General features: G+C 40.5%; 3 protein-coding genes and 2 pseudogenes across 12 annotated transcripts; 2 read left to right on the forward strand and 3 right to left on the reverse strand.

Moving 5' to 3' along the window:
• Positions 1–44,823: 44,823 nt before the first annotated feature.
• REST (RE1 silencing transcription factor) lies at positions 44,824–70,366 on the forward strand. 3 transcript variants are annotated; one of them, XM_027971022.3, is made up of 5 exons: positions 44,824–45,114; positions 46,011–46,126; positions 51,290–52,193; positions 58,413–58,496; positions 64,731–70,366. In XM_027971022.3, exons 3-5 carry the CDS (start codon positions 51,299–51,301, stop codon positions 66,746–66,748), a joined length of 2,997 nt encoding a protein of 998 aa, XP_027826823.1. In that variant the 5' UTR covers positions 44,824–45,114; positions 46,011–46,126; positions 51,290–51,298; the 3' UTR covers positions 66,749–70,366. The 3 variants fall into 3 exon arrangements, with proteins under 3 accessions (XP_027826823.1, XP_014952005.2, XP_060273129.1); XM_060417146.1 differs by lacking the exon at positions 44,824–45,114 and adding an exon at positions 46,813–46,833 and having other exon boundaries at positions 45,378–46,126; XM_015096519.4 differs by lacking the exon at positions 46,011–46,126.
• On the reverse strand, positions 49,401–51,305 carry LOC101110844 (EKC/KEOPS complex subunit TPRKB-like; annotated as a pseudogene).
• Positions 69,521–87,441, reverse strand: LOC101118448 (nitric oxide-associated protein 1-like; annotated as a pseudogene).
• Positions 86,584–209,163, forward strand: LOC101111099 (RE1-silencing transcription factor-like). 5 transcript variants are annotated; one of them, XM_060417148.1, is made up of 10 exons: positions 86,584–86,821; positions 100,085–100,196; positions 101,233–101,347; positions 102,665–102,765; positions 104,066–106,501; positions 114,984–137,440; positions 193,339–193,517; positions 195,513–196,416; positions 199,696–199,779; positions 203,512–209,163. In XM_060417148.1, the coding sequence occupies exons 8-10, from the start codon at positions 195,522–195,524 to the stop codon at positions 205,524–205,526; spliced, it is 2,994 nt and encodes a 997-aa protein (XP_060273131.1). In that variant the 5' UTR covers positions 86,584–86,821; positions 100,085–100,196; positions 101,233–101,347; positions 102,665–102,765; positions 104,066–106,501; positions 114,984–137,440; positions 193,339–193,517; positions 195,513–195,521; the 3' UTR covers positions 205,527–209,163. The 5 variants fall into 5 exon arrangements, with proteins under 5 accessions (XP_060273131.1, XP_027826825.2, XP_027826826.2 ...); XM_027971024.3 differs by lacking the exons at positions 86,584–86,821; positions 100,085–100,196; positions 101,233–101,347; ... (2 more) ...; positions 114,984–137,440; positions 193,339–193,517 and adding exons at positions 186,541–186,831; positions 187,728–187,843; XM_027971025.3 differs by lacking the exons at positions 86,584–86,821; positions 100,085–100,196; positions 101,233–101,347; ... (2 more) ...; positions 114,984–137,440; positions 193,339–193,517 and adding an exon at positions 186,541–186,831.
• On the reverse strand, positions 126,788–152,044 carry LOC105611516 (serine protease inhibitor Kazal-type 2-like). Of its 4 annotated transcripts, XM_042251437.1 has the most exons (5): positions 151,957–152,044; positions 150,517–150,560; positions 138,205–138,314; positions 132,580–132,619; positions 131,721–131,832 (listed from the first exon to the last, which is right to left on the reverse strand). In XM_042251437.1, exons 1-4 carry the CDS (start codon positions 152,009–152,011, stop codon positions 132,598–132,600), a joined length of 231 nt encoding a protein of 76 aa, XP_042107371.1. In that variant the 5' UTR covers positions 152,012–152,044; the 3' UTR covers positions 131,721–131,832; positions 132,580–132,597. The 4 variants fall into 4 exon arrangements, with proteins under 4 accessions (XP_027826824.1, XP_042107370.1, XP_042107371.1 ...); XM_027971023.2 differs by lacking the exons at positions 131,721–131,832; positions 132,580–132,619 and adding an exon at positions 126,788–127,093; XM_042251436.2 differs by lacking the exon at positions 132,580–132,619 and having other exon boundaries at positions 127,260–131,832.
• Positions 209,164–219,706: the final 10,543 nt, after the last annotated feature.

Below are 219,706 nucleotides of genomic sequence, written 5' to 3' on the forward strand. Positions count from 1 at the left end.
GCTTTATCGGTCACTTATAGTTTGCCAATTCCTGGTCTAGGTCATAAAACACATTGCAGTTTTGGCTTGTTCTTTGGGTCACTTGCTCTGGGGGAAGTCAATTGCCATGTCATAAGGACATTTGAGTAAGTAAGGAATCAATGCCTCTGCCAGCAACCAGCACCAAGTGGGCCAGTCATATGAGCGGCCCATCTTCTAAGCGAATTCTTTAGCCTTATCAAACCTTCAGATGACGTTGCAGCCCAGTGGACATTTTGACCATAACTTCATGAGAGATCTCAAGCCAGAAGCACCAAGTAAAGTTCTCCCAAATTCCTGAAGTTGTCTGAGCTAGTTAGCATTTACTGTTTTTTAAGTTTTGACCTAGTGCAGAAATAGAGAACTAATGCCAAAGCTTTGTTTTCCTGCTGACCTATGAGATAGCTATTAAGAAACAGTAAGCTGGGACTTCCCTGGTGGTCCATTTGTTAAGACTTCGAGCTTCCAATGCAAGGGGTGAGGTTTCAATCCCTGGCCAGGGAACTAAGATACCACATGGAGTGTGGTGTGGCAAAAAAAAACAAGAAACAGTGGCTGTTGGCACATTATGAATCAACTACATTTCAATTTAAAAAGAATAAAGAAAGAAACAGTAGGCTTGCTGTAGCCTAGGTTCTTTGGTTAATTCATTTATTTGAATTACAAATACATAAATACAAACTCGTGGTGAAAAGATTCAGATAATACAGAAGTACAGAGATCAAATAAGAACAGCTTCCTGTATCAACTCCCAACTGTAGATGAAGAATTTCAGCTGTTATATCAGTAAACAAAGGATGTTGGGGCTGTCAAACCATCAGTCACTGTAGCCATTTCCCTTAGGGGGTTCAGGATCAAGTAAAGCAGGATGCTGGCCCTGGTATATATCAAAGGGATGAGTTCAATGAGCCTATACTGTTGCATCTTCTCATGCCTAGGAAAGTGCTAAACTTATTGAGATGTCAGGTTTTCCTTTTGTTGTTGTTCAGTGGCTAAGTCATGTCCCAACTCTGCAACCGCATGAACTGCAACACGCCAGGCTCCTCTGTCCTCCACTATCTCCTGGAGTTCGCACGGATTCATATTCATTGGTGATGCTATCTAACCATCTTATAATTTTCTTTAATTAACAGTAATCTCTTAAGACGTCTCTGGGCTTCCAGTGGTTAAAGTTCCACACTTCCACTGCACAGGGTATGGGTTATATCCCTGGTCAAGTAACTAGGATCCCACATGCCTTGTGAGGCATGACCAAACTAAGATTAAAACAAACTAACTATCAAAAAAAAAGAATAATCTTTTGATGTTCCCACTACTTGGGGTTTTTGTTTGTTTGTTTGGCTTTTGGTTTTTTGCAAAAATTTCTTTATGTCCTGGCTTCTCCCTTACCTCTTCAGAACAGTCCCTCAGAGCTATCTGACAAGCTGTCTCCTGGGCTTAGTTCCTAAGCAAGTTCACTGAGTAAACCATATTTCTCAACTTTTTATTAGGTTGTGCTTTTTATTTTTTCCAGTCGACACTATCCTCTTTGTCCCAACACCGCCCTTAGAGGAGGTGTTGGCATGTTTGTGTATCATCTTTTGGCCCCCTTTCTGTAGCATGGGTGCCTACTGGCTTCTTCCTTTCTTATTTCCTCAGCACCTTGTGAGGAAAATAAAATAAACTCAAGAGTTTATTTTGCTCTATTTTGTCGTAATGATTTGTCATTTTCTCCAGAGACAGCTTCCCAAATGTGGGACCAGTGTAATCACATGAGGCCCTGTGCAATTAGAAGAGCCCAAACTTGATTTCAGGCTCTGTTGTCACGATATTGAAATTCTCATAACTATTCTTTAAAATTCTTAAACATATTTTAACGAGGAGCCTCACATTTTGCTTTTATGCTGTGCATGGTTTTCATGTTTATCTTCCCTGAGATTACAAAGACGGGAGCCCCGGGCAGCGATCTTGTGATGGACTTCTTTGAATTCCTCACAGCATCTTGAGAATACCCACAGTAAATGTTTGCTAATATGAAGGGAAATTTTCTTATCTCTGAAGGACTTTTTTCTTACTTTTTTGTTTTGTGAAGCCATGCATAGATGTCTTTGATGACAATCAACAAACATAGAATAATCCAGAGTTCTTATTATCCCAGTGGAGTCCCACTTTCTGTCTGGTTTTTGCATGCTGCTCTGAGCTTCATTTGTTCCAGGCAAAGAACAAAGAAGAATGCCGTTCTCTGTTTCTCATTTAGAGAGATCCATAAACACATTCTCAAGAAGTAAGAACTTCAGCCCCTTGCAGCCTGTAAGCTCCATGTTTCCACAAGACCTATACTCAAAGAAGGATTGTGAGCCAGGCATAATGAAGCTCATGTTTCCAGGCAAGCAGTGAGCAAGAGTTAGTGCATAAGTAAAGGAGCCTATATCTATGATGCTTAATTTCTTTCATCTGTCTATACTTCAGTTAATGACCTTTCTAGTCATTTCAAGTGTTCGATGTTCCTTGAATTTCAGTCATTAGGAAGATTTACCATAATTTCCTGAAAAAAAAAAAAAAAGTTAGATTTCAGGTTGTTCTGGTTAACTTTTTAGAGCAGCTATGTAAATTCAAATTCTCTACTTTTTCAAATTTATATTCAGGTATTTCTTTAAACCATGTTCTTCAAGTGTGAAAATAATTTTTCTCCAATTTTTATTACTTAAATATTTTATGCTTTTGAGAGCGTATCTTCTACGTATGCCATGTGTTATTTATTTATTTTTTGGCCATGCTGTGCAGCATGTGGGATCTTAGTTCTGCAACCAGGGACTGAACCCATGCCCCCTACTGTGGAAGCACAGAGTCCCTAACCACTGGATCACTGGGGAATTCTCCATGTTTTTAAAAAATGGAGTAAACTGCACATTCAGAAAAGTAAAATGGTGAAAATTTAATTCAAGTAGTTTTAACATTTAAAGTGAAATTTTTGTTGTTCATTCAGTCATTCATTTAACAAATATCTATGAAGTTCCTTCTATGTGCCAGGCAGTGTTTCAGTCCTGGGGACCAGCCAAGTTCTCTGCATGCATTATGGTGGAAGAACATAACAGAAATAAAGACAGGCTAGATAAGTAACATAATAAAACGTTTCATTTTAGCTACTGATATGTAGCAGGGCTTCCCTGGTGGCTCAGACGGTAAGGAGTCCACCTGCAATGCAAAATAACCAAGTTCGATCCATACGTATTTGGATATTGATTTGAAAAGATCTTTAGAGTGTAGTTGACCCTTGAACAACACAGGTTTAAAGAACTTGTATATGTGGATTTTTCAATGAACTTGCAGTACAGTACTACATGTTTTGTGGTTGGTTGAATCTATGGGCATGGAACCCTGGATACAGACCCATCTTTAAGTTATATCGGATTTTGATGGCACAGAAGGTCAGTACCGCTCATCTGCACATTATTCAAGGGTCAACTGTATATTGTTAAATGAAAAATGGGAGTTGCAAAATAATAAGATATAGGGATCTCAGCTTTATAGGGATCTTGTAGTTGCCTCACCAGAAAAAGAAAGCGTATACACTAACATATAAGTATGTAAGATGCTAAAAAAAAAAGAGAGAGAGAGAGAGACCGTTTGAATTAGGAATATCCCAATATTAAGAACAAAGAAAATAAAAGTTGCTGAATTCTCTGGGAACTTCAAAATATCTATCAGATTTTATGGCCACCTAGCGAGGAATTTTTCCTGATGGCATGGAGCCATACTGACAAAAATAATTGCCAGCGTGATAATTAATGTAAGATCTCTGTTTGCATTGATATGCTCCACCTCTGTGGTCAAATTGTCACATGATCTGAAATGCTTTGCAGGTAGTAGGTGCTACATAAGTATTTGCCACAAGCTGGCAGGAAGGAATGTATGAACTCACTGTGGAATGGAAAACAGATGTCACTACTTTGGAAATGTAATCAAACCTCTTTTGAGGTACCAGGAAGAAGCATATTTGCAAATCAGGAAATACTCAACCTCAAGAAGCAGATGCTAATACGCTTTTGGTCAAAACATCTTTTTCATAGAAAGCCCTGGGTCACATTTTCACTTTGGTGACATTCAAAATGTTTAATCTGTCCAGGGAATTTATTTCCAAAATGACATTCTGAGTGACTGCTTCCACTCCCAGCAAGCTGAGTTTTGCAATAATTGCCTTTGATGTCTGTTCTGTGGCTTTTCTCTTTTTCCTCAACCCTGTTGCTGGATATTACTATGCGAGGCTGCCCATAACAATGGAGTCTATGGCCTCAGTAAAGGCAGAGGCTGCAGGCACTGCCAAAGGTTATACTGAGAGCAAAGGGAGCTTCCAAGGGTTTCCTTACACTGAACTATATCATTTTCCTTCCTAAAATGTATGCTCATGACAATCATGTCACATGATTTTGGGTTGCAGTTTCATCTCAACTCTTCTTTGGCTTCCCAAGCTGTAGGCAAAGTGATTTTTAGTATTGCAAGGCTGCATCTGCAGTATTCAGAGGGCAGATAGAGAAAAGAGATCACTTAGGGTGATAATAGTGCCCTAGGGGCTGTTTTTCATAAACCATTTCAGCCTTCCACACCCAGCAATCTTTCTTGAAGGATTAAGATATTTTATGCTCTGCCAGAGAAAGGAACTTACATTTACTGAGTAATGATTATGGGCTGTTGGCTGTATATGGATCAGTCTTAATTTTCCCTTATTTATGAGGTATTATCAGTCTGGGGCTTTCCAGGTGGTAAAGAATCTGCCTGCCAATGCAGGAGACACAAGAGACATGGGTTTGATCCCTGGGTCAAGAAGATCCCCTGGAGAAGGAAATGGCAACCCACTCCAGTATTCTTCCTGGAGAATCCCATGGACAGAGGAGCCTGGCGAGCTACCGTCCATGGGGTCACAAAGACTCAGACATGACTGAGCACACACATATACACACACATCAGCCCACCTCACAAATGAGAAAAATGAGCCTTCCTTAGGGTCTATACTAAGATTTCTTGATTCTGAAATTCATGTTCTTGATACTACAAGGAGAGAGGGGAATAGGAGTCAAGATTACTGTCTTCTTTGGTATAGCATGCTCAGTAAATGACACCAGAACGGTACTTCACAAGGAGCATAAAATAACCTAGTTATACCAGAACAAAACATTTACCTTTAATGCATCCTGATTTGGGGAAAATAACTGAAATTTTAAGACAATTGAAAGTGCCTCACTATAAAATTTTTAACAGCTTTAATAGGTGTCCTGATCCCTAGCCCATCACACCTCAACAATTATCAAGGACTGGGGGCTCCTTTTTCAGATCCTAACTCTCCAGGTTTCCACTGTTGGCCATTTTCCCAGTAAGATAAAGGAAGATGCCAGCTATAATGGATTTGAGCTCCCACTACATTTCATAGTTCATCACATTCCAAATATGCTCAAGCACCAGAAGTTACACTCACAATGATGAACTTCTCAACATCTTTCTGAGCCCACCCCTAAAATAGTTTAAAATTGACATATTGTTTCCTATAAATGAAATTGAAATGTACTTGCAAACCTGACAGAGTTGCAGGTAGCAATGGATACAAAGAATTCTTTGAAACCAAAATGTTGTAAAAAGCAGAGACATTACTTTGCCGACAAAGGTCTGTAGGTCCGTTTAGTCAAAGCTACGGTTTTTCCAGTAGTCACATATGGAAGTGAGACTTGGACCGTAAAGAATGCTGAGCACTGAAGAATTGATGCTTTTGAACTGTGGTGTTGGAGAAGACTCTTGAGATTCCCTTGGACTGCAAGGAGATCTAACTAGTCCATCCTAAAGGAAATCAGTCCTGAATATTCATTGGAAGGACTGATGCTGAAGCTGAAACTCTAATACTTTGACCACCTGATGCGAAGAACTAACTCATTAGCAAAGACCCTGGTGCTGGGAAAGATTGAAGACAGGAGGAGAAGGGGACAACAGAGGATGAGATGGTTGGATGGCCGTCACCAACTTGATGCACATGAGTTTGAGTAGGCTCTGGGAGTTGGTGATGGACAGGAAAGCTTGGTGTGCTGCTGTCCATGGGGTCGCAAAGAGTCGGACATGACTGAGCAACTGAACTGAACTGAAGATGTAGAAAGGTAAATTATCAAACTCTTGATTGTGTAGAATAGTACAAGAACAAATCCTCCTAGAAAATGTTAAATTGTCTACAAGCAGAGAAAGATCAGTTTTTTAGAAATAGAAAAATATGTTTTTAAGTGGCTACCATTGATTCTGGGAGGAAAGAAAGAAGATATGGCAAGAGAAGCCGTTTGACTTCTATTTGACTCATGTTCTTGTAGATGACTTTGTCCCATGACAAAGTCTAAAATAATGTTTCCCTTCCATTGTCATTAAATCCTATTTATCAATATGAAAGGCCAGCTCTCTGAAAAAAGCTGAATACTTAAAAAGGAGCTTAAACTCTGTAGCAAGTCACTAGTATGAGTATACCAAATGTCACAAATTATATTTTGAACTTACAAATTGATTTTGAAAAATATCTGCTTTTGGAAAACATTTCCATGGTAGATTTAGTTTTAATTTGCTCTGCTTCTATGCAAAATACCTCGGAGTTTTTGCACAGAAAAATTATCCTGAAGTTCTCCTAAGTTCCTTTACCTCTTTTGTACCAGCACCATTTAAATTTTAATGTGCAGAGACAGCTTGTCAAAACGCAATTTCTGATTCAGTAGGTCTGGGTTGGGCTTCAGATTCTGCATTTTTAACAAGCTCTCAGGTGATAACTGCATTGCTGGCCCATAAACTATGTTCTGTGTGAGACTTAAGATCACAGAATTCTTAAAACTCAGTAGGACCATGTTTCAAAACAAGAGACTAAATGGAAGACTTTTCATAAGGGGACATTTAAGAGTGAAAAAAATTAGTAGAACTTATCTTAAGCCAGGACTTGTTGAGGGCTTTACTGTGGAGAAACACTGATAGGTTTTAAGTAAGGAGGAACTTGATTAGACTGGTTTACTATCATCCTTTCTTGTTAAGGTAGGAATCTATAGTAACAACACACAAACAACCACTGGGGAAAGTAGGCAGAAAACTCCAACAAGGCCATATCAAAGTCTTTATCTCTGTCTCTCTCCCTCATGGCAGTTAAGTGCAAGTTAAGAAATTTCATCAAGTATTGAAGCAAAGATACAGTCTTTGCTCAAGATATATATTAATATGATCTCAAAGCTACAAACTCCCAGGCCTTTACAGTTTTTTAAAATACAAGAAAAATTATTTAAGAAAGATTTCTGGATTCCATAATAAACTGCAGTATCTTTTCTCTGATTCTTTTTAAGCCTTGATATCTTTGCAGTATATCCTCATAGGATCATCATGAGGGGAAAAAAAAAAAAAAATATATATATATATATATATATAGTCTAGACAGAGATCAAGAATCACGGTAATGGGGATCTTTCTTGGGCCCTTACTAGCCCAAGCGACATCTGAGCTCTCATAACCCCAATGCCTGCTTTGATTATGACATTTAATACTTTGTATTTATAAATCTTTTTTAACTATTGGAAAATGTAATAATAAAGGTGGCAACCCCCTCCAGTATTCTTGCCTGGGAAATCCCATAGACAGAGGAGTCTGACGGGCTATAGTCCATGGGGTTGCAAAAGAGTCAGACACAACTTAGCAACTAAACAACAACAAACATTCATTCAGTACTTACCATGTGCAGGCTTATTCTAAATACTTTTTATCGTTACAACAGTCTAATGAAGTAGATGCTACATTCCACGCCCATTTATAGACAAGGAAACTGAGATTCAGAGTTGTGGTAATTGCCCAAGGTCCTTGAGCTAGTTAGCGAAAGGGCTGGGATTGGAGTGCAGGCGGTCAGGACCTAGAACCCACATTCCACTTGAGTTGATGCTTCCTCAAGCATTGCTCTCAATAATTCTATAGCATAGCATAGTGGGGTGTGTAACAGGCACCCATTTTTGTTGGATTTCACATTGGTGAAATCATCAGGATTTTGCTAGGGATGTAATTAAGGTTTGTAGAGTCTAAATCATTTCCAGAAGTCTCAAGTAGCCTTCCTTTTTTTTTGGCGGGGGGGTGGGCTATGACACACAGCATACAGGATCTTAGTTCCCAATCCAGAGATCAAACCTGTGTCCCCTGCAAAGGAAGCATAAAGCCCTAACCACGGCACTGCCAGGAAATCCCTGCCATTGTGTCTTTAACTTCTGTTCAACCCATTCAAATCCAGCCAGACTTCTGTCTTCATCTCTCCGCACTGTGATGTCTTTAAAGTCATGGCTGTCTCCCATTTTGCCATATCTAATACATGCATTCTACTCCTCATCTGGAAAGAGATCCAACTAGTCAGTCCTAAAGGAAATTAGTCCAATGTTCATTCATTGGAAGGACTGATGCTGAAGTTGAAATTCCAATCCTTTGGCCACCTGATGTGAAGAACTGACTCATTAGCAAAGACCCTGATGCTGGGAAAGATTGAAGACAGGAGGAGAAGGGAACAACAGAGGATGAGAGGGTTGGATGGCATCACCGGCTTGATGGACATGAGTTTGAGCAAACTCCAGAAGTTGGTGATGGACAGGGAAGCCTGGCATGCTGCAGTCCATGGGGCTGCAGAGTCGGACACGACTGAGCAACTGAACTGACTCCTTATCTGACACAGCCTCTCAGCAGCATTTGACCCAGCCCTCTGGTTTCTCTGACACTGTACTGTTTTGTTCTCTGATATCTCTGTTCCCTCTCCAGTCTCCTTTGCTACCTCTTCATCCTCTGTGGGTCTCTAAATACTGGAGTTCCAATTTGATACTGTATCACATCAACTATTCTGTGTTGGTCTTTATTTATTCTCTCATTCTTTTCCCCACTCCTTCATCCCTGTTTATCCTCATGACTTTAAATATCTTCTTGATGATGCATATGACTCCCAAACTTATATTGTCAGCCCAGGCCTCTTTGCTGAACCTAAGCTTAGAACTTTCTTGACTTCTCTACTGGCATGTTTCATGAGCATTTAAAACTCCTTTGTTTGGGACTTTCCTGGTGACCCAGGAGCTAGGATTCCACACTCCCAATGCAGGGGCCCTGGGTCTGATTCCTGGGTCAGGGAACTAGATCCTGCATGCTGCAACAAAAGATCTTGCATACGTCAAAGATCAAAGACATCATGTGCCTCAGCTAAGACCCGGTGTAGCCAAATAAGTAAGTAAATAAAATAAAATTCATATGTTCAATATTAAAGTTTATTGTAAGGTATAAGCAGAAAAAATAAACCCCATAAGCTGTGGAAACTGAGCAAATCTTTTGTCAAAGAAAATGTCTTTTCCCACATGACGTTGACTACAAAGAAGAAACCAACAAGTAAGGAAAATATTTATTAGCTACTTGCCCAAAGTTAAAATATGGCTCCCAGATATGTGTGTGTGTGAGAGATTTGTTTAACTTACCAGTAAGGGAACTGGTGGGTCAGGAAGATCCCTGGAGAAGGAAATGGCAACCCACTCCAGTATTCTTGCCTGGAGAATCCCATGGACAGAGGAGCCTGGTGGGCTACAGTCCATAGGGTCACAAAGCGCTGGACATGACTGAGCAACTGAACAACAGCAAAGGGAACTGGCAGACAGTAAAGCTGTTCCAAAGACCATTTGAAGAATGGAGATTTATAAGGTCACCCAGGAAAGACAATTGCTTCTTGACAGGAAAGCTATGACAAACCTAGACAGTGTGTTAAAAAGCAAAGACAAACTTTGCCAACAAATGTTCGTATAGTCAAGGCATGGTCTTTCCAAGTAGTCATGTATAGATGTGAGAGCTGGACCATATAAAAGGCAGAGTGCAGAAGAATTGGTGCTTTCGAACTGTGGTGCTGGAGAAGAGTCTTGAGAGTCCTTTGGACTTTAAGGAGATCAAACCAGTCAATCCTAAAGGAAATCAACCCTGAATACTCATTGGAATGACTGATGCTGAAGCTCCAGTACTTTGACCACCTGATGCAAAGAGCTGACTCACTGGAAAAAAATAACCCTGATGCTAGGAGACATTGAGGGCAGGAGGAGAAGTAAGCGACAGAGGATAAGATGGTTGGATGACATTATCGATTTGGTGGACATGAAATTGGGCAAATTCCGGGAGATGATAAAGGATAAGGAAGCCTGGTGTGCTGCAATCCATGAGGTTGCAAAGAGTCAGACACGACTTGGTGACTGAACAGCAACAACCAGGAAAGACATGCTAAATAAATTTGCAAGGTGAAAGACACAACTAGTTAATGTCCTACAGGGCAACAAGACTAGCCATTTGGAGATACCATTTTTGCTGGAGAGGAATCATTTGTCTATCAGACAAAAATCTACAAGTTAACACGTAATTTCCCAGAGTCTCCCAAAAGTGATCATTTCTCTAGAGAATTAAATCATCCTTGGGCAGGCCTGTAAGATAGACCTGAAGTGTGATATTGGAAAGATGCACAGCCTTCTTCTTGCCTTATTTCCATGTTTTGGATAATTTTTATTAAGTGTGAGAATCTTTACAAACTTTTTTCTTAAGCATACAGTTTATAATGAATAAACAGAATTGGGATTTTTATTCCAAAGCTCATATTTCTTCTACCATATACCACTGACATATGGCTTTTATTTAGGAGAGGTGCTATAGAGATTTTCAGGCTCTAGGGTGGACAACTGAATATCCATTACCAGAACAGAATGCTCTTAGAACTCTGAAGGTCGAGCCTTGTCTCTAGATTTTTTTTTTTCAAAGCCTGCTCTCTTGAGTCCCATTCAGTTTTCTGCTCCCAGAGACCTAGTAAAAACTTCAGATTTATATCATTCATTTTCCAGGTTACACAATGTTTTATTTATTGATGTTTAGTTTTATGTACCTGTCTAGTCTTCTCGAGGAGACTGTAAGTCTCTCAAAAGGAGGTTTTCTTAATACATTACTGTAGTTACAGCTCCTCGTATATGCTCTACAATGTTCAGTAAGGATTAGCAGTACTGAGGCCATACACAGGTGAAAATGAAAGCTAAACAAGTTGAGAAAAATAAAAGACATATTGTAGGGACATCCCTGGTGATCCAGTGTTTAGGACTCCTTGCTTCTCCTGCAGGGGGTGTGGGTTTGATACTTGGTCAGAGAACTAAAGTACTGCATGCTGCATGACAGTAAATAAATAAAAGACATATTGTCAAGTAAAATAATTTTGTTGTTGTTCAGTCTCTAAGTCCTGTCCAACTCTTTGTGACCCCATGGATTGCAACATGCCTGTCTCCTCTGTCCTTCATTATCTTCTGGAGTTTGCTCAAGTTCACGTCCACTGAGTCCCATCACTTCATGGCTAATAGATGGGGAAAAAATGGAAACAGTGACAGACTTTCTTTTCTTGGGCTCCAAAATCACTGTAGATGGTCACTGCAGGCATGAAATTAAAAGACACTTGCCCCTTGGAAGAAAACCTATAACAAACCTAGACAGCATATTAAGAAGCAGAGACATTACTTTGCCAACAAAGATTCGTCTAGTCAAAGCTATGGTTTTTCCAGTAGTCATGTATGGATGTGAGAGTTGGATCATAAAGAAAGCTGAGCACCAAAGAATTGATGCTTTTGAACTGTGGTGTTGGAGAAGACTCTTGAAAGACCCTTGGACTGCAAAGAGATCAAACCAGTCCATCCTAAAGGAAATCAGTCCTGAATATTCATTGGAAGGACTAATACTGAAGCTGAAACGCCAATACTTTGGCCACCTGATGCGAAGAACTGACTCATTTGAAAAAAGACCCTGATGCTGGGAAAGATTGAAGATAGGAGGAGAAGGGGACAACAGAGGATGAGATGGTTGGATGGCATCACCAGCTTGATGGACACGAGTTTGAACAAGCTCCAGAAGTTGGTGATGGACAGGGAAGCCTGGCGTGCTGCAGTCCATGGGGTTGCAAAGAGTTGGACATGATGGAGCGACTGAACTGAACTAAACTGAAATGAGTTGGTGATGCCACCTAACCATCTCATTCTCTGTCACCTCCTTCTCCTTTTGCCTTCAATCTTTCCCGGTATCAGGGTCTTTTCCAGTGTGTCAGCTCTTTGCATCTGGTGGCCAAAGGATTGGAGCTTTAGCATCATTCCTTCCAATGAATATTCAGGGTTGATTTCCTTTAAGATAGACTGGTTTGATCCTCAGTATATACTCAGTATAGCACATTAGCAAGCTAAATGACATCCAGAGGCACCATGACAGTTCCCAGGCCAACCATCAAAGACCAAAAGGTGGGTGGTGGCCCAATTTCTATAAGTCTCCAACCCTTCCTAAAAATAGTTGGAATAATCCTCCCACTCATTAGCCCATAAAATTTTTTTTTTCAGTTCTACCAGTTTATTGCTACCAACCCATCACCCTCCACCCTCATGCGCACATGCTCAGTCATGTAACCCCATGGACTGCAGCCCGCCAGGCTTCTCTGTCCACAGACTTTTCCAGGCAAGAATACTGGATTGGGTTGCCATTGAAATTTGTTCTTGTTGTTTAGTCACTAAGTTGTGTTCAACTTTTGCGACCCCACGTCTGGTGGGGGTCTATAGCCCACCAGGTTCCTCTGTCCATGGAGTTTTGCAGGCAAGAATATTGGAGTGGGTTGTGACTTCTTTCTCCAGGGGATCTCCCCAACCCAGGAACTGAACCAGAGTCTCCTGCATTGGCAGGTGGATTCTTTACCACAGAGCCACCAGGAAAGTCCCCTATGAAATTAGCCAGCTCATAAAAGCTAACCATGCCACATTTTGAGGCCACACTCGCCCTCTGCGATGGCCCACACGCTGTCTGTAGTATGTGTTCCTCTCTAAATAAATCCACTTCTTACCTTCCACTTTGTCTCTCACTGAATTCTTTCTGAGACAAGACATCAATAACCTGGGTTTCATTAGGTCCTGAACCAAGTGTCTGATTTCCATTGGAAGACTGTGGGTTTGGTCCTGGTTCAAGTCCCAGCACGTGAATTCAATTCCCAGCTTGAGTTGAATGGTTTCAGTTTCACAAACAAATGGATTCATTCAGCAATTTATACTGAGTACCTGCTATGTATTAGCCACTGGACACAGCTATGAGTCAGACATGGGTGTAAACTTGATTACAGTGTACTGGGAAAGACTAATACTAATTTCACAAAGAGGATTAAATTACTATTAAGAAATTATACTTAAAAATAAGGACTTCCCTGGTGGTCCAGCAGTTAAGACTCTGGGATTCCTGTGCAGGGTGTGTGGGTTCATTGCCTGGTTGGGGAACTAAGATCCCACATGCTGAGCAGTGTGGCCAAAAAGTAAAACAAACAAGCAAACAAAAACCATGCAATATGTTGAGGCCAGGACACCTGAAAACATCAAAGATAAAGAAAGTCTGAGAAACTGTCATCACCTTAGAAAACATGACAGTGAATAAATGTAATATGGTATCTTGGATGAGATTCTAAAACAGAAAAAGGACATGAGGTAAAAACTAAGGACATCTGAAGAAACTATGTGATTTAATTAATATTAATGTACTGAAAGTAACAAATGCATCTTGGTTCATTAGCTATAATAAATGTGCCCTTTTAATATAAGATATAAGGGAAAATTGTTGGGATGAAAATATATGGGAACTCAGTACTACCTATTCAATTTTTTCTGTAAATCTTAAACTAGTCCAAAAAAGTAAAGTCTCAAACAATTTAAATGCTTGCATTGTAAATAAAACAAAAATTATTTATGATAAACAATAAGAAGGCAAAAAACTGGATGCTTGTTGTTAGTGTCCCTAAAAGTGGCAAGAAAAGCGTCTTGGGAAATCACGTAAGGGCTGAGACTTGAAATTTGCTAAAGCTGAAATTCCAGTACTTTGGCCACCTCATGCGAAGAGTTGACTCATTAGAAAAGACTCTGATGCTGGGAGGGATTGGGGGCAGGAGGAGAGGGGGACGACAGAGGATGAGATGGCTGGATGGTATCACTGACTCGATGGACATGAGTCTGAGTGAACTCCGGGAGTTGGTGATGGACAGGGAGGCCTGGCGTGCTGTGATTCATGGGGTCGCAAAGAGTCGGACACAACTGAGTGACTGAACTGAACTGAACTGGCCAAGAAAAAAGGACATTAAGGTTCTTCTAGGCAGAGATTACAGGAAATTCTAAGACAGAAAATCAAATCAAGTTCAGTGAGGTCACAGCAAGATCCCTGGGCAAAGATGATAAGATGAGGCTGTGACTGCCCCACATAGGCCTTGGAGACCAGTCTAAGAATTTTTCGATTTATATTAAAACCAAAAAACCATTTACTCAGTTACCAGTATGATCAGCATAGCTATGTGCAGCTCTGCTAAGCCATATCTAACTTTTTGTGACCCTATGGACTGTAGGTTGCCAGGTTCCTCTGTCCATGGGTTTTCCAAGGCAAAAATACGGGAGTGGGTTGTCATTTCCTTCTCCAGGGGATCTTCCCAACCCAGGGATCGAACCTGTGTCTCCTGCATTGCAGGAGGATTCTTTACCACTTCGCCCCCTGGGAAGCCCACTGGCCCCATCAGTTCAGTTCAGTCACTCAGTCGTGTCTGACTCTTTGCAACCCCATGAATCGCAGCACACCAGGCCTCCCTGTCCATCACCATCTCCTGGAGTTCACTCAGACTCATGTCCATCAAGTCCGTGATGCCATCCAGCCATCTCATCCTCTGTCGTCCCCTTCTCCTCCTGCCCCAATCCCTCCCAGCATCAAAGTCTTTTCCAAAGAGTCAATTCTTCTCATGAAGCGTCCAAAGTACTGGAGCTTCAGCTTTAGCATCATTCCTTCCAAAGAAATCCCAGGGCTGATCTCCTTCAGAATGGACTGGTTGGATCTCCTTGCAGTCCAAGGGACTCTCAAGAGTCTTCTCCAACACCACAGTTCAAAAGCATCAATTCTTCGGCGCTCAGCCTTCTTCACAGTCCAACTCTCACATCCATACATGACCACAAGAAAAACCATAGCCTTGACTAGACGGACCTTAGTCAGCAAAGTAATGTCTCTACTTTTGAATATACTATCTAGGTTGGTCATAACTTTTCTTCCAAGGAGTAAGTGTCTTTTAATTTCATGGCTGCAGTCACCATCTGCAGTGATTTTGGAGCCCCAAAAATAAAGTCTGACACTGTTTCCACTGTTTCCCCATCTCTTTCCCATGAAGTGATGGGACCGGATGCCATGATCTTCGTTTTCTGAATGTTGAGCTTTAAGCCAACTTTTTCACTCTCCTCTTTCACTTTCATCAGGAGGCTTTTGAGTTCCTCTTCACTTTCTGCCATAAGGGTAGTGTCATCTGCATATCTGAGGTTATTGATATTTCTCCCGGCAATCTTGATTCCAGCTTGTGTTTCTTCCAGCCCAGCATTTCTCATGATGTACTCTGCATAGAAGTTAAATAGGCAGGGTGACAATATACAGCCTTGATGTACTCCTTTCCCTATTGGGAACCAGTCTGTTTTTCCATGTCCAGTTCTAACTGTTGCTTCCTGACCTGCATACAGATTTCTCAAGAGGCAGGTCAGGTGGTCTGTATTCCCATTTCTTTCAGAATATTCCACAGTTTATGGTGATCCACACAGTCAAAGGCTTTGGCACAGTCAATAGAGCAGAAGTAGATATTTTTCTGGAACTCTCTTGCTTTTTCCATGATCCAGCAGATGTTGGCAATTTGATCTCTGGTTCCTCTGCCTTTTCTAAAACCAGCTTGAACATCAGGAAGTTCACGGTTCACATATTGCTGAAGCCTGGCTTGGAGAATTTTGAGCATTACTTCACTAGCATGTGAGATGAGTGCAACTGTGCAGTAGTTTGAGCATTCTTTGGCATTGCCTTTCTTTGGGATTGGAATGAAAACTGACCTTTTCCATCCTGTGGCCACTGCTGAGTTTTCCAAATTTGCTGGCATATTGAGTGCAACACTTTCACAGCATCATCTTTCAGGATTTGAAACAGCTCAACTGGAATTCCATCACCTCCACTAGCTTTGTTCGTAGTGATGCTTTCTAAGGCCCATTTGACTTCACATTCCAGGATGTCTGGCTCTAGATGAGTGATCACATCATCATGATTATCCGGGTTGTGAAGATCTTTTTTGTACAGTTCTTCTGTGTATTCTTGCCACCTCTTCTTAATAGCTTCTGGTTCTGTTAGGTCCATACCATTTCTGTCCTTTATCGAGCCCATCTTTGCATGAAATGTTCCCTTGATATCTCGAATTTTCTTGAAGAGATCTCTAGTCTTTCCCATTCTGCTGTTTTCCTCTATTTCTTTGCATTGATCGCTGAAGAAGGCTTTCTTATCTCTTCTTGCTATTCTTTGGAACTCTGCATTCAGATGCTTATATCTTTCCTTTTCTGCTTTGCTTTTTGCTTCTCTTCTTTTCACAGCTATTTGTAAGGCCTCCCAGACGGCCATTTTGCTTTTTTGCATTTCTTTTCCATGGGGATGGTCTTGATCCCTGTCTCCTGTACAATGTCGTGAACTTCATTCCATAGTTCATCAGGCACTCCTTCTATCAGATTTAGGCCCTTAAATCTATTTCTCACTTCCACTGTATAATCATAAGGGATTTGATATAGGTCATGCCTGAATGGTCTAGTGGTTTTCCCTATTTTCTTCAATTTGAGTCTGAATTTGATAATAAGGAGTTCATGATCTGAGCCATAGTCAGCTCCTGGTCTTGTTTTTCTTGACTGCATAGAGCTTCTCCATCTTTGGCTGCAAAGAATATAATCAATCTGATTTCGGTGTTGACCATCTGGTGATGTCCATAGCAACGAACAAAACAATAAAACTCCTGCCCTCATAAAGACCTCAAGGACAGGGCGGGAGATGCTGGAGGGAAGAAGATGGGGAAATGGACTGAGCACTGAAGGGGCTTTGGTTTTACTCTGAGATGAAGGCTTTTGAATCAAAGAGTGATTTGACCTCCTTGTGCATTATCTATGAAACCTCATTTAGGCTGCTACTCTTCCCAAAATCAACTCCCCATTTCAGCCACAATGACCTTTTGCAAACAGACTTAGTCATTCTCCCGCTCCTGCTTTAAAGCCCTATTTTTGTCTCCTTGCAGAGACATAAGAATCCAAACTTCTAAAAGCTCAAAGAAACCCCTAAACACTTAAGACATTTCTGCAAAATACGTCGATCTGAAAAGAAAATGTGATTTTTTTTCAAATAAGTTTTTATTTATAGTGGTTAAAAGGGGAAAAATTTCCTCTCCAGATCAAACCAGGTCCCAGAGGAATCTTGAAGGCCATTCTGAAACCGACTGCACATACAAACAAATGTCTTTTAGTTTATTCTATCAAACCCTCATTTCAGTATTTTTCTGATGGCTCGGTGGATAATAGTCCTACCTACAAATGCAGGGGGCAAGGTTCAATGCCTGATCAGGGAAGATTCCCACATGCTGTGGAGCAACTAAACCCACGGGCCACAACTGCTGATCCTGTGTACCACAATTACTGAAGCCTGCACACCTAGCCACTCTGCTCTGCAACAAGAGAAGCCACCACAATGAGAAGCCTGTCAAGGAAGAAGAGTAGCCCCCACTCCCTGCAACTAGAGAAAGCCTGGACACAGCAGTGAAGATTTTCTATGATAACTCTACTTTGAGGAGATTTTCTCCAAGAAATTCAATTTGATTTTTTAATGTATAACCATATTTGGTGGGTTGCATTTCTGAGCAAATTTGCTGGAAACTTCCTAGGGGATGCAACTGAATAAAAGTGATAAATAAGTACTTTTCATTTCTGCAACATGATGGAGACAATTTCAGCTCAGCATGCAAATTTTAATTTGGGGGGGAATGCTATAGAATTTTAATAAATGGAATACTGAGAAGTTATTAAAAAGAACCAGACATATGAATATAAGTTTAAGATATTAAAGGAAAATTTTATATGTGTATTATAGCTAAAATTATTTCCTTCTATCCTCAAATTTTCCCTTAACATACATATTATAAATGCATATTGTATATGTATTATTTTATATATAATATAAAAGGTTATATTATATTGAGGTTGGGAGAAAGCCTCAAGTGTATGACTATTGATACTACTTATTCTTGAGTATGAGTAATACATGAACTCCTTATTGCCAAATTCAGACTTAAATTGAAGAAAGTAGGGAAAACCGCTAGACCATTCAGGTATGACCTATATCAAATCCCTTATGATTATACAGTGGAAGTGAGAAATAGATTTAAGGGCCTAAATCTGATAGAAAGAGTGCCTGATGAACTATGGAATGAAGTTCACGACATTGTACAGGAGACAGGGATCAAGACCATCCCCATGGAAAAGAAATGCAAAAAAGCAAAATGGCCATCTGGGAGGCCTTACAAATAGCTGTGAAAAGAAGAGAAGCAAAAAGCAAAGCAGAAAAGGAAAGATATAAGCATCTGAATGCAGAGTTCCAAAGAATAGCAAGAAGAGATAAGAAAGCCTTCTTCAGCGATCAATGCAAAGAAATAGAGGAAAACAGCAGAATGGGAAAGACTAGAGATCTCTTCAAGAAAATTCGAGATATCAAGGGAACATTTCATGCAAAGATGGGCTCGATAAAGGACAGAAATGGTATGGACCTAACAGAACCAGAAGCTATTAAGAAGAGGTGGCAAGAATACACAGAAGAACTGTACAAAAAAGATCTTCACAACCCGGATAATCATGATGATGTGATCACTCATCTAGAGCCAGACATCCTGGAATGTGAAGTCAAATGGGCCTTAGAAAGCATCACTACGAACAAAGCTAGTGGAGGTGATGGAATTCCAGTTGAGCTGTTTCAAATCCTGAAAGATGATGCTGTGAAAGTGTTGCACTCAATATGCCAGCAAATTTGGAAAACTCAGCAGTGGCCACAGGATGGAAAAGGTCAGTTTTCATTCCAATCCCAAAGAAAGGCAATGCCAAAGAATGCTCAAACTACTGCACAGTTGCACTCATCTCACATGCTAGTGAAGTAATGCTCAAAATTCTCCAAGCCAGGCTTCAGCAATATGTGAACCGTGAACTTCCTGATGTTCAAGCTGGTTTTAGAAAAGGCAGAGGAACCAGAGATCAAATTGCCAACATCTGCTGGATCATGGAAAAAGCAAGAGAGTTCCAGAAAAATATCTACTTCTGCTCTATTGACTGTGCCAAAGCCTTTGACTGTGTGGATCACCATAAACTGTGGAATATTCTGAAAGAAATGGGAATACAGACCACCTGACCTGCCTCTTGAGAAATCTGTATGCAGGTCAGGAAGCAACAGTTAGAACTGGACATGGAAAAACAGACTGGTTCCCAATAGGGAAAGGAGTACATCAAGGCTGTATATTGTCACCCTGCCTATTTAACTTCTATGCAGAGTACATCATGAGAAATGCTGGGCTGGAAGAAACACAAGCTGGAATCAAGATTGCCGGGAGAAATATCAATAACCTCAGATATGCAGATGACACCACCCTTATGGCAGAAAGTGAAGAGGAACTCAAAAGCCTCCTGATGAAAGTGAAAGAGGAGAGTGAAAAAGTTGGCTTAAAGCTCAACATTCAGAAAACGAAGATCATGGCATCCGGTCCCATCACTCCATGGGAAAGAGATGGGGAAACAGTGGAAACAGTGTCAGACTTTATTTTTGGGGCTCCAAAATCACTGCAGATGGTGACTGCAGCCATGAAATTAAAAGACTTACTCTTTGGAAGAAAAGATATGACCAACCTAGATAGCATATTCAAAAGTAGAGACATTACTTTGCTGACTAAGGTCCGTCTAGTCAAGGCTATGGTTTTTCTTGTGGTCATGTATGGATGTGAGAGTTGGACTGTGAAGAAGGCTGAGCGCCGAAGAATTGATGCTTTTGAACTGTGGTGTTGGAGAAGACTCTTGAGAGTCCCTTGGACTGCAAGGAGATCCAACCAGTCCATTCTGAAGGAGATCAGCCCTGGGATTTCTTTGGAGGGAATGATGCTAAAGCTGAAGCTCCAGTACTTTGGACGCTTCATGAGAAGAATTGACTCTTTGGAAAAGACTTTGATGCTGGGAGGGATTGGGGGCAGGAGGAGACGGGGACGACCGAGGATGGGATGGCTGGATGGCATCACGGACTTGATGGACATGAGTCTGAGTGAACTCCAGGAGATGGTGATGGACAGGGAGGCCTGGTGTGCTGCGATTCATGAGGTCACAGAGTTGGACACGACTGAGTGACTGAACTGAACTGAACTGAACTTAGTTTTCAGAGTGTATGTTACTGAAATATTTGACACTTTCTACAACTTTGTTTCTGGTTAGTTGTAAATAACACAAAATAATTAGAATCTAATATTTATAAAGTGGCTTCCCAATGGCTCAGCAGTAAAGAATCTGCCTGCCAGTGCAAGAGATGCAGGAGATGTGGGTTCAATCCTTGGGTTAGGAATATCCCTGGAGGAGGAAATGGCAACCCACTCTAGTATTCTTGCCAGGGTAATTCCATGGACAGTGGAGCCTGGTGGGCTACAGTCAATAGAGTCACAAAGAGTCAGATATGACTGAGCATGCATGCAGACACACATGATTTATAAAGTATATAATACTTTAGTAATTAAATCCATATTTATAGGAACTAATAAAATAGAACTAAATTAGATATTATCATAAAATGACAGCCAATGATTATACTAAAACTTTCTTTCTTGGTGTGCATGACACATTTTATTTGGACTTATATTTCAAGATGACCTATACTTGTTGACAAATAATCAATGATTATTCTCAAAAAGAAAAAATGTTATGCCTTCATTCTGAACCTTAAATTAAGAAGCTTATCTTAATTATAATTCCCTCTACCCTAATTTTAAAAAATGGCTTACCTGGTTCCTACCCATTCCCAAATCAGCCCAATTTAGAACTGACCCATAGTTGCACTGCTCATCATCCATTCTATGAGTGGGAAAAGAGAGATGACACTTGCCTACAGGCTAAATTAGTCTAAGGGAATCAACTGGAAAGGTCATCATCTGAATATTCCAAAAGGTCACTGAGAAAGTTCCCTCCTCCTACTCATCCCTCCCCACTTATAGGACTCTATAGGAGGCTTGTGGAATGTATTTCCCCTACTGTCCCCTTCAGTAAGCCTATCTTCACCCAGACTGGATTAGATGCTCCTTAAACAGGCCTGGTTTGCTGCTACGCACCTCTTCATCCATCTTAACACTTCTAGAAATGCATTGTCATTTTTCCATGAAATTTTCCTTTGCCACTAAGTTATGAGCTTCTTTTATCCCTAAAACTTAGCAACCCAGGGATTGAACCTGTGTCTCTGGCATTACAGGCAGACTCTTTATCATCTGAGCCATGAAACCCAGACCTAAAGCTTAGCAGGGCTTAGTTATTTGGCCACAGATACTAATTTGAAGGCCTATTCTGTACCAGGTGCTGTGCTAAGTGCTGGATTTATGAAGATGACTAAAATAGTAAAACTGACATGGAATTTAGAGTCTGGTGAGGGAAATCAGTTTTTTAGATTAATATACAAGAAACTAATCAATTAAAATAGTGTTTAGAGCCACAACATCCAAGGTGGTAAGAGAGCACACAGAAGTTTAGTAGGACTTGATGCAGTTCAGGTGAAGACTTCCTGGAAGATGTGACATTTTAGGGGGTTTCTAAAATGAGAACAAGTTGCCCAAGCAGAGTGGGTCTGTGTTGGAGTGGGGGTAGGTACTGAGGCCCAGAAGAACCTTCCAGGTAGTTGAAACAGCATGTGGAAATAGTCTGAGACTGGAAATGGCCAGTGTGGAGGAGCTGGTGGCAGGAGAGATAGCAGCCCAGGTCAGGCAGCTCCGTATTGAACTTGCTAAGCAGCTAAACATTGCCCTAAAGAAATTAGAAACCTGGGAGGGGTTTTTTGCACAGGAATGACATGATCAGATGATCTGACTTGCATTTTTTAAAGCTGAATTTCTGAGGCCTCCAGATGAAGAATGGAATGTAGAAGAGCAGGAATGGGCAAAGGGATTTTAGCTAAGGCAAGAGATAATGGTGGCTTAATGAATGTAGATAGCGGAACTTTAGAATCGACGTATAAGACACAAGGCCTGGAGAGTCCCCACACGTACCTTTCAGGTTCCAGGTTTTATGTCTCAGTGAACAAGGCACCATGAATTATTCAATACTAGCTTATTCATAGCAGAGCTGGGACTACAAGACAATTGTGCATTTTTCTCTTGCTACCTTTATTCATGGACCTCATGACTCAGCAAGTTTTTTAATTTTAAAAAAGCAGTGCCTTACTAAATGATGGATATATGAACTTCATTACCCTATTCTCTCTACTTTGAGATGTTTGAAAATATTGATAATAAATGGTTTTATGAAACAATACTTTAAAACCTTGGGGGCATAGATGTGAATTTGAGATCAGTTTAGCAATGGAAACTAGTCCAGAGCTTCCTGGGGCTCCCATACTCACATGGTGCCCTCTGGGTTCCAGCCTGGTAGACTCAGACAGGTGGTATCTGGACTGAATGCCATAGTCATAGATAATGCCAGATTTCTGGACTCCATGGCACTTACCTTGGGCAAGACATGGAACCTCCCTTTGAATCTTCTGCACAGTGAGAGTCCATACTGTCAAATGACAACAATAATACAGTTTAGTCATGAACTTGATGTCCCTTATCCATGGCAAAACCATCCATGGATCGAGGAGTACACTGCCTTATAGACAGACAATAGAGCACTCTCCCAGAGGGAATCTGAGCATCAAGAAGTTTATAGATTTTCAAAGAGTAAACAGGAAACAGGGCAAGATAGCCTAGGATGTCAGCCATTTCCTTAGAAGTTTAGCAGGTCCTATTTTCCAGGGTAAGGTGAGCTAGCTGAAGCTGAGCTAGGGGATTGTAATGGGTATATGTTGACAGTGGGGCATTTCCTGGAGGTGCAGGCTGGCTTAGGTTTAGATGTGTGACCTGGGTTGGGCTGCTGGTGTTAGGGCAACCACTGACCGAAACCACCCACCCTGGCCAGGACTGATAGCAACTACTTGCAGGAGTTATCTTATAACAGGAGGTCCTGGTAAGGAACATGGAACTAACAAGCTACCACCAACCAGAAGAAGTCAGGAAAGGTCAAAAGGAGAGAGGAGACACCAGTCCATGTGTCTTACCAACCTCTCAGAATCTTCACTGGGATCCATCTTGGCTGAGTGATGGATGTACCACCAGGAAGGACCCTGAGTCAGAACGATTGGCAAGAGACAACCAGGAAACTAACTGCATCACCATAAAACCTGAGACTGTGAGCCACGTGACAGAGCAGTTCTCCTGGCTTCCCTTACTCTGCTGCTCTCCACCCCTTCCCAGTACAGTCTCTTGCTTTGTTAGCACATGTCTCCTCAGACAATTCATTTGAGTGTCAGAAAAAAGCCCACTCTTGGGCTCTGGGAGTGGTTTGCTTTTCTGCAACAGCACATTTCTTGATCACTTAACATTATTTTTTCTAACTCTTCCTAGACATTAACTAATCAATGTCATCACAGCTATATGCATAAACCCCCCAAGAGTGACTATACATTTGCCTATTTATGATTTAAATTACATGTTAGAATAACTTTGAAGAGTTCTGGATTTGTTTTATTTAAGCTAGGGACTGTTATGCATTTAATAGTTTTGGAATACAGAAAGCAAAGAGAAGTGTTTATATTCACTAAAACAACTATATGGAAGGTAGGCTGTGATCATATAGTGGTTAGTGCTTTGCACTGTGGAGAGTGGATGTGTGGTGAGATAATTCTATTGACTCTCAGCCTGAAATCTCTGGATCTTGGAGAGTAGGGGTTGACAGTTAAAGGCATTAGCTTTAGCTATTAGTTTCTTTTAAAGTGACTGTTGTGGCAGGCATTCCTTGGGCTTGGGATCAAAGAACTCTTGAAATAGCACCATCTATTTTATCTTCTACCCAGTCTTTCTACACCATGTGATTTCTTTGGTACCCAGAAAACATTCAGTTAGTCATCTCCTTATTTTCTCTCCTTATTAAAATTATTTTTTCACCCTAGTTTTACATTAGCAAGGGAAGATTCAAAAGAGCAAACCTGATATACTATAAGTACCAACTTACTGTTAGTGAATGAAGCAATTTACAAGCAAATTGGAACCCTGTAATTTGAATATAACATTATAAGCTGCATAATATAGAAATGCATACTAGATGGTGAAAATTTCCACTCACATGCACACTGTACAAAATAATCCTGGCTAATATTTTGACTACTAGTTTTACTAAAAACACTGGACTGGGCATTCTTGTATATCTCTATGTGCTGTAGGAGGTTATGTTGGGTCAAAAGGTTTCTGTGTGTGTGTGTATTTTGGTAGTGTCAACTTACTCTCCAAAAAGTTGTAATAATTTTGACTCCCCTAAACATAGTGTTGTATAATGGTCCATGATTATTTTACTTTAAAAATTCTTGTTTTCTAAATTATAAAAGTACATATCCTTTTGAGAAGAGTGGGAACAATTTAGGAACATTTAAAGTAGAAAATTGAGGTATTTCCTATCCCCTATCCAGTTTCTGAGATTATTTTGCAACAAGTTGACAATGTGGTCAATTTGATTTTTGTGGTCAAAATTCAATTTAAGATTTTTTTCTTCTTTTCCCTCTAGCACATGTAAACAATATATGCCACTCCTAAGAAATTCTGGGAAAGACCTGCCTAGGCCTCTGAGTCCTCAGACATGACTGTATTTTGAAAAGCAAGGCTTTACCTTACTACCAATCATCTTTAAATGCATCTATATCAAATACATATTAAACAAAAAAGTAATAATTTAGCATTTTTTTCTCTTAAAAATACTCAACTATAAGTCACTTTTTGCCTTTTCATACTGTAAAAAGTAAACAATGGAAACAGTGACAGATTTTTTTTTTTTTTTTTGGATTCTAATATCACTGCAGATGGTAGCTGCAGCCATAAAATTAAAAGACACTTGCTTCTTGGAAGAAAAGCTATGGCCAACCTAGACAGCATGTTAAAAAGCAGAGACATTACTGTGCCAACAAAGATCTGTCTAGTCAAAGCCATGGTTTTTCCAGTAGTCATGGATGGATGTGAGAGTTGGACTATAAAGAAGGCTGAGCACCAAAGAATTGATGCTTTTGAACTGTGGTGTTAGAGAAGACTCTTGAGAGTCCCTTGAACTGCAAGGACATCCAACTAGTCCATCCTAAAGGAAATCAGTCCTGAATATCCATTAGAAGGACTGATGCTGAAGCTGAAACTCCAATACTTTGGCCACCTGATGCGAAGAACTGACTCATTTGAAAAGATCCTGAGGCTGGGAAAGATTGAAGGTGGGAGGAGAAGGGGATGACAGCGGATGAGATGGTTGGATGGCATCACCAACTCTATGGACATGAGTTTGAGTAAGCTCTGAGAGTTGGTGATGGACAGGGAAGCCTGGCGTACTGCAGTCCATGGGGTCGCAAACAGTCAGACATGGCTGATTGACTGAACTGAACTGATTTATAGTCTTTGAATTCAATAATTGTCAATTTGTCTTCCAATTCATTTTTCAAGCTTGGAGCATAAGCTTTTGTAGGGGTGGCTGATCTGGCTTCGAAATGGAGAGGTTTATTCTCTCACAATTCTAGAGTTTAGAAGTCTACAACCAAGGTGTCAGCAGAGCCATGATACCTCTGAATGGCTTCTAGGGGAAGATCCATTCCAGGTCTCTTCCAGTTTCTGGTGGTTGCCCACTTCCTTTCCTTGCAGCCATATCACTACAATTTCTCTCCACCTTTATATTGCTAACTCTGTTTTCTCCTCTGTGTGTCTCTTATAAGGACATCTGTCTGTAGATTTAGGACACAGTCAGATAATCCAGAATAATCTCTTCATTTCAAGATCCTTAATTTACGTACATCTGCAAAGGTCTTCAGATAACACTATTCCAGGCATGTGTGCCTGGAACCGAGTGAATGAGGTCAAGAAAAGGAAGAGATACAGTAGGAGATGTTAGGGGAAAGTAGGAGGAAGTGATGCAAAACTTAGATTACTAGTTGTTAATTGGCTTCACTGTCACTTGAAATCAAAGTATAGATAGTACATATATAATGAGGTATTGAGTTACTTTGTGAGCATGGACTTAATGTCAGGAGAGATAATCTTCACACCTACTCTGAGTCAAAAAATCCAAGTGAATATCCTTGTCCTAAACTTATGTGATACATCTCTACCTGTCCAATTCTGTGTCTCAATGTTCTGTGCACAGTGTAAGGAAAACAGTGCCAAATTTTCCCCCTTTGTTTTTCTCTTTTCCAGATTACATGCAGACTAGTTTCTTAGGGAAACATTCTATTTTCTGAGCACAACACAGGAATTTACATATCATTTTTGCCCAAATCAGTATACTGAGTTGGTTAAAGTTTCATGGTGTGACCTTCACTACTGTGATTGGATTATAGTGGTCTGATTTTGTTTCTCGGGGAGGCTTTATCAGTGCTTATCTAAGACTTCCTTGTGAAAAGTGAAAGTGTCAGTTGATCAATCCTGTTCAGCTCTTTGCAACCCCCTGAACTGTAGCATGCCAGATTCCTCTGTTCATAGAATTCTCTAGGCAAGAATACTGGAGTGGGTTGCCATTCCCTTCTCCAGGGGATCTTTCTGACCCAGGGATCAAACCTGGATGTCCTGCATTTCGGGCAGCTTCTTTACCATCTGAGCCTCCAGGAAAGCTCTAAGACTTCCTTGGAACAAGCCAAATTTATGCTTAAAATGGTGTCTGTTCTAGACTAATGCCACGCACTTTATCTTCAGTCTTGATTTGCTCCAATCCCAGCTGGCTTGCCACTCTGGTTTCTTGACTTTACTGCATCCCTTCTGCCGCCTCATCTTTCAACAGAGGACCAGTCTTCTCTCCTCTTGGATGATATATTAGGAACGACCTTAAGGTAACTGATCTCTAGACAGGAATTTCTGTATATAAACTGTGCCCATGAGTGGCTTACTTTCCTCAAAAATACTCCTCCTCTTCCCTGAAGCTTCAGTTCAGTTCAGTTCAGTTCAACGTCGCTCAGTCGTGTCCAACTCTTTGCGACCCCATGAATTGCAGCACACCAGGCCTCCCTATCCATCACTAACTCTCAGAGTTCACCCAAACTCATGTTCATCGAGTCAGTGATGCCATCCAGCCATTTCATCCTCTGTCATCCCCTTCTCCACCTGCCCCCCAATCCCTCCCAGCATCAGAGTCTTTTCCAATGAGCCAACTCTTCGCATGAGGTGGCCATAGTATTGAAGTTTCAGCTTTAGCATCAGTCCTTCCAAAGAACACCCAGGACTGATCTCCTTTAGGATGGACTGGTTGGATCTCCTTGCAGTCCAAGGGACTGTAAAGAGTCTTCTCCAACATCACAGTTCAAAAGCATCAATTCTTCTGTGCTCAGCTTTCTTATGGTCCAACTCTCACATTCATACATGACCAGTGGAAAAACCATAGCCTTGACTAGATAGATCTTTGTTGGCAAACTAATGTCTCTGCTTTTCAATATGCTATCTAGGTTGGTCATAACTTTTCTTCCAAGGAGTAAGTGTCTTTTAATTTCATGGCTGCAGTCACCATCTGCAGTGATTTTGGAGCACCCCCCCAAAGAAGTCTGACACCGTTTCCACTGTTTCCCTATTTCCCATGAAGTGATGGGACTGGATGCCGTGATCTTAGTTTTCTGAATGTTGAGTTTTAAGCCAACTTTTTCACTCTCCTCTTTTACTTTCAGCAAGAGGCTCTTTAGTTCTTCTTCTCTTTCTGCCACAAGGGTGGTGTTATCTGCATATCTGAGGGATTGATAGTTCTCCCAGCAATCTTGATTCCAGCTTGTGCTTCTTCCAGCCCAGCGTTTCTCATGATGTACTCTGCATAGAAGTTAAATAGGCAGGGTGACAATATACAGCCTTGATGTACTCCTTTCCCTATTTGGAACCAGTCTGTTGTTCCATGTCCAGTTCTAATGTTGCTTCCTGACCTGCATACAGATTTCTAAGGAGGCAGGTGAGGTGGTCTGGTATTTCCATCTCTTTCAGAATTTTCCACAGTTTATTATGATCCACACAGTCAAAGGCTTTGGCATAGTCAATAAAGCAGAAGTAGATGTTTTTCTGGAGCTCGCCTGCTTTTTCCATGATCCAGCAGATGTTGGCAATTTGATCTCTCATTCCTCTGCTTTTTCGAAATCCTGGTTGAACATTTGGAAGTTCACGGTTCATGTACTGTTGAAGCCTGGCTTGGAGAATTTTGAGCATTACTTCACTAGCATGTGAGATGAGTGCAATTATGCAGTAGTTTGAGCATTTCTTGGCATTGCCTTTCTTTGGGATTGGAATGAAAACTGACCTTTTCCATCCTGTGGCCACTGCTGAGTTTTCCAAATTTGCTGGCATATTGAGTGCAGCACATTCACAGCATCATCTTTCAGGATTTGAAACAGCTCAACCGGAATTCCATCCCCTTCACTAGCTTTGTTTGTAGTGATGCTTCCTAAGAATTGCTTGACTTCGCATTCCAGGATGTCTGGCTCTAGGTTGGTGATCACACCATTGTGATTATCTGGGTTGTGAAGATCTTTTTTGTATAGTTCTTCCACCCCACTCCAGTACTCTTGCCTGGAAAATCCCATGGACAGAGGAGCCTGGTGGGCTACAGTCCATGGGGTCGCTAAGAGTCAGACACGACTGAGCAACTTCTCTTTCACTTTCTATGTATTATTGCCACCTCTTCTTAATATCTTCTGCTTCTGTTAGGTCCATACCATTTCTGTCCTTTATTGTGCCCATCTTTGCATGAAATGTTCCCTTGCTATCTCTAATTTTCTTGAAGAGATCCCTAGTTTTTCCCATTCTGTTGTTTTCCTCTATTTCTTTGCATTGATTGCTGAGGAATGCTTTCTTATCTCTCCTTGCTATTCTTTGGAACTCTGCATTCAAATGGGTATATCTTTCCTTTTCTCCTTCACCTTTAGCTTCTCTTCTATTCACAGCTGTATGTAAGGCCTCCTCAGACAACCATTTTGCCTTTTTGCATTTCTTTTCCTTGGGGATGGTCTTGATCCCTGCCTCCTGTACAGTGTCCCGAACCTCAGTCCATAGTTCTTCAGGCACTCTGTCTATCAAATCTAATCCCTTGAATCTATCTATCACTTCCACTATATAATTGTAAGGAATTTGACTTAGGTCATACCTGAATGGTCTAGTGGTTTTCCCTACTTTCTTCAATTTAAGTCTGAATTTGGCAATAAGGAGTTCATGATCTGTGCCACAGTCAGCTCCTGGTCTTGTTTTTGCTGACTGTATAGAACTTCTTCATCTTTGGCTGCAAAGAACCTATAATCAATCTGATTTCAGTGTTGACCATCTGGTGATGTCCATGTGTAGAGTCTTCTCTTGTGTTTTTGGAAGAGGGTGTTTGCTAGGAGCAGTGTGTTCTTTTGGCAAAACTCTATTAGCCTTTGCCCTGTTTCATTCTGCATTCCAATGCCAAATTTGTCTGTTACTCCAGGTGTTTCCTGACTTCCTACTTTTGCATTCCAGTCCCCTATAATGAAAAGGACATCTTTTCATCTATAGCCTTTCCCAAAATGCTGTATAAATGGAATCATAAGGAAAGTGGCCTTTTGTATCTAGCTTCTTTCACTTAGCATAATGCTTTTGAGAATCATCTATGTAGATGCCTGTATTAGTAGCTAGTTCCTTTTCATCTTTATTGAAAATTATTTTTAGCAGAAGACATTTGAATTCCTGAAATTACTCATCTTCCTAAATGCAGAAGTAAGAAGAATTCAATGATCACAAATCCCTTCCCCTAGAGGCCATCTGTGGGATCCACCAAGGATGACTGAGGCTTATCATGGGAAATGAGAAGTCTCCACACTATATGTAAACATACATTGTCCCAGAACTATCATATCTCCCATCTATTCTCCTCAGGTCCATCTATCTTTCCAAAAAGTCAATTTGTTTCCCCTTTCTTCCTCCCCTTCCCTCACTGAGAACTCACTTGTTTTCCCTTAAGTATCTTTCTCTCCTCCTCCTTCCCCTATTAAGATGATATAAAAAAAGTGTTAGTTGCTCAGTCATGTTCTACTGTTTGTGACCCCATGGACTGTAGCCCACCAGGCTCCTCTGTCCAAGGAATTCTCCAGGCAAGAATACTGGAGTGGGTAGCCTTTCCCTTCTCCTGGGTATCTTCCCTACTCGGGCACTGAACCCGGGTCTCTGACTTTGCAGGCAGATTCTTTACTGCCTGAGCCACCAGGGAAGCTCATTAAGATGGCATATAAGCCCCAAATTCTAATTGGCCCTTGAGTCACACATTTCTCTGTACGCATACCTTAACAAAAATATGGCAATTAATTGTTATCTTTTGCTAATCTGTCTTCTATCAGTTGAATTGGAAAGATCCCAATCACTGAAGGGGGCTTCCCTGGTAAAGAATCTGCCTGCAATGTGGAGCCCTGGGTTCAGTCCCTGGGTTGGGAAGATCCCCTGGAGAAGAGAAAGGCTACCCACTCCAATATTCTGGCCTGGAAAATTCCATGGACTGTATAGTCTATGGGGTTGCAAAGAGTCCAACATGACTGAGCAACTGTCACTTTCAATCACTAAAGGAAGTACAGGAAAAGTTTTAATTCCCTGACACTTTATTTCATTGTATGGGTGTATTAAAAGTATTTATCTATTCACCAGCTGGACATTTGGGCTGTTCCCAGTTTTTGGACACTTCCCTACCAGTTCTTTGTATAACATAAAATTTCAGTTCTGTTCTGGAACAGGATATCCAGATCATATACTTCAAGTCTCTATAGGAAACTTCAAGACTGTTTTCCAAAATGGTTGTATGGCCAGTTTGCATTGCCATCATTAATATATGAAGCTCCAGTGGCTCAGTATTTTCATCAGCACTTTATATTGCCTGCTGTTTTACTTTTAGCCATTCTGGAAGGTTAAGTGTTAATTTGAAGACAAACAAGGAAAAATACAGATTATTCATCAAAGAAATACTTATTGATAAAACCAGTGCCTGGTTTTAGCTTCAGTTGAGTTCAACATTTTGTCAGATGTTTGATTTCGTTGACTGTCAGGAGTAAGATCATGTGAAGAACATATGATACAGTACCTTATTTCACAGTCCTCATGGTTAGCTCAAAGGAACACAGGAAAGAAATGTATGCACCCAAGTAAACTTGCTATGGCACGTCAGGAGTATAGAGTAGAAGCTTTCTACCTCTTTCTCAAAGGGAGAGAAAGGCTTCAAGAAGTTGTATATTTGAGTTAAATCCCCTTTCCCCTAAACTAATGAATAGCCTTGTACTTTAAAATGTCAGTCCTATATCTTCACTATTTTAGAAGCTATAGAAGTCAACAAGGCCTCTCCTAACCAAAAGACAAATAATTTTAGCATAAAAGTATACTGAAGAGTTAAGGAAAGATGGTTTGAAGAGACATCTTACCTCAAATACCCTGTCTGTAGGGCCACTGAACAAAGTAGCTCATCAGGCCCAGAGGAATTTTCATAAAAGGATGTTCCTGGGGCCAGAAACAAACAGAGGAAGACTGGAGAGTTTGAGACAGAAAGATCAGTGGCCCAGTTGGAAATCTGTGTCCTTGGATCTCAGTTCCAGCTGTGCTCCAACTAGGTAAGCAAACCTAGACAAGCCAAATTCTTGCAGGCCTGTCTTTCCATCTATAAAACAAGGCTTAGATCCCTGAGATCTCTTTCAGTTGTGACATTTTGGGGTTTGCATATCACATGGAGGGAGAATTCTCAAAAAAAGGACAATGGGGAGGGCCAGGGCAGAGAAATGAAATGAGGGGAGGGGCAGGGCTATGCAGGGAGAGAGATGTGGCTTGTATGTAAACAGAGGTGAATGGAGTCACCCCTAAGGCTCAAACAGACTCTTAAATTCCACCAAGGCAACGTGTGAAACTAGGAGTATGCTGGGAATACAGTATGCAAAAGAGCAGGAACTGCTTTTGCTGCATCCCATAGGTTTTGAGTTGTTGTGTTTTCATTGTCATTTGTTTCCAGAAATTTTTTTATTTCCCTTTTGATTTCTTCAGTAACCTGTTGGTTATTTAGAAATGTGTTGTTTAATCTCCATGTGTTTGTGTTTCTTACACTTTTTTTCTTGTAATCGATATCTGGTCTCAAAGCATTGTGGTTGGAGAAGATGCTTGATACAATTTCAATTTTCTTAAATTTACTGAGGTTTGATTTGTGGCCCAAGATGTGGTCTATCCTGGAGAATGTTCCATGTGCACTTGAGAAGAAGGTGTATTCTTCTGCATTTGGATGGAATGTCTTAAAGATATCAATGAGATCCATCTCATCTAATGTATCATTTAAGACTTGTGTTTCCACATATGGACACCTTATCTTTGACAAAGGAGGCAAGAATATACAATGGAGTAAAGACAATCTCTTTAACAAGTGGTGCTGGGAAAACTGGTCAACCACTTGTAAAAGAATGAAACTAGATCACTTTCTAACACCGCACACAAAAATAAACTCAAAATGGATTAAAGAGCTAAATGTAAGACCAGAAACTATAAAACTCCTAGAGGAGAACATAGGAAAAACACTCTCCGACAGAAATCACAGCAGGATCCTCTATGATCCACCTCCCAGAATTCTGGAAATAAAAGCAAAAATAAACAAATGGGATCTAATTAAAATTAAAAGCTTCTGCACAACAAAGGAAAATATAAGCAAGGTGAAAAGACAGCCTTCTGAATGGGAGAAAATAATAGCAAATGAAACAACTGACAAACAACTAATCTCAAAAATATACAAGCAACTTATGCAACTCAATTCCAGAAAAATAAACGACCCAATCAAAAAATGGGCCAAAGAACTAAATAGACATTTCTCCAAAGAAGACATACGGATGGCTAACAAACACATGAAAAGATGCTCAACATCACTCATTATTAGAGAAATGCAAATCAAAACCACAATGAGGTACCACTTCACACCAGTCAGAATGTCTGCGATCCAAAAATCTGCAAGCAATAAATGCTGGAGAGGGTGTGGAGAAAAGGGAACCCTCCTACACTGTTGGTGGGAATGCAAACTAGTACAACCACTATGGAAAACAGTGTGGAGATTCCTTAAAAAATTGCAAATAGAACTCCCTTATGACCCAGCAATCCCACTGCTGGGCATACACACTGAGGAAACCAGAACTGAAAGGACACATGTACCCCAATGTTCATCGCAGCACTGTTTATAATAGCCAGGACATGGAAACAACCTAGATGTCCATCAGCAGATGAATGGATAAGAAAGCAGTGGTACATATACACAATGGAGTATTACTCAGCCATTAAAAAGAATACATCTGAATCAGTTCTGATGAGATGGATGAAACTGGAGCCGATTATACAGAGTGAAGTAAGCCAGAAAGAAAAACACCAATACAGTATACTAACACATATATATGGAATTTAGAAAGATGGCAATGATGACCCTGTATGCAAGACAGCAAAAAAGACACAGATGTGTATAGCGGACTTTTGGACTCAGAGGGAGAGGGAGGGGTGGGATGATTTGGGAGAATGGCATTGAAACATGTATACTATCATGTAAGAATCGAATCACCAGTCTGTGTCTGACGCAGGATACAGCATGCTTGGGGCTGGTGCAGGGGGATGACCCAGAGGGATGTTGTGGGGAGGGAGGTGGGAGGGGGGTTCATGATTGGGATCGCATGTACACCCATGGTGGATTCATGTCAATGTATGGCAAAACCAATACAGTATTGTAAAGTAAAATAAAGTAAAAAAAAAAAAAAAAGACTTGTGTTTCCTTAATAATTTTCTGTTTGATGATCTGTTCATTAATGTGAGTGGGGTGTTAAAGTCTCCTACTATTATTGTGTTCCTGTCAATTTCTCCTTTTATGTCTGTTAGTGTTTGTCTTATTGGAGAAGGAAATGGCAACCCACTCCAGTGTTCTTGCCTGGAGAATCCCAGGGATGGTGGGAGCCTGGTGGACTGCCATCTATGGGGTCGCACAGAGTCAGACATGACTGAAGCGACTTAGCAGCAGCAGCAGTGTTTGTCTTATGTATTGAGGTGCTTCTATGTTGGGTATATGCTTCCCTGGTGGCTCAGATGGTAAAGCGTCTGCCTGCAATATGGGAGACCCAGGTTCGATCCCTGGGTTAGGAAGATCCCCTGGAGAAGGAAATGGCAATCTACTCTAGTACTCTTGCCTGGAAAATTCCATGGACGGAGGAATCTGGTGGGCTACAGTCCATGGTGTCACAAAGAGCCAGACATGACTGAGCAACTTCACTTTCTATGTTGGGTGCATAGATATTTACAATTATTATGTCTTCCTCTTAGACTGATCCCCTGATCATTATGTAGTGTCCTTCCTTATCTCTTGTAAGAATTTTAAGGTCTATTTTGTCTGATATGAGATTGTTACTCCAACTTTCTTTTGCTTCCTATTTGCATGGAATGTATTTTTCCATCTTCTCACTTTCAGTCTATATGTGTCTTGAGGTCTGCAGTGGGTTTCTTGTAGATAGCATATATATGAGTCTTGTTTTTGTATCCATTCTGCCAGTCTGTGTCTTTTGGTTGGAGCATTTAATCCATTTACATTTAAAGTAATTATTGATAATATGTTACTATTGCCATTTCTTAATTGTTTGGGGTTGATTTTGTAGATCTTTTTTCTTCTGTTGTATTTCTTGACCATATAAGTCCCTTTAACATTTGTTGTAAAGTGGGTTTGGTGGTACTGAATTCCCTTAACTTTTGCTTGTCTGAAAAGCTTTTATTTCTCCATCAATTGTGAATGAGGTCCTTGCTGGGTACAGTAATCTTAGCTGTAGATTTTTCCCTTTCAGTACTTTAAATATATCCTGTCATTCCCTTGTGGCCTGCAGAGTTTCTGATGAAAGATCAGCTGTTAAGCATACGGAGTTTCCCTTGTATGTTTCTTGTTGCTTCTCCCTTGCAGCTTTTAATATTCTTTCTTTGTGCTTAGTCTTTGTTAGCTTGATTAGTATGTGTCTTGGTGTGTTTCTCCTTGAGTTTATCTTATATGGAACTCTCTGTGCCTCTTGGACTTCGTTGACTATTTCCTTTTCCATGTTGTGGAAATTTTCAACTAGAATCTCTTCAAAAAATTTCTCATACCTTTTCCTTTTCTCTTTTTCTGAGACCCCTATAATTTGAATGTTGGTGCATTTGATATGGTACCAGAGATCTCTGAGACTGACCTCAGCTCTTTTCATTCTTTTTACTTTATTCTGTTCTTCAGAAGTTATTTCCACCATTTTGTCTTCCAGCTCACTCATTCATTCTTCTGCTTCAGATATTCTGCTATTGATTCCTTCTAGAGTATTTTTAATTTCAGTAATTGTGTTGTTTGTTTCTGTATGTCGCTCAGTCGTGTCCGACTCTTTGCGATCCCATGGACTGTAGTCTACCAGGCTTCTCTGTCTATGTGATTATCCAGGCAAGAGTACTGGAGTGGGTTACCATTTCCTTCTCCAGGGGATCTTCCTGACCCAGAGATCGAACCCAGGTCTCCTGCATTGCAGGCAGATGATTAACCTCTGAGCCACCAGGGAAGCCCATTTGTCTCTGTATGCTTGTCCTTTAATTCTTCTAGGTCTTTGTTAATTGATTCTTGCATTTTCTCCATTTTGTTTTTTTTTCAAGGTTTTTGATCATCTTCACTATCATTATTCTGAATTCTTTTTCAAGTAGTTTTCCTATTTCCTCTTCATTTATTTGGACTTCTGTGTTTCTAGTTTGTTCCTTCATTTGTGCAGTATTTCTCTGCCTTTTCATTATTATTTTTTAAGTTATTGTGTTTGAGGTCTCCTTTCCTAGGCTTCAAGGAAAGTTGAATTCTTTCCTTGAAGAAGGTTGAATTCTTTCTTCCTTTTGATTTCTGCCCTCTGTGGTAACACTTTGGGCTTCCCTGATGGCTCAGATGGAAAAGGGTCTGTCAGCAAAGTAGGAGACCTGGGTTCGATCCCTGGGTTGGGAAGATCCCCTGGAGAAAGAAATGGCAGCCCACTCCAGTATTCTTGCCTGGAAAATCCCATGGACGGTGGAGCCTGGTAGGCTACTGTCCATGGGGTCGCAGAGTTGGACACAGCTGAGAGACTTCACTTCACTTCAAGATTGGCAAAGTGGTTTGTGTGAGCTTCCTATAGGGTGAGATTTGTGCTGAGTTTTTGCTTGTTTGTTTTTCCTCTGATGGGCAAGGCTGAGTGAGGTGGTAATCCTGTATGCTGATGATTGGATTTGTATTTTTGCTTTATTGTTTAGTGTCGTGCACAGGGTGCTACTGGTGGTTGGGTGATGCAGGGTCTTGTATTCAAGTGATTTCCTTTGTGTGAGTTCTCATTATTTGATACTCCTTAGGGTTAGTTCTCCAGTAGTCTAAGGTCTTGGAGTCAATGCTCCTACTCCAAAGGCCCAGGGCTTGATCTCATTGTTAGGCTTTGATAATGGTTTGTACTTGATGTATTTTTTACATGCCATTCAAGAACTTCTTTACAACACTGACATACTCCATCATGAATTTTTTGCATTAATTTTTCACATGACTCCTCACAGAGGTCAAAGGACATCCTCAGGCCCCTCAGTGCCAGCAAGGCTGTTTTAAAGAGGCCCAGTCTCAATCCTTTCCCCTTCACGAAGCTTCTCTCTCTCAAACTTGGCATAAAAAAAAAAAAAAAAACCCACAAAATTTTAGCTAACAGAATTCAGCAACACATCAAAAAGCTCATACACTATGATCAAGTTGGGTTTATTCCAGGGATGCAAGGACTCTTCAATATACACAAATCAATCAAAGTGATATACCAATATTAACAAACTGAAAGATAAAAATCACATGATAATTTCAATAGATGCAGAAAAAACCTTTGATAAAATTCAGCACCCATTTGTGAGTAAAACTCTTCAAAAAAATGGGCATAGAAGGAACCTACCTCAACATAGTAAAGGCCATATATGATAAGCCTAAACATTATTCTCAGTGGTGAAAAACTGAAAGCATTCCTCCTAAGATCATGAATAAGAAAAGGTTGTCCATTTTCACCACTATAAGTCAACATAGTTCTGGAAGTCCTAGCTACAGCAATCAGAGAAGAAAAGAAATAAAAGGAATCCAGATCTGAAAAGAAGTAAATCTCTCATTGTTTGCAGATGACATGATACTGTATATAGGAAACCCTAAAGATAGTATCAGAAAATTACTAGAGCTAATCAGTGAATTCAGCAGTTTCAGGATACAAAATCAATACACAGAAATCACTTGCATTTCTATGTACTAACAATGAAAAATCAGAAAGACAAATTAAGGAATCAGTCCCATTCACCACTGCAACAAAAACAATTAAATATCTAGGAATAAACCTACTTAAGGAGACAAAAGAACTGTACACAGAAAATTATAAGACACTAGTGAAAGAAATCAAAGATGACATAAACAGATGGAGAGATATTTCATGTTCCTGGGTAGGAAGAATCAATATTGTGAAAATGACTATAGTACCAAAAGCAATCTACAGATTTAATGTGATCCCTATCAAATTACCATTTGATAGGCATTTTTCACAGAACTGGAACAAAAAATTTCACAGTTCATATGGAAACACAAAAGACCCTGAATAGCCAAAGCGTTTTGAGAAAGAAGAATGGAGCTGGAGGAATCAACCTTCCTGATTTCAGATCATACTACAAAGCTACAGTCATCAAGACAGTATGGTACTGGCACAAAAACAGAAATATAGACCAATGGAACAAGATAGAAAGCCCATAAATTAACCCATGCACCTATGGGTACCTTATTTTTGACAAAGGAAGCAAGAATATACAATGGGGCAAAGACAGCCTCTTCAATAAATGGTGCTGGGAAAACTGGACAGGTACATGTAAAAGAATGAGAACACTTCCTAACACCATAATGAAAGGTAAACTCAAAATGGATGAAAGACCTAAATGTAAGACCAGAAACTATAAAACTCTTAGAGGAAAATACAGGCAGAACACTAGATGACATAAATCAAAGCAAGATCCTCTATGACCCACCTTTTAGAGTAATGGAAATAAAAACAAAAGCAAACAAGTGGGACTTGATTAATCTTAAAATTTTGCACAGCAAAGGAAACGTTAAACAAGATCAAAAGACAACCCTCAGAATGGGAGAAAATAATAGCAAATGAAACAACTGACAAAGGATTAATTTCCAAAATATACAAGCAGTTCATACAACTCAATGTGAGAAAAACAAACAACCCAGTCAAAAAGTGGGAAAAAGACCTAAACAGACATTTCTCCAAAAAATACATACAGATAGCTAACAAACACATGAAAAGATGCTCAACATTGCTCATTATTAGAAAAATGCAAATCAAAACTACAATGAGATATCCCCTCACACCAATCAGAACGGCCCTCATCAAAAAGTCTACAAACAGTAAATGCTGGAGAGGATGTGGAGAAAAGGGAATGCTCTTTCACTCTTGGTGGGAATGTAAACTGATATAGCCACTATGGAAGACAGTATGGAGATTTCTTTAAAAACTAGGAATAAAACCACCATATGACCCAGCAATCCCACCCCTAGGCATATACCCTGAGGAAACCAAAACTGAAAGAGACACATGTATCCCATTGTTCATTGCACTAGCACTATTTACAATAGCTAGAACACAGAAGCAACCTAGATGCCCATCGACAGATGAATGGATAAAGAAGTTGTGGTACAAACACACAATGGAATATTACTCAGCCATAAACAGAAAAGCATTTGAGTCAGTTATAATGAGGGGGATGAACCTAGAATCTATTATACAGAGTGAAGTGAATTAGAAAGAGAAAGATAAATACCATATTCTAACACATATATATGGAATCTAGAAAAATGGTACTGAAGAATTTATTTACAGGGCAACAGTGGAGAAACAGACATAGAAAATAGACTTATGGACATGGGGAGAGGGGAGGAGAGGGTGAGATGTATGGAAAGAGTAACATGGAAACTTACATTAACACATGTAAAATATACCCAACGGGAATTTGCTATATGGCTCAGGAAACTCAAATGGGGACTCTGTATCAACCTAAAGGGGTGGGATGGGGAGTGAGATGGGAGGGAGTTAAAAAAATTTTTTTTCTCTGCTCTTCTGGACTTTGGTTCTAGTAAGGAAAGATAAACAATAAAATGGTAAATAAAATTTTAAAATAACATACAAAGTGTGTTTGTTAGTGATAAACGCTAATAGCAGAGAAGGACAAAAGGATTGGGTGCAAAGGGGAGGGGCTGTAATTCTAAAGAGTGCGGCTGCTGAGACGATGTCATCTGACTCAGGAGTGGAAGGAATGAGCTTCCACAGACAGAGAGGTACTGGACAGTCTTTCAGAAAAAGAACAGCAATTTCAAGTAGCCAGGATTCAAGGAAGCCAGGGATTTGAGTGGAAGAGGAACAGGGGAGAGTAATGCAAAATGTGGTCTGGGCTCCCTGAGGAGCAGGAGGAGCTTGGCTCCTTCTGGATCTCCCTGGCTCACCTCCTTCACTCTCTCAGCATTTAGGGAATACCTGTGTGACTCAAGCTGCAGATACTATCATGGATGAGACCCTGTGTTCTGGTTACCAGAACCAGAATAAGACGTTAGGGCCCAACTGGCAGCAAGAGTACTGTCAACAATACTTGCTGTTGCTGCTGCTAAGTCGCTTCAGTCGTGTCTGACTCGGTGCGACCCCAGAGACGGCAGCCCACCAGGCTCCCCCATCCCTGGGATTCTCCAGGCAAGAACACTGGAGTGGGTTGCCATTTCCTTCTCCAATGCGTGAAAGTGAAGTCGCTCAGTTGTGTCAGACTCCTAGTGACCCCATGGACTACAGCCTACTTGAGCAGGACTTAAATCTCTGTCTTCAGTTCTGATAGGCCTAATGGCGGGTCTCCTTACAGAGGACAAATGAAGCTACAGAGAAGAAACTAGGGTATATTGAACTAAAAAAAAAGCATATAGTTTTTCTAGAAAATATCTGCAGGAGATTCAAAAGTTAACAAAATAAAAAGCACCTTAGATTTCTAAACTGTGAGAATTTTAGATCTCACCAGTGCAACTTCTTCCTTTTATAGACAAAACTCAAGAGAAATGATTTCTTTTAAAAAAAATGTTATTGAAGTATAGTTGATTTACAATTTCTACTGAACAACAATGACTCATTTATACATATATATGTATTCTTTGTCATGTTCTTTTACATTATATTATTTATCTCAGATATTGAATATAGCTGCCTGTGCTATACAGTAGGACTTTACTGATTATCCATCCTAAGAGAAGCGATTTCTCAAAGTAACAGAGGGAAGGAGAAACAGTTCTCTAGCCTATTTGGCCAGTGCAGTGATTAATTTATCACAACTTTTTTTTTTTTTTAACCTTCACCAAAGTTTCAGAATAAGGTTGTAGAGAGCAAAAAGCAATATTTTAAAAATAATTATATTTATTTATTTTTGGCTGTGCTGGGTCTTTGTTGCTGTGCAGGCTGTTCTCTAATTGCGGTGAGCAGGGGCTACTCTGCATTTGTGGTGTGCAGGCTTCTCTTTGCACTGGCTTGTCTTATGGCGGAGCATAGGCTCTAGGCACACAGGCTTCAGTAGTTGTGGATTATTTGTGGAATCTTCCACATACAACCAGCACATGGAATCTTCCCGAACCAGGAATCTAACCCGTGTCTCCTGCATTGGTTGGCATGTTATTTACCACTGAACCGCCAGGGAAGCCCTAGAGCAATATTTCAAGTTATGTTGTAAGTTCACTGTGAACTAAATGAGAAAGAGAAATTGTGCTGACCCAGACAGCAAAAATTTCAGTGTCAGAGTTTCGATCCCTACAGGATCAGTTATATCAGGAGAAGATTCCTGGAGATGCAAGCAGTGACAGGCACTATTGGAAATGTAGGGAAAATGGGAGAAAAACCCCCAAACATAAGTCCCTGACAGACCAAAGCCATCTCTTTGGCTAGTGACATCAAGAATAGACTTGAAACCCAGTAATATCAGGATGGAGATGTTACACCCAAATTTTTAAACAATGACAACTTTAAAATGCAACATTTAAAACAGATTATTGTAATTCAGTGTAACATTAACTGTAAGTTCAGTCAAATTAAGCTCTTTTCTAAAGAAAAAAATGAAACATGGTTAGGAATAAAAAGCACATGGAAACTCAAAAACAATATTAAATCAAGCTTGTGAAATAAATCTCTAGAGAAAAATATTACTCAGAACATAGAATCATTGTGAAGCAACTATAATCAAAATTAACTTTTAAAAGATAATGATAATTAAAATTTTAAATGATGAATTAAATATATGGTAAAGAATTCAGTCTCAAAATGAGAAAACCAGAACTCATTCACCTTTCAAGGTCTTTATTTTGCGAATGATCTTAAATTTTGGATGCTGCAAAGTAAAATACAGCCTCTTGGAAAAGAATTCCAGTTCACAGCACAGTTTCTCCTAAGGAAAGTTCCTATTGATTTTTAACTTGGCCTTGAATTTGACCTGTGGCCTTCATGTCATGATGATTTGGGTCACTCTGATTATGACATCTCTGGAACAAGGGCCTCTGCTAATTTTAAATGAATGCAGCTGTCGACTGCCATTCATTTATTTGCATCACAATATATGGGAATAAATTTGCAATTAAAAAACATTTCCAGTAAGCAGTCAGATTGAGGAAATGAAGGACATTTATCTAGTAAGTTTAAAAAGAGATGTTTCATTTTTGCCCTTTTGGGCATGAAAAAAGGAAAGAAAGTTTATGTCTTTGAAGTGTTGATTGAGGCCAGATTTATTCCCTGGGCTACAGCATCAAAAAAAGCCATGCAATTCAAGTTAGATTTTAGTTTAAATTTAAAAAAAGAATAAATGTTGAAAATTTCATACCACACCTACAAAAGTTTTTTTCTTCCCTTTTTCCTCCTTCTTTGCTTCCTTGCTTCCTTTCTTCTTCTCTCTAATTTTTCTTTCTCTTTTTCTATTCTTTCCACATTTTTTTCTTTCTTCTGTTTGAGTCGATGAAAATGAATACTTCTTACAGTTTGATTTATAGAGAGGGCTTGCATTTAATATTAAAAATCAAAACCTTTGATAATAACATTAAAGCTTTCATGCCATCTTACATCTGACACTGCAAAAATAATAACATATCATCCAGATTTAGGGAAACAGGTCTATGAGGAGTAGACCAGGAGAGAAAAGAGTCTGGAGGCTTTCTCATAAACTAGACCAGTGAAGGGGCTTGAAAGAGAAGGAATTGAGGGAGCTCTAGAAAGACTTAAGAGGCCTCATACATAGCTTTTGGGGCATGCTGTTTTTACCATGGTATAATGTCACTTCCATTATCTTCCACTTGTTGAAATTCTAATTCTCCAAAACCCAACTGTATAAACCACCTACTGTGAGAAGTTCTAGATATTCTTGACTGTGTGGATAACAACAAACTGTGGAAAACTGTTAAAGACATGGGAGTACCAGACCACCTTACCTATCTCCTGAGAAACCTAAATGTGAGTCAAAACGCAACAGTTAGAATTGGACTAGAACAACTGACTGGTTCCAAATTGGGAAAGGAGTACAACAAGGCTGTATATTGTCACCTTGCTTATTTAACTTATATACAGAATACATCATGTGAAATGCTGGCCTGAATGACTCACAAGCAGGAATCAAGATTGTCGGGAGAAATACCAATAACTTCAGATATGCAGACAATGCCATTCTGATGGCAGAAAGTGGAGAGGAACTAAAAAATCTCTTTGTGAGGGTGAAAGAGGAGAGTGAAAAAGCTGACTCGAAACTCAACATACAAAAAACTAAGATCATGGCATCTGGTCCCACATTTCATGGTAAACAGACGGGGAAAAAGTGGAAGTAGTCACCGACTTTGTTTTCTTGGGCTCCAAAATCACTATGGATGATGATTTTGCAGCCATGAAATTAAGATGCTTGCTTCTTAGAAGGAAAGCTATGACAAACCTAGACATGAACTTCCCTGTAGCTCATACAGTAAAGAATCTGCTTGCAATTCAGGAGACCCAGGTTTGATCCCTGGGTCGGGAAGATTCTCTAGAGAAGGGAATGACAACCCAACTCCAGTATTCTTGCCTGGAGAATCTGATGGACAGAGGAGCCTGGTGGGCTATACAGTCCATGGGTTTGCAAAGAACTGGACACGACTGAGTGACTAAGCACACACACAGACAGCATATTAAAAAGCAGAGACATCATTTTGCCAACAAAGGTCCATATAGTTCAGACTATGATTTTTCCAGTAGTCATGTATGGATGTGAGAGTTGAACCATAAAGAAGGCTGAGCACTGAAGAACTGATGCTTTCAAATTGTGGTACTAGAGAAGACTCTTGAGAGTTCCTTAGACTGCAAGGGGACCAAACCAGTCAAGCCTAAAGGAGATCAACCCTGAATGTTCAGAATGGACTGTTGCTGAAGTTAAAGCTCCAATACTTTGGCCACCTGATGTGAAGAGCCAACTCACTGGGAAAAAACCCTGGTGCTGGGAAAGATTGAAGGCAAAAAGAGAAGGGTTGGCAGAGGATAGGATGCTTAGATGGCATTACTTACTCAGTGAACAAGAATTTGAGCAAACTCTGGGAGATAATGGAGGACAGAGAAGCCTGGTGTGCTACAGTCCATGGGGCTGCAAAGAATCATATAGGACTTAGCGACTGAACAACAATTCTGAAGCTCTGTAGCACTTGCTGCTGTCTTTATAGTAATACTAGTGATAGTCCAACTTATCTAGATCTTGTTGACCAGGCCCTTGAATTCCATACTAAGGGGCTTAAAGAGGGCCACTAGGTTTCAAAGCAAACTAATAAGGTATTTCTGGTGAAAACAAAGAAGAAGTGGGTGCAGAAACTATTCTCTCTCTAGCATATTGCTATGTGTCAGGTATCATGCATGGCTACCCTAGTTTAAAAAAATGGAAGCAGGTTACTCTCCAAAACTTGCTCACTAAGCAGCCTCCACATCCTCACCACCTTCTCTACCCTCTGTAATGCTATACCGAAATAGTACTTTGAAGGTTCAGCAATGACCTGCTTACTCTCCATGTCTAGGGATTTGTCCCCACTGTCCTCATTCTCACAGTTTAAGTCCATGATCTTTCAGAAACATTTTCTTCTTACAACTCATTAACAGATCGAGGTTTTTGTGTTTTTTTTCTGTTTATATATATATATAATTCCCACCCCCCTCACGAAGTTTAATACGAAGCTTAATTGGTTAAGGGTGGCTATGGATGGAGTCCTCAAGAAATTCTGAAAGGTAATTTTGAGCGTTTTAGACTTGAAAGGGCGGGTAACAATGCTTCTAAAGTGAAGGGTCAAAGCCTGTAGACTTTTTTTTAACAGCGCTCCAGGGCTGGGAGATAACTTTCTGTTGTTAGTTTATGAAGGAAATCAACAAAGGAAGATGGGCTCGGGTCTTTTTTTACCTAAGAGCCCAAGTGAGACACTGGCGCGGTTAACCCTGGGTGCGCCCTCAGCGCAGCCGGGGCTCACAACTTACTTCGCCCAGGGGCGGGGCGCGCCAGGCGGCTACGCGCGAGGGCAGCGGCGGGGGCGTGTCCGGCGGGCGCGCGCGGGCGGTGAGGGGGCGTGTCCCGGGAGTGGCGGCGGCGGCGCGGGTTGGGTGCGCGGCGCAGCCTCCTGTGTTGGAATGTGCGGCTCCCGCGAGCTCAGGGCGCAGGAGCAGAGTAAGCGCCGCCGAGGCCTGGGGCCCCAGAGCCCGCTGTGGGTGGCGGCGGCGGCCCGGACCGCAGGGCGAGAGCCAGCGGCCTGAGCACTCTGTGCAGCCCCACTGGGTCTTCGCGGGCCTCGACGGGCCCAGCGTCCAACTTTTCTACCCTTACCCTCCCCTCCCCCGAAACTCCTGCAACAAAGAAAAGTAGTCCGTGAAGGAGCGGCGACGCGGGTCGTCGCCCCTCCTCGCCCAGAAAGGCCGGTAAGCGCGGCGCGGTCTGAGGCACGGTCGGGTGGGGGCGGCGGGTCGGCCGGGCGGCGGTGGCCGCGAGAAGGGGAGGGCGCGGAAGGACGCGGAGCGAGGCGCTGTCCAGGGCTGATTTGCAGAAACTGTGGCTCGGGCGGCGGCGACCGCCGCGTCGGGCGGGGGCGGGCGGCCGGGCGGGATCGGGTTACATCGTCGCCGCCGGGGGGCTGGGCCGGGGGCATTGGTGAGGGGCGGCGCGGCGCCAGGACCCCCTCCCCAGTCGAGGCCGGGCCGCCGCGCGGGCGCAGGCGCCGGGGATGTCTTGTCCTGAGGCCAGGAGCGGAGCTGCTTGGGGCCCTAGTCCTGAAACTAACTTCCTCTCGTGCTCCTCCTGCTCCAGGTCCCGCCGCAGCCCCTCGCCTGCCGGCGGCCCTCGCGTCTTCCGCCCTCCCCGGCCTCTCCCTTTCGCCGGAAGGCGCCGTTGAGTGCGGCCGGGCTGGTTGAGTCAGCCCGGGACCCGGGCGGTTCCGCCAATGGGGCTGGACAGCGATTTCTGCGCTCGGGCCGCCAGGCCGCCCAGGCCCTGCGTGCGGGGTCGTCTGGCCGCCGGAGTTGGCGGGGCCGGGGCGCGCGTCCCGCGGGGCGCCGTGGGGGAGTGAGCCTCAGACTTCCGGGGCGCAGGGGGCCCCCTCTGGCGCTCGGGGCCGGGCGCCTCGGGAGGGCGCGCGGAGGCTCCCGGCCCCCTGCGGAGGGCGAGCCCTGGGCGGGCGAGGAGCGGGGACGACGACGACGCGGCAACTTTGCTCACTCTTCCCGGACTGGGGCGCGCGGGCCGGGAGGGGGCACCCTGGACTGGGAAGACTCGGTCTGGCCCAACGGCGCCCCGAATTTGCCCGTCTCTCCGTCTTCAGTGGTGGGGAGCCCAGGAAACGCTTCAGGACGACTTGGTGTGTCGGTGGTGCAGTGAGCGGGCCGAGGCGAGGGGAAGCGAGGGCGCCGGAGTTTGCGAAGAGCTGCTTTGTGTTTGGTACGTATTTTGAGAAAATGGCCGAATGCCTATTTCAGTCAGGAATGCCGCGGCCGAGGCCGGCGCTGGTGAAGGCAGCACGTAGGATCCGAGCGGCACTTTGGGCTTTCGGGCTGTGCACGGACGGCCTTCCTGAGCAACGTGGGAAATGCCTGTGGGGATGGTAGTTAGGGTTTGGGGAGAATTAGGAATTACGAGTCGCCTGGGCTGTTTCGTTAAGGCTTCGGACAGCCTTTGCTTTGTGTGATGGCATTTGATTCCGACTTTCGTTGGTACCTATGACTCAACGAGTTTGTGTTTACGCACTTGGGTGAAACGGATTACTGTTTGTATTTTGGGTTTAGCATTCTTTTTTTTTCAATCTTTGCCACCTGTTTTGCTTTTTCTGATTTGTAAGAGAACACCTGATTCGTGAATAACACCTTTCAGATTGGAAACTAAAATGTGAAGATGGTGTATGAAAACCTCAAGGTTTCAAGGTGATCTTGTAATGGCTCCGCTTTGCAAGTGGGCCAAGTCAACCACAGTGCAAGAAAGTTGCTGATTGTGAAAATGAGTTGACTTATATTTTATATGGGGATTTTAAAGTTTCTTTACTTTGATTTGTGAAGTCTTAAATACACCAAACATATCTTCTCACAGGAGAAAAAGTGATTACTTTTTGTTTGTTTTTTACTTTTTTACAGATCAAATAATCAAAAAAAGAAGTAAGTAGTACTTTTTCACAATATAGTTGATCCTTGATTGTTGAATTGTGGGGGTCCACTTATACATGGATTTTTTTTCAAGGAATAAATTGTAAAGTTTTTGAGCTTTGCAGTATTTTGAAAAGATTAACAAATCAACCATGCAGCCTAGTAATATCAAAAAATTAGGGGGAAGATGTTATGAATATGTAAAATATATGTAAATACTAATCTGCTATTATTTACTACTGACAAATCTAATAGAATTTTTAAATTTATCAAGACTTTTGCACTCAACCGCCTAAACCACCGCACTAGTGCCATTCATAGAAATGTAAATTGAGATTCATTATTCAATCATAATTGTGTAAAAGTAACCCTAGTACATACAGTACTAGTGTCATAATTTTGTGGCCACCTCTTTTTTATTTTGTTGAGCTCGAGTGTTGCAAGTGTCTGCTGAAAATGCTAGGTGAGGCTAATCAGCCCTCTGTCCAGTAAATTGTGTTTTCAGTAAAAAGTCACTACTTGCAGTTTTAGCATATTTTTCATCCTGTTTAGTGCAATACCAGAAACCTTGAATAATGTCATGGACCCATACAAGTACGACTTGTGATACTGGAAGTGCTCCCCAGAAGCGAAGTTGTGTTACAAGAAAAAGTTGAATTGCTTGGTGTACTGGTGTAGATTGATGTCTGCACTTGAGTTTGTCCACCATCTCAAAATAAATGAATCCGTACTAATTTTTTTTAATTAAAGAAAAAGGATATTCGTGAAATCATTACTGCAGCTAAAGCAGCAGGCCTGAAAACCTTGCATGTTTTGGGAAATACCTTTTTATGTCAAATTGAAATTTCACTTAAAAATTGTGTTTACTTATTTATTTTTGGCTGTGCTGGGTCTTTGTTGCTGTGCAGGCTTTTCTCTAGTTGTAGAGAGCAGGGGCTGTTGTTGTCACTAAGTCGTGTCCTACTCTTTTGTGACCCTTTGGACTGTAGCCCGCCAGCTACATGAGATTTCCCAGGCAAGAATACTGGAGTGCTCTTTAAAGTAGTGTTGCTCCTGGCCACCCAGAACCGCACAAATTCAACATTAACTATGCTGAAGTGGCCTACTTTCCCTGAGAAAGAACTGTCTCTCATTCTGCCTCTAGATCAGGGAGTCTTTAAGCTCAATAGACATGATACTCTGAAAAAGATGGGAAAGGTTGTCAGTCCTATGGGAGAAGAACCCTGATAGAACATCATGAAAGTCTGAAAGGATTACACCATTGAAGATGCTGTTTTTATAGAAAAAGCTGTGAAGACCATCAAGCACCAGATAGTAAATTCCTGTTGGAGAAAACTGTCCAGATGTTGTGCATGACTTACCAGGATTTACAACAGAGCCAATCAAGGAAATTATGAATGAGATTCTGGATCTCACAGCAAAAAAAAAAAAAAGTAGGATGAAGAGTTTTAGGACAGGGGTCTTGGAGAAATTCAAATCAGAAGAATTAAGATAATTTGATGGAGATGAGTGCTTTTTTACAACATGGAGCATTCTATGATATAGACAGTGAAACTAAAGCAAACCGTGTAAAGATTGATACCATATAGGAACATTTTGGGAGAAATGAAAAAGGAAAAAGTCAAACAAAATTGGGGTTCATTTCCATCAAGCTGCATGAATCTGACTCTCCTGCCTTCTCCACTTCCTCCTCCACCTCTTTCACTCCTTAGGGGAAACCAACACTTCCTCCTCTCAGACTGCTCAATATGAATGAAGACTAATAGGTTGAAAACCTTTGTGATGCTCCACTTCCACTTAATGAACAGTAAACAATCATCATGTGGTACAGTTAATAAACTTATCAGTTGTGTATGTCTTGTGAAAAATCTAGTAACTTTATGGCAAGAGTCCTGAGATGTTACTGCGTCATCATCTTAATCACCTAAGTGTTCATTCTGTAGGACATAGTGTGCAAGACTCGTATTGAAGTGGATAGCCTACCCTTATATTAATATAAAGTGATTGATATTTAATATAAAATTAACTATCTGTTTTCCTGCTACTTTTTAAACTGTGCTTTCAAAAAATTACACCACCACATAGTATGCCTTTCTCCTAACTGGCAAAACTGTGTATCAGCCTGTTGTCACAGGTAAGTAGTTTTTTTTTTTTAATGTGACATTTCCAATACTGTGGAACGAATATGATTGTAGTACTTTATGCCATAACATTTTTATAAAGCTTCTTTCATTCGTACATGTGCTAGACTATCAGGATGCAATCATATTGATCACATTAAGTTATCATAAAGCAGTCATATTGTTGCTTCTTTGTTATCAGTGTATAAATGTTATACCCATAAATAAATATAAATTTCATACTGTCCTTTTATTTTTGATGTCTAGCATTAGTAATGTTTAACAACATTTTTAATTGTATAAGACAATATGGGTATCTTACATATGTGTACATAAACTTATGGTATCATAAGTTTATAAACACATTACTGTAAATCATAAATACATTACTGTAAATATATTTTTTCTTACAATTTCCCTTTTTTTTGATGCTGGAAAATTTTTACTGTTTCTGTCATCTCACAAAACATCTTTTGTTGACATTCTGCAAGTGATAACATTCAATAATATCCCAAGAGTGTATCTTTTTGATTTCTGTAATATTTATTTCAAGGAGATTTTTTAGAGAAAATTGATGACTTTCTGTCTGAGATATTACATCTTCCTGATTTATATGTTTTTCTCCCTCTTCAATAAAAGCAGTTAGAATTGAAGTGTCATTTGCTGTGATACCAAAATTTTTCAAGGCCTGTGAAGTACTGTTATTTGGGGAGAGATTGAAAATAATTGCAGTAGGTAAAGTTCTTGTTTTCATTTTTCCCATTTTGGAGAGGTGAACAGCTTTGTTTGCTGCCACAAGTATCTGAAATGGATTGACAGTCACTGTTCAGTTCAGTTCAGTTGCACAGTCGTGTCTAACTCTTTGCGACCCCATGAATCGCAGCACACCAGGCCTCCCTGTCCATCACAAACTCCCGGAGTTCACCCAAACTCATGTCCATCGAGTCGGTGATGCCATCCAGCCATCTCATCCTCTATCGTCACCTTCTCCTGCCCCCAATCCCTCCCAGCATCAGGGTCTTTTCCAATGAGTCAACTCTTCGCATGAGGTGGCCAAAGTATTGGAGTTTCAGCTTCAACATTAGTCCTTCCAATGAACACCCAGGACTGATCTCCTTTAGGATGGACTGGTTGACAGTCACTGTAGGGTTTATTAACTAGCCATCAGTGGTACCTTAGGGCTTTTTTTTCTCAAGTCTCAATTTTTTACATATGTAAATAACAGAAGGGTCATCTTGTATTTGGGGAAATAGGTCCTGCTGAGGTGTTAACTGCATTTCATAGATAAGCAGGATTCAGTACTCCCAGAACCTCAAGACTAGCTTCCTGTTCTTGCCAGCTTCTTTGTCACAATTTTGGTGAGTTTGGGCTTACCAGGATGATGTATAGCCACTAGACTGTTAGCCTACAAAGGCAGAGACTGAGCTGATCATTGCGGGGCTGCATCCCAAGGCCTGGCCTTGGGAGGTGCTCCATAAATAAAGGTGCAGAGAGTCTCAAGTATCACCTGGAAGATCACAATCATGGGTGTCAGGGTTGGGTCTCCTGTTCTTGCCGAGCCCCACCTGGCCTGGCCCTCCTTATGATTTTATTAACATCTTCTTTTCTCTAGCTTACTATATTGTAATAATACAGTATATAATATATATAACATACCAAGTATGTGTTAATCAACTGTCATCAGTAGGCTTCTGGTCAACATTAGGCCATTGGTAGTTAAGTTTTTGTGAAGTCAGAAGTTTCTCTCCGATTTTAGATTACACCAGGGAGTTAGTGCTCCTAGCCCTAACATTGTTAAAGGGCCAATGGTAGTTTATTCTTTTGAAGATAGTTGAGTTCATATGAGATTAAATTCTTGGAGCAATTATTACAGGCTTCTACTTTGCCAACCATACTTTAATCTATGCACAGTTGGCTTTTGGATTTTTTTCCCCTTTCTGATTTAGACCAGTAAACTGTTGAAGGGGGAGTTAAGAGGATAGCAGTTTACTATTCATGTATAGAATTTAAAATATACTTTTAAGTAGCTCTAAAAATGAAGGTAAATTAATTTTTCCACCAGAAAGTAAAAGTGCTTGAGGGAAGACATGCCATGTGTCAAACACTTGATAGAATTTCCTATAGGGGTCACAGAAGTTTCTTTGATGACTGCAGTAAAGAGAATTTGAGATTACAAAGCTATTTTAAAGACATTTTTAATAGTTAATGAAGCTGAATGGGTTTAAAGATTATATGGGGAAATGTATTTTTATAAGTTACAAAGAATTACAGTGATGTTTTGTTTTAGACCAGTAAAAGTTGTGCTTAAAATGGTGCTTTTATGTTTTTTTGTTTTGTTTTGAATGCAGAGCACAGATATGGCCACCCAGGTAATGGGGCAGTCCTCTGGAGGAGGAGGGCTATTCACCGGCAGTGGCACCATGGGCATGGCCTTGCCAAATGACATGTATGACTTGCCTGATCTCTCTCGAGCTGAACTGGCTGCACCTCAGCTCATCATGTTGGCAAACGTGGCCTTAACTGGGGAGGTAAATGGCGGCTGCTGTGATTACCTGGTTGGTGAAGAAAGACAGATGGCAGAATTGATGCCTGTTGGGGATAGCAACTTCTCAGATAGTGATGGAGAAGGACTTGAGGAGTCTCCTGAGGTGAAAGGCCAACCCAACGGGCTGGAGAACATGGAACTGGAAAGTTTGGAACTCAACGTTGTGCAGCCACAGCCTGTGTTTGAGGTAGCAGCTGCCTCAGAAACGTACAGCTCAAATAAAGACCTTCCTCAGGAAACACCCGTAGCAGAGGACAAGTGCAAGAACTTGAAGACCAAACCCTTCCGCTGTAAACCATGCCAGTATGAAGCAGAATCTGAAGAGCAGTTTGTGCATCACATCCGAGTTCATAGTGCCAAGAAATTTTTTGTGGAAGAAAGTGCAGAGAAGCAAGCAAAAGCCAGGGAATCCGGCTCTTCTACTGGGGAAGAGGGCGATTTCTCCAAGGGCCCCATCCGCTGTGACCGCTGTGGCTACAATACCAATCGCTATGATCACTATACTGCTCACCTGAAACATCACACCCGAGCCGGGGACAATGAGCGAGTCTACAAGTGTATCATATGCACGTACACCACAGTGAGTGAATATCACTGGAGGAAACACCTGAGAAACCATTTTCCAAGGAAAGTTTACACATGTGGGAAATGCAACTATTTTTCAGACAGAAAAAACAATTATGTTCAGCATGTTCGAACTCATACAGGTAAGAGTACCTTTCTCATTAAGTGTACTGTACCCCCAGAATGGAGTGGTCTTAAAAATGTGAAAAATTTCAAACATCTTAGAAGTAAAGAGAATGTCTCACTGCACGCACAGGTACCCATCACCTCTACGCAACAGTTATAAATTATTTTATCACATTTGGCAATCATACCTCCTGTATCAACTCGTACCTCAAATAACAGCTTTATTGAGATATACTCCACTTAGACACAATTCATCCATTTACTGTTAAAATGCATTGGCTTTAGTATGTTCACAGAATTGTGCAGCCAACACCACAATTAATTTTAGTACATCTTCACCCCAAAAGGAATCCCTTCTCAGTGATTGCTGGCCATTTCTCCCCAACACCCCTTAATCACTTTTAAATTGACTCAAATCTGTGTAATTAAAGGGTCTTATTTTTTAAAAGCAATGTTTGTAACTATTGCATTTTTGTTTGTAATTGCATTACATTTTCTTGATGTGACTTGGTACCTTTGAGGACTAATTACTGGTCTGAACAACATAGATAAGGTAACCTAGTACTCTGCTCCTCCCGTCAGCAGTGAGAAGGGCTGGGGAATGCTGTTTGCATCAGATCCCATTTGCAGTAGTTGTCACTCTGTAGGACTGAACCGCGTGCTAAAAGTGAGTCTTAGTGAGGAGAGGAATTGATGTTGCAGTGGTAGGCATAAACAAGAAAGCTTGCAGATGAAATTCCATTACAAGAAATACATTTGCAGCAAGATTTCTAAGCTCCAACAGATGGCTTCTGTGTAATTTAAAATCTGGTCAAGACTACTTCGCAGACTCCTTGGAATTTGTTTTAATTTGTAATTAATTGTCTCCAGGGTTTAAAACCATTTTGTTTCAAAAGTGAAAAAAAAAGTACAAACATTTTAAAATTACATGGCATAGGAAAGGAGAGTTTCTTGGGAATCCTACACCATTAATCACTTAACTGTTTTAATTAAACAAACTATTAGACTAAACTAACGGAGAAGGCAATGGCACCCCACTCCAATACTTTTGCCTGGAAAATCCCATGGACGGAGGAGCCTGGTGGGCTGCAGTCCATGGGGTCGCTAGAGTCGGACACACATGACTGAGCGACTTCACTTTCACTTTTCACTTTCACGCACTGGAGAAGGAAATGGCAACCCACTCCAGTGTTCTTGCCTGGAGAATCCCAGGGACGGGGAAGCCTGATGGGCTACCGTCTATAGGGTTGCACAGAGTTGGACACGACTGAAGCGACTTAACAGCAGTAGCAGCCACCTCACCAACAGTATCATAAAACAAGTTCCAGATACCAAATATACTTGTCATAAATACTTCATGTTCCTTTAATAGTTTTGTGAAACGTTGGGGCCTAATTTAGGATTGGCCTTAATGTGTAGAACTTTCAGGTAGTAACTGACATATGGAAAAATGCATGAGTTTTACATGTACACATTTATGAATTTTTTTAAAACGGTGTTATTGACCATGGTGAATATTTACAAATCTATACTCATATCCAGGCTTCCCAGGTGGTGCTAGTGGTAAAGAACCCACCTGCCGGCACAGGAGACATAAGAGACCCAGGTTCGATCCCTGAGTCAGGAAGATACCCTGGAGGTGGGCATGGTAACTCACTCCAACATTCTTGCCTGGAGAATCCTATGGACAGAGGAGCCTTGCAGGCTAGAGTGACTCAATTGAAGTGATTTAGCACTTACCTAAGCACCATACAAGTCATCATGAAGAATATTACCAGTGTCTTTGTCGTACTAAGTTTTGATTTTATTAGTGTCAGTTATATTTTAATACTTTAAAAATTGTTGAGTCACTGAACAATTTAAAAAATTTCCCCCAAATCTAAAAATGTTTTCAACGATACTAAGTTAGTTGATTTAAGAACATTTTAAATGTTCTTAACATTTAAAAAGAAAGATGCAGAGATCTGGAAAAATTTTACTTTTAGTATAAATTTCCAACTTTTTATGTGAATTTTTTGAAACAAAAAAAGTCATTTATTTGTTTCTGGCTGCCCTGGGTTCTCCTTGCTGTGCTGGAGCTTTAGGGGCTACTCTCTAGTTGCAGATTTCTCACTGTAATGGCTCCTCTGTTGACAGAGCACGAGCTCTTGGCTCATGGGCTTCAGTTGTGGTATGGGGGCTTAATTGCCTCGTGATATGTGGGATCTTCCAGACCAGGGATCAGACTTGTGTCCCCTGCGTTGACAGGTGGCTTCTTAACCACTGGACCACCAGAAGAGTTCAAACCTTTTTTGTTACAGTGGTTTTTTGTCATTTAATTATAGTCTAGGTGCCTAATTGTTTTAATATTTTGAAATTTTTTTTGTTATAATTAGCATACAGTATTAGTTTTAGAGACAACTACAACATAGTGATTTAACATTGTTGCATATCATGAAATGATTAGGTGACTAGTTTTAATGGCTGTATTTTATATACTTCATCATCTATTGAATAACTTTCCCTCACCTTAAGGTAAGGTTGATATTTCCACAATAATATTATGACTTCCATAGGTACACATATCTCATTTTGCATTTTTAGTGTTAAACTTAGTATGTCTTAATACTTTTAAAAAGCTTCCTTCCCCACCACCCGCCATTATGTTTATTTGTGGTGTTTAAAAAAAAATTTCAGAATAATTTACTGGTGTATAAATAGAATACTGTTTTGATTATGTAAATTCTGAGGGTACCTCTGGTTTTAAATGCATGCATGAAAATTATATTTATGGAAAAATTAATTTATCTAGTGCTAATGAGCAGAAATATAGAAATGATCCACAGGAATCACTTGTTACTTATTTCTCACTTAGGGAACCTTTTCAGGTTTACTTAGTGGGTCTACTGAGTGCTAAGGGTAAGGTGCTTTTACTCTGCTAATCTTCAGAAAAATTTGCTGAGGAAGCAGGGTGTTTAATTACCAAAGGCCTGAAGAGATGGTCCCAGGGTCACATGCAGCTAAGATTCAAAGTTCTGAATCTCTTTTTATAGGTAATTATCATGGTAAGCGGCTGAAGATTTTTATTTGAATCTTCACTTAAAAGATTTTTCATTTTGTGGGTTTGATATTTAGCTAGTTCACAATTTCTACTTTTTTTTAAATTAATTTTTATTGAAGTACACAAATTCTACTTTGAAAGATTACATTTTGCCTTATGTATGACTGAAAAAGTCCTAGCATTTCTAGAGTATTTATGCCTGGTTTGGTGAGTGACACAGTTGGAAGCAATCTATTTGTTACGAAGAATTTTAAAAGTGAATTATCCTTAGTTGATCCTTCATGTAAATCTGAAAGGGTATTAAATTTTTCTTCCATTCACTTTTTTTGGTAACAGCTTTACTAATATACAATTGATAAACCATACAAATCACCGTGGATTGAACTATTCTGAGTATTTCATATAAATGGAATCATGTGTGATCTTTGGTGGCTGCCTTCTTTCACTTAGTGTATTTTCAAGGTTTATTCTGTCATATGTACAGTACCTGTTTTCCTTTTATTGCCAAATAATACTCTGTTGTATGGATAAGTAATATTTTATTTATCCATTCATCAGTTAATGAGTATTTGGGTTATTTCCAGGTTTTGGCTGTTACGAGTAATGCTGTTATGAACATCTATATGTTTTTGTGTAGATGTAGTATTTTTATTTCTCTTGGTTAAGTATACACCTAGGAAAGAAATCGCTAGACCATATGGTAATTATGTTTAATCATTTGAGTAACTGACAAATTGTTTTCCAAAGTGGCTGCACTGTTTTACAGTCCCACCCATACTGTACTGAGGTTCTGAATTCTCCACAAATAATTCTCCTAACAAATATATTTTAACATCTGTCATTTTGATTGTAGCCATCCGTTGGGTGTGATGTCTTCATGTCTGTGGTTTTGATCTGAATTTTTCTAGTGACTAATGATATTGTGCATCTTTTCATGTTTTTATTGGCCATTTATATGCTTTCTTTACAGAAATATATCAAATATTTTTTAAGCTGTCTTAAAATTCTTCCATGTCAAAGTATGCATTTTGTTGCTATGATGTATTCACAACTAATCTATAGCTACTGACTAATAACAACTGAATAGTTATTAAAAATACATTTAACACTCATCAATGCTTTCTATTTTTTTTGTACTTGTCTTTTCCTTATCCCATTTTTTTAGACACATCTATTACTGTAACTTGGAGAAGACAATGGCACCCCACTCCAGTACTCTTGCCTGGAAAATCCCATGGATGGAGGAGCCTGATGGGCTGCAGTCCATGGGGTTGCTGAGAGTTGGACTCAGTGACTTCACTTTCACTTTTCACTTTCATGCATTGGAGAAGGAAATGGCAACCCACTCCAGTGTTCTTGCCTGGAGAATCCCAGGGTCGGCGGAGCCTGGTGGGCTGCCGTCTGTGGGGTCGCACAAAGTCTGATACAACTGAAGCGACTTAACAGCAGCATCAGCAGCATTACTGTAACTTACAAAATAACAACTGACGTTTATTGAGGGCTTTGTGTGTTAGGCACTGCATTAAATGCTCTGCGTATATTTTCTTGATTTAAATTGTGGCTCAGAGGTTAAAGCGTTGGTCTCCAATGTGGGAGACCCGGGTTCCATCCCTGGGTTGGGAAGATCCCCTGGAGAAGGAAATGGCAACCCATGCCAGTATTCTTGCCTGGAGAATCCCATGGATGGAGGAGCCTGATGGGCTGCAGTCCATGGGGTTGCTGAGAGTTGGACTCAGTGACTTCACTTTCACTTTTCACTTTCATGCATTGGAGAAGGAAATGGCAACCCACTCCAGTGTTCTTGCCTGGAGAATCCCAGGGTCGGCGGAGCCTGGTGGGCTGCCGTCTGTGGGGTCGCACAAAGTCTGATACAACTGAAGCGACTTAACAGCAGCATCAGCAGCATTACTGTAACTTACAAAATAACAACTGACGTTTATTGAGGGCTTTGTGTGTTAGGCACTGCATTAAATGCTCTGCGTATATTTTCTTGATTTAAATTGTGGCTCAGAGGTTAAAGCGTTGGTCTCCAATGTGGGAGACCCGGGTTCCATCCCTGGGTTGGGAAGATCCCCTGGAGAAGGAAATGGCAACCCATGCCAGTATTCTTGCCTGGAGAATCCCATGAATGGAGGAAGCCTGGTAGGCCACAGTCCACAGGGTCGCAAAGAGTCAGACAAGACTGAGCGACTCCACTTTCAAAGATACTTTTACAGAAAAAGAAGCTTGTCCAGAGTCATAATTACTATCTTGTGGCCAAAGAACAGGTGAAAACAAATTATCAAGCCTTTTTTTTTTTAAATGTAATATTCCATTGTGTGAGAGACAGCTGCTTTTATTTTTATTTATTTTTTAATTTTTCTGGCTGCACCCTGTGGCATGTAGCATCTTTGTTCCCCATCCAGGGATCCAAACCGTGCCCTCTGCATTGGTGGTGCAGAGTCCTAACCACTCGACTGCCAGGGAAGTCCCTATCAAGCTTTTTTAAAAAAATATGTTTTGTGGTTGACAGTGTGTGTCCTAAAAATACGTATTTCCTGCCTTTGAGTCTTTTAATTCTTTAGTAAATTACTGGCCTGTCATCTTCAGTTACTCTCATCCCTGTTGGTTAATGATTATAATTGCTTTAACACTGACCTGACTATTTTATAAAAGTTCTGGCTACCACTTGAAAATTTTAGCTTGAAACAATAGCTTCCTCACTCAAAAATGTTATTGCTTGAAGCTAACAATTTCAAATAGTAGTTTTATCATTTATAAAGACCAAAAAAATTACCCAAAATTACTCAAGTCATAGCATCAGAAAATTTGGGTAGATTTTTAAAAGAATATCATTGAAATATAGTTGATTTACAATGTAGTGAATTTTTTTAAGGATAATTATGTTTTTAAAATGTTGCTGATAACCTGATCCAAGATAGTTTTTCAGTTCTTAATATTTAATAACATGTAGCATTACTGTGAAAATTAAAAGGGCTGTGAGAATTTAGAAAGCCAATGATACTTTTTATTAGCAAAGCTGAAATAATGTAGTTATGTGTGTTTTAAATGATCTTTCTAATACATGATAAAAATTGATCATTTTGCCAGGAACAGGGAAAAAAATCTTCAATACTGCATGATATGTATATGGTTGATAAGAATGGTATTTGCATTATTTTATCATATTTGAACACTAATCATTATATTTTTGTAGGTGAACGTCCGTATAAATGTGAACTTTGTCCTTACTCAAGTTCTCAGAAGACTCATTTAACCAGACATATGCGTACTCATTCAGGTTGGTAAGAAATGGGAACTTAAAAAAAAAGTTTTTTTTATTGTAGTGCTTTACAATGTTGTGTTAGTTTCCACTGTACAGCAAAGCGAATCAGTTATACAGTATACATATCTATCCTTTTCAGACTTTTTTCCCATCTAGGTCACCACAGATCATTGAATAGAGTTCCCTGTGCTATAAACAGTAGGTTCTCTTAGTTATCTATTTTATCATAGTAATTCATATATATATGTCAGTCCCAATCTTCCATCTATCGTTTTTAGTAAAGTGCCATTATAAGAAAGTTCTTCTAGACTCGGAACTAGATCCTAAATGTTTATTTATAGCATAATTCTGAAATTAGAATTAAAAGTTAGTGGTCTACTAGGGTAGAGCTGTATTAAATGGAGATTCCTAACCAGGGAGTCCATAGGTGGAATGTCTGAAACTGAATGTAGATGTATGTGTGTACTTTGTCCAGGCGGAGGGTCCTTAGTTGTTATCAAAACTTCCAAGTTCCATGATGTAATAAAAGTTGAACATAGACCAAGGCTGGTTAATCCTTTTTGAACTGCCTCTGCTTTCTCATACTCCCACCCAGCTGCCCTTGCCTCCCTTAGCCTCCAACAGGGCATAACACCAAGTTTCATACTGTGTGGTTACCAGGTTCCAGGGATTCCTTCTTAGCTGCTCAGTTTCTGAAATTTGGGTTTGTTCTCTTGGGAGTTGATAGGGTTTCTGAGGGCTGATTTATAAAGAGCCAAACTTTATTTATTTATTTATTTATTTATTTTTAAAGAGCCAAACTTTAAAGAATAGTAGATAACCAGGCTTCCAATTTATTAACCTATAATAGATAAAATATAGGACTATAGCAAGTTGAAGATTTATATCCCCTCCAGTGACTGAAATTATCAAGAGCACCAACCAGAATTGGTCTCCATTATTAAAAACGTAGATAGATGGCAAAGTTAGGTCAATATTAGCATAGTGGTCTTGAATGGATAATTCGTTTTAGTCACACTGGCCCTTGGTGAACACGCACATCTGATCAGCGTATTCTCCTAAATTTAGAATATATAGCCCCGTGGGGGAATTCTGCTAAAATTTTGCTGTGTACCAAAGTGTATATAGACCCAAATCCCTTACCTTAGGATAATAGTTTATGCTGTTTAATTGGATAGCCACTATCCATATGTGGTTACTGAGTTTGTGAAATGTGGCTGGTTTGAATTGAGATGCATACCTGAATTTAAACAATATGAAGAAAATTATATAAAATCTTTTTAAAATATTAATTACATTTTGGCATGATGCTGAATATAGTGGGTTCAGTAAGTAAAATTATTGTTACTTGGTTTTTTGGTTTTTTTTTTTTTAGCCTTTGTAATGTGACTGCTAGACAACTTAAAGTTGCCTCTGTTTTTATTTTATTTCTGTTGGGTATTGCTTTTTTAAGTCAGTGATTAAGACTCGATTACAGTATGAATTCTAATTTGAGCAGCTGTGAGGGATCACAGCATGTTAGTGGCCCTTCTTGACCTTACATGCTTGTCAAGTTTTATACTTTGAATGCTCCTTCTCAATCTTCTTGACTGTTGAATTGAGTCACATAACCAGAAACCTGTTTTTAGTATTACTTTTGGGTGCTTCGTGGTTTCACTTTCTGCGGGTAACATGGATGCTTTGTTGAGGATAGGCCATCATATCCTACTAATATTTGTGCTGTAGCCTTTAAATAAGAGTTTTTCATGACTTAGATCATTTCCATTTTCATAACTATCTTGTGATAGTGTGTGTGTGTGTGTTGCTTAGTTGGGTCGGACTCTTTGCAACCCTATAGACTGCAGCCCACCAGGCCCCTCCGTCCATGGAATTCTCCAGGCAAGAACACTGGAGTGGGTTGCCATTTCCTTCTCCAAAAGGAACTATAGAAAGAAAGAAAGGGAAGTCATTCAGTCGTGTCCGACTCTTAGCAACCCCATGGACTGTATAGCCCACCAGGCTTCTCCATCCATGGAATTCTCCAGGCAAGAGTACCGGAATGGGTTGCCATTTCCTTCTCCACTTGTGATAATAAGTTCTGTTATTGTCCCCATTAAAGCCTTGAAGAAATACAACCATTTTTTCTGTGGAATGTCCTCTCTTCTGGATTTGTCTTTAGCTTTCTTATGGTATCTTTAGTTTTTCCTAGTTCCCTGTGCCTTGTATAACATGTACACTGGTAATTAAGTCTAAATGCTTGAATTGTAAGTGTCTCAATTGAAATATCTGGTCAACCTTATATTAGTGTCACTGGATCAGAATGACAACACACTTGTATGTTTTTCATTGAATCTGTAATACTATTGTCACTGTATAAATGTTTATCTCTGTTTTACACCAAACAATAATGATTGCCTGAATGATTTTGTATTGATTACTGTTATCTTTTGTTATATTTTAAAGTTGATTTTTACTAGTTGCCATTGTAATATAACAAATATTTTTAAAGTGTTAACAATGAGTAGCGGTTACTATTTATTGTATGCATGCTAGGTACTAAAAAATTGAAACTTGTTATCTCAAATCTTAGTACCTCTAGAATACTTAAATCCCAGTTTATAGATTAGGACACTGGTTTTGAGAAGATAAATGTTTTATCTAAGGTTAATTTGTCATTCCTCCAATTTAGAAGAGCTAGGGTTTGGCTTCAGATTTTCACACCCTCATTTTTAGTCATCAGCAGTGTTTACAGAGTATTATGGCTCAGCAAAATGGCTCAGGAAGCTACAGAATAATGAAATTGGAAACACAAAGTATGGAAATAGCAAAACCACCATCTTTTATTGGATGCCAATAATTTGTGAGTCACTAACAGGAAACAAACATAGCTAGTTTGTTTTTTGTATGAGTGTGCTGAATTATTTCCAGTGGATCCTGTATTGCAAATCATTGAGGCTACATGTCAAATTGGGAAGGTAGCCTTCCTAACTGGGTTGCATGGAGTGAACATCTTGGGTGCTTTCTCTGTGGTCTGGAGTCTGATCTTTACAGGTCAGCTTGGGTATTCACTTCCCTGTTCATCTTTTAGGGAAGAGAAGTGTGTGCTTAGATTAATTTCTGGAAGAGATTAGGCTCCATTGAGTTGGTACATTTTAGCTAAAATGACAAATTAGTTAATGAAACAAAACCACATTGGTTATTTCCTTGGAGCAGTTCCATTCAGGTAGGTCTTCTGAGGCCAAAGTAAGAAGGGATCAGAGTAATGGTGTGGTGAAATATATAGACACACTAACCTAATCAGCTGTTATTCTGTGTTTTATTTGTGTTTGCAAGTAATGGTTTTGAAGCCTCCTCACTTAAATAGTTTAGAGATCCTGATACATTCAGTTTATGTTTGCCATTATATTTTTGTATGTATCACCCTGGATAGTTCCCCCATTCTCCTAGCATAGGAGTTCATTTTGAAAATTTTTAAACAGTATTTTATTAAGTCTAATTTACACACATAAAAATGCACACATCTTAGGTTTACAGGTCAGTGACTTTATATATGTTTTCTTTTATTTGACTGCCATCTAGGTGAAGACACCAGCTGTTTCTACTACCCTTAGAAAAGTTCCCTCTTTATTCTTCCCAGTCAGTACTCCCCTATTTCCCCTCAACTGATAACTCTGATTTCTGTTAATTTTTTTTTACTTCTGTAAAATGTTTTTGAGATTCATTCCATGCTGCATTATCAGAACTTTTTGTTTATTGCTGAGTAGTATGCCCCTATTACTGTTTAATTAGAAATTCCCTTTATATTCTTCCTGGGCTCTTTTTGATAAGAATGTGCCTTACATCTGTAATTTATTTAGGAAGAATAAAATAGACATATGACACATTCATAAAAGTAAAATTAAAAATGAGTAAATATTCCTAGAATTGGAAAAGGGAATTAAGTTAAAACTGTTGGTACAGGGCAAAAGAATGTTCATTCAGCTAGGTATTAATAAACTGAAATTGATGAACTGATTTTTCAATACAATAAAGATTTAATGACAATAAAGCAAAAATGGGGGTGGAGTGAAGGAAGTGGTTAAATGATGTCATCATAGTTTTAAGCAGAATCCTAGGAACTCCCATTCCCTGACTGTTTCACACATGGAGGCTTACACCTTACTTGATGCAGGCTGTGTAAATACCCTCATTCATTAGGGCTTATAAAATGACATTTCTTTATTTATGGCTGTGCTGGGTCTTCATTGCTGTGCAGGCTTTTCTCAGGTTGCGGTGAGCCGGGGCTTCTCTTGGGGTGCTCCCTGGCATGGTGTCTCTTGTTGGGGAGCACAGGTTCTCGGGTGCACAAGCTTCCACAGTTGTGGCAGATAGGCTCGGTAGTTGAGCCTCTCAGGCCCTAGAGCACAGGCCCAGCAGTTGTGGCACACAGGCTTAGTTGCTTCTCAACATGTGGAATCTTTCTGAATCAGGGATCAAATCTGTGTCTCCTGCATTGGCAGGCAGATTCTTTACCACTGAGCCACCATGGAAATCCAAAAAAAGACATTTTCATTATAATTCTTTAATGAACTCAAATATTTTCCTAAAGTGATCGACTCCATTCAGCTACTCTTTGTATACTCAAAGGCAGAGTTTATATATATAGTAAGGCACGATAAGCACATGAAATCTTCCCTTTTGTTTAGCCATTCTATAACTTAGACCAGTTTATTCCAAAAGTCATGAATTACGGGTAATGTGTATTGACTGTTTGGCTGTCTGTCCTATACTAAGTGCTCGGAATGGATTGGATTATTTATAGTTTACAACACTTAAGAGTACTTTACAAATGAGGAAATTGAGCCTTAGAGAGTTTTCAGTACTTTGCTGAAGACCTCACGATAAGTTGCAGAGCCCCATATTTGATCCCTCCAGGTATTTTTATTGTAGAACAAGTTCTTAACAGTTATGTCACGTTTCTTTTCCCCATTCTGTGTCTATATATGTTAAGTAGATGTTTGTCTCCATTTAAGTCATTTAATGGAAAGGACAAGATAGGACCAAGTAGAGAGTAATGCATTGTGTTGTTAGAAATCTGTTGGTAGACTAATATGTGGTCACTGACAAAGGGAACGTAGTCGTAAACTGCATTTTCAGTCTGCCATACCTGAACAAGTTTTTGTGATCTGTCGTCAGACATCTTTTTAATCAGGTAAAGCTTAGCATCTTTGTGGTTTTATCAATGTCTGAATAGTTTTGCTTTATGAAAAAAGATTTGGTGTGGATTTGAGAATGTTCGAGAGATGAATTTTCATAAATGTCAATTTCCATTTTTCTGCTATGCATTCGATTGGACCAGTGGGGTTTGGATACCGTTTGGTAATATTTGCTAGACTGTGATCTAGATGGGTATGTATTAAGGTAGAATGAGTTAAATCTTATGCCTTTCATTTGGGGGTGGGTGGGAGGCTTCTGGTCTTGTATGTGCCTGTTGTTATGACTTCTTGTTCTTGTTTAATATGCCATATCTATTTGTATGCCCCTTTTCATTTACCTAGTTCCTTTGCCCAGTCTAGAAGAAGGTGGGAGAAAATCAAGAAAAGATGTTTAGCTTGTTAAACTTTTTCTGTAGAATAGCAACTCTGGCACTGGAAAAGTTTGACTCAGCTCTTGCCATAAAGGACAAAGGGTTAAATTGAAAGAAAGCATGTTTTGCTCCCTGAGGCCAAGGCATTGTTTTAAAACTTTCACATGGAAGGTCTGGGAGTGTGGCAGAGAGTGTAAAATACTTGAAATTCCATGGTTCATCTTAAATGAATGTATGGGAATTTTGTGTTCTATTCCATTATATGTTTAACTAAAGATAAAAACTTTAAAATTACCTTATCTCTTTGAGTGCCCTTGTCCTAGAATTAACATTAAGAACCCAAGCCCCAAGGGGTAGCCCCCAAAAAAGCCAGGATTAGTTTGCCAGTAATTGTTGTGTACTTCTTGATGAATCTGTGTTCTTTACTAGTGATTAAAAGCATTAGTTAATGAATTTTTGAAATATGATTAATTGAGATAATTATTTTTCCATTTGATATGAGAATCAGTCAAAGGATAGAGCAAAGATATACAAATAAATATGGTAAATATAAGTTGCATGATAAAGTCTTCATGAAATAGTTTTGGTGGTTTTATTTATATATATATATATATATATCTCCACTTCTTGATGAAAGTATTTGAATAAATCTTGAATTCATTTCTTAATGTGTGCCTTCTGTAACATCTCTTGTCTACCTTCAGGTGAGAAGCCATTTAAGTGTGACCAGTGCAGTTATGTGGCCTCTAATCAACATGAAGTGACCCGCCACGCGAGACAGGTTCACAATGGGCCTAAACCTCTTAACTGCCCACACTGTGACTACAAAACAGCAGACAGAAGTAACTTCAAAAAACACGTGGAGCTACATGTTAATCCGCGGCAGTTCAACTGCCCTGTATGTGACTATGCAGCTTCCAAGAAGTGTAATCTGCAGTATCATTTCAAATCTAAGCATCCTACTTGTCCTAATAAAACCATGGATGTCTCAAAGGTGAAACTAAAGAAAACCAAGAAGCGAGAGGCTGACTTGCCTGATAACAAAATCACCAGTGAGCAAACAGAAACAGAGCAGACAAAAGTAAAGGGGGATGTGACTGGGAAGAAAAACGAGAGGCCTGTAAAAGTGGAGAAGAAAGAGAATGTTTCCAAAGAGAAGAAGCCTTGTAGTAATGCCTCAAGCCAAGTGACCACCAGAACGCGCAAATCTGCCATGGAAGCTAAGGAAGTGGATGTGTCCCCGGGAAACAATTCAGAAAAAAGCTGCAAAAGCAAGAAAAGCAAAAGGAAGGTGGAAGCTGAAGCCCATTCCTTACAAGAGCCTGTTAATGATGAGGAACCTGTGACAAAAAAGAAAAAGAAGGCAGAAAGCAAATCCAGAAATAGTCAGGAAGTGCCAAAGGGTGACAGCAAAGTAGAGGAGAATAAAAAGCAAAACATTTGCTTGAAAAACAGTACAAAGAAGAAAACTGTGAGAAGTAAATCCTGTAAGAAAAGCAGCCAGCCTGCTCCTAGGAGGCCCACTCAGATGGAGTCTGCTCAGGTGGGGTGTGTGCAGATGGAGCCGCTGCCGTCTCCTTCTCCTCCCCCTCCCCCTCCCATGGTGTGTGGTGAGGTCGAGGCTGTCCAGAAGGGGCCTGTTCACATGGAGCCATCTCCTCCCATGGAGCCTGTTCAGGTGACCCCTGTTCAGATGGAGCCTTCTCCTCCTCTTCCTCCTCCTCCCCCAGAGCCTGCTCAGGTGGGGTCTGTTCAGATAGAGCCTCCTCCACCCCCTCCCCCTGTGGGGGATGCTGAGATCGAGGTTGTTCAGAAGGAGCCTGTTCAGACAGAGCCGCCTCCTCCCACAGAGCCGGTCCCCAGAAGGTCTCCTCGAAAAGATAACAGAAAGGAAAAGTCCAGCATGCTGAGTGAAATGGCACGGAAGGAGCAAGTGCTTATTGAGGTTGGCTTAGTGCCTGTTAAAGACAAGCAGCTTCTAGAAGAAAGTGCCAGTGCACAGGATCTCTTCCCACCATCACCACCCCTGCCAAAGGAAGAGTTAAAAGGGGAAGAATCGGAAGACCAAAATGTGTTCCCTGCAGGCGAAGGAAATAAAGAAGCCCCTCTTGAAAAAGTGGGAGCAGAAGAGGCAGATAAGAGTCTGGCTGGTGTTGCTGCTGTTATCAAGGAATCTGCCAACACTTCATCCTCTGAACAAAACTTGAATATGCCAGAGGGTGAAACTTCAGAGGATAAACCTCAGGCTGAAGCTATGCTGTGTGCAATGGAGACGGACACTGATGAGAAGCAAGCAGAGAATTTCCCCAGCAGAGACTTGGCAGTTGAAGAACCAGTTTCACCACCGCTGCCTTCTCTACCGCTAGAAAAACATGAAGCCGTGTCCACAACTGCTGTGGCATCACCTCCTGTCACCGTGGCAGTAAATGAGTCTCAGGAAATGGATGAAGACGAAGGCATCCACAGTCATGATGGAAGTGACCTAAGTGACAACACGTCAGAGGATAGTGATGATTCTGGATTGAACGGGGCTCGGCCAGTTCCACAAGAGACCAGTGGGAAAGATGGAAAGGATGCCTTGGCTGTCAAAGTGGCCGAAGGAGATTTCGTTTGTATCTTCTGTGATCGTTCTTTTCGAAAGGAAAAAGATTACAGCAAGCACCTCAATCGCCATTTGGTCAATGTATACTTCCTTGAAAAGGCAGCTCAAGGGCAGGAGTGATGAAACTCTGGTCAAGGCTTCAGTTCTTAGTGTATAAGGTCTCTGACATTTTATACTCATTTGGAGTAGTAGACAGCCTTTTGTTTTTAAAATTAATTACTGTCCAATCCTGATTTTTAAGTGGCACTCTTTTTCTTAGGATTCTGTGTACCTATTGATGTACACATTTTAGTAAATCCAAGGGAGTTAGTATACTAAACCAGCAGTCATCTAAACCTGTTAGCTGTTTAAAAATATTTTTATCTTTTGCCTTTAACTGAACCAAGGATGCCAAGGTGGTGTTAGAGCATTCTGTCACTGTTCAGCAATAACTTGTCGGTTTTTTCCTCATGTCTGTCTTCCGGTTCACTTTAGTTTATTCTTCATTCCTTGTTTAGCCCTATAAAAATTGGCTTACTTAAATAGCAAATGACTTGAAGAATTTGCCTGCTTTATTTAAAGTTAGCACTTTAAAATTGTGTTAAAGATGAGAAAATACATTGAATTTGAAGAGAAATTGTGCCAGCAGTAGATGTTCTATCAGTTCAGGTATTTACTTCCTGAGTTTTGATCAATAGGTATTTCTTATTTGTGTATATGTTAATTGTCATAAAAAACACTGATTTTGGTGTGTTTTTTTGTTTTGGTGCTTTAATGGCTTAAGATTGCACTTTTAAAATCTATGCAGTTACATTTTTTTTTCCCCTAGAACTAGCATTTGTGTTGAACAGTAATACTTTATACATATATTTGCATTTTATGTTTTCCTCTTTGGAGGGATGCTTTTAATCTTGTTTGCAAAGGGCAGGTTTTTTTTTTTTCCCCTCTTTGCTGCAATTGTCTTGCAGAATATTATTGTGTGCAAATTTCTGAGCAAATGAAATATGTAGGTTCAATTCATATATATGCCAGAGTCTGCATTTCAAATGTTATTTATTTTAAATGGATGTAGTGAAATCATAGCTCTCAGTTTGAGCTTTACAATAAATAAACCACTAGGTCTATATTGAATGGATATTTATCTCAAGTATCAACCATAAGTAAACTTTTGACGTGTCTTAGTACATCTACTTCCTAAAAGTGCAGTGTTAAATCATATCTTAGAGGAAAACCTCATTCGTAGATGGTTGTTGTTTATGTCTACTCCGCTGAATAAAGGGCTGTAATTTTTATTTGGAAACTGCAAATCTGGAACTAGGAGGGCTAAGTACTCCTTCTAGTTACACACAATATGAGTTTGTGAGATTCCAAAGCCATAGCTGTTATACAGAAAACCTAGGATGAGAAAGGTAGTATGAGTGCTGGTAGACCAGCTGCTACTTCCTGTGAATACAGTAGAAAAGGCTGGTGAAACTGAAGTTCAGTCCAGATTTTAAAAATCACGCTTTCTCAGGGATTTCCACCAACTAGTGGGTGTCCTGGCTGTTCCTGTGACTTCCTTTTTCTATATGTGAGGCCTCAAATGAGTTGTAGCTATTCTGGTGTTCCTATGAGGGTACTTTGTATGGAAGAGTATATACTCCCAAACTTTGTTGGTAGATTCTTTGGCCAGTCACCGAAGAGCATGAAAGAATCCAGCAAAGGATTTTTCTTATTGATAGCAGTTACTCATTGTAGTCCAGTAAAGTATGATCCCGATAGGGAGCCTTGAGTAATTTCAACCCTCCCATATTCTTTTCTGAAATTACCACTTTATATTTCATTTATTTTCTTTTGTCTGATGATGTCTGAGAAAGGTTTCAGAGTTTGGCAGTGCAACGTGAAAGATTAGGAAAGGTATTGAAGTATTGGTGGGAAACTTGATAAAAAATCATAGATTGAAGTTTGTTAAAAGACATTTGAACTTGGAATTGACTGGGAGGCCAAAGATACAAAGAAGCAGAAGACTGTTTCAAGACATGAGTAAGTTGTGTGTTACTGATGTGTGTTTTGTGTGCATGATGGGGATTTGTAAATGATGTTGAATTCTAAGCTCCGACAATCACTGTCAACAGAAGATCAAGCTGCAAATATTTATGTTTTAAATTATAAGGCTAGTTAAACCTTTCTAACAACTATTTTTAATGTTCATGGGTACATTTTATATGTTATCTTTTAACAGTATATGTGAAAAAATTCATATTAAGTACAAATTGCTAACTGGGAATCAGTTTGGTAAAGAGGTTTTGTGGATTCTTTGATACTTCAAAAAAAATTTTTTTTGACTTCTGGGGAATTTGGTTAATTTTCTTATCTAGATTTTAAGGCTAGAATGCCAAAAGCGAACATATGAAGGAAATTAAAACCCTTTATTAAAGTGATCTGTGAAAACATTGTTACTGGAAATTGAGTGGACTTGAGGCCTTTCTTCCAGAAAACAAGGACTTGATTGTCAGGCCTATATTAGGTTCTGAAACTTAATGCCATGTATTTGTACTTATAAAAAATTGTTTCAATGAAAAGTATATTAGTAATAAGAACTTCTGGTCTAGTTGGGAGTTCTTCCATTTAAAAAAATGTGATATTTACGTGGAACTGTTTTGAGTCTTTTTGTTTTCTCAGTTTCCCCTCCACTGGATAGGACTGAAGCTAGAATTTTCTCTTTTAATAAAGGAATGAAAGGTGAACATGTTATTTGTAAGTTGATATTTAGTTCTAGAGCAAAAGTTGAAAGACTAGAATATGTTATAAGCCTAATCCTAGGTAGCCTTATAAAAATCTCTTTTAACTATCTTCTGAACCTATATTCACATTGGTTTTTAAGATATATTAATTTATATATTTTTTCTCTTCAGAGCTGCTTCTGTGGGGCTGTCCCCCTCTTTTTTTTTTTTTTAAATTGAGGTGTCATTCACAAAGGGCTGCATTTTTTGAAAGATTTCTTACAACTATGGCTGGGTGTTTTACTCTAGTCTTGCAAGAAGGGCCATTCTGACTTTATTGTGACTTTCAAAGTGACTTCTGAAGTCACTTTGAAAGTCAATTCTGAAGTCAAGTGGTCTTTAACTTTGGGGACTATTTTGCATGTAAGTGCTAATTCAGATTTAAGCTTGAGTCATCGCATATCATCCCATGAATATTGACAATGGACAGAATACTTTTCCTATAGTTTCAGTTCTAGACTGAAAAGCTTGGGAAGAAAGTTCATTTTCTTTTTTGCACATATCAGAAAAATAGCTACTGTGCAGAGTTTCCTTGTTGACCTCAGCAGGTGAACTGGACTGCTAGTTTTAATTCAGACTAGATTGGATGGCTTTTAAATTTTCACGTGTATACATAGGCTCTCCCCATTTTCATCCGCATCCATTAGTTTTTGAACTTTATGAACTGGCATTGAGACATTACAACAATGTTTTGTTGCACCAACTTTTGTTAATTTTTACAGTGCAATACATGTTATTTTTCAGAGACAAACCAAAGTTTAATTTCTCAAGGTTCATGCTGTTTACTTCAGCAGCATTTGATGGAAGATCTTTTATATACATTTGTAATAGATGAAAAATAAACCAGACTGCAAATCCTTCCTCTTTCTTTTTTAAAGCAAACCATGTACCAAGTTTTTTGGTTCAAATTGTGTAGGATAAGTTAAATTGCATTCTGTTAACCAATATGCATATTTCTGTAAGTATAGTTATGTTGAAATAAAGTTTTAAAACATTTTATGGCTTTGTTTATTATTGGTATATCAAGTCAAATTTATTTGGCTGAAATTATGTGTATTAGTGATTTTCAAAATCTTTTACCCATGGTAACAATAACTCAACGGTAAGTAGGAAAGATTGTGGCAGACATTGTCCTTTGGGCTAACAGTCCCAGTGGGTAGTACTTTCAAGCCTGTCTTTCTATAATTTGTTTTCTGGGAGGTGGAGCTGAAGGTCAGGGAGGAAAAAACCTGCAGACGATGTATAGGAGGTTTTCCGTAGTAATTTCTTTCTAACTACAGGTCCCTTTTATTGTTTTAATGTACAGGCCCCATCATAGTTGCAAGCCTGATATTAATTTTGACTCATAATTGGGAAAAGATGTACTGAAGAGAAAATTAGAAGTTACATTGAATGTTCACTAGTTTAAGGATTTTATTGTATTCAATGGAAATCAGAATATGAAACCCATGAGAAACTGACACGCCATGTTCTAGTAAGATTCTGTTTCCTTTGTTCGTGGAAATATACAGTTGTGCTGTATGTTGAAGGCTTAGATATTTCTGTGGCCTTTAGAGAAGAGGGAGAACAAGTTGGAGAAACATGAGAACAACTGGATTGCATTTTGTCTTGATGCATCAAGTGACCTATAAGATTGTGAATCAGAAAAGAATGGATTTTTCTTGGTGAATTGATGAGCAATTCACCTTTCTCCTCCTGTAAGACTCTGTCAGCAAAAAGAAAAATGAATTTTCAAGCATGTATTTTATTGGCATGGTTGAATCAATAACAGGAAGTGCAAAAGTTTTCTGCGTGATGCAAGGATATATGGGGAATTTATCATGAATATATAAATGTTACTGATGTGTGACTTAGTTTGTTACCTTTAAGTTATCAGTGTATTTGGTTACAAGTATGTTTCTCCTGTCCTTTGTTACTCCTTTCTCAGAGGTTCACCTGTTATAATTTTTTACTTGTATCATTTGTTTATCCTTAACCTCTTGCCATTCTTGGATTCTGCCCATCGTCTCACTAAGGGCTTGACCCTAGTTTGTAGGTAGAGTTAATGGTACAGTATTACGAGCTCCCCTCCAGTGTTACCTCACAGCTCTTATACTCAGCTCCATAAAGGCAGGTTGGCAAAGATGCTATTAATAATAGTAGTAAGAACAATGTACTGATCTTTAGTAATCGGGAAGTTTCAGTGTTATGAAATTGCCCTTTTTTTTAAAATCAGAGGATAATTGCTTTTTAATGTTAGTTTCTGCTGTACAACTATGTGAATCAGCTATATGTATACATACGTCCCCTCCTTGACCGTCCCTCCCATGCCCCCCATCCCGCCCCTCTAGCTGAGCTCCCTGTGCCACTAGTTACCCAAAACTGCCTTTTAAAAGGATTTTGATGTTCACTGTATTAAGTGCCCTGTGGCCCTTTTTAGAGTTGTGTTCACAATAAGCCTCTCTTCCTTATGATTGTAATTGGGTAAATTTTTAACTTTATTAAACCTGTTTCTTCATCCTGGAAATGGGCTAATATGGTCCTTGTATCCATAGAGTGGGTTTGAATCTCCAATACTTACTGAGCACTTAGTCTAGTGCTTGGGATGTAGTTTTAGTGTTAAGACTTTTCCCACTAGATAAGAGAGTAAATATCCTTACATATATAAAGTCCTTCCTTTATTTGACATGAGTAAGTTATATAATCCATCTACTTATGTGTCTTGTAAAATAGTAGAGTTTTAATGTTAAAGTGGTATGTGGGCTTTTGTGTCCACTACTTTACTCAGTGACTTAGTGATTGAACAACCATAGCCACAACTTTACTCAACTGTATTGTAGTGTCCATAAGAATGCTTTTGTGTTCATTGCTTTGCTCAAGCACCTAAAATAGTATCTGGCCCTTATTGCCCAGGCCAAGAATAATTGTGTGGGTGGTGTTTTGTGGTGTGTATGTGTACATTTCCTTGATTTCATCTAATTAATATTCAGTAGTAGTTGTAATTTTAAGGTTTTGATAATGCAGAAATCTCTGTTCATAGAGTAGGATATTTTTCTGAATCCATTAAAAAGTCAATGTAGCAGGAAATAGCAAGTTTTGAGAAAGATTTTGTTAAGAAACTGTAGCTAGAGAAAAGTTCAGACTTACAAAGAAATTGCAAGAATGGTATACCGTGAAATCTTGTGTACCCCTTTGGGATCCACCACTCATACTTCTTTTCTAGTATGTACGCATTATGTAGTGGAACCTGAGAAATTAAGTTGGAAGCATACCTCTTCATTTCTGAATACTTTGTATCTCTTAAAGATTAGGGCATTCTCTTATACAGTTACATTATAATGATGAAATTCAGGACTATAAACATTGTGAAGTCACTCAGTCATGTCCAACTTTTTGTGACCCATGGATTGTAGCCTGCCAGGCTCTTCCACGTAAGAATACGGGAGTGGGTTGTCATTTCCTTCTCTAGGATCAAACCGAGGTCTCCCACATTGCAGGCAGACTGCCATTTGAACTACCAGGTAATTCCTTCTTTAAAGATTAGTGTAGTCTTTAATCCACAGTCTATGTTCAAAGTGTGCCACATGAAATACTAACCTTTAACAGCCTCCCTGCTCCTATTCTCATCACCTTTGGTTGTCAGTTTTCTTTAATTGGAAACAAGTCCATAGCTTTTGTCCTTTACAACATTAAGAGTTTGAGGAGTACATGCCAGCTGTTAAAGAATGTTCCTTATTTGGAGTATTGTAATTGTTTCCTCATGCTTCAGATCAGGTCATGCATCTTGGCAGGAATAGTAAGTACTGGTACATTACATCAGAAGACACAAGATGCTGCTGCTCGCGTTTTCACTTCTGTTAATTTGATTAAGGTGTTGTCCATCATATTTCTCCACTGCAAAGTTATTTTTTCCTTTATAATTCTGTGGGATGATATAGTGAAACTATCTTATTCAACATACCCGTTGATTTTAGTATCTTACTGATTTTTGCTTAAATCAGTTACATAACTTGGAACTGGTATTCTCTATCAAGAACAGCTTTTTCACCCCCATAGACCTAGGTTCGTATTTCATGTACTGAGTTACTCACTTTACCCTATTCGGTAGTGGGGGATACCCTTCTAAGCTAAGTGAATTCTCCAGGCCAGAATACTGGACTGGGTAGCATTCCCCTTCTCCAGGGGATCTTCCCAACCCAGGAATGGAACCCGGGTCTCCCACATTGCAGGCGGATTCTTTATCAGGCTGAGCCACAAGGAACGCCTAGGAATACGGGAGTGGGTAGCCTGTCCCTTCAGCTGATCTTCCCAACCCAGAAATCGAATCAGGGTTTCCTGCATTGCAGGCAGATTCTTGACCGAGCTATCAGCTGCAAATTAAGATAGAGGTCCCTGCTTGAGCATGAGCTACAATAGTAGCTGGAATTTTGCCGTTTCTGGTGCACTAGTGTGGGGATGCCAGCAGGATTTTTATCTGCATGGAAGAACAAAGGTTTTTCTGATGTGATACAGCACATTTTACATACATGGAGAGTAAGGCAGACAAGTTTACCTAGTAGCAAGCATGGGGCCTTGCAGTTAACAGGAGCAGAGGCAGCTATAGTGACTGCATTACCCAGGGACTGGAGGGAGCCAAGGGCAGGAATCTGCACTGCTGGGTTAGTACCGAGATAGCCTCTTTGGTGGAGGTAGTAACGAACATGGTTTTTCTGCAGGTTAGTCGTGGCAGCAGTGGAGTGGTGAGACTTGCATGTTAATGCTCTGTGGTCTGTGTGCAGGAGTATGAAATTACACTAAAGGGAGCTGTTGTTGGAGAGGAAGGGACTGGCTGACTTCACATATGAGTAAGCTAGCCTTATTCATGATCCATGTGAGCCACCCTTGGGGATACCCGGAAATAATTGGGAAACATTTTGCATGGAACTGGAGATCTCACATGAACATGGCAGGAGTAATCCTTTTCTAAGTATCAAGCACTCTTCTGAGCACATTGCATTAACTCTTAATCTTCTCAACATTCCCAAGAAGTAGGTTGGTATTCCCACTTTGCTTCCTGCAGACAAGCAAACTGCCTAGTGTCACACAGTGTGGCAGATGTGTGCCACACTGCTTTTCTGATGAAGTGAAGAATATTAGCTGGGGAGATGGATGCTGTGGGAAATGGAGCAACTAGGAGGGGTGGTGAAAAGGATTTCAGCCTAATCTGAAGGTTCTCAATTTATTTTATTTATATTAACATGATACAGAGGGTACTCTAAGCAGCCTTCTCTCTATCATAATATCTAACCAGAAGCTAAACATAGCTTTTATATGCCCAGCAGACTTTCCTATGTTTCTATTCTTGTGTCGGTACCATACTGTTTTGATTACTGTAGCATGGACATAGAACAACAGACTGGTTCCAAATAGGAAAAGGAGTACATCAAGGCTGCATGTTGTCACCCTGCTTATTTAACTTAAATGCAGAGTACATCATGAGAAATGCTGGACTGGATGAAGCACAAGCTGGAATCAAGATTGCTGGGAGAAATATCAATAACCTTAGACAATCAGATGACACCACCCTTATGGCAGAAAGCGAAGAACTAAAGACCCTGTTGATGAAAGTGAAAGAGGGGAGTGAAAAAGTTGGCTTAATACTCAACATTCAGAAAAAAAAGATCATGGCATCCAGTCCCATCACTTCATGGCAAATAGATGGGGAAACAATGGAAACAGTGGCAGACTATCTTGTGGGCTCCAAAATCACTGCAGATGGTGACTGCAGCCATGAAATTAAAAGATGCAAGACACATTGTTATATTCACTAAGACAAAGCAATGTGGAAAAAAATGTTTGTCCTCTCCTTGAGAGCCCCAGACCCCTTTCTCCTCCTCAGGGACCCTGGACTTATCAACCTACCTAGTAATTGACTCTCAGCATGTTATACTGCATTTTCCTCAAGGTGGTGAACATGCTGAAACCTTGTGGATGAAAATGGCTACAGATTCTTGGCAGCCCTTCCCGTCAACTTGAGTCTCTGCTGCCACTGCAGCTTGCTTTGACCAGTAGAATACAGCAGCGTGACATTGTGCGATTGTGAGCTTCAGCCTGCAGAGGCCTTGTAACTTCTACTCATGCTGTTTTTGAACACCATCACCTGTGAACGAGCCTGAACTGGCCTACTTCAGGATGAGATCCTAGGTAGAGTGAACCATGGGAAAAGACCCAGGTTTCCCAGCTGCTAACAGCCATCCCAGCTGAAGTTCCTGACATGGGAGTGAGGTCTGCAAATGCATGACCTGTAGAGCGTAAGAACCACTGATCTGAGCCCAGATTAAACTGCCAGACCAAAGAATTGGGACAAAGCTTGTTTCAAGTCACTAAATTTTGGGGTGGTTAGTCACTCAGCAACGTATGTGGATGAGATGGTTGGATGGCATCACCGACTCAATGGACAGTCATTTGAGCAAACTCGAGGAGATAATGAATAGGGAAGCCTGGCAGGCTGCAGTTCATGGAGTTGCAAAGAGACACAACTTAGTGATTGAACAACACAACGAAGAATCAGAGCAAACTTGTTTAAAGTCATTGCTTTGGGGTGGTTAGTTACTCAGCAACAAATGTAGATAGAAGCCTAATTATGCCCTCAATGTAGTTTAAAAAGCATTTCCAATTGACAAATGAGCAACTGTACCTAGAACTTTCTGAACCCATGCTGAATTAGTGAGTTAGTGAGTAAATGGGACTGTTAAGCATTGTTTTCCTTTGTTGGGCAATCTCATCCAAATTCCCCGTGCTATAGACTTTGTGCTTACTTCTTGGAATTAATTTACATAATAGTTTTTTCATCCAATGAAAAAGACGTTTTCCTTAAGCAAGTATTTCAACAAAATATACTATCTGGTATTTAAAGAAAATAGTCACCATTTCTCTAATTTTTCTTCCTGTTGAATATTTAACCTTAAAGTGAACGATAGAAAGTGATAAATCTCTTCCAGCTAGATGTTAAATGTTGAGAAAACGAGATAATAAAAGGCTTCTAGTTGTGCCACTAAGATCCCCTTTTAGTGAAAGTCAGTAAGATATGAAAAGGAATAGGAAATAAGGTAAGTGCTCAAGGAGAAAAGCAAGGCCATTTTTTAACAATTTTAAGGCCAAATTAATTTTTTAAATAATTGTTTTTGAAGCTATTTGATATATGAATAAATAGAGACCACTAATTTTTTAAAATGTTTCTTTTTTAGGATAGTTTACTGGTGTATTTCTTTGTGTATTTGCATTCCAAATTTCCTGTGTGTGTAATTTCCTGTTAATCAGAATTGTGGGTCAGGATCACCACTCATGCTGTGATCTGTCCGTGGTACTTGGCAAAGCTCACTAGCAATGTGTAAAGATTCCTAGCCAGTCATGAAAGCACTTTCGATTTAAAACTGTCTGAGATGGTAAGACAGCACAGAATTCACAGTGGGACACAGTTTGGACAACACTGCTGAAGTTAGCAAAGGTGCAGCCCATCTCACACTCATATGCTAGCTCTGAGGAATATTCTTAGGCTGGAATTGTATATGGGAGGATTCAAAGGAAGCTTAAAGAGAGAACTAAGTGGTAGTAACAGAATTTCCTTGGAAATTCTGTCACTACCTTTGAGATCTTCAAAATGGGTTGCTTTTCTGAGATGTGCCCCTCCTAAGGTTGAAAAGTTCTCGCCTTTAGATTTGAGATGGATTCTAGTATATACAGGGACTGTTGTGTGGTGATTATAAAACTGGGCACTTATATTAAAATTGAGAACTGTACATCAAAAGGGGAAAAGGTGAAGTTTTACTGTATAATTAAACCCACAAGGTGCTGGAGCACAACTGCTTAGGTTTGTTTGGAATCACAGATCCATCACTCCTTAATTCTGGGCTAATTACATGAACCTTAGCTTGCAATCTCTAAATAACAATACCTCCAACATGGGGTTGTTGTAAGGATTCAGTTAATGTAAAGTGCTTAAAAGTGCCAGGCTCATTGTACATGTTTAAATAAGATCTGTTAGTAGTATTAAAAGACTATAAAGAAATAGGCACTCTGTGGGTTATTATGTGATCATAGTAACTATGAATAGCCTCAAATACAACTGTCCTGAGGTTCTCTCTTTAGGCAGGATAGGAAGAAACACTAGAAAATTATTGGTGCTACTAAGCAAATTTAATTCTGCTGTCTTGCTATTTTTTAGGGAAGGCAAAACCAACTACCAAAACAAAAAAGTTCTCTCCTTTTCCTAATTCATTCATTCATGCTGGCTGCTTTCCAGGGACTTACTGAAAACTTAGGAAGGATTTTGATAATCTCTTATGTTCAAAATCATCTGATGATGTGGTCTCTAGCACATGTGTGTGTGTGTGTGTGGCCTCAAGTTTTCTCAGCTCTACCAATGTTCCTGGCCAGAGGTACTGACAGTATCTGTGATTAAGCATCATCTTACACCTACCAGTGAGAATACCACAGCCAAATGCTTCCACCAGGTTAAATAGCCAGAAGGTCAATTCTGAGAATTGTTTGAGAAGCAAAAGGAAGCTTCTGAAAAACAGGAACCTGCGGCTCCAAGACATGGGTTTTTAAAGGATGTGTCTAGACCTAAAAATATTCACATCATTTAACTTCTGTTCTAAATGAGAAAATATTGATGGTCTTTGACATGAAGGGACAAAGTGAAGCATCGTTCCTATATGATGTTAAAATACTAATCTCGAGCCATTCCCACCCACTACCAGGCATCAGTGGGACAGACGACATGACAGAGACAGTAAGAGCAGGCAGAGGTGCTATCTGTTGGGTTCACATGAGCCCGAAGTCTGTTTTTATTGTTTAAGTGTCACTCTTTGACATTTGAGAGAAAACAATCCCTTGGGGAGAGCAGCCAAGAGAAAATGGAGCAGTCTGAGAAAGAATGGAAATGATTGTTGCTCCACAAGACACAGCCAGGTGGGAGGGAAGCCAGGGTAAATGATCAGAGGCCATCTACAAAACAGCTCGCCTCAGCTGGAGCATGGGGTGTCTACTCTGTGAGGCAGTAAGAGGTCTGCCATGTCTGGCGCCACCAAGTTAGTCATCTGCAGGAAACCAGCCTTGATTTCCATTTAGCAGAGAGTGTCTGAGTGATCAAGAAGCACACACAGGATTGCATCTGTGCTGCTCTTCTCGATTGTCATAGGAAGTGTTGCAAGTAACAGACAAATTAAGACACTGGGGAACTACACGGTAAAGCCCCATTGATTGGTAGGGCTTGCTGGTTATGGTGATGAAAAACAAAATGTGTTAAATATCACTTTGTCTCAGAAACTGAAGAAAATGCTGAGTTTTACAGAAGGGAGGAAAGATATGGAACTTTAAAAAGATAAAACTGCATTTAATAATCACAGAAGTCAAAAAGCTCTTTGATGGCACATTTTTTACTTCTAAGGTGTCATGAATACACAAGAGGTGACATGCTGAACACAAATCTGCAGAACCAAGTGAACGAACTAGTATAAAATTTGCTTAATCATTTTCTAGTCCCTCAAAACAACCCCTGTTCTGTGGACATGAGGGGGCTGTCCTGACACCTTACCATTAATATCTACTCTCCTGATTGCTGGGTGCTGCCACAGTATAAATGATTAGAGATAGGAAGTCATTCTTCATCCTGAGATCAGTGGATTAGGAAGTATCAGCTGGCTGATGCTCAGAAGCCAACACAGTAAGAGAACTTTCTTAAATCCACACTGGATCAATTGGATAGAGCAACTGGGCTATCATTCTGGGCTGCACTAGGTTGACTGAATGTGTTATAAATTAATAGCAAATCCTAGCACCGTCTCCACTGTCTATGCTCAGAGGGCCTTTTTCATCTGAGGTCTTGTAACCAATCTTTCTTGGCTTTCCTGTCTGCTTTTGCTGAGAATCATAAAAAGGACTGAGAAATATTTAGTGTCAATCCCTCATTTTATAGATGAGAAAATGAAGACCCAAAGAGATTAACTAACACAACCAGTAAAACGGAAATTTACCTAGTAAATTTTACTGTTTGAAACTTAGCAAGATATCTTGGAACACTTAGATATGCCTCAATCTAACCATAACCATTGAATATTAGAAATAAGAGAAACCTGAGGATATCAACTCTGAACATTTAAAAATGGAATCTTTGTCAAGATGTCTAATAGCCTGTAAGTTTTCAGGTAAATAACATCGTTAGTTTTTGGGTTCTGTATTTTTCTAAAATGCACATTTACCATATTATCTTCTTGTCTAGATTCAGGACTAAGCTACAAACTATGAACAGTACATAGAAATATAATGGTCACAATTTTAACTTGTAAAGTTAACAGTATTTCATTCTCTCCAAAATAAACTAGAAATCAACTACCAATCATTTTATCAACTTGGGAACCTACCACCCTCTAGAGGGTGGGTCTGGAAACGCCAGTGGGGTTCTCCAATGTCACAGTGAGTAATAAGGCAGGGCATTTATGCTACATGCTAGTGGCATTTAGTATCTAGGGATGAAGGATGCACATATAGTACCACCTTCCCCAATACGCCAATAATATTCACTTTGAAACATGATGAAAGTGAGATCAATGAAGTTTTTTTTTTTTTTTTTAACTAGTTTCATTTTAAAATACCATTTATCTAACAATGACTGACTTAGTGAGAAGGGGGCTAGAGTGTACCTGTTGACAGAGAACCTGGACTGTTAAGTTCATGGTAAACCTGAGTCTACAGGAAGTTCATGGGTCTGCATTTCAGGCCAGCCTACTCCACAAGCATTTATCTCAACACTGGGACCTGGGACTTGCCTCACCAATTCATTGTCCACAGCTCTAGTGCCACTTACTCAACTAAGAATACATAAAGGTACAGACTTCTGACCGGTGTAGTGTTTTATGTACAATGTTTACAGGCAAATGCTGAGAAAATAATTGAAGTGCTCTTATCCTTACAGAATAGGTCTCAGATACCAAAAAGATATAAATCATTTTTAAGATGTTCGGGTACTTTTAGATTATGTAAGGGAAACTTCTACGTGTTTTCCAGATTTCTTTCACTGTTTCTTCCCTTAAGTAATAAAAATCTGACTCTGCATTTCCCTCTACATCCTCCAGCTTCCCCATGGGGGGTTGTGGCCATGGAACTGTTGCCCACTGGACACTGTGATGTGGGCAACTTCTAGCTTTTCCCTTTTTTTCAGTAAGGTAGCTGCATGCTCTTCACTCTCTTCTTCTCATTGCTGTGTAAGGATGACAATCTTAGCAACCACCTTCGAGCCAGAGATGGAAGCCATGGAGTGTTCCACAGTTGGGTGCTTGGCTGACACCTTGAGGTACAGCCACTTACTCATTTCTTTTCATTTAAGCCAGTGTATTTTGGAGGCATTGACTTTCTGCCATTTTCTCTTATGCCAACTGCTAAGCTGCTCTTTAGATTCTAAATAAGAAATGCCATCTGGTCTCAATAACAAATACTAGTGGAAGAAACCTGAATGTAACAGAACTCCTTTTTAGGTATGTTTGAATCACAGATACGCACATGTACATACCCTACTAAAAAAAAAAGTGTTTATAAACTCAATTCATTAAAAAAGAGGCATGGTCCTTGGTAGTTTAAAAAGGGTGAGGGGGCTTTATTATAGTGATATTTAATAAAATGCAATGTTATGTACACAGTATATTCTACATAGTTCATCTTCAATGTGAACAGGTCAGCTTCACACAGCTGTTTGTTTTTGTTTTTGTTTTTTTTTCCTGCAGATTGTACAGTGCCAGAACTGTCCCTTGAGGTGTATAGCATCAGAGGTGCAGTCCTTAAACTTTGGCCTTACTGCTACCCAACCTATGTAGGCATACGACAGAATACAGATGGTGTTAGCAACCATCCTATTAAAAACACCAAACACAGCTCCAGATGGAGACCCAAGGGAAGCTACTGCTGTCTCACTCCGTTTTTTTTTTTTTAAAGCATACAATGCATTTGTGAAAATGTACAGATTCATTTTCAGAGTAGGTTGCATCTTATGAATACTCTAGCATGTATTTCTTAAAATTTTCAGTTAATGTCGGTTAAGGCAATATATATACATACATATTTTTATGCATAAAATACATATTTTTATACATGACTATAAAAATATGCTAAACATCAGTGTGTATGTGTTAGTTGCTCAGTCGTGTCCAACTCTTTGGGACCACGTAGACTGTAACCCACCAGGCTCCTCTGTCCATGGGATCCTCCAGGCAAGAATACTGGAATGGGTTGCCAGTTCCTTCTCCAGGGGATCTTCCTGAACCAGGGATGGACCCAGGTCTCCCACACTGCTGCAGGCAGTTTCTTTACTGTCTGAGCCACTAGGGAAGCCCAAAACATCAGTAAGGCTACATTATTCCCCTTTTGAAAAGTGCTTGGTGTAAAATTACCTGCAGAGGAGAACTTGATGTCAGCTACTGCTTCAGATTCCTCAAATCCTTCATCTAATGTGATGTCTCAAGCAACAAGAGGAGGAAATCCCGCCATTCTTTCTTCTCCACCCACTGGAACCTTCCAGTGGGAGGAGATGAAGTTATTTGGAAATTCAAATGAAACCCCTGATAACTCTAATATTAAGTAAAGCACTGATATGATAATACTTTACAGGTATCAATAATAAAACCCTTTTAAACATTAAACTATTGAAAAAGACCCTCAATCACTTCTAGATCAAATGAAAAGCCCAGGAGCTCTGTGACAGGATGAAGCCTATGGATCCCAGTGACAAGGGCCCCATGGCATCCATCTTGGTGGTCACCTCCAGACAGCAGAATCTTGTTTTATTAGCTTATACTGTTTTGACAGCCCTCCATAAAGCTTTAGACATAGTAACTGGGCAATTAAGGCAACAACCTTCCAAACACCTTAGTTCTTACAGGCCTAGCTAGACAGAAGTTACTCCCTGCATCATTAGAATTGAAGGGTACATGGCAAATGGGTAAGATTCAGCTCTGTGTTTACAAGTGTTTCCATGTATTGGAAGTATTAACAGATCTCTGTGTTAAGCACTAAGGACGCAAAGATGTTACAATATGGTCCCTGATCCCACAGGAAATCAGAAGGTGGAGGTAGCAAGTAAATCATTTATAGGGTAAGAAAAGTGATGAGAGTCATCTATTAAGTACTATGGTTGTGAAGAGAGTAATTAATGTGATTTGGTCAAGGAAAACATGAGCAGAATTTTGAAAAATAGATTACTCAGTGCAAAGGTATTGTGGGTTAGAATCATGTACAGACAAAAAAACTGGAAAAAGGATGATGAGTTCAGAGAACTGTAGTTTAACTGTGTAGAGTATGTTAGGTGTACATGTGTGTGTGTGTGTGTAATAGTGATGAAGCTATCAGTTGAGATTTCTCTCAGTAATGTGGAACTAACAAGGAATTATATGCAGGTAAGAGAAAAGAATAAAAAATAATACTTCACCTGCTTTGTATTTTGGAAAAATTTGTGTAGTGCAGGGTTTGTCAAGCTCAGCACTCATGACCTTTTAGGCTGAATAATTTTTTGGAGGAGGAGGCTGTCCTGTGTACTGCATGACTTTTAGCAGCCTCTACCCAGTGTCCATCAGGTTGTGAAAACAAAACTGTCTCCAGGCTTTGCCAAATGTTGCCTTGCGGTAAGAGTCAAGCCTGGTTGAGAACTACAGCTGTAGTGGGGTGGGGGTGGGAGGAGACAGTAAAACTGGAGTCTAGATTATACCTCATAATCTCAGAAAGCAGGCTACAGTTTGGACTGTGAGGCTGGTCTCAGTGATGAATAGGAGGCAGGATTGACTTTGACTTGGGAGATGAATGAAAACCAGAAGGCAAGGCAGAGGCACAGAGCAGCCCAAGAAACTGTCTGTATGATGAGGGGAGAGAAGCCTGGGTGTCGCTTTGAGAAGTATCAGTGAGTCCACCCTGAAGACTACACAGATACATGAAAGTGGAGCCTCCCCTCAAATCCTACATGTATCTGGAGCGTCAACTTTAGGCCCGTTATTTCAGTGGAGTCTTAATTTCACTCTGGCTTTTTTAGGAAGTCCAGAGAGAAAGAAGCATTTGCTTTTGATGTCAGGTTGGTTTTATCCTGGTTGAAAGGCAGGTGTGTGTTTTCACGTATTTTTAGTTGTCTGAGCATTCATTACTGTAAATCACATCTGCATTGGATGCACCTGGTATTTTTGCAGGAGCTATGTCCCAACACCCTCCTCATCACGACAAACACTTACACAGCAGTGACAGCGGTGTCCTGGCACTGGATCTTCACAACCTCATGGTGTGGTCACAACAGACAGAAGTAAAGGAAACTTGCCTAAAGTCACACAGCTTCACTAAGTGGTGGAGCAGAGTAGGATTTGAACCCAGCCTAGCTCCAGTGATCTTAACCATCATACACTACAGGCTAGCCAACAGTGTGTACACAGGTCTGGTTAAAGAACTATAAGCAGGCCCCAGTCTCTGGTGAACATGGAACAATTTCAGTGGCACAGAAAGGGCACAGCAGGGACTGCAGAGGATGGGAGGTGAGCAGCAGGAATCAGCTTGATTGTAAAGAAGAGGAAGGAGTGGGACACTGAGTTTTGTTTTGTTTCTGAAAGATCAGAGAAATTTTCACACACTGCTTAACAGGTCGAGGGAAGGATCAAGTAAGCAGGAGAGAAGACGTACGATAGTCTCTAAGTGTCTGTGATTAAGAACCTGGGAGGAGAGCTTTTCTACCCAGACAAGGGCTTCAAAGCTCAGCACTACCCACACGAGGACCAGATAATTCCCTGTTGTGAGGGGCTTTCCTGTGCATGCATTCTGTTTAGTGTCATCTCTGGCCTCCACCCACTACATGCCAGTAGCATCACCCAATTGTGAGAAAATCCAACGTCTCCTCACTCACATTATCCAGTGCAACTTTTTGAAATGATGTGACCCCTGGGCAGTTGAAAAGTGGCTAGTGCAAGTAAAGAACTAAATTTTAAAGTTTATTTAATTTTAATGAACTTATTGAAATAGCCACATGTTGGCTATTTAGCCACATAAGGCTACCATATTAGACAATGTCACCTAGAGAAAGCCCAGCTCTGTCAGTATCCTGGGATCAGTCCAATCCAACATCCCTTTTCTTATCAGAGCCCATCTCACTTTATAGCCAAAATCCTCAAGGTGAACAAGGTCAGGGAGAGCTAGCTGATGGTGTAACAAAGATGGTTCTGTCCAACAAAGGCTTTTTATCAGGGCTGTGGGACTACCAGGGTGTATTAACCTAACTATTCAACCATCAAAGCATGTTGCCTCACCTTCAGTAGTGTATGACCTGTGTGCTTCTTCTGATATATAGTATCCACATTGTCCAACAAAACAGGAAGAAAGTTGGAAGCCACAACTGTAAACCAAGCTGACTGGTTTCCCTTAAGAAAGAAAGAAGGAACATATTTTATACAATGAAAATCTACCAACCAATATAAAACTGAAATAAAAACAGGGTCTTAGAAGCACCTATTTTGCAATTATTACAGATGTTTCTTAAAGCCACATATTTGACGTTTTTCTGAACAAAGCCACAAGTCATATTGCATTAGTGAAGAATTCAAATGTTAAATCTGTATAGTAGGGACTTCCCTGGTGGTACAATGGATTAAATCCACCTGCCAATTCAGGGGACATGGATTCCATCCCCCATCCGTGGAAGATTTCACATGCTGTGGAGCAACTAAGCCTGTGCGCCACAACTACTGAGCCAGTGCTCTAGAGCCTGGGAGGGGTGACTACTGAAGCCCATGTACCCTAGAGCCTGTGATCAACAAGAGAAGCCCCTGCACTGCAATGAAGAGCAGTCCCCATTGGCTGCAACTAGAGAAAGCCCACACACAGCAACAAAGACCAGTACAACCCGAAATAAGTAAATAATAACAATAATAATAAAATCTGTATAGTATTCTCATGAGTAAACTCAAGATATAAAGAGGAAGACAGGAGTGGAGGAGGTGTAGAAAGTAAAAGAAGGATTTTCCTGAGAAACAAAGGACTAAAGCTACAAGGGAAACCTCCAAGACAGCAGACACTGCTTTGTCCCCTGGTTCACTGAACCATGTCCGCTGGTTCAGTGTTTAGAACAGTAGCTTGAACATTAGAGTATTCTAATTATTTCTACTGAAAAGTTACTACAACCTATACTGAATTTACAAGCACTGAGCTGATATGGAAGAGAAATGTGACCGAAGTAGGGAGAGAATTTTTTAAAAGGGAAGCATCCCACCATCCCCTGCTGGACATTGAAGGATACAGAATTAGGTGCCTGAAACATGATCAGACTTACAACTTTTCTGAAGATGAAGGAGATGGGTGCCCCAAGGCTAACGAGGCCAAGGGGAGATGGTGGCCCTGTCGATAGCTTCAGCGCCCTTGGCGATGCAATAATCGGACTCCAGAAGCGTATTGAAAAGAGTGGACTTGCCAGCGTTGTTGGCGCCAACCAGGTAGACGTCGCCGCGGTAGCGCCAGGAGCACTGGAGCGCAGAGATCAGCTCCTCAACTCCATAACAGTCTTGGCGCTGATAAGCCGCACGTCTCTGAGCACCGTAGGGATCTTGGACGGAATATTCGCATTCTCCCCATCGCGTGGCCGGTCCCCGCTAAGATGTTGTGGCCTTCGGTAGCCACGGGGCGGCAGGAGCCCGGCGCCGATAGTCATCCCACAGTCGCTCCTGGAGTCGCTGCTGGTAGTCGGGAGTGTCCTGGGGCATAAGGTCCACCTTGCTTCCCAGCACGATCAGCTGCTTGGGGCCCACCGGGCCGGGCAGGTGCAGCAGTAGGACGTCGGGCAGATCCAGCAGCTCCACCTTGTACAGCACCAGGGCGGGCTCCGGCCGCCGCAGAGCGGCGCTCACCACCTCCAGGAACTGTTCCTGGCTCACCTGAAGGCGCAGGGCGCGCCAGTGATGCACCAGCACTAAGCAGTATTGGCATATGGTCCGGGAGCACCTGCTGCTGCCTCTCCTCCCGCAGCCGCTGCGGCTGTCGCTCCTCTCCCTCCCGCCGCCGCTGCGGCTCCCACAGCTAGTCTTGGAGGGTCGGTTCCGGCTCCGAATCCTGGACGCATTCGGGGAACAGAAAACTCTCCTCCAGGTCAGCCCCTCCGGGGTTACCCCCAGTCGCCGTTGCGCCACGGGGAAGGCCACGTCCCAGACCCGCTGGGTGCCGGGAGGAGGAGTCGGCCGCGCATCTCCCCTCGAGGAGCGTCTCCCGGACGTCGTGGCGCACTACAGTGCGAGTGGGTCACCGCAGGAAGCCGCAGAGCAGTCCGCAAGCAAGGCGCGCGGGCAGCATAATTAATGCTGGAGAGGGCAAAGGGGGAGCCACCTGGGGCAGGAGCACTGTGGCTGGTGAAACAACAGGGACAGGCCAGGAGTACCTGAGAGCTGTCATTCGTCAGCGTCGCACTGAAGCTACTTCTCCCGCGTCGAATCGCGTGAGTTCTCTCGATGAAGGCTCTATGGCCCAAGAACCCATTTGAAGCGGAGATAAAGATATCGGGGACTTAAGACTAGAGTGGGTTGGAATAGGCTTGCGAGTGAGGGTCTGTTCATTTTCAGGCTTTTTCAGCGCGCCGCCGCTGGCACTACCCGCTAATAAAAAATCTTATTTTTAAAATCTTGTTTTTTATCTTTGGAACTAGGAGGAAAAAAAAAAGTTTAAAATCGAATGCCGCAGACTTATAGCCACAATAGAAACCTCTTATTAATACATCTTCTTGGCTTTTTCTCCCATGTGTCATTATGCGTGCTTGCTCAGTCGCTTCAGTCGTGTCCGACTCTTTGCGACCCCAGGCTTCACTGTCCATGGGATTCTCCAGGCAAGGATACTGGAGTGGGAGTCATTTCCTTCTCCACGGGATCTTCCCGACCCAGGGATCAAACCAGAGTATCCTGCATGGCAGGCGGATTCTGTATGGCTGAGCCACCAAGGAACCTTGTGTAATTATGTAACAGCACTAAAAAGCAATAACTTTTCATTGGCTATATCCGAGGCCGAGCGTGTAGGAGCGATCCTCCCGGTATATAAACAGCTTGAAGCGTCCGCCTACAATTTGCACGTGCGCAGAATTTCTAGCCTTTAGGAAACCTTAACCTACGCTTTGCGCAGGCGCAGAATTTATATTCCCTCCCCCGCCCCTTCCGCCCCCAGCGTAAGACGCAGAGTATTCTGGGAATGCCGGAGGCAGAGGTGCTTTCCTCTGACGCCGCCTGTGTGTGTGGCTGCTCGGCCATTCTGTTCGTGATTTTAAGAGTGTTGTGAACCGTTAATCAGTGTGTGTGACACACACAAGGGTACGTGAACATTCAGAACACTCTGCGGCGAGGGGAAACATGGGGGTCTGAACGAATGAAGGATTTGTGGCCTCCTTCCCGATCCAGGGTAGTTGGGTTCGATCCCTGGGTCAGGAAGATCCCCTGGAGGAGGAAATGGCAACCCACTCCAGTACTCTTGCCTAGAAAATCCCATGGATGGAGGAGCCTGGTGCAGGCTACAGTCCATGGGGTCGCAAAGAGTTGGACACGACCGAGCGACTTCACTTTCATTTTCCCGATCCAGGGTACCTTTTGGACTTCCCTGGTAGCTCAGGCGATAAAGAATCTACCTTCAATGCAGGAGACTCGGGTTGGATTCCTGGTTGAGGAAGATCCTCTGGAGGAGGGCATGGCTACCCGCTCCAGTATTCCAGAGAATTGCCTGGAGAATTCCGTGGACAGAGGAGCCTGGCAGGCTACAGTCTTGCGGTCGGAGGCGACTGAGCGACCAACATTCTTTCACTTTACTGGGCCGGTCGGACCATCTCCCCAGTCGTTTACTCACATTCTCCAGGCTGGGAAGGAGTCCGGGATTTTGAGAGGTGGAGGGTTCGGGAAACGCAGTCTATGACTCGGTCGGAGGGACTCTTTCCGTTGTATGCTTCTCGGTAAATCTGACACTCCCTTCGCGTATTGAAAATAGAGTACAGAAACAGGACAAATTCCGTTGTTCTGACTTTGATGCAAAGGGCTGCTTTCTTGATTTCCCTTAAGGCCAAAGTAATGGATTTACTGAATTGTTGAATTTTTGAGGGTCAGCCTGTGCCAGGCACTGTGCTAGGCTCTGGAAATACACCAGGGACAAAGAATGGGGCGGGCGGTGGGGATCAGGGATTGATCTGGTTTGACGTTTCTTCATGATGTCCTGTGCCTGTGTAAATTATCCTAAAAGATGACTTTTACATATCCTCTTTCCACAAGATGACACAGTTCTAGGTGGCACATGTTTTACTGAACACGGTCAATGTATCTTTTTCTTTCTTTTAATACGTAGAATTTTTTGTCATGTCTAGTGTATTTTCAAAGCTCCCAATTTCATTCTCTACAGCTGCTGTTTCAAAGCGTCGTTTTCGTCTAGCTCCTTATACCGTTTTCAACCCTTTCATTTCTCCTTATTCTCTCATTTGCTTCACGGAGAAAATAGATGAAGAAGCTTCAGTTCAGTTCAGTTCAGTCGCTCAGTCGTGTCCGACTCTTTGCGACCCCATGAGCTGCAGCACACCAGGCCTCCCTGTCCGTCACCAACTCCGGAGTTCACTCAGACTCACATCCATCGAGTCAGTGATGCCATCCAGCCATCTCATCCTCTGTCGTCCCCTTCTCCTCTTGCCCCCAATCCCTCCCAGCTATCAGAGTCTTTTTCCAATGAGTCAACTCTTTGCATGATGTGGCCAAAGTATTGGAGTTTCAGCTTTAGCATCATTAATTCCAAAGAACACCCAGGGCTGATCTTCAGAATGGACTGGTTGCAGTCCAAGGGACTCTCAAGAGTATTCTCCAACATCACAGTTCAAAAGCATCAGTTCTTCGGTGCTCAGCTTTCTTCACAGTCCAACTCTCACATCCATACATGACCACTGGGAAAACCATAGCTTTGACTAGATGGACCTTTGTTGGCAAAGTAATATCTCTGCTTTTGAATATGCTATCTAGGTTGGTCATAACTTTCCTTCCAAGGAGTAAGTGTCTTTTAATTTCATGGCTGCAGTCACCATCTGCAGTGATTTTAAGTTAAGTCGCTCAGTGGTGTCCAACTCTTTGCAACCCCATGGACTGTAGCCCACCAGGCTCCTCCGTTCATGGGATTCTCCAGGCAAGAATACTGGAGTGGGTTAAAGTCTGCCTCTGTTTCCACTGTTTCCCCATCTATTTCCCATGAAGTGATGGGAAATAGAAGAAGCTTAACTCTACTATTTATTTCTGTCACCTTTTAATCTTGAGTCTAGAAATCATTACATTCAAAGTTGAAACTGTTTTTTAGCTCAGTTTTCAAAATTGAAACTTTTTTAGCTCAATTTTTGAGTTGGTCATATAGCCTCGTGGTTCATAAACCATGAAAATGTTAACTGTAAGATCTTATTCTTTTCCACCATCCTGTTCTGTTCACCATCTGTTTCTCTGTAGGTAACCGCTGCTCTAGATTCTTAGCTCTCCAGATGCTTCATTTGTATTCAAGGAAATACAAATAATATTCTATTTTTCCTGCTTTTACAGACCAAAAGTGACTTCACACTTTTCTGTACTTTTAGTTTTTGCTTTATATATCTATATCCAAAAGAGTTTCATATCAGTACATAGAGAATATCCTAATTTTTTTTCACAGATACGTAGTTTGTATTGATGGACTATAAAGTTGTGTCTTGATGTATAGTTGGGTTATTTCCAGTCTTTTTCTGCTTCAGACAGTGCTGTAATGAGTAATCTTGTACATATCATTTTGTTCAATACAAGTATATTCTGTAGGATAAATTTTTAGGTATAAAATTTCAGGTTAGAAAATGGACACTTGTTACACAAATTATTAACATTTTGCTAAATGATTCCAAGCGACCACTGTAGTTGATTGTGTTAATTAATATTCTCATTAGCAATGTATAATAATCCTGTGGAAAAACAGTTAACGTTAGATCGGTGATCACATTTGCTCTAGCATTGAGTCTTCATTAAATTCCTGCTTGTGTCCTTTGATATCATTATTAGATATGCTCTCATCAGACACTTGTTTTTCAACTGGCTTCTTTTTATGTGAAATATTAGCTCTCTCTTGTCCTTGGGAAAACATGTTGAATATTTCCTTTTTCTTTAAGTATTTTAAGAAAATGATAAATGATTGATAAATCAAATGGACGTTTTTAAAACCTTATGTAAACCCTTTGGTAGTCAACACTGTTGATGACTTTTCCGTGAAAACTCCTTCCTTCCATCTGCTACATCCCTCTCACTTAATTCTCACCTGTGTGACTTTTTTTCTCATTCTTTTCTGCTGTTCGCATTATTCCTGGATGACTTCATTCACTCTCTGTAGCTTCGGTTACCATGTATTAGTGGATGACTTCTAAGTACAGTCGGCCCTCCATATGGGTGGGTTCAGCATCTGGAGATTTAACTAACTTTGGATGGAGAATATTTGGGAAGAAGGTTCCAGAAAGGAAAGTTCCAGGAAGGAAAATTTGAATTTACCTTGGGCTGACAAGTATTTATAGGCATGCTTTTAAAAATTTTGCTCCTCTTTATGTGCTTCACAATATTACATTCTTTATAGATTTAGCTTTATGACAACCCTGCATTGAGCAAGTCTATTGATGCCATTTATTAGACTGCATTTGTTCACTTCATGTTTCTGTGTCACATTTTGTCAATTCTTGCAATATTTCAGACTTTTTCATTATTATGTTTTTTATGGTGATCTCTGATCAGTGATCTTTGATGTTACTACTGTGAGTGGCTGAAGGGTCAGATAATGATTAGCATTTTTTCACAAAAAATGTATTTTAAAATTAAGGTGAGTACATTGATTTTTATTTTTAAAATTTTATTTATTTTTTGCTGTGCTGGGTCTTCATTGCTGTACAGGCTTTTCTCTAGTTGCACAGAGCAAGGACTACTGTCTAGTGGTATTTAGTGGCTTTGTAGTCTCATTGTAGTGGCTTCTGTTGTTACAGAGCATGGGCTCTAGGGTATGTGAGTGGCAGCGTGGGGGCTCAGTAGTTGCAGCCCCTGGGCTCTAGAACACAGGCTCTGTAGTTGTGGTGCACAGGTTTAGTTGCTGCATGTCATGTGGGATCTTCCCAGATCAGGAATTGAACCCACATCTCCTGTGTTGGCAGGCAGATTCTTTACCACTGAGCCACCAGGGAAGCCCCTACATTTTTTTTTTTTAGACATAATGCTTAGCAGACTATGGTGTAGTGTAAACATAGCTTTTATATGCCCAGCAGGCTTTCTTTCCTGTTCTGTTTCTATTTTTGTGCCAGTACCATACTGTTTTGATTATTGTGGCTTTGTAGTATAGTCTGAAGTCAGGGAGCCGGACTCCTCCAGCTCCATTTTTTCTTTCTCATGATTGCTTTGACTCATCTGGTTTATTTGTGTGTGTGTGTGTGTGTGTGTGTGTGTGTGTGTGTGTGTGTGTGTGTGTGTGTTTCCATACAAATTTAAAATTTTTTTCTAATTTTCTGAAAAATGCCATTGGTAATGTGATAGAGATTTCATTGAATCTGTAAATATCCTTGGGAAGTTCCAATCCAAGAACAGGGATTTTCTTGGATTGGAAATATTTGTGTCATCTTCCATTTCTTTTGTCATGTTTTATAGTTTGGGGGATGTAAATCTTTTGCCTTCTTAGATACGTTTATTCCTTTGTTTTACTCTTTTTGATGTGATGGTAAATGGGATTGTTTCTTGAGTTTCTCTTTCTGATCTTTTGTTGTTAGTGTATAGAAAAGCAAGAGATTTCTGTGTATGAATTTTGTATCCTACAATGTTACCAGATTCATTGATGAGCTCTAGTAGTTTTCTGGTAGTATCTGTAGGATTTTCTATGTATAGAATCATCTGCAAACAGTAACAGTTTTTCTTTTCCAATTTGGATTCCTTTTATTTCTTTCTCTACTCTGATTGCTGTGGCTAGGACTTCTAAAACTGTGTTCAATAAAAGTGGCAAGAGTGGACATCCTTGTCTTGTTTCTGATCATAGAAGAAATGCTTTCAGTTTTTCACCGTTCAGTATGATGTTAGCTATAGGTTTGTCATTTACAACCTTTGTTATGTTGAGGTAGTTTCCCTCTAAGCCCACTTCTGGGGGGTTATCACCATAAATGGGTGTTGAATTTTGTCAAAAGCTTTTTCTACATCTGTTGAGATGATCATTTGGTTGTTGTTAATCTTCTTCAACTTATAATGTGGTGAATCACACTGATTGATTTGTGGATATTGAAAAATCCTTACATCCCTGGGATAAATCCCACTTAATCATGGTGTATGATCCTTTTAATATATTGTTGGATTTGGTTTACTAGTATTTTGTTTAGGATTTTCTATGTTCATCAGTTATATTGGCTTGTAATTTTTGTGTGTGTGTGTGGTATCTTTCTCTGATTTTGGTATCAAGTAGATGGTGGCCTCATAGAATCAGTTTGGAGTGTTCCTTCCTCTGAAATATTTTGGAATAGTTTCAGAAGGATAGGTGTTAACTATTCTCTAAATGTTTGGTAGAATTCACCTGTGAAGCCATATGTTCCTGGACTTTTGTTTGTTGGAAGTTTTAAAATTACAGTTTCAATTACAGTACTTGTGATGGTGTATTCATATTTTTTATTTCTTCCTGGTTCAGTCTCAGAAGATTGTACCTTTCTAAGAAATTGCTCATGTATCCAAAGTTGCCCATTTTATTGGCTTATAGTTGCTTGTAGTAATCTCTTATGATCCTTTATATTTATGTGGTGTCCCTTGTAACTTCCCCTTTTTCATTTCTAATTTTTTTGATTTGAGTCCTCTTCCTTTTTTCTTGATGAATCTGGCAATAAGTTTATCAGTTTCCTTTATCTTTTCAAAAAACTGGATTTTAGTTTTGTTGATTTTTGCTATTTTTTGTCTCTATTTCATTTATTTCTGCTCTGATCTTTTAAAAAGAAACATTTTATTTTGTATTAGAGTATAGCATATTAACAATGTTGTGATAGATTCAGGTGAACAGTGAAGGGACTCAGCCATACATATACATTTATCCATTTTCCCCAAACTCCATTCCCATCCAGGCTGTGACATAAAATTGAGTTTCTGCTCTGATCTTTGTGATTTCTTTCCTTCTACTAAGTTTGGGTTTTGTTTGTTCTTTCTCTAGTGACTTTAGGTGTAAGGTTAGGTTCTTTATTTGAAATTTTCCCTATATCCTGAAGTTAAGATTGTATTAAAAGCAGAGACGTTACTTTGCTGACAAAGGTCCATATAGTCAAAGCTATGGTTTTTTCAGTAGTCATTAATGGGATGTGAGAGTTGGACCATAAAGAAGGCTGAACACCAAAGAATTGATGCTTTTGAGCTGTGGTGTTGGAGAAGACTCTTGAGAGTCTCTTGGACTGCAAGGAGATCAAGCCAGTCAATCATAAAGGAAATCAACCCTGAATATTCATTGGAAGGACTGATGCTGGAGCTGAAGCTCTAATACTATGGCCACCTGATGTGAAGAACTGACTCATTGGAGAAGACCCTGATGCTGGGAAAGATTGAAAGTAGGAAGGGAAGGGGACGACAGAGGTTGAGATAGTTGGATGGCATCACTGACTGAATGAATATGGGTTTGAGCAAGCTCTGGGAGATGATGATGGACAGCGAAGCCTGGCACGCTGGAGTCCATGGGGTTGCAAAGTAGGACACAACTGAGTGACTGAACGACAACAACAAGATTGTGTTCAACAACAAGACTGTGTTACTATAAACTTCCCTTTTAGAACTGTCTTTGCTGTATCCCATGGGTTTTGGATCCTTGTGTTTTAATTTTCATTCATTTTAATTTTATTTCTTCTTTGATTTGTTCAGTGATACATTGATTGTTTAGTAACATATGGTTTGGTCTCCATAAGTTTGTGTTTTTTACAGTTTTTTCTTGTAGTTGACTTTTAATCTCATAGCATTGTGGTCAGAGAAGATGCTTGATATTATTTCAGTTTTCTTAAATTTACTTAGGCTGCCCTAGTGGCCCAACTTGTGATCTATCCTGGAGAATGTTCCATGTGCACTTGAGAAGAATGTGTATTGTGCTGCTTTCAGATGTAATGTACTATAAATATCAACTAAACCCGGTGGTCTAATATGTCTATTAAGACCTTTGTTTCCTTATTGATTTTCTGTCCATTGATGTAAAGGGATTGTTAAAAGCCCCCCACTATTATTGTATTACTGTTGATTTCAGCTTTTATGACTGTTAGGATTTGCTTTCTATGTTGAGGTGCTTTTATGTTGGGTGCATATATATTTAGAAAGCTGAGACCTGGTGGCTTAGTCAGTAAGGAATCCTCCTGCAGTACAGGACACCTAGGTTCAATCCCTGGGTTGGGAAGATCCCCTGGAGAAGGAAATGGCAACACACTTCAATATTCTTGCCTGGGAAATCCCATGGACAAAGGAGCCTGGCAGGCTACAGCCCATGGGGTTCATATTTATAATTGTAATGTCTCCTTGGATTGATCCCTTGATTATTATGTAGCATCCATCATTGTCTCTTATAACAGTCTTTATTTATTTATTTTAAAAACTATTTGTTTATTTATTTGACTGCATCAAGTCCTCGTTGCAGCACTTGGGATTTTCGTTTCATCATGCATTATCTTTTGCTGTGGTGCATGGACTCTCTAGTTGCAGCAGACGGGCTCAGTAGTTGCAGTGTGGGGGCTTAGTTGCTCCGTAGCATGTGGGGTCCTAGTTCCCCAACCAGGCTTTGAACCGACATCCCCTGGATTGCAGGGGATGGACTACCAGCAAAGTCCTGGCATATGTATAGTTTTTATTTACTTGTGGTATATTAATTCTATTTTTGCCTCTGTTTTAAGAAAGTGATGAATTATAAAACTTAATGTCTATGGAATATGGCTTTTAACTCTGAAGAGTATCCATATTAGCAAAGTGGATTAATTTAGCCAATTTATATACCATCTTCTACTTAAAATGTCAATTTTGGTTTAAATGGAATCATCCAAGCTTTTATGGAAAAATATTATTTGCCTTCTTTATGTTCTTTGGTTTAATTTTAAGCCAAGATGTTTGCTGAAGTTTGAGTAAATTTACCTCTCCAAACCTACCCATCGGGAAAGAGATGGTGCTACTTCACCAGTGATGCCTCATGAAGCCAGGTTAAGAAATCTCATGTAAGAAAGAGTTATTTCAGCAGCTGATACCAAAATAAAATAAAAAATGTAATTTTAGTCAGTTGAGAGTTTTAGCAATTACCTTACTATTAGTTTGTGATCTACTTTTATTTTCTGGTCCTCTTCATGTTGATATTATAGAAATAGTCATTAAAGAAGGTAAAGAACAACTTCAGGTGCAGCATCAGAACACTTTCACGGTAAAACTCCAGTTATGTTGTATTCAATATACTGCCTATTCAATGGCTTAATAGATCATGATCCTTGTGAATTAAATGGATGCCCCTTGGATCCTGATGGCGCTTTCATTCTTAATGGATCAGAAAAGTATAGTAGCCTTATGTTAAAAAAAAAATTATACAATTAGTATTAGATTTATATTATGAAAGTTGAAATTAAAGTATAAGCCTTTATATAGATTAATCTGAAAATGGCATTTGAATTATTTAGGAGGGTGACAGCTGAATTTACATAACAAGGTTTTATTCAACTGCATATACTATGCACTAGAAATTTGGTTAGTTGTATGTTTCTGTGGAGCAGTTTTGCAAAATGGAGTTTATAAAGTTCAATAGTTGATGTTTCAGGGGGCCTATGTGATGACATTAAATTAAGATGCAGCTTTCACTGTTCTTTCTACTTCAAGGACCTTGTGGATTTTATGGCTATGACTCTTATTGTCCATGTAGGTTGTGATTGCTCAAGAGAAAATGGCAACACAGTCTATGTGTTTGCCAAAAAGGATTCTAAATATATCTACACAGGATAGTGTGGATCATGTCTAGAGATGTGGAAGTATCTCCGCAGAGGAGTGGGCCTGATTCCCTAGGGCCACGTTACCACACCTGTTTGTTCGTTAAGCTGTTCGAGGAGTCTTACTGGATTGTCTGGTTTCCCTTAGAGGCCCACCTACCCATGAATGCTCCCACCAAGGCCCTACACTCATCTTGATGCTGCTGCTAAATCACTTCAGTTGTATCTGGCTCTGTGCGACCCCACAGATGGCAGCCCACTAGGCTCCCCCGTCCCTGGGATTCTCCAGGCAAGAACGCTGGAGTGGGTTGCCATTTCCTTCTCCAATGCATGAAAGTGAAAAGTGAAAGTGAAGTCGTTCATTCGTGTCCTACTCTTAGCGACCCCATGGACTGCAGCCCACCAGGCTCCTCTGTCCATGGCATTCTCCTGGCAAGAGTACTGGAGTGGAGTGCCACTGCCTTCTCTGTCGCTGCCTACACTCATCTTGGTTCTCTTCAACTCCTTGCCTTTTTTCTGTAAGGTATAGTCCTTACAGAGACTTATAAACTAGTGACACTAGTTTATAATAAACTCTTAAGAGAATATTATAAATGCAAAAGGACTTCCCAGGTGGCACAGTAGAATCTGCCTGCCAGTGCAGGAGACAGGATTGGATCTCTGGGTCAGGAAGATCCCCTGGAGTAGAAAATGGCAACCCACTGCAGTATTCTTGCCTTGGAAAGTCCATGGACAGAGGAGCCTGGTGGGATACATGGGGTTCCAAACAGTCCTGAGATGACTGAGCAACACACATAAATGCAAAAAAAAAAAAATCTTCCTTTGTTTTTATCTTGAATGTTTTGAAACACTGAAATTTTGGGAAAGGATAGACTTTTTTTTTGTAGACTATCTTCAATTTGGATTTTTCTAAAATTTCTTTCTGATTATATACAATTTATACCATTTCTTGGCAGAACAAATCTAGAGGTCATATTGTGTGCTTCCCAGGACATCATATCAGGAGTCACATGATGTCATTATGTCCCATCATTGGTAATGTTAACTTCACAGTGGCAGCTATTAGGTTCTTCCACTGTAAAGTTACTATCTTTGTGGAAAGTTTTATTGAGTCTAGATAAATATGCATTTCCTTATCAGTCTTTTCCATTGATGATCTTTGTCTAAGGCGTAATTGATATTCATCAGTGGAAAATATTGATGAGAAAATGCATATTTATCTAGACTCAAAGCTGGGCTGGATGAAGCACAAGCTGGAATCAAGATTGCTGGGAGAAATATCAGTAACCTCAGATATTCAGATGAAACCACCCTTATGGCAGAAAGTGAAGAAGAACTAGAGCTCCTGATGAAAGTGAAAGAGGAGAATGAAAAAGTGGGCTTAAAGCTCAACATTCAGAAAACTAAGATCATGACATCTAGTCCCATCACTTCATGCAACTAGATGGGAAAACAATGGAAACAGTGACAGACTTTATTTTCTTGGACTCCAAAAGCACTGCAGATGGTGAATGCAGCCGTAAAATTAAAAGATGCTTGCTCCTTGGAAGAAAAGCTATGACCAACCTAGATAGCATATTAAAAAGCAGAAACATTGCTTTACAGAAAGGTCCATATGGTCAAAGCTGTGGTTTTTCCAGTAGTTATGTATGAATGTGAGAGTTAGACCATAAAGAAAGCTGAGCACGAAAGAATTGATGCTATTGAACTGTGGTGTTGGAGAAGACTCTTGAGAGTCCCTTGGACTGCAAGGAGATCCAACCTGTCCATCCTAGAGGAGATCAGTCCTGGGTGTTCATTGGAAGGACTGATGTTGAAGTTCAGTTCAGTTCAGTTCAGTTCAGTCGCTCAGTCATGTCCGACTCTTTGCGACCCCATGATTGTAGCACACCAGGCCTCCCTGTCCATCACCATCTCCCGGAGTTCACTCATACTCATGTACATCAAGTCAGTGATGCCATCCAGCCATCTCATCCTCTGTCGTCCCCTTCTGCTCCTGCCCCCAAGCCCTCCCAGCATCAGAATCTTTTCCAATGAGTCAACTCTTCGCATGAGGTGGCCAAAGTACTGGAGCTTCAGCTTTAGCATCATTCCTTCCAAAGAAATCCCAGGGTTGATCTCCTTCAGAATGGACTGGTTGGATCTCCTTGCAGTCCAAGGGACTCTCAAGAGTCTTCTCCAACACCACAGTTCAAAAGCATGAATTCTTCGGCGCTCAGCCTTCTTCACAGTCCAACTCTCACATCCATACATGACCACTGGAAAAACCATGGCCTTGACTAGACGGACCTTAGTCGGCTAAGTAATGTCTCTGCTTTTGAATATACTATCTAGGTTGGTCACAACTTTTCTTCCAAGGAGTAAGTGTCTTTTAATTTCATGGCTGCAATCACCATCTGCAGTGATTTTGGAGCCCCCCAAAATAAAGTCTGACACTGTTTCCACTGTTTCCCCATCTATTTCCCATGAAGTGATGGGACCGGATGCTGTGATCTTCGTTTTCTGAATGTTGAGCTTTAAGCCAACTTTCTCACTCTCCTCTTTCACTTTCATCAAGAGGCTTTTTAGTTCCTCTTCACTTTCTTCCATAAGGGTGGTGTCATCTGCATATCTGAGGTGATTGATATTTCTCCCGGCAATCTTGATTCCAGCCTTTGCTTCTTCCAGTCCAGCATTTCTCATGATGTACTCTGCATAGAAGTTAAATAAGCAGGGTGACAATATACAGCCTTGATGTACTCCTTTTCCTATTTGGAACCAGCCTGTTGTTCCATGTCCAGTTCTAACTGTTGCTTCCTGACCTGCATACAGATTTCTCAAGAGGCAGGTTAGGTGGTCTGGTATTCCCATCTCTGTAGGGGACCTAGGGCAGCAGAGAGGGTGAGGCCAGGCCCTTCACCTGCCTGGGGGAGGGGATGAGAACACCTGGGGTTAGAGCTGGGAGTAGGTCCCTAGGGGGTTAGAAGCAGCCTCAGGAAGCCTAAGAAAATGAGTCTTGTTGGCACCTGAGGCGCTCAGACCTGTCCATCCCTCTCAGGCCTTCCCAGCTCCTCATACACACCTCTTGTTCTCTGGCCCAAGCAAATGGCCGATGCTGCCTCCTCTCTGTGGTCCACTGGAGAAGGGAATGGCAAGCCACTTCAGTATTCTTGCCTTGAGAACCCCATGAACAGTATGAAAAGGCAAAATGATAGGATACCAAAAGAGGAACTCCCCAGGTCAGTAGGTGCCCAATATGCTACTGGAGATCAGTGGAGAAATAACTCGAGAAAGAATGAAGGGATGGAGCCAAAGCAAAAACAGTACCCAGTTGTGGATGTTGAAGTTGAAACTCCAGTATTTTGGCCTGATGTGAAGAGCTGACTCATTTGAAAGGTCCCTGATGCTGGGAAAGATTGAGAACAGGAAGAGAAGAGGACAACAGAGGGTGAGATGGTTGTATGACATCACCGACTCAATGGACATGAGTTTGGGTAAACTCCAGGAGTTGGTGATGGACAGGGAGGCCTGGCGTGTTGTGGTCCATGGGGTCACAATGAGTGAGACACAATTGAGCAACTGAACTGAACTGAACTGAACTGAATAAAACTTTGCACAAAAGTAGTAACTTTATTTTACAGTGGAGGAACTGAACAGCTGCCACTGTGAGGAAATCTCTTCTCCCTGTGGCTGTGTATGTATAGATGCAAAAAAAAATTTATTGTTAATCTTTAGTTATAGCTTATTATAAAGTTACTAAGTAAAAAATGCTTTGGTTTTACATTTTAGTGAAATCAAGACTTTTGTTAATGGCTGCTGAACTGGAATACATAAACATCTTGAACAGCATATGAACACTCTGTGGAAATTATGGTATCGGATGGACATCACTGTGTCTTAAGTAAGAGTCTTTAATTAACTAAGATCTGTGGGATTTCCAAACACAGCATAAGACTAGTGAAAATTATCTTTGTATTTGTATCTTTCTTAAACTGGTTTCCTTTGAACTGTAAAATGTAGTTAAAAGTTTAAGTGATATTTTGAGCTAAATTTAATTATAAGATATTGCTTGCTTTATTGCTTGAGATATATGCATCTAAATTTTTGACATGTAATTTGTTATTAAATTATATTTTAGAACTCAAATTATATTTTAAAGTAAAAAATTCTTTTGAGAATCTTTGTGTAAAGCTGACAACAATATTTTTAAAAAAGGAATGAGGAACTTCTCTGGTAATCCAGTGGTTAAGAATCTACAGAGGGCGCAGGTTCAATCCCTGGTCAAGGAACTAAGACCCTGCATGCAGCACAGCTTAACCAAAAACTTTTTTAAAAAGAGAGAGAAACAGAGAAAAATGAATTAGCATTCTATGATTTCCCCTTTGTCTTATTCCAGAGATTCATTCATGAAATATGATACACCTCTAGATTTTCTCATGTTTAGATAGCTGTTAAAGTACCCTGGGATTAGGGTGAATTTTTTTTAATCATTAAAATAGAATATGAGTTCTATTCCTTTCCAAAATAGGGCTTTTTCTTTTAGCATGCTGTATTGAGGGATAGGGCTCAGGCTTTTGATTCTCTCAAATATGCATCTTGGAGTCTGTTTTGGTGAAAATGGGTTTAGAGAGAAACTGTAACACACTTTAGCCAGAGCTGGTCTTCTGTCTATGTGGCAAAGCAGAGAATTGAGATTTGGCTGCTCCAGGTCATGCTCCAGTGGATGATAGACCCTGAGTTTTGACCTGAGTGTTTTCATAGCTTGAAGTTTAGGAGCAGCATGCTTCACTTGCAGGGATAAGAGAAAGCCTGATAACCAACATTGGCTGTGTTTTTATGACCGAGAACTTACTGTTAATGTGTGTATTTCTGAAGAGAACTGCCTTCAGCTGTTCTGTGTTCTCTAGGGTAAAATTAAGTTCTTCATATTGTTTTAGGCCTCTTTACCTTTCCATGGACAAACTCCTTCAACCTGGAATGCTTGTGCAACCTATTTCCCATGCCTCCTCAAAAATGGGTAATAGGAAGAGGGGTGCTTATTACTTTTTTCAGGTAAATCTCACTAATTCTGCAAAACTTTAGTATTGACTCGTCTTCTTCAGTATACTTTACCTGACCCCCCAGTTTGATTTAGATCAGAGATTGGCAGATATTTTCTGTGAAGGGTCAGATATTAAATATTTTAGTCTTTGTTCACCTTACAGTATCTGTTGTGTATTCAGCCCTGCCATTGTAGTGAAAAGCAGCCATAGACAATACAGAAACCAATTAAACTTTATTTACAACAGTAGGTGGCAGATTTGGCTTGCAGGCTATTCTCTGAGCCCCTGATTTAGACCTATCTCTGTGACTGTATATGACATCTTTTCCTTAAATAATTTCTGACAGAATGTGTACACCAGATGGTAATTATTGGTATATATGCCTACTTCACTCACTATACTATTCACTTCTCGGAGGCAGAGAATGTGTCTTAATAGGACTTTGTATTTTCAGCTCTGAGCATGGTGCCTGACACGTAGTGTCTGACAGCGAGTGTTTGTTGAACCTCTAAATGGACCCTGTGTCCTTGGACTGGGCTCGTTAATCTCCTGTTGAAGAGCGTTAGGAGACTCTGAGTAGGAATATTGTGTTTATTTTTCATGAGTCTAGTACTTTTCTCCTCCTTCATATTTTCTGACAACCAGAGGTCCTCATTTTGCTGGTTTCGGATAGACTTTCCTGTCAGTAGTCCTTTCTAGACCTACTGAAACTCATATATTTCCTTTGGAGCACATGATACTGTTTAGTCTTCAAGGAGAACACAGCTCACTTTATTTCTTCCTGTTAAGACAACAGTTATATTCTGTTAGCTCTATTGTAATATAATATTCTACGTTCTATTCTGAGTTCTCTAAGGATTCAAAGCAGGCATTTGAGAATGCCACTCATGCTGTTTTGGCTCCCAGTGTTTCATCTTAGGTTGTTTTCTATGGATAGAAAGGGGGCTAAGAATGTAGCACATTTTCTGTTTCTTGACTTTGGACTCTGGGAGAATTTGATGTTTTTGCTCAAGCTTTTATGATTTACTGTTGTTTTTACACTTACTAATCCAAGTCTTTTCCTAATAAACCTGATCTTTTTTAAATAAAAGTGTCCAGATGTGATTTTACTTTTTTAAAGTACTATTGTGGAAAAATGCTATTTTTCTATTTTCCAACTAACCGGCAGTTCATTTCTTAGTTGACTTCCAAGATTATATATTAGATATAAATAATTCACTGGAAATTCTTATTTGTTTCCTTTTTGACTTGTATCTTTATGTATGCATGCATTCGTGCTAAGTCGCTTCAGTCGTGTCTGACTCTTTGCAACCCTATGGACTTTTAGCCCTCCAGCCTCCTCTATCCATGGAATTCTTCTGGCAAGAATACTGGAGTGGATTGCCATGCTCTCTTCCAGGAAATCTTCCCGATCCAGGGATCGAACTGGTATCTCTTGTCTCCTGCTTTGGCAGGCAGGTTCTTTACCACTAGTACCACCTGGGAAGCCCATCTTGATATACAGATACTTCAGAATCTGAAATGCTCTTAATAATTATTATGTCCTCTATTGCATATTTTCATGGAATATATTTTCTAGTGCTTCCTAGTAGAAATAAAGTATAAGTTATATAAGCAATTAAAATTTTTCTAGTTAGCCATACTAAACTAAAAAAGAGATAGATGAAAATAATTTTAGTTGTGGGGAGGGAGGTGGGAGGGGGGTTCATGTTTGGGAACGCATGTAAGAATTAAAGATTTAAAAATTTTAAAAATAAAAAACTAAAAAAAAAAAGAAGAAAATAATTTTAATAATATTTTTATTTGACATGATAATCCAAATTTCAACATATAATCAATGTAAAAATTATTGAGATTTTATATATTTTGTGTGTATGTGATATATCTTTGAAGTCCAGTGTAGAGTTTATACCAACAACATAATTCATTTCAGAATGGCCATATTTCAGGTGCCCAGTGATGACCTATGGCTAGTGACTGCTCTGTTAGACAGCTTGACTGTAGACCATTTGTCTGATAGGTGATTGTGACTGGGAGTTAAGTTATAGGCTTATAACTGGGAAAGCCTGATCAAGGCAGAGTGATATAGGGCTGACTGTTGAAAGATTACAGAGTAAAGTACGTATAATTTTCAAAGAGGCAAAATAAGAAATTGTCATATACTGTTGACCCTTAAGCAACACAGGTTTAAATTACATGGTTTCACTTATATGTGGATTTTTTTTTTTTTTTTTTTTTTGCTACACCACGTGGCATATGAGATCTGACCAGGGATTGAACCTGTGCCCCCTGCAGTGGCAGCATGGTCTTAATCATTGGACTGCCAGGGAAATCCCATATGTGGATTATTCTCAATAAACAGATTAGAAAATTATCTGGAGATTTGGAACCATTTGAAAAACATCACAGACTAGCCATGTAACCTAGAAATATTGAAAAAATTAGAAAGATATGTCATGAATGTATAAGATATATTTAGATACTAGTTTATTTGATCATTTTCTACCATAAAATATACAGTAATCTATTATAAGAAGGTAAAATTTACCAAAAGGAGTGCAACGACTTATAGACAGTACATGAGCCACTTACCATCAAGTAAAATGTAAACATGTAAAGATGCAATATTAAATCATAACTGCATAAAATTAAATGTCATGTACTATTATAATTAATCTTTTAATATTGTGGTAAGCTCAAGTGTGTTTTGTTTTTTGTTGCTGTTTAGTTGCTAAGTCATGTTCAACTCTTTTGCAACCCATGGACTGCACCCCAGGAGGCTCCTCTGTCCATGGGATTCTTCAGGCAAGAATACTGGAGTGGGCTGCCATTTCTTCCTCTGGGGATATCTGCTTTAAATGCCATGAGACACTAATCATTTCCACGTGAGCACTTCATCTTTCCAGTAAATTGCATATCACAGTAAAAAGTGATCTCTTGCAGTTCTTGTATATTTTTCTTTGTGTTTAATGCGACACTGTAAACCTTGAATAACACCATGAGACCAATATGAAGTGCCACTAGTGATTCTAGAAATGCTCCCATGAAGCAGAGAAAAGTCATGACATTTCAAGGAAGAGCTGAATTGCTTGATATGTACTGTAGATTGAGGTCTGCAGCTGCAGTTGCCAGCCATTTCAAGATAGATGAATCCAGCATAAAGACCATTGTAAACAAAGAAAAAGAAAGGAAATATGTGAAAACATCATTACACCTATGCCAGCATGCATGCAAATGTACCTTTTTTGAAATAACTTTTTATCTTATATCAAAAATGCAGCTTTTATGTGGGTGTAGAATTACTATAAGAAAAGCATATCTACTAATATGATTTGAGAAAAAGCAGTCATTATTATATGATGACTTAAATGGAAAGTGAAGGATCTTAATGCCACCAAGGGTTGATTTGATCATTTTAGAAAGGGGTTTGACTTAAAACATGTCAAGATAACAGGAGCAGCAGCTTCTGCTGACCAAGAAGCAGCAGATAAGTTCCCAGGCACCATTAAGAAAATCATTGAGGAGGAAAAATAACAGGCTAAACAGGTTTTTAATGTAGACAAAAAGAGCCCTCTTCTCGGTGGAGGGGGGTCGGGGGGAAGTGCCACAAAGGACATTTACCAGTAAGGAAGGGAAGCGAATACTAGTTTTAATTCAGGAAGGGATAGGCTAACTCTCCTGTTATGCACAAATGCAGTGGGGTTTAGGATAAGGACTGCCCTTATCTATAAGATCCCTGGGTCAGGAAGATCCTCTGGAGAAGGAAATGGCAACCCACTCCAGTACTCTTGCCTGGAAAATCCCATGGACGGAGGAACGTGGTAGGCTACAGTCCATGAGTTCGCAAAGAGTTGGACACAACTGAGCGACTTCACTTTACCTATAAAGCTGCTGACCCACAAGCCTTGAAGGGAAAAGATAAAATACTTGCTGCCAGTGTTTTGGTTGTACTGCAACAAGGAAGCCTGGATAATGAGAACCCTTTTCTTAGATTGGTTCTACTGATGCTTTGTCCTGGAAGTCAGTAATTACATAGCAAGTAAAGAACTGCCTTTTAAAGGTTTATTTTTATTGGACAGTACCCCGGCCATGCAGAACCCCATGAATTCAACACTGAAGGTATTGAAGTGGTCTTGCTGCCTCCAAATACATCTCTAATTCATTCCTATGATCAGGAAGTCATAGGGACCATTATGGCTCATTACACGTAGTACTCTATGTAAAGGATTATCAATGCTATGGGAGAGAACTCCATGGAAAGATCATGGAAGTCTGGAAGGACTTACACGATTGAAGATGCCATCATCATAGGAAAAGCTGTGAAGACCATCAAGCCCAAAGCAATAAATTCTTGCTGGAGAAAACTGTGTCCAGATGTTGTGTATGACTTCACAGGATATGCAACAGAACCAGTCAAGGAAATCATGAAGGACATTTTGGATAATGGCAAAAAAGCTGGGGGTGAAGGGTTTCAAGATAGGGATCTTAGAGAAATTCAAGAGCTAATAGGCACGATACAAGAGGAATTAGCAAGAGATGACTTGGACAGAGTGCTTCCGAACCAGTGCCACATGATGAGGAGAAAGACACGGAAGAAGGAAGCAGCAGTGCCAGGAAACAAACTGACATTAGACTAACTAGGAAGAGAGTTCTCATCATTAAAAACTGCTTTTGACTTCTTTTACAGCATGGACCTTTCTATGCTACTGGTGCTAGAACTAAAGCACAGTGGAAGAAGGATTCATACTTTATAGAAACATTTATAGAAAAATAAAAAAGCAAAAAAGTCAGAAATCAGGGTGTATTTCCATCAAGTTAAACCCAGTGTACCTGCCTCTCCTGCTTCCCCTCCCATACCTGGGACAGCAAAACCAATCCCTCCTCACTCCTCCTCAGCCTAGTCAATATGAATCAGAGACACCTAGGATAAAGACCTTTGTGATGATCCACTTCCACCTAGTGAACAGTAGATAGTCATCATGTCCTACAGGTAATCAACCTATCTGTTATGTATGTTTGTGAGTTCTCGTGTGAAAGTCTAATAACTACTGCAAGAACTGTATGAGATGTGTCGTCGCTATCATCGTCACCTAAGGATTCACCATATAGAACATCACGTGCAAGACTTGTGTTGAAGTGATAGCCTGCCTTATATAGGAATAAGGTAAGTGGCATTTAATACTAATAATGTGTTAGTTTTCCTACTGCTTCATAAATTTGCTTTCAAAGAATTACATTATCATATAGTATGCGTTTCTCTCCCTTCCAATTGGAGAACCTGTATATCAGCCTGTTGTCATAGGTAGGTGGATTTTTTTTTTTAATGTTTAACAGTGTTTCCAATACTGTATTATGAGTATGACTGCAATACTGTATACCATAAAAGTTTTATAAGGATTCATTCACTGTGTCTAAGCTAGGCCACTGTGAAGCAATTATATCAATTACACTAAGCTTACCATAAAGTAGTCATATTGCTGCTGCTTCATTATCAGTGCATGAGTCTTTATATCTGTGAATATATAATATATAAATGTGAATGTGTTCTTCATGTTGTCTTTTCATTTGTAATGTCTAGAATTAGTAATTCATATTGTATCTACAGTGCTTTATCTCATATGCATAGTATGGATATAGGTGCTGATAGATAAGTAATCTTGTAAACAGATGACACTAACTTGTGGTATCAGTATTGATAGTCTCTAGTTTACTAAAAGAGTACAATCAGTCAGTTCAGTCACTAAGTCATGTCCAAATCTGCGACCCCATGGACTGCAGCATGCCAGCCTTCCCTGTCCATCACCAACTTCCAGAGTTTGCTCAAACTCATGTCCATTGAGTCAGTGATGCCATCCAACCATCTCACCTTCTCTTGTCCCCTTCTCCTCCTACCTTAAATCTTTCCCAGCATCAGAGTCTTTTCCAATGAGTCAGTTCTTTGCATCAGGTGGCCAAACTATTGGAACTTCAGCTTCAGCATTAATCCTTCCAGTGAATATTCAGTACCGATTTCCTTTAGATTTGACTAGTTAGATCTCCTTGCAGTCCACGGGACTCTCGAGTCTTCTCCAGTACCACAGTTCAAAAGCATCAATTCTTCGGCGCTCAGCTTTCTGTATGGTCTAACTCTCACATTCATACATGACTACTGGAAAAACCACAGCTTTAACTATATGGACCTCTCTGTAAAGTAATGTCTCTGCCTTTTAATATGCTGTTTAGGTTGGTCATAGCTTTTCTTCCAAGGAGCAAGCATCTTTTAATTTCATGGCTGCAGTCACCATCTGCAGTGATTTTAGAGTCCAAGAAAATAAAGTCTGTCACTGTTCCCATTGTTTCCCCATCTATTTGCCACGAAGTGATGGGATTGGATACCATGATCTCAGTTGTTTGCATTGTTGAGTTTTAAGCCAGCTTTTTCACTCTCCTCTTTCACTTTCATCAAGAGGCTCTTTAGTTCCTCTTCGCTTTCTGCCATAAGGGTGGTGTCATCTGCATATCTGAGGTTATTGATATTTCTCCTGCAATCTTGATCCCAGCTATTCTTCATCCAGTCCAGTATTTTGCATGATGTACTTTGCATATAAGTTAAATAAGCAGGGTGACAATATACAGCATCGACATACTCCTTTCCCAATTTGGAACCACTCAGTTGTTCCATGTCCAGTTCTAGCTGTTGCTTCTTGACCTGCATACAGATTTCTCAAGAGGCAGAAAAGATGGTCTGGTATTCCAATATCTTGAGGAATTTTCCACAGTTTGTTGTGAACCACACAGTCAAAGGCTTTATGTAGTCAATGAAACAGAAGTAGATGTTTTTCTGGAATTCTCTTGCTTTTTCTAGGATCCAGCACATATTGGCAATTAGATTGCTGATTCCTCTGCCTTTTCTAAATCCAGCTTGAACATCTGGAAGTTCTCGGTTCATGTACTGTTGAAGCCTAGCTTGGAGAATTTTGAGCGTTACTTTGCTAGCATGTGAGATGAGTGCAATTGTGTAGTAATTTGAGCATTCTTTGGCATTGCCTTTCTTTGGGATTGGAATGAAAACTGACCTTTTCCAGTCCTTTAGCCACTGCTGAGTTTTCCAAATTTGCTGGCATATTGAGTGCAGCAGTTTCACAGCATCATCTTTTAGGATTTGAAATAGCTCGACTAGAATTCCATAACCTCCACTAGCTTCTTTTGTAGTGATTCTTCCTAATGCCCACCTGACTTCGCACTCCAGGATGTCTGGCTCTAGGTGAGTGATCACACCACTGTGGTTATCTGGGTCATTAAGATCTTTTTGTATAGTTCTGTGTATTCTTGCCACTTCTTCTTAATATCTTCTGCTTCTGTTAGGTTCATACCATTTCTGTCCTTTATTGTGCCCATCTTTGCATGAAATGTTCCCTTCTAATTTTCTTGCAGAGATCTCTAGTCTTTCCCATTCTATTGTTTTCCTCTATTTCTTTGCATCAGTCACTTAGGAAAGCTTTCTTGTCTCTCCTTGCTTTTCTTTGGAACTCTATTCAGATGGATATATCTTTCCTTTTTTCCTTTGCCTTTCACTTCTCTTGCTTTCTCAAATATTTGTAAGGCCTCCTCAGACAACCATTTTGCCTTTTTGCATTTCTTCTTGGTGATGGTTTTGATCACTGCCTCCTATACAATGTTAGAAACCTCCTTCCATAGTTCTTCAGGTACTCTATCAGATCTAATCCCTTGAATCTATTTGTCACTTCCACTGCATAATCATAAGGGATTTGATTTAGATCATACCTGAATGGTCTAGTGGTTTTCCCTACTTTCTTCAATTTAAGTGTGAATTTTGCAATAAGTAATTCATGGTCTGATCAGAAACAATAAAACTCCTAGAGGAAAACATAGGCAAAACACTCTCTGACATAAATCACAGCAGGATCCTCTATCACTCACCTCCCAGAGTAATGGAAATAAAAACAAAAATAAACTAATGGGACCTAATTAAACTTAAAATCTTTTGCACAACGAAGAAACTATAAGCAAGGTGAAAGACAGCCTTCAGAATGGGAGAAAATAATAGCAAACAAAGCAACTGACAATCTCAAAAATATACAAGCAGCTAGCTCCTGCAGCTCAACTCCAGAAAAATAAACAACCCAATAAAAAAATGGGCCTAAGAACTAAACAGACATTTCTTCAAAGAAGACATACAGATGGCTAATAAACACATGAAAAAAATGCTCAACATCACTCATTATCAGAGAAATGCAAATCAAGACCACAATGAGGTACCATCTCGTGCCAGTCAGAATGGCTGCTATCAAAAAGTCTACAAACAAAAAATGATGGAGAGAGTGTGGAGGAAAGGGAACCCTCTTACACTGTTGGTGGGAATGCAAACTAGTACAGCCACTATGGAGAACAGTGTGGTCAGTTCAGTTCAGTCGCTCAGTCGTGTCCAACTCTTTGTGACCCCATGATTGTAGCACACCAGGCCTCCCTGTCCATCACCAACTCCTGGAGTTCACTCAAACTAATGTCCATTGAGTCCGAGATGCCATCCAGCCATCTCATTCTCTGTCGTCCCCTTCTCCTCCTGCCACCACTCCTTCCCAGCATCAGAGTCTTCCAGTGAATCAACTCTTCGCATGAGGTGGCCAAAGTACTGGAGTTTCAGCTTTAGCATCATTCCCTCCAAAGAAATCCCAGGGCTGATCTCCTTTAGAATGGACTGCTTGGGTCTCCTTGCAGTCCAAGGGACTTTCAAGCGTCTTCTCCAATACCACAGTTCAAAAGCATCAATTCTTCGGCACTCAGCCTTCTTCACAGTCCAACTCTCACATCCATACATGACTACTGGAAAAACCATAGCCTTGACTAGACAGACCTTTGTTGGCAAAGTAATGTCTCTGCTTTTGAATATACTATCTAGTTGGTCATAACTTTCCTTCCAAGGAGTGTCTTTTCATTTCATGGCTGCAATCACCATCTTCATTGATTTTGGAGCCCAAAAAATGAAGTCTGACACTGTATCCACTGTTTCCCCATCTATTTCCCATGAAGCGATGGGACCAGATGCCATGATCTTTGTTTTCTGAATGTTGAGCTTTAAGCCAACTTTTTCACTCTCCTCTTTCACTTTCATCAAGAGGCTCTTTAGTTCCTCTTCGCTTTCTGCCATATGGGTGGTATCATCTACATATCTGAGGTTATTGATATTTCTCCCAACAATCTTGATTCCAGCTTGTGCTTCTTCCAGCCCAGCGTTTCTCATGATGTACTCTGCATAGAAGTTAAATAAGTAGGGTGACAATATACAGCCTTGACGTACTCCTTTTCCTATTTGGAACCAGTCTGTTGTTCCATGTCCAGTTCTAACTGTTGCTTCCTGACCTGCATACAGATTTCTCAAGAGGCAGGTATTCCCATCTCTCAGAATTTTCCACAGTTTTATTGTGATCCACACAGTCAAAGGCTTTGGCATAGTCAATAAAGCAGAAACAGATGTTTTTCTGGAACTCTATTGCTTTCTCCATGATCCAGCAGATGTTGGCAATTTGATCTCTGGTTCTTCTGCCTTTTCTAAAACCAGCTTGAACATCTGGAAGTTCATGGTTTGCATATTGCTGAAGCCTGGCTTGGAGAATTTTGAGCATTACTTTACTAGCATGTGAGGTGAGTGCAATTGTGCGGTAGTTTGAGCATTCTTTGGCATTGCCTTTCTTTGGGATTGGAATGAAAACTGACCTTTTCCAGTCCTGTGGCCACTGCTGAGTTTTCCAAATTTGCTGGCATATTGAATGCAGCACTTTCACAGCATCATCTTTCAGGATTTGAAATAGCTCAACTGGAATTCTATCACCTCCACTAGCTTTGTTCATAGTGATGCTTCCTAAGGCCCACTTGACTTCACATTCCAGGATGTCTGGCTCTAGGTGAGTGATCACACCATCGTGATTATCTGGGTTGTGAAGATCTTTTTTGTATGGTTCTTCTGTGTATTCTTGCCACCTCTTCTTAATATCTTCTGCTTCTGTTAGGTCCATACCATTTCTGTCCTTTATTGAGCCCATCTTTGCATGAAATGTTCCCTTGGTATCTCTAATTTTCTTGAAGAGATCTCTAGTCTTTCCCATTCTGTTGTTTTCCTCTATTTCTTTGCATTGATCACTGAGGAAGGCTTTCTTGTCTTTCCTTGCTATTCTTTGAAACTCTGCATTCAGATGCTTATATCTTTCCTTTTCTCCTTTGCTTTTTGCTTCTCTTCTTTTCACAGCTATTTGTAAGGCCTCCCCAGATAGTCATTTTGCTTTTTTGCATTTCTTTTCCATGAGGATGGTCTTGATCCCTGTCTCCTGTACAGTGTCACGAACCACTGTCCATAGTTTATCAGGCACTCTATCTATCAGATCTAGTCCCTTAAATCTATTTCTCATGTCCACTGTATAACCATAAGGGATTTGATTTAGGTCACACCTGAATGGTCTAGCGGTTTTCCCTACTTTCTTCAATTTAAGTCTGAATTTGGCAACAAGGAGTTCATGATCTGAGCCACAGTCAGCTCCCGGTCTTGTTTTTGCTAACTACATAGAGCTTCTCCGTCTTTAGCTGCAAAGAATATAATCAATCTGATTTTGGTGTTGCCCATCTGGTGATGTCCATGTGTAGAGTCTTCTCATGTGTTGTTGGAAGAGGGTGTTTGCTATGACCAGTGCGTTCTCTTGGCAAAACTCTATTAGCCTTTGCCCTGCTTCATTCCATATTCCAAGGCCAAATTTGCCTGTTACTCCAGGTGCTTCTTGACTTCCTACTTTTGCATTCCAGTCCCCTATAATGAAAAGGACATCTGTTTTGGGTGTTAGTTCTAAAAGGTCTTGTAAGTCTTCATAGAACCGTTCAACTTCAGCTTCTTCAGCGTTACTGGTTGGGGGATAGACTTGGATTACTGTGATATTGAATGGTTTGCCTTGGAAACAAATAGAGATCATTCTGTCATTCTTGAGATTGCATCCAAGTACTGCACTGTGGACTCTTCTGTTGACCATGATGGCTACTCCATTTCTTCTAAGGGATTCCTGCCTGCAGTAGTAGATAGAATGGTCATCTGAGTTAAATTCACCCATTCCAGTCCATTTTAGTTCGCTGATTCCTAGAATGTCGACATTCCCCCCTGCCATCTCCTGTTTGACCACTTCCAATTTGCCTTGATTCGTGGACCTAACATTCCAGGTTCCTATGCAATATTGCTCTTTACAGCATCGTACCTTGCTTCCATCACCTGTCACATCCACAATTGGGTATTGTTTTTGCTTTGGCTCCATCCCCTCATTCCTTCTGGAGTTATTTCTCCGCTGAGCTCCAGTAGCATATTGGGCATCTACCAACCTGGGGAGTTCCCCTTTCAGTATCCTATTGTTTTGCCTTTTCCTACTGTTCATGGGGTTCTCGAGGCAAGAATACTGAAGTGGCTTGCCATTCCCTTCTCCAGTGGACCACATTGTGTCAGACCTCTCCACCATGACCCTCCCAACTTGGGTGGCCCCACACGGCATGGCTTAGTTTCATTGAGTTAGACAAGGCTGTGGTCTGTGTGATTAGATTGACTAGTTTTCTGTGAGTATGGTTTCAGTGTGTCTGCTGTCTGATGCCCTCTCACAACACCTACTGTCTTACTTGGGTTTCTCTTACCTTGGATGAGGGGTATCTCCTCACCGCCGCCCCTCCTGAACTTGGACATGGAGTAGCTCCTCTCGGCCACTGCCCCTGACCTCGAGTGTGGGGTAGCGGTGTGGAGATTCCTTAAAAAACTGGAAATATAACTGCCATGCAACCCAGCAATCTCACTGCTGGGCATATACACTGAGGAAACCAGAATTGAAAGAGACATGTGTACCCCAGTGTTCATGTAGCACTGTTTACAATAGCCAGGACATGGAAGCAAGCTAGATGTCCATCAGCAGATGAATGGATAAGAAAGCTGTGGTACATATACACAATGGAATATTACTTGGCCGTTAAAAAGAATGCATTTGCATCAGTTCTAATGAGGTGGATGAACTGGAGCCTATTATACAGAGTGAAGTAAGTTAGAAAGAAGAACACCAGTATAATATACTAATGCATATATATATGTGAAATTTAGAAAGATGGTAACAATGACCCTATAAGCAAGACAGCAAAAGAGACACAGATTGAAAGAACAGTCTTTTGGACTTGGTGGGAGAAGGCGAGGGTGGGATGATTTAAGAGGGTAGCATTGAAACATGTATATTATCATATGTGAAGTGGATTGCCGGTCCAGTTTTGATGCATGAGACAGGGTGCTTAGGGCTGGTGCACTGGGATGACCCTGGGGGATGAGATGGGGAGGGAAGTGGGAGGGGGATTCTGGATGGAGAACACATGTGCACCCGTGGCTGATTCATGTCAATGTTTGGCAAAAACCACTACAATATTGTAAAGTAATTAGCCTCCAATTAAAATAAATAAATACATTTAAAAAAAAAAAAGAATTCATGGTCTGAGCCATAGTCAGCTCCTGATCTTGTTTTTACTGATGGTATACAGCTTCTCCATCTTTGGCTGCAAAGAATATATTGATCTAATTTCAAGAGTACAATAATATAGTGTATATATAGTTTACATGTGTTTTGTGTAATATACTATTATTATAATATACTAGTATTATACTATTATATAATATTAATAGTATATATGTAGTAAATAATACATATAAAATATGTCTTACTTGACTGTATATATTATCTTTATGGCTCTGGTCTACAGTAGCCTATTGGTTGTTAAGTTTTGGAGGAGTCAAAAATTACATGTGAATTTTTGACTCCATTGGTGTTGGTGCCCCTAACCCCCGTGTTTTCAAGGGCTGCCTATACAAGCATCTTAGAAAAGATAGTCTGGATCAAAGCCAGTCACTGCCTTTGTTTACAATATATGGAAAACCATGAGATTCATGGAGAATTGTCTCCCAACATTCAGTTATTTGTAACAAGTAATATGCATACATTGAAAGATAAATATTTTACTTTAACAACTGCAGTCACTTGGTGATAGAATATGTATACCTACAGGGCACTGCACAACTCCTCAAACCTTCAAATCAGATTGGACAGCACTACCCTAATTCCTTCTTGCATATTGATTTTCTCAGAGTTCCAGCTTTTTATCGTGGCACCCACCGAAAACCTAGATTCAGAGATACCTCATGTTATCAAGAGGAGGCAGTGCTCTCTGATGTTGCTCTCAGTAGTTTATATGGTGTATATTAGATTCTGAGGGTCACCGGGTTTTCCTCAAAATGTTGACACATCCTGTGAGCTTACTGAAGCTCTTTGGGATAACTTGGGAACCATAGTGCCAAGCAGTGGTGGAAGAAGGACTGATTGTGAATGACCTCTCAGACTAGTGCTGTCTTGGTAGTGTAGACTAAACGGTTGTTATATCAGAGAGAAATAAACTTCTGTCCTCTTTCAGCCAGATTTGTGGAAGTCCTGGTTGCAGTGGAAGAGTCTTTATCCTAACTAGTACAATCTCCTAATAAATGTGACTGTGTCTCATAGTGTGGTATTTGATAACATGTTCTCTGAGCCACCAGAGAAGATGGCTTCTTACATGATGAGAAACATATTCACTGTGTGTTTCTTTTGTCTTTCCAACCTCAGTCATCACTTCAGTCCACATGTATTGAGCTCCTACTATGCCCTTGCACTGGGCCAAGCATCCTCTCAAGTTCAAGTCCACGTCTATGTTCCTCAGTCCCCTCAGCTACAGACCAACTGCTCTTGACCATTTAGCCACATCTGAGCAAGTCCCTCCCCATTTAGCTAGTAGGGTCTGTAAGGTACATTGATGCTTTACTCCCAGGAGTAGCTAGTATGCCTTCATTGCTGGCTGAGCTTGGGCTGGGAACTCAATGAGAAGAACTGGAATGATCTGAACTGAAACACATGGATCAGCTCTTTTTGGGCTGTCTGGTTAGGACTACGAAACATCAGACCAAAAGCCAATCTGACACATCCAGCAAGACAGAATGTGTCCAGGAGGATGCCTGCAGGGAGCAAGATAGAAGGTACTTGTTTTCACTGCCTACTGCTGAGCTGGATTGCTGCTGGGGTAGTGAGCACTGTGTGTATCTATAAAAAGGAAGCAAGAAGGAGAACAGACTCTGGCCCATCAGTGATTGAAAGGAGAGAAATGAGGGATGGCTGGGCTGGCCTTGAGTGTTGGTAGAAGCAGACCCTGTGTCTACTCACTTAGGCTTAGAATTGTTGCTATTTATCAAAATACATAGTTTAGGAGACACGTTTTCCTAATAACTCAACCCTATGGCAAACAAAGGATTTCTTCACTCCTCCGAAGACTACATACCACTTTGCAAGTTAGGGTCATCTGTCTCACAAATATTCACTGCCAATTTCATATGCATGGGTGCCTCTGAAAGTCTTTGCATGGCAAATGCTTATACAGAGCTGCCCTACCCTTGCCTTTCTCTTAAGAAAGAAATCTGTCCCTGAACACCATAATCCAGATTCTGACACTTCCATTCTGCCCACATCACACCCTTTACCCTGCAGCTTGGTCTGTGTTGCCAAACCAATGCAATGTCCTTGGCACTGGGTCCCCAACCTCTCATTGGTTTTTATTATTATTATTAATTTATTTATTTGACTGATGGATCTTAGTTGCAGCCAAGGAATCTTCAGTGTTGGTTGCAGCATGTGGATTCCAGTTTCCTGACCAGCCTGGCCCCCCTGCATTGAGAGCACAGTCTTAGCCACTGGACTACCAGAAAAGTCCTTCACTGATTTTTTTATATTAGCTTTGGTCAGTATGATGGAATCTATTTCCAGTTTAAAAAAAAAAAAAAAAAGAGTCAAAAGTCAAAGTGTTTCAAATGGTGAGTGAAAAACATACATGAAAGTGCTATACAGAGATTTCCCTGGTGGTCCACTAATTAAGACCTTGCCTTCCAGTGAAGGGGACACAGGTTCAATCCCTGGTCGGAAAACTGAGATCCTAACGTGCCTTGCAACCAAAAGATAAAATATTTTAAGAAAGCATAAAGTATGAAAGAGTTTGGAAACTGTAACTGGCCAGGCTAATATTTGATATTATGGATTTTCTGAATTAATGAATATGTTCACCTGGGCAGAATTTTAGTTATGATGAAAATCACTGAACCAAAGGGGTACAGGGAGGCAGAAAACCTAGAAAAGAAAAGTTGGTGGCTTTATTATAACCCTGCCCACCTCAGAAAAGCAGTCTCCTCTTAGGCCTGTCAGGTCAGAGCTTTCTGCTCAAGTCAAACAAGCTTGTAGCCTCCTCCTCTGGCAGCTTTGCAAATTCCAGCTTTTCCAGCCGTGATCTGAAAGCATGTGTTTAACTCCTACTCCAGATGGTAAACTTGTTTTTATTTGTCATTGTTTTTAATTCACCTAGGTCCTTGACCCCAATTAGCTCCAACTGGACCATTCATTCAGTGTTAATCACAGAAACAGTGTCTTCAAAGAATCAAAGCATTATTGTAAAGCAATTATCCTCCAATTAAAAATAAATTTTAAAAAATCAAAGCTTGAGTCTTTAAGAGCAGTTTGCAAGTCAAGTGTGACTCTCCCAGGCTAGTGGCAATGCTCTAGAGAGACATCACTCAGCTGGTTTCAGGCTGAGCGGCAGGATTTGCTGAAGTGGCAGTTTCCAGGGAGCCGCTGCCCTCTTGTGTCTCAGTGCCGGCCAGGAATTATTCCATGACAGGGAGAACACTTGGCAAAAGTCTGTAAAAGATTATTGGTGGGCTATTTCTGGCTCTTAATTTGTTGCTTCAATTAAGATTTCCTGTCATCTTATGGCTTTTTATTTTTATTTATTTATTTTTTGCTCTTTATTTTTTATTTTTTTTTACTTTACAATACTGTATTGGTTTTGCCATATATTGACATGAATCCACCACGGTGGCTTTTTAAATTGTAATCGTCCTTCTTTTAAAACAGAAAATTTTTAAAAGGCATATTTATTATAATTAAGGACTGCCCAGGTGGTGCTAGTGGTAAAGAACTTGCCTGCCAAATGCAGGAGACATAAGAGATGCGGGTTCAATCCTTGGGTCATAAAGATCCTTTGGAGAAGGAAATAGCAACCCACTCTTAGTATTCTTGCCTGGAAAATCCCATGGACAGAGGAGTTTGGTGAGCTAGTCCATGGTCACAAAGAGTTGGACACAACTGAAGTGACTTAGCATAGCACATTATAATTATAAATATTCTCCTTGAAGAAAAATTTGTGTAAAAATTTTTTGCTAAATTTTGATGCATTTCCTCTGTATTTTTTTCCTCCATGTAAAAATACCTAATTTTACTTGGAGACAGGGAAAAAAAAGCCACAGAACCACTGAATCTAATTTGATCATAAGTGTTATATAAATATGATCTCTTATCCACAATAAGAAAGTCAACTTTTGGATATGCCAGAGTATTAACAGTTGCCTCTTTTTTTTCTTACAAAATTTAAAATGTAAAGGATAACATTTTTTTTTCAAGTTTGTTTTTTTGGTGACACTTGGCATGTGAGATCTTAGTTCTCTGACCAGGGATCAAACCTGTGCCCCTGGCAATGGTAGCACAAAGTCTTAACCACTGGGACCACCAGGAAGTCCCAGGGGCATCCATTTTATATTTGGGCTTCACAGACAAAGTGTTTGGTTTAGTCAAGAAGAAGAAGAAGAAAAGTATGTCAAAATAAGTGTATCCCTTAAAAAAAAAAGATGAATAAAACAAAGTACTTCCTTAATATTGTTGGGATTTCCATGGTGGTCCAGTAGTTAAGAATCTGCCTCGCAACACAGGGTACGTGAGTTTGATCCCTTGTCTGGGAACTAAGATTCCACGTGCTGCAGAGCTACTAAGCACGCTTGCTGCAATTACTGAAGCCTCCCGCTCCAGAGCCCTCACCCCACAGCTAGAGAACCTGCATGCCCCAACTAGAGAGAATCTGTGCAACGTATGCCACACCTAAGATCACTAGAAGCCAATTAATTAATTAAAAGTACATACTGTTGATCAACTATTCTGATAAATTAGGATGCCTACATCAAGGCTCATGGCCAGATGAGTTACCTCCAGCTCCTGGTGAGGAAGTGGCTGTCCCTGAAGGTTGAGTGGGGGTGATTTGTGTCTGACCTGCTTTAATGCCTGAATTTCAGATTCTGCTGCTGTTCAAGATACTCTTACCTTCCTAAATCTGGCCATAGAATAGAGAAGCCAACAGAACGGAACTGATATAAAGTAGCCAGCCTACAAGTATGTACCAAACACTTACTGTGTGCCAAGTTAGGAAGATAGTAAAAAACATGACAAGTAAGGGTAGTAGCCTCATGGAAATTACAGTCTATAGGAGATACCAGGTTTTCAGTTTCCAGAAGTAAGAGTTGTTTACTTTTCAGAGAAACTTAAGAGTGTGATCCTGTAGGCTCTGCATGAACAGGGCAGTGCTTCATTCATCACTGTATAGTCAGTGCTCAGCACATGTAATAGATATCTGCAAATATGAATGGCATAATCGAGAGAATGATCAGATATAAACTGGATAGTTAACAAAAAACCTAAATCAAGTTTGAGGTATGCTCTAAGAATTGTTCAAGATAATCTGGACATTCAGTCTCATTCCCCCTTTTTAGAGTAATGAAGGAAAACATTGAAATTTATTGTTGGCCAAGAATCAAAACTTTGTTTCCTTTGTAGCATGTGGGTTGTGTATTTGCCTGTTTAGGTGGAAGGAAGGAATTCAGGGAGGTTAGTGATTTTGTTGTCATTATTTTGTGAGGCCTTCTAGGCTGGTTTTTTTTTTTTTTTCCTCCCTTTAATCAATAAATATGGACTGTGGGCTTCCCTGGTGGCTCAGCTGGTAAAGAATCTGCCTGCCAATGCAGGAGACACAGATTCAATCCCTGGTCTAGGAAGATCCCACATACCGTGAAGCAGTTGGGACCATGAACCACACCTATTGAGCCTGTGCTCTAGAGCCTGGGAGCCACAACTGCTGAGTCCACGTGCCACAGCTACTGAAGCCTGCACACTCCAGAGCCTGTGTCCGCAACAAGAGAAGCCACTGCAATGAGAAGCCCGAGCAGTGCAACTGGATACTAGCCCCCGCTCCCCACAGAGAAAAGCCTGCACAGCAGTGAAGACCCAGCACAGCCAAAAATATGGAAATAAATACACACTGTGCTAGGCACTGTCCCAGGCACTGAAGATAACACGATGAGTAAGACTGGCAAGATCTTTGTACCCCAGCAGCTTCTATTTCAGAACTTTCCATGGATCCGTGGGCTACTTTTTTCTAAACTTATTTTGGGTGATTATAATCACTACATATCACTTTTATAATGAGAACATTTTTAAGAAGGTATAAAAATAGACTTCTTTAACAGGATGGATACAAGTCTGAGTTTCCAGTACAACTCTGAGCATATTTGGGCAGCACTGCTTCCATTGCAGAAAATGAAAAGAAGACCAGGCACTAATTTACCACAGAGAATATGTAAATAAGCACACCTTCTCAGTCCCTTTCAACATTTAAAATTTATTTTCTAACCAAGTGATTCCAGTTTTTAAAATTTATCCTACAGAGTGCTTGCATAAATAAAAAAGGACATATATATGTGTGCACCATTATCTGTGATGGTAGAAAATGAAAAGAAATGTTCATCACTTGAGAATTGCATGAATATGTCATTGTATGTTCATATAATAGAATATAATACTGTTCTCTTTAAAATGAAGTAGATCTAAATGTACTAACTTGGGAAAACATCCATGATAAATTGTTACAGGATCAGGGATAGGGCCAAAAATCAGGTTACTGGTTTTACTCTTTCCTTAAAGGTATAGTTTTGTATAATAGCCAACATTTTCAAGTGTTCTGAGCTCCTTATGTGTTTGATCTTATTTACTCTTCACAGCAGCCCTGTGAGGTAAGTACCTTTACTATTCTCACTTTACAGATGAGGAAACTGACTTAAATTTGTAACTTGCTTAATGAACACAGATACCTGACTTTGCACTCGTGCTAAGTCCCTGTGCTATATCCAGGAACCAATTACATAATTCTATCTAGCTTAGACTAGTTTCAGTTGGAATTTTCAACTTTCAATCAAGAGAATTCTCAGAAACAATCCAAATAGAGATCAACATAGACTGGATAAATTATGAGACAACAATATACTGGAATACTATGCAGCTCTTAAAAAGAAGGAACTACATATATTGACTTGAAAACAAACATAAAGGAGAAAAGCAATTTTATAGAATAGTGTGTTTTATAACAATAGACGTTTGTACAGAAAAGCATGGAAGTAGTGATAGCTCAGTGTCATAAAAACAATACTTTCACATAACCCTTATAACACATATTTATACATTTGAGTTTCTTTTTGAAATACATTATCAGTTTTTTTCCTGAATATAAGTCTTCCATGGTCATTGTTGTGGGAAGTAATTGTTTAGTTTACTCAGAAGAGGAGAATGGGACTAAAACAGGGAAACTTTCACTTCACACACTTCTGAATTGTTTGAATTTATTAGCTGAGTTTATATGATGACAACCCAACTCCAACTGCTGTAAGCAAAAAGAAAAAGTGTTGGAGGCAATATTGAATGGACAGCAGGCCAGCTCACAAAATCAAAGTAAAAGCTGACCAACTAAGTATAAGCCGTGGCAAAGTAGAAAACCGAGGTGCCCCAAGGAACCTGAGGCCTCAAACCAGAATGCTGAGCTCCACTAAGACTCTGTGGGATGCCGGGAGCCAGCGTGAGGAGCTCCGCCCTTGGCAAAGGTCATGAGGAAGGAGGCTTGGCATACGCAAAGGCGTGATCAAGCCTCAGGTAACCCCCTGTTCCCGAGCATCTGACCCCCAAACCAGAGTCTGTTTTATGCTCTCCTCCATAACCGTTTTTCTTGGAGAAGGAGTAAACGTGCAGCTCCAAGGCAATAAAAATTCTTGGGCATGACAAGAGTGTTTCAGCTTACGGACTGCTCTGAAGGTTATCTAGCCTGCCTGTATAGGTTCGTCCAGCCACAAGTGATTGTTTACAGCCTCCAAATCTGAGAGGCACGAGATGTTTTAGACTTACTAAAAGCAAATTCTTTTGGGGAGTTAGAAATTATTAGTATAGTGGGTTGGTTAGGAATTATATTGGTGAAGGGTTTTTGATTTGTTGTGTCAATAATTGCTGCTAATTCCCTGCTCTGGGTGGGACAAGGATGTCTCAGGTCAAACCTCTCTGCTGACAGACTCGCTTGTGTGACAGGATTATCCACACTCCTGCCACTACACACATGATTGTTTACTACCTCTTAACCATAAACAGCACAGAGAGTTTTGGAGTATTTTGAAAGTCTTAATTAGCACAGTGCTTTTCTCATTGTTGAGTCAATGATTGCCACCAGGCCTCCATATCCTTAGGCACCTGGGAATATATTAATCAATGTATTTGGAATATAGAAAAGGAAATACAGTAGTCTTTTATGTTAGCAATACTAGACTTTTTGAGTTAATGGATTTTCTTTTGTAATAGATCACTGTGCTTTGTTATAAATCACTGTGTCCTTGTTATGTAAAAATGTAACTTTATCACTATCTTAAGACTAAATAGATCTTAAGGGGAACATTGGTGAAAGGATTTTCATTTGTTGGGCTGATGTTTGCTGCTAAATCTCCACGTTCCCTACCCTTATAATGAATATGACTAACATATAGGAGAAATAAGTATTAACCTTTAAGAATAATCATGTTAACCTTGGGTTAAATAAATTCCTTTCTTGACTGTAACTCACTACACCCTCACCCTATAGGAATGTAACTTTATTTGGAGGGTGGTGCCTGGTTTAAGAAAAAACACCCTTGGAAGAAATAAGTTTTTTGGTTATCAGAAAGAAAGGATCATAAAATGTCAGCAGGTCTCACTCATGGCCAGAAGATGATGTACCTTTTTTATACATTTATGTGAAGCACCTGATTTTGATAAAGGTCAGGACTGCTGACTCCCGCGTGACTCTGTATCCATCCCTATGTGTAACAAAAGGTATATAAGCAAACCCCAAAATAAAGAAATCGGATCAGTTTCTGGAAAGACTGATTCCCCCATGTCGCTTCTTTCTTGCTCCCATTTCTCTGGCTGAATTCCCATCTGGAGCACGGATACTATTCCACGTAATCCAAGTTCTTCAGCCTCTTTTTCTCCACTAATCTTCCTACTACACTATCCGTTTCTAATCTCTCTATATATCTGTAATTAAATATGTATTTTTCCAAAGACGCCGACTCCATCCCCCCACCTTCGAATCACCCTGGATCCACCGGGGCTGGACCCCGGCAGTGGGCCTTTGGTCTCTGTTCCCCATGGCATGTTGGCCTCGTTGCTCTCCTACCAGTCTTTTTTTGTAGTGAGAGATCATGGCTTCCAGCAGCTTCCAGTGACACAGACTGTTGACCCTGCCAAAAAAGGAAAAGGCTGTTCTCTAAGGAAGGACTCTGAATGGTCAAAAACATACTGCAGACCAACCTCTGTGACCAGGGTAGTGGGAATTACTACTGGTCCTGATTGGTTTGATTTGAACTAGGTGCTTACCCTTCAGCCTATCACCAGGGACAGGATATGGTATTGACTAAGAAGGCAGTTGTTCCATTCAACCAGAAGTTAGGAGTGGACTGGAAAAGGACAGTTGAAGCTAGAAAAAAATGCTTTTTTGGAGCAGAAGGGAGAATTGCTGGGCAAACCAAATGATTATGCTACATGAGCATAAATGTCCACTAGACATTTTTTAAAGCTATTTTCATCGTGTATATGTGTATTCAAGTGCCAAGAATGTGTTAAGAAGGATATTTTCTGAAACAGTTTTATTATCATTAAAAATTGTAATAGTACAGGTAAACACTTATAGTTAAAATCTACTGATTTTTTTCTTCTTGAATTTTTCCGTTTTTCCTCTGGGAACATTGCACTCAGTCTCTCATCTCAGCTGAACCAATCATATATCACCTTATTTCCTGTGACCACAGTTGGGCCTAAATGGTGGGTGTGTGATCAACATGAACCAATCAGGGTCTTGGCCCAGAAAAGGCTTTTGATTTTCATTTTTTTTAAGTAATAAGGCTGTGGGGCTGTGACTCCAGCAGCCTTTTTCACCTGGAGTTGTTACAAAAGACTCATTTCCTGTCGGGTTAGGAAGTTGCTGGGATACGATCTAGAGCTGCCAATTTTACCTCCAACTCAGGGGGGTAAAGCTAGTCTATGAATGAAGTTGTTTATGCTGAAATAAGCAAAGATGAACATGAAGAGACAAGGAGTCTTAATGCATTAGAGTCCCTGGGCCTAGGCACCCTCTGAGGCTAATGCAAATATGACTAAATGGGACAACTTCCTCTTTACCTAAGGCTAGCTTGAGTTGGGATTCCTCCAATTTCAGCCACAAGACTCCTAATAATTTAGATACAGATAAATAGAGCTGGGTAACTTATGGCACAATAAAAAAATTCTAGGTAGCTTTTAAAACAACAAACTACATATATTGATGTTAAAAAACCAAATATAAGGAGAAAAGTAAGTTTACAGACAGGGTGTATTTCTGTATGTATGTGATTTTATATATACCCACATATGTAGGGAGACTGTGTTCCAAAATGTTATTGGTCACCTCTGGAGGATGGTATGGGCAAGACTTTCATCTTTAAATATACTTCTATGTATTTTTAGCTTTCCTAAAATTTTATACTTTGTTTTCTATTATACTTTTATAAAACTTTTAAGCCAAAAATAACTACAGACATAATGTAGTTGTGGCACATTTATGTTATACAACTTCCTACTTTATTGCCTCTATTCGATTTAGAACAGAGGTCTGGATATTTGGAGACAAGGCTTCAAGGCCTCTGTTTTGCATGTATTCTATAAACTTTGGCAAGTTGGCTTGCCTCTGTGGGCCTCAGTTTCTTCCTTCATAAGAGGGGTACTTGAAGTAACAGTAGCTACTATTGCAGTAGTTTCCATGGACCAAGTGCTGTGCTAAGCAGTTTCCTCACAGGAGCTCCATGAATTGAGCATGATCCCTCTTTTCCAGATAAGAAACAGAAGCCCAAGTAAGTACTGGAATCCGAATTCAAATTCATGTTAAGCCCACTCCCTAAAGCAATGTTCTTTGTACTACATACTCTCCCAGCCACCTTCTGCCTCACGTCTCAATTTCTTGGCCCCAGAATTCAGTTAAACCCAAGACTCAACTTAAAATCCTCTACCTGGACAACACTATCTTTCTAAATTAATGTGTGGTCACTTTTATTATTGCTACAGCTGTATGTATGTTGTATCATACTTGAAGACAGGATGTCTCTACCTCAGCACTACTGTACAGGAGCCAGTGACCAGAACCGTCTTAATGACCTGAATAACCATGATAGTGTGATCACTCACCTACAGCCAGACATCCTGGAGTATTGAAATCAAGTGGGCCTTAGGAAGCATCAATACAAACAAAGCTAGTGGAGGTGATGGAATTCCAGTTGAGCTATTTCAAATCCTAAAAGATGATACTGTGAAAGTGCTGCACTCAGTATGCCAGCAAATTTGGAAAATTCAGCAGTCATCACAGGACTGGAAAAGGTCAATCCCAAAAAAGGGCAATGCCAAAGAATGTTCAAACTACCACACAATTGCACTTATTTCACATGCTAGTAAGATCATGCTCAAAATCCTTCAAGCTAGGCTTCAACAGTATGTGAACCAAGAACTTCCAGATGTTCAAGCTGGATTTAGAAAAGGCAGAAGAACCAGAGATCAAATCGCCAACACCCGCTGGATCATGGAAGAAGCAAGAGAATTTCAGAAAAACATCTACTTCTGCTCATTGACTACACTAAAGCCTTTGACTGTGTGGATCACAACAAACTGTGGAAAATTCTTCAAGAGATGGGAGTACGGGACCACCTTACCTGCCTCCTGAGAATCTGTATGCAGGTCAAGAAGCAACAGTTAAAACTGGACATGGAACAACTGAGTGGTTCCAAATTGGGAAAGGAGTATGTCAAGGCTGTATACTGTCACCCTGCTTATTTAACTTATATGCAAAGTACATCATGCAAAATGCTGGACTGGATGAAGCACAAGCTGGAATCAGCATTTCAGGGAGAAATACCAAACCTCAGATATGCAGATGACACCACCCTTATGGCAGAAAGCGAAGAGGAACTAAAGAGCCTCTTGATGAAGGTGAAAGAAGAGAGCAAAAAAGCTGGCTTAAATCTCAGCATTCAAAAAACTAAGATGATGGCATCTGGTCCCATCACTTCATGGCAAATAGATGGGGAAACAATGGAAACAGACAGACTTTATCTTCTTAGGCTCTAAAATCACTGCAGATGGTGACTGCAGCCATGAAATTAAAAGACACTTGCTCCTTGGAAGAAAAGCTATGACAAACCTAGACAACATATTGAAAAGCAGAGATATTATTTTACTGACAAAGATCCCTCTAGCCAAAGCTATGGTTTTTCCAGTAGTCATATATGGATGTGAGAATTGGACCATAAAGAAAGCTGAATGCCAAAGAATTGATGCTTTTGAATTGTGGTGCTGGAGAAGACTCTTGAGAGTCCCTTGGACAACAAGGAGATCAAACCAGTAAATCCTAAAGGAAATCAACTGTGAATACTCATTGGAAAGACTAATGCTGAAGCTGAAGTTCCAATACTTTGGTCAACTGACATGAAGAGCCAACTCATTGGAAAGGGCCTGATACTCGGAAAGATTGAAGGCCAGAGAAGGGGATGACAAAGGATGAGATGGTTGGATAGCATCACTGATTCAATGGGCATGAGTTTGAGCAAACCCTGGGAGATAAGGACAGAGAAGTCTGGTGTGCTGCAGTCCATGGGGTTGCAAAGAGTCAGCCATAAGTTAGCAACTGAACAACTGACATTTTGGACGGAAAATTTCTTTGTTGTGTGAGCTGGATGTGTTTGGCAGCATCCCTGGCTTCTGCCCACTAGATGTCAGGATCATCTACCATTCAAGTTGTGACACCCAAAATGCCTGTATAGTTCCAAAGGTCCTCTGGGGAAAATTCACCAGGGTTGAGAATCAATGCTCTCAAAGAAGGGAAAAAGCAATTTCCTGCATTAATCCTGAAGGAAAATTGTACTGAAAGGAGATTATCTTTTGTATTTTGTATCTTGTGATGATTCTTTGACTTTACCAACTCTGGCTAAAGTCAGCTCCAGTATATCATATTATTTGCTCTGTGTAGAATGCTGTACCAGCTACACATACATTGTATTTTCAAGATTTAGAAGAATGAAGAAGAATAAACCTTGCCTTCTCGAAAATGACTCCACTTCTCCCTTAGTGAAATTCACCCTTGCTTGAGAGGAAAAGATCCACATGAGGATGCTGAGTGAGAATGGATAGTCGATAGCGAACAGTGGTGATTAAATACAGTGCTGATTTTATTCCAACTAAATAAAGCAATGCGTAGGTCATCTGGGGCAATAAACTAAACTAAAAGGACAAAAGCCAAAAACGAGGATTTTGTAATTGTTTTATCAGTCACTGCCCTCTTACACAACTCATCTCAGAAAATCTCATGCAAAGAAATACAGGAAAAGGGAAAAGCGGGAAATGAAGTTCATTTAGTGTGCAGTGGAAGGTGGTTTCTCCAATTCCTCTTCTGTGAACTGCTCCATCAGCATGGTCCACTTCGGATTATTTTAATATCATGACCATCATCCCTGCAAATTGAACAACCATAAAAACACATTTATTATTAAATCCCTCCCTGCAACTGTCCTGAGTTCTTGTGGCTGGAATAAAAATAAAATGAACCCAAGACAGATTCCCAGGAAGAAAAGCAATTTTAATTCTTGTGCATGGAGGTCTCATAGAAATGAGACTTAATAAGTGACCAAAGCAGACAGCTTTTATTTATTTATTTTTTTTTTTCAGACAGCTTTTATAGTTTTTACTTTTTAGACAAACAATACATTTGTGAGGAATTAAAGAGGACAAAGAAACTTAGGCTTTGGCTGCTTAAAACTAGTAAAGAATCTGTAACAGTTTCTGCTCACGGTAGTAAATAACAAAAACCTCAAAGACCATGAACAGAACTAAAATCTGTTTTATAGTGTGTATTATAGTTTCTGCTGAAAGATGATTTTCTTTCTACAATTATTACCAAAGGTGGCCAAATCAGACTAATTTTTTCATAAAATAAATCTAGATCCAATAAACTTGGCCTGGTTGTTTACATAAGTACAGCAAGAATAGTGATTGACCACATAGACTCTTAAATCTGCTTTACTGGAACCTTTTATGAGGAACCTCAGATTGAATTTTTAATAGCCTCTCAAGGATAAGAAGCCAAGCCAAGCATTCAGCAACAGACTTTGTCTGCAATAGATATAGATTCGGGTGAATTCCTCTCTTTACACAAGACTCCAAAGCACACTGTTTCCTAAAGGTCCCAGGAAATTACCTTCCTTACCTGGTAAGGCTGCTGGGAAACCTGAAAGTAAGATTCTAGGCTGTTTTTCCAAAGGGCTTTGTTAACTCCATAAAGTCAACCTTAGTTCCTCAAAGCTATCTGGTCATATCTGAGTCTATGCATATCTCTCACCAATATGACATTCCAGTCAAAGCTCTGATACTATGATCAATGTTTCCAATTGTGTTGTAAGAAAAGCAGATTCTTACTGAACTTATGCAAATAACTATATTGCCAAGAAAAAAGAATCCTCACTGAGAGTTTCTGACTTCTGAAATGTTTCAGTGCTGCTTACAAATGTATAGTGGACCAAATTGCTCTGTCATAGTTAGCTTAAGAGAAAAGACAAAAAGATTTCCTTAAATCTGGAGAAAACATTTTTAAAACTCAGCAATGTTTCATTTTAATAAATAATAAAAAATTACAATTATCTTCCTCAGTTTATTTAGTCTCATAGTGAATTCTTGTTCCACTTGATCTTCTGTTAAAAAATTTCTGAAGCCATCAATTTCTCCATTAGGGTTCTATAAATTCTTACCCAGGTATGATTTGAAAGTCATCAGACACCTATATTCTAGAATATTTGTTAGATTTCTTCTCATGAATTTCCCTGAAAATAAAACACATTTGCAGAAAGCCTTTGTAGAAGCATCTGAGTAAAAGAGTAACTGTGTGTAAATGACAAATGACTTTAAAATGTCCACTATTGAAGATCTGATTCATTATAATGGAATTGATAAGAAAATTTGGTTATCTCTAAGACCTATCATTTTAAGATAATAACTAGAATTATGGCTAACATATAATGACATATCCAAAGTTTAGGGATTTCATTTATTTTCTAGAACATTTATGTTAATAACATTTATCCATATAATACAACCTAAGAGGGTTTATCATTTACTTGATAAATGCTTCCTTTGTAATTTAACATAAAAAAGAAGCCTAATTAGTTTAATAGCTCTTTTATAAGTACAGAAAATAAATTTTTGAGGTATCCAGGGGCCCTGTGGAAAACCCCAAAGTCATTTCCAGTTCAATAAGAGTTCATTTGGAATTTTGCAGTTTGTCAAACATATCAAACATTTTTGAAAACACTTGGTCAAACAGGATCATTGGTCACTGTGAAACAATATTTAGCTATCCATATAATCAGTGATAAACATGTCCCTGGCAAATACAGAAAGCTAAATAGTTGTAAAAAGCTTTAGTTCTTTTAATATTGAAAAGACTTAGGAGTTTTTTTGTGGGTGTCTTCTAAGTGATCAAAAACCTGATAAAGACAAAGTATAGAATCTGGTTTTCTAGACAGATATATTAAAGGTAAAGAAAACTTTTTTTTTCTTTTACAATTTCTTATTAAGACTAGACCAACAAGAGAACTTTGTACTTTTGAACAAGAAAACTTTTTAACAGAGATAAACACCAGATTTTAATTTTGTACCAGTTTACTTTTGATATTCCTTAATTAAACTCATTCTAGTCTTAGTCCTGATCACACATAAAATTCCTTAAGATTATTTTTTCATAAGCTTTTTGCAATTTTCTATGTTCATTTTATTTGTCCCTTGTTTTCTTTCACATTTAGAAATAGCCAGTTTTAGGACAAAATCTCTTTAAAACAAAGGCACCTCTTTACCTTTTCTTAGCCCAAAACACTTAATAATTTTTTTTCATTTCTGGAAACTTTAACTGCATATATTAATTAGAATTATTAATCCTTTGAAATCTAAATTTTGGGGGCGAATAATGAAGTAAACAACTGTGAACCATATTTTGTGACTTGGCAAACATAAGTATATTTCTTAATTTTTAGAAATAAACCCCACTTTATGGCACAATTTTTCAATAAAGCACAAGAGGGACCTCCCTGGTGGTCCAGTGGTTAAGAATCCTCCTTGCAATGCAGGGGACATAGGTTCAATCCCTGGTTGGGGAACTAAGATCCCACAGGCCACAGAGTGACTAAGCCACAGCTACTGAGCCTGCATACTCTAGAGTCCAAACACCACAATTAGAGAGTCCATGTGCCACAGCTGGAGAGTTTGTGCACTGCAACGAAAGATCGCATGGTGCAACGAAGATCCCACATGCTCCAACATTTCCTTTTTGGAAATGATACAGATATCCAATGACCACCCATCATTTAACTTACCACACTCTAAGGGTATAAATTAAATTACCGAAGAATTTAGAAAATGAAGTTTACTCACAGAGATGGCTAACATCTTTTATTATTTGTGAGGACTTAAGCTCTGTATTTGCCCTTGACAAGCAGTTGTAGAGGGGTGTGATTTACTCAAATTTGGGCAAGAGATCCTTTCAGCAGTTTGTGTTTTAAAAGGCATCTTTCCTTCTTTATCTTTTTCGGTTTCAGATTCTACCAATTCAGCCAATGGAAGATTAGTCTCAGGCAAGGTGGGCTGTGTTTACATTTCAAAGATATGACAATATAACCTTTAAAGCCAAAGAAAGGCCTTTTAAGTTCAGTTTTCTCGTAGGAGTTTTGGATTATATTTATCTATTATTACAAGCCTTAGGGTAATTATTATTTTAAAATAATTTTTAAAGTACAGGACAGTTTTGCTCCAATATTGTGATCTTCTATAATATCTAGAAGGCATTTTAAGAGGAACAGGTAAGCTTTTGGGAATTGTAAAAACAAATAGGTCTTGATTTGTTTCTACAGTTGCATTTCTAATTTTGTAGTTTTGCGAGACAAAAAAAAAATTGTTTCTATTAGCCTTTGATAATTGTTTGTATTAAGCTTCCAGCTAATCTACTTCCTGGTTATTCCTAGGAGGGCCTGAGGAATTGTAGAGGAGGTGGGCAATTATTTTTAAAGGGGAATTAATGTGGGATCTTACTTTTAAGTCTAATTTCTGTTTTTTCATCTTAATAAAGGACTCTCTAAGGCTCACCATTATAGTTTATTTTTCCTTTCAATTTGTTCCTCTCATAAGTACCAAGAACAGTTACTTACGATGAGAGCTTTCAAAATTTTTTCCTCTTAAATACAACCTATTAAAGGATCTTTTGACCTATGGCTGATTAATGTTGATATATGGTAGAGACCAACATAATACTGTAAAGCAATTATCCTCCAATTAAAAATAAATTATTTTTTTTAAAAAAAGGATCCTTGTCCATTGATGATTAATTTCAAATACAGACTCAAACCAGTAAGCCTTTTTTATGGCTTAACAAAAGATAAAAAGGTGTTTCCAAGGATATAGCTCTCACATGATTAGAAAGTTCACTCGCATTGTTAGTGTAAGAAAATAAGGCAATGAAAGTTGAGACAACAACAGCCCATTATGGATAGGGACCCCATGACAAAGTCCCCTGAGAGCTGGTATGGCCAGACAAAGAGAGTACTGACTTTGTGTCTCAGAACTTAAGTCTAGTCAACTGGCCACCAGATACACCTTTCAAATGGCAGAGCTCTCAGAACATAAAACAAGATGGAAGAACACATCTCATCTGGTTTTATATGGAAGACCCACAGGAAGGTTGTTTTAAGTAGATGCAGGTCTGGTGAGAACCATTAACTCACCAGTCTGTGAGGCCAGCTCAAACAACAGGCATATAGGGCCTGTGCCTGCATGCTGCCCTATGGTTCTTCCTCCTTATGGCAAACAACAGAGACAAAAAGCAGTGACCATCTCTGAGAAGAAAAGAATTTCCAACAGTTACTAAATACAAGGAGCTAACTCGACAAATATTTTCTCCTGCTAATCTAAATTTAGAGAGGAAATAAGGAACTCTCGCTAACTTCCCCTTCCACCAGACCTTGCAGGGAGAGATCCAGGAAGCTGAGGTGGTAAGAAATCTTACCTTCTGCTGGTCTTTATCAGAGGGCCCAGGATCTCTCAGCTGCAGTAGCCTCAGGGCGGGAAGTGAGTTCCAACCAGGCTCCTCCTGGCTCACCAACTGTCAGGGTAGAAGAAATTTCTCCCTCTACCCTCTTGAGTTCTTGTGGCTAGACTAGTAATAAAATGGACACAAGACAGATTAACAGGAGAAAAAGAAAAATTTTTATTCAGGGTGCACAGAGCTCTCATGGAAATGGGACCTAATAAGTGACCAAAACAGGCAGCTTTTATTCTTTTTAGACAAAGAAGCAATACATTTGTGAGGAATTGATAAGACAAAGAAACTTAGGCTTTGGGTACTTAATAAGTGAAGAATCTGTACACAGTTTTGGCTTGGGATAGTAAATTTAAAAAGTAACAAAGCTTGTTTATAAAGGCTTTTTAGCTTTAAATTCCCAATCTCTGATATAAGTGTCCTTCAGAGGAAGGAAGTGCATCTTTCACATGACATTAATTTCCTGCTTTCAGGGAGAGAGAAGGGTCAAAGCGTCCCTCATGCATTGGCTCTTTCTTAAGCAACTTTAATACACAATATTTAATATGCTACGGTGGCACATTTTGGGGTAGCCTGCCCGGGGCCACCATATTGAAACGTTATCTGTCATATTGAAACTGCCCCACACTATTTGTATTAAAAAGACCCATGTCATTATACATTATATTCTCTCCAGGGTGACAGTCACTTTTAAAGCTAAATCTAGGAAACAATGAGGGTGAAAGCCCAACTCTGCTATTTTTCTCCTAACCCAAGGGCACAAAGAACTGTTAACATTTCCAAGAAATCACTCTTGAGAAGACCTAGGTAACTCACTTAAGACTGAGGTCAAAGAATGGACCCCTAAAATTCAAACCAGCATACCTGGAGGAGAAGTTATGGTCACATGAGCTGGTCAGGTGTTCTACAATAAGGGAATCAGATGTAATATATTTATTACTGAGCATTCTACCAGATAGAGTTATTAAGACCTATTTTCCAGCTGATAGTGCAGGGTGTGTAGGTTGCCTGTACATACCTTCTGACTTTAAAAAACAATATTCTGCCACAGAGTTTAACTACTCTTGTATATTGTTTTATTTAATTTTTATTTTATATTGGCGTATAACTGATTTACAATGTTGTTTTAGTCTCAGGTGTACAGCAAAGTGATTATTTTTCTTTTTAGGTTATTACAAAATAATACCTATACATATATCCATTCTTTTTCAGATTTATTACAGAATATTGAGTGAAGTTCCCTGTGCTGTACAGTGAACGTGAAGTCGCTCAGTTGTGTCTGACTCTTTGCGACCCCATGGACTGTACCTCCCAAGCTCCTCTTGTCCGTGAGCTTTTCCAGGGTTGCCATTTCCTTCTACAGGGGATCTTCCCAACCCAGGGATCGAACCCGGGTCTCTCGCATTGTAGGCAGACGCTTTACCACCTGAGCCACCAGTGCTGTACAGAAGGTCTTATTAATTATCTATTATATATATGTTGCTGCTACTGCTAAGTCACTTCAGTCATGTCTGACTCTGTGCGACCCAACAGATGGCCTCCTACCAGGCTCCTCTGTCCCTGGGATTCTCCAGACAAGAACACTGGAGTGGGTTGCCATTTCCTTCTCTAATGCATTAAAGTGAAAAGTGAAAGTGAAGTCTCTCAGTCGTGTCTGACTCTTAGCGACCCCATGGACTGCAGCCTACCAGGCTCCTCTGTCCATGGGATTTTCTAGGCAAGAGTACTGGAGTGGGGTGCCATTTTATATATAGTGGTGTGCATATGTTAATCCCAAACTCCTAATTTATCCCTCCTCCCACCTTTCCCTTTTGGTAACCATAAGTTTGTTTTTCAAGTCCATGAGTCTGTTTCTGTTTCATAGATAAGTTCATTTGTATCATTTTTAAGATTGTACATATAAGTGATATCATGGTATTTGTTTTTCTGTGTCTCTCGGTCCATCCATGTTGCTGCAAATGGCATTATTTCATTCATTTTTATGGCTGAGTAGTATTGAATATATACCACATTTTCTTTATCCATTCCTCTGTTGATGGGCTATTTAGGCTGCTTCCATGTCTTGACTATTGCTGCTGTGAACATAGGGGTACATGCATCTTTTCAAATTATGGTTTTCTCCAAATATATGCCCAGGAATGGGATTACTGGATCATATGGTAGTTCTATTTCTGTTTTTTTGAGGACACTCCATAGTGGCTGTATCAATTTACATTTCCACCAACAGTGTTCAGTTCAGTTCAGCTCAGTCGCTCAGTCGTGTCCGACTCTTTGCGACCCCATGAATCGCAGCACGCCAGGCCTCCCTGTCCATCACCATCTCCCGGAGTTCACTCAGACTCACGTCCATTGAGTCTGTGATACCATCCAGCCATCTCATCCTCGGTCGTCCCCTTCTCCTCCTGCCCCCAATCCCTCCCAGCATCAGAGTCTTTTCCAATGAGTCAACTCTTCGCATGAAGTGGCCAAAGTACTGGAGTTTCAGCTTTAGCATCATTCCTTCCAAAGAAATCCCAGGGTTGATCTCCTTCAGAATGGACCGGTTGGATCTCCTTGCAGTCCAAGGGACTCTCAAGACTCTTCTCCAACACCACAGTTCAAAAGCATCACAGGCTCGAAAAAGGACAGAAGTGGTATGGACCTAACAGAAGTAGACGATATTAAGAAGAGGTGGCAAGAATACATGGAAGAACTGTACAAAAAAGATCTTCACGACCCAGATAATCATGATGATGTGATCACTAATCTAGAGCCAGACATCTTGGAATGTGAAGTCAAGTGGGCCTTAGAAAGCATCACTATGAACAAAGCTAGTGGAGGTGATGAATTCCAGTTGAGCTGTTTCAAATCCTGAAAGATGATGCTGTGAAAGTGCTGCACTCAATATGCCAGCAAATTTGGAAAACTCAGCAGTGGCCACAGGACTGGAAAAGGTCAGTTTTCATTCCAATTCAAAGAAAGGCAATGCTAAAGAATGCTCAAACTACCGCACAATTGTACTCATTTCACATGCTAGTAAAGTAATGCTCAAAATTCTCCAAGCCGGGCTTCAGCAGTACGTGAACCGTGAACCAACAGTGTAGGTGGAACTTTTCTCCAACTCCCTTTTCTCCTTTTATGGCTGTAAGCATTTGCTTTATATATTGAGATGCTCTTATGTTGGATACATATATTATTTACAGTTGTTATATCTTCTTGGATTGATCCCTTGATCATTATGTAGTGTCCTTCTTTGTCTCTTTGAACAGTCTTTATTTTACAGTCTATTTTGTCTTACATAAGTACTGCTACTCTAGCTTTCCTTTGCTTCCCATTTGTATGAAATACCTTTTTCCATACCCTCCCTTACAGTCTGTATGTGTTCTTGTATCTGAAGTGAGTCTCTAGTAGACAGCAAGTATATGGCACTTTTTTTTCCATCCATTCCACCAGTCTATGTCTTATGGTTGGAGCATTTAATCCATTTACATTTAAGCTAATTATCTATCAGTTCAGTTCAGCCACTCAGTCATGTCCGACTTTTTGTGACCCCATGGACTGCAGCATGCTAGGCCTCCCTGTCCATCATCAGCTCCCAGAGCTTACTCAAACTCATGTCCATTGAGTCAGTGATGCGATCCAACCATCTCATCCTCTGTTTTTCCCTTCTCCCCCCACCTTCAATCTTTCCCAGCATCAGGGTCTTTTCTAATGAGTCAGTTCTTTGCATCAGGTGGGCAGTTATCTATATGTATGGTCTTATTGCCATTTTGTTAATTGTTTTGGGTTTTTGTTGGTCTTTTTTATTCCCTTCCTCTTTTGTTCTCTTTAGAGTTGTATTTGGATTGCTTTTTTCTGTGTGTGTATCTGTTGTAGATTTTTGGTTTGTGCTTATATGAGGTTTTATATATCAGTCTATATAGATAGATAGATAGATAGATAGAGATATATACAGGATTGTTTTAAGGTGCTGGTCACTTAATTTCAAATACATTTCCAGTACCCTGCATTTGTACTCTCCTCTTCTCACAGTTGCTGTTTTGACTTCACGTTTGTGTGCAGATGATTTCCTACCTTTACTGTGTGTTTGCCTTTACCAGTGAGCTTTGCCATTGATAATTTTCTTGTTTCTAGTTGTGGCCTTTTCTTTCTCATCTAGAGAAGTTCCTTTAGTATTTGTTGTAAAACTGGTTTGGTGGCACTGAATTATCTTAGCTTTTGCTTACCTATAAAGCTTTTGATCTCTCTGTCAGATCTGAATAAGAGCCTTGCTGGGTAGAATATTCTTGGTCCTAGGTTTTCTCCTTTCATCACTTTTAAATACACACTCCCTTCTGGCCTGCATAGTTTTTGCTGAAAAAAATCAACTGATAATCTTATGGGGATACTCCTGTATGTCATTTGTTGCTTTTCTCCTTTCGTTTATTCTTTTTATTCCTTTATTTCCTCTGTCTTTAATTTTTATCACTTTGATTTATATGTGTCTTGGCATATTCCCCCTTGTGTTTATGCAGTATGGGGCTCTCTGCACTTCCTTGACTTAAATGAGTGTTTCCTTTCCCGTGTTAGGGAAAATTCTGGTTATTATCTCTTCAAGTATTTTCTCAGGCCCTTTCTCTCTCTTCTCCTCCTAGGACCCCTATAATGCAAAATATTGATGCATTTCATATTGTCACAGAGGTCTCTTAGACTGTCTCATTCTTTTCATTCTTCTTTATTTTGTTCTGCAGCAGTGTTTTCTACCAGTATGTCTTCCAGCTCATTTATTTGTTCTTCTGCCTTATTTATTCTGCTATTGATTCCTTCCAGTGTATTTTTCATTTCACTTATTGTATTGTTCATCGCTGTTTGTTTGTTCTTTAAATCTTCTAGCTCTCTGTTAAACATTTCTTATGTCTTCTCATCTATGCTTTCATTCTTTTTCTGAGATCTTGGATCATCTTTATTATTATTATTCTGAATCCCTTTTTAGGCAGATTGCCTCTCTCTACCTTTCACTTAGTTGTTTCTCTGGGGTTTCATTTGGTTTCTGCATCTGAAACCTATTCCTCTCCTATTTTATTTTGTCTAACTACCCATATTTGTGGTCTCTGTTCCTCAGGTTGCAGAACTGGAGTTCTTGCTTCTGATGTCTGTCCCCTGGCAGATGAGGTTGATCCAGGGGCTTGTGCAGGCTTTCTAGTGGGAGGAACTGGCACCTACCCACTGGTGGGTGGAGTTGGGTCTTGTCCCTCTGGTACACAGGCTGTGTCAAGGGATGTATTTATAGGCAGATGTTGGTGAAGGACAACTGTAAGCACCTTGTCTGCTGATGGGTGGGGCTGCCAGCTATTGGGTGGGGCCAGGAATCTTTGCCAAAATGGTGACTTCTAGGAGAGCTCATGCCAATGAATGTTCCACAAAGTCTCTGCCACCAGTGTTCTTGTTCCCCAGTGAACCACAACTGATCCCTGCCTCCCCAGGAGACCATCCCAGACCCAGAGGTATATCAGCTCAGGCTCCTATGGACTCATTGCTTTGCCCTAAGACTCAATATATGTGAAACTTTCTGTATTCTCTCCAAGAGTGGAGTCTCTGTTCCTCCAGTCCTGTGGCGATCCTCCACGCAAGCCTTGCTGATCTTCAAAGCCAGATGCTCTTGAATCTCCTCGTCTTGATGCTGGACTCCCCAGGCTGCAGAGCCTGACATGAGGGAGAATCTCTGCAACATAACTATTTTCCAGTTTGCGGATCATCCATTTGGAGGGTATGAGATTTAATTATATCATGAAAGCATGCCTGCTACTATTTTGTTGTGGCTTCTTCTTTAAATGTAGAATATCTTTTTTGGTTGGCTCCAGTTTTTTCTGTCAGTGGTTGTTCAGCAGTTAGTTGTGATTTTGGTGTTTTCCTTAGAGGACATGCGCTTAAGTCCTATCACTTTGCCATCCTGTCTCCTGAGGGACAAAGCGTTCTTGATGGTCTGGGACATCCCTGCTCCCCTTCCTGCTATGCCAGGATGGGTGGAACTGATAATGGGCTAAGGTTTTCTACATAGCAGTGCCTCAGTTCCATACATCTGCCTCAAAACCCAGATATAGCTATCATTCCTTCCCTTGTTTTCTTTCATTCCTCTGAAAACACACTGAATCATAACCCTGGAACTGTCCATAGACACTGCATGACAGATCCAGGTCTTCTTTCTTGGTGCTCAGCACAGACTTGAATGATGGGGCTGCAAGCAGCACCACTGCTACAATCCTAAATAAAATTTGGGAAACTACCCATCCCTGGATAGTACATTACTTAATTATCTCATCTATAATTGATTAATCACACACTTCTTTTTCTAACCTTGACCTAGAAAACACACTGAAAGATTCTGGGTCTTTTTAAATGTCAGTCTTAAAACAGAGCTACTTATGTCACATTTGATTCTTATGTCCAAGAAGAGTCACAACTTGCTAAGTAATCAAAATGCAAGAGAAGAACTAAAGAAAATGTGCCTAGTTTATATTATAAAATTGTTACCTGATTTTCATGCACAGAATACACTCATTGGGATAAGTGGACATGTCGCTTCCACACACAGGGCTAAAGTCCCTGGGACATCCTGGTAATTTATACTGATCGCAGTTTGGCTAGAAAAGAGAAAGGAAGACAGAAATTGGAGAATAACTTGAGATATTCTCATCATACAGCAGTTTAGAGGAAGACAAAGCCCTAAGTTTCCCTAGATTTCCTGGAAATATCCTACAAAAAGATTGTTTTTTCCACACAAAAATATGTTTTTTCTAATACAAAAATCAGATGGTGTGTTGAAGCAATGGATCAATATCTTCTATGTAAGAAAAGGACCTCAAAAGAAGGTTCAATATAGCTGATTTTTAAAATGAAAGTCCAAGACTTGCCACCAAACCTACTTAACTATCTATCCTCCAGCTTCCTAACTTGCTCTTCACTACCACCTACATGAGAATAGCCTGTTTCATTGCACCTAATCCCTTGGCATAACACCCAGACATTCTCATGAATCTAATCTTTTTCTCTGGACTTTTAATATACTGGCATTTGAACAACATCATTAAAGAAAGTAATACGTTCAGAATTAGCCTTCGGGATTGTTATGGGTTTAACTGTGTCCACTCAGAGAGATGTGTTAAAGTCCTAACCCCTAGCACCTCAGAATGTGACCTTATTTGGAATTAGGGTCTTTATATAGGAAATTATGTTAAAATAAGTTTAGGAGAGTGGGTCCTAATCTAATATGACTGGTGTTCTTATAAAAGGGAAAGTTTGGAAACAGAGTCACACCCACAGAGAAGATCATGTGAAGACACCAAGAGAATGCCATTTACAAGACAAGGAATGCCTGAGACTACCAGATACTGGGAGAGAGGAATGGAACAGATTCTCCTTCCCAGCCCTTAGAAGGAACAAACCCTGCTGACACCTTGAGTTTGGACATTCAGCCTTGAGAACTGTGAGACAACCCGTTTCTGTTGTTCAAGTTACCCAGTTTGTGACTTTATTACAGCAGCCCTTACAAACTGATATTGAATCATGGAACTCCACCCTCAGATTCAATGGAATTGAGGCCAGAGAGGTAATATGTCTTGCTCACAGCCTCTAGTCTCCAGCAGGACCAGGACCAGAACTGGGCACAGTGTTCACACCATAGCGTGCAGAGGCTCACTCTAATAACAGGCTGAATATGTGAGCTGCTGTGTTTGTTTTGTTTTAGTGATAGTGATCGTCTTTCCTCACTTCAGAACAAGTGTTTAGTACTCTGAATAAATGGAATATACCTCTTCCTTCATATCATGTGGATTCATAGAGACCTAAGTAGGACAGGGCATTGGCCAAACTCTGAACTAAAGAGAAACTTTTGACCCTTTCCATCCTTCGTTCAGGCTTCTATCTCCTTCTAGGAGCCTGATGTGCTCTTCCTGCTCTAGGCTTACTAAGATGATGGCTTCCAGGACAGCTTCCACAGGAGACTAGATACCCTTTTTCCAATGAGATTAGGACGACTTGTAATTGGTCATTTTATTGAAAAAGTCAATTAAAGCAGGGAAACAATAACAAAAAATACATACCCTAAGCATTTTCTCTTAAAACATAAAAGAAAATAGGATTGCCAATCTTTTTGATGTAAGACAATGACAAGGCACAGGGCCAGGGGTAATACCACTTACACTGAGAACCTCCCTTGCAGGTAGGTATGACCACACGATCAAGATTAGGCTGACCAGATACAAATGGGATTATTGTATAGTTGCTTATGAGGACCTCCTTTAAAGGAAAATTTGAGCCTGTCCTCTGCTTCCCCTAATTTTTAGTCTCCTTTGTCCATTCCTCTATCTTGTTCTTGGGTGCATGAAACCCTTCCCTTTATAGACCAGGACGACAAAGGCCACATCCTAAGATGGCAGCTCTGTGAGCTGTTATTTAGAATCCATGTTACTTGCAGCTGAATCTAATCCTACCTGACACCAGACCTAAGACTTTTCCTATTAATGTTTCAACTAATTGAGTTCTATATACTATCACTGCAAAAATCATACCCATAATAAATCACCTATGATTTCTTGTTTAGTTTTGTTTAGAAGGGATTTCTCAACTGCACTCATATTTTGGACCAGATAATTCTTTGCTGTGTGAGGTTGTCCTGTACATTGTAGGATGTTTTAGTATTGTCTTTGTTCTTTATCTACCAGATGCCAGCAACAACTCCCTGGTCATGACAATCAAAATGACAGTCTACATATCTCCTGGGGGTAAAACTACTCACTTTTAAATATGGCAAGAATTTAGAGACATGGTTACAACAAGGCAATGTACAATTAAAATACAATTCCCTAATTATTTACTATTGTTTTCAGTTCAGTCAGTTCAGTTCAGTCACTCAGTCGTGTCCGACTCTTTGTGACCCCATGAATTGCAGCACACCAGGCCTCCCGGTCCATCACAAACTCCCGAACTTCACTCAAACTCATGTCCATCGAGTCAGTGATGCCATCCAGCCATCTCACCCTCTGTCGTCCCCTTCTCCTCCTGTCCCCAATCCCTCCCAGCATCAGAGTCTTTTCCAATGAGTCAACTCTTCGCATGAGGTGGCCAAAGTACTGGAGTTTCAGCTTTAGCATCATTCCTTCCAAAGAACACCCAGGACTGATCTCCTTTAGAATGGACTGGTTGGATCGCCTTGCAGTCCAAGGGACTCTCAAGGATCTTCTCCAACACCACAGTTCAAAAGCATCAATTCTTCGGCACTCAGCTTTCTTCACAGTCCAACTCTCACATCCATACATGACTACTGGAAAAACCGTAGCCTTCACTAGACGGACCTTTGTTGGCAAAGTAATATCTCTGCTTTTGAATATGCTATCTAGGTTGGTCATAACTTTCCTTCCAAGGTTTTACCTAAATCTAGTTCAAGAGCACATATTTTGTTTTAGAATTTGTCTTTTAGTAAGTCTCAAAAGTATTTGACACAGTTCTCATATAAATGGCTTTATTTCTTTATAATCACGAGCAACCCGAGGAGTGGTGGCTGCACAAGCGCAGGAGGGCCCAGAGGAGCTATCCCACGTTGAAGGTCAGGAACGGTGGCAGTAAGGAGATACCCCTCATCCAAGGTAAGGAGAAGCGGCTGTGCTTTGCTGGAGCAGCCGTGAAGAGATACCCCACGCCAAGGTAAGAGAAACCCAAGTAAGATGGTGAGTGTTGCAACAGGGCATCAGAGGGCAGACACACTGAAACCATACTCGCAGAAAACTAGCCAGTCTAATCATACTAGGACTACAGCCTTGTCTAACTCAATGAAACCAAGCCATGCCTGCAGGGCAACCCAAGAAGAGTGGGTCATGGTGGAGAGGCCTGACAGAATGTGGTCCACTGGAGAAGGGAATGGCAAGCCACTTCAGTATTCTTGCCTTGAGAACCCCATGAGCAGTATGAAAACGCAAAATGATAGGATACCAAAGAGGAACTCCCCAGGTCATTAGGTGCCCAATATGCTACTGGAGATCAGTGGAGAAATAACTCGAGAAAGAATGAAGGGATGGAGCCAAAGCAAAAACAATACCCAGCTGTGGATGTGACTGGTGATAGAAGCAAGATCCGATGCTGTAAAGAGCAATACTGCATAGGAACCTGGAATGTCAGGTCCATGAATCAAGGCAAATGAAAGTGGTCAAAAAAGAGATGGCAAGGGTGAACGTCGACATTCTAGGAATCAGCAAACTAAAATGGACTGGAATGGGTGAATTTAACTCAGATGACCATTACACCTACTACTGCAGGCAGGAATCCCTCAGAAGAAATGGAGTAGCCATCATGGTCAACAGAAGAGTCCGAACTGCAGTACTTGGATGCAATCTCAAGAATGACGGAATCATCTCTGTTCGTCTCCAAGGCAAACCATTCAATATCACCGTAATCCAAGTCTATGCCCCCACCAGTAATGCTGAAGAAACTGAAGTTGAACGGTTTTATGAAGACCTACAAAATCTTTTAGAACTAACACCCAAAAAAGATGTCCTTTTAATTATAGGGGACTGGAATGCAAAAGTAGGAAGTCAAGAAACACCTGGAGTAACAGGCAAATTTGGCCTTGGAATGCGGAATGAAGCAAGGCAAAAACCAATAGGTTTTGCCAAGAAAATGCACTAGTCATAGCAAACACCCTCTTCCAACAACACAAGAGTAGACTCTACACATGGACATCACCGAAATCAGATTGATTATATTCTTTGCAGCCAAAGATGGAGAAACTCTATACAGTCAAGAAAAACAAGACCAGGAGCTGACTGTGGCTCAGATCATGAACTCCTTATGGCCAAATTCAGACTTAAATTGAAAAAAGTAGGGAAAACCGCTAGACCGTTCAGATATGACTTAAATCAAATCCCTTATGATTATACAGTGGAAGTGAGAAATAGATTTAAGGACCTAGATCTGATAGACAGAGTGCCTGAAGAACTGTGGACTGAGGTTCATGACACTGTACAGGAGACAGGGATCAAGAACATCCCCATGGAAAAGAAATGAAAAAGGCAAAATGGCTGTCTGGGGAGGACTTACAAATAGCTGTGAAAAGAAGAGAAGCAAAAAGCAAAGCAGAAAAGGAAAGATATAAGCATCTGAATGCAGAGTTCCAAAGAATAGCAAGAAGAGGTAAGAAAGCTTCAGCAATCAATGCAAAGAAATAGAGGAAAACAACAGATTGGGAAAGACTAGCGATCTCTTCAAGAATATTAGAGATACCAAGGGAACATTTCATGCAAAGGTGGGCTCGATAAAGGACAGAAATGGTATGGACCTAACAGAAGCAGACGATATTAAGAAGAGGTGGCAAGAATACACAGAAGAAATGTACAAAAAAGATCTTCACGACCCAGATAATCATGATGATGTGATCACTAATCTAGAGCCAGACATCTTGGAATGTGAAGTCAAGTGGGCCTTAGAAAGCATCACTACGAACAAAGCTAGTGGAGGTGATAGAATTCCAGTTGAGCTGTTTCAAATCCTGAAAGATGATGCTGTGAAAGTGCTGCACTCAATATGCCAGCAAATTTGGAAAACTCAGCAGTGGCCACAGGACTGGAAAAGGTCAGTTTTCATTCCAATTCCAAAGAAAGGAAATGCAAAAGAATGCTCAAACTACTGTACAATTGCACTCATCTCACATGCTAGTCAAGTAATGCTTAAAATTCTCCAAGCCAGGCTTCAGCAATACGTGAACCGTGAACTCCCTGATGTTCAAGCTGGTTTTAGAAAAGGCAGAAGAACCAGAGATCAAATTGCCAACATCTGCTGGATCATGGAAAAAGCAAGAGAGTTCCAGAAAAACATCTATTTCTGCTTTATTGACTATGCCAAAGCCTTTGACTGTGTGGATCACAATAAACTATGGAAAATTCTGAAAGAGATGGGAATACAGACCATCTGACCTGCCTCTTGAGAAATCTGTATGCAGGTCAGGAAGCAACAGTTAGAACTGGATATGGAACAACAGACTGGTTCCAAATAGGAAAAGGAGTCCATCAAGGCTGTATACTGTCCACCCTGCTTATTTAACTTCTATGCAGAGTACATCATGAGAAACGCTGGACTGGAAGAAACACAAGCTGGAATCAAGATTGCTGGGAGAAATATCAATAACCTCAGATATGCAGATGATACCACCCTTATGGCAGAAAGTGAAGAGGAGCTAAAAAGCCTCTTGATGAAAGTGAAAGAGGAGACTGAAAAAGTTGGCTTAAAGCTCAACATTCAGAAAACGAAGATCATGGCATCTGGTCCCATCACTTCATGGGAAATAGATGGGGAAACAGTAGATACAGTGTCAGACTTTATTTTTTGTGGCTCCAAAATCACCGCAGATGGTGACTGCAGCCATGAAATTAAAAGACGCTTCCTCCTTGGAAGAAAATTTATGACCAACCTAGATAGCATATTCAAAAGCAGAGACATTACTTTGCCGACTAAGGTCCATCTAGTCAAGGCTATGGTTTTTCCTGTGGTCATGTATGGATGTGAGAGTTGGACTGTGAAGAAGGCTGAGCACCGACCAATTGATGCGTTTGAACTGTGGTGTTAGAGAAGATTCTTGAGGGTCCCTTGGACTGCAAGGAGATCCAACCAGTCCATTCTGAAGGAGATCAACCCTGGGATTTCTTTGGAAGGAATAATGCTTAAGCTGAAGCTCCAGTACTTTGGCCACCTCATAGGAAGAGTTGACTCATTGGAAAAGACTCTGATGCTGGGAGGGATTGGGGGCAGGAGGAGAAGGGGACAACCCAGGATGAGATGGCTGGATGGCATCATGGACTCGATGGTCGTCAGTCTGAGTGAACTCTGGGACATGGTGACGGACAGGGAGGCCTGGCGTGCTGCGATTCATGGGGTCGCAAAGAGTCGGACACGACTGAGCAGCTGAACTGAACTGATACTGTCTTTACATTTTTAATTAAAATAAGACTGGAAACTCTCATAAGGGGCTTGTGAACATAGCCACTTGAGTCTTGGTGAAAATATAACTCCATTGATGGGAAATAATCCACTTTATAGGAGAGAAGTCATACAAGACAGTAACCTACAACCAGTGATCGGTCTCCTGTGGAAATTATTCAGAGAGAAAGGACAGGGTCATTTGTGAGTTGCTTAAATGGAGGATTGCAGAGTGAATTTTCACTGTTATTAACCCCATTTTCTGAAAGAAATTCACACCCAAGAAAAACTGAGTCATCTGAGCAAAATTATTATTGGGTACCTGTTGAGGTCCTTTAATGGACCAGAATCCGGTGGTCTGGAGTTGACGATAAGAAAGTAAAAGAGAGAGAGAAAGAGGCTGATATTCCTTGGTTTACACAGAAAACCAATAAAGCCCTTGACACGGAGCTTGCACTGCTTCACGCAGGCACAGGGCGCCCTCTCAACAAGGGTCTTTCAAGCCCGGGCAAGAAAGTGAGCTCAGCGGGCTTCTGCACTCCAAAGAATTAGCCAGAAAGAAAAAGAAAGACAGACACGGGGACCCAAGCTCTGATGGAACAAGGGTGTTTTATTCTACATAGTGTGGGTATATATACTGTCTTACAAGGTGGCTTGTTCAGCAAAGATAATGATCAAACGTCCAGATTTACAAATTATCAAGGAAACATAAGGCAATCCATATCAAAGAGGGAGGGTCGTAAATAATCACTTTTACTGTATGGTTCATAAAAAGGAAGAGGGTCGTAAATAGTTACTTATCACCTATGGAAAAACTAACAAGGAAATGCATGCATTCCTCAGCCCCAGGAGTGGTTTGCCACTCCTCTTAATTCCTGAATATTCAGGAATTAATGAGGAACACAGGATTCATGACAGATCCAAAACAGCACACAAGAAGCCTCCTGTTAAATGCTTCCTGACAGGTACCCATTAAGTGCTGAAAATCTGGCACCAAACAATAAGACATCACAAAATATACAGTTTACTAGGGAGAGACAGACAATTACAATCCATTGCTATGATGGGGTAATTAAAAGCACTGGATCTGGAGTCAGATGCATAGATTGGAACTACAGTTTCACCATTTCCATGTGACCTTGGCCAGAGAGATAAGAATGGTACCCACTGTTAGTGCTGTAAAAGATTAAGTGAGTGATTCTATATAAAGAATTTAGAACACTGATTGGTATCCTTTACTGTTGAAAGAAACTCAGTCTATGTCACCCCAAAATATGGCTCCTTGACATAGACATTACTTGGAGCTAAAGGCAGTCAACGAGCAGTTTTGACTTCCCCTTTTATGCCTAAAGGCAGAATATAAATTCTCATTTACTAGAAATTATTCTGGTTTCTTATCAGCCCAGAAATGGCACCTAAAGAACCTGCAAATAAACTTTATTCCATTAGTTTCCTCCCATTATTTATCTTCTTACTGTTTGCCACTCTTGGAAGCCTAAAACAATTTTCCTTTGTCCTGTCATTTATCTACAAACATTGTTATTCAGTCCCTAAATTATGTCCAATTCTTTGCAACCTCATGGACTATAGCATGCCAGTCTCCTCTGTCCTTCACTGTCTCCCAGAGCTTGCTTAAATTCATGTCCATTGAGTCGAAGATGCTATCTAACCATCTCATCCTCTGCTGCTTCCTCCTCCTTTTTGCCTTCAATCTTTCTCAGCATCAAGGTCTTTTGCAGTGAGTCAGCTCTTTGCATCATGTAGCCAAAATATTGGAACTTCAGGTTCAGCAACAGTCCTTCCAGTGTATATTCAGAGTTGATTTCCTTTAGGATTTACTGCTTTGATCTCCTTGCTGTCCAAGGGACTCTCAAGAGTCTTCTCCAGCATCACAATTTGAAAGCATCAATTCTTTGGCACTCAGCTTTCTTTATGATCTCTCACATCTGTACACAACTACTGGAAAAACCATAGGTTTGACTATATGGACCTTTGTTGGCAAAGTGATGTCTCTGCTTTTAACACACTGGCTAGATTTGTCATAGCTTTCCTTCCAAGGAACAAGCATCTTTTGATTTCATGGCTGCAGTCCCCAGCCACAGTGATTTTGGAGCCCAAGAAAATAAAACCTGTCACTGCTTCCACTTTTTCCCCTTCTATTTGTCATGAAGATGGGACCAGATGCCATGATCTTAGTTTTTTGAATGTTGAGTTTTAAGCTAGCTTTTTTACTTTCCTCTCTCACCCTCATCAAAAGGCTCTTTAGTTTCTCTTCACATTGGAGTGGTATCATCTCATATCTGAGGTTGCTGATATTTACCCAGCAATCTTGATTATAGTTTGTGAGTCATCCAGCCCAGCATTTCACATGATATACTCTGCATATAAATTAAATTAGCAGGGTAACAATATACAGCCTTTACGTACTCCTTTCCCAATTTGGAACCAGTCAGTTGTTCCATTTCCAGTTCTAACTGTTGCTTCTTGACCCATATACAAGTTTCTCAGGAGACAGGTAAGGTGGTTTGGAACTTGTGTCTCTAAGAATTTTCCTTAGCTTGTTGTGATCCACACAGTCAAAGGCTTTAGTGTAGTCAATGAGGCAGAAGTTTTTTGAAACTCCCTTGCTTTCTTCATGAGCCAACGAATGTTGGCAATTTGAACTCTGGTTCCTCTACCTTTTCTAAACCCAACTTGTACATCTTGAAGTTCTTGGTTCATGTACTGTTGAAGCCAATCTTGAAGGATTTTGAGCATTACCTTGTTAGCATCTGAAATAAGTGCAATTGTACAGTAGTTGGAATATTCTTTGGTATTGCCCTTCTTTGGGACTGGAATGAAAACTGACCTTTTCCAGTCCTGTGGAAACACTGTGGCCAAGACTGGGTATTCCAAATTTGCTGACCTAATGAGTGCAGCACTTTAACAGCATCATAGTTTAGGACAGCTGGAATTCCATCACCTCCACTAGCTGTGTTTATAGTAGTGCTTCCTAAGGCCCACTTGACTTCACTCACACTCCAGTCTGGCTCTAGGTGAGTGATCACACCATTGTGGTTATCTGGCTCATTAAAATTTTTTGGTATAGTTCTTCTGTGTATTTTTGCTACCTTTTCTTAATCTCGTCTGCTTGTTAGGTCCTTACCATTTCTGTCCTTTATCATCCCCATCCTTGAATCAAAATATTTCCTTGATAGCTCCAATTTTCTTGAAGAAATCTCTAGTCTTACCTATTCTTTTTTTTCCCCTTTATTTCTTTGGATTGCTCATTTTAAGAAGGCCTTTTTACCTCTCCTTGCTATTCTCTGGAACTGCAATCAGTTGGGTGTATCTTTCACAAATTTATTGCTTTCTGTTAAATATGCAAGGTAAGGCAGATTTCTAAGCCCCCTCTTTGAGTTACACATTTCTGAGTACTCCCATGTGTATGCACAATACACTTGTTAATAAACATTTGTTTATTTTTCTCTGGTTAATCTCTCCTTTGTTGTATAGGCCCCAGCTGAAAACTTAGAAGGGCAGAGGGAAGATTTTTTTCCTCCCCTACACTAGTATGGTAATGATGATGATGCAGTATAGTTTGAATGGAAACAAAGAGAAAGTGCATTTATGTCTACTTTGGAGGAAGGAAATAGGGTGGGAAGGTTTTCTGGAAACCTTCATGTCTACACTGACATGAATACTCAGTTACCTTACCCACTGAGGTCAATATCCATGTATGTAAAATAATCATCTCTATTTATTTTACAAGGTCATTGTGAGAACAGAGATTGCATGTAAAAATGGACAGTGTCAGACCAGATATTAAAATAGAACCTAAAAAAAAAAAAAAGAACCTAGATAGCATATTCAAAAGCAGAGACATTACTTAGCCGACTAAGGTCCGTCTAGTCAAAGCTATGGTTTTTCCAGTGGTCATGTATGGATGTGAGAGTTGGACTGTGAAGAAGGCTGAACGCCGAAGAATTGATGCTTTTGAACTGTGGTGTCGGAGAAGACTCTTGAGAGTCCCTTGGACTGCAAGGAGATCAACCCTGGGATTTCTTTGGAAGGAATGATGCTAAAGCTGAAACTCCAGTACTTTGGCCACCTCATGCGAAGAGTTGACTCATTAGAAAAGACTCTGATGCTGGGGAGGGATTGGGGGCAGGAGGAGAAGGGGATGACAGAGGATGAGATGGCTAGATGGCATCACTGACTCGACGGACATGAGTCTGAGTGAACTCCGGGAGATGGTGATGGACAGGGAGGCCTGGCATGCTGCAATTCATGGGGTCACAAAGAGTCAGACACGACTGAGCGACTGAACTGAACTGATGACCCAAAACCTTAGCAAGCTAGCCAGGAAACCAACCCATTATTTAGAATAACCAGTCCAGGAAGCCAACATGCTGTGAAGGACTTGTAAGAAATCAGACTTGTAAGAAATCAGATAGCTATCTCTAGTGACATCCAGGTAGTCAAACAGTAAGCTATGTAACAGTTGGCCCAAAATGTCCAAGACTTAATTAACAACTGATATTTTCCTTAAATTTTACCCCTGCTTCCAATTCAGGCCCAATTAGAAAAATCCAAATATGCCCTCTGAATCATTCACATACTATGCCTGCCTTTAGTTTCCCACCTCCAGCCTCCCCATGCCAACAGCCTCAATCAAGGCACACGTGATGCCTTCCCTTTTTCCCATTATAAAGCTTTACCACTCCTCTGCCTTTGAGTCTCAGCTAAAACACAAGTGACATGACTGACTCACTTGCTACATCAAGCTCTGAATAACTAGCTCTTTCTTTTAAAATTAACTTTTTAAGATAATTGACATATAGTTATTTACAATGTTATGTTAGTTTCAGTGTACAGCAAAGTGATTCTTTTCTAGATTCTTTTCCATTACAGATCACTAATAGACATTGAATATAGTTCCCCATGCTATACAGCAGGTCCTTCTTGTTTATCTGTTATATATATATATATATGAGTGTGTATATGTTAATCCCAAACTCCTAATTTATCCTTCCCTCCCCCTCCCACTTGGCAACCACAAGCCTGTTCTCCATATCTGAGTCTGTTTCTGTTTCATTGATAGGTTAATTTGTGTCATAGTTTAGATTCACATTTAAATGATATCACATGATATTTGTCTTTCTCTGACTTACTTCACTTAACATGATAATCTCTATGTCTATCCATATTGCTGCAAATGGCATTATTTTATTCTTTTTTATGGCTGAGCAATATTCCTCTGTGTTTGTGTGTGTGTAATCTTATTTTTTCACTCATCTGTCCATGGACATTTAGATTGCTTCCATGTCTTAGCTATTGTAAATAGTGCTGCAATGAACACTGGGGTACATGTTGAATAACTCCTTTTTCTTGTTCTCATTTGGTTGGTCTTCCTTTACTTTCACACAATCTAATTTATTAATATACATAAAATGTTTTGTACAGCGTATAATTATTAGGCCCAGGACCTTCTGAATCATCAAAGGAAACAAAGCCCTGAGGCTCCCAAGGTCTGCACTGTTTCCTTTCTTTTTAAAAATTATTTATTTATTTGGTTGTGCCAGGTTGCGGCATGTGGGATCTTGTTTGTGACATGCAACCTCTTAGTTACGGCATGCGTTTCCCTGACCAGGAATCAAACCCTGGCCCCCTGCATTGGGAGCTCTAAGTCTTAGCTACTGGACCACCAGGGAAGTCCCAAAGACCAAGCCTTTTTCAACCAAAATTTACACTGTATCAAAAAGCCTTTCTGATAATCTGATTTCTAAAGATTCAGTCAACTGTTTCCAAAGTGGCAGGTCAGACCTGAAAACCAGTCTCCAACTCCAACCTTTGTGGGCTTCATTGTATTAGTAGAAACAGTAAAAGTGGTTTCTTACTTACTGTTCTATGTTCTGAATGTTGACTAAATTGAGCATTCAAAGAGGCTGCAAGAAGAAAACAGACATTTTAAAGGATATGATTAAGGTCAATTCTTCTTCATAAGGGGTTTTCAAAATCCAGCTTGTAATGTATACAAGCTGCACCTTCTCCCTTTCTCTCCCATGTCCAGCTTTTGAAGAACTTCTAGAAAGTATATTCAGTTGTATTCTGACACCTCTCTTAACAGCCACACAGAAAATGTTTGGTACCAGTTCTACAACTGACCACTCTAATAGGTCTGCTTGAGAGAAGACTTTGGAGCTACATAACAAAAGTCAGAAAAGAGGCTCTCATGCCTTCCTCAGGGTTGGTGATCCTCTCCCCTCACCCTACCAGCCACTTCCTGAGGAGCCAGTGGACGTTTAGAGATCAGAGAGAACCTTCCCTGAGCCTCAGTGGGAGAATGCTTACCCAACCCTTGGAACAACAGCAGAAGAGGCCATGTCCCATGGTCCACCTACTGTTCCTTGAGGGGGGCTTCCAAGAGGAATCGGATGGCGCTTCAGCTGCGACAGAACTTAGTGCCGCTTTAGTCCCAGCAGAATGGGTCCCTGTATGCAGCAGGACATTCAGAGCCAGCGGAAGATGAACCCACAGCCCGTACTGACCGACACCTACCTCAAAGGCATGCCAGCCAAGAGATGTGAGCACCAGCTAATTCAGAAAAATGGCTGCAGGAAGACCCTAACTACTGCCCCCAGGACTTCCCTAATGCCTCAGGATCCCTCCACAGCCCTCCACCATCAGGGACCATTTCCCCTCTCTTCCATCACAGTATTTAAGAAACAAAAAATCAATTTTCCCAGCTAAAGGAACCCAAAAGTCAGAGAAATAACTCAAAAATTCACGATATTGCTTTCTTTTGTTGCTCAGGAGAATAAATACAAAGTTTACCACTAGATGTTACCATTTTAACTTCATTTTAAAGTGGGTGTCAAGTCTGGCTGGCCTGAGGCCCTTTTCTCATGAGCCCGAGTGCCTGGCACACTTGGCATTCACAATTCCTGACTCCTGTACATCTCCTGCCAAGGTTCTGTAGGGCCCCGGGTACATAAAAACTTGACTCCTGATCCTGGACTCCAGAAAATCTGCTTTAAGGGAGAAAGCGCAGGCAGCAGGGTCACTAGAAACGCCCAAGCAACAACACTGTGGCTCCACAATGTCACCCGCGCACACCCCCAGGTTCATGTCCTTAGACAACCGCGGGGCGGGCCTGCAACCGCCAGTAACGGGTGCGGGGAGGGGCAGTCGTTAGCGAGACCCCGTCTACACTTGATCTCAATCAAAAGGCCGAGAAGCGATGAGACCCCCCCCCCCCCCCCCCCCCGCCCCGCCCCCCCCCCCCCCCCCCAGGTAACTCTTCCGCTTCCCTTGGCTGCCAAGCCCACTGGTGACCATTACCTGCCGAGTCCCCAACCAAGAATAACAGCACCAAGGGCAGCCCCACGAGCGCCATCCTCCCGCCTCGCTGGCGGTGGGGTCCCTATGCGCTCCAGCGCCTGCGCGCGCGACGCTGACTGCGCCCTCGGGTTGGACACGTGACCGAGGGCTGTGAAGGAAGGGCCGGTAGGAAGACGGAGGGCGAGCAGGGGAAAAGGAGGAACAGAGCAGGTTGGAGGAGGGAGGAGGGCCAGGAAAGGATGGGCGCGAGGAGAGGGTATGGAGGAAGTGGGGAAAGTAAGGTAGAGGAGAGTGGTTACTAGCTTCCCACTTCCCTACCCCCCACCTGCCCCGCCCCCAACCCTTCTGTAGGAGAAAGCGCCCCGTCCCTGCAGCGAACAAGAACGTTTTAAGAGCCCTGGATAACCTTGTGTCAGTCAACCCCAGGTTCTTCAGCGTCTTCTATGTCCCAGAAACTGTCTGGGGGCTGAACTTAACAAAGGAGGTCAGGGCTCTCTAGAAGCTTTTCTAGTGTAGGTGTTGGGGATGGGGTTACATAGGGAACTCCAGAACAAGTGAATACAGTAATTTCCAAAATTAAGCTGGAGGCTGGAACCAGCTGCCACTGCCAGTGAAGGGCCAAAGCTGGGGCACCACTAAAAGAAACAGTGAGTCCCTCCTCTGTCACCCTGACTTGCGGTGTCTCCCATACACATCCTATTGGCACAAGAAGCCAGCTAGCAAAGCAGATGGGAGGTCTGCAGAATTCTGTCATCACAGAGTCTAAAAGGCTGGGTGTAGAGCTTGTGGTGGTTGTTCACTTGCTCAGTCATGTCTGACTCTTTGTGACCCCATGAACTGCAGCATGCCAGGCTTTTCTGTCCTTCACCATCTCCTGGAGCTTGCTCAGACTCATGTCCATTGAGTCAGTGATGCCATCCTCTGTCGTCCCCTTCTCCCCCTTCAATCTTTCCCAGCATCAGGGTCTTTCTAATGAGTCAGTTCTTCGAATCAGGTGGCCAGAGTACTGGAGCTTCAGCTTCAGCATCAGTCCTTCTAGAGGTGACATACCACAATTGGTGCCATCACATGCCCACCCCTTGATGTCAGCAACCTCAGGTACTGGGACGAGAAGACACTGTACACCAGGCACCATGCTCGGCTAAAGTTCTGGCTAGTGTCCTGTTGAGGCCAGAGCATAAATTTGAAATGTGTTTTTACTTTTCTGAGATATATAATGTAAATTCTTTGGACAATGGTCTTAAAATGACTTATTTTGGTCATAAATATGTTTTTTTGCTTTCATACCAAAATATTTTCTCAACTTTGTGGGATTTCTGTTACCAGATATTAATAACATAGACATTTGCTTATAAACATCTTCATCTTTGATGTTCAGGAACACAAACTGATATCTGAGCACAGACTCAGGAACAATGCTTAGAGTTGTGTTAGGAGGAATTTCAGCTTCAAAAAGAAAACCGTTTACCCCTCAAGGTAGATTTCTTATAAATTGATGCTGCTGCCTTTTTGTTATTTTGTTCCGAACAGTTGATATCACACCTTAGAAATATTTCATACCAGGGTGCTTTTCACATAACTGTATCAGCATTTGTCAGCCAAGAATAAGAATAACAAAAATTTTTCTGTAAAGGACCTGAGAATAAGTACTTTAGACTTTGTGAGTCATGCAGTCTGTCACAACTGATCACCTCTACCATTGTAGTGCAAAAGCAGGCAGATTATGAGTGAGTCAGCAAATGGACGTGGCTGTGTTCCAGCAAAACTTTATAAAAACAGGCAGCAAGCCATGTTTAGACTGTGGGCTGTAGTTTACTGACCGCTGGACAAACTTGCCAAATAAAAATGGTCAATGCAGCCATTGGCGTGTTAGTAACACCAAGAGCAAGCTAGGAGATGTGTTCTGAAGTTAATCCTTGTGGCTTTGTTCTCCTTTAGTTACTCACTACTACTTAGATCTCCACAGCTCCAAATGAATGAACATTTGATAAAGTGTCTAGGCTGTTTTGGCAAAATAAAATTTTTTTCTAGTCCTACTGTATGGTCACTTCATTTAAATACATTTTTCGTTTATGCTGAATCACCTGGTTGATGATGCCTCCAGGAAGTCTGACTTTTAACTTTAGTGTTCTGTTACTTACTGCTGGTCTGCCTTGATTACGGTTACTGCTGAATCTTCTCAAATTATGCAATATAAAGGTACTTTTACTGTTTCTCATGCTACAACCAAACAAGAGATCTTATATACAAACCCTATCATAGGAAATTATCCAGTTCATATTTAATTATTGGCTTTTAAAAGGCATCCATATGCACGGGGATGAGCCAGAGAGATGATATGGGGTGGGAGGTAGGAGGGGGGTTTATGTTTGGGAACTCATGTACACCCGTGGTGGATTCATGTCAATGTATGGCAAAACCAATACAGTATTGTAAAGTAAAATAAAGTAAAAACAAAAATATAAATAAATAAATAATAAAATGTCAGACAGTGAAAAAATAAATAAATAAAAGGCATCCATAACTTAGAAAAAGGAAGTCTTGTTATACTAAAATTAACTCAAAATGGAATGTGAATTTAAATGTAAAAGTGAAACTTAAAAATTTTAGAGATACGTAGAAAATCTTCAGAAGCTAAGCAAGGAGTTCATAGACTTGACACAAAGGTATAGTTCATGAAAAGACAAACATAAATTGGACTTCATCAAAGGTAAAAAATTTTGCTCTGCAAAAAACCTTGTAAAGAGAATGAAAAGACAAACTACAGATTGGCCAAAAATATTTGCAAACCACGTATCCAACAAAGGACTTGTATCTAGAATATGTAAAAAGATCTCAAAAATCACAGATGCTTCTAGTTAGCTGGAAAACAGAGAGATATAGGGGTCAAAACTGAGAATTTATTGAAAACATTTTTGCTAGCTTATGGTTCTCAGAATTTTTAAAAACTATCAGTAAATGTAAATTGCACATCTTTGAAAAGAATTCTCAAGCACTTATGACTCTTACCACAAAGGTGTTTTTAGAGTCCCTACCCCGACCTTTTTAAAAGTAGATACTCTGCATAATCACATTTGGAAATTACAAAAAAGAAAAATTTAAGATAAATAATTACTTTTGAATGAAACCATCCCTACTATCCAGAAGGAAGTACAGTCCTAGAAATATCACATTAACTTCATTCATTCATTCATTCCACAAATATTTACAAAATATTTACATGTGTACTGTCCTAGGAACCAGATTTAGCAGTGAATAAAACATACATCAGAATCAATACCCCTACCCTCAAGGAGCTTACACTATAATGATTTTACTGTGATAAAAAGCCCAGTTAATACAGCAACAAACTGTTCAAATACTGTTCACAATCAGTGTATGCTGCTGCTGCTAAGTCACTTCAGTCCTGTCTGACTCTTCACGATCCCATAGATGGCAGCCCACCAGGCTCCCCTGTCCCTGGGATTCTCCAGGCAAGAACACTGGAGTGGGTTGCCATTTCCTTCTCCAATGCATGAAAGTGAAAAGTGAAAGTGAAGTCACTCAGTGGTGTCTGACTCCTAGCGACCCCATGGACTGCAGCCCATCAGGCTCCTCCGTCCATGGGATTTGTCAGGTAAGAGTATTGGAATGGGTTGCCATTGCCTTCTCCCAATCAATGTATACCTACTCTTAATCGATTACACAAGACCTATGGATCAGAGAAGTCTTTTTTCTTTTACTTTTTGGACATTTCCTATAGCATGTGGGATCCTAGTTCCCTGACCAGGGATTGAACCTGCAACCCTCTGAATTGGAAGGTGGAGCCTTAATCATGGGACTACAGGGGAAGTCCCCTAGAGAATTAAAAAAAATTTTTTTTAATTTAATGAGGGACTTCTCTGGTGGTCTAGTGCCTAAGATTCTGTACTACCAATTCAGGGGGCCCAGGTTAAAGCCCTTGTCAGGTAACTAGATCCCACTTGCTGCAACTGGAAATCATGTAGGCTACCGATAAGAGCCGGCACAGCCAAATAAACAAATATTTTTTAAAAACATAAGGTAAAAATAAAAATTTAATCGGTGTAGTAAATTAGGCAATATAAATACCAAAATGTATATGATCATTCCTAGGCCCCTCTTGGACCACCATGTTATCAAATCTCATCTAAACAGAAGTTGCAGAAGCACCAAAGTCACTGTGGAAAACTTTAACTGGCTCCCCCTGAATCAAATCCAAACCTTTGTGGGGTTTTGGAATATGTAGTTCCTGTTCACAAAAATTTTGTTGTTTATATTAAATAATGAATATTATTATTTTAAATGAGTTAATAAATATTTTCTAAATTCCTTAGTTTAATTCTAATAACATTGAATATTGATAGCCATAACAGGAAACACTCTTTAGGATCTTCAATAATTTTTTAAAATGTTAAAAATGTATTTGGACTCCAAGACCAAATTTTGAAGATCAATTGCCAAATGAAATAAATGCTATTCCCAGTTTATATTTAATGTAAGTAGGGCCAAAATGGTCAGGAAGATGTAAAGGATAAGGCTAATTTGATCTTGTTTTCCTTTCTATTCAGCTCTAGAATGTAATAGATATTCATTTCATACTCTGAAACTAACATAAGTAGAATTCTACTGTATAAGTGAACTTTGGCAACCTAGCATGTATATTCCTATTGCCTCTGTTGTTCAGTCACTAAGTCGTGTCTGACTCTTTGGGACCCTGTGGCCTGCAGCACGCCAGGCTTCCCTGTCCTTCACTATCTCCTAGAGTTTGCTCAATCTCATGTCCATTGAGTTGGCGATGCCATCCAACCATTTCATCCTCGGTCGCCCCCTTCTCCTGCCCTCAATCTTTCCCAGCATCAGGCTCTTTTTTAATAAGTCGGCTCTTCGAATCAAGTGGCCAAAGTATTGGAGCTTCAGCTTCGGCATCAGTCCTTCCAATGAATATTCACTGTTGATTTCCTTTAGGATTGACTAGTTTGATCTCCTTGGATCCAAGGAAATTAAGAGTTTTCTCCAGCACCATCAAATTTAAACTTTTAAGAAAAATTATCCCAAATTTGGAAATAAAGCAAAATATTACTATCTGCTTTTGGTAAAGTCATACTAGAGCATTCTCTAAGAAGCCTGAAGGGGATCATCAAATTCTAGGGGCTGTCATCTTATATGGCTTATTATTTACCCAGTAGAGCCTAGAGTCTGTAAAATTAGATCTTAACTTGTAGAAGATCAGTTATAAATGACTTTGTCAAGTAGAAAAGATTATGCTAAATGTTATTGTGTTCCTAATGTGTCAACAGTTAGTAGCAATAGTAGTGTCAATAGGGATTCCCTGGTAGCTCAGCTGGTAAAGAATCTGCCTGCAATGCAGGAGACCCTGGTTCGACTCCTGGGTCAGGAAGATCCCCTGGAAAAGAAATAGGCTATCCACTCCAGTATTCTTGGGCTTCCTTGGTGGCTCAGATGGTAAAGAATCTTGTCTGCAATGCAGAAGACCTGTGTTTGATCCCTGGATTGGGAAAATCCCCTGGAGGAGGACATGACAACTCATTCCAATATTCTTGCCTGGAGAATCCCCATGGACAGAGGAGCCTGGTGGGCTACAGTCCATGGGGTCACAAAGAGCTGGACATGACTGAGTGACTAAGCACAATGTGTCAATAAAATACAGTGTTGTATTTAATTTTCAATCTTACTCCAGCAATCTTTTTTCCATAGGCTATGTGTTTACCAGTCTCCTCTATCCTCCTTGAACTGGACTTACCATCTTGCTGGTTCCCTCACTAACTAATTATATAAGAAGACTAAATAAGACTCGTTTTCCTAGCATATGGGGAAGAGGGTCTTTCCCACTGGGGAAGACCAGCATGTGCAAAGGCTTCCTGACTCCTTTAGAGAATTTTAAGAAGTTCAATGTGGCTAGAACTATGCTTCTCAGGTTTTGATATGCATGCAAATCACTTAGATACAATAAGTCAAGCTAAGGCCTAAGAGTCTACATTTCTACAGGCTTCCAGCTGAAGCTCTTGCTGCTGATGCACTAACCACAAGGGACTAGGCCAGAGCACAGGAGTATGTGAGAATCTCCAGAGCTGAAGATGGAAACTGAAGATGCAAGTGGGCCTAGAATAGGTGCTCTAATGAAAGATAAACTTTTTTTTTTTTTTTACAATCTACATCAAACAAAAGATTCCTAAGGCCAAGTAGGAAGTTCACTCATTTGAAATAATATATGTGCTCCAGCCCCATTTCAATGTAATTACAGAGGTGAGACTAGGCCTAGTGAGTAACTGCATGAAAACGGTCCTATTTTTTTTGTTTTTTGCTTTTTGTTTTGGCCACTCAACTTGTGGGCTCTTATCCTACTCCTGATTGAGAGTTGAGCCTAGCCTGTGGCAGTGTAGCGAAGTGAAAATCACTTAGTCGCTCAGCTGTGTCCAACTCTTTGTGACCCCATGGACTAGGATCGAACCCTGGTCTCCCGCATTGCAGGTGGATTCTTTACTAGCTGAGCCACAAGGGAAGCCCAACTATTGGACCACAAGGAATTCACAACTCCCTTAGCTCTTTGTTGAGTTGAGCTCAGCTGTATTTGCTGCTGTCTACTGCCATCCTGGAAGGAAAGTTATGACCAACCTAGATAGCATATTCAAAAGCAGAGATATTACTTTGCCAACAAAGGTCCTTCTAGTCAAGGCTATGGTTTTTCCAGTGGTCATGTATGGATGTGAGAGTTGGACTGTGAAGAAAGCTGAGCACTGAAGAATTGATGCTTTTGAACTGTGGTGTTGGAGAAGACTCTTGAGAGTCCCCTGGACTGCAAGGAGATCCAACCAGTCCATCCTAAAGGAGATCAGTCCTGAATGTTCCTTCCCTGGGTGTTCATTGGAAGGACTGATGCTAAAACTCCAATACTTTGGCCACCTCATGGAAGAGTTGACTCATTGGAAAAGACTCTGATGCTGGGAGGGATTGGGGGCAGGAGGAGAAGGGGACGATCGAGGATAAGATGGCTGGATGGCATCACCGACTCGATGGACATGAGTTTGAGTGAACTCCGGGAGTTGGTGATGGACAGGGAGGCCTGGCATGCTGCAATTCATGGGGTCACAAGAAGTCGGACATGACTGAGTGACTGAACTGAACTGAACTGACTGCCATCTAGGGATTCCCTGGTAGCTCAGCTGGTAAAGAATCTGCCTGCAATGCAGGAAACCCTGGTTCGATTCCTGGGTTTGGAAGATCCCCTCGAGAATGGAAGGGCTACCCACTCCAGTATTCTGGCCTCTGGGTTGTAAAGAGTCAGCCACGACTGAGTGACTTTCAATAAGCAGCTGCCATCTAGTGGAAATGAAGTGGCATTTTAACTATGCTGTGCTGTGCTCAGTCGTGTCCCACTCTTTGCCACCCCATGGACTATAGCCCGCCAGTCTCCTCTGCCCATAGGGATTCTCCAGGCAAGAATACTGCAGTAGATAGCTGTTCCCTTCTCTAGGGGATCTTCCCAACCCTGGGATTGAACCCAGGTCTCCCACATTGCAGGTAGATTCTTTACTGACTCAGCCACCAGGGAAGCCAGACATTTTTTTTTTTTTGGCTGTGCACATAGGGTGCTTTATTCTCCTCAGAGTGATACGCGCTAAGGTGGGTTGGGTTTGGGCCAGTGTTCCCATACGTACGGAACCTGATAAAGTGAGGCTCTGAGAAGTCTGATTTGCCTTGATGCGGAGGGGAGCCAGGGAGGATGAAGGTGGATGTGACCACCAGAATGTGTTCAGTCCTGTGCTGTTCCGTCCCTGCCTGGAATGCAGGGAGGTAAGGCAGCTCTCAGGGTAGTCACTTCTAGGCAGGGGTGGCCTGCCGGCCTTGGAGGGCCTTCTGTACCACATCTTCCCACTGGGCATCTGATATCTCACGAGCCCAGGCCTGAACCCCTGGTGCAGGCAGGCGTAAGCCAGCCATCGTCCTTTTCACCAGCTCTGCGTGTTCTGGGTCCACGGGAACAGAGCTGTGGCTGTTCCATGCTGTAGCTCCCTCCTCATCTTCATCCTCACTTTCTACTGGTGGGTCTGGCAAATGAAGCCCCAGGGCCTGGGTTTGATCCCAGGTGAGGAAACTAGATCCCACATGCCACAGCTAAAAACCCAGCACAGCCAAATGAATAAATATATTTTTTTTAAAAAGAAGAATCCAAACCCAGGAGAGGCAGTCATCATTGACACAAACTTTCTCCTCCTTCTCACCCTCCCCTTCCTCCTCCCTCACCATCATCCTCATTATCACAAACCATTATGATTATCTGCCAGGCATTTTCCTAAGCCCTTTACGGGTATTACATAATTTAATTCTCACAACTGCTGTGAGTTAAATATAATTATTATTCCTGTTTCATAGATGAAGAAATCAAGGCCCAGAGCAGTTAAGCAACTTATCCAAAGTCATTAACTAGGGAAAGCATAGCCAGGATTGGGACTTGGAGAATTTTGGGTTTTGTTTTAATATTTTTAAAAATTTAAATAAAAATTTGTGTCTTTGAAGTCTATGAAGTGAATTTTTTTCTCATTTCTTATTTTGTTCTCCAGATTTATTGAGATATTGCTGACATGTAACATTGTTAAAGTTTAAGTATACTATATGATGATTTAATACATAAAATATATGTAAAATTATTACCACAATAAGGCTAATTAACATATTCATCACCTCATGTAATCATAAATTGTGTATGTGTAGGATGAAAACATTTAAAATCTACTCTCTCAGCAATTTAAAAATACATAATACAGCATTATAGTCAGCATACTGTTCCCCAGAACTTGCTGGTGCAGCTAAAAAAAAAAAAAAAGGTTTGTATATAATGGACTACTACTCAGCCCTAAAAAGAATGAAATAATGCCATTTGCAGCAACATGGATAGATTTAGAGATTATCAACGCTAAGTGCAGTAAGTCAGAAAGAAAGATACAAGTACCATATGATATCACTTATGTGTGATATCTAAAATATGACACAAATGAACTTATTTATGAAACAGACTCAGAGACATAGAAAACAAACTTTGGTTACCAAGAGGGAAAGGGGATGGGGGAGGGATAAATTAGAACTCGGGATTAGCAGATACAAACTGCTATATATAAAATAGATAAGCCACAGGGTCCTACTGTACAGCACAAGGAACTATATTCTATGTCCTGTAAAAATCAGTGATGGAAAAATATGAAAAAGAATGTATATATATATAAATGAATCACTTTGCTGTACACCAGAAACTACACAACATTGTAAATCAACTATAATGTTTTTAAAGGCGTATAATTCTTTTCATGTATTGTTGAATTTGGTTAGCTAATATTTTGTTGAGGATTTTTGCACTTATATTCATCAATGACATTAGCCTGTTATTTTCTTTTTTTGTGTTGTTTTTGTCTGATTTTGATATCAGGGTCATGCTGGCCTTATAGGATGATTTCAAGAGGTTTTTTGGGTTTATTTTTCCGCCTTCATTTTTTGGAATAGCTTGAGAACGATAGATGTTAACTGTTCTTTAGATGTTTCGTAGAATACACCTATGAAGCTGTCTGGCAATGGACTTTCGCTTGTTGGGAGTTTTTTAAATTACTGATTCAGTTTCATTACAGGTAATGAGTCTGTTCACATTTTGAATTTCTGACTGAATCTTAGACAATTGTACGTTTCTAGGAATTTATTCATTTCTTCTAGGTTATCCATTTGATTGATTCTAATTGTTTATGCTGCTGCTAAGTCGCTTCAGTCGTGTCCGACTCTGTGCGACCCCAGAGACGGCAGCCCACCAGGCTCCCCCGTCCCTGGGATTCTCCAGGCAAGAATACTGAAGTGGGTTGCCATTTCCTTCTCCAATGCATGAAAGTGAAAAGTGAAAGTGAAGTCGCTCAGTCCTGTCCGACTCTTAGCGACCCCATGGACTGCAGCCCACCAGGCTCCTCCATCCATGGGATTTTCCAGGCAAGAGTATTGGAGTAAGGTGCCATTGCCTTCTCTGTAATTGTTCATAGTAACCATTTATGTATCTGTAATGTTGATTATAACTTCTCTCATTTGGGATTTTATTTATTTGGGCCCACTCTTTTTTGCTTAATGAACATTGCTAAAAGCTTTATCAATTTTGTCTAGTTTTCAAAGAACCCACATCTCCTGCATTGGCAGACAGATTCTTTACCACTGAGCCTCCAGGGAAGCTCTATAATAAGGTATAGGGATCTCAATTTTAGGCATATGTAGGAGTACTACCAAAAAAAAAGAAGTTGAGAAGTATATACAAGAAAATATAAGCATATAAAATACTAAAAAAAATGTGGGATCTATTCCCCAATATTAAGATAAGGAAAATAAGGGGAGCTGAATTTTCTGGGGGTCTTCAAAATATTAGATTTCTCAGATTTTATAGCTACCTGGAGAGGAAGTTTTCCTGGTGGCCTGGAGCCATTATTGGCAAAAATAATTGACAGGGTGGTAATTTGTGTAAGATCTCTGGTTTGAATTAATGTGCCTATCTGCCCACCGCTATGGTCAAAGTGTCATTTACCTGAAGCAATGCCTTGCACATAGTAGGTACTGCATAACTATTTGCTGCAAGCAAGAAAGGAGTATAGGAACTCACTGTGGAATGGAAAACAGATGTCACCACCTTAGAAATCTAATCAAACAGCTTCTGAGGTACGGGGAGGCATGCATTTGCAAATCAGGAAATATTCAACCCCAGGAAGCAGATGTGGTCAAAACTCCAGGGTCATATGTTTACTCTAGTGACTATCAAAACATTTAATCTGCCCAGGGAATTCATTTCCAAATGACATTCTGAGTGACTGCTTCCATTCACTACCAGCTGGGTTTTGCAATAATTGCCTTTGATGTCTGTTCTGTAGTCCTCCTTCCTCTCCTAACCCCTGCCACTGTCAATTACTCTGGGAGGCTGCCCACAACAATGGAGACTATTGCCTCAGTAAAGGTAGTGTCCATAGTGCCAGAGGTTACAGGCTCTGCTGAAAGCTATACTGAGAGCAAAGGGAACTTCTAAGGGTTTGTTTTTACTGATATATATTATTTTCCTTTCTAAAATGTATGCCCATCATCACATGGGCAAAACGTGCCGTTTGTGGCAGCAGTTTCATCTCAGATCTTCACTGGATTTACCGCCTCTGCTGTGGGCGAAGTGATTCTTAACATTGCAAGACTGTAGCTGGGGAATTCTGAGGGCAGGTAGAGAAAAGAGGAGATGCTTTCTAGGCCAATAACAGTACCTTAGTGCCCTAAGGGCTTCCATAAACTATTTCTACCTTCTATACCCAGCATTCTTGAGGGATTAAGACATTTCAGGCAGTGCCAGAGAAAGGAACTAACATTTATTGGTTCATGATTATAGGAGAAAGTTTGTACAGACCCATCTTAGTCCTAGAATATTATCAGACCCAATTTACGGATGAGGAAAAATGAAGCTACCTTGGGATATAAACTCAGATCCCTAGACTCTAAAATCATGTTCTTTCTCATACAGGCAAAGAGGGGAATGGGAGTGGGAGTCAAGATTACTGGCTTGTTTGGGACAGTATCTCAGTAAATAGACCAGGACAGTGGTGTTCACAGGAATGGGCATAAAATAGTTTCATCCAATATATTACTTTAGTTATATTGGAACAAAATGTTCACCTTTAATTCATCCTGATTTGGGGGAAATAACTGAAAATTTAAGACTATTTAAAGTACCTGATTATAAATTTTTTTAAGTTTAATAGGTCCTGATCCCCAGCCCATCATACCGCAACAGCTGATCAAGGACCAGAGGCTCCTTTTTCAGATCCTAACTCTCCAGGTTTCCGCTGTTGGCCATTTCCCAGTCTAGATGCCTGTCATACTGGATAAAGTTGTACTTGGGGTTCCCACTACCTTCCACAATTCATTACATTTCAAATATGCCCAAGTAATATAAGCTATACTCATCATAAAATTCATAATGTCTTTTTGAGCTCACTCTTCACATTATTTAAAATTGACAATCTATACTTGCAAACATGGTGACTAGAGTTGCAAGTAGATGTGTCTAAAAAAAATCTTTTGAAACTAAGAAGTTCACAGAAAGGAAATTTCAAAATTATCAAATTCTTATATGGAATAATACAAGAAACAAATTGTCATAGAGAACGCTGGGTTGTCTATAAGCAGTAAAATTTGAGTCCTTTAGAAATAGGAAAAGAAGATTTTTTAAAGTGGCTACCATTGACTCTGGAAGGGGAAAATAAAAAAGAAGCTATGGCAAAGAAACCCATTTGACCTCTTCTATTTGACTTATGTTCTTAGAGATGACTTTGTCCCAGGGCCAAGTCTAAAATAATGTGTCCTTTCTGTTGTCGTTATTTAAGTCCTACTTATCAATAAGAAAGGCCAACTCTCAAAAAAAGTTGAATACTTAACTTAAAAAGGAGTTTAAACATTCAGGTGTGGCAAGTCACTGGAATGAGTAGACAAAATGTCACAAGTCTTATTCTGAACTTGTACACCTAATTTTGGAAAACATTTACATGGTAGGTTTAGTTTTAATTTGTCCTACTTCAGTGCAAAAATTCTTGGATCCCGGAAGTCTTCCTAAGTTCCTTTTACCTCCTTTGTAACAGTGCCTCTTAAACTTTAATGTGCACAGACAGCTTGTCAAAATGCAAATTCTGATTCACTAGGTCTGGGTTGGGCTTCAGATTCTGCACTTTTACTAAGCTCTCAGGTGATGACAGTATTTCTGATTGATGCGCTACACTCTGTGAACCAAGACTTTAGATCAGAGAATTCTTAAAATTCAGTGGAATGATATCTCAAAAGCAGGAACTAAATTGTTGTTGTTTAGTCACTAAGTCATGTCTGGCTCTTTTGCAACCTCATGGACTGTAGCCTACCAGGCTCCTCGGTCCATGGGATTTCCCAGGTAAGAATACTGGAGTGGGTTGCTGCTGCAGATCTTCTGGACCCAGGGATCAAACCCAAGTCTCCTGCGTTGGCCAGTGGGTTCTTTACCACAGAGGCACCAGGGAAGCCCAAATGGATTAACAGAGGAAGAGTTTTTCTAAGGGGACATTCAAGAGTGAAAAGAATATGAATAGGACTTCCCTGGTGGCCCAGTGGTTAAGAATCCACCTGCCAGTGTAGGGGACACGGGTTCAATCCCTGGTCCAGGAAGATTCCACATGCCACAGGGCAACTAAACCCATGTGCCGCATACCTAGAGCCTGTACTCCGCAACAAGAGAAGACATCACAATGAGAGTAGCCCCGAGTTCACTGCAACTCAAAAAAGCCCACAAGCAGCAATGAAGACCCAGCATAGCCAGAAATTAAATTAAATTAAATTTGAAAAAAATATGAATAGAAACTATCTTAAACCAGACATGCTTTACTATGGAGAGATACTGGTAGATTTAAAACAAAAAGGAACTTGATCAGATTGACTTATTATTAAATATCACTCCTTTCTTCCTAAGTAGGGATCTATCAGCAAGAGATTAGACAACACACAAGCCACTACTGAGGAAAATAGCTAGATAATTGCAACAAAGCCCTAGCCAAGTCTTTATCTTATCTCGACCTCCCTCTGTCCTTCATGGCAGTTATGTGCAAGTTGAGAGATTTTAAGCATAGGATGACAGACATGGTCTTTATTTAAGATATTATCTCTATAATAGAGTCATGAACCAGCATCTACTAACTACCCTTTTTTCACAGATGAGGAAACCAAGACTCAGAGTTGTGGTAATTGCGGAACGTCATTGAACTAGTTAGTGAAATAGCTGGAATTGGAGCCCAGGTGGTCAGGGTCTAGAATCCACATTTGAAACTTCCTCAAGTATTGCTCTCAGTATTTCAATATCGTAGCACGGTAGGGTGTGTACTAGGCATCCAAACTTGTAGGTGAAATCATCAGGATTCCTCTAGGAATGTAATTAATGTTTGTAGAGTATAAATCTCTTCTAGAAGTTTCAGGTGCTGCTAAGTCGCTTCAGTCGTGTCCGACTCTGTGCGACCCCAGAGACGGCAGCCCACCAGGCTCCTCCGTCCCTGAGATTCTCCAGGCAAGAACACTGGAGTGGGTTGCCATTTCCTTCTCCAATGCATGAAAGTGAAAAGTGAAAGTGAAGTTTGCTCAGTCGTGTCTGACTCTAGCGACCCCATGGACTGCAGCCTACCAGGCTCCCCTGCCCATGGGGTTTTCCAGGCAAGAGTACTGGAGTGGGGTGCCATTGCCTTCTCCGAAGTCTCAGGTACATCTGCATTATAAATTTTCTACTTTCACTATCTCCACATCTTTAACTTTCATTTACCCTTCAACCCATTCAGATTCAATCAGGCATCTGACTTCATCACTCACATGAAGTGACCTTTTTTTGGGCTGCAACATGCGGCATGCAGAATCTTACTTGCTGGGCCAGGGATCCAAGCCATGTTCCCTGCAGTGGAAGCACCAATTCCTAACCATTGGATCACAAAGTAAGTCCCCTAAGTGACTTTTTAAAGCCCTGGCTGTCTCCTATGTTGCCAAATCTAATATATGCCTTCCACTCCTAATCTGTCACTGCCTCTCAACAGCATTTGACCCAGCCCTCTGGTTTCTCTGACACTGTACCATTTTGTTCTCTGATATCTCTGTTCCCTCTCCAGTCTCCTTTTGCTACCTCTTCATCCTCCATTCCAGCTTGATGTTGTATCACAACAAACTATGGAAAATTCTTAAAGAGCTAGGAATACCAGACTACCTTACCTGTCTGCAAAGAAACCTGAAAGCAGGTCAAGAAGCAACAGAACCGGACATGAAACAATGAGCTTGTTCAAAATTGGGAAAGGAGTACATCAAGGCTATATATTGTCACCCTGCTTATTTAATTTCTGTGCAGAGTACATCATGTGAAACGCCAGGCTGAATGAATCACAAGCTGGAATCAAGATTGCTGGGAGAAATGTCAATAACCTCAGATATGCAAATGATACCACTCTAATAGCAGAAAGTGAAGAGGAACCAAAGAGCTTCTTGATGAGGATGAAAGAGGAGAGTGAAAAAGCTGGCTTAAAACTCAGCATTCAAGAAACTAAGATCATGGCACCCAGTCCCATCACTTCATGGCAAATAGATGGGGAAAAAGCTGAAACAGTAACAGACTTTATTTTCCTGGGCTCCAAAATGACTATGGACAGGGACTGCAGCCATGAAATTAAAAGACTCTTGCTCCTTGAAAGAAAAGCTATGACAAACCCAGACAGAGTAATAAAAAAGCAGAGACACTGCTTTGTGGACAAAGGTCCATATGTCAAAGTAATGGTTTTGCCTGTAGTCATGTCTGATCATTGGAGAAGGCAATGGCAACCCACTCCAGTACTCTTGCCTGGAAAATCCCATGATCAGAGGAGCCTGGTAGGCTGCAGTCCATGGGATCACGAAGAGTTGGACAGGACTGCTCGACTTCACTTTCACTTTTCACTTTCATGCATTGGAGAAGGAAATGGCAACCCACTCTAGTGTTCTTGCCTGGAGAATCCCAGGGACAGAAGAGCCTGGTAGGCTGCTGTCTATGGGACTGCCCAGAGCCAGACATGACTGAAGCGACTTAGCAGCAGCAGCAGCAGCAGCATGTCCGGCTGTGAGAGTTGGATCATAAAGAAGGCTGAAGGCTGAAGAATTGATATTTTCGAACTGAGGTACTAGGGAAGACTCTTGAGAGTCCCTTGGACTGCAAAGATATCAAACCAGTCAATCCTAAAGGAAATCAATCCTAAATATTATTGGAAGGACTGATGCTGAAGCTCCAATACTTTGGCCACCTGATTCAAAGAGCCAACTCATTGGAAAAGACCCTGATGCTGGGAAAGATTGCAAGCAGGAGAAGGAGGTGACAGAAGATGAGATGGTTGGATGGCATCACTGATTCAATGGACATGAGTTTGAGCAAACTCCCCGGGATACAGTGAAGGACAGGGAAGCCTGGCGTGCTGCAGTCCAATGCAGTCACAAAGAGTCGGACATGACTTAGGGAATGATCAACAACAGGTCAATTAATCTCTGTTGGTCTTTATTTCTTCTCTCATCTTTTCCCTTCCTTCATCCCTCCCTGTTTATCCTCATGACTTTAAATATCTTCTTAATGATGCAAATGATCTCCCAAATTTGCGTTGTCAGCCCAGGTCTCTTCCCTGAACTCTAAACATAGAACTTTTACTTTGACTTCTCCACTGGCTTGTTTTATGGGCATTTAAACTTGCATTCAAAGCTGTGTTTAGCAGAGCTTCACAAAGGCATGGTGATCATACTGGTTATTGAGTACATGGTTCTTTGGTTTCAGGATAAATTAAAAAATTCTTAACCTGGTATCCAAGGCCAATTTGGGGCAGTCTTTGCCCAGGGATCTTTCTGTGGTCATACTAGGATTTCCCTGTTGGTCTAGTGGTTAAGACTCCACGATTCCAATGCAGGGGGTACAGGTTTGATTCCTGGTCAAGGAACTAAGACTCTACATGCTGCATGATTCGGTCAAAACGAAAAAAAAAGGCTTACCCAGTTCCTACTCATTTGCTAATTCAGCCTAACTTGGTACTGACCAATAGTTGCTCTGCTTACCACTCATTCTATGAGTGAAAAAAATGGATGGTACCTGACCACAGGGTAAGTTAGTCTGGCAAGCTATCAATGTCAGTATCTGAATATTCCTGAAAGGTCACTGAGACAGTTCCCCTCCCTCAGTGAACCCCCTCCCACATATAAAACTGTGTGAGGCTTGTTGGATGGATTTCCTCCACAAAGTTGTTACCCAGAAACTGGGTTTGCCTTTTGGTGGCTGTCGAGCCAAAAGATTCAACCAAGCCAAAGATTGGAAGAAGTAAGGATTTGTGAAATAAAAGTCATATTTTTGTGGTAAAACAGGAGAAGTTTAAACAAGAAATCTTTTCAGCCCTTTGGACTCCTCTCTCCCTGCACTGTGCATTGCATATCTGCATTATACATTACCAAACCTCCTCTCCTCCCTGCCTCTGTGAAGGGGGGAGGAGTACCTGCTCAACCTTAGAAAGCAACTTCTTCTAGCATCACAAAGAAGACTCCTTAAAAGATAACATTCTTTCTCGATGTTGTAAGGGGTCATATGACCTACTACAGTGACTCATTCGATATCTAGCCCTCTGTCTCAAAAAAGCTTATATAACTATGCCTTTACTTCTAAAGGATGTAATAGTTCTTGGAGCTGAGATGCTCTTCCCAGGTTGTAATCCTCCAATTTGGCTCAGATAACATTTTCCATTTCTTTCTTAGATTAACTGATTAATTTTCCATCAACAACTTTATTACTTGTAGCAAGTAAGGAGAACACCAGAGAGCCTTCCCAAAGCAGTGTCTCCCCAGACAGCAAAATGTGGAAGTTTTAAGTGAAGGGTACATGCATACTCATGAAAGGGCTTGGGCGGTATGTGTATATTCATGAAGGGAGAATTGAGTAAGAGAGATTTCAGCCTAGAATTGGTGCAAAATCGACAGAGTCCAAACTTTAGTGGAATAAAGTTGGAAAAGGTTGACATCATCATTTGATCCTCCACCTGGGTGGGGGCGTTAGTTCCTGCAGAACTCAAAGATATGTATCAGATTGCTATGTATACTCCCTGAGGAGGAACTAGAGTTCTGTTTTATTGCAGAACTGTTGTTTCCTGACTGCTTTTCCTTTGTTCCTTCATTCACTCACTTCCCTTAAAACCATTAATTACTGAGACCCATTCAAGGGCAGTTATTGTGGCCAGGCTTAGATCACAAAATGGCTTATACCTAAGATGACTTCTCTTATGTCAAGAAAACCATGCCTGGTTCTCTTTGGGGATCCCCGCCCTTATCTGTTTACAGAGTCACTGTCTCCTTCAGTTACTCTGTCCTGGTCCAGACTAGGTTACGCATATTATTAATGGATGTCATTGGCTGCCATGCATAATTAAATAAATGGTGCTTATGACCACGATATCCAAGTACCAGGTGCTAACAGAGCTCATAGAGGCCTAGTAAGACTTGATGTAATTCAGGTAAAGTTTTTCTGGAAGACATGACATCTAAGCAAATTCCTGAAATGAGATCAAGCTACCCAAGTCAAGTGGGTCCCTGATGGAATGCGGATAGGTTCCCAGAAGTACCATCCAGGTAGTTGGAACAGCATGTGGAGATGGTTTGAGACTGGAAATGGCCAATGTGGAGGAGCTGGTGGCAGGAGAGGTAGCAGCCTAGGCCAGGCAGCTCCTTCCTGAACTTGTTAAGCAGCTCAAACATTGCCCTAAAAGAAATGAGAAAGCTCGGAGGGGATTTTAGCACAGGAATGATGTGATCAGATGATCTGATTTGCATTTTTTAAAGTTGACCTTATAAGTCTTCTAGGTGAAGAATGGAATGTAGAGGAGCAGGAATGGGCAAGGGACGTTAATGAAGGCAAGAGATAATGGTGGCTTAATGCTTGTATATGGGCTTCCCTGGTGGCTCAGATGGAAAAAGAATCTGCCTGCAATGCAGGAGACCTGGGTTTGACCCCTGGGTCGGGGAGATCCCCTACAGAAGAAAAAGGCAACCCACTCCAGTATTTGTGCCTGGAGAATCCTATGGACAGAGGAGCCTGGTGGGCTAGAGTCCATGGAGTTGCAGAGAGTCGGACGCAACTGAGCAACGAACACACCAATGCTTGTATACACAGTGAGTGACAGAACTTTCTAATCAAAGAATAGGATACAAAGTCTGGAAAGTCCCACACGTATCTTTCAGGTTCCAGATTTTATGTCTCAGTGAACAAGTCATCATGATTTTTTCAATACTAGCTTATTCATCCTAGCTTGCTCATTCAATACTAGCTTGCTCAAAATCCTCCTAGCCAGACTTCAACAGTATGTGAACCGTGAACTTCCAGATGTTCAAACTGGATTTAGAAAAGGCAGAGGAACCAGAGTTCAAATTGCCAACATCCGTTGGATCATTGAAAAAGCAAGAGAGTTTCAGAAAAACATCTACTTCTGCTTTATTGACTATGCCAAAGCATTTGACTGTGTGGATCACAATAAACTGTGGAAAATTTTTAAAGAGATGGGAATACCAGACCACATTACCTGCCTCCTGAGAAATCTGTATGGAGGTCAGGAAGCAACAGTTAGAACTGGACATGGAACAACAGAATGGTTTCAAACTGGGAAAGAAGTATGTCAAGGCTGTATATTGTCACCCTGCTTATTTAACTTATATGCAGAGTACATCATGGGAAATGCCAGGCTGGATGAAGCACAAGCTAGAATCAAGATTGCTGGGAGAAATATCAATAACCTCAGATATGCAGATGACACTAGCCTTATGGCAGAAAACGAAGAAGAACTAAAGAGCTTCTTGATGAAAGTGAAAGAGGAGAGTGAAAAAGTTGGCTTAAAGCTCAATGTTCAGAAAACTAAGATCATGGCCTCTGGTCCCATCACTTCGTGGCAAATAGAAGGGGAAACAATGGAAACAGTGAGAGACTTTATTTTGGGGAGCTCCAAAATCACTGCAGATGGTGACTGCAGCCATGAAATTAAAGGACACTGATTCTTTGAAGAAAAGCTATGACCAACCTAGATAGCATATTAAAAAGGCAGAGACATTACTTTGCCAACAAAGGTCTGTCTAGTCAAAGCTGTAGTTTTTCCAGTAGTCATGTATGGATGTGAGAGTTGGACTATAAAGAAAGTTGAGCGCTGAAGAATTGATGCTTTTGAACTGTGGTGTTAGAGAAGACTCTTGAGAGTCCCTTGGACTGAAAAGAGATCAAACCAGTCCATCCTAAAGGAAATCAGTCCTGAATATTCATTGGAAGGACTGACGCTGAAGCTGAAACTCCAATCCTTTGGCCACCTGATGTGAAGAACTGACTCATTGGAGAAGACCCTGATGATGAAGACCTTGAAAGATTGAAGGTGGGAGGAGATGGGTACAACAGAGGATTAGATGGTTGGATGGCATCACAGACTCAATGGACATGAGTTTGAGTAAGCTCCGGGAGTTGGTGATGGACAGGGAGGCCTGGTGTGCTGCAGTCCACGAGGTCACAAAGAGTCGGACCAACTGAGTGACTGAACTGAACTGAACTGAGCTTATTTATAGCCGAGCTAGGACTATAAACCAATTGTGTATTTTTCTCTTGCTACCTTTTATCATGGACCTCCTCATATGACTCAGTGAGTTTTCAAATTTTAAAAAAGCTGTGCCATACTAAATTACAGATATAGTCTCTCTACTTTGAGGTGTTTGAGAATGTTACAATAAACAGTTTTATATAAACAGTGCTTTAAAACTGTTGTCCTACAGGTATGAATTCAAGGCCTTTGAAATCAGTTTAGCTATGGAAACCTGTCCAGAGCTTCCTGGGGCTCTCATACTCACACGACACCCTCTGGGTCCCAGCCTGGTAGACTCAGCAGGGTGGTTTCTGGACTGATTGCTATAGTCATAATGTCAGATTTCTGGACTCCATAGCATTTACCAGGGGCAAGACATGGAACCTCCCTTTGAACCTTTTGTAAATTGGGAGTCCATACTGTCAAATGACAAAAATAATACAATTTAGTCATGAGCTTGACGTCCCTTATCTATGAGAAAACCATCCACAGATTGAGGAGTACACTGCCTCATAGACAATAGAGCACTCTTCCTGAGGGAGTCTGGGCAAGAGCGAGTTTATAGACCTTCAAAGAGGAAACAGAAAAGAGGGCAAGATGACCTAGGAGGTCAGCCATTTCCTTATAAGCTTGTTTTTGTTGTTCAGTTGTTAAGTCATGTCTGACTCTTTTGTGACCCTGTGGACTGCAGCATGCCAGGTTTCCTTCACCATCTCCCAGAGCTTGCTCGAACTCATGTCCATTGAGTCAGTGACGCCATCCAACCATCTCGGCCTCTGCCATCCCATACTCCTCCTGCCCTCAGTCTTTCCGAGCACATCAGGGTTTTTTCCAATGAGTCCGCTCTTGGCATCAGGTGGCCACAATATTGGAGCTTCAGCTTATAAGCTTAGCAGGTCCTATTTTCCAGGGTGAGGTGAGCTGGCTAAAGCTGCGCTAGGGGATTGTGATGGGTGTAGGTTAGGTTTCCTCTACAGTGGGGCATTTTCTGGAAGTGCAGCCTGGCTTAGGTTTAGATTTGTGACCTTGGGCTGGCTGCTGCAGTGGCCTCCATTTTCTGGGTCCCCATATATGAATTATATTTATCTATCTAGTCAAGGCTATGGTTTTCCAGTGGTCATGTATGGATGTGAGAGTTGGACTGTGAAGAAGGCTGAGCGCCGAAGAATTGATGCTTTTGAACTGTGGTGTTGGAGAAGACTCTTGAGAGTTCCTTGGAAGGAGATCCAACTGCAAGGAGATCCAACCAGTCCATTCTGAAGGAGATCAGCCCTGGGATTTCTTTGGAAGGAATGATGCTAAAGCTGAAACTCCAGTACTTTGGCCACCTTATGCGAAGAGTTGACTCATTGAAAAAGACTCTGATGCTGGGAGGGATTGGGGGCAGGAGGAGAAGGGGATGACAGAGGATGAGATGGCTGGATGGCATCACTGACTCGATGGATGTGAGTCTGAGTGAACTTCGGGAGTTGGTGATGGACAAGGAGGCCTGGCGTGCTGCGATTCATGGGGTCGCAAAGAGTCGGACACGACTGAGCGACTGAACTGAACTGAACTGATGCTTTTCATACAGGGGATGTTGTGAGAACAAAGTGAGTCTATTTGGTCCCACATTCCTGATTACTGATTGTTTCTTTTTTTTCTTAACTCTTACTTGACATTGAGTCATCAATGTCACCACAGCTGTCTACATAAACTACCGAGTGGCCATATAGTGACCTATTTATGGTTTATATTACATGTGAAAATAAGCTTGAAGAAGTCCTGGGTTGGTTTATTTAAGCGGGGGACTGTTACTCATTTAATAGCTTCTAAATATAGAAAGCAGAGGTTACCGTTTATATTCACTAAAACAATTATATGGAAGGTAGGCTGTGATCCTATACTGGTTAGTACTCTGCATTGTGGAAGGTGGGTGAGTGGTGAGGCAATTCTATTGATTTTCAGTCTGAGGTCTCTAGATCTTGGAGGGTGACAGTTGACAGTTAAAGGCATTAGCTCTAGCTATTAGTTTCTTTTCTGAAGGGACTGCTGTGGCAAGTGTTTCTTATGATTGTGATCAAGGAACTCTTCAAATAGCATCCTCTATTTTATCTTCTGGGCTTCCTTGGTGGCTCAATGGTAAAGAATCTACCTGCCAGTTCAGAAGATGCAGGTTTCATCCCTGGGTCAGGAAGATCCCCTGGAGAAGGAAATGGCAGTAGTCTTGCTTGGGAAATCTCATGGACAGAGGAGCTTGGTGGGCTGCATTCTGTGGGGTCAGAAAAAAGTCAGACGTGCTATAGCGACTAAACAACAACATTTAATCTTCTACCTAGACTTTCTGCATCAGGTAGATTCCTTGGTACAAGAAAGCATTCAGTTAGTCATCTGCTTATTTGCATTGGTGAGGGAAGATTCAAAAGACACATCATAATTAATGAATAATTGTCAAATGAATGAAATAATTCATAAGCAAATTTGAGTCCTTTAGTTTAAATATAACATTATAAGCTGCATAAAAGCAATGTATATTGTAGAAAGTGAAAGTACCCTGCCATAAGCCTATTCCACAAAATAATCTTGGTTAATATTCCGACCACTAATTTTACTAAAAAAACTGGATTGAATATTCTTGTATATCAATGTACACTGTAGGAGGTTTTGTTGGGTCAGAAGCTTTGTGAGTTTATGTGTATGTGTGTGTTTATTTTGGCAGTGCCAACTTATTCTCTAAAAAAGTTGTAAGATTTTCACTCCCTCAAACATTCTGTTGTAAGAAATTCCAAGAGTGTTTTATTTTACTTTAAAAATGTTTATTTTCCCAACTTTCCTGGTGGTGCAGTGGATAAGAAGCTGTCTGCCAGTGCAGAGGACATGGATTTGATCCCTAGTGTGGGAAGATTCCACATGCTGTGGGGCAACTAAGCCCATGTACCACAACTAGCCTAGACCCCACGAGCCACAGCTACTGAGCCAGCATGCTGCAGCTACTGAAGCTTGTGTGCCTAGAGCCTGTGCTCTGCAAGAGAAGCTGCCGCAAGGAGAAGCCCGGGCACCGCAATGAAGAGTAGCCCCTGCTCACTGCAATGAGAGAAAGCCTGCACACAGCAGTGAAGACCCAGAGCAGCAAGAAACAAAAAGGAGAGAGAAGCCAATGAAATTATCTATCTGTTTAAAAAAATTCTTGTTTTCCATATTATAAAAGTATACATCCTTTTGAGACAAATTAGAACAACTTGGGAGCATACAAAGTAAGAAATTCTGGTATTTTCCACCCTCCATCCAATTTTTAGGGTTATTTTAGAACGAGATGATAATATGCTTTCAATATAGAAACATTTCAAAATCAATTTTAGTTTATTTGTTTCTTCTTTTTCCTCTAGCATATGTAAACAACCTGTGTCACTACTAAGGAATTCTGGGAGAGAACTGCCTAGGCTTCTGGAGCCTCAGGCACTTTTGTTTTTCAAGGCTCTTCCTTATATCCTACCAATCAACTTTGAATGCCCCCATATCAAATACTATATATATATATATATACACACATATATATGTACACACACAAAATGGAAATAATTTAATATTTTTTCTCTTTAAAATATTTGGATTTTAAGTAACCGATTTAACCTATCAGCCATGATTTCCCAATAATCATTCTGCATACTCAGCAGGATTTCTTGGAAAGTGAGAAAATGTAGTCTATAAGTTTTAAAAAATACATAATATTTGGGACTTCCCTGGTGGTCCGGTGGCTAGGAATCTGCACTCTGAATGCAAGGGGACCAGATTCGATCCCTGGTTAGGCAACTAGATCCCACATGCTGCAAATAGGAATTCCCATGCTGCAACTAAATATCCTGCATGCCAAACTAAGACCTGATGCCGCCAAACAAACAGAAAGTATGGTATAAAAAGTGTCGTATGTTAGTAGCTACTAAGTCACTTTGTGAGCACGGGGTTAATGTCAGAAGAAATAATTTTTATATCTAGGGACTTCCCTGATGACCCAGTGGTTAAGACTCCATCCTTCCAACACAGAGGGCATGGGTGCAAACCCTGGTTGGGGAACTAAGATCCCACATGCCGAGCAGCATATATGTGGATAATCTTTGCACCTATTCTGAGTCAAAAAAAGTCCTATGCTTGTTCTAAGCCTAGATTATGCACCTCTGTCAGTCTGTGTCTCAATGCTCTGTGGACAGTGTTAGGTAAACAGCCAATTCTCCCCTCTTCATTTTTCTCTTTTCTAGATTACTTGCAAACTAGTTTCTTCTGGAAACATTCTGTCTTCTGAGCACAATATGGGAATTTAGATTTCATTTTTGTCTAGATCAATACACTTGATTTAGTTAAGGTTTCATGGTGTTGATGCTGAAAACGTGTTCTCTATGCACCCAGTGCTGAATTGAATCTCAGAGGCAGAGTTTTGGATGAAGTAGAAAAGAATAGTTTTCTTGAATTGCCAGGCAAAGACGAACATAGCAGGTTTCTGCTTCTGAAAACTATGTGTTCCAACTTGAGAGGATTTAATGAGGAGTTTTATAGCAGTAGTTCAAGGGTGGAGTTGTTACTAAGATCAAGGTGTGTGCAGGCTCTGCGCTCCTCTAATCTGGTCTCAGGTAATCTTGTTGAGCCTTTCTGCTTTCTTTAATCTGGCCTCAGGTGATCTTCTCTGACACAATCCATTTGTTGGGTTTTATTCTATAGTGAAAGTGAAGTCGCACAGTCCTGTCCCACTCTTTGCGACCCGTGGACTGTAGCCCACCAAACTCCTCCAAACTCCTCCGTCCATGGGATTCTCCAGACAAGAATACTGGAGTGGGTTGCCATTTCCTTCTCCAGGGGATATTCCCGACCCAGGGATTGAACCCACATTGGAGGCAGACGCTTTAACCTCTGCACCACCAGGGAAACCGTTAAATACAAGAATACAGTCTCTCAGAAAACCTCCTATAAAGACATAGAACTTCAGATCCAAGTACTAACATCAAAGATTTCAAGGGAGGAAAGGAAGCCATGTTGAAAGAAGAAGGGGGAGGAGGCGGGAAGTAGGGGGGCGAAAGGGGTGGCCTTACAGACGTCTCCTGCCACCTACAGATACCCAGCATTATGGGACTTTTCCCCGGGCCTCCAGAGAAGGGAGGACTGGAACTTGGCCCTACCAGAAATCAGACCAGACCAGAACCAGGATTCGAGTTCTCTGCCAAGAGGAGGTGATCGGTCTACAATCCTCAGCTCAGGCTGAGGGCCCTTCGACCTCCTGCGTCCAGGACTGGGGGACTAGAAAAACGGGGAAGGATAGGAAGGGTTAAGGAGAGGAAAGAGAGGGGGAAGGGGAGAGAGGTCAATAAAGTCTCTTATTCCTTACCTGTCAGGGCACTCTGGCCAGTTGTCCGCGTCAGGAGGAGACCAGGGACAAAACGATCCCAGTTGCAGCCGCTGGGTCTGATCCATTGGCAGGCAAGCTGGCCCCTGAGTACCCCCAGTGGTCAGGATGTCAGTCTCAGTGAAGGAGAGTCCCTGCCAGAGTCGCCATTTGTTGCAGGAAGAGGGACCCCTTCCAGGACCCGAAACTGGGCTCTTGTCTAACACTTGGAAATGAATTGTCCGAGGAGACACATGTGCTGACAAAGCAAGAGATTTTGTTGGGAAAGGGCACCCGGGTGGAGAGCAGTAGGGTAAGGAAACCCAGGAGAACTTGCTTTATTCTATATTCTATTCTCTATTCTATAAAGCGCTTAAATATATTGTTACATGTATTCCTTGAAGTGGAACCAGGACCCTGCCCCAAGGCTGCACTACTTACTGTTTCTTGACTGCTCCTCCTTTGTCTCTGCATCCACTCCCTTTCCTGATTAGCAACTGTTTGTACCTGCCCTTTGGAACCACTAGGTCCTGCCTGGTTTCATTATTGAAAGGGTCAGTAAAACCCACTCACTGTGACATAAAAAATTATTTTTATTAAAAGACATTTGAGTTTGTAAAATCTCGTATAGTCCTAAAAGCAGAACTAGGAACCAATCGTCATAAACCCCTCCACTAGAGGCGATCCCTGGAATCTACCGGGGATGACTGATTCTTATCATGAGCAAAGACAAGTCTTCACACCACATGTAAACAGACATTGTCACAAATCGATCCTATCTCCCATCTATTCTCCTGAGGCACATTTATCTTTCCAAAATGTCATTTGGTTTTGAATAAGCTCCCTTTTCCCTCCCCTTCCCTAATCGAGAACTCATTTATTTTCCCATTAGTGTCTTTCTCTTCCTCTTCTTCCCCTATAAAGATGTTATATGAGCCCTCCATGTAAAAATTCTAACTGCCCTTGTGTCATGTTTTTTCTGTGCACTCTCTATATACCTTAAAGAAAATATGATGATTAAATGTTATGTTTTGTTAATCTGTCTTTTGTCAGTTGAATTCAAAAGAGCCCAATCAAGAGAGTACAGGAAAAGTTTTTGTTGTGGTGGTTTTTAAAATTGAAGTATAGTTGATTTTCAATGTTGTGTTAATTTTTGCTGTATAGCAAAGTGATTCCGTTATGGATAGAAATATATATATATTCAAATATTTTTCCCATTATGGTTTATTATAGGATATTAAATAAAGTTCCCTGTGCTATAGAGTAGGAAGGACCTTGCTGTTTATCAATTCTATCTATGATAGCTTACATCTGCTAAACCCAATCTCCCACTCCATCCTTTCCCCAACCTCCTCCCCTTTAGCAAGTCTGTTCTCTATGTCTCTGAGTCTGTTTCTGTTCTTCAGATAGGTTCATTCATGTCATATATGAAGGATATTATATGGCATTTTTTACTTTCTCTTTCTGACTTCATTTAGTATGCTAACCTCTAGATCCATTCATGTTGCTGTAAATGGCATTATTTTATTCTTTTTTAGGGCTGAGTAGTATTCCATTGTATATATGTACCACATCTTTATCCATTCATCTGTCTAGGGACCATTTAGGTTGCTTCCATGTCTTGGCTATTGTGAATAGTGCTGCTATGAACATAGGGATACATGCATCTTTTTGAACTAGAGTTTTGTCTGGATATATGTCCAAGAGTGGGATTGCTGGATCATATGGTAATTCTATTCTTAGTTTTCTGAGGAGTTTCCATACTGTTTTCCATAGTGGCTGTGCTAACTAACATTCCCACCAACAGTGTAGGGCAGTTATCCAGAAGAAGTTTTAACTCCTGAACACTTTATTGTATGAGTGTATTAAAATTTGTTTATCCCGTCATCAGTTGGGTTTTAGGGTTGTTTCATTTTTTGGACACTAATCTCCAGGGCTTTTTTTTTTTTTAGCATGGCATAAGGTTTCAATTCTTCTCAGTTAACACCTAGAATTGGATACCTATATTATATTCTATGTGTCTCTATAAGAAACTTCAAGACTGTTTTCCAAAATGGTTGTTTTGAGAGATGTTGCACCAAAAGACACAAACCAAAGCTTGGGAGAAGTAAGGATTTATTACTTGCAGTAAGTAAGGAGAACACCTGGGGTCTTTTCCAAAGCAGTGTCTCCACAAACAGCAAAATGGGAAACTTTTAAGCTAAGGGTACATGCATATTCTTGAAGGGGTTAGAGCAGAAAATTCCACATAGAATTGGGGCAGAGGTAGACAGAGTCCAAGCTTTAGCTGATAGAATTCGGAAGAGGTAAAAATCATCATTTCATCCTCCACCTGGGTGGGGGGATTGGTTCCTGCAGAACTCAAAGATGCGTAACAGAGTGTTATGTATATTCCTCATTGCTTAGTTTCTAAGTCATGTTCAACTCTTTGTGACCCCCATGGACTGTAGCCCACCAGGCTCCTCTGTCCATGGGATTTTCCAGGCAAGAATACAGGAATGGGTTGCCATTTCCTTCTCCTGGGGATCTTCCTGACCCTGGGATTGAACCCACAGCTCCTGCATTGACAGAAGGATACTTTACCACTCAGCCAACAAGGAACCCCAAAGGGCAGGAGCTAAAACTCTGTTTTATCTCTGAACTATTGTTTCTTGACTGCTTTTCCTTTGTTCCCGCTTCCCCTAACTTCCCTTAAGTTCACTGATTATTGAGGCAAGCATGGGGCCAGCTTAGATGCAAAAAGCTTAGGCCAAATTGGTTTCTCTTATGTCAAGAAAACCATGCCTGGTTCTCTTTCTCTGAGGATCCTCTATCCTATTAGTTGTACCAGTTTTCATTTTCATTATCAGTAGATGAGAGTTCTAGTTGCTCAATGTCCTCATTAGCACCTTATATGGTTAGCTGTTTTACTTTCAGTTATTCTGGTGGATAAAGTGATTATTTGAAGACAAATAAGGAAATGTCCTTTGAAGAAACATTTATTTATAAGACCAGCATTGTGTGTTAGCTTTGACTGGGTTGATACACTTTGTGGCAAGTTTAATTTTACTGACCAGTGTCAGAAATAAGAACACAATTCCTTATCTCTTCAGGTCCTTGTAGTCAGGTCAGAAACAGGAATGAAAGTATGTACAACAGTATACCTTTCATGGTACTCTGGACGCTTTTGCCTCTTTCTGGAACGAAGGAGAAGACTGCCACAAGTTGTATTTTGAATCAAGTCCCATTTCCCCTAAATTGACAATTAGCTCTATAGGTTAAAATGTCAATGCTGTAGCTGGAGTATTTTAAAAGCAATGGAGGAAAATAAGGGTTTCCCTTGCCAGGAGATAACTAATCTTAACCTTAAAATAGGGTCAAGAGTTAAGGAAATGTGGATCTGAAGAGTATTTTAACCTCAGATATATACTGTCTATATATCCATTGAACATAGTAGCTCATCAAGTCCAAAAAAGTAAAAGATGTTTTAGGTAAGGGTGAGCTGCTGCCAGCGATTAGAGTTTAAGGCACACTGGAAGAGCACTGGGCCAGTTGGAAATCTGTGTCCCTGGGTCCAAGTTCTGGCTGTGACCTAACTAGGTGAGTAAACCTGGACAAGTCAAATGCTTGCAGGCCTGTCTTTTCTTCTATAAAACAGAGCTTGGATCCCTAAGATCTCTTTCAGGTGTGACATTTTGTGGCCTGCATATGACTTGGAGAATTCTGGGAACAAGGACAATAGGGAAGGCCAGAGCAAAGAGATAGGATGCAGGGGAGGGGCAGGGAGAGAGGTGTGGCTTATATGTAAAAAGTGAAAGCAAAAGTGAAGTCTCTCAGTCCTTTCCGACTCTTTGTGACCCCATGGACTGTAGCCTACCAGGCTCCTCTGTCCATGGGATTTTCCAGGCAATAGTCTTGGAGTGGATTGCCATTTCCTTCTCCAGGGGGTCTTCCCAACCCAGGGATTGAACCTGGGTCTCCTGGATTGTCGACAGACGCTTTACCGTCTGAGCCACCAGGAAAGTTCATATGTAAAAAGGGGCAGGGAATTCCCTGGTTGCCCAGTGGTCAGGACTCCATGCTTTCACTGCTGGGAGGCTGGGTTCAGTCCCTGGTCTGGGAACTATGATCCTGCAAGCTGCATGGTGGTAAAGCTAAGAAAACAAACGAACAACAACAAAAACAGGGGCAAATAGAGGGGCCCTTGAGGCCCAAACAGACTCTTAAATTCTACCTAGGAAAATCCAAGGAAAGACTGGTATGTGGAACTAGGAGTGTGCTAGGAGTACCCACCATATGCAGAAGAGCAGGAATGGAGATTTTCAACAGGAAGGCAGTGCAGAGGAACCAGTGACCTAAGAGCATTTTTTTACCCATTCAACAAATAGCTATTGAAAGGAAATATTTTAGGGGACAAAGAGCTAGGCCAGCATTCAGCATGAGAGAAGTCTGTGATGGGTGTTGAACTGGGGGTACGAGGGCCCCCACTGTGAGAAATTGTGACACCAAGCTGGGATCCTGTAAATTTAACAAACACATGTTGAGCAACTACCACGTTATAGGCATTGGAGATAAGGACTAATTTCTTTGTCCTTTTAGACGTTAAGTTCTGTTCCCAAAATCTTGGCTCCCTGTTCACCAGTGTTGAATAAAGAATATGGAAACAGAATTCAGAGGAAATAGGAAAATGACTCTATCTTTGCCTGGCACAGAGGAATACACAGCAGGCTAGCACCTCAAGAACTGAGCCCCTCTCCCCTGGGGAATAAGGAGTTTTATACCCTCATGAAGGTCTTGAGTGTGTGTGTGTGTGTATATATATATATATATACACACACACACACACATATATATATATATAATTTTTTTTTCTGCAAGTTTATAGCCAAAAGCTGGAGTCAGGCGGCTCAGCAACCTGATCTGTTATCCCTGAAGTTATAGGCCAAAAACTTCTTCCTTTTGAGATGCAGAATCCTACTAGAGAGTGTAGGGGGAGAAAAATGCCAGGTGCAGAGTATAATTTATGTGGAATCAGATAGTAATTAGCTTTGTGAAGGACAAATCCAGCTACAAGTATTTGTCAGTAGTAACACCTAAAGAATAAGATTATTTAACTCTTGCAGACATGTTTGGCTGGTATGTGCCAAAGGCTGTCCACTCTTTTTTGTTTTTGCTGCAACAGTTTTAGTAAGGAAAGAGAAACAATAAATGGTAAATAAATAAAATACATGGCATGTTTGTTAGCAATAAATGCTAATAGCAGGGAAGGACAGTAGGATTGGGTGCAAAGGGAAGGAGCTGTAATTCTAAAGATTGTGGCTGCTGAGAAAAAGCTGCCATCTGACCCAGGAGGGGAGGGAATGAGCTTGCATGGACAGAGACGTATTGGATAGTCTTTCAGATAAAGAACAGCAAGTTCTAGTAGCCAGGGTTCAGGAGGCCAGGGAGTTGAGGGGAAGAGGAGCAAGGGGAGAGTAGTGCAAAATCTCATCTGGGCTGCCTGAGACAGCAGGAGGAGAAGCAGGAGCAACCCAGCTCCTTCCAGAGCTCCCAGGCTCACCTCCTTCCCTTCTCTCAGCATTTTTAGATACTGTCATGGATAAGACTATGTTCTGACTACCAGAACCATAACAAAAGTTTGGGGCTCAACTGGCAGCAAGGGTAGATGAAGTTGCTGTCACCAGTGCTAGACCTGACCTTAAATCTGTCTTCAGACACCATTAGTCTTTTTTTTTTTTTTTTCATTCTGGCTGTGCCACATGGCAAGTGACATCTTAGTTCCCTGACCAGGTGTCGAACCTGCATCGCTGTGGAATCTAACCACTGGACTGCCAGGGAAGTCCCCAGACATCAACAGTCTTAAATCGAGTGTGGCTCAAGGCCTACACTGGTGGGTTTCCTCACAGAGTGCAAAAGAAGCTGCAGAGAAGAAACAAGGGCTGCGAGATATATTGAACTGAAAAAAAAAAAAAAAGATTGTTTTAGGAAATACCTGCACTAGATTCAAAATTTAACAGAATAAAAAGCACTTTAGGGATTTGCCTAGTGTTCCAGTGGTTAGAACTCTGTGCTGGTTCAATTCCTGATCAGGGAGTTAAGATCCTACATACTGTGAGTCAGCCAAAAAAATTAAAAAAACAACAACTCAGTCACAGTTCAAAGTCTCTTTTTTTTTGCCTCAAAAGGTTTTAAATTTTGGATACAGCAAAGTAAAATACAGCCTCTTGAAAAGCAGTTAGTAATTAGTTTATAGACCCAGCTTCCCCCAAGGAGAATTCCTATTGATTTATAAATTTGGCCTTAAATTTGACCTGTGGCCTTCACGTCGTGATGATTTGGGTCACTATGAATATGACATCTCTGAAACAAGGACCTCTGCTAATTTTAAATGAATGCAGCTTCCTATTCGTCATTCATTTATTTGCATCACAATATGTTGGGATAAATTCCCAATTAATAAAATATTTCCAGTAAGCAGTCAGACTGAGGAAATGAAGGACATTTATCTAGTAAGTTTAAAAAGAAATGTTTCATTTTTGTCTTTTTTGGACATGAAAAAGGGGAAAAAGTTTATATTTTTGCAGGCTGTGACAGAGGCCAGATTTGTTCCCAGGGCTACAGCATCTAAAAAATCCATATAACCTCAAATTAGATTTTACTGAAAAAAAAAAAAAAAAATTTTTTTTTTTAAGTGAATAAAGGTAGAAAAGTTTAGGGGATTCCCTGACTGTCCAGTGCTTCGAACCTGGCACTTTCACTGCCAGAGGCCGGGTTCGATCCCTGGGTCTAGAGGCTGCGTGAAAGTGGTAGTCGTCGCTTGTGTCCGACTCTTTGTGACCCCATGGACTGGTGTTTACTAGGCTCCGCTGTCCATGGAATTCTCCAGGCAAGAGTACTGGAGTGGGTTGCCATGCCCTCCTCTACAGGATCTTCCTTACCCAGGGATCGAATCCAGGTCTCCAGAATCGCAGATTCTTTACCGTTAAAGCTACCCGAGAAGCCACCTAGAGTGGCCAAAGAAAAAAGCAAAGAAAGAAAAAGTTTGCACCAGGCCTACAAAGGTTTTTTTTCTTCCTACCCCAACTCTCTCTTTTTTCTTTTTCATCATTCTGTCCTGCATTTCTTTCTTTCTCTTTCGGATCAATGAAATGAATGTGTCTTAAGTTTGATTCATGGGGGGATTTTGCATTTGAACAGCAAGGAGATCAAACCAGTCAATCCTAAAGGAAATCAACCCTGCATATTCATTGGAAGGACTGATGCTGTAGCTGAAGTGCCAATACTGTGTCCATCTGATCCGAAGAGTCGACTCATTAGAAAAGACCCTTATGCTGGGAAAGATTGAAGGCAACAGAAGGGGATGACTGAGAATGAGATGGTTGGCGCATCATCGACTCAATGGACTTGAGTTTGAGCAAACTCTGGAAGACAGTGGAGGACAGGGAGGGAGGGAAGTCTGGCATTCTGCAGTCCATGGGGTCGCAAAGATTTGAACACCACTGAGCGACTGAACAACAACAAATTAAAACCTTTGGTAGTTAAGCATGGAGGACCTTTATTCCATTTTCCATTTGATCCTGTATGTTATTTAATAATGTACTGTCAACAATTAGAGAGACAGGGCTCCTAAGGAGTAGACCAGGAACATAGAGTGTGGCAGCTCTCTCACAAAGAAAAAATTAAAGGAACTTGAAAGAGAAGGAACTGGGTAAACTGAGTAGCAGGTAGGGAAGTCTCAGGTGTTTTTTGAGCTTGCTGTTTTTGCTGTGTATATTGTTCCTTCCCCTATTTTCCACCTGTTGAAATCTTCCCAATTCTCAAGACCAGATCAGATAATCATCTACTGTGACTGTTTCTAGATCCTATTAGAAACTAGCTAAAGAGTCTGCCTACAGTGTGGGAGACCTGGGTTCGATCCCTGGGTCAGGAAGATCCTCTGGAGAAGGAAATGGCAACCCACTCCAGTACTCTTGCCTGGAAAATCCTATGGACAGAGGAGCATAGTAGACTACTGTCAATGGGGTCGCAAAGAGTTGGATACCACTGAACGACTTCACTTCACTTCCTCCTCTAAACCCCCAAAGCACTTGCTGCTTCCTCCTTGATAACATTAGTGATAGTCCAACTTATCTTGATCTGGGTAGTCAGGGCTTTGAATGCCATACTAAGGAGTTTAAGAGAGTCATTAAATTTCTGAGGATAGCTGTGAATTACAATACTTAGGCATTTTTGGGGCAAAAAGAAACTTTTTTCTCTCTCTCTCCTTCCCTCCCTCTTTCTAGCCTATTACTGTGTGCCAAGTAGCAGGCTTGGTTACTCCACTTTATAAACATGGACGCAGGTTACTCTCCAAAACTGGCTCAGGAAGCAGCCTCGAAGTCCTCACCACCCTCTTTACCCTCTATAATCTGAGGGTAACTGCTACATTGAAACGGTGCTTTGAAGGCTCCTCAATGACCTTCCACGTCTAGGGACTTGTCCCCTCTGTCCTCATTCTCACAATTTTGAATCCACTTCCTTCCTGAAAGTAAGTTTTCACAGCTTACTGCGTTTGTTGTTGTTGTTGTTGCTTTGTTTTCCTGGCTTATAGCTTAAAATTTGGAAAGCTTTTTTTTTTTTTTTTTTTTTTAGTGTAGACTCAAAACGAAGCTTAATCAGTTAAGGGTGGCTATGGGTGGAGATTAGAAGAGATTCGGAAAAGTATTTTTCAAGCATTTTAGACTTGTAAGGGAGGTGACAAAGCCTAAAAGAGCGCTCTTTTTAAGAGCGCTAGTCTCTTGCGTGCATTCCAGAGCTGGGGGATAACTTTTCTGTTGTTAGTTTATGAAGGAAATCAACAAAGGAAGCGGGGCTGGCTTCTCTTCTGACCTCAGAGCCCGAGTTCTGGACACTGGGGGAATTAGGTGCTGCTACGTCTGGGCGCTGCCCCAGCCAAAGCCCGGGCCCCCAACCGACTCCTTCGCCCAGGGGCGGGGCGCGCCAGGCGGCTAAGCGTGAGGGCAGCGGCGGGGGCGTGTCCGGCGGGCGCGCGCGGGCGGTGAGGGGGCGTGTCCCGGGAGTGGCGGCGGCGGCGCGGGTTGGGTGCGCGGCGCAGCCTCCTGTGTTGGAATGTGCGGCTCCCGCGAGCTCAGGGCGCAGGAGCAGAGTAAGCGCCGCCGAGGCCTGGGGCCCCAGAGCCCGCTGTGGGTGGCGGCGGCGGCCCGGACCGCAGGGCGAGAGCCAGCGGCCTGAACACTCTGTACAGCCCCATTGGGTCTTCGCGGGCTTCGACGGGCCCAGCGTCCAACTTTTCCACCCTTACCCTCCCCTCCCCCGAAACTCCTGCAACAAAGAAAAGTAGTCCGTGAAGGAGCGGCGACGCGGGTCGTCGCCCCTCCTCGCCCAGAAAGGCCGGTAAGCGCGGCGCGGTCTGAGGCACGGTCGGGTGGGGGCGGCGGGTCGGCCGGGCGGCGGTGGCCGCGAGAAGGGGAGGGCGCGGAAGGACGCGGAGCGAGGCGCTGTCCAGGGCTGATTTGCAGAAACTGTGGCTCGGGCGGCGGCGACCGCCGCGTCGGGCGGGGGCGGGCGGCCCGGCGGGATCGGGTTACATCGTCGCCGCCGGGGGGCTGGGCCGGGGGCATTGGTGAGGGGCGGCGCGGCGCCAGGACCCCCTCCCCAGTCGAGGCCGGGCCGCCGCGCGGGCGCAGGCGCCGGGGATGTCTTGTCCTGAGGCCAGGAGCGGAGCTGCTTGGGGCCCTAGTCCTGAAACTAACTTCCTCTCGTGCTCCTCCTGCTCCAGGTCCCGCCGCAGCCCCTCGCCTGCCGGCGGCCCTCGCGTCTTCCTCCCTCCCCGGCCTCTCCCTTTCGCCGGAAGGCGCCGTTGAGTGCGGCCGGGCTGGTTGAGTCAGCCCGGGACCCGGGCGGTTCCGCCAATGGGGCTGGACAGCGATTTCTGCGCTCGGGCCGCCAGGCCGCCCAGGCCCTGCGTGCGGGGTCGTCTGGCCGCCGGAGTCGGCGGGGCCGGGGCGCGCGTCCCGCGGGGCGCCGTGGGGGAGTGAGCCTCAGACTTCCGGGGCGCAGGGGGCCCCCTCTGGCGCTCGGGGCCGGGCGCCTCGGGAGGGCGCGCGGAGGCTCCCGGCCCCCTGCGGAGGGCGAGCCCTGGGCGGGCAAGGAGCGGGGACGACGACGACGCGGCAACTTTGCTCACTCTTCCCGGACTGGGGCGCGCGGGCCGGGAGGGGGCACCCTGGACTGGGAAGACTCGGTCTGGCCCAACGGCGCCCCGAATTTGCCCGTCTCTCCGTCTTCAGTGGTGGGGAGCCCAGGAAACGCTTCAGGACGACTTGGTGTGTCGGTGGTGCAGTGAGCGGGCCGAGGCGAGGGGAAGCGAGGGCGCCGGAGTTTGCGAAGAGCTGCTTTGTGTTTGGTACGTATTTTGAGAAAATGGCCGAATGCCTATTTCAGTCAGGAATGCCGCGGCCGAGGCCGGCGCTGGTGAAGGCAGCACGTAGGATCCGAGCGGCACTTTGGGCTTTCGGGCTGTGCACGGACGGCCTTCCTGAGCAACGTGGGAAATGCCTGTGGGGATGGTAGTTAGGGTTTGGGGAGAATTAGGAATTACGAGTCGCCTGGGCTGTTTCGTTAAGGCCTTGGACAGCCTTTGCTGTGTGATGGCATTTGATTCCAACTTTCGTTGGTACCTATGACTCAACGAGTTTGTCTTTATGCGCTTGGGTGAAACTGATTACTTTCGGTATTTTGGGTGTAAAATTTTTTGAGTCCTTGCCACTTTGCTTTTTCTAATTCGCAAGAGAACATCTAATTTGAGAATTAACACCTTTTAGGCTGCCGTCTATGGGGTTGTACGGAGTCGGACACGACTGTAGCGACTTAGCAGCAGCAGGTTGGAAAGTAATGAGGTTAAGACACTTTATTAAAAAGCCCAACGTTTTTTCAAAGTGATTTTATTATGGCTCCTCGAGGCAGTTGAGTCAGATCAAACACAAGGCAAGAATGTTGCCGATTTGAGTTATTCAGTTATGGGTGTTTGAAAGCTCTTGTGTTTTCATTTGTGTATATTTGAATACACTAAACTTCCCTTTTCACAGGAAAAAAGATCTTTAATTTTTGTGTACTTTTAAACAGATCATCAAGAAAAGAAACTTAAGTAATACTTTAGTGGCATTATGTACTTTTTCAAAGTACATTGGACCCTTGAACAACAGGTATTTGAACTGCGTGGGTTCACTTATATGTGAATTTTTTTCAAGAAATATATTGGAAAATTTCTCGTAGATCTGCAACATTTTGCAGAAGTCTACAGATGATACACATAGCCTAGAAATATGAAAAATTTAGAAAAAGGTACATCATGAATTCATAAAGTGTACATAGATAATAGTGTATTTTATCATTTACTACCATAAAATGTATACAAATCTAATAAAAGTTATCAACAATTACAGACCACAGTGGCACCATTCCTGTCCAGAGAGATGTAAACAAATGTAAAGATCAATCATTCATCCATAACTGCATATTAACTGTGGTCCATACTATAGGTCTGTAATCATTTCATAGCTACTTCTTGTTGCTATTTTGGTGAGCCTCAAGTGTTGGAGGTATCCACTTAAAACGTCTTGTAAGTCTAATCATATCTGGGTGAGCAGTTCTCTCCAGTAAATTGTGCTTACAGAAGAAAAGCCACCTCTCCCATTTCCTGAGTGTTTTTCATTGTGTTTAGTGGGATACCAGAAACCTTGAATGACTCCATGGGACCCATATGAAGTGCTATTGGTGATGCTGGAAATGCTCCCAAGCAGTAAAGTCATGACATTAGAAGAAAGTGTTAAATTGCTTGATATTGACCATATCAAGTTCTGCAATTTCCATTACCCACCACTTCCAAGATCAGTGAATCTAGTGTAAGGGTTATTGCAAAAAAAAGAAAAGGAAATTTGGAGATTATCTCTGCACTTTTGCCAGCAGATATGAAAGCCTTATACTTTTTGTGAAATGCCTTCTGTCTGATATTAAAAATGCCTTTTTGGGAATTCCCTGGTTGTCCAGTAGTTGGGACACCTTTCACTGCTTGAGGGTCCAGGTTTAATCCCTGGTTGGGAAGCTAACATACTACAAGCCACCAAGCTGCGTGATGTAACCTTACAAAAAAAAAGAAAAAATTTTTTATGTGGGTATAGTTGTGAAAGGCATACCTATAGAGTAAATTGATTCGAGAAAAAGTGAAGTTATCGTATGACAACTTAAAGCAAAAGGAAAATGAAGTTTCTTAATCTAGAGACTTTAATGTTGGCAGAGAATGGTTTGGTAATTTTAAAAAGAGTTTTGGCTGAAAAAATACCAAGATAGCAGAACCAGCTTTGAGTTCCCAGATGCTGTTAACAAAATTATTGAAGAGAAAGGCTGTCTGCCTAAACAGGTTTTTAATACAGAGTAATGTGCCCTAGTCTGGAAGAAGTTGCAAAAAGCTCATTCATTACTAAAGAAGAGAAGTGAGCATTAATTCGAATTTAAGGCTGGTTGAAGACACTTGTTTTGTGCAAATTGAGTTTTTGATCAGGACTGTTCTTATCTATAAAGCTGCCAAGCCCACTTTTTTTTTTTTTTTAATGGAATTGTTTTTCTTTCATTCTTTGTCTTCCTTTCCTTTTTTGGCTTGCACGATCTCAGTTCCCCCACCTCCGACTGAACCTTGGCCACTGCAGTGAAAGCCCAGAATCCTAACCATTAGGCCACCAGGGAACTTCATAAGCCCACTATCCTTAAAGATAAACACCAGTTACTATTCTTTTGGTTGTATAACAAGAAGGCCAGGGCAATGAGAATACTTATCTAAATTGGTTCCACTGCTGCTTTATCCCTGATTATGAAGTACTTTGCAGTAACGGGACTGCATTTGAAGGTTCTTTGGTATTGGACAGTGACCCTGGCCACCTTAACCCCATGAGTTCAACATTGAAGGTGTCAAAGTGGTATTCATGTGTATGTGCTAAGTTGCTTCAGTTGTGTCCCACTCTTTGCGACCCTATGGACTGCAGTCTGTCAGGCTCTTCTGTCCATGGGATTCTTCAGGTAGAATACTGGACTGGTTTGCCGTTTCCTCTTCCAGGGGATCTTTCCAACCCAGGGATCGAACCCAGGTCTGTTACATCTACATTGGCAGGGAGGTTCTTTACCACTAGCACCACCTGGGAAGTCTGTCAAAGTGGTTCCCAAACACAGTGTCTTTGAGTAAAGCCTATATTAAGGTATCATAAAGACCTTGAAATCTCATTACACATGGTACTCTGTAGAAAGGATTGTTGGTGCTATGGAAGACAACCCCGATAGAACATCATGAAAGTCTAGAATGATCATACTGTTGAAGATGTTATCATTGTGATAGAAAAAACTATGAAGGTCATCAAGCCTAATAGAAATTTCTGCCAGAAGAGACTGTGTCCACGTGTTGTACATGAATTCACAGGATTTACAAGAGCCAATCAAGGAAGTCATGAAAGAGATAGTGGATATTGGAAAAAGGTTGCGGATGGGGTGGATGAAAGGCTTTAAGATACATATTTTGGGAATATTCAAGAGTTAATAGATAGCATACCAGAGAAATTAATGGAAGTTAATTGGGAGGTGAGTCCTTTTGAACCAGTGCAAGACTGTAAGGAAAAAGACACGGAAGAAGCAGTGCCAGAAAACAAATTGACATCAGACAGTCTGGCAGCAAGGTTCCTTTTATTGAAGACTACTTTTGATTTCTTTTACAACTTGTCCCCTTGTATAATACAAACACTAAAACTAAAGCCCGTGGTAGAAGGATTAGTACCAAATAGAAACATTTTTAGAGAAGTAGAAAAGCCAAATTTGGACAGAAATTTAAGATATATTTCTCTCAAGTTACACCTCTTTCCACTTCCTCCACCTCTTCTCTCTCTGCACCTCCTTCTGCCTTCCCTTATACTTCCTCTGCCTCGTCTCACTGCTACTCCTGACTCAGCAAGAGCAACCCTTCCTCTCCCCACCCCCCTACTCAACAGAAGACAGGAGGATGAAGACCTTGATGATGATCCACTTCTCTGCTTAATGAATGTTAATCACACCATTCAGTTAATAAACTTATCTGTCATGTATGTGTATGAATGTCTTGTGAAAATATAGTAATTGTACACCAAGAGCTGGAAGACATTGTGTCATCACCATTGTTACCTAAGAATTCATTGTGTACAAGACTTGAGAAAGGTTTAAAGTGATATTTAATATGAAATTTATAATGTATTAGTTTTTCTACTGTTGTATAATTTTGCTTTTAAATAATTACATTACCTGGAACTTCCTTGGTGGTCCAGTTGTTAAGAATCCATGTGCCATAGCAGGGGATATAAGTTCAGTCCCTGGTCTGGGAGGATCCTACCCACATGCCGAGCAGCAGTTAAGCCTATGGGCTTCAACTACTAAAGCCTGGGCTCTAGAGCCCCAGCACTGCAACAAGAGAAGCCACTGCAACTATAGAGCAGCCTCTGCTTGTCGAAACTAGAGAAAGTCAGCACGCTGCAACGAAGACTCAGTACAGTCAAAAATAAATTTTCAGTCTAGTTCAGTCGCTCAGTCGTGTCCAACTCTGTGACCCCATGGACTGTAGCATGCCAGGCTTCCCTGTCCATCACCAACTCTTGGAGCTTACTCACACCCATAGAATCAGTGATGCCATCCAACCATCTCAGGCTCTGTTGTCCCCTTCTCCTACTGCTTTCAATCCTTCCCAGCGTCAGGGTCTTTTCCAGTGAGTCAGTTCTTCACATAAGGTGGCCAAAGGATTGGAGTTTCAGCTTCAGCGTCAGTCTTTCCAATGACCATTCAGGACTGATTTCCTTTAGGATTGACTGGTTAGATCTCCTTGCAATACAAGGGGACTCTCAAGAGTCTTCTCCAACACCATTGTTCAAAAGCACCAATTCTTCGGCACTCAGCTTTCTTTATAGTCCAACTCTCACATCCATACATGACTACTGGAAAAACCATAGCCTTGACTAGAGGGACCTTTGTTGGCAAAGTAATGTCTCTGCTTTTTAATATGCTCTCTAGGTTGGTCATAGCTTTTCTTCCAAGGAGTAAGCGTCTTTGAATTTCATGGCTGTAGTCACCATCTGCAGTGATTTTGGAGCCCCCCAAAATAAAGTCTGACACTGTTTCCACGTCTATTTGTCATGAAGTGATGGGTCTGGATGCCATGATCTTAGTTTTCTGAATGTTGAGCGTTAAGCCAACTTTTTCACTCTCCTCTCTCACTTTCATCAAGAGGCTCTTCCAGTTCTTCTTCACTTTCTGCCATAAGGGTGGTGTCATCTGCCTATCTGAGGTTATTGATGTTTTTCCCGGAAATCTTGATTCCAGCTTGTGGTTCATCCAGGCTGGCATTTCTCATGATGTACTCTGCATATGTTAAATAAGCAGGGTGACATTATATAGCCTTGATGTATTCCTTTCCCGATTTGGAACCAGTCTGTTGTTCCATGTTCAGTTGCAACTGTTGTTTCCTGACCTACATACAGATTTCTCAGGAGGCAGGTCAGGTGGTCTGGTATTCCCATCTCTTTCAGAATCTTCCACAATTTGTTGTGATCCACATAGTCAAAGGCTTTGGCATAGTCAATAAAGCAGTAGATGTTTTTCTGGAACTTTGCTTTTTCGATGATCCAGCAGATGTTGGCAATTTGATCTCTGGTTCCTCTGCCTTTTCTAAATCCACTTTGAACATCAGGAAGTTCACGGTTCATGTACAGTTGAAGCCTGGCTTGGAGAATTTTGAGCATTACTTGACTAGCATGTGAGATGAGTGCAATTGTGCGGTAGTTTGAGCATTCTTTGGTATTGCCTTTCTTTTGGATTGAAATGAAAACTGACCTTTTCCAGTCCTGTGGCCACTGCTGAGTTTTCCAAATTTGCTGGCATATTGAGTGCAGCACTTTCACAGCATCATCTTTCAGGATTTGAAACAGCTCAACTGGAATTCCATCACCTCCACTAGCTTTGTTGGTAGTGATGCTTCCTAATAAGGCCTGCTTGACTTCGCACTCCAGGATTCACTCTAGGTGAGTGATCACATCATCGTCATTATCTGGGTCATGAAGATCTTTTTTGTATAATTCTTTGTGTTCTTGCCAGCTCTTCTTAATATCTTTTGCTTCTGTTAGGTCCTTACCATTTCTGTCCTTTATTTTGCCCATCTTTGCTCGAAATGTTCCCTTGGTATCTAATTTTCTTGAAGAGATCTCTAGACCTCCCATTATATTGTTTTCCTCTATTTCTTTGCACTGATCACTGAAGAAGTCTTATCTCCTTGCTATCTTTGGAACTCTGCATTCAAATGGATGTATGTTTCCTTTTCTCCTTTGCCTTTGGCATATTTTCTTTCCTCAGCTATTTGTAAGGCCTCCTCAGACAACGACTTGGCCTTTTTGCATTTCCTTTTCTTGGGGGATAGTCTTGATCACTGCTTCCTATACAATGTTAGGAACCTCTGTCCATAGTTCTTCAGGCAGTCTGTGTATCAGGTCGAATCCCTTGAATCTACTTCCACTGTATAATCATAAGGGATTTGATTTAGGTCATACCTGAATGGTCTAGTGGTTTTCCCTACTTTCTTCAATTTAAGTCTGAATTTGGCAATAAGGAGTTCATGATCTAAGCCACAGTCAGCTCCCAGTCTTGTTTTTGCTGACTGTATAAACCTTCTCCATCTTTGGTTGCAAAGAATATAATCAGTCTGATTTTGGTGTTGGACATCTAATGATGTCCATGTGTAGAGTCTTCTCTTGTGTTGTTGAAAGAGGGTGTTTGCTATTACCAGTGCGTTCTCTTGGCAAATCTCCTGTTAGCCTTTGACCTGCTTCGTTTTGTACTCCAAGGCCAAATTTGCCTGTTACTCCAGGTATCTCTTGACTTGTAACTTTTGTATTCTAGTCCCCTATAATGAAAAGGACATCTTTTTTGTGTGTTAGTTCTAGAAGGGTTTGTAGGTCTTCATAGAAAAATAAATTTTAAAAAATATATAATAATTACATTACTATATGCTGTCTGAGAAACAGCATATCAGCCCATGATACATACATGCAGTTAAAAAAAAACTATTTCTAATACTATGTTATGAAAATGCCTTACACTATATGCTAAATAAAAATTTTATGACTCATTTATTTGCATATTGGCTTGGCTACTGGGAAGCAGTCCTATCGATTGCAGTAGATTTCAGTAAGGCAGTCATATCGTTGCTTCAGTGTTACCAGTGCTTTGTTATAACTGTAAATGAGTATCAATTTCTTTTTCACAATATCTTTTCTCTGAATTCCAGGCAGACGCTTTAACCTCTGAGCCACCAGGGAAGCCCCTTCTAATGACTAGTGTTAGTAATATGTATAATATCTGCAGTATTTTATATCATACAGTATTGGTAAAGGTATGACAGGTGTAATTCATCTGGTACACAGGGGATGTATACTTACTGTATTTATGAATACAGTACTGGAAATGTAGTCCTTATGATTTTAACAACTTTTTCATGTATCTATTATATAAATGCATGTAACGTGCAAAATACATGTTTACTGACTTATCCTTAAGGCTTCTGGTCAACAGTAGACTATTGGTACTCTTAGTTTTTGTGGAGCCAAAAAGAAGCGATTTTTAACTGTACTGGGGGTTGGTGCCTCTAACCCATTTGTACAAAGGTATATTTAATTTTAATTAGCACTAAAAATGAAGGTTACTTACATTTTTCCACCAGAAAAAGTAAAAGTGCTTGAGGGAAGGCACACCGTTGGCAGACTTAGTTGATGGATGAGTTGTGTCACACTTGATAGAATTTCTTATAGCGGATACAGAAAATTTTTTGATAACTGCAGTAAAGAGAGTTTGGACTTAGAAAATGATTTTAAAGATTGACTTTCAGTAGTTAAGCTGATTGAGTTAAAAGGTTATGTGGGAAAATGTATTAAGTTACAAAGAACCACAGTGATGTTTTAGTTTTACACTGGTAAATGTGCTTAAACTGGTGCTTTTGTGTGTTTTTTGTTTTGTTTTGAATGCAGAGCACAGATATGGCCACCCAGGTAATGGGGCAGTCTTCTGGAGGAGGAGGGCTGTTCACCGGCAGTGGCACCATGGGCATGGCCTTGCCAAATGACATGTATGACTTGCCTGATCTCTCTCGAGCTGAACTGGCTGCACCTCAGCTCATCATGTTGGCAAACGTGGCCTTAACTGGGGAGGTAAATGGCGGCTGCTGTGATTATGTGGTTGGCGAAGAAAGACAGATGGCAGAATTGATGCCTGTTGGGGATAGCAACTTCTCAGATAGTGATGGAGAAGCACTTGAGGAGTCTCCTGAGGTGAAAGGCCAACCCAATGGGCTGGAGAACATGGAACTGGAAAGTTTGGAACTCAACGTTGTGCAGCCACAGCCTGTGTTTGAGGTAGCAGCTGCCTCAGAAACGTACAGCTCAAATAAAGACCTTCCTCAGGAAACACCCGTAGCAGAGGACAAGTGCAAGAACTTGAAGACCAAACCCTTCCGCTGTAAACCATGCCAGTATGAAGCAGAATCTGAAGAGCAGTTTGTGCATCACATCCGAGTTCATAGTGCCAAGAAATTTTTTGTGGAAGAAAGTGCAGAGAAGCAAGCAAAAGCCAGGGAATCCGGCTCTTCTACTGGGGAAGAGGGCGATTTCTCCAAGGGCCCCATCCGCTGTGACCGCTGTGGCTACAATACCAATCGCTATGATCACTATACTGCTCACCTGAAACATCACACCCGAGCCGGGGACAATGAGCGAGTCTACAAGTGTATCATATGCACGTACACCACAGTGAGTGAATATCACTGGAGGAAACACCTGAGAAACCATTTTCCAAGGAAAGTTTACACATGTGGGAAATGCAACTATTTTTCAGACAGAAAAAACAATTATGTTCAGCATGTTCGAACTCATACAGGTAAGAGTACCTTTCTCATTAAGTGTACTGTACCCCCAGAATGGAGTGGTCTTAAAAATGTGAAAAATTTCAAATATCTCAGAAGTAAAGAGAATTAAAGATGGGTAAATCTCATCTTGGAAGTAAATTACATCTCAAAAGTAAAAAGTAAACATGGGTACCCACAGGTACCCATTCCCTCTACCCAACAGTTATTAGTTATTAATATTTTATCACATTTGACAATTCATATTTTAAAATAACTATACTCCACTTCCACACAGTTCATCCATTTAATGTTAGAATGCATTGGCTTTAGTATGTTTGCATAATTGTGCAGCCCATACCACAGTCAATTTTAGGACATCTTCACCCCAAAAGGAAGCACCTCTCAGTGGTTGCTCCCCATTTTCCCCAATACCCCTTATTTATTCACTTGTAAATTGACTTTCAAATCTTTGTAATTAACGGGTCTTAGTTTTCAAAGCAATGTTTATAATATTGATAGTTGCCGTACATATTCCGGGTAAGAATTGGTACCTTTGAGGACTGATTGCTGGTCTGAATGATATGGATAGCGTAACCTAATACTGTGCTCCTCCCATCAGCAGTGAGAAGGGCTGTGGAATGCTGTTTGCATCAGATCCCATTTGCAGTAGTTGTCACTCTGCAGCACTGAACCCTAGAGTCCTAGTGAGGAGAGGAATTGATGTTGAAGGGGTAGGCATAAACAAGAAGACTTGCAGATGAAATTCCATTACAAGAAAGACATGTGTAGCAAGATTTATAAACTCCAACAGATGGCTTCTGTGTAATTTAAAGCTTAAAATCTAGTTATATAAAAGAATTTGAAATCTCTTTGGAATTTGTTATAATCTGTGATTTGTCTCTAGGCTTTGCAACCATTTTATCTCAAAAGTAAAAAAGTCTCAAAGTCACATGGCATAGGAAATGAGAGTAACTGGAGAATCCTACACCATTAATCACTTAAGAGTTTTAATTAAACAAACTGTTAGAAAACAAACTGTTAGACTAAGGTTAGACTAAACTAACCTCACTTGCAGTGTCATAAAACAAATCTCAGATACCATATACAGTTTAGTCATAAGTACTGCATGTTCCTTTAACAGTCTTGTGAAAACTTTGGGGCCTAATTTATCATAGAATTGGCCATAATCTGTAGAGCTTTTAGGTAATAAGTGTGATATTCAGTGAAGTGCATGACTTTTACATATATACATTTATGGATTTTTAAAAATTGAGGTATTATTGACAATGATGAATTTTTACAAATATATATACTTAACAACCACCATGCAAGTCACCATAAAAAATAATACCAGTGTGTTTATCTTATTAAATTTTTTGGGGGTATCAGTTATATGTTTGAAAAGGAAACAGTTAAGTGTTTATTGAAAGCCTAAAGTATTGTACCCAGGGTCACATACAGCTAAGATCGAAACTTCTGTATCTTTTTTATAGATACTTATTATGGTAAGGGGCTGAGGATTTTCATTTGAGTCTTCAGTAGATTTTTCATTTTGTGGTTTTGCTATCTAACCAGTTCACAAATTCTACTTTGAAAGATGACATGTTTGCCTATACGTGTGAATGAAAAATAATTAGTGTTTCTAGAGTATTTATGCCTATTTTGGTGAGCTGCACAGATAGATGCAATCTATTTTGTTAGGAAGAATTTAAAAGTAAAGTATCTGTAGTTGATCCTTCATGTTAATCTTCATGGTATTAAATTTTTCTTAGCTTTTTTTGGTAACAACTTTACTGATACACAATTGATATACCATACAGTTCACTGTGAACTGAACTGTTCGGAACACTTCATATCAATGGAATCAGATAATACGTGGCCCTCAGTGGCTACCTTCTTTCACTTACATTTTCAAGGTTCATCCACATCAAACGTACAGTACTTGTTTTCCTTTTGTTGCCAAATACTTCTCTAAAATGGGTAAGCAACATTTTGTTTCTCTATTAGTTAATGGATTTTTGGATTATTTCCACTTTTTGGCTATTGTGAGTAATGCTGCTATTGCCATTCTTCTGCAAGGTTTTGTGTAGACATATGTTTTTATTTTTCTTAGGTAAATATACACCTAGGAGTGGAATTGCTTAGCCATATGGTAATTATGTTTAATCATTTGAGGGACTGACAAGCTGTTTTCCAAAGTGGCTGCACTATTTTACAGTCCCACCAGCACTGTATTAGGGTTCTAAATTCTCCACAACCTAACAAATAAATGTTAATATCTGTTATTTTGATTATAGCCATCCTGGTGGGTGTGAAATCATCTCACTGTGGTTTTGATTTACATTTCTGTTGTGACTAATGATATTGTGCATCTTTTCAAGTGCTTGTTGCCAATTATGTATCTTTTTACATAAATACATTTCAACATTTTTTAATCTCCGAATTCTTTTAGGCTAAAGTAGGCATCCTGTTGCCGTGAGCTATTTATGTCTAATCTACAGGTATTGGCTAATAATAGCTGGATAGTTACTAGGAACACATTTCACACTTATCGCCACATTCTTTCTTTCTTTTTTTCTCTTTGTCTTTCCTTTCCTTGTTCTATGGGTTTTTTGTTTGTTTTTTGTTTTTGGCCAAGCCACATGACATGTGGGATCTTTAGTTCCCCTACCAGATATTGAACCTGTGCCCCCTGCAGTGGAAGTATGGAGTCTTAACCAATTGACTGCCGGGAAAGTCCCTCGTTGTCCCTTGTTATGAGGTACATCTGCTGCTGTAATGCATAATATAGACAGAATAATAACGTATTTATTGAAGGCTCTAGGTGTCAGGCACAGGGCTGAAGGTTTAAATTCTCACAATTCTAGAAAGTGGAGATACTGTTACTTTTATAGATGAGGACGCTTGCCTGAGGTCCTAATTGTTATCTTGTGGCCCAAAAATAGACAAATGTCAAGATTTTTTTTAGTTTATTTTGTGGTCAACAGCCCATGTCCAAAACGCACAAATTTTCTGCCTTTGAGGCTTAAATTCCTTAGTAGTAAATCACTGTTCCCTTGAGTTGCTGTCAGTCCCTGTAGCTTTATGAGTATAACTGGGACTTCCCTGGTGGTGGAGTGGTTAACTCCAGGCTCCTAGCGCAAAGGGCATGGGTTCGATCCTTGGTCTGGGAACTAAGGTCTCACATGCTGAACTGAGCAGCCAAAAAAACCCCCCAAAACTCAGTATTAAATAATGTATGTATGTATTGTTAGTGAGAATTGTAATTGTCTTATTATATCATTTGAACATTAATCACTGTATTTTTGTAGGTGAACGTCCATACAAATGTGAACTTTGTCCTTACTCAAGTTCTCAGAAGACTCATTTAACCAGGCATATGCGTACTCATTCAGGTTGGTAAGAAATGGGAACTTTTTAAATCATTTTTAGTAAACTACCATTATAAAGAAGTTGTTCTATACTTGGAACTGGATCATTATGATTTATTTTTAATGTAATTTGGATATTTATGTATATTTTTTATATAATTTCAGTGTGTGGTTGCTGGGTTCCAGGGATTCCTTGTTAGTTGCTTAGCTCCTGACATTTGGTTTTGTTCTCTTGAGAATTGTTAAGGTTTCCAAAGATTGCTTTACAAAAGCCAAACTTTAAAGAGTGATTGATAATCTATGATCCCAATTTATTCACTTATAATAAATAAAATATAGGACTATAACACCTGGGAGAATTGTCCACCCTAGAACTGAAATGACCATGATCACCATCCAGAATTGGCCCCCATTATGAAGGTATGAAGATGGCAAAGTTAAAAAGTCAGTGTTTGTGTAGGTGGTCTTGAATGGATAATTATTTCATTTTTGCCACACTGACCCTTTGGAGGTCCTGATATGATCCACAACTCTTCTTTTCTAATTCTCAGTAGATATGTTACCATTTCATCTTGGATGAAATATTTAGAACTGGAGGGAATGCATCTGATTTACATGTCCCTTTGTAATATTTTTGTAGGTATCATACTGGATAGTTCTTCCATCCTGCTAGCATAGGAATTCATTTTGAATATTTTCCATTTATGAGCACAGTGACTGTTTGTTAAAGGGAATTAACATCTTACTGAATTCTGTCATGGACTACTTATGTTTAAGATGGAAAAATAATTTTTTCAGCAAAAACTATTTTCCTTCCACTGAGTACTTGGTGATTATTATGGAGGTACTGTTTTTTTTTTTTTTTTTTCTCTTGGCCAAGTGGCTTTCAGGATCTTAGTTCTCCAATCAGGGATCAAACCTGTGCCCACTGCAGTGGAAGCATGTAGTCCTAACCACTGGGCCACCAGTGAATTCCCTGAAGGCACTATTTTTAATAGCTGAGTCATTTGAAACATATTATGGTTTGAGAGTCTTTTTGTGAAGTTTGAATAATTTTTTTAAAGATTTATTGATTCATTTTATTTATTTATGTTTTTTGGCTGCAGTGGGTCTTTGTGGCTGCACTTGTGCTTTCCCTAGTTGCAGCGAGCAGGGGCTACTCTTTGTTATGGCGCATGGACTTCAGTAGTTGTGGCACATGAGCTGATTAGCGCTGCGGCATGTGGGATCATCCCAGACCCGGAGATCAAACTGGTGTCCTTTGTGTGTTGCAAGACAGATTCTTAACCACTTGACCACCAGGGAAGCCCTAGAATAACTTTTTAAACATATTTTTATTAAGGTTTAATTTACCCACACGAAAATGCACGTGTTAGGCATGTAGGTCAGTGATTTTATGTATGCTTTCTCTTGTTTGACTGCCATTTTGGTGTAGACATGAAATATTTCTACTACCCTTAGAAAAATTCCTTCCTTACCCTTTCTAGTCAGTACTGCTGTATTCTTCCATCAATTGATACTCTGATTTCTATTAAAGATTTAACATCTTTCTGTAAAATGTTTTTGAGAGTCATTCCATGCTGCGTTAACAGAATGTTGTGTTTATTGCTGAGTAGTACACCCCTATTACTTTTGAATTAGAAGTTCCTTTGTTATTCTGTCTGGACTCTACTTGATAAGAATGTGTATAGCTTGTAAAACTCCCTTTTTGAATTTGCTTTACATTTATAAATTAATTTGGGAATGATAAAACAGATACCTGGCACATTTATAAAGATGAAAAACAGGTAAAAATTTTTACTAGAACTGGAAAAGGAAGTTAAAACTGTTGGTACAGGGCAAAAGAATTTTCATTCAGCTAGATATTAATAAACTAATCAACTTGATGAATTGATCTTCCAATGCAACAGATTTAATGGCAGTAAAGCAAAAAGATGGGTGGGGTGAATGAAGCAAATAAATGATGCCATTGGAGTTTAAAACAGAGTACTAGGAACTCCATTTCTTGATCATTTCACAGGTGGATGCTTGCATCTTGCCTGATGCTGGCTATGAAAATGCTCTCATTCATTAGGGCTTATAAAGTGGTGACATTTTCTTTATAATTCTTTTAAAAGCACAAATATTTTCCTAACGAGAGCGACTTCATTCATCAGCTCTTTGTTTACTCAAAGGTAAGGTTTATATAGTAAGGCAGGATAAGCACCTGAAATCTTCCTTTGTGTTTACCTGTTCTTTAATACGCCAGTTCATTCCAAAAGTCATAAATTACAGGTAATATGTATTGACTGTTTGGCCATCTGTTCTACACTTAAGTGCTTTATATGGATTAGATTATTTATAGCTTACAACACATAAGAATAGTTTACACATGAAGAAATTGAGCCTTAGAGAGTTTTCAGTACCTTGCTCAAGACCTCACAGTAAGTTGCAGAGCCCGTACTTGATCTCTGTAGGTATTCTTACTGTAGAACAAGTTCTTAACCGTTATGTCACATATCTTGTTTCCCCCATTCTGTTTCTATATATATTAACTAGATGTTTGTCTCCACTGAAGTCATTCAATGGAAAGGACAAAAAAGGGGCCAAGTGGAGAGTAATGTAGCATGTTGTTAGAAACCTCTCTTTATGAATCTGTTACTGGACTAATGTGGAAAAGAGCTTATAGTTTGACATACTTGGATAAGTTTTTGTTTTTGTGGTCAAGTATTCTGTAATCAGATATCTTCTGATCATGTAAAGCTTATTATCTATGGTTTTACTTAATGTCTGAGTAGTTTGGCTTTACAAAAAATTTTAAAAGATTTTATGTGAATTTGAGAATGTTGAGAGATGAATTTTCATAAATGTCAATTTCCATTTTTCTGCTATGCATTCCATTGGACCAGTGGGGTATGGATACCGTTTGGTAATATTTGCTAGAGTGTGATCTAGATGGGTATGTATTCAGGTAGAATGAGTTAAATCTTATGCCTTTAATTTGGGGGTGGGAGGGCTTCTGGTCTTGTATGTGCCTGTGATTGTAACTTGTGCTTATTTAATATGCCATATCTATTTGTATGCCCCTGGTTTCTTTGCTCATTTGTTAGAAGAAAGTGGGAGAAAATCTAGAAAGGATTTCTGACTTGTTATATTTTGCTGTAGAATAGCAGCTCTGGCAGTGGAAAAATTTGCTGAGTGAAATCTGATTCAACTCTGCTATGATGGACAAAGGGTCAGAGCATGGTTTTAACGCTTTCACATAAAGGTCTGGGAGTGTGGCCTAGAGTATGAAGTATTTCTTTTGAAGTCTCAAGGTTTATCTTAAATGTATGGGAATTTTATGTTCTGTTCCTTTATACATTTGTTTTAACTACATAAAAACGTTAAAAGTATGTTACCTTTTTGAGTGCCTTTGCCCAAAAATTAGCATCAAGAGCCTAAGTCACTTTTTCAGTAATTGTATATTTCTTCATGTATCTGTGTTCTTTAAGAGTGTTTGAGAGCCCTAACTTGATGAACTTTTTAGAAGATGATTAAGATAATTATTCCTTTGTTTAGGATGAGAATCAGAAGTCAAGGGATAGAGGAAAGATATACAAATAAATACAAAAGATATACAAATAAATATGGTAAATTGCATGATCAAGTCTTCATGAAATAGTTCTGGTGGTTTTTGTTTTATATCTATCCACACTTCTTGATGAACATATTTGAATAAATCTTGAATTCATTTCTTAATGTGTGCCTTCTGTAACATCTCTTGTCTACCTTCAGGTGAGAAGCCATTTAAGTGTGACCAGTGCAGTTATGTGGCCTCTAATCAACATGAAGTGACCCGCCACGCGAGACAGGTTCACAATGGGCCTAAACCTCTTAACTGCCCACACTGTGACTACAAAACAGCAGACAGAAGTAACTTCAAAAAACACGTGGAGCTACATGTTAATCCGCGGCAGTTCAACTGCCCTGTATGTGACTATGCAGCTTCCAAGAAGTGTAATCTGCAGTATCATTTCAAATCTAAGCATCCTACTTGTCCTAATAAAACCATGGATGTCTCAAAGGTGAAACTAAAGAAAACCAAGAAGCGAGAGGCTGACTTGCCTGATAACAAAATCACCAGTGAGCAAACAGAAACAGAGCAGACAAAAGTAAAGGGGGATGTGACTGGGAAGAAAAACGAGAGGCCTGTAAAAGTGGAGAAGAAAGAGAATGTTTCCAAAGAGAAGAAGCCTTGTAGTAATGCCTCAAGCCAAGTGACCACCAGAACGCGCAAATCTGCCATGGAAGCTAAGGAAGTGGATGTGTCCCCGGGAAACAATTCAGAAAAAAGCTGCAAAAGCAAGAAAAGCAAAAGGAAGGTGGAAGCTGAAGCCCATTCCTTACAAGAGCCTGTTAATGATGAGGAACCTGTGACAAAAAAGAAAAAGAAGGCAGAAAGCAAATCCAGAAATAGTCAGGAAGTGCCAAAGGGTGACAGCAAAGTAGAGGAGAATAAAAAGCAAAACATTTGCTTGAAAAACAGTACAAAGAAGAAAACTGTGAGAAGTAAATCCTGTAAGAAAAATAGCCAGCCTGCTCCTAGGAGGCCCACTCAGATGGAGTCTGCTCAGGTGGGGTGTGTGCAGACGGAGCCGCTGCCGCCTCCTTCTCCTCCCCCTCCCCCTCCCATGGTGTGTGGTGAGGTCGAGGCTGTCCAGAAGGGGCCTGTTCACATGGAGCCATCTCCTCCCATGGAGCCTGTTCAGGTGACCCCTGTTCAGATGGAGCCATCTCCTCTTCCTCCTCCTCCCCCAGAGCCTGCTCAGGTGGGGTCTGTTCAGATAGAGCCTCCTCCACCCCCTCCCCCTGTGGGGGATGCTGAGATCGAGGTTGTTCAGAAGGAGCCTGTTCAGACAGAGCCGCCTCCTCCCACAGAGCCGGTCCCCAGAAGGTCTCCTCGAAAAGATAACAGAAAGGAAAAGTCCAGCATGCTGAGTGAAATGGCACGGAAGGAGCAAGTGCTTATTGAGGTTGGCTTAGTGCCTGTTAAAGACAAGCAGCTTCTAGAAGAAAGTGCCAGTGCACAGGATCTCTTCCCACCATCACCACCCCTGCCAAAGGAAGAGTTAAAAGGGGAAGAATCGGAAGACCAAAATGTGTTCCCTGCAGGCGAAGGAAATAAAGAAGCCCCTCTTGAAAAAGTGGGAGCAGAAGAGGCAGATAAGAGTCTGGCTGGTGTTGCTGCTGTTATCAAGGAATCTGCCAACACTTCATCCTCTGAACAAAACTTGAATATGCCAGAGGGTGAAACTTCAGAGGATAAACCTCAGGCTGAAGCTATGCTGTGTGCAATGGAGACGGACACTGATGAGAAGCAAGCAGAGAATTTCCCCAGCAGAGACTCGGCAGTTGAAGAACCAGTTTCACCACCGCTGCCTTCTCTACCGCTAGAAAAACATGAAGCCGTGTCCACAACTGCTGTGGCATCACCTCCTGTCACCGTGGCAGTAAATGAGTCTCAGGAAATGGATGAAGACGAAGGCATCCACAGTCATGATGGAAGTGACCTAAGTGACAACACGTCAGAGGATAGTGATGATTCTGGATTGAACGGGGCTCGGCCAGTTCCACAAGAGACCAGTGGGAAAGATGGAAAGGATGCCTTGGCTGTCAAAGTGGCCGAAGGAGATTTCGTTTGTATCTTCTGTGATCGTTCTTTTCGAAAGGAAAAAGATTACAGCAAGCACCTCAATCGCCATTTGGTTAATGTATACTTCCTTGAAAAGGCAGCTCAAGGGCAGGAGTGATGAAACTCTGGTCAAGGCTTCAGTTCTTAGTGTATAAGGTCTCTGACATTTTATACTCATTTGGAGTAGTAGACAGCCTTTTGTTTTTAAAATTAATTACTGTCCAATCCTGATTTTTAAGTGGCACTCTTTTTCTTAGGACTCTGTGTACCTATTGATGTACACATTTTAGTAAATCCAAGGGAGTTACTGTAGCAGACATCTAAATCTGTAAGCTTTTTTCTTTTTTTTAATCTCTTTTTGCTTTTAATTGAACTAAGGTGGCCAAGGTGGTATTAGAGCATTTTGTCTATTTGTTCAGCTATATAACTTACCAGTTTTTTCCTCATGTCTGTCTTTCTATTTCACTTTAGTTTATTCTTTGTTTATAGCCCTATAAAAATTGGCTTACTTAAATAGCAAATGACTTGAAGAATTTGCCTGCTTTATATAAAGTTAGCACTTTAAAATTGTTCTAGCGATAAGAAGACAGACATTGAATTTGAAGAGAAATTCTCCCAACAATTGATGTTCTATCAATCCAGGTATTTACCTTCCTGAATTTTGATCAGTATGTATGTTTATTTGTGTATGTGTTAATTGTCATAAAAACAATGATTTTGGTGGGTTTTTTGTTTTTGTTTTGGTGCTTTAATGCCTTAAGATGTTGCACATTGTTTTTTTTTAACCTATGCAGTTAAGTTTTTTCTAGAAATAGCATTTGCATTGGAATACTTTATATATGCATGTTTATTTTGATCTCTCTGGAGGGATGCTTTTTAGTCTTGTTTGCAAAAGGAGCAGTTTTCTTTTTCCTGCCACAGTTGTCTTTTTTGCAGAATAGTAGTCTGTGCAAATTTGTGAGCAAATGAAAGATGCAGATTTAGTCCATTGATTTTGATTTTAACATCTATGCCAGAATCTGTATTTCATATGTTATTTATTTTAAATTGATGTAGTGAGTTCACACCTTTCAGTTTGAACTTTGCAGTAAATAAACCACTAGATCTATGTTGAATGGATTTTTATCTCAAATACCAACCATAAGTACACTTTTTGGCCTGTCTTAGTACATCTACTTCCTCAATGTGTGGTGTTAAGTTGTATCTTATAGGAAACCTCTTTTCCTATATGGTTGGTGTTTATTTATATGCCTGCTCCGCTGAATAAAGAACTATAATTTTAATTTGGAAACTGCAAATCTGGAACTAGGAGGCATAATTACTCCTTCAAGTTATACAGAGTATCAGTTTGTGAGATTCCAAAGCCATAGCAATTACACAGAAAACCTAGGATGAGAAAGGTAGTATGAGTGCTGGTAAACCAGCTGCTACTTCCTGTGAATATAGTGATAAAGGCTGAGGAAAACGGAAGTTCAGTCCAGATTGAAAAATCACACTTTCTCAGGGATCTCCTCCAACTAGTGGATGTCCTGGCTGTTATTGGGACAGCCTTTTGCTACAGGTGAGGCATCAAATGAATAGCTATTTTGGTGTTCCTACGGGACCACTTCGTATGGAAAAGAGTATGTGCCCCAAACTTGCTGGTAGGTTCTTTGGCCAGTCACCAAAGAATATGAAAGAATCTAACATAGGTTTTTTGTTTTTCCTTGTAAAATAAAGTATGATTCCAGTAAGGAACCTTGATTCTTACCTCCCAGGTTCTATTCTGAAGTAATCACTTTATATATTGTTTGTTTTCTTTTGTCTGGTGGATCTCTGAGGCAGGTTTCAGGGTTTGGCAATGCAACATGAAAAATTAGGAGAAAGTATTAAACTGTGTGTGGAAAACTAGTTATTCTGAGAGTGAGTGTTTAAGGTAAAGGACATTTGAACTTGGAATTGACTGGGAGGCCAAAGATTTAAAGAAGCAGAAAAATTTCTCAAGATATGAGTAAGTTGTGTATTTTTGTTGTGTGTTTTCTGTACATAATAGGGATTTGTAAATGATGTTGAATTCTAGGTGAATTCTCAGCTCCGACAATCATTGTCAAACAGATCAAGCTGCAGATATTTATGTTTTAAAACTTAAATTATAAAGCTAGTTAAACCTTTTTAACAACTAGATTTAATGTTCATGAGTACATTTTATATTAAAACGTTACCTTTTCCAGTACATACAAAAATATTCATATTAAGTACAAATTGGAGATTGGGAATCAGTTTGGATTCTTTTGATACCTCAAAAGAAAAAAAATTGACTTCTGGGGAATTGGATGTATTTTCTTCTCTAGATTTTAAGACTAGAATGCCAAAACCAAAAATATGAAAGAAATTAAAACCCCTCGTTAAAGTGATTTGTGAAAACATTGTTACTGGAAATTGAATGGACTTGAGGCCTTTCTTCCAGAAAACAAGGACTTGTTTGTCAGGCCTATATTAGGTTCTGAACCTTAGTGCCATGTATTCTTATTAAAAATCGTTTGATTAAAAAAATTGTTTCATTGAAAAGTATATTAGTAATATGAACTTCTGGTCTAGTTCTTCCATTTGAAAAATGTGCTGTTTGCTTGGGACTATTTGAATCTTTTATTTTCTCAGTTTCCCTTCCACTGGATAGGATTGAAGCTAGACTTTTCCCTTTTGATAAAGGAATAAAAAGTAAACATGTTGTTTGTAAACTGATATTTAGTATTAAAGGTTGAAATATTTAGAATACCTTTATAAGCCTAATCCTAGGTAGCTTTGTAAAATATATCTCTTAACTATCTTCTGAACCTATGTTCACATTGCTTTTCAGGATATTTTAAGTTTTTTTCCTCTTTTGAGAGCTGCTTCATTGAGGCTTTTTTTTTTTTTTTTAATTGAAGTGTAATTCATAAAGAGCTACCCTTTTTGTTTTTGTTTTTAATTAGGCTTCTTTTTAACTATTGCCGTATGTTTTGCTCTAGTCTTCCAAGAAAGGCCATTTTATTTTTTAGAGTCACTTCTAAAATCACATGGTCTTTAACTTTGGGGACTCTTGCATTTGAGTGCTAATTCAGATTTAAGCCTAAGTAACCTCAATTGCCTCTCCCCCCAAGAAGGTTGACAATGGAAGAAATACTTTGCTGTAGTTCTGGACTAAAAAGCTGGGGAAGAAACTTCATTTTCTTTTTTGCACATATCAGAAAAACAGCTACTGTGCAGAGTTTTCTTTTTGACTTCAGCTGATGAACTGGATTGATAGCATTAATTCAGATTTAAGAGATTATCTGAATCTTGGTTTGAATAGATTTGGGATCTGCATGTAATATTAATTAGATCAGATAGCTTTTTTATATTTTCACATGTATACATAGGCTCTCCCTACCCTTATCAACATCATTAGTTACTGAACTTTGTGAACTGGCATTGAAACATTACAGCAATGTTTTGTTGTACCAGTTGTATAAACTTTTACAGTGCAATACATGGTATTTTTCAGAGACAAACCAAAGGTTTATTTCTCAAGGTTCCTGCTGTTTGCTTAAGCAGCATTGATGGAGAATCTTTTATATACGTTTTTAATAGATGAAAAACCAGATTGCAAATCCTTTTTATTGTTTTTGTTTTTTGAAGCAAACCATGTACCAGGTTTTTGGTCCCAATTGTGTAGGATAAGTTAAATTGAATTCTATTAACCCATATGAGTGTATTTCTGTAAGCATAGTAATGTTGAAATAAAGTTTTAAAAAGCATGTTATGCCTTTGTTTATTTGTGGTACATCAGATGTCAAATTTATTTGGCTGGAACTAGAAGTAAATTAATAATTCTCAGAACATTTTCACTCAGATAATCCAGGGTAAATAGAAAGGTACTGAAAATCTCTGGGGATAACCAGTCCGTGGGTAGAAAAAGTCCAAAGTCTCTCTTCCTATAATCTGCTTTCTGGGAAGTGGATACGTAGTAGGTAGGGGAGAAACAACCTGAAGACAATTTATAGGAGATTATATACTTCCCAATCACAGGTCCCTTAACAGTCATCATCTACATGTCTGTTCTTAGTAGTAAGCCTGCTATCGGTAAATATTCACTCATTGGAAAAAGATGCATTGAACAGAAAATAAGATGAGTTACGCTGAATGTTCACTGAGTGCTAGGGCACTATTTTGACTCTAATTTTACTCTAATGGAAGTCTGAGAAGGAAATGAAGTCCAAGGGAAAATGATAAGCCATATTATGAGGTTCTGGTTCTTATGTTACTGGAAATGATTGTGCTTTATGTTGAAAAACGGTGTTGAAGACTTAGGTATTTCTTAGGTATTTCTGTGGACTTGAGAGAAAAGGGAGAACAAGTTGGAGAAACATCAGAACAACTGGATTGCATTCTGTCCTGATGGAGTAAGTGACCTCCAAGTTCATGATTCAGGAAGGGGTATTTAAACGTTATTGATATGCGACTTGTTTGTTACCGTTAAGTGTGTTACCACAGGTGTGTTTTTCCAGTCCCTTGCTATTCCCTTCTCAGAGGCTCACCCTGTTATGATTTTTACAAGTATCCATTTTTCACTTAATCTTTGGCCGTCCTTGTATTCTGCCCAGGGGGAGTTACGTACGGTACAGTAGTGGACCCCCCTCCAAGGGTATTCATTCTCAGCTCCATAAAGGTAGGTTTGTGGAGAGGCTAACAACAATGTATTGATCTGTAATCAGGGGAAGTTTCAGTGTAAACAAAATTGCTTATTTAAAGGATTATTATTGATGTTTGCTGTATCAAGTGCTCTGTGGCCCTTACAGTTAGAGCTGGGTTCACTGTGGGCCTCTCTTCCTTACAACTATAATTTTGCAAATTACTTTTAATTTTGTTAAATCTGTTTCTTCATCCTGAAAATGAGGTCATATGGTACTTGTATCCATAGGGTGACTCTTAAGTGTTAAATGCTTTTGTTGGGTTTTTAAAATATTTTTTTGACTGTGCTACACCAAGCTTGGGGGAATCTTAGTTCCCCGATCAGGGACTGAACCTGGGCCACAGCATTGGAAGGGCTGAGTCCTAATTACTGGACCGCCAGGGAATTCCTGAGTGTTAAATATAATTCCAGCTGAGCTATTTCAAATTCTAAAAGATGATGCTGTTAAAGTGCTACACTCAATATGCCAGCAAATTTGGAAAACTCAGCAGTGGCCACAGAAGTGGAAAAAGTCAGTTTTCGTTCCAATCCCAAAGAAGGGCAATGCCAAAGAATGTTCAAACTATCACACGGTTGCACTCATTTCACAGGCTAGCAAAATAATGCTCAGAATTCTCCAAGCTAGGCTTCAACAGTATGTGAATGAAGAACTCCCAGATGTTCAGGCTGGATTTAGAAAAGTCAGAGGAACCAGAGATGAAATTGCCAACATCTGTTGGATCATAGAAAAACATCTGCTTCATTGATGATGCTAAAGCCTTTGACTCTGTGGGTCACAACAAACAGTGGAAAATTCTTCAACAGATGGAAATACAGACCACCTTACCTGCATCCTGTGAAACCTGTATGCAGGTCAAGAAGCAACAGTTAGAACTGGACATGAAACAATAGATGGGTTCCAATATGGGAAAGGAGTACGTCAAGGCTGTATATTATCACCCTGTTTATTAACTTAATATGCAGAATGTTGGGCTGGATGAAGCACAAGCTGGAATCAAGATTGCTGGGAGATATAGCAGCAGCCTCAGATATGCAGATGACACCATCCTAATGGCAGCAAGTGAAGAGGAACTAAAGAGCCTCCTGATGAAGGTGAAAGAGGAGAGTGAAAAAGCTGGCTTAAAATTTAGCATTCAAAAAACTTTAGATCATGGCACCTGGTCCCATTACTTCATGGCAAATAGATGGGGAAACAATGGAAACACGACAGACTTTATTTTCTTGGGCTCCAAAGTCACTGCAGATGGTGACTACAGCAATGAAATTAAATGACGCTTGCTCCTTGGAAGAAAAGCTATGACAAACCTAGACAGCATATTAAAAAAGCAGAGACATTACTTTGCTGACAGGTCCATATAGTCAAAGCTATGATTTTTCCAGTAGTCATGTGTGGATGTGAGAGTTGGAAAAAGAAGGCTGAGCACTGAAGAATTGATGCTTTGGAAGTGTGGTGTTGGAGAAGACTCTTGAGAGTCCCTTGGACTGCAAGGAGATCAAACCAGTCCATCCTAAAGGAAATCAGTCCTGAATATTCATTGGAAGGACTGATGTTGAAGCTGAAACTCCAATCCTTTGGCCACCTGATGGGAAGAACTGACTCGTTTGAAAAGACCCTGATGCTGGGAAAGACTGAAGGCAGGAGAAGGGGACAACATGTAATTTGACATGTAATTTTAGTATTAAGTGCTTGACGTAATTTTAGTATTAAGACCTTTTTCCACTAATAACAAAGCAAGTAAGTATTCTTAAATATATAAAAGTGCTTCCTCTATTTGGCACAATTAAGGTGTATAATCCACCTGCCTCTCTTGCATGTCTTTTATAGTAGCTTTTAATGTTAAAATAGTATGTGGGCTTTTGTGTCAAATGATATAATTGCTCCTAGAGTCAGTATGATTTTGTTCTCACTGCTTAACCCAGGTACCTAAAACAGTATCTGGCCCTTGGAAGGGCCGATAGTTATTGATTACCCAGGGCTACAGGTGTGTTGTGTGTGTGATATTTTTCTGTGGGTGTGTTCTCCTTGATTTCAACCAATTCATATACAGTGGTCATTTTACTATAATTTAAAAATTGTGATAGATAAATATTGTTTCATAGACTGAGTATTGTCTGAACACATTAACAAGGCAAGGAGAGAGTTCACTCAGGTAGCAGAAAATAGCAAGTCTTGAGAAAGTGACTTTAAATGCTTAAGTTTACCGAGAAGTTGTGGGAATGGTACCCTGAAATCTTGGGTACCCCTTATTTGGGATCCATCACTCAATGTTTGTTTTCTGCACATTATGTATATTTTGTGGTGGAAGCCCAGAAATTAAGTTGAAAGCATACCTCTTCATCTCTGAATATTTGTTTGTATTTAAGAGCACTCTCTTATACAATAAACAACCATCCTGTAATAATTAAATTCATGATTTTAAAGATTGGTGTAGTCTGTATAGTCTTAAGTTCAGATTGTGCCAAATATCTTAATAATTTTACATATCTCCCTGCTCCTAATTCCTTGTTGTATTTGGTTGTCACATATTTTTTAGTTTGGAACAACTCCTTAGCATTTGTGCTTCACAACATGAAGAATTTGAAATTGTTTAAAGAATGTTTCTTAATTTGAATTATAGTATCATAATTATTTTCTCATGCTTCAGTTCAGGTTATGTGTCTTGGCAGGAATAGTCAGTACTGGTACATTACATCAGTATATTACATCAGAAGGCCCATGATCCTGTTATTGGTTGTGTTAACTTTTATTGTTTGGTTAACATGTTGTCTACTAGATTTCTCCACTGACATTATTTATTTCCCTTTGTAATTAATATTCCATGGGATGATATAGTGAAATTATCTTAATCCTTCAACAAACCTAGTGATTTTCTCATCTCTTGGTTCTTGCTTGAGTCAATTATATCTTTCATGGTAACTGATATTCTTTATCAATAAGAGCTTCCTTTCCCTTTTACCCATAGACTCAGGGTCTTGTTTTCTGTGGTAAATGGCACTTTACCCCCATTCATACAGTGGAAGGGGGAGAGGGGATACTCTTTCAGGCTCTCTAAATGAGATTCTTAAGAGTGAGACTATTACACTGAACAATTTAAACTCATATATCACATTTCTCCTTGCTTAGAACAGTACTATAAAATTTATGAAAGCTTGAAAGAGTGTCTTAAGGATGAAATTGTGGAAACTTACCGGTGGTCAGGATTCTACCAGCAGAAGGGGCAATTTTAGAGACCAGTATCCTAATTCTTACGTTGATTTTGAAATACTGCACCTTTGATTTCTTTTTCTGTGTGCTCTGCTGCTGCCGCTGTTGCTAAGTCACTTCAGTCATGTCTGACTCTGTGCGACCCTGTAGACGGCAGCCCACTAGGCTCCTCTGTCCCTGGGATTCTCCAGGCAAGAACACTGGAGTGGGTTGCCATTTCCTTCTCCAATGCATGGAAGTGAAGTCGCTCAGTCGTGCCTGTCTCTTAGCGACCCCATGGACTGCAGACTTCCAGGCTCCTCCATCCATGGGATTTTCAAGGCAAGAGTACTGGAGTGGGGTGCCATTGCCTTCTCCTTCTGTGTGCTGTAATTACTTTTTAAAGATCACATAATGCAGGTACAACAGCAAACTCATAACAAGTTAAAATCTATCTTGACTAGCTGTCTTCCTACTAATCCTCTTTGTCTCATTTGTTTCTTCTGCAGAATTAATTACTGTTAATAGTTAATATTAACTCTACCTCCATATGTGTATGCATATTGAAATGTTTGATTTCTGGGCTGTTTACATAACTGGGATTATTCTGCAGTGAGTAGAATTTGGAGAGCACTAGTATTTAGGACTGTTTTCATTCTGTTGTGCAGTGTTTCATTGTATGGATATATCTGGCTTTATCAAATTAATTATTGCCAAAACTGGTTGATAGTTTGGAAATACCTTGAGAGTGGATGGGCATGTGAAGTTAGTGATTCAAAGAACCCATAATACCTTATAATCTTAAAAGTTATGGTTATATTTGTGTCCTTAAAATAGAACTTATTTCAGACTTGGCTAATAGTGATCAAGTCTGTCCTCTTGATTTTTTAACAGAAGATGTATATATTTGGGATGTTCAATTTACTGTGGCTTAAAATAACAACGATGGATAACATGTTCATGTAGCATTCAGCATTGATATGGTAAGGCAGAGGAGATAGCCTACATTTGCATTTTAAATTTACAGAAGTAATAGTGCACACTTTTCTTTAAAAACTTCTAAAAGATTTATGATGAAATCAAAATCATGCAACCTGTGTTCTCTCCTTTTTTCAATCGCGTAACTATTCTATGTATCTGACTCCTGAGGTAAATTTAAGTCAGCATCAATTTTCTTTCATATTCATTTATTTATTTGGCTGCATCTGGTCAGAGTTGCGGCACACAGGATCTTCATTGTGGTGCATGGGGTCAGTTGCCCTGTGGCACGTGGGATCTTGGTTCCCCACCAGGGATCGAACCCATTTCCCCTGCATCGCAAGGCAGATTCTTAACCACTGGACCACCAGGAAGTCTCATCATCAAATTTCTTGTTTGATTAATTTACAGTGGGTTCTCTTCATGTAGGTCAGAACATACAGCATGTTGTACTGCATTTGCCTCAGGGTGATGAACATACTGAAACTGTGTGGTGGATGAAAGTAGCCACAGATTTTTGGCAGCCCTTCCAGTCAGCTTGAGTTTCTGCTGCCACTGCAACTTGCTTTGACCGGTAGAATACAGCAGAGTGACGTTGAGCGATTTGGGAGCTTCAGCCTCCAGAGGCCTTGCAGCTTCTACTCATGCTCTTTTTGAACACCATCACCTGTGAATGAGCCAGAACTGGCCTACTTGAGGATGAGATCCTAGGTAGAGAGAGTGATCCCTAGTAAAAGACCCAGGTTTCTCAGCTGTTACAGCCATCCCAGCTGAAGTTCCTGACATGGAGTGAGGTCTGCAAATGCATGTCCCCAGTGGGCAGAAGAACCACTGAGCTGTCTTTCCTATGGTATAATTCTTTGGATGTTTGCATTCCAAATTTCCTGTGTATGCTATTTCCTATTAATCAGAATAGTGGGTTAGGATCTCCTTTTATGCTATGATCTGTCTATGGTACTTGGCAAAGATCACTAGCAATGTGTAAAAGATTTTTAGCGAGCCGTGAAAGTACTTTCAATTTTTTTGTTTTTTTAAAATTTATTGAAGTACAGTTGATTTACAGTATGTTAACTTCTACTGTACAAGTGATTCAGTTATATCTCTATATATAGATACACCCCTGTTTGAGGTGTTCCCCTTTCCAACCCTTCCTTCCTAACTCTCCCACTTTGATTTGAAAACCCTAGAATGCTTTAGCTCTTCCCACATATTTGTGCCCTTTTCTCGCTTTGTTCAGGTTATTAAGAGGTTTTCTTGAAAACCTGATTCTGCCCTCCTCCCAGGCTTGGGCTATTTCCAAATACACACACATAATGTGTATGTTATACATACATACACATTTTTCATATTCTTCCCCAATATGGTTTATCTTAGTTCCCTGAAAGCACTTTTCATTTAAAACTACCTGATACGGTAAGACAGCATAGAAATCACAGAAGAACACTTGTATAGATTTGGGTAAGGGTATAGCCCAACACACATACACCCCCTACCTATGAAGAATATTCTTTTTTTTTTTTTTAATTAAAATGTGTGTGTGTGTATGTATTTTGGAGGAATATTCTTCTCAGACTGGAATTTTATATGGGAGGATTAAAAGGAATCTAGGAAGTGTCTGTAACACAGGATTTCCAAGGAAATTGTCATTACCTTTGAGGTTTTCAAGTGAGTTGATTTTCTTAGATGGTGCTAGTGGTAAAGTACCTGCCTGCCAGTGCTGGAGATGTAAGAGACTCTATTTTGATCCCTGGTTGGGAAGATCCCCTGGTGAAGGGCATGGCAAACCACTCCGGTATTCTTGCCTAGAGAATCCTATGGACAGAGGAGCTTGGTGGGCTACAGTCCATAGGGTCACAAAGATTCAGACATGACTGAAGTGACTTAGCACACATGCATGTATGTATGAAAATCCATAGAACTACGTTGAAAGGGGAAAAGTCAGTTTCACTGTATAAAGGTGCTGGAAGCTTGTGTTTGAATTTTGAATCACATCTCTCATTAGTTATGTGACCCTGGCTAGTTACTTTTGCCTCAGTTCCATCTCTAAATACAGATAATAGTATATACCTCCTGCATGGGGTTATTCTAAGGACTCAGTTAAGATATATATATATATATATATATATAAAATGCCTAAAACTGCCTGGCTCACTGTCCTAAATAAGGGCCGCATGTGTGCTCAGTTCCTACAGTAATGTCCGACTGCGACCTAATGGGCCATAGCCCTCCAGGCTCCTCTGTCCATGGGATTCTCCAGGCAAGAATACTGGAGTGGGTTGCCATTCCCTCTTCCAGGGGATCTTCCCAACAAAGGGATCAAACCTGAGTCTCATATGTCTCCTCCTTTGGCAGGTGGGTTCTTTACCACTAGCAGCACCTGGGAAGTCATCATATGATCATAGCAGCAATGAATACTCTCATATACTACTGCCTTTAGGCAGGACTGGAAGAAACCCTAGAAAAGTGTCAATGCTAAGTCAGCTTTCCATTTTTTAGAGAAGGGAAAAATCAACCCCTCAGAAAAGTCCCTTTGTTCTCCTAATTCATTCATACATTGAATCCATACAGCTATTTTCTGGAGACTTAGTGAAAAGTTAGAAAGGAACTTTGGCTGTCTCACATGTCCAAAATCCCCTGATAATGTGGTCTCTACTCCACATTAAGAAACAGATAATGTGTCTTTCTGTGGCCTCAGTTTTCTCAGATCTACCAATGCTGGCCAGAGGTACTCAGTGTCTGTGATTAAGCATCATACCTATTGTACCTACCAGTGAGAATATTAAGACCAAAGAAATATTTCCACTAGGTTTATTACTCAGAAGGCAAATTCTGAGAATGACATGAGAAACAAAGGGAAGCTTCTGAAAAACAGGAACCTGAAGCTCCAAGCCGTAGTTAGGTATTTGCTCTAAAACTCTAGAACTTAGGAATTTTCAGATCATGAAACTCTTGTACTAAATGAGAGAATACCTATGGTCTTTGACATGATGGGGAAAAGTGAAGCATCATTCATACATGATGTTAAATTAATCTTAAGCCATTCCCACCCACTACAGGGCATCAGTGAGACAGACAACAGAACAAAGATTAAGAGCAGGCAGAGGTGCTATCTGTTGGATTCACATGAGTCTGAAGTCTTGTTTTTCTTGTTTAAGCATTACTCTGACATTTGAGAGAAAACAATCCCTCGGGGAGGAGGAGAGGAGCCAAGAGAAAATGGAGCAGTCTGAGAAAGAATGGAAGTGATTCTGTTGCTCCACAAGACACAGCCAGGTGGGAGGGAAGCCAGGGTGAATGATCAGAGGCTGTCTACAAAACAGCTCGCCTCAGCTGGAGCATGAGGCAATAAGAGGTCTGTCATGTCTGGCATCCCTGGAGCTCCAAGTTAGTCATCTGCAGGAAACCAGCCTTGATTTCCATTTTGCAGAGAGAGGGATCAAGAAGCACAAGCACACGGGATTGCGTCTGTTCTCTTCTCCGTTGTCATGGCAAGTGTTGCGAGAGAGAGAGACAAATTAGACACTGGGGAACTACAAAAAGCCCCAATGATTGGTAGAACTTGCTGTTTATGGTGATTAGAAATAGAAAATACATTAAACTTCACTGAAACTTTGAAGAAAATGCTGCTATTTTAAAAGGGGAGAAAAAGAAGATGGAACTTCAACCCCTATTCTGTGGACATGAGAGGCTGTTCTGACACCTTGCTGTTAACTTCTCTTTCCTGATTTCCTGTATGCTGCCATGGTATAAATGATTAATGCTGGAAGGGTACTCTTCATACTGAGACCAGTAGATTAAGAAGTATTAGTAAACTGACATACTCAGAAACCAACACAGTAAGAGAACTTTATTAATAGCAAATCCACTGTGGATCAGTTGGATAGACCAGCAGTGATCTGGGCTGCACTAGGTCGGCAGAATGTGATGTAAATTAATAACAAAACCTAGCACCAGTCTCTACTGTCTATGCTCAGAGGGGTTTTTTCATCTGAGGTCTTGTAACCACCCTTTCTTGGCTTCCCTGCCTGTTTTTGCTGAGAATCCTATAAAGTTAGGACTCAGAAATATATAGTGTAGTTCCCTCATTTTATAGATGAGAAAATGAAGACCCAAAGAGATTAAAACCAGGGAAACTGAAACTTACTTAGTAAATTGCACTGTTTAAAACTGCTCGCAAAGTACCTTAGAACATTTTTAGATATGCCTTAGTGAAAATATAACCGTTGAATTTTAAAGGGAAGAGAAACCTGAGTATAAACTCTGAACGTTTAAAAATGGAATCTCTGCTAGTTGAGATGTCTGAAAGCCTAAAGAAAAGATGAGGGAGAAATATTCAGCTTTCTAGAATACATAACTTTTCAGGGTAAATGCATCATCAGTTTTCGGGTTCTATATTTTTCCATAAATGCAGGTTTACCATATTTTATTCTTTTTAATCTAAAGATTTCAGGCCTAAGCTCCAAACTGCAAACAGTACACAAATACAGTGGTCACAGTTTTAAGTTATGAAATTTACAGTATTTCATTTTCTCCAAAATAAACTAGAAATCAGCTACCATTTTCTTAACTTGGGGAGCTACCGCCCTCTAGAGGGTGGGTCTAGAAACGTCAGGGTTCTCCATTGTCACAGTGAGGAATGGGGCAGGGGTGCTGCTAGTGGCATTTGGTATTTGGGGATGAAGGATACACATATAGAACCACTTTGCCCAAGATGCCAATAGTATTCACTTTGAAACATAATGAAAGTGAGACCTACGGTTTTTACAGGTGGTTTTTTAAATTATTATTTTTGGCTGGGCTGGGTCTTTGTTGGTGAAGCTGGCTTTTCTCTAGTTGTGGGTAGCAGGGCCTACTCTCTAGTTGCAGTGCATGGGTGTCTCACTGTGGTGGCGTTTCTTATGGAACACGGGCTCTAGGGTGCGTGGGCTTCAGTAGTTGCTGCACAGTGTCTCTAGAGCACAGGCTCAGTAGTTGAGGCACACAGAATTAGTTGCTCCACAGCACGTGGGATCTTTCCGGAACAGGGATTGAACCCGTGTCTCTTGCATTGGCAGGCAGATTCTTTATCACTGAGCTACCAAAAAGCCCTACAAGTTGCATTTTAAAATACTGACCATTTATCCTATAATGACCTACTTAGTGGGGGAGAGGGGGCTCGAGTGTATATGTTGTCAGAGAATACAGGACTATTAAAAAGTTAATGCTAACCCTAAGTCGACAGGAAGTTCAGTGATCTGTTTCAGGCCAATTAACTTCACAGCATTCATCTCATCATGGGACCTGGGACTTGACTTGCCAATTCATTGTCCACAGCTATAGGGCCACTCACTCAACAAGGAATACTTGAAGGTAAAGATTTCTGACTGGTGTAATGTTTTATGTACAGTGTTTACAGATAAATGTTGATAAAATAGTTGAAGTGCTCTGATCTTGCAGAATAGATCTC

Source organism: Ovis aries, chromosome 6 (assembly GCF_016772045.2).
Source record: "Ovis aries strain OAR_USU_Benz2616 breed Rambouillet chromosome 6, ARS-UI_Ramb_v3.0, whole genome shotgun sequence".
NCBI classification, from domain to species: domain Eukaryota; kingdom Metazoa; phylum Chordata; class Mammalia; order Artiodactyla; family Bovidae; genus Ovis; species Ovis aries.

Coding starts and splice junctions, on each gene's coding strand:
- LOC101111099 (XM_060417148.1), top strand. CDS start 195,522: ATGGCCACCCAGGTAATGGGGCAGTCTTCTGGAGGAGGAGGGCTGTTC. Junction 196,417..199,695: donor GCATGTTCGAACTCATACAG/GTAAGAGTACCT, acceptor GTATTTTTGTAG/GTGAACGTCCATACAAATGT. Junction 199,780..203,511: donor GCATATGCGTACTCATTCAG/GTTGGTAAGAAA, acceptor GTCTACCTTCAG/GTGAGAAGCCATTTAAGTGT.
- REST (XM_027971022.3), top strand. CDS start 51,299: ATGGCCACCCAGGTAATGGGGCAGTCCTCTGGAGGAGGAGGGCTATTC. Junction 52,194..58,412: donor GCATGTTCGAACTCATACAG/GTAAGAGTACCT, acceptor ATATTTTTGTAG/GTGAACGTCCGTATAAATGT. Junction 58,497..64,730: donor ACATATGCGTACTCATTCAG/GTTGGTAAGAAA, acceptor GTCTACCTTCAG/GTGAGAAGCCATTTAAGTGT.
- LOC105611516 (XM_042251435.2), bottom strand. CDS start 152,011: ATGGCGCTCGTGGGGCTGCCCTTGGTGCTGTTATTCTTGGTTGGGGAC. Junction 150,561..151,956: donor CTTGGTTGGGGACTCGGCAG/GTAATGGTCACC, acceptor TTCTTCTTGCAG/CCTCTTTGAATGCTCAATTT. Junction 138,315..150,516: donor AACATTCAGAACATAGAACA/GTAAGTAAGAAA, acceptor TCTCTTTTCTAG/CCAAACTGCGATCAGTATAA.